We start from the raw sequence: 288358 nt of genomic DNA, 5'->3' as shown, positions 1-288358 counted from the left end.
TGGCAAGCCAGTGTGACAAGTAACAGGAGATCAGATTTCATCTGAAAGAGCTATGCTTGTGAACTGCATGTGCCACATACTGTGCACCTGTGGAATACTTTGTTACTGATGATCTTAGATAGATTATCTGAAAGAGCTAGACGTATTCCTGATGAGAATACCCATACATGATGTCAGTACAATGACTGCTTTATTCATTTTCCTCTCAATTTAACAAGGCAGAATCAGTGATGTCCATTATTTACACAGCCTGGATTGTGATCATCATTCACTGCGAAAAAAAAATTATGTGACGGTTGTTATACGCGAGATACTTTAAACTTGAAAGGGATTATCCCCCAAGTGGCACTTCTGGTGCAGAGTGGCGCTTGCAGGGATCGTTGGATGGGAAATCGTGGGCCTGATTTTCTGCCCATTAATTTAAGTGGATAGAAAACAAGGTACCGTGAGCCCGTGCTCTCACATTGGAAGCGCCCGATCACAGAATCGGCCCTCAGGATTAAAGAAACATAAGGCTGGATTTTCGTTCAGGGTGGGTCGGGACGAGACGAGACTTCCACCAGCCATCCCAAACTCATCATGACCCTGACTTATTTTCCGGGATCAGGCCTCATTGAAGATGCAGGGCAGTCTCCTTGCAGCTCCCCTATCCTACAGAGGGAGTGCGCCACTGCCAATAAGTCAAACACACTGCTGCAGCACCAGAAGGGAGAGCAGCTGAGTTTAAAAAGGAGGCTGAAGCCGCTTGAAGATGACAAACATATTTGCCTGAAGTGACTTGGAAGTGAAGGTTCTAGAGAGAGAGGGTTGATCAGAAGTAGTTCCTCTCCTTCATTCTATTCCTTAATCAATGTATCTGCTCCTGCTGCAGCAAGTGCCGACACCTCCCATTTGGTTTTACTTGGAGACAGTGTCCGACAGGTGGGGAGACAAACAGTATCTATAGTCCCACCCCGTCTTCGTTTAAGTAGCATTGTTTCTGTAATATTAGGGTTTGTTTAAGCATAGCAATGCAAGAAGTCAATCTTTAAAAAGGATGCACGGAATTCCCTGAACCTGCTGGCAGTTTTGTGTTAAGCGTTGGCTTTTAAATGCGGAGCCTCGGTCGACAGACATTTGAGCCCGAATGGAGAAGTCTTACGGTGATAGTAAAGATCGGGCTAGTGCTGGAGTCTGTGGTATATATTAGGTTCCTCTATGTGCAGACATTAGCAACTAAAATGGGGGCCGTCAACATTGAGGCTTTTAGAAATGAGTGGTGGTGAAGATGGAGATGCTTGAAATGTTCAGTTTGGTTCGTTCAAATTGGTCCCAGCTAAACCAATAAAGTTGGTTTACTTATGCCTGAATACTGTTGTCAGTGGATAAGCATGAAGAAAATGCAAGCCGGTGTCGCACTATTATTCAGATGGATGCCACGTGAAAGGAAACGCACGTGAATGAAAACTGTTTTAATTCAAGGTATTAATTTATACCAAGCACATTTATATTCAGATGTTTTCCCCCAATCTAGAGCATGAAATTTCTATCTTCATGAAAAATGCAAACTTATATTGTTCACTAATCAAGCTTGTAACTAGAATGCATCAATGAAACTTGCACTTCCTGCAAAAATTTTTTTAAAACGGTAAAGCTGCAATATCAGCCAATTAAAACAGACCTGCAGTAATCATCCCTTAACAGCTCTCGGGCATCGAATGAGTAACTAGTATAAATCAACACAAGTGTGTATAATCCAGTCGAGGATTAAGCAATTTGCCGCAATTTGCCTCAATTTTAGGGTTCAGCCTTATTAGCATATACTGAGGCCAATTTTCCGACTGCATTCTCCCAGCCTGGAGCACTGTCTGCTGGGAGAAGCCTAGGCGCGCTCCCCAAAACTTCCAGCCATAATGGACAGGAAGTCAGGTGGTATTTTCCCACCATTTCCTGAAATGCACTCCATGCCAAGAGCACACATGTGGAACATGTGCGAGAGCTGTAGGCATGACTTCCACCTCTGATGGGCTGTGCGAATCATTTTCGCGTGGCTATTTTTAGAAATTTTTTCAGCATTAAAATTCATTAAACTATGCTTTTACGAATCATTAAAGAAATGATTTTGAACCATCATGAAGATGTAACATTGATGCTGATCAGTGAGCAATTTGCTATTCCTTCAGAACTGTGTAGGCAAATACACAACCTACGAAACAAACCTGACTAATCTAATTCACAATTCAAACTGAAAAGTAAATGGGGTGAATTCCCAGGTGTTCAGTAGCGTTGCTGTTGTGCTATTAAAAAAGGTTTGCATCCATCCGCGGTCAGGGGAGGTATTTACACAAGAGCTCACGCAGGAAACCCATTTGCCTAGCCACTGGATTAGTGATTGCCGAAAACCCCGTGTAACACGTGCAGCCTTTAAAAACAGTCCAGCAACGTGGGTGATAAACAGGTAAGGAGAGAGCAGTGCTTGGCTCGCTCACCTCTCATAACTTTACTGCATGTCTCAGCAATCTCATTATTTTAAAGAATGTCCACATCAGGACCCTCCTTGAGCAAGCAGCCAAACAAGGCAGCAGGGCCAGGCACCTTTACCCAGAAGAACACGGCATTATTCGGACTTGGACCTCCGAGCCCTTCTCGGTGGCTCTGCCAACAAACCTGCCAGGAATGTCAGTCGTGTCACCTGGGGGGAGGTGGCACTGGCACCGAGTGCCAATTCTCTGCCTGAGGACTGTCGACCAGTGCCACACGCGTGGGCAGTCCTCAGGAAAAAGCAGAAAGCTGGTAAGTAATTGGAAACCAAATAAAATGTGTGCAAATTGTTGCAGAAAAGGAATCTTTTTCACTTCCAGCAACTGTTGTCCCTTAAGCTGTTTCCATTTACTTCTATGATATAGGAGGAAGATTTCTTCCAGTCTCCATGTGTTAATGACATCATACACACAGCAGGAAGATATCCTATACTTGCTTTTTCTAACAAATTCGTAAATCTTTGAGAAGAACAGTAAAAACAGCAACCAGAGGCAATCTTCTCCATTCTAACTTATTTCACTTAACACATGAAGTCATTTCTCAGATGAATAACCCAGTTAACAAATAATCAGCTTTTATTACTCGCATTCTGAAAATAATCACAATAACTCCCTTAACTTTCTAAAGATCCCAAGGCAGTTTATGGCCTAGGCTCTCTCATTGGGGCCATCACCAGTGGGGAGGACTTCTGTCTGCCAGAGATGACTCCCTGGTCCCAGCCAACTTTCTGCCTCAGTCATTTGCCTGCTGGGGGCTCTTTGTCCTCCACAGGGGAGTCACATGGAACTAACTGCATAGAACCTCGGAGGCCTGCTCCAGAGGGAGGAAGGGGCAGCCTCTGAATTTCTGGAAAAAAAAATCATGATTTTTAAATAAAATGACATTTGGGCTTGTACACGGCAACATGCCATGAGCGATTGCACAAGCCCCTTTCCTGATAAAACCTCCTTCCATTGATATTTGAACTTTGGACACCACAGCCTAACAGGTGGCCCTGATGTCCAACATTGAACCAAGGTAAACAGCTCATTTATATTTCATTTGCAATATGTGGGCGGCACATTTTATGCTGCCAGGCCTGCCCGCTGGAAAAGGGAGGCAGGAACAAGCGAAGTAAATCTTCACGCACATTTCTGACACCAGATCTGCTGGAAAACCAGCAACCCTAGGCTTAAAATCATTAACATGCTTTGGAGTGAGCATTATTTTGAATGCTGTGAGCAGCAACTTTAACATCTGAGCAGTGTATGGTGCTATACTGCCACCAACAGTCCATAGCTCTGGTGTAAAGTTTTACTACCAACTTAATCTAAAACACACGTAATTATGAATAAATTGCCTCTTACATAATCCAAATATAACTTCATATTTACTTCACCATCAAAACTCTTCTCACCTGGATACAACTGGAATAACTGACAACATGCATAACTATCCAGCAGCCCTTGCTGGAAGTACATGGATGTCAGATGCAGCCAGGATTGGGCTCAGTCTGTACACTCATTCGGGGGTCATTTGGTCCGACTGCCTGCCTCTCTTCCGCAGCCACGTTTGCACCCGGGTGGTCCTGGAGATGGAGCACGCGGTATCCGCCGGCAGGCTGGAGTGCATCATCACCACTGGCAATGCAAATTTAATTTATTAAATTAGGTTCCAGTCTATATGTTTTTGTATGCATCAAAAGAGTACATATCACTAAGTTACACCTTGTCTGTTTCCCTACTCCTCTGGTACCTTCTCTTCCTTTGAGCACCTCACCATGCTTCACTTCTCTAGCCTCCTTTAAAATCCTCATCGTCTACCTTGTACCCCCAAAGCCCCAATCACAATTTTCCCCATGAGGTGTCTTTTCTCCCTCAGCTTCTGGACTGAACGACTTCTCATCCTCAGTGATTTCCATGTTCATCCCAAGTCCCCGTGCTCAGATTTCCTTATTCTTCAAAGGTCAACTCCTTCTAAAACTACCTTGCCCTTGATTTAAGCTACTCTAAATGTAAAGTAGAGCTAAAAGAGCTGAACATAAGTCTTGCTTGAAGTTTGTTAATTTTAAGATCTGAAGAATATTTACCCCCACTGAGTAATGGTTACATGATATCCCAGGACATTGCTGCAAGAGTTCCTCAGGCAATGTCCTCAGCCCAACCATCTTGAGTTGGTTCAGCAATGACCTTCCCTCCATCATAAGGTCAGAATTGGGGCTAGTTGCCAATGATTCCGGTGTTCAGCTCTATTCACAACCCCGCCAATAATGGAGCAGCCCATGCCAGCCTTCAGTAAGATCTGCACAGTAGCAGGGTGGGGCATATAGATAGAGAGATATACAAGGTTGGAGATGGTTTTGTCAATGATCAAGACTTGGGAATAAATAGCTAGGTCTGGGGGTGGACATCAATAGGGGTAGGAGAGTTTATACGGAACTAGAGGTTTGGGGATGACAGGAGGGCAGTAAATTCAATGGGGAGAGGGCAAGGGGACTTGGGATGAACATGGAAATCACTGAGGATGAGAAGTTGCTCAGTGTAGAAGCTGAGGGAGAAAAGACACCTCATGGAGAAAATTGTGATGGGGCTTTGGGGGGTCATGGTAGAAAAGGAGGATTTTAAAGGAGGCTAGAGAAGTGAAACATGGTGAGGCGCTGAAAGGAAGAGAAGGTACCAGAGGAGTGGGGAAATAGACAAGGTGTAACTTAGTGATATGGGCAACACCGCCACTGCAGCAGCTTGAGATGGGCAGATGGTGGAGAGTATAATCAGGTAGCTGGGCTTCAGTAAGAGGCAAGGTGTTGCCACCTGTGGGCCAATCTTCAGTCAAAGCCATGATGGTAATGCAATTATTCACAATAAGGTCATAATGGCAAGGGTCTTGATGGTGAGATAATTCTGGAGGGAAACATGGAGTGGTAATCACTGATGTTTTGGCAGAGGTGGGTGGGATGAATCTGATGGAAAGAAGGTTTGCTGGGTGCGAAGGTTGGTGAGAGAACAGGATGGGGCATTTGAGGTTGCTGCTCATAAGGAGATTGCGATAGGCCCTTTGGAGAATTCAGAGAGGCACAAAGGATAGCCATGAGCTTATCCAAGGGGATGCAAGCCTGAGATGGTGGCAGGAAAGTAGACAGGTAGAGGGGTGTGGATGGGGAGCAAAGTACCTGAGAAAGGACAAATGAAAGGTGGTCTGACTAGGTGGCAGAAAGGGGAAGAGACAAGAGAGAAGATACAGAAGGGCCAAAGAGGGAAAAAAATGGAGAGAGAGTAATAGGTTCAAGTCAGTAGTGTAGCCAAAATACATACACAAATGGACAAAGGGAATTCGAGTTACATAGGCATGGGAGAGATTAAAAGAGCTATGTCCTGGTTGTAAGCAGAGGACAGAGAGGAGACAATATACAAGAGTCCAAAGTTAAAGTCTGAAGCCTTGTGGTGGGATGAAGGCAACTTGTAGTTCCCCTCCAAGTCACACATCATCCTGACTTGGATATGTGTCACTGTTCTTTCAGTCACTGGGTCAATATCTTCAAATTCCCTACTTATCAACACGAGAGCACCATCACCACAAGGACTGCAGTGATTCAAGGAGAAGGCCCTCCACCACCTTTTCAGGGCAACTAGGTATGGCAATAAAAGTGGCCTTGTCAGTGTCATCTACATTCCAGGAAAGAAAAAAATATAGACTCATAATTAAAGCAGTTGATTGTGTACTAATTGGCACCTTGAAAAAGTGTGTACTAATTGGCACCTTCAAAAAGTGTAACATCCCCACCGCCACCTGGGAATCCCTGGCCCAAGACCGCACAAAGTGGAGGAGAAGCATCCGGGAAGGCGCCGAACACCTCGAGTCTCTTCACCAGGAGCAAGCGCAGGCAGCGCACGTCAACCCAAGCACCCCACCCAACCGCCTGCCCCCCCCCCCTTCAACCACCGTCTGCCCCACCTGTGACAGAGGCTGTAGGTCCCGCATTGGACTCATCAGTCACCCGAGAACTAATTTTTAATGTGGAAGCAAGTCATCCCTCGGTTCTGCCAAAGAAGAAGACGACGACCTTTATAAAAAGAGCTGGATGAATATCTGGGTTCAGAACATGTCTGTACAGAATAATCAGCACATCCAGCTGGTCCTTCCCTCACTGCCTTACATTCAGACCCCCACCCCAAAGAAAAAGCCTCTTATGGGATGTAATGGTTTGGTTCAGGCACCTTTCCTCTCTATTATGCTCTGTTATGGGGACACCTGGGTTGGACTACTTCTGTCTACAGTGGAGCTCAGACTGCAGTAGAACTTACTGAAACCTTCCCTTGTGAAGAATGGCCTCTTGGAGCACTGCTCCTGGAACAGGTGCAGGTGGCAATGCTGGAACCTGTAACTTCTAGTGGATAGTGCTGGCAAGCTGGAACCAGATCTCTCGTGCAGCCCAAACAAACTATCTTCTCTCTGTTCTACCTCCACTTCTTGCTCCAAGATACACAAATACAGGAGAATTTCCAAAGCAAATCCTGTGGTTTCGTTTGTAGACTGGGTAAAGCCGCAAAGATTGGAAGCAATGCTGAAATCTAGGGTTCGCGCCAAGGAGATGGGGGGGGGGGGGGGAAAGAGAGAATGAGCTTGTTTTAGAAGGTTTCCTCAGCAGATTCAATTGACTGCGTTCCCCCTTTAAACATTCTTCCGCCAGTGCGAGGCACACCTGCAAAAGGCGGATCCTCTTTTGGTAAAACCATAATTTAGACAGATAAAAACTGTAAATAAACCATTAAAACTGTAAATAAACCAATAAAACTGTAATAAACCAATAAAACTTCAAATAAACCTTAATAATCAAATTAAAATTTGGTTCTCCAGCCCAATCATGCACTCCAGTCCCCGCGGCGCCCACCGGTCACGAAAGTGATCTAGCGCGCCGGCGGACACCGCGTGCTCCAGCTCTAGGGCCACCCGGGCGCGAACATGGCCACGGAAGAGAGGGAGGCAATCCGGCCGGACGACCCCCTCGACCGCCCGCTGCCTGGACCAATTAATGGCCTTCTTCGCCAGGCCCAGGAGCAGACCCACGAGGAGGTCCTCCGACCTGCCCGCTCCCCTCCGCACCGGGTGGCCATAGATCAAGAGCGTGGGACTGAAGTGCAACCAAAACTTGAGGAGCAGCCCCTTCAAATAATGAAAGAGGGGCTGCAACCTCTCACACTCGATATAAATATGAAACACGGACTCCTCCAGACCGCAGAACAAACATGCGGTCTGGGAGTCCGTGAACCTACTTAAATACCTATTGCACGGGACTGCCCTGTGCAACACCCTCCAGGCCAAGTCCCCAATAGAACAAGGGAGGACTCCCGCATAGAGAGCCCCCCATTGGGGACCTCCACCTCCGTCGGAAGGTAAAACTGCACGCCACGGCGTGTCCGGACGGCAGGCGAAGATGGCAAAGTGGAAGGTGTGCAGGAGCAGCCCGTACAGGAAACCCCTCCGTGCGGAATGAAAAGGCACGGAGGGTATTGTTTCGTTTGTAGACTGGGTAAAGCCGCAAAGATTGGAAGCAATGCTGAAATCTAGGGTTCGCGCCAAGGAGATGGGGGGGGGGGAAAAGAGAGAATGAGCTTGTTTTAGAAGGTTTCCTCAGCAGATTCAATTGACTGCGTTCCCCCTTTAAACATTCTTCCGCCAGTGCGAGGCACACCTGCAAAAGGCGGATCAGTTTGGCAATTACCGACAATAAAGCTCTAATGATGGGAAACGTTTTGTCACACTGCTCCTCTTGTGTTAAACCAATAAAACAAAAACATTAAACAAATACACCCAATCCAATAAACCCCGAAACAAAACTTAACCCCTTAAATTAAAGTTTGGTTGTTTAAACCAACTGCGCACTCCAGTCCCCGCGGCGCCCACCGGTCTCGAAAGAGCTCGAGCTCGCCGGCGGACACCGCGTGCTCCATCTCCAGGGCCACCCGGCCGCGAACATGGCCGCGGAAGAGAGGGAGGCAATCCGGCCGGACGACCCCCTCGACCGCCCGCTGCCTGGACCAATTAATGGCTTTCTTGGCCAGGCCCAGGAGCAGGCCCACGAGGAGGTCCTCCGACCTGCCCGCTCCCCTCCGCACCGGGTGACCGTAGATCAGGAGCGTGGGACTGAAGTGCAACCAAAACTTGAGGAGCAGCCCCTTCAAATAATGGAAGAGGGGCTGCAACCTCTCACACCCCGTGTAAACGTGAAAGACGGACTCCTCCAGACCGCAAAACAAACAGGCGGTCTGGGAGTCCGTAAACCTACTTAAAAATCTATTGCACGGAACTGCTCTGTGCAACACCCTCCAGGCCAAATCCCCGATAGAACAGGGGAGGACTCCCGCATAGAGAGCCCCCCATTGGGGACCTCCGCCTCCGTCGGAAGGTAAAACTGCACGCCACGGCGTGTCCGGACGGCAGGCGAAGATGGCAAAGTGGAAGGTGTGCAGGAGCAGCCCGTACAGGAAACCCCTCCGTGCGGAATGAAAAGGCACGGAGGGTATTGTTTCGTTTGTAGACTGGGTAAAGCCGCAAAGATTGGAAGCAATGCTGAAATCTAGGGTTCGCGCCAAGGAGATGGGGGGGGGGGGGGGGGGGAGAGAGAATGAGCTTGTTTTAGAAGGTTTCCTCAGCAGATTCAATTGACTGCGTTCCCCCTTTAAACATTCTTCCGCCAGTGCGAGGCACACCTGCAAAAGGCGGATCAGTTTGGCAATTACCGACAATAAAGCTCTAATGATGGGAAACGTTTTGTCACACTGCTTATCTCTTCATTTTTATAACCACTCGAAATTGGGCCGGTGCTTTCGGCGCTCGCTGTCAATTCTGACAGAAAATGTCATTCACAAAAGTAATGGGCGGAGACCCCATTAATGCCCAATAACTATCGAAGATCCTCCTAACACAGAAAATCCTGCCTTAGATGTGTTCCTCTTTTGATAGGACCAATCAAAAATAAACAAATAAACTGTAACTGATAAAACTTTAAATAAACGTTAACAAATCAAATTAAAATTTGGTTGTCCAAATCAATTATGCACTCCAGTCCCCGCGGCGCCCACCGGTCACGGAAGTAGCCTTAGATGTGTTGGGAGGATCCACGATAGAGCATATGCCAATCTTCAGTGAAAAGGAACAAGCCTGGCAGACCACGTGGCTTGTTTTAATGTCATGCTTTCTTACTAAAAAAAATGTCTAACCTTCCACAGTGTCTATAATGCTTCCTAAGGAGAAGTAAAAGTGGACAAAGTAAGCAAGGAGAATAAATGGAGGAAAGGAATTCGGAGTTGGGAAACTGCGGGGAGGAGTAATTGTGAGCTGCAAAATGCAGAGGAGAGCACCGATCAACCAGTAAAGGCATGAGAACTGTCTGGGGAAAGTCGCTTTGCTCAGGTTAGATGACAGCGTATTACAGAACAGTGAATCCTGTTTGGGCGTTTTTCAGGAAGGGAAGGGTTGGAGTTATAAACAACAGCAAAATTATCTGTATTAGAGCAAACATTTTATCTTCTTAACTCTTCATGTCACATCCGTCATTGGGGCAAGGGCTGTCGAGTGAAATGTGGAATAGAACTCGCCCCCCAAAAAGGACACTTTGCCAACAGGATCCTAAAGGAAATGTGATCTCAAACACCATACATTGGAAGGTACGTCAGAACTTCTGAAACATGTCACTTAGAAATATAAGAAATGGAATAGTCTGAATACGGAACTGTTGAAACGTTATCCTACACAGCCCCAGCTTTTCTACTTCGCTTGTCATCCAGGCACGTGTCTCTTTTTAATCACATTTAATAAAATTAACCCCCTTTAACGAGGATTGAATTTGCCTGTTTAGCATGTGACTCGGGTGGTAATCGGTATTTAAATGTTAGGAATGAGGCGAGGCTGATTTTCTAAAGTTACTAGATTGCAATCCTGCAGGAAAAACTGGAGTGGAGAAGTTGTCTCTTAATGAGTTTTGGTTTAAGCCGCTTTAGTTTCTAAAACACCTAAAATAACATGTTTAACAGCAAAAACACAGCAGACACGAATCTCTCCCTGGCGGAGTTCATCACAGAGAACGGAAGCACGCTTGAAGCCAATATAACTGGCATTGGCCTAACCAGATCTATGGAAGAGACCGCGGACACGCTGAAAACTTGTATCATTGCGGTTTTGTGTGGTTTGATCGTCCTGGGGAACACGGCGGTGATTCTGGTCATCTCCTCGCCAGTGTCCGGATGGTCCAAAAACAGCCGCCTTGTCCTAATTTCACTTACCGGAGCTGACGCCGCCCTGGCACTGATAGTCATCCCTCTGAATTTATACGGGAATAGTGTGCGACTGCTCCGAAACCAAGTTGACTCTCCCTTCTGTCACATAGTGGTCTTTCTAGACGCCACCATCCTAACTTCTTCCATCTACTCCCTCGCCACAATCAGCATCGAGCGCTACATTGCGGTGTTCTTCCCCCTCAGGTACAGTACAATGATGACCAATTGCAGAATCAAAGCCCTCATCGCTCTTGTCTGGCTTTTGCCTCCCATTCTCTTATTTCCCATATCCATCCCACGTGGAATTGTCAAAGTTTATTTCTCCAGAGCGTCCTTGATCTGTAACCTGGATTTCTCCAGCAATGTCGTCTACTCCCTCATGCTGACGGCGTTCATCTTCTTCCCCTGCACACTCATCATGACTTTCGCTAATTTCCGTCTCTGGTTTGTAGCCAGGAGTCAGATGAATCGGTTTAAACTGTCCCAGGTGAGCAGGAGGCACGATGCTGCTTCGAGAATCCTAGTGCCCGTGGTTATAGTCTATTATATCTGCTGGAGCCCCTGTGTCTGCAACATGATCTATCAGGGTGAGTATTCAGAAAGTAAAAAACTTAACCATTCTATTGACAGCCAGCTTTTATTTAGTGAAAGTAATTTCTTTTTCTCTCTCTCTCTCTTTGCCCCCACCCCACCTTTTAAAATGAGTAAAGTTTAATTTTTTCTTGAAGATGTGACAAAATTGTTTGTTGCTGAATTGCCTGTTCTCTCTCTCTCTCTCTCTCCCCCTCCTCCCCTCCCCAAATCTCAAACACTCCTGTCTCAATCCCCTTTCTCGTCATTTGTACCCCGGGAGGTGCAGAGATGAAGTTAGCCAGTGTAAAAGGGAAGCTTCTGCTGGCTCTGTTCTTGGGCCTTCACAGGCCCAGGGTTCAGGGCAGGATTCCTTTGACTGCTTGTCTGTTTTGAGTTGTGGGTTGTGCCCAGATGACCCTTGAACATCAATTTGCCAGTTCACTGGATGCCTTCTGTGACTGGTGGACACCACCTGGTATCTTTGTTTTGACTTGTCTGACTTCATTGCTTTGATTTAATTTGTTAGTTTTTGTGTTATTTAAATAGCTAGTGGTGCCTCCTCTCTAAGAAAAACACCGATGTATCTGCCTGAAATCCCATCATTCCATGGGTTCTTCCTGATGCTCTCTTCTGCCCTCCAGCCCCCAGCCAATTGAAGCAGCCCTACCTGATAGAAAATCAACTAACTCAGCATAGTCCAGGGTTTAAAACCTGGGACATTCCTGCTCAGTATTGCTGAGATTTTGTCCTTAATCCAAGAACTCCCTACCATGGGCTGTGGGGATTTTGTATCAGAAGCAAAGCAACTATAGCTGTGCCTTTTTTATTCCTGCTCTCTATTTTACAAAACAGCATTTTAAAGGCATTCTTTAGCAAACAGTGCATTATCTGGCTTCATATATTACCTTTTAAAAGAAACAATAATGTGTATTATTAGCAGCAACTCTATTTATGCAGCACATACAGATTATTTAGTAATCCTAGGTTATTATTGGATGTCCTACTGTGACCTCGTAAGTGCCAATTAAAACAAAAACTTTGTAAAGTGTTCTCCTAAAAATCATCCCTATTTACTCTAGTAACTCAAGTGCACAGTTATTTAATAACTTTGTGCTGAAGGTTAATACATTTTTCTGGGTTTGTTGAACATTGGCCTAGAAATTGCGGTTGGAGGCGTATCTCCGGAGTACACCTCTGACCAGCTAAACAATTATGAATTTACCTCCAGGCAGATGGCAGCGTAAAGGCCCACGGATCCTAAGGACGCAGGCGGTTTGGAAGCATCCCTGGGATCACGTGGGCCCAGTCCTCCAATCACAAAGGAGGATTCCATTGCAATCATTTACGAAGGGAATCCCCTAATGATATGCAATGGAATCCCCAATCTAAATTATACAATGTACAGAATTGTAATGATTATAAATGTACTGAATTGCAATTTTATTCATAAGTCCATTCATTGCACCAACTTCAATAAAAATTAAATTTTTGATATAATTTTCAACATCTTAATCTGGTCCATATTTATATAAACTCATTTTAAAGTGTATGTACATAATTTTGGATTTTTAAATGTTTTATTTAAGTGGGGAAAAGTGAGGTTATTCACTTTAGTAGGAAGAATCGAAAAACAAAACACTTTTTTAAATGGTGAATGTTGGTGTTCAGAGAGATTTAGGTGCCCTAGTGCAAGAAACAGAGTTAGCATGCAGGTACAGCAAGCAATTAGGAAGGCAAATGGCCTTTATTGCTAGAGGGTTGGAGTACAAGAGTGAAGAAGTCTTACTACAATTGTACAGGGCCCTGGTGAGACCACACCTGGAGTACTGTGCACAGCTTTGGTCTCCTTATTTAAGGAAGGATATACTTGCCTTCGCGGCGGTGCAACAAAGGTTCACTAGATTGATCCTTGGGATGAGAGGGTTGTCCTATGAGGAGAGACTGAGTAGATTGGGCCAAACACACTCAAGTTTAGAAGAATGAGAGGTGATCTCATTGAAACATACAAGATTCTGAGGGGGGATTGACAGGATAAATGCTGAGAGATTGTTTCCCCTGGCTGGAGAGCCTAGAAGTAGGGGGGCATAGGCTCCGAATAAAGGGCCGGCCTTTTAAGACTGAGATGAGGAGGAATTTCTTCACTCATAGGGTTGTGAATCTTTGGAATTCTCTGCCCCAAAGTGCTGTGGATGCTCAGTCATTGAGTATATTCAAGGCTGCGATAGCTAGATTTTTGGACTCCAGATGAATCAAGGGATATGGGGATAGGGCAGGAACGTAGAGTTGAGGTCGAAGATCAGCCATGATCTTATTGAATGGCGGAGCAGGTTCGAGGAGCCGTATGGCCTACTCTGCTCCTAATTCTTATGTTCTTACCCTTACGCTGATGAAAGCAGGCCCTATGCTTGCTTTTACCAGCTGTAAGAGTTGCGTGGACAATTGCTGGGCAGTTGTTGGGCAAATAGCCCAACCTTGCACCAGCAATGCTCAATTTTTAAGTCGGTTCAGATGATTTGTCAAGGCATACCTTGACAGATCGCAAGTTCCAGATTTCAGAAATCTGGAACCTCCTGGGTCTTTTAAAGAGTATGCCGTCGAAGACGCTACAATTTCAGGGCCATTGTTTCGCTTGAATTATTCGTAATTTTATTAAAAATCCTTGGTGTGGTGTTTACCCACACATCATTGAAAATTATCCATTAGTTTGATGAATTACCACAGGGTCTTTGCATATAATTCTTGACTTCGATGCTTGGTGTCCTATACTACCTTGAGCTGACCTTATATCATCCACTCCCAAGACTACTTATTTCCTCCTCCATACCATTGTCTGTCTCTGATGCTGAAACTCCTATACATGCCCTCGTCACCTCCAGATTTGACAACTGTAATGCTCTCCTTGCTGGCCTACCATCTTCCATAAACACCAACTTGTCCAAAACTCTACCATATGTATATATCCTGCTAATCCATCATCCTGTTCTTGCTGACCTACACTGATTTTCCATCTCCCAATGCATTCAAAGCAAAATCCTTGTCTATAAATGTATCCATAGTCATTTACCACCTTTGATCTCTACAGTCGCCCCCCAGCCCTGTATCCTTTCATTAATGCTGTGTTCCTTTCACTCCAGCCTTAGAGTCATAGAGTCATAGAGTTTTACAGCACAGAAAGAGGCCCTTCGGCCCATCGTGTCTGCGCCGCCCATCCATCCCTGTCCAGTCTAATCCCATTTTCCAGCATTTGGTCCATAGCCTTGTATGCAATGGCATTTCAAGTGCTCATCCAAATGCTTCTTGAATGTTGTGAGGGTTCCTGCCTCCACCACCCTTTCAGGCATTGAGTTCCACATTCCAACCACCCTCTGGGTGAAAAAGTTCCTCCTCAAATCCCCTCTAAATCTCCTGCCCCTTACCCTGAATCTATGCCCCCTTGTTATTGACCCCCCCACTAAGGGGAAAAGTTCCTCTTTATCTACCCTATCTATGCCCCTCATTATTTTGTACACCTCAATCAGGTCCCCCCTCAGCCTTCTCTGCTCCAAGGAAAACAACTCCAGCCTGTCCAGCCTCTCTTCATAGCTGAGGCGCTCCATCCCGGGTAACATCCTGGTGAATCTTCTCTGCACCCTCTCCAAAGCAATCACATCCTTCCTATAGTGAGGCGACCAGAACTGCACACAGTACTCCAGCTGTGGCCTCACCAGCGTTTTGTACAGCTCCATCATAACCTCCCTGCTCTTATATTCTATGCCTCGGCTAATGAAGGCAAGTATCCCATATGCCTTTTTAACCACCTTATCTACCTGCTCCGCTGCCTTCAGGGATCTATGTACATGTACACCAAGGTCCCTCTGACCCTCTGTACCTCCTAGGGTCCTACCACTCATTGTGTATTCCCTTGCCTTATTTGCCCGTCCAAAATGCATCACCTCGCACTTTTCAGGGTTAAATTCCATTTGCCACTTTTCCGCCCATCTGACCAACCTGTTTATATCGTCCTGTAACCGGAGGCTTTCCTCCTCGCAATTTACCACCCCACCAATTTTCGTGTCATCTGCGAACTTACTGATCATACCTTTTACATTTTCATCCAAATCATTTATGTAGATCACAAACAATAAGGGACCCAGCACCGATCCCTGAGGTACCCCACTGGTCACAGGCTTCCAGTCACAAAAGCAACCTTCGACCATCACTCTCTGCCTCCTGCCACTCAGCCAGTTTAGGATCCAACGCGCCAAGGCACCCTGGATCCCATGGGCTCTTACCTTCTTGACCAGTCTCCTATGCGGGACTTTGTCAAAAGCTTTACTGAAGTCCATGTACACCACATCCACAGCATTTCCCTCATCCACCCCACTAGTCACCCCCTCGAAAAATTCGATCAGATTTGTTAGACATGATTTACCCTTGACAAAGCCATGCTGACTATCCCCGATTAATCCTTGCCTCTCCAAGTGGAGATTAATTTTGTCCCTCAGAATTTTTTCCAATAATTTCCCCACCACAGATGTTAGACTCACTGGCCTGTAATTCCCTGGTTTATCCCTGCTACCCTTCTTGAATAATGGTACTACGTTAGCTGTTCTCCAGTCCTCTGGTACATCCCCTGTGGCCAGAGAGGTTCTGAAAATTAGTGTCAGAGCCCCTGCAATCTCCTCCCTTGCCTCCCACAGCAGCCTGGGATACATCTCGTCCGGGCCTGGGGATTTATCCACTTTTTGGCCCGCTAAAACCGCTAGCACCTCCTCCCTCTCGATGCTAATATGTTCAAGTATGTCACAGTCCCCTTGCCCGATTTCTATGTCTGCATCGTCTTTCTCCATAGTGAACACAGATGCAAAAAATTCATTTAAAACCCCGCCTACATCCTCTGGCTCTACACACAGATTGCCACTTTGGTCCCTAATGGGCCCTACCCTTTCCCTGGTTATCCTCTTGCCCTTAATATACTTATAAAACATCTTAGGATTTTCCTTTATTTTGCTCGCCAGTGTTATTTCATGGCCCCTCCTCGCCCTCCTAATTTCTTTTTTAAGTATGCCCCTGCACTTTTTATACTCCTCTAGGGCTTCTTCTGTCTTTAGTCTTTTGTAACTGCCAAAAGCCCCCCTCTTATTTCTAATGCATTTTTGTATATCCCTTGTCATCCAAGGTTCCCTTTGCTGTGCATCCAGTTCCTCTCCCTTTGATCCACCATTGGTTCAGAGCCTTTAGTTCTAATCGGTGTAATTTGCTCTGAGTCTCTGTTCCTGCATCTATTTCTCCACCTTTTAAAATTTTCCTGGTTTGGCATAGGTTTTCATTACCTATTCTATGAAACATCTTGATGTTTTTTGCTAAAGGCTCTCTAATTGCAAGTTATTTGACAATTTCCTCCCCCCACCCCCCCCCCCCCCCCCGTTTTAAACATAACATTGTCCAGCAAAGATTACATCTGGTGAGCGCAACTATTTTCAAGGTGGCTGCCAATGGTTAATTCCAGTAAATCTCCCATTGTGCATATACATTTTACACTTCATAGAATCATAGAATCTTACAGAACAGCCTGTGCCGGCTATTTTGAAAGAGCTGTCCAATTTAGTCCCACACCGCAGCTTTTTTCCAATAACCCTGCAAATTAGTCCTCTTCAAGTACATGACCAATTGCCTTTTGGAAGTTCCTATGGAATCTGATTCCACCACCCTTTCAGGTAGTGCATTTCAGATCTTTTTTTTTTTTAATTTAAAAAAAAATTTAAAAAAAATTCCTTCTAGTTCTTTTGACAACCTAAGACATCTAGTTACCGACCCACTTGTCAGAGGAAACCATTTCTCCCTACTTGCTCTATCAAAACCCCTCATAATTTTGAATACCTCTTTCAGGTTTCCCTTTAACCTTCTCTGCTCTAAGGAGAACAATCCCAGCTTCTCCAATCTCTCCACGTAACTGAAGTCCCTCATCCCTGGTATCATCCTGGTAAATCTCCCCTGTACCCTTTTCAAGATCTTTAAGTCCTTCCTAAAGTGTGGTGCCCAGAATTATGCACAATAATACAGCTGTGGCCTAACCACAGATTTGTAAAGGTTTAGCATGACTTCCTTAGGAACAGGAGCAGGCCATTTAGCCCCTCGAGCCTGTTCCACCATTCAATGAGATCATGGCTGACCTGTGACCTAACTCCATATATCTGTCTTTGCCCCATATTCCTTAATACCTTTGTTTAACAAAAATCTATCAATCTCTGATTTAAAATTAATAATTGACCTAGCATCAATTGTCGTTTTTAGAAGCGTCCCAAACTTCTACTGTCCTTTGCATGTAGCAGTGTTTCCTAACCTCACTCCTGAAAGGTCTGGCTCTAATTTTTAGACTATGTCCCCTAGTCCTAGGCTCCCCAACCAGCGGAAATAGTTTCTCTCTATCTACCCTATCATTCCCCTTTTAATATCTTGAAAACTTTGATCAAATTACCCCATAATCTTCTAAATTTCAGGGAATACAACCCTAGTTTTTGTAATTGCTCCTCGTAATTTAACCCTTGGAGTCCAGGTATCATTCTGATAAATCTAAACTGCACTCCCTCCAAAGCCAGTATATCCTTCCTAAGGTGTGGTGCCCAGAATGGAACACAGTACTCCAGGGCTTTGTACAGCTGTAGCATAACTTCTACCCCCTTGTATTCTAGTCCTCTAGTTATAAACCCAACATTCCATTAGCCTTTTTGATTTATTTTCTATACTTGTCCATGACATTACACGGACCCCTAAGTTTCTTTGGACCTCCACTGTTTCTAGCTTTTCACCATTTGAAAAGTACTCTGATCCATCCTTTGTAGGTCCAAAGTGGATGACCTTACACTTGCCTATATTGAAATCCATTTGCCACAATTTTACCCATTCACTTAATCTATTAATATCTCTTAGTAATTTTATGCTTCCATCTATACTGTTTATAACGCCACTTGCCTTTGTGTCATCGGCAAACTTCGATATGTGGCTCTCCATCCCATCATCTAAGTCATTAATAAATACAGTGAATAGTTGAGGCCCCAACACAGATCCCAGCGGGACACCACTAGTCACCTCCTGCCAATTTAAGTACCTGCCCATTATCTCTACTCTCTGTCTCCTGCCGCTCAGCCAATATCCTAACCAGGTCAATAATTTGCCTTCAATTCCATGAGCTTCAATTTTGCTAACATTCTCTTATGTGGGACTTTATTGAATCCCTTCTGGAAGTCCATATAAATAATATCCAGACATTGCCTTGTCCACTACTTTAGTCATCTCTTCAAAAAAATTCAATCCCGCCCGTCAGGCATGACCTACCTTTAACAAATCCATGCTGGCTCTCTCTGATCAGTTGAAAATTTTCGGTGTGTTCAGTCACCCTATCCTTAATTATAGACTCTAGTAATTTCCTGAGAACAGATGTTAGGCTAACTGGTCTATAATTCTCTGGTTTTCCTCTCTTGCCTTTCTTTAAATAATGGAGTGGCATGCAATTTTCCAATCTCAAGGAACGGTTCCTGAATTGAGAGAACTTTGGAAGATTATAGTTAGGGCGTCTGCAATGTTCACACACCTGCTTCCTTTAAATCCCTGGGATGGAAACCATCTGGTCCTATTACTGTTATTTTGCTTGCGTTAATTTTGGTGAGTCCCTGATTCAGCATTAGTTTCCTTGGGATGTCCGGCATGCTGTCCTCATCCTCTACTGTAAATACTGAAGCAAAGTATTTATTCAATATGTCTGCCATTTCCTTATTTTCATTTACAATATCTGGGACCAGTTTTCAAGGGGCCCACATTGCTCCTGACCACCCTCTTTTTCCTAATTGTAAAAAAAAATGCATCCCTTGCAAGTTTCTTTTCATACTCCCTTTTTATAGCTGTTATTATCTGTTTAGTCACCACTCTTTTTTAATCTCTCCCAGTCTGTGCTATTTTTTGCATTTTTGTATGCTTTTTCTTTCATGTTGTCTCTTACCTCTTTTGTCATCCATGGCTGTTTTTGGCAAGTAGGGATCTTGCCCCTTTGGGGTATAAACTGGTTGTGTATCAAGTTTAATTATTTTTCAACACCCCCCCCCCCCCCCCCCCCACTGATCTTCTGTCAATTTACCCATCAACAGATTCCCTCTGCACTTGCGCCTTCCTCAAAATAGTATCATTTAGATTATACTGCCTCTCCATGTTGTTCCTCCCAAAGGGCATCACTTCACACTTATCTGCATTAAATTGCATCTGTTATGTGTCTGCCCATTTCACCAGTCTGTCTATATCCTCCTGAAGTCTGCCACTATACTGCTCATGGCTTACTATGTTGCCAAGTTGTGTTTCATCCACAAATTTCAAAATTGTACTCACTATTCCCAAGTTCAGGTCATTTATATAAGAACATAAAAAATAGGAGCAGGAGTAGGCCATTTGGCCCTTCGAGCCTGCTCCACCATTCAATAAGATCATGGCTGATCTTCTACCTCATCTCCACTTTCCTGCACTATCCCCACATCCCTTGATTCCCTTAATATTCAAAAATCGATCGATCTCTGTCTTGAATATACTCAACGACTGAGCCTCCACAGCCCTCTGGGGTAGAGAATTCCAAAGATTCACCACCCTCTGAGTGAAGAAATTTCTCCTCATCTCAGTCTGAAATGGCCGACCCCTTATTCTGAGACTGTGATCCCTGGTTCTAGACTCCCCAGCCAGGGGAAACATCCTCCCTGCATCTACCCTGTCAAGCCCTGTAAGAATTTTGTATGTTTCAATGAGATCACCTCTCATTCGTCTAAACTTTAGAGAATATAGGCCCAGTCTACTCAATCTCTCCTCATAGGACAACCCCCTCATCCCAGGAACCAGCCTGATGAACCTTCATTGCACTCCCTCTATGGCAAGTATATCCTTCCTTAAGTAAGGAGACCAAAACTGTACACAATTCTCCAGGTGTGGTCTCACCAGGGCCCTATATAATTGCAATAAGATGTCTTTATTATACTCAAATCCTCTTGTAATAAAGGCCAACATACCATTTGCTTTCTTAATTGCTTGCTGTACCTGCATATATAACAAGAAAAGCAATGGTCCTAATACCAACCCCTGGGGGACCCCACTGCATACTTCTCTCCAGTCAGAAAAACATCCGTTCACCACTTCGTAATCTTATTTAGCTAGGAATGGTTTATAAGCACTGCAAAAATAGAGAATGATTGGTTGATACAATGGGTTAAATGCCAGCCTTTCAGCTCTCAGACTGTGGTTCAAATTCAGCCCATAAAATCTCATATGTCTGGTTATAAAGGACCTATGAGAAATTTGATTGGGTAGTCTTAATCCAGTCCCTAATGGCTGTGGGCCCACAGCCCAAAACTACCCCTAATTTGGCACCAAATGGTTTATCTCAGAGACCATAAGATGGTTGATATGGAAAGTGGAAAATATCACCGTAGGGGTACCTCAACATTGGGATTGAGTAGGGGAGCTTAATTCCACATTTAATTCTGATACACGAGGAGGAGAAAAATACTAGTTAATGGTCTTTCAAAAAATCCCCATTTATTTGGCATGGATTTGCAGATTACTTAAATCGCTGGCTTAATAATCTGATAGAGGTATAATTTGAATTGACCCCTTGTGTCAAGTAAGAAATGCTCATTAATTCCCTATGCTTTTGAATTAAGTGGAATCTAGCCTGTTGCTAACTGAATGTATTTACAATTCAGCTCTAACACAGCAGAGGGTGCCAGAGTGGTTGGAATTTGTTGCCCTGTGGTTACCATGTGGAAATGGATTCTTCAACTGCATTGTATACTTTTGGTTAAACAAGAGTTTCAGAAAAAAGTTCCAGAAAATGGGACAAAAGCTCTGCAGGTCCAACTGCTTTGTTGCCCAAGATGGTTCTATTTCACAAGTTCCTAATGGAAAAGTCATCAAGGTTTGGAAATACCACAATGATACAAGGGCTTGCAGCATTTCGTCTACTTGCAATTTGGTTTCCTCCAGCAGTTAAACCATTTTATCAAATGAATAGACTGTGAATGAAAATAAGAAACATCAGAATGTAAAGAGACCTCTACAGCTGTGAAACTGAAAAACTATTTACGGCAGAGTAATATTTATCATGCTTGTGGTTTCTAGCAGGAAGCCCTGCTGGAGTGAGGAAACTTGTACTTAGAAGCATTGTGTATGTAAATGTTATCTTTAATATAAGCTAGAATTAAATTATGCATATTTGGGCTGGTAGAAATGTATTCCTGCTTGATCTTTTGCTCAGGTGATGAGATACATAAAATATTTTGGTAGAATTGTTAGTTTCTCAAGTAGTGTTGATTGTTTTTCAATGTTTTCATCTTATAATTGGCTAACTTAATAAATTCATACTTTACGGTATGTTTGCATGCAGATGGTGACTATTTCAATTGCTGATGAGAGAAATTCTAAAATTCAACTTGGTTTCAAGTAGATAAAGGAAATACCCTTTGTTGGGTTATTAAGGCTGCATGTTAGAATTGTCAAATGAGAAAAATCTGTTTGGCTTATTTTTTTAGATTAGCTTGGTTCCTGGTTCCCAGTTAAGTTGTACTCCTAACATAGCTACAGTACTAGAGGGGGGAAAAATCTCTAAATAGTGAGATTAGGCTACATGTGAACTTTCCTGGGTAAGTAATAAATTGATGAGTTTCTAATTGAGACATTAAATTGGACCAAGTCAAAATGGCTGCCCCATATTTATTATCCATGGCACTACCTATGGTAAAAGAACCAGTGCAATTCTAAATTATGTTCTACTACAAGACCAGTATTTCAACATACAGAATGTGGGCATTAGATCAACAGTTGGAACATCACATGCCTAGGTCCTGTATAAGAGCACTAGTTCGGATCTATGGTTTTTTAATCAAGGCCACTAATTTAAAGTTTGCATTTTGTTTTAATGACAAAATTGTGGAATGCAATCCCCAAAACACTGGTAAAAATCCAATAATCTGATGTAATAGCAATAGAATGATTTATTCAGTAACTGTAAACCAGTGGCCCTTGTTATAACCATGCTATTTATTCACTTTATGTTTGATAGTGCTGGTGAAGGAACTGTTCAGCGATTCAATTACTCTGACTAGCTACATTGACAAAAGTCTTAATAGTCTTATTCAGGAAAGAATAGAAGGGTATTGTGATTTAGGGTGGCTGGTTAGAACCACCCGAGCTGTCACCACAAGAGTGATCTATTCAGTAGAGTTCAAGGGTGGTAAAAGCAGAAGTCTGCTATGGTTTTGTTTGATTTCGCAATTTAGAAGGCTTGCCGAGTTTTTTCCTGACAAAAGTTCATCAAAATTAGACTGGTGTAGTTACACTCATCACCAACTTCAATCACCCAAATTGGGTGAGTGGAAACTTTTGTTCTCCAAAACAAGCTCTTGCTATCATGCTGACTTGAAGCCTTTTGCCTCAGAACAGCCTGGGTGACCGCTCACTAGTGGATTGTAACTCTAAAATCAACACACACCTTTCTCGAGCAAGTTGATAACTTAAGCAAGAGTCCCCATGACTGATTTTCATAGGTTGTGATTAACTGAACGAGAACAACTTTAAAGAATTTTTAATGGAACATTTACTTTTTTTTAAAAAAAAAACAATTTTAATGTATTATGTAATAGTTTTGGAAATCAGTCTGTGCATGCTCACTAAAAAGTGAGTTTCCTTTTTAAAAAATTAATGAAGTAACAATTGAAAATTTGAGATTAATTTCTTTTTCACAGTTATCTTTGCGTCTGAGATTTTTTGAATTCTTGGGGGATTGTCAAAATATTGCTGTGTTAGTCCAAGTACCCAGTATAAAATTTAAAACTAGTTTAAACCAATTAATAAACTTAAGGTTGCTTTTGAACAGATCCTGCAGCTTCCAAATAGAGGAAATGCTAAAAATTGGAGCTTTGAAATCACGTTTAATGGTGTTAACTTGATGTGTACAAATAAGGCAAGTTGTAGCAAATAAATTGCAGCTAGTAGCAGTTCCTGTTTTGTACAGGAATGCCACTATCTCATCACTAGACGATCTTGGAAGAAAGTCATTCAATTCTATTGATGAATGTCTTGTTTTAAGCTTCTTTTGGCAGGTTGGCGGGGGGGGAGGAGTTGAGAGAGACTTAACACTTATGTGCAATGTTACCACTTGTTGCTGCTCACTTAGTATTGTGTCATGTTGAATAGTTTTATTTTTGTCTGTGCATAGCTATCTTAGGAATTATATGTAAGTATCAGTAACCTAAAGTTAAACACTTTTTTGACATGGATGTTCTGAAAAGTTCTTAGTTTGTGTTAATTAAGCTGAATTAATATATCTGAAAATAAAGCTATGATGCCTCAAGAGTATCCTTGTCATTTCGCAAATATATTCAACACCTCAGCACAAATTATGAATTTTCTCATTTACATACAAGGGAAAGTAATGCTGAAAATGGCCTTTTGCAGGAATACTACTTGGCCTTCCAGTTCACTTTGAATTAAATTTTCAAACCATTTGATGGCTAATATTGTTGTATGGTGCACATGTGTATAGTGGTTGAAAGAGACATAATTCTATTCAATTACCAGTTAATAGAGAGCGTACACTTTCTGCAATTGTAGTGAGAGAGTGTGAAAACACAAACTTCCTCTTTATAAAGGAAGCTTTGGTCAAGGCTCAAGTGTTTGGATTAGTCAGACGAATTTATTTCAATCTTCCAGTTCAGAGTCGAGCTGTCTAAACATCTACATTTATTTTCAGATCCAAAGGGATTCTGAGGAACAAAGACACAGCCCAAATAATTGTAACTTTTACGGCAATTGAGTTATTTGCTAAAAATGTAGTCCATGTACATCCATTTCATTTTCAGACCTATATGCACCAGATCTGGGAGACAAATGCAGCAGAAACTTGAGTTCCAAGAATTATTTTATTAATATAAATCTGTATAGTTTTACAGTAATCAAAGACATGCATAATAAAGGCATCTCTTAAATCTCAAGTCCTCCAGCACCAGCCACAACGTCTAGAAACTTATTTATACTGTCAGACAATAAATTGTTCCATATTAAATATGTAGCTTATTTTTATCCATTTATGTATACTGAATTCATGACACCCTGTAACAATGCTTGGTAATTCATTCTCTTCCCCCTCTTCTCCATTTCTCTCTCTTTCCCCCCTGCATTTCTGTTGTCCCCCACCCCCCTTCGATTTTTCTCCCCCTTTTTTGAAGTCCGGCTTCTATGCTGGCAGTTTCCTGGTACCTCCTACAAGTGGCTGTCCTTTGTGTGAGCATGGATCATCAATGTTAACACGCTGTTCAAACTGCAAGCGTAAGTTTTATTGATTAAAGGCCAATTGTTTACAATTGCCACAAGTTGCTACAGAGCAATCGAGAGCAGGAAACCTGGATTTTTTTTTTTCTCCTCCTCAGTCCACGGGCACTGTTCCTTTGGCTGAGATCAACTAACTCCGTATCGAGTAAAGATTGAAGCTAGGACTTCCTAGTCTGTGGTGTAGTAAAGTACCATGTGATGCATTTACTCACTGAACCACTGCAAGGTCCTATCAAAGGCATTTTGGACCAGTAAAAGGGATGAAAAAAGCCTGCTTGTTAATCAGTACGTACAAAATAGTTTGTTTTGCAGATGTTTTTACTGGGCTGGATAGCTAATCAAATCCACTTGTGTACAATTATTTAGTAAGATAGGAGCAGGAATAGGCCATTCGGCCCTTCGAGCCTGCTCCGCCATTCAATGAGATCATGGCTGATCATCCAAATTCAGTACCCTGTCCCTGCCTTCTCCCCATATCCCTTGATCCCTTTAGCCTAAGAAATATATCCAACTCTTTTTGAATATATTTAATGAACTGGCCTCCACCGCCCTCTGTGGCAGAGAATTCCACAGGTTCACCACTCTCTGGGTGAAGAAATTCCTCCTCATTTCAGTCCTAAATGGCTTACCCCTTATCCTTAGACTATGACCCCTGGTTCTGGACTCCCCGGCCATCATAAACATCCTTCCTGCATCTAGTCTGTCCAGGCCTGACAGAATTTTATAGGTTTCGATGAGATCCCCTCTCAATCTTCTAAACTCCAGTGAGTATAAGCCCAATCGACACAATCTCTCCTCATACGTCATTCCTGCCATCCCAGGTATCAGCCTGGTGAATCTTCGCTGCACTCCTTCCATGGCAAGAACGTCCTTCCTCAGGTAAGGCGACCAAAACTGCACACAATAGTCAAGTCCCAGTTTGCTCTTGAAGTAGGCTCACCTAAGATGTTGCTAATTTGCAGCATTCCATAGTTTGTCAGCAGTGGTCTATTTAAAGACATTTAGTCATTTTGGTTCTGATTAAACATTATTTTGTTTCATGGTATTGGGATAAAAGTACTAAAGATGTTGTAGCCAATAGAATAGCTTAATTGACCTGCAAGAAGGGACACACTATTGTTTAAAAATGCACAAAGTATTATGCCTCAATGTTGTTAAATGCTTCCACATCAAAGATTGATTTTGATTCTTTTCTTATGTTCATTAATGTTATGAAAGAGAGAGCAAATCAAGTAAAATTAATGAAATTATCTTCATCTACTGAGCAAGTTCTCTGTGCAGTGCATTATTATACATTGCCCAAACAGCTGAATTGTGAGCTTGATTCCTTTGATTCCCTGGAGCCTTTTGAATACGCACAAAGGAACTATAAATTAGTATTTTGCATAATTTTGTACTCTTGCTAGCTTAAATGATAATTGTCTTTCTTAAAGGCAAGAGCTATAAAGTCCAGGTAAACCGAATGTTGGAATCACTCATTTTCTCCTGGAAAATCTTCTCAAACAGTTGCTTCTGTTCCTCTGTGAAATGTTCCTTCCAGTCTCCAACTGTACCTAAAATAAAGACGAGAGAGAAGGGCTATCATGCTTGGGGCAAAGGGAATAATATTCTAGATGATTGGTCCTGTTATTTCCACTGACCTTTCCTCATGAATTTTCCTCTTTGGTGATCCATAATTTCATTGGGAATGAGTGTGTAGTTGATCATCTGATTATCCTTCATGTTTGCGAAACTGCAGTGTCGTACAACTGTGTCTATAGCCTCTGGTAAAAGAGGACGTTCCAAAAAACTGCATAGCCTTTCGACAGAATGTCTAAGATCCTGTAAGAAATAACACATGAAAATGAAGACACCATAAAAGTACTATTCACATTGGGTTTTTTAAAAAAGTGTTTTTTTTTAATTTTCCTAGATCCCCAAGTCTTCTCATGCACCACTCTAATCTTTGACCAAAAGGTTAGCTAACCAACTTCTTCCCAGGTCTCTGGGTTTATGATCTAGTTATGTTAGTCATGTAGCATTTGTAGCATTTACTGATCATTATGTTTCAAACTGCTGTTTGGTTAAAAATAAACCTCCTAGTTGCTTTAGCCTTGGCTGTTGCTTTAGTCTGTAAACCTCTTGTCTGTGTGGCAATATTTGTCATTGCAAGAAAGATTTTGGTAGGGTAGTGCAAAACTATGGTAAATCCAGTGATCCTATTACTGCAAGTGAGATGTTTGTTTGGCCTTCAAGTAGGCAGCTCTGCAAAGATAGGCTATAGTAAAGCTTTGAGATCAAAGGGGACGAACAGCTGCTTATAGGAACAGCTGTTGGACAATTGAAAGTGAACATGGTGAAAACCATGAAACTGTAAAATGTCCACCTCTAACTGTTTAAAGTTCAATATAGCAACGTTTGCGATACAGAAAACGGTATTTATTAATTTGCTGTAAGGTCTGCAAAAATGATCATTCAAATGTAATGGTAAGAGCAATTGTTTGTCACCAATATAAACTACGTAAAAGCTCATTCCTACCTTCTTCAGCTCCTCATAGGTTATAAACAGGAAGTTGAATTCTTCTCTGTGGTTCAGCCATTCTTTTATGTGTTCAAACCAGGAGCCAAAATGCACTGAAATAAGATGGAGGTATTAACAGATTTAGAGTTGACATTTTAAATTCTTTCTGCAGCTTGTGGAGCAGAATTTTTATTTTCTCATTTTTCAAGTAATTAGAAGGTAAAATATTACTGAAGGTTGTTTTGAAATTATCTCCATGGTAATGCGCTCACAGCATTGTATTTTTTTATTGTACCACATTTATCAATGTTATGTTTCAAACTACACGACTTTTAAAAATGTTACAGAATTGAGCTTTCATTTTTTTCTTCACGTTTATACTGATTCTGAAAAATATATCCCAGGTAAATTCCTGCCTGCACATGTAAAAATGTTAATTGGTTGATATTTGGTAAAACATTGACATTTTTGTATGTCCCACTTAATTTAGTGAAATGTTATAGTTTTCTTTAGAAATAAATAACTTAATGCCTTATCACATTCCCAGAATTTCTCACTTCATAACCAATTAATTCTGAAGTCTCTGTTCTTTATATAGGCAAACATGGCAGCACAGTAGTGCACAGCAAGATCCCATAAACAGCAATTAAACTATTTTTAGTTGAGGGATGAAAGATGGCTCCCTGGGTGAACTCCCTGCTGTTTGTCGAACAGTGCCATAGGGTCTTTAATATCCACCTAAACAAACCGATTCACTTTAATTATTCATCCAAAAGACAGCACCCTCAACATTGCAGTACTTCCTGATTATTATACTGAAGTGTCATCTAAGATTATGTGCTCAAGTCAGAGTGGGACTTTTAACTCATCACCTTCCAACTCAAAGGTAAGAGTGCTACCAATGAAGTCAAACGGGCTTGAGCAAAAACAAATAGCTGGTTGTTGAAAAAGAAAATCTTTTATATTTAAAATAAAAATCTTCACAATCCCTCCTGTTCTGTTATCGGAGAGCTTGGAATATGCAGTGGTTGTATTGCAGCATAAACATTGCTCATAAGCCACTGATTAAGCTCACAATCTTGAGGTCAGAGCACTTCTGTTACAGTATCAGCTATATTTATGTTGAAATTACAGAATTTGACATATTTTATGACTCATTTATTTGTGCGGTACATCGAGCAAAAATGTAAATGCGTAATTTTATTACACGCAGGGCACAAAGGGAATCTCCCAGTGCTTTCTAGTCATACTAATTTTAAAAATCACCAAACAACAACAACTTGTATTTATATAGCATAGTAAAACATCCCGAGGCACTTCACAGGGCTATTATGAGACAAAAAAACATTTAACTGAGCCACAACAGAAATTAGGTCAAAGAGGTAGGTTTTAAGGAGCGTCTTAAAGGAGGTGGAGAGGTTTAGGGAGGGAATTCCAGAGCTTGGGGCCTAGGCAACAGAGCACGGCCATCAATGGTTGTGTGATTATAATCTGGGATGCTCAAAAGGGCAGAATTAGAGAGCGCAGATATCTCGGAGGTGGGGAGGGGTTGTGGGGCTGGAGGAGATTACAGCGATAAGGAAGGGTAAGGCCCTGGAGGGATTTGAAAACCAGGAGGAGAATTTTGAAATTGAGGCGTTGCTTAACCGGGAGCCGATGTAGGTCAGCGAGCACAGGGGTGATGGGTGAACGGGACTTGATGCAAGTTAGGACACAGGCAGCTGAGTTTTGGATCAATTCAAGTTTACGTAGGGTGGGAGGCCAGCCAGGAGTGCGTTGGAATAGTCAAGTCTAGAGGTAACAGAGACATGGATGAGGGTTTCGGCAGCGGATGAGCTGAGGCGGGGCAGACACTGGCATGTTACGGAGGTGGAAATAGGCAGTCTTGGTTATGCTGCGGATATTGGTCGAAAGCTCATTTCGGGGTCAACTGTGAGACGAAGGTTGCGAACCATGTGGTTCAGCCTCAGACTGATGTTCGGGAGAGCGATGGAGTCAGTAAGACTGCTTTTGAGGTGAAAATGATATTATTTCCACAGACATGAGGAAATGTACAAATCGTCATCATGGTTGTAAATGTCACTGATTCTTGCCTAACAGCTTGATTTTAAAAAAAAAGTGACAGAATTCTCAATACAAGGGTCAAAGTGTCAGCAACAGTACATCTAGTCATTTGGAAATAAATTAAACAAGATCAAAGGCACACCTTCTCCAAGTATAAATTTCTCCAGAAATTCCCCAAAAGTTCCTGGCTCTGGCAGGAAGTTTGCCATTTTGTGGAAATGATAAAACGAAACAATTGTGTCCATTGGATTTCTTGCAACATAAATCACCTGCATAGAGGGGGGGGGGGAAAAGGTGTTCAGCAAATTAGAAATCAGTTTGATACAACAGACACAAATGGTACCATGGTTTTGAAACTCCTATTGCAATGCATGGATAGGTTAAATGCTTCTTTAAACATAGTTGCCCTTCAATTCTGTTCTATAAGGACTGGATGGCTCAGTAACCCCCTGATGGGAGGAAAGCCTTATCTGTCTGCTTGCTTAAGTGCCTTGTCTGAAATGTGCTTGGCAAGCCTCAACTTAGTTCCTAGTGGCAAATAGTCCACAGTATAAAACCAGCAAGTAGTAGCACTCGGAGAGGCTGTAAGGATGGCTGGTGTAAGAAGAGAAAACATTCACATGGTTCAGTAAGAATTGTACTTCTGATGTTGGGGCAAAGTAAAGAATGCCACATAACCTGGGCGTGCTTGACTCTGAAGTTGGGTAACAAACTGAATAAATGTTTAATTTCTCAACACTGATATTCTTCACTGGTGGGCATAAAAATCACACATTTAAAAAGAAAATCACATTCTACATACTATAATGTAACTGGGCTATAGGGTGCTGGCTCTACCAAGCTCAATTTTGCTTTTGGAACACATTTAACCTCGATGCAGCTAGTGAGCAGTTAAAAATATCGCTGGAAGAGATGCAGGAAGTACTCAGACTGCTCTATAAAACTAGGTGATCTTTAAAGCTTAGCAGGCCGTTGCATCCTTTTTTTAGCCTAAATCCGGTTCTCTATGAAAGCTTATTTTAAAACCAACCCTTAAAAGGCCTAGAAATTCGGTGGAGCCCCCAAACGGGCGAGGCGCCCCGCGTCCCTCTTGGGGCGCTGAAACTGAACATCGCAGCGCAACGTGCCACTGCGGCACGGCGCGCTGCGGTACTGCAGGCCTTCCTCCCCTTAAGGGGGAGGGGCCTGCACCAGCGCGATGACCGATCGCGAGTGCCGGCAAAAGAGCCCGGCACCGAGGAGAAGTGCCGGGCTCTCGGGACACAGTCAGCATTGCCGGGGGGGGGGAGATCAGGAGGCCGGGGACGGAGGTGCTGGCAGGCGGCCACCGAAAAAATGGCCGCCCCACACCTCCACCTTAATTTGCGCCACTACCACCACAAGTAGGCCCCGTGAACCGGGCGCGATTTGCGATCGGCTTTACAGGCGGGCGCGACCAAATATCGCGATCGGGGCGCTGCGCACACTGATGAAGTCATCGGTGGCGGCGCAGTGCTACAGGCTAACGCCGTCATTAGCACCCTGCTAAATATCGTGGGAGGCGTGGCCAGTGGCGCTAAAGCCACGGAGTGCCCTCTTTAGGCGCTAACTGGTGGCGCAGCCCACCGAATTTCTAGGCCTTACTGTGTTATTGTAGACTGCCTGCAGTGTTTTTGTATTAAAATGCAGAAACAAAAACTAGCCAAAAGGACAAGTGCCTTGCAACTTAATGACTAAAGCGGAATTCTATCAGGTTAACTCACTAAACACAAGTGTCTTCATCTTTTATATTGTGGAAAATTGACTTAAAGTTTGTTTCACCATCAGGAGGGTGCCATTGGGCCTCCCCCTTGCACTGCATTCTGGCTAGAACAGAGTTGTGCTTGGTTGCTGTGCTTTTTTCCCCCCAACAGAATTTAGCCTCATAACCAAAATGAATGTTTGTTTATTTTTTATAACTCATTTCTAAGAAGTTATATGGTACAACTACAAAGCAAAAAGTTGGTTCTAGTGCTAGCACCTCACCCACTCCCACTCCAGGAAGGGAAAACAATGGCATCCTCTTCGGCGTGCAAAGTCAGACTGGCTTTTTACTACAATGAAATATCTGGCAGATTTTATTTATAAATAAACAGTTTAAAATTTACAATTTTTAATCTGGTCTCCCTTTTAGGCAGTTAGCCTGTATTATCTGGTGCAATACCTATTATCTACGATTAGAGATCTCCACTTTTACTTTGTAAATTCTTAACCGTATGAGCTCATCACTCTGACACCCCGCGCCACTGTTTCTCTTTCTTCTTGATAAGGAAATCATATAATCAGCCTGGTTGCTGTAATCTTGCATACCTTTGCGTTAGATTGTTTGAGAGATTTGGAGAGAATGTGATGGGGAAGGTGCGTGGTGATGATTCGATTGTCTAGCTTGTTCTGCAGAACATCCTCACAGTAATAATGTTCAAGCCACGGAGCTCGAATCCAGTTTGGGATCGTCTTGGCAGGCACTTGGTTTCCATCGCTATAAATAATTGTGAGAATCTCCTGCATCCATGTTGTACCTAATGAAAGTTAATTATTGTAGTATGTTAATAAACAGCAATAGTGGAACATATTGTCCTACCTGGGTCACTTGTAATTGAAATGGTTGAGGCAGACAATACAATAGTGGTACAATGCCGTGAGCACCACTGAAGAACTACCACTGGAAAAAGGTGAATGGAGTTATAGTCTTCAGTTTCCTGGTTTAACTTCAACTTTGGTGCATGATGTTAGATTTAGGATTCTGAACTTTGATGCCCGTGGTTGACTTTCAGGAGTCTGATAGATTAGGGAATGAACATGGAGCTAACGTTGGTGCAATACCAATCTACAATTAGATGTTTCCACTTCTTAACCATACTAGAGCTCATCACTCTTTGACACACACAGCTACTGTTTAATTCTCTCTCTTCTGATTGATAAGGGTTGACAGGGTAGATTCTGAGGTGGTTTCCTGGGTAGATTCTGAGGTTGTTTCCCCTGGCTGGAGAGTCTAGGGGGTATTGTCTCAGGATAATTGGTCAGCCATTTAAGACTGAGATGAGGAGGAATTTCTTCACTCAGAGGGTTGTGAATCTTTGAAATTCTCTGCCCCAAAGGGCTGTGGATGCGGAGTCACTGAATATATTCAAGGCTGAGATCGCTAGATTTTTGGACTCTAGGGGAATCAAGGGATATGGAGATTGGGCAGGAAAGTAGAGTTGAGGTGGAAGATCAGCTATGATCTCATTGAATGGTGGAGCAGGTCCGAGGGGCCGTATAGCCTACTCCTGCTTCTAATTCTTATGTTCTTCTGTTCTTAATATACAGCATGACACTCATGTTATGGTTCATTCCTGGTTCCACAAAACTGTTATTCACCTGTCTTTTAATGTTGAGAAAGCAACGTGAAGGTTAAAAAGAGTTAAATCAGGAAGCCGTGATTAGGTAAAGCAAAGTATGAGTTTAAAAAGTTTGCAGAATTTAATGAGTGGATTAAAAACTGATCAAAATATGAAAAATTACACCAACAATTTGCTGTAGCAGATATAGCATCACCGGATGTAAATTGATGATTCCCAACAGGGCAGCTCCATGGTGGAGCTTCTGCAGCCGAGGCTTTCCGGGCCTAAAAACTCCCTAAAATACGGTGACAGTGCCCATTTAAGTAGGCTCTGAAAATGACTGTCAAACTTTCTGGTCAAGTGGTGATCAGAAATACCGGCATTTAATTACCCTTTTTAAAAGTGGAGTCAGATGCATGACATGATGGTGAATAAGAATACATGAAGATGGAGGGAGGGAGGGAATCATCTAGCTGCTTGTCTTAATTTATCTGATCAGGCCCCTAGATATTGCTCCATTTTAAAAACTAATAATGTCTCCTTAAAATTTAAAAAAGTTAAAGTGCTGGAAATCTGAAATAAACAGAGAAAATACTGGAACTACATAGATCAGTCAGCACCTGATTAAGGGCAAGCACCAAAAATGTCATACAGATCTTGAAGCCTTTTTAGCTTATGGGGTTGCTCTTCCTAGTATTTACTAGATTACAGAAAGCAGATTTGACAGCATAAGCATTAGGAACTGTTTCACCGATACCAGCCGGCTGCCTGAAACCTGTCTTCAGGAACCTGACGGCACTCGCCATGGCTTTGCTCAATTTAAAAGCTCGCATATATTGCCATGTGCCTCTAATTTCTTGTAGGCCCATTGGAGCTCTATGAAGGTCACACCATTTATCTTGAGGACTGTGAGAGGAGTGCGCATTGGCTGCTGATGAGCTCGCAATAGGTAAAGGAAACTTTTAAACCAGATTAAAAACATTAATCTTCTAGAAATCGAATTGGCGCTAAATTGAAAAACTGGGGATTTTTTTTTAAACCCCAAATATGAACCATTTGCCATTGCGTCAGCAATGACTAAAACCTCAGTAACTGCGAAGAACTGAATGTAGGAAACGCTTGGGATTGCATTCAGTTCAGACCATCTGCGCTCCCACTGACTGGAAGCTTGCCCTGTAAACTAAGCTTATATAAGAAAATTGGATTAAGGAGAAGGATACATGATGTGTGTGTCCCGTCCCCCTACACACACACACACACATACACACCCTCATAAGTAAATACTGGAACACAGCTATGAAAATCTCACCAATCTCCTTCAGCCCACAAACCCCCAAGATATCTGCGCTCCTCTAATTCTATATAAATACAGGTTGTTGTTGTTGGTGAAAAAGTTGCATGTGACAGCAGACCGCTGTCTGGTAAAATATCTTTCAAAAAAATCTAACAATTTTGCACATATGTTGTAAAAAGATGCATAAAGAATGTTACCGTAGGTATTGATGTTGGCACTTTGAACAAAGAATACACAAAGTAGCCATCAGCACTGAGGTACAATATACTGGTGCTCCTACCTGATTTGGGGTATGTAATGATCACTGCATCAGTGTCACGAAACTTGAACTCCTCAGCAAATCGCAAAGATTGCATTGTGTGCAGGTGCCCCGGAAAGTTGATGCCGGAGTATCGCAATGTCACATCTAGGTTGGCCATGACTTGTACTGCTTGCAGTGAGTGTACTGCTTGCAGTGAGTGAACAGCTGCTGAGGGCTGAGCTCAGGTTTTTTATGTTTCAGTAAGAGGAACTCATACGTCACTTACTGGAAAAAAGATTGTGGTTTCATTGAAACTTTCTCTCTTGTGGTGTTTTCATCAGTTTTTTTTGCTCCCCTTAACAACAGTGACTCATGCTAGGGTGAGTTCCTCCATTGACGCTTTCCAACCGCGTTTCCTCAGCTAAGGGGTGTGTGGCGCTTGACTATGACTGCTGGCAGGTTATTTGACCGTGGGGGCCATCGCCGTACCCTGTCCTTACACAAGCTTCGCACCCATACAGTTTCCAGCAGAGATTGCAGAATAGTGGTCATGAGCTGACTTGTTGCTTCCTAGCTGGTTTCTGCTGAAATGAACTGGCGTAAGCAATGTTTTCTGTTCTAGTTAATTGGAACATTTGGCATAAACACATAAAACAGGAGAAGTTAACTCTCTCAGAACGTGTGAGATAAAATCATTTTTTTGGTTTAATAGAGGACTGAAAAACACACTTAGTTCCAGGACACTCTGCAAATCTATTCTCTTCATTTGAGTTTTGTTGATCTCAGGATAGCAGATAATAAAAAAGGCATTCTCTAATGATAGGAAAAAAGAAATCTATTATTCCCGTCTCTCCCCACTTGAACATGTCTCATGATGGTGAATCATTGAGCAGCACTGATGCCACTCGTGAACAAGTCCAATGATATTGTTTCACTAGCAGCTTGGTACTAAATTTACCCTGATTTTGGCATAATTCCAGCATATAATCAAATTACTAGTTTAAAGATAGTGAAATGGCTCCATAATGGAAAAGAACATTGGGCAAGGTGTAAAATGGGCTGCCGATTTGCTATCACCCATTTTGAGTTACTGCCTAATACCAATTTCACCACCAGTGTTCCAATTCCTTCTGAATAAATGCTCTTAGTTTGTTCCCTCTCATGCCTTCCCAAAAGGGACTGAGTCTGATTTCATATTCTGTTGGGCATCTGGTCAATCTTGCTGCAGCATGAATTGGACTGTCCTGGAGGCTGCTGGACTGGTGCTGGTAACGAGGTTTGGGGACAAGCACTGAGTGCTCTGGTTTCTTCTAAAGCTTAGCCTGTACAGTGGCCAATAAAACTTAGAGCACATCAAGTGTCACATACTGTTTCTGAGTGAAATTAAACTGTTTTAAGGCTACGCCTGGTCTCCACCATTTCTGCAGATTTCTGGTTTGGCTTGTAAGGGCACAATGTCCATCTGTCCGTTGAAGGGGTGGGTGGGTTCCATCGGTTGGGTCCAAGCCTGGCTGTCCAAAGAGGTGACAGTTCCTGGATCGAGCACCTTGCCTGAGGGTTGATTGGAGCAATGTTGTGGCCAGGGTGGGAAAACCCTCAATCACCCATAAGCAGGTGGCTGTCAGAATTTCTGCTGGCATGGGGCTGGTGGGTACCAAAGAAGCACCCCAAGTGATACTTCTGCCCACCGGCCCCATGCTAATAAGGGACCTCCCACTTACCCCACACACTCCAGCGACTGTTAATGTTGGTGGTCACTGGCGAGCACGATCCCACCCATAGAAATATGAGGCCCATGGTCCTTGGTTTAATGCAGTATAAGGTCAAATGAGTTTTCAACCCCCACCCCAGCCTCAGAAAGTAAAATCAAACTGTGCCAGTGGACAATAATATTTACAAACAATTACTGATTGAATTACTGAGCTGTTCTAGTTATCACATCATGACCCAAAAATGTCTGATGGAACAGAGTGTGGGTCTTTAACACTGAGTGGAGTGACCACAATATCTTTACATTACAAAAAATATTTTTTTCTTTTACATGTAAAAATCCTCCGTAGGTTCTAGTCACTTATCAAAGGTCACTGCGTATTTCTCTTTGTCTTTCGTTATAATTTTGCCAAGTGGGTTGAAACCACACAACAGTAACAATAGTAAGTAAACAACACAAAGACCTTCCGCCAGATTTCAAACACGGTCAGTTTTTCCAGCGCGGGGCTACCCCCCACCTCAAGTACAGTAAAAGTAAATTGAGTACAGTAAAAGTATATTGATCACTCATCGATTGTGGTGAAATATTGGAAATTTTCACTCCATTAAATGTTGAACATATTATCTATCCATAAATTTTAATTTCAAGCTCATTACACAGAGCAGCCCGGATATCAAGTTTCTGGAACTTTTATTAAATCTCAAAACCCTTCCTTAAATTTAGCGCATTGTTCTGTAGAAGGTGTGCCCGTGCTCTGCTCCTGTTGATCTGGGGATTTGAAGAAAAACTTTTTCACCCAGAGGGTGGTTGGAATCTGGAACTCCCTGCCTGAAAGGGTGGTAGAGGCAGGAACCCTCAACATTCGAGAAGCATTTAGCCTCAAGCATATATTTCTTAAGGCTAAAGGGATCAAGGAATATGGGGAGAAAGCAAGGACAGGGTACTGAATTTGGATGATCAGCCATTAAATGGCGGAGCAGGCTCGAGGGGCCGAATGGCCTACTCCTGCTCCTATCTTCTAAGTTTCTATGAGCACTTGAAACGCTGTAGCACATAAGGCTACGGACCAAGTGCTGGAAAATGCGATTAGAATAGTTAGGGCCTGATGGCCAGCATGGACATGATGGGCAGAAGGGCCTCTTTCTGTGCTGTATAACCCTATGACTCTCTATGGTGTACTGCAGCAATCATCTGTGCTACTGCCCGTGTGATGAATCAAATGTCTCTCTCCAATCTCTGTGAAACAAATTTCACGTAAAAGTGCTGGCATAACATCCAGTTGTGCAAATTATTCTTTGTGCTATTGGGGCAGAAATTCCGATCCCTATGGGTGTGTACTCACCCGTAGGGACATCGGAAATGCCAGTTTCAGGCATGCGCTGGAAACCAGCATTTCCGATCTGTCACGAAAGCTCTTGACAGATCCTCCGGCTGCCCTGGAGCAGGGCCTTTGCGGGTGGAGAGTTCCATTTTTTGGAGACCCTCCGCCCGCAGAAAACACTTACAATTCTTGCGCCTGGTTTTACCAGGATAAGAGTTGAAAAAAGTAAAAATTAAAAATTAAAAAAAATTCCACTGATTTATCATTTAAAAATACTTGAAAGAAAGGTAAGTTTATTTTTAGCCCGCTTATTTTTTTCAAAAGTTTACATTTTTGTTTAAAATAGTTAATTTATGTTTTGAAGAAGGGTTCGACCCGAAACGTCAACTCCAATTTCTCTCCACGGATGTTGCCTGACCTGCTGAGTTTTTCCAGCATTTTCTGTTGTTATATCATCTCGCCTACCTACTGCCTAACTAACCCTAACATATAAACAGAAAATGCTGGAAATACTCAGCAGGTCAGGCAGCATCTGTGAAGAGAGAAACAGAGTTAACGTTTCAGGTCAATGATCTTTTATCAGAACACTTCTTAGTGTTGGAAGTTTGCAGAATGTTTTCATGTTGTTTGCTACCAACACCAGTGATTACAGGTCATATATTTACCAAATGGTACTAAACATATCAAGAAAGCAATATGTTAATTAGCAGTAATAAAAGTACACTAACAGGTTTTAAACTAGTACAGAGGCAGGGAAATGGGGTGGTGGTGGTGGGTGGGGAGGAAAGAACAAAAGGGAAGGTTTGTGATTGGGTGGACGGCAGGAGAGATTAAATGACAAAAGGGATGATGGTGCAATGCAAATGGGGGTGGAAATGGGGCAAGTAAAGAAACGAAAGATGGGTCTAGAATGGTGTAAATGGCAACAGCAGAACCATTACTAGCAGCTACTCAGAAGATGAGGTGCTGTTCCTCGAGCTTCCGTTGAGCTGTTAATTAGTAGGATGGTTCTCGGGTTTCAGAAACAGCTGTAATAGTGTAATAAAAAGAGAAATTGATGAAAGGTCATCGGTCTAAAACGTGAACTCTGTTTCTCTCTCCACAAGTGCTGCCTGACCTGCTGAGTATTGCCAGCATTTTCTGTTTCTATTGCAGATTTCTAGCATCTGCAGTAGTTTGCCTTTGTAATAGTTGAACCCTAACCACTTCCTGTGACATTTATAGAATCCTAAAATATAAATGCTTGTAAACTATTCAAACAATAGCTTTGAAATAATGCTATTTTTAAAACTGATTGCAAAATAGGGAACAGAACAAAAAGGGTTTGTTAGATTGGTTAAAAGGGGTCCTGAGGGGTAGGTTTTCTCTGGTCACTACTTGCAGTGAAATGGTAAATGTGTTTTTTATTTTGGTATTTACAATTTTGCTACTATCAGCAGCAGAGGAAATCTTCTCCTGTGAGTGATACTTCTTGTTAAAACACACCCTGAACCCTAACCACTTCTCATGATAGCAGTCATAAAATATAAATACTTGGTAAGTACTTGCAAAACTGTGTGTTTTGTAGAAACATTGGATGGAATTTTGCCTACTTGGCTGGGTCCAGTGTGACAACCCTGCTGCTGGCTCCATCCCACTGTTGAAAATGAACTTGCCTTAATGGAGCCTATTGAGCCCGCCCAGCGCGTTACCCGACCCAATGAGATGGAGCGGGTCTGGTGATGTCATTCATGTCGCGTTTTCAGCCAGGATCCTTAAAGGAACCATGACCATATTACATTTTGAAGTTTAATCTAACATAGTGCTGTCAGTGCACTACAGAATTGGAGTGCTGCAAGCACTGACGATGACTGCACAGGGCTGCACCCAGGTTCTCCGATGACCCCCTCCATATGCTTATGGAGGGAATCTGAGCACTCGGACAGGTCCTCTTCCCTTCCAATGGGTGAAAGAGATCTCCCCCTGACCCCACAACAGCCTGGTTGCAGATTGCAGAGGAGGTCACAAGCAGGGATGTGGTCAGGAGGACCTGGCTGCAGTGCTGTAAACATTTCAATTATCTCATTAGATCAGGAAACGTTAGTACAAACCCACACTCAACTGCATCCTGCTGTGCCTCTTATCACATCCCCAACACTCTGCCTTCCCTACCCTACTCCTGCACATCCTTATTCACACCAACATACCTTGTACGTCCACCCATCCCCCTCTCTCCATCTACATTATCACATCCCCATCTCACTAGCCACCCCTCACACTCACCCTCATCCTAGTGCAATCATACCAACTAAGAACACACAAGGGTAGCCTACTTGGGTGTTTTATGCAATATTTATGCAAAGTTTCTGTAAATGTGGTGTTTTGGTGCACCTTTTGATGCGACTTAGTGAGTTGCAGTGAATGATGAGACATAACAGTACCCCCCTGCAATGATCATGAGTGTGAAAGGAATGGCTTGGTCATTGTAGGGATGTTTTATGGTGTTGGTGTGGGGTGGTGCCAACCTGACGCATCATGGGGCAGCCATAAAGTTAACTAAATCTGGCCATGATGAGACCATCCCTGGCCTCCCAGACAGCAATGTGCTCGGGTGCTGATGTCCTCTGTCCTGTGCAGCATCAGGTGATCATGGAGAAGATTGGTGTTGGGGCTCATCATGGTCCGATTCTGAAGACCAAGGTGAGACAGTATGAACGGCGCCCATGTTGATGGAATAGATGGCAGGTGAAGTACAGGTGACAAAAGCAATCTGTCAGTGGTGAGAGAGTTCTTCCAATGAGATGACACTGGATGGGGACTTTGCTGGAAACACTTGCAGCCTGCAGAATCTGTGCTGCAAATGGACTGAGCCACAGCTTCTGCCTGAGGAAAGTGATCATCTGTCAGGTAGGAGTTTTTACTGTACATTTCATGCTGTCACGTTAACAGCTGGAGCAATGGCCATGGAACTCCTGCCTCAGGTTGACAGACATGGTTCCCGAGCTGCTTGAATCCCGTGGCCATGCAGGGAATTTTAAAATGTAAGTTGTAAAAAGGCTCTTAAGTGCCTGTAAACTACCTGATAATGACCACCACTGCTGGTCGGGTCGGGTCGGCTCCATGATGACAGACGCGCCTGGGGGAAAGGCGCGTGGGAGCAGGATGACCGGGTTCCCGACCCGCTGTCAAAAATGACAACTTTCCCACTCGACCCCGCCACCGATCAAGCCCGCTACCATCCCAGAAAATTTCGGCCATTGGGTTCCAAAAGACATTCAACAAACAGCTAACATAAATCATGGTACTTCTGCTTTTCACACATGATGTGGCCTGCACCACTTGATGCTTTAGCTTTTCCTGGCATGTGTTCTCCAATGAATCCTGTAATGCAATTACTGCTGTTAAGGTTCAAGTGTAACATGATTACTGTGGCTTCTTCCTCTGTGTTCACCAGTGGAGTTTAGGCTGCGAGTCTTGTATAAATCAGAAGATGAACCCATTAATTAGAAAGTGACTCTACTTCAGGCACAGGTCATAATAGTGCAAAGAACTGAAGTCATTGCAATGTGAATAAATCTGTAGAATTACTGGGATGCAGCCTGAAACAAAAGAGCTCTCCCACTAATCACAACACTGAAGAAGAGTTCTGAAGACAGACACTTGGCCGGAATAATAACCTATCTTTTCTCTTTACAGCTGATGATTAATCAGCCATGTATTTCAAATTTCCAACATTAGTCGCTTTTTCTTTTTCTCTTTCTCAGTAACCACCTGTTTAGTTAGTCCAGTAAAATATAGGCTGGTGTTTTAGTTGCAATAAAAAGAGAATTATTATTTTTCATGAAAGGCAGAACAAATTATACTTCTATAATTCTAATTCAGTGAGAACTTGGGTAAAACTCATAATGTGTGTTCAGATTTTCTCAGTTGTTATAACTGGGGCATGAAGTATAAATCTCTGGTAGGAAATACTCATGTCCTAATGGCAGAAAGGCCAGTACTGTCTCAATGTTAGCTCCTCATCTCATTTCTTAACCTCTGCATGTTGCAAACATCTGTAAAATATAGACAATATTCAGTTTGCATATATTTATGAAAGTAACCTTTTTAAAGTTAGGTGAAAGTGTGCCTCAGTTGGTGCCATTCTTTCCTCTAGGACAGAGGTTTTAGATTATAACTCTGGCCTGATTTTCCTCTGCGCACCTGGTAGATGCAGCCCACTGGAGGTGCACTGTACCTGTGAGGAAAGGGTGCAACTGTTTCCCTGACCCGGGCCATTTGCATGGTCCTTGTGTACTTTCAGTGCAAGCCTGCCCCTTAGCAAGGCCTTGAACTGGGATTAGGGGGTGAAAGCAATAGGTTGTGAAAGCAATAGATTAACAGTAGGTTGACTAAGTCCAACACCGTCTTCAGTGTGCCAGTGCAGCCTTCGGTCGCCTGAAGAAGAGAGTGTTTGAAGACCAGGACCTCAAATCCAGCACCAAGCTCATGGTCAACAGAGCAGTAGTGATACGCGCCCTTCTGTATGCCTCGGAGACATGGACCATGTACAGCAGGCACCTCGAAGCACTAGAGAGGTACCACCAATGCTGCCTCTGCAAGATTCTGCAAATCCATTGGTAGGATAGGCGCACCAACATCAGTGTTCTCGCTCTGGCCAACATCCCCAGCATCAAAGCTTTGACCGTGCTCGATCAGCTCTGATGGACGGGTCACATCGTCCGCATGCCCGATACGAGACTCCAAAAACAAGCGCTCTATTCGGAGCTTCGACACGACAAGAGAGCCCCAGGTGGGCAGAGGAAACACTTCAAGGACACCCTCAAAGCCTCCTTGAAAAAGTGTAACATCCCCACCGACACCTGGGAATCCCTGGCCCAAGACCGCACAAAGTGGAGGAGAAACATCTGGGAATGCGCCGAACACCTAGAGTCTCTTCGCTGGGAGCAAGCACAAGGAGCGCACGCCAACCCAAGCGCCCCACCAACCCGCCCCTTCAACAACCATCTGCCCCACCTGTGACAGAGTCTGTAGGTCCCGCATTGGACTCATCAGTCACCTGCAAACTCATTTTTAACGTGGAAGCGAGTCATCCTCGGTTCCAAGGGACTGTCGAAGAAAAAGAAGAGCAGTCAGAAGTCTCCAAAGCCTGAAGATATTCTGGGGAGGTTACCTTAAATATTTTTTGCCATCTTCTTTCTTTGGAGTGCTCCCATGATCCCTGCAGACCCCTCCAGTCTGTGGAGGGTCCTGACGCAAGCCCTACCACCAACTTTCTGGGGTAATCCCCCTTTGGCTGACCCATCTGCTCATTGAGAAGAGTGAGTGCTGTCTTTGCTGTTGATGACATCATCCAAAGACACGCGGTCAACTTTCACATGTACACCGATGACTCTCCGCTCTACCTCTCCACCACCTACTTCGAGCTCTCCACTGGCTCTGTGCTGTCAGACTGCTTGTGCAATATCCAGTCTTGGATGAGCTGTAATTTCCTCCAGTAGATCATTGAGATAACCAAAATCATTGCCTTCAGCCCTCTTCACAGACTCCGTACCCTTGCTACCAACGCCACCCCTTCTCCGGCCAGTAACTCGGATTGAAACAGACTGTTCACAACCTCAGCATTCTATTCAACCCCAAGCTGATCATCTGACCCTGTATCTCCCTTTAGTGCAGATTAGAGATGAAGGCTCAGAGATCAATGTAGCCAATTTACTGTTCCTGATTTTCCAGTCAATTTTAATTCCCTCCTCCAGGTCATCCTCCCCCCACCAAAAATGTTGTTCGTGTTCCTTCATTACAGTGGTTCAGTGCAACAGGGCTTGGCAGCTAAATTGCTCTTTTTCCCAATCTTTGTTGAACCGTTTTATATAAATGTGCACCCTACAGCTGTACTTATGAGTTTTTTTATATTTGTAGTAAGTGCATCTCTATCTCATTAGCTGTTTGAAAAACACTAAAGGACAGCTGTTAATCTTTTATTGATGCAAACTAAGCCACATTCTCAAGAGTTACAGATTTTAAAGCTGTACACCCCACAATTTTATTAGCAGGTCATACATTACAGTGAGAGAGATACTACTGCTTTTTGAGAAGAGTAAAGTACGCTTTATAGTTCTATGAAGTCCCCCACCCACCTAGTCTCTCTCTTTTACTTGTGATCCACTTACATTGCAGGTTGCCAAAACTACAAGTTCCATTTTGTGACTTCTGGGAAGTCCCGTCAGCTTTAGTTAAAGTATTTGTGCAGTGTAAGCCTTTTAACGCTGATCTGAGGAGTTCAACTAAATTTCCAGTCCACAGTTTCTGTCAGTGCACATTGTGTTCATTTCTGGCAACCGCTTGTTGTTTGAAAACCTAGATCACAGAAATATCAAAAAGAAAATAATTTTCCCTCTGCATCTATACATGGATTCCAGTCAATGTTTTGGTCTATTTACAGTTCCCAGTGGCTTCAAAAACACACTTTTAGTAAAATCTAAGTCCAGGAAACAATTCATTTCTGTAAATTCCTGAGGAGGGGTTCAGTGGAAGTAAACATTTTTCCTTCATAAATCTGAGGCGTTTCTATATTTTCTGAAAACATTTGGGCCTAGAAATTCAGTTGGGCGCGCCAGCCATTAGCGCCTTAGGAGGAGTAGATCTCGAGCGCTAGGCGCTTAGCGCCCGGGCGCAGCGCGATCTGCACCTTGCCCCAACTTAAGTACACATTTAGCGCCGGCGCAAAGTCTTAGAGCGCGCCCTGCTGCGCGCGCAGATCATGACGTCATTTACTAGTGCAACGCCCTTTGTGCGCCCCGAACCGGAACTTCACTCGCGCCGGCCCATTGTGCGCCGGGCGGCCCTAACGACTGTGAAGTGGAACGGTACACAGCCGAGGCGGGCCACGGGGAGCGCTAATTAAAGGGCACTTACCCTGCACTATAAAGGCCAGCCATTTTGCAGCATTCACTCTTGTGCAACGGTTTTTTGGAGAGAGACCAAGGAGGAGAGCTTACTGGTTTGGACCAACACGAGGACAGGTATTTTTGGCTCAGGCCAGAGCTTAGCAATTATCTTTGCCTTCATTGAGAGCTCAGTGTTTGCCAGCATATAATGGGGGCTGCATTGGGTGCCAACGCTGACTTTCAGCCTTATGCCAGAAGGGCATACAGACGCCGTGAGAGAGTGGCAGCCCTGGCTAGACGCAGAGGGGGCAACAGGCGTCGCCAACTGAGGCCTTACCCACCCAGGGTATACCGCCAGCAGTCCTCCTATCTGACCATGTCTGCCGCGATGTGTGATAGGCTGCGATTCAGAAGGGAGGTGGTTGCAGACATCTGCCAGCTGCTTCAGAGATCTGCAGCCACAGCTGATGTGCAGGACATCTCTGTCGGTGGCAGTGAAGGTGACGGTGGCTCTCAACTTCTATGCCACCGGCTCCTTCCAATCCGCTGCTGGGGACATCGCTAACATCTCCCAGTTCGCCGTGCATTGCTGCATCCGCCAGGTGACCGAAGCCCTTTTCAGAAGGAGACGTCAATTCATCTCCTTCCCCATGACCCTGGACAAGCAGCAGCAGCGTGCAGTGGGATTTGCAAGAATAGCGGGCTTCCCCATGGTGCAGGGCGCCATTGACTGCACGCATGTGGCTTTGCGGGCACCTCTGGAGCATGCCGAGGATTACCGCAACCGGAAGGGCTACCATTCCCTCAACGTACAGCTGGTGTGTGACCACAGGCAGCGCATCCTAGCTGTCAATGCCCGCTTTCCAGGCAGCAGCACGATGCCTTTATCCTGCGACAGACAACTGTGGCTGACATGTTCCAGGCACAGCCTCACCCAAGAGGATGGCTTATCGGAGACAAAGGCTATCCTTTGTGTAGCTGGCTCATGACCCCACTCCGCGCGCCCACGACCCCTGCTGAAGAGGCATACAACGAGAGCCATCAAGCGACTAGGAACATAAAACAAACAATCGGCGTCCTCAAGCAACGGTTCCGCTGTCTCGATCGCTCCGGGGGAGCCCTCCAGTATTCGCAGGAGCGAGTCTCCCAATTCGTCGTCGTTTGCTGCATGCTGCACAACCTGGCTATCCGCAGGACTCGGGCACTGCCACCTCACGTTGGACCCCCACCTCAGGAGGAGGAGCATGAGGAGGAGGAGGAGGACGAGGAGTACCAGCCCAGGAGGGAGGCAGAAGGTCCAAGGGCCGCCCGTCGGCGGCTTATTGAACGTCACTTCTAGGCCCCCTGTCAGGGAATGGCTTGTGCCAATGAAAGAACATGATTGCAGCCGCTCCGCAAGCCCTCAGCCGGTTAAGGCAACAAACACTTCAAAGATCAAACATGGACAATGTTAATAAATAAAATGCTTTATTGTACAAACTCAGGGCCCTTCCCACATGAAAACCAAAAACAGACGAAACCACCAAAAAACACTCAAACACATTACTCGCTCCCACAACCTGGAGAGGATTAACAAAACAGTGCAACTAAAATGGCCGTCATCCTCGGCCTTCGTAAAAAACAAACATCACATCCTCGGCCTTCAAAAAACAAACATCCAATTCTCGGCCTCAAAAAACAAACACAACTGGCCACACATTCGACTTTTTTGGCCCGCTAGGGCGGTGCCTTGGCCATCTTTGTGTGGCCCCTGCCCGCCCTGCTGCTGCTCCTCAAAGTAAGGCCATTGGCTGCTGCAAGGCTGGGGGCAGGCTCCAGAGGGGCACATGTCGTGACGGCAGATGCCCTTGGGGGTCGAGCGGGCGGCTGTTGAATGCTGCAGCTGTGGCTGGCCAGCATCAGTCGCTGCAGCAGCTCCTGGCAGCTCCACTGGGGGAGTGGCAGTGGTGGCTGGAGGAATGGGGGCAAGCTGGCGGATGGCAGGCGCTCGCTGGTCGCCTGAGACACTGGCACTCGCCCGGGCCAGCACTGCAGCATACGCACCAATCTGCCGAGGGACAGACCGCTGTGCTGCTGCAGCGCGCCGGGTGCCCTGGCGATGCCTGGCTGACACAGCGAGTGTGGCAGCAGTGAGTGCCCGTGTTGACCTGTTCAGTGACCTCATCAGAGCACCCAGTGACTGCACGGCACCACTGATCAGCTGCCCACTCGCTGCCTGAGCTGCCCCGAATGCCGCCCGACTCGCTGCCTGCTCTGCCCCGAATTCCGCCAAACTGATGGCCTGTGAGGCCCCGACATCGGTGACACTCCGAGAGAGGGACTCGATGGCCTCAGGCAACCGTGCCACTACCCCCATGAGCTCCGTGTGCCGGCGCTCCGAGTCCGCGGACAAGTCCTCGAGGCATTCCATCTCCTCGGCGAAGACCATCTCCAGACTGCAGGCCTCTGGGGAGAAGGCCGCCGAGCTGGCCGACCCTTCCTGCGTTGCTGGACGCCGCTGGGCCCAGCAATTGGACTCCCCTCCGACCCTTCCCCCCTCTGGGGGAGAAGGCCGCTGAGCTTCCACCCCCCCTCCCGCGTTTCTGCAGGCCGCAGGTCCCATGATCTCCCCTCCCCTCCGACACTTCCGCCACGCTCCCCTCCAGGGAAGACGTGTCCCCTACATTCGCATGGGTTGCCGCGGATGAGGGTTCCCCTGATGGGCCGCCTTCCTCTTGCTCCTCCTCCTCTTCTGAGGGGCTGTCAGTGGCAAGTTCAGGGACCGCCTCCTCACCATCTGAAAGCAGGAAGGCACAAGAGTAGCTTTAGAGTGAGGAGAGGGCGTCAGCGAGGGATGCATGAGTGGTGGCATTCAGCGCATTGGTCGGACAGTGGCAAAGGATGTAGATCTGATGCGCAAGTGGGACGAGAGAGGTCCAAACGTTGATGTCCTTACCATTGGTGCCCAGAACAGGGTCGGCATCTCCACATGCAACGGGGTCAATCACCCGGCCACCCATGATGCGCTCCACGTGATGTTGCAGCTCAGTGAGCGGCTGGATCTGGGGTCGGCCTCCCCCGGTCGCAGTCCGGCTCTTCCTATTATTGGCCAGCTTGGCCTGCAAGAGAAAGGACGGCCTCTAAGTACAGTGTGTAGCCCTGATCTTGTGTGCACTGCCTCCCATGGTGGAATAGCCTGGCCAGTGTGTCGCCCTGATCTTGTGTGCACTGCCTCCCATGGTGGAATAGCCTGGCCAGTGTGTCGCCCTGATCTTGTGTGCACTGCCTCCCATGGTGGAATAGCTTGGCCAGTGTGTTAAGTGCAGAATGTGCAATTGATGTTCATGCCTGTCCCATTGCTGCTGGATGAGGGCTGGCCATTAGGGCTTTCAGGTCCCTTTGCCCATAATGTGAGGTGCACATGCAAGGATGAGGAGGACACTGGAAAGGGTACTCGCCCTGACAATCCGAGTGAGGTCATTAAACTTTTTGCGGCATTGGACACCGGTCCTGGGGACCTCGCTGTTGGCTGACACCTTGCTGGCGACATGCCTCCAGGCTCTCCGGTAGACGCGGACCGGCGCCTTCCTGCCATTGTCCGGGTACAAAAGATGGCGCCTCTTCTCCACACCACCAACCAGCACACTCATATCACGCTCTGAGAAGCGCTGCGCTCGTTCACGGGCCTTCTGCATGGCTTCAGGCGCTATTTGGGTCCAGCAGCAGTGTTCAGGCCTAGCTGGAGGGCTCCACTATCCAGGGCGTGGCAGCAGACCAAGTCGACCCTTCCCCCTTAAGAGCTGGCCGGCGCCAGGGTGTCTGCTGTCAATCACGAGATGGCCGCACCTGCGCTGCGCCCGGCCTCGGCGCTCTCGCTCAGCACCTCCGGCTTAGCGCCTAAAGAGAGGTGTCCAGCGCCAGTTTTAGTGCTCGAGCAAACTCTTAGGGCGAAACTAATGAATATCGGAGAAGTGGCCTCGATTTGGCGGCGGGCGCAAACTTTAGCGGCCGCCCGACTTTACCGCCCCAAAAGTGGCTACAATGAATTTCTAGGCCTTAACCTTTTGTCCAGTTTTTGGCACAAAAGTATTACCATAGCCCTCAAAATGTCAATCCTTGATTAATCGCTCTGGCTAGTTACCTTTTTCCTGTATAGAGCTCATGACATATCGAATTCACCCAGGTGATGTCTGCAGCAGCTATGTATTAGATGGAGATGGTACTGGAGGCTGCTGGGTATGGCAAAGGTGGGGTTGCAAACCAAGGTCAGGCAGACAGGAGAGTTGGAGGGGTTATACCGTTGCACCAATCATTTCAGACTCAACCAGCAAACTTTAAAAGGTGAGGCAAGTCCACGGATTGCAATTTTATTGAAGTAGCTCCTCATTTCACCCTGAAAATTATATACTTACAGAATAATTCTTCCATCGAGGGCCACGAGTATGCTTCATGTTTATTGTGCATGGAGTAGCTGTTTGCCTCATGGAAGAACATGGGGCAGCAAGCTAATCCTTTCCGACATTCACTACCATGCGTTGCCCTCCAGTTGGGAGCACAGGACCGCCTGAACCCCTGTCTGCTCTGCAGCCACCATCAATACTATTTCATAAACAATATTAATTTTTTTAATGTAGTTATCAAAAGAAAGGCAGCACTACCATGTGGCAGTCCATCTAAAATGAAGAAATAAAGATATTGACCCATCTGGACCAGTAACATTTGAGCGACCGGAAGCTGTAGGTTTTGAACTCCTGGCCGAAGCCTATGTGAACCTACAGCAAATTTTGGATATTTAGTAAAGTCCACAGGATAACTTGATCACACCTAAAATTGCTACAAATCAATCACACTAAAATAATAGCAAGTGTGGCAGCAATAAATATGCAACAGGAATGAGCCATTTTGTGAAGTCAGAAAACCATGTGGTTGCACCATTGTCAAGTCATCACCAGCTGGCTATAGCTGAGGAGGATAGTACAGGGGCAGGAGCGATGGGAAATAGAGTGGGCACCCATTACATTGGCCTGGATTTTGCGGTGGTAATGTTGGCGAACTGTCAGCATTCGCCGTCATGACCCCACTGAAACTGACCGTAACTTCAGGATTTAGCACATGCACTGCTCCGACGCAGGCTGCACTGTGGAACTCCCCAGAGCTGGCAATCAGGGAAACTGATGAAAACTTTCACTTTTCCACTCTAATATCGCTGTTAAACACCCCATAAAAAGTTAAACCTTGTTGAAATAGGTGTAACTGGGGTTTTAACAGTATATTGACTGCTGAATAATTGTTCTGGTCATTAAAAAACACTAATTTTATATTTGTGGAATGTCAAATTTCTCCACTATGATAAAAATTACTAGATTTTTTAAATAATATATTTTTTAAAGTTTGTTTATGATATTTCAACTTCTACCTTAACTCCATGTGTATGTCCCAATCTTTATTTTGCTCTCTGTAAATTTTTTTAAAAGTGAATGATAATCAGTGCTTTTTATATCCTGGTTTGCTGAGTGTGAGAATTCTTCAAGGTGATTGGCTGCTTTTTTTTTAATGTATTCATATTTGGAATGTGGGCGTCACTGGCAAGGCCAGCATTTATTGCCCATTAAACAGATTGATGCCATCGCTGCTAATGTATGCTGAGAATCCCCTTTTGACAGCGCTACAATCAAATTAAGGTCGAGAAAGCTAAAGTTTTCGCCACAGAGATCACGAGACCTTAGTGAGCAGCTTTCTTTGAGTTCAGCGGCGATTGCCGCCACTTCGCCGCTGACCACAAATTCCGGGCCATTGAATTCACACATTTTTGCACACACCCAATTTTCTGGCATTACTTCCAGTGAATGCAAGCAAATCTGATGTTATGATGTTACACATCCCATTTTCTATCACTGCTGCCTCATTTTTAAAAATTCTTTTTTTATGGGATGTGGGCATCGCTGGCAATGCCGGCATTTATTGCCCATCCCTAGTTGCCCTTGAGAAGGTGGTGGTGAGCCGCTGCCTTGAACCGCTGCAGTCCGTGTGGTGAAGGTACTCCCACAGTGCTGTTAGGGAGGGAGTTCAAGGATTTTGGCCCAGCGACGATGAAGGATCGGCAATATACTTCCAAATCAGGATGGTGTGTGACTTGGAGGTGGTGGTGTTCCCATGCGTCTGCTGCCCTTGTCCTTCTAGGTGGAAGAGTTCGTGGGTTTGGGAGATGCTGCCGAAGAAGACTTGGCGAGTTGCTACAGTGCATCTTGTAGATGGCACACACTGCAGCCACGGTATGCCGGTGGTGGAGGGAGTGAATGTTTAAGGTGGTGAATGGGGTGCCATCAAGCGGGTTGCTTTGTCCTGGATGGTGTCGAGCTTCTTGAGTGTTGTTGGAGCTGCACTCATCCAGGCAAGTGGAGAGTATTCCATCACACTCCTTACTTGTGCCTTGCAGATGGTGGAAAGACTTTGGGGGTTCAGGAGGTGAGGCACTCGCCACAGAATACCTAGCCTCAGACCTGCTCTTGTTGCCATAGCATTTAGGTTAAGTTTCTGATCAATTGTGACCATCAGGATGTTGATGGTGGGGGATTTGGCGATGATAATGCCATTGAATGTCAAGGGGAGGTGGTTAGATTCTCACTTGTTGGAGATAGTCATTGCTTGGCACTTCTGTGGCGCGAATGTTACCTGCCACTTATCAGCCCAAGCCTGAACGTCATCCAGGTCTTGTTGCATGTGGGTATGGACTGCTTCGTTATCTGTGGAGTTGTGAATGGTGCTGAACACTGTGCAGTCATCAGTGAACATCCCCATTTCTGAGGAAAGGTCATTGATGAAGTGGGGAAAGAGTTAAAATAACATCATTGGCAGCTCACTGGTGTAAGAGAGGCAGTTGCTGACATGAAAGACCACATCCATAAGGTGTGGTCAAGATAGCTGACCTTTGAGACTAAAAACAACTCAGTTGAGACATGAGGTCTAGCACTTCAGTTACTTTGTTATCTGGGTCACAGTGCTTCCAAGTTATTTTTTAATCAGCGTTCAGCAGCTTGGGCTAACAATTGAGTATGCAGCTTACACATGTTTACCTTAGGACATGTAACCCAATCCGTGAAGGTGCGTGCGGGCCAAGATCTAATCAGGTTGCGGGAATTAATTGTGCACGAGGCTGCCATGCTTATTTGAATGTATGAAAAGGTAGTGCTTGCTGTAACAATTTGGAAGACAGAGCAGATTGTCTCCCTACTGGTGTAATAAAGACAACTTGACTATCGATCTGAAACCCTTGTGTCGAGTGTTAGTTTAAAATACTCCACATCATTGATGAAGCAGCTGAAGATGGTTGGGCCTAGGACACTGCCCTGAGGAACTCCTGCAGCGATGTCCTGGTGCTGTGATGATTGAGCTTCAACCACCACAACCATCTTGTTGTGCGAGGCCCCTTGGGGCAGAGCGATCATAATATGAGAGAATTCTTCATTAAGATGAAGTATTTGACTCCGAGACTAGGGTCCTGAATTTAAATAAAGGAAACTACGATGGTATGAGGCACGAGTTGGGTAGGATGGATTGGGGAATGTTACTTAAAGGGTTGACGGTGGATAGGCAATGGCAAACATTTGAAGATCGCATGGATGAACTACAGAATTTGTTCATCCCTGTTTGGCATAAAAATAAAACAAAAAAGGTGACTCAACCGTGGTTAACAAGGGAAATTAGGGATAGCATAAGATCCAAGGAGAGGACATATAAATTGGCCAGAAAAAGTACCAAACCCGAGGATTGGGAGCAGTTTAGGATTCAGCAAAGGAGGGCAAAAGGATTAATTAAGAGGGGGAAAATAGAGTATGAGAGTAAGCTTGCAGGGAACATAAAAACTGACTGTAAAAGCTTCTATAGATATGTGAAGAGAAAAAGATTGGTGAAGTCAAGCGTAGGTCCCTTGCAGTCAGAATCAGGGGAATTTATAATGGGGAACAAAGAAATGGCAGATCAATTAAATACATATTTTGGTTCTGTCTTCACAAAGGAGGACACAAATAACCTCCCAGAGATGTCGGGGAACATAGGGTCTGATGAGAGGAAGGAACTGAAAGAAATCAGTATTTGTAGGGAAATGGTATTAAGGAAATTGACGGGACTGAAGGCCGATAAATCCCCAGGGCCAGATAATCTACATCCTAGGGTACTTAAGGAAGTGGCCCTAGAAATAGTAGATGCATTACTGGTCATCTTCCAAAATTCTATAGATTCTGGAACAGTTCCCATGGATTGGAGGGTAGCTAAAGTTACCCCACTATTCAAAAAAGGTGGTAGAGAGAAAACGGGGAATTATAGACCGGTAAGCCTGACATCGGTAGTGGGGAAAATACTAGAGTCCATTATAAAAGATGTAATAGCAGAGCACTTGGAAAACAGTGACAAGATCGGACAAAGTCAACATGGATTTACAAAAGGTAAATCGTGCTTGACTAATCTACTGGAATTTTTTGAGGATGTAACTGGTAGAATAGATAAGGGAGAACCAATGGATGTGGTGTATTTGGACTTTCAGAAAGCTTTTCGGTAAGGTCCTGCATAAGAGATTAGCATGTAAAGTGAAAGCACATGGGATTGGAGGCAAGTTGCTGACTTGGATAGAGAACTGGCTGGCAGACAGGAAGCAAAGAGTTGGAATAAACAGCTCTTTTTCTGAGTGGCAGGCAGTGACTAGTGGGGTACCGCAGGGATCAGTGCTAGGACCCCAGTTATTCACAATATATATTAATGATCTAGACGAGGGAACTAGATATAATATCTCCAAGTTTGCAGACGACACAAAGCTGGGTGGGTGGGTGTGCTGTGAGGAGGATGCTGAGAAACTCCAGTATGATTTGGACAAGTTGGGTGATTGGGCAGATGTATGGCAGATGCAGCAGAATGTGGATAAATGCGAGGTTATCCACTTTGGTGGCAAAAACAGGAAGGCAGATTATTATCTGAATGGCAATAGATTGGGAGGAGGGGAAGTGCAACGAGACCTGGGTGTCCTTGTGCACCAGTCGCTGAAGGTAAGCATGCAAGTGCAGCAGGCAGTTAAGAAGGCAAATGGTATGTTGGCCTTCGTAGCGAGAGGATTCGAGTACAGGAACAAGGATGTCTTGCTGCAGTTGTACAGGGCCTTGGTGAGACCACACCTTGAGTATTGTGTGCAGTTTTGGTCGCCTTACCTGAGGAAGAATGTTCTTGCCATGGAGGGAGTGCAGCGAAGATTCACCAGACTGATACCTGGGATGGCAAGAATGACGTATGAGGAGAGATTGGGTCGATTGGGCTTCTATTCATTGGAGGTTAGAAGAATGAGAGGGGATCTCATTGAAACATATAAAATTCTAACAGGACTAGACAGACTAGATGCAGGAACGATGTTCCCGATGGCGGGGGAGTCCAGAACCAGGGGTCACAGTCTAAAGATAAGGGGTAAGCCATTTAGGACAGAGATGAGAAGGAAATTCTTCAAGGGATATGGGGAGAAGGCAGGGACAGGGTACTGAGTTTGGATGATCAGCCATGATCTCATTGAATGGTGGAGCAGGCTCGAGGGGCCGAATGGCCTACTCCTGCTCCTATCTTCTATGTTTCCTTTGTGCTAGGTATGACTCCAGCCAGTGGAGTGTTTCCCCCCCCCCCCCCCCGATTCCGATTGACTTCAGCTTTACTAGGGCTCCTTGATGCCACACTCGGTCAAATGCTGCATGATGTCAAGGGCTGTCACTTTCACCTCACCTCTGGAATTCAGCTCCTTTGTCCATGTTTGAATCAAGGCTATAATGAGGTCAGGAGCCGAGTGGTCTTGGTGGAGCCCAAACTGGGCATCAGTGAGCAGGTTATAAGTGCCGCTTGATAGCACTGTCGATGTCACCTTCCATCACTTTGCTGATGATCGAGAGTAGACTGATGGGGCTGTAATTGGCCAGGTTGGATTTGTTGTGGAGTATTTTAAACCAACACTCGACACAAGGTTTTAAATCGTTATTCAAGTGGTCTTTATTACACTGGTGGGGAGATAATCTCTACTAGCACACCAGGAGACTTCTCCAAATTGATACAGTAAGTGTTACATATTTAGGCATTCAAAAGTCATGGTAGCATCTTGCACAATCCCGTTACACTGTTTTAATTGGCTTAAAGTCCGCGTGCACAGTTGCTGATTGGCTAGTTCCCTATTTCGTGTCACACAACCGTTCACCTATATTTTATTGTCACATGATCTTTATGATCTCACTTGTTATATTTTGCAACCTTTAGTAAAACCACATGTCTGCATTTCTGTCTCGCTGTGCCCAAATGTGGATTTACTTATCTCTAGGTTCCATAGTTTCTGGTTAATCATAGATGGTGCTTCTGAGCTAATTTCATCTAATCTTGCAAAAGCATCAAGACTTTGTGGTCAGCATGTCTGAGCTATCTCCGCCAGTCTCTGTCTCAATCGTTTCTAGTGTGCAAGCTGCATTATCCCCTTGATTCCTGAAGTGTGCCGTTGCCCCACTTCAGATTTATCCTGCTTTTTGTCGACTGGACATACCTGGGCAGTTTTCCACATTGTCAGATAGATGCCAGTGTTGTAGCTGTACTGGAACAGCTTGGCTAGAGGCGCGGCCAGTTCTGGAGCACAAGTCTTCAGCACAATAGCCGGAATGTTGTCGGGGCTCACAGCCTTTGCTGTATCCAGTGCGCTCAGCCATTTCTTGATACCACGTGGAGTGAATTGAATTGGCTGAAGAATGGCTTCTGCGGTGGTGGGGACCTCAGGAGTAGGCTCACGCTGGATGTAATTCACACCCATGTAAAATGGGCACACACTGTTACCACACAAAAGATACATTTAAAGGGTCAGAGGCTTGTAAAAGCTTTATTTTAAAAGAATATATATATTTTTTTCACTGCTGGCTATTGTTTTACCATCTACCTTTGTGCTTTCTGGTGTGCCACTCCAATTAGCTCCTCCCCTCCATTTGGAAAAGGCCACACTGAGCTTGCTTTTTCTGGAGGAAGAAGAAAAGGTGCAATGGAGGAAGGGCAAGCAGCACAAGAAGATGATGGTAACGACCCACCAGTAACCCCACAAAAGAATACACAGATTGAGGCGCTCCTAGCTCCACTTGATCACAACCACCATTAAGTAAAAGTGAATGTTTTGGTCTATTTACAGTTCCACCACAGCTTCAAAAACACCCCTTTTAATCTACCTCCAGGAAACAACTAAATGTTTTCAGGAATGTCTTAACAACAGGTAAACGATCTGTTCCCTCCTGACTAGCACAGGAAGTGGAACCTGGTGAGCTACAGTAAGCTAAGACTGATGACGTCACCAGCAGCCTGTGAAGAGAATCTAGACATGCTGTGTTGCCGACTGTGTTTCCAAAATAACTTGAACCACTCCGTCCTCAAAATAAGTGCAAAAATCAACTTCCATCACGTCTACAGTTATCACTTCAATGTCAAGCGCCACAGATTTTCTGTCTGCTAGCAAGTGCGTATTTTTAACCAATTCTTAGCTGTTACAGTAATGGTGGAATAATTTTAAAAACATCAATAATTCTGAGGTTTATGTTTTTCACAGCAGTAGTAACGATGTCTGAAGATTACTTCAAACAACTGCCATGACTCCTCATTTGATGCCCTTGTCCACACCAGATACCCGACAGTCTCCCATTCCCACTGCTCCCCCTGATACCTCTCTGGTCTTGAATCCCCTGGCTTTACGTTTGAGTGTACTGAGTGCAAGAGACCTTGCTGTTCATTGCCAAATATGGTTTGATCACCTCAAGGTCTACAGACACTTTCTTACTATATAGCAGAAACAACTCTAAATTTCTCTTCTCTGCAACAAATTGGAAGTCATTTTAACTTTGGCCAATAGTGTAAAATAAGTGATTTAAAATTGGCCACCTAATAAATGGCCCGCCAGATTTTCTTTTTCATTGAAGTCAATGGAAGGAAAGATTCAGCGGGTCGTATAATGGAGCAATATTTGCAATTAGTTTCTGGGAGTGTGTCAATATTTTCAGGGTGTCCCTGGGAATGTGTCAACTTTTGCAGGGGGTTCCTAGGAGTGTGTCAATATCAGCACATGGGTCTCAGAGAGGGTCAATATCAGCACATGGGTCTCAATGTGTCAATATTAGCACATGGGTCACTGGGAATTTGTCACTAGTTGCAGAAGTCTTCCACACAGGAACGTTTGAAATATATTAGGAATTAGTGTCCTCAGATAATGGAGCTCAAAAACATGGCAAAAACTGCTGAAAGATGGTGCAGCACTTTCAGTGTGCCACAAGCACGGTGGTATTAATAATAGTGTTGCTAGGCCAAGACCTACAGAAGATAAAAAACAAAATAAAATGTTGCTACAGCAACACACTGAAACACATGACTATATATGGGTGGGGATCGGAAAAAGGGGAGTAAAGCTGACAAAATTAAATATCACATTTTGTTCCTTAATCCATTTAACAATGCTGTAACTGTAACCGCATCTCAAGTGTCAAACCAGCATTTAGAATAATGTGGAACCTGTTCCTGTCTCAATTGTAAATTAGCTTCATCTTCTTACAGTTTACTTCAATTATGACAGGATTAAAGGTCTAATAAGTGTGGGAAAAAAATCACTTCTCATCAGTAATTCTGAGAAATTATGAGATGAGGAACCCAGTCTCACTACAGGAAATTTATAACTAATTAATAAACTCGGATTGTTTGAGTTTGCAGCAGCTGTCAGTTCTTTGCACTGGTAAGGCCTTGCAAGGGTGCTGAAAGAATCTGAACTGGCTATTATTAGCTGGCTGTTGAAAGCGTTCGATTGATTGATTAAATGGTCCATGTAGCATAAGAGAATTGGTGCCAAAAATACATTTACTTAAATTCTTTGAACAGCTTCAAATGTTGAAATTAAGGGATTGTATAATGTGCCTTGATATCCTAATGGACCTAGAATTAATATAATTTACAGGAGCACAAGTTGGTTCATCTATATCATCCTAGATTTCATAACATTTACCAGTGGATGTTGTTTTTCACCAGCAGAAAATGTAATTATACTCACTTGAAGCAACAAGATTGGATAATTTTACGGCACATTTGAGTATGGCATTTGGGTAAGACTCAGTGCAGGTTGCAACTCTGAATGCTGCTGTATTCATAATAATGCTGTAATGGGTTAGGCCAGCTGGTAGTGGTACATCCACAGAACTCTGCTCCCTTCTAAAACCTGGAACACTCATCCAGAAAGTTCAAAAATAACGCCATAGCTTTGAAAAATGTCTTTGAGAAAAGAGTGGTAATGACACCATTATCACAGATGTGATGACAGAGTGGCACAAACTAAATTAATGCCTGATTCATAAGCAACTTTGGCACGATCAGAAACTGCATTTTGTCTTAACTACGAGTGGGACCCTCTCTTTTTGGAGCTATTTATGTCCCTTAATGTTTCTAAGATTCGCTCAGGCCAAGAGAGAAAGCAAGAGGGCTATTCCAAGGCTTTATCAATGTTGTCTTGTTTCATGGTATGCAAGCGTACCTGAGAATACATTCTGTCTTTCCCTTCCTTCTCTGAGAAAGTGCCTGCCATCTTCTCAGTGCCTCTGTACAGCTGCCTGGGTGAGATTGAGAAAACAACGTGTGGAGAGTCATAGCTATGCACTGTCTTTTTCTACCAGTCTGTGGTGTAGCACACTAATGCTTCAATGTACTGTATCATTGCATTGTACACATCAATAATAGTAATCAAACAATGCTTTGGATTTTTAAAAATTCATTTATGGGATGTGGGCATCGCTGGCAAGGCCAGCATTTATTGCCCATCTCTAATTGCCCTTGAGAAGGTGGTGATGAGCCTCCTTCTTGAACCGCTGCAGTCCGTGTGGTGAAGGTACTCCCACAGTGCTGTTAGGTAGGGAGTTCCAGGATTTTGACCCAGCAATGATGAAGGATTGGTGATATAATTCTAAGTCAGGATGGTGTGTGACTTGGAGGTGGTGGTGTTCCCATGCGCCTGCTGCCCTCGTCCTTCTAGGTGGAAGAGGTCGCATGTTTGGGAGGTGCTGCCACAGAAGCCTTGGCGAGTTGCTGCAGTGCATTTTGTAGATGGCACACACTGCAGCCGCAGTACGCCGGTGGTGGAGGGAGTGAATGTTTAAGGTGGTGGATGGGGTACCAATCAAGCGGGCTGCTTTGTCCTGGACACAGTAACATCAATCTTCAGCTAATGCCAAATTGTCCTAAATACCTGGGCTGTTGTCTAAAATACTTACATGTACATCATGACATTAATCTGTCACGTTATCTTGTAATTGTACAGTGGGTGGCTAATCTAATGTTACAACCTGGATGATATATTCTGCTGACAAAGAACTGCCAGTTTCAAAAGTTCACCAATAAAGATAACAGTGAGTTAAACAATACCTATACAACCTACTCTTTTTATCAAATAACTTACTACTGTTTTGGCAGTGTGTTTATGAACCACTACCCAATCAGATGTCTGTCTGGCACCATTTCCTGTACAGAGGCACTGAGAAGATGGCAGGCACTTTCTCAGAGAAGGAAGGGAAAGACAGAATGTATTCCCAGGTACTCTTGCATACCATATAGCAAGACAACATTGATAAAGTCTTGGAATAGCCCTCTTGCCTTCTCTCTTGGCCTAAGAGAATCTTAGAAACATTAGGGACATAAATAGCTCCAAAAAAGATAGGGTCCCAACTCCCACTCGTAGTTAAGACAAAATGCAGTTTCTGATTACGCCAAAGTTGCTTATGAATCAGGCATTAATTTAGTTTGTGCCACTCTATCATATCTATGATAATGGTGTCATTACTACAATTATACTCTTTTTCTCAAAGGCATTTTTTTTTCCAAAGCTATGGTGTTATTTGGGGACTTTCTGGATGAGTGTCTGCCTGGCATCATGTCCATATGTCATCTGTTCTCGCATTTTCCCTTACCTCCAACTCAACTAATTTTAATTTGTCGCCCAGCTGGTTTTTCTGTGATTTGTTCAGCAAACATGCAATGTGGGGTTTAACGGGCACCATTATCATGAAAATATGTTTGGCAAAGATAATCTTATTTGAGGCATTAGAACCAGAAAAGCTCTGTCTCATTATTGTCACTGGGACATGTGTTCAATTGTACGATACTGGAATTTGATGGGATGTTTTTTTCTCATCATGTAATCAAACTTAAAAAAAGAAGCTATGCTAAAAACATCAGCTGTGACGTTCTATGAGGACACTGGAATATATTAAGGAGTAAAGTTACAACAACAACAATAACTTGCATTTGTATAGCACCTTTAACGTAGGAAAATGTCCCAAGGAGCATCACAGAAGTGCAATCAGACAAAAATTGACACAGGGCCAAAGAAGGAGATATTAGGAGGTTTGACTAAAAGCCTGGTCAAAAAGGGAGTTTTAAATGGGAGTTTTAAAGGAGGAGAGAGAGGTGGAGAAGCAGAAAGTTTTAAAGAGGGAATTCCAGACCGTAGGGCCTCGACAGCTGAAAGCACGTCTGCCAATGGTGGGGTGAAAGGAGTAATAGATTCACAAGAGGCCAGAGTTAGAGGAACTCTGAGTTCTTGGAGGGTTGTAGATTGGGTGGAGGTTACAGAGATAGAGAGGGGGAAGGCCATGGAGGGATATGAACATGATGATGAGAATTTTAAAATAGAGGCATTGGTGGATCAGTAGCCAATGTAGGTCAGCCAGCACATGGCTGATTGGTGAATAGGACTTGGTGCGGGTTAGGAAGTGGACAGCAGAGCTTTGGATAAGCTCATCTATGGAGGGTGGAAGATGGTAGGGTGGCCAGTAGAGCTTTGGAATAGTCAAGTCTGGAGGTTAACAAAAGCATGGATGAGGGTTTCAGTAGCAGGTGAGCCAAGGCAGAGATTGAAACCGGCAAAAGTTGAGACAGGCAATGTTCAAAAATCTCCTTGGGAGTGCTAAATTGTAAAATTACCACTAAATTTCTTGCATATAGGTCTCATCACACTTTAAATGTATCCATAGCACATAAAATATGCCCAGGTTTCTGCTTGGTTCCTGGGAAATTGAAGTCAATCAAATAACACTTCACCTCTACCGGCTTGCTTCATTGCCTCTCGCCTCTCAGCTTTTCTACCATATTCTTCAACTCAACATGAGCAATGCCAGGAAAGATTAACAAAGACTATTATACAAATGACAGAAAGCAAGAAAGAAATTACATTTAAGTAGTACGTGAAAGTGTTTGAGTCAGTGAGTTACATATGAAGTCTAGTCACTGTTATTTTGTAAGCAAAATTAGCAGCCAGTTTGAGCACAGCAAGGTCCCTTTAAACATACGGGGGAGTAAACTTGGCATTACGGACCAGCTGCCCATTCTACAATCCACCCGATTTTCTTTACGACCAACACTGATATTGTAAATCAATGCTTCAGCTCTGCACAGATGAGTGAGCATTATTACATTATAGTTTAGCTCCCAGGTCTGCAGGTTCATCATTATCATCTGCTGCATGCTCCATAACTTTACAATACAGAGGGGCCTACCATGGAGGAACAGGCCAATCTGGAATCAAGGCTAGAGTAGGAAGCAAACCTGAAAGACATTCAGTGTGCCAGGCACTCAGCCTAGATACATTTAACTATGTGCCTCAGCTGCCCCTTGTAAGGAACCCTCTTGTCTACATTTACACAATAAAGTATAAACATCTTCTGCAATCGTGACCTTTGCCCTTTCTCAACTATTATCAACATCCTTTGTTCAGTTTCTTTATTTGATAGAATCACAAACAAATAAAATGCAATGAATTTATTATCTCCTCCTAATATCTCCTCCTGCGGCTGTGTGTCAATATTTGTCTGATCACACTTCTGTGAAGCGCCTTGGAACATTTTCCTATGTTAATGGCACGATATAAATGTAAGTTGTTGTTGTTTTAACTTTACCCCTTAATATATTCCAATGCCCTCAAGAACATCGCAGCTGATGGTTTATGTGTGAGTGATGTTACTGGGACCAGAAATCTTCAGGTCCAATATTACAGCATAAGGGCCGGGACACATCTGCTCAGAACCTCCAGTGGTAGCCCCGACAGCCTTTCCAAGATTGGCGGGGAATTACCTCATTAGCATTTCAATGGTGCACACCTGCGATACTACCGACACAGCCTGGGCACCTATTGGAGGAAGAGGGTCTGGAAATGCAACACTGGCCAATCTCTCGCTGCCCACCAGCGACACCGTCTCAGAACAGGGCAAAGGTTAGGCCCCCCATCAGTCCATTTTATAAGGGGGTTGAAACAAGTTTTTGGCCAAAATCTTCAGGAGTTCGAGGCCTGGAGCCCCAGATGAGCATGAGTTCCACTAAGTGGCCGGCCGCTATGCCTCTTCTCCCTGGCCAACAACCAGAGTCCCCTCCTGCAGGGCGATCTTGTTTGGGCAGATAGAGGTTCTGTGGAAACATGACAGTGAAAACCAGGATCAGGTGTGTGCAGAATCTGACATATTTCATGGGACTTGCCTGACTTACAGTGCACTGGAAGACTGACGGAAATTCATGACCTCTGTCTTTTCCCACAGTGCTTCCCCTTAGTGCTGGTGGATTCTGTGCATCATCTAACCACTTGCTAAATGTTTTTCTGTGGAAGGAGTAAATGTACAAGGTGGCTGAAAATTCTCAGTGCCAGTCAGTAGGATTCAAAATGGCCCTGGACCTCCTTGAGCTGGTTCAAGTTCTGTTCTTGTTATGTCATGCAAGCAGATAAGTAATCTTGAAATTTTGCAAGTAAATGGTGCAGATAATGACATACAGCTGCCATCCCCCTACACATCCTGTCTGAAACTAAATGAAGATGTACCAATAACCAAGTTAGACTTAAAGATTTCCTGTGTCAAGCAGTTTTAAGATTTCTATCTCCCTGCTGTTTGAGTTATAAATTGCCGCTTGGATTTGCCTCCTGCTGCAGTGTGTAGATGCATGATGAGCAATCAGTTGGTTGTTTCCCTATACCTGATATAGGTATACTTCTATTCATGTTTAGGATGGGCCAATAGAAAATGATTTACAGAGTATGAGGATCCACTTTATGCTTGTATATGTGAGTCTATTTTAATTTGACCAATTCGACAGTGCTATCAAGCGTCACTTACTCACCAATAACTTGCTCAGTTTGGGTTCCGCCAGGACCATTCCGCTCCAGACCTCATTACAGCCTTGATCCAAACATGGACAAAAGAGCTGAATTCCAGAGGTGTGTGGCGAGTGACTGCCCTTGACATCAAAGCAGCATTTGACCGAGTGTAGCATCAAGGAGCCCTAGTAAAACTGAAGTCAATGGGAATCAGGGGGAAAACTCTTCACTGACTGGTGTCACACCTGGAACAAATGGTTGTGGTTGTTGAACGCCAATCACCTCAGCCCCAGGACATCACTGCAGGAGTCCCTCAGGGCAGTGTCCTAGGCCCAACCATCTTCGATTGCTTCATCAATGACCTTCCCTCCAACATAAGGTCAGAAGTGGGGATGTTCGCTGATGATTGCACAGTTCAGTTCCATTCGCAACTCCTCAGATAATGAAGCAGTCTGTGCCCGCATACAGCAAGACCTGGATGACATTCAGGCTTGGGCTGATAAGTGACAAGTAACATTCACGCCACACAAGTGCCAGGCAATGACTATCTCCAACAAGAGAGAGTCTAACCAACGCCTCCGGACATTCAATGGCATTACCATCGCCGAATCCCCCACCATCAATATCCTGGGGGGGTCACCATTGACCAGAAACTTAACTGGACCAGCCACATAAATACTGTTGCAACAAGAGCAGGTCAGAGGCTGGATATTCTGCAGCGAGTGTCTCACCTCCTGACTCCCCAAAGCCTTTCCACCACCTACAAGGCACAAGTAAGGAGTGTGATGGAATACTCTCCACTGGCCTGGATGAGTGCAGCTCCAACAACACTCAAGAAGCTCGACACCATCCAGGACAAAGCAGCCTGTTTGATTGGCACTCCATCCACCACCTTAAATATTCACTCCCTCCACCACCGGCGTACTGTGGCTACAGTGTGTACCATCTACAAGATGCACTGCAGCAACTCGCCAAAGCTTCTTCGACAGCACTTCCCAAACTTCCCAAACCCTCGACCTCTACCACCTAGAAGGAGAAGGACAAGGACAGCAGGCACATGGGAACATCATCACCTCCAAGTTCCCCTCCAAGTCACACACCATCCTGACTTGGAAATATATTGCCATTCCTTCATCATCGCTGGGTCAAAATCCTGGAACTCCCTCCCTAATAGCACTGTGGGAGCACCTTAATCATGGGGACTGCAGCGGTTCAAGAAGGCGGCTCACCACCACCTTCACAATGGCAATTAGGAACGGGCAATAAATGCTGGCCCTGCCATTGACGCCCACATCCCTGGAACAAATTTTAAAAATAGGGGTGACACTGAGTTTGCTCCAGTGTCACCTGACCAAAGTCAGCACCACAAGTACCCCTTTTGAAGGGCACCACTAATAAAACAATCTAACATGGTTCAATTAAACTGAAAGGTGCGTAGCATAAAGCAACAAAGCCCCATTCCTACAACACCAAAAGAACTAAATATTAAAAAATCATAATATTATTGCAAGTGTTTATTAGACATTCTATTCCCTGCAGTTCCCACCAGTCGCAGAAGGCCTCGTGTGGACTGGTGGACTCCACATGCTCCCTCTCCACGGCCACCCGGGCATGGACAAGAACGCAGAAGAGAGGCAGGCAACCAGAGCAACACCCCTGGACACATGAACCTTCCATATGTCGGGAAGGTACTTGGCATTGAAAGATGTACATCAGCCTTATTTTAACAGCTTTCTTCAGGTCGGCCATCATCCTCCTCACCTGTATGCAGGTTTGCTGGATCCTGCATGCAGCATTTACTGCGTCAGCAGCCTCTTCCCATTTTACTGAACTAATCGTTTTTGGTGAAGGTACTTATCTGTCCCTTACAGGACAGCTTTTTCTCCCTTAACTTCATGAATAAGCAAACGCTTGATGGTCAAGTCCCATTTGATCAGCTTCTGTTCGACAGGACGATAATTAAGGAAACCTGCTCTCCTCTGCACAATGTCAGGGGTTTATTTGCCTGCTTAAGCCATTGACCTGCTCTTCCACATGATAATGATTAACAATGCTCCATTGGGACAACCTACTGGTGGGCGGTCTTATAATCCACACCTGCAGCTAAAAGCTACAAATTTAGAAATTAACACGCAATTAGGAATTATTTTAGTAACTTTTAGTAGACCACAGTTAACCTCGAATAGTGCAGCCACAGCAATTTCGATATAATTTTGGCAGTCTGTTAGAACAAACTAAATTCACACTGTCAGCTGGTGTGTTATCGCATATGCCTGATAAGGTCTAAAATTATTTGTTGCAGCTTTAACAAGTCTTGTCACAGATGAAAACAATAATTGTGTGCACTTTAAACTTACGGTGGAAGATTTCCGTCTTCACTGCCTGGGTGGTAAGCATCGCCTGGTTCGAGCATAGCGAAGAAAATCAGGCAGGCCAATTACAGAAGCCGTGTGATTTTCCTTTCATTGGAATGGAGGCATGGCTCAGGGACACTCCCAGGATAAAAGAAAGACTTGCATTTCGACAGGTGCTGGGTGACCTCCATGGTTATTCAAATGAGCCCTATCCCCACAATCTGGGACAAGGTCCATGCGAGGCAAATTTGTGCAAGTTCTAGGCTCCAGTTTTTCTCTCCTGTGCCACGTGTAAAAGGCTTTTTGCAGAAAAAATACAAATAAATTTGGTATAAAAATATAAAATTACTTAAGGCAGTTAAGTTAAAAAATGTAATTAATTCAAAAAGTAACTTTTAAACTAAACCTAAGGTCTACTGTTTCTCTCTGGTGAGGTAGATGGTTTGTAGTATGTGTATGATTACGTGATTATATTTTCCTCTGCTGGGTAATGGAAAGCCCTGACTCCAAAAGGACAAGATGTCAAATCGCACAGGGTCAGGATAATACAGGCAGCCACCTTCTGATGAAGATAATAAGGCTGTGTGTCAGTTACAGTAACAAAGCCATTTTTATACTGTATTATATTACCAGAGATACATTTTGAGACCAAAGCTTAGAAATTATTGTTGCTGACAGTGGCTTAATGTGTTCATATGGCTTTCCGTTATTGCATCTAAACAGTTCCCAACCACCTGAGACCTTACATTTCTCAAGCCTCAGTCTTTGGGATGGTTATGAGGGTATGTAAGAATCATGTCACAGATGCTTATAATCATATTGTATATCATACCTGGACATTCACTGAACAGAATCCTTTCCAATTTCTGGAATGAATTCTTTGAGCCAAAGAAACTAGGACATTGGAATATCTTGCCAAATCAAATAACTTAAATTTGCTTCTAACTTGCTGTTGCAGGACTGATGAGATGTTAAGTGCAAAATACCTATCCACCCTTGAATCTATACATCTGTATTCCTGCAAGGTTATCAGAATTTAAACATCAGTGGATTGGAATTATGTTGTTTGATATTAGTGCATAAACACTTATTTTAAATATGTTAATGTCTCTGTTAATACAGCAGACAGGAATTTCATACAAATACATAGGTGTTGATGCAGAATTTAGCACTGCACAATTTCATACTAGAGCTGATTCCTGGGAAATAAAACTGTTGCATACACCATATGTAAATACAGGAAATTCTTTTTTATCCGGCACCGATGGGACCAGCGTGGTGCCGGTTTATCAAAAAGTCCGGATTACAGAGAGGTATAGTAAAAGGTACGAGAGCCATGTACACAGCCACAGATCCAGGCGTCCCTGTTGCATGGCAACAGGTGCAGGAACCCGGCCACAGATCCAGGCGTCCCTGTTGCATAACAACAGGTGCAGGAACCCCGATTACACAGCCACAGATCCAGGAACAGCCACTAATATGAAGTAAAACTTACCTGAACCTACTCCTGAATTTTGCCGGTTAACAGAGATTTCCGGTTATTTAGGTGCCGGTAAATCGAGAGTTTCCTGTATGTTCAGTCACCAACAAGACAGCACTTAATGAGTTGAAGAGTTAAAACCTTGTAAGAAATAACCATCAATTATTTGTTTTTAAACCAAGTTATGAAACTATCTGGGAATTTTTTGAAAGGGGATAAGTACCGAAAACATTATGCATAAATGTATTGGAAACTCCAAAACTTAACAGGCAATGGGAAAGGGCAAAATGGAAGTTTAATGGAACTGAGCCTTGCCACTGGGCAATAACAACGCGTCATGTGAGTATATAATCGACATTATTTGGATGGCTGTTCCCATGAAACATGCAGTCATTTTTTTTTTACCTGGTCCAATCTTTGATATAAACGGCCACTTCTAAACAACCTGCACAATGGTGACATGGGATTCAGGCTCATAGAAAACACAGGTTTTATTCTATCACCACTACGCTCTTCATTTTACCAGTATCAACTCCTGACAGCTTGGCTCAATTGATAGCAATCTCGGCCAGAATTTTTCAGGGGGTCAGCGGGGGAGTTTGGAGGCGGGTCGGTTCGGAATTTTTTTTTGACTGCAGGTAGGGAACCCGGTGTCAACCCACCTCTACGCTAGTCTCCCAGATGTTGGGTCTGTCATCACTGAACAAACCCATCACCAAGTGGTGGGGGAGGCAATTTACATCATTAGAGAGATTAAGAGGCAATTAACTGGTATTTTATGCTTACATTTAGATTTTTAGAGTTCGCCAACAGCTTCCCTGCTGCTTGGGGATCATGTCAATTAAGGAGGTTGGCTGTTGTGTCAGCATGGGATGATTGCTTTACTTGACAGCTGCAAATGGTCTATAAAAGCCCCCATTTCAGAGCTGTTCACTTTCCAAGGTTAGAGGCTGTTGCTTACTGCATTTGGAAGACAGATTGAGCTTTATGCAGGTTGCAAGTGTTTGGAGCAAACTCTCTATCCAGTGTCGCCTCATTGAAACAACCTCTCTTGTCATTGACAGATCGCATTTGTCATCTCTACTTCATCTGCCATCTATTCCATCAGCATTGCTGCCCTTGAAAAGATCTCACCTTGGTCCTCAGAATCCCACCATGATCACTTGTCAGTGTTTGCAGCACCTCAATGCTGTAGAACACTGACAGCGCAACTGTCAAAAAAAATTTGCACATGGTCCCTTTAATGAAACTGGCTGATGATGCATCATCAAGTGACGTCATCAGACCCGCCTCCTTCAATTGGCTGGGAGATGCGTTGGGCGGGCTTAACAAGTCCAATCAGCGTAAAATTCTTTTCACAGAGCGAGATGGAGCCAGCAGCGGGGTTGCGCCCCAGACCCGCCTCGGAAGCTGAAATCACGGCCCTCATCTCTGATTCAGAAGGTTAGAAATTCATGTCCCACTACAGATTTGAACACATAATCTAGGCTGACACTTCAGTGCAGTACTGGGGGATGGTGGTGGTGTTGAAGATGCTAGCTTTTTGATGAGATATTAAACTAATGGGAATCTGCCAGTTCAGGTGGACATGAAGGATCCTACAATACTTTTGGAAGAAGCACATGGAGTTCTCCCGGCATCCTTGCCAACGTTCATCCCTCAGCCACCACCATCAAAACTGCCCTGAAAATCCAGACCTCTTCCTGCGGTCTCCTGTTGTAATGTTGGTGGGTAGTCATCAGAATGGCCAGAAACTAGGGTCGGACCTGGATACTAGTCATTCCAGCCAACCCACCGGTGGTTATGGGGCTCACCTTGGAGGGGGGGTGGGAGGAGGGGATGATTATTGAGGCAGGGATCTAGTCCTGGACCCTCTAAGATCTGGCCGTGATTTTTTTTGTGGAGCTAAAGCTTTCTTCTGGGAGGGGACCCAGCAAGCTCTATCCTTTTCCTCACAACATAAACACCTTAGACACAGCTTCATGAACCAGTGGTGGATCTATCCTGGGACAACATTCCTAGCTTTGATTCCTCCTAATTAGTAACCAGACCAATGTTGCTGGCTACTGATCAGCAGATATCCTTATGGAACTGTCCCTAATGTTCTAGTAACTGACCTCTTTAGTTGCTGTCAACAAAGATGGCAACACTGGCAGGACTAAAAAGTAATATTTAGAACAGGTGATATCATCTGTCAGGTAGGAGAGTTTTACAATTTTTTAAATCATTATTTAGATCGAGAAGCAGCTATGTTGAAAATAGTCCCTCTTATATTATATTTCTCCTTTAAACAACATAAATACATCCTTAATGTTAATGTTAACAATGTAAAGGGCAAAGAGGGGGAGTAATTCTAGAAATGCATACAAGAGAACTTTCTTGATCAGTGTGTTTCCAGCCCAACGAGGAAGGAAGCAGTGGGGAATGAATTGGGGCACGTGGAGCATGTTTCCGTAGGAGATCATTTAGAAAACAGTGATCATAATATCATTAGGTTTAGAGTAGTTATGGAAAAGGTCAAGGAAAATTCAAATATGACAATACTCAACAAAAGGAGGACTGGGGGGGGAGATTTATTAGTTCATGGGATGTGGACGTCACTGGCAAGGAGAGCATTTATTGCCCATCCCTAGTTATCATTGAGAAGGTGGTGGTGAGCCGCCTTTTTGAACCGCTGCAGTCCGTGTGGTGAAGATACTCCCACAGTGCTGTTAGGGAGGGAGTTACAGGATTTTGACCCAGTGACGATGAAGGAACGGCAATATATTTCCAAGTCAGGATGGTGTGTGACTTGGGGGGGAACTTGGAGGTGATGGTGTTCCCATGCGCCTGCTGCCCTTGTCCTTCTAGGTGGAAGAGGTCGCGGGTTTGGGAGGTGCTGCCGAAAAAGCCTTGGCGAGTTGCTGCAGAGCATCTTGAAGATTGTACACACTGCAGCCACGGTAGACCGATGGTGGAGGGAGTGAATGTTTAAGGTGGTGGATGGGGTGCCAATCAAGCGGGCTGCTTTGTCCTGGATGGTGGCGAGCTTCTTGAGTGTTGTTGGAGTTGCACTCATCCAGGCAAGTGGAGAGTATTCCATCACACTCCTGACTTGTGCCTTGTAGATGGTGGAAAGGCTTTGGGGAGTCAGGAGGTGAGACACTCACCGCAGAATACCCAGCCTTTGACCTGCTCTTATTGCCACAGTATTTATGTGGCTGGTCCAGTTAAGTTTCTGGTCAATGGTTGATGTGCCTTCAATAACTCAAAGACAAGGAGTTTAAAGGATTCAACGAAAGGCTTTTAATCACTAAGAATATTGCAGCATTGCAGGTCTTTCCACATCGGGTTCGTCTGGTAGAAATGACTCATACAGCTCTTGAGGCCTTTATATGGCAAAAGACGGGCATAGCCAATACACACAATAGGAACAAAAGGGGGCGGTTCGCACAATACAAAGCAGGTAAAACACAGGGGCTGATGAAGGCATATATTTCATCACATTCACCCCTTCTACAGATTTAGTCTGTCCAGGGGTGTGATAGTCCTTCCTGAACGTCGCAACAGTACCTCAGGTTCCGACCGGGAGTCCGTGGTGCCCTCCTGGGCATACCCATGTGCTGGGGGTGTTGCAGGTACTTCTGGGGGTGGTGAGGATACCTCTGGGGATGGTGGAGGTTCTTCTGGGGGTGGTGGTGATGGGTCGTCGTCGCTTCCTGCCGAGGCGAGGTCCTTTATGGACACGGTGTCCTCACGCCCGTCGGCATGCTTGACGTACGCGTACTGTGGGTTTGCGTGGAGTAGGTGTACTGCCTCCACGAGTGGATCCATTTTGTGGCCCCTCACATGCTTTCGTAATAGGACTGTCCCTGGAGTGGAGAGCCACGAGGGTAGGGACACTCCTGAGGTTGATTTGTGGGGAAAAACAAACATCTTCTCGTGAGGAGTGGCGTTAGTAGCTGTGGTGTATGTAACCTGTTCCACCTTGTGGAACAGGCTTAAGTTCTCTTAAGAGATGTACTACTTTCTCTGGCTGCTGTATACGTAATACCGGTGGTGACCACCGGTATATAAGTACTGTGTACTGATATTGTATTTAGTATAGTCCTGACCTCCAACTAGTAAAGACCTGTTGAAACTTTATTCTTGTAGTCTGTGTCAGTAATTAATCTTAATACAACTGGAACACACAGACTTAACAGTGGCGACGAGTCCGATTCTTACCCTGCGGCAGTTTATATCCACGGCGGCTTCGTCCACAGAATGGGCGTCGAAGAGAGGCATCCACCCTCATCACCCTGCTGGAAGACACGTCGCGCAGCAGGCATCGAGAACCCGGAGTGCAGAAGACATCCTGAACTCGAAGCCTCCATCAGCGGCAGTCAGCTATCTTCTTTCTACCTCGGTGGTGGGTAAGCCGGTCACCGACGCGAGCAGAAAGTCAGCCGCGTTGGCTGTACAGACGGGGGGAGGAAGACGGAGGAATAAGGGCGGTGAGATCGATCGCGACCGGAGATAAGGGCCGGGCCGCATTCGGGCCGAAAGGCGCAGCGCGGGGACATCGATCGCGGCTGGTGATAAGGGCCGGGCTGCTTTCGGGCCAAAAAGGCGCAGCGTCTGGGGCGACTGAAGGCGCGAGAGCCGCGGTGAAGGCGAACGCAGCCGGTGCTAATAACCGGGCTGCAAGAAGGGCTGCGAGGCGCGACATCGGGGAAGCGCGAATGCCCGAGGGAGCCGCGGTGAAGCGGAGACAGCGTCGGGGGAGTTATTAACCGCTGGGAAAGGGGAGCAGCAGCGGCATGCCAAACGCCATTGCAGCCAGTGGGTGAAGACCGCCAAGCGCGACAAAACCGCCATTTTGTAGGCGGAGGATGAAGACAAGAGCGGGAAGCCGCCATCTTGGGATAAAATTTTTAAAAAATAAAATAAATTGCAACGATGCCTAAACATGGGAACATTAATACCTTTGATAGCGACATCGAAGATTGGGCCATGTATGTAGAACGCATACAAAATTATTGTAAAGCAAATAAAATCCCAGATGCAGAGAAAGCACTAACTTTATTGAACTTAATGGGTGCGAAGACATACGGGCAATTGAAACACCTTTTATCACCAGATGAACCGGCGGATAAGACGTTCGAGGAGATTGTTACTGTCCTGAAAAATCATCTAAACCCCACGCCGCTGATGCTAGCGGAACGATTTAAATTTTACAGCAGAAGGCAGCTGAAGGATGAAAGCAATGCTGAATATTTAATGGAATTGCGTAAGCTAGCAAAGTACTGTCAGTTTGGAACGGGACTAACAGACGCGCTAAGAGATAAATTTGTGTGTGGATTATTAAAAGAAGACACACAAAAGCGACTGCTTGAGGAGAATGAGCTGACGCTTGAGAAAGCGGTCACTATGGCAGCAGCACATGAAGCCGCAGCGATAGGCACGGCAGTAATGCAGCTACGGTCACCGGAACTCAGTACAAATAAATTGGGTTTGAGTACTGTAAAATGTTATCGTTGTGGAAAGACAACACACGATCAGAACCAGTGTTGGTTTAAAAACCAAGAATGCAGAACGTGTGGCAGGCTTGGCCACATAGCTAAAGTATGCCGGTCAGGAAAGAAGACCAGCAACAAAAAGTCACCGCAAGGAAAATACATAAAGGTGCACAAGGTGACAAAGACCAGTTCGAACGAACAGAAGTCAGATTCAGACGCTAGCAGTAATGAACTGGGTAGCTTAAGAGTACACAAAGTTGGTAAGGATGCAGATCTCTAGACAATTTGGGTCACTCTTCAGATAGCAGGAGTCCAAGTAAAGATGGAATTGGACACTGGATCGGCATTGACGGTCATGAATAAGAAAGATTACAAAAGGTTATTCCAACATATTCCCCTACGGGATACGGAGATTATATTGAAAACATACACGGGGCAAAGAGTGTACCCCATCGGAAAGATAGCGGTAAAAGTGGTCCACAAGGGCGAAGAAAGCCAAGTAATGGACTTATATGTGCTACCTGAAGGAGGTCCACCACTACTGGGACGGGAGTGGATTAGGAAAATGAATATGGACTGGCACTCCTTAAAAGCACTAACGGTAGATTCCGGGGAAACAGATGTCAAACCTAAACGATTGTCCAAAATATTGGATGATGCTAAAGAGGTGTTCCAGCAAGGACTGGGAACACTGAAAGGAATTACGGCAAACATCAAGATTGATGAACATGCACAACCAAAATTTTTCAAAGCCAGACCGGTACCCTATGCAATACGACCTACTGTAGAAGCAGAACTGGAAGCGCTAGAACGTTCAGGTGCACTGTCTAAGGTAGATTGGAGTGAGTGGGCTACGCCCATTGTTCCCGTTATGAAACGTTCTTTGAGCAACAAGCCAGGAGAACCAGGGAAGGTTCGCATCTGTGGAGATTTCAAGATCACCGTTAATCCGGTGCTTCACACGGTGCAGTATCCGCTTCCGCGGATTGAGGATATTTTTGCTTCGTTGTCTGGTGGGAAACACTTCACCAAGATAGACCTGGCGCAGGCGTACTTGCAGATGGATGTTGAAGAAGAGTCACGCCAGTACCTCACGATCAACACGCATAGAGGTTTGTACCGGTATAATAGGCTGGTTTTTGGAGTGGCATCGGCTCCGGCAATTTGGCAGAGGGCCATGGAGCAGGTATTACAGGGAATTCCAGGCACACAATGTTACCTGGACGATATTCTGATTACAGGTGATGGTGATGAAGAACACCTCGCAAACTTGGAACTGGTGCTCAACAGACTGAAAGAGTATGGACTTCGAGTTAATCGGCAGAAATGTGAGTTCTTTCAGAAGCGGATCTCGTACTGTGATCATGTCATTGACCGGGAGGGGCTTCATAAGTCTCCTGACAAGATAGAGGCAGTTGTAAAGGCTCCCGCTCCGGATAATGTCTCTCAGTTAAGGTCGTTTCTGGGATTGATTAACTATTACCATAAGTTTCTACCGAATCTATCCACGGTACTGCACCCGCTGAATGCTCTTTTACAGAAGGGGGTACCATGGGAATGGAACGAAAACTGTAAGAAGGCATTTCGCAAAAGCAAAGAATTGATCACCTCAGGAAGTGTTGGCTCACTTCAACCCGACACTGCCTATTCGGTTGGCTTGTGATGCTTCTCCATATGGTATTGGGGCAGTACTCTCACACAAGTTGCCAAATGGCACGGAAAGGCCAGTCGCGTTTGCATCCAGATCATTGACCTCCGCTGAGCACAACTATGCGCAGATCGATAGGGAGGCTCTCAGCCTTGTATGGGGAGTGAAGAAGTTTAATCATTACCTGCAGGGCCAAAAATTCACACTTCTGACAGACCATCAGCCGTTGGTATCCATTTTTAACCCTAAGAAGGGTGTTTCGGTGATGACAGCACAGCGACTCCAGAGATGGTCCCTTTTCCTAGGGGCACATCAATATCAAATAGAATTCAAAGGTACAAAGCAGCATGGCAATGCTGATGGGCTGTCGCGCCTGCCACTACCTGAAGCGGAAGAGACGACGAAAGTTGACCCTGTTGAGTTATTTCATTCGACCATCATCGAGTGTTTACCAGTCACCAATGCAAGTATTGAAAGAGAAACCAGGAACGACCCGACACTGTCCCGAGTTTACGAGGTGACAGTGAAGGGATGGCCAACACATGGTGATCCTCTGTTACCGGCATTCTCGGCAAGGCGAGACCAGCTGTCCGTCTGCCATGGTACTTTGATGTACGGGACAAGAGTGATTATTCCTCCCAAGTTACGGGAAAGAGTTCTAAAGGGACTGCATGAAGGTCATCTGGGGGGAGTTAAGATGAAAAGTCTTGCTAGGGCTTATGTATGGTGGCCGGGCATTGACCAACAGATAGAGGAGTTGACAAAAAGCTGCGCTGGGTGCCAAAAAGTGCAAAATGCACCTCCGATCGCACCGCTACACCCATGGGAATGGCCTTCAGCCCCATGGCAACGCGTACATATTGACTTTGCTGGTCCATTCATGGACTCCATGTTCCTAATTGCGGTGGACGCACATTCCAAATGGCCAGAAGTGATCAAGATGAATACCACTACTTCAGAAAAGACAATTGCGGTGTTAAGAACAATATTCGCAAGGAATGGATTGCCAGAACAGATATGTTCGGACAACAGACCACAGTTCGTGTCGGAAGAATTCCAAAAATTCTTAAAGAAGAATGGGGTGAAACATTATACCTCTGCCCCATATCATCCGGCGACAAACGGGTTGGCCGAGAGATTTGTCCAAACATTCAAAAAGGCAATAAAGGCCATGAACGATGATCAGATTCCGTTACAACACAAGGTGGACAATTTCCTAATGGCATATCGAAACGCCGCTCATGCAGTGACTAACCAAAGTCCTGCCATGATGTTTTATAACAGGAGGTTGTGGTCCAGGTTGGACTTGTTAAAACCAAATGTGCGGAGGGAAGAGGGAAGTGGAAAACAAACAGTTCCGGCATATTAATAACAAGTCCACTCGAAGTTTCGACGTAGGACAACCAGTGTTGGCAAGGGGCTATGGAAACGAAAAATGATAGTCCGGAACAATTTGGGCCAGACAAGGACCTCTGATGTACACAGTAGATATTGGTAACAATGTGATAAGGCGTCATGCGGATCAACTGGTAGAATCAAGAGCAAGGGTCGAACCCATGGTTGCGACAGAGACAACTGTGGAAGACGTTAATGAACCTGAAGCATCTACCTCGGCAGGGACTGTACCTGATGATGACGTCCAATACATAGGAAACCAACAAGAAGAGTCACCTCAGCAACAAGAATCAGAGACCACTGAAAGGCGTTATCCAAACCGAATCAGAAGGCCTCCTGAGAGACTGAACCTTTGAACTGTTTATACCTGAAGTTATATATGTTATTATGTTATGTTAAATGAGGATATGACTGTTAAGCTAAAAAGGGAGGATTGTGGTGTATGTAACCTGTTCCACCTTAAGGTGGAACAGGCTTAAGTTCTCTTAAGAGATGTACTACTTTCTCTGGCTGCTGTATACGTAATACTGGTGGTGACCACCGGTATATAAGTACTGTGTAGTGATATTGTATTTAGTATAGTCCTGACCTCCAACTAGTAAAGACCTGTTGAAACTTTATTCTTGTAGTCTGTGTCAGTAATTAATCTTAATACAACTGGAACACACAGACTTAACAGTAGCAGTACACAGTAGCGACCTTATCGAGTGGAGTACATCTGGGAGGACCTCTTGCCAGCGGGAGGTGGGGAGGCCTTTAGACCTTAGTGCTAAGGTGACCGCCTTCCACACTGTCGCGTTCTCCCTCTCCACTTGCCCATTACCCCGGGGGTTATAACTAGTGGTCCGACTCGTGGCTATCCCCTTCGACAGCAGGTATTGGCGCAGTTCGTCGCTCATGAACGACGCCCCCCTGTCAGTGTGGATGTAGTTAGGCATGCCGAACGTGCAAAACAGGTTGCCGAGGCACTTGATGACCGTGGCACTGGTCATGTCTGGGCAGGGGTAGGCGAATGGGAAGCGGGAGTACTCGTCCACAATGTTGAGAAAGTACACATTGCGGTCGGTGGAGGGGAGTGGTCCCTTGAAATCTAAGCTCAGGCGCTCGAATGGCCGTGTAGCTTTGATCAGGTGGGCTCGGTCGGGCCTGAAAAAACGGGGCTTGCATTCCGCACAGGTGCGGCAGTCCCTGGTCATAGACCGGACCTCCTCGATGGAATAGGGCAGGTTACGGGATTTTATAAAGTGGAATAGCCGGGTGACCCCCGGATGGCAGAGGCCATTGTGGAGGCCCTGTAGCCTGTCCCCCTGGATGGTGGCACACATCCCTTGTGATAGGGCGTTGGGGGATTCGTTGAGGGCCCCCGGCCTATATATTATGTCGTACTCAAACGTGGAGAGTTCGATCCGCCACCTGAGAATTTTGTCGTTCTTGATCTTCCCCCTCTGTTTGTTGTTAAACATGAAGGCTACCGACCGCTGGTCGGTAAGCAGTGTGAAGTGTTTGCCGGCTAAGTAGTGCCTCCAGTGCCGCACTGCCTCCACTATGGCCTGGGCCTCCTTCTCTACCGAGGAGTGCCTGATCTCAGGCCCTTGGAGGGTTCTTGAGAAAAAGGCTACGGGCCGCCCATCCTGGTTGAGGGTGGCTGCTAAAGCGAAGTCGGACGCATCGCTTTCGACCTGGAAAGGGATGTTTTCGTCCACTGCCCGCAGCGCAGCCTTCTCAATGTCGTGTTTAATGCTGTTGAAGGCGGCGTGGGCCTCGGCCGTGAACGGGAAGGACGTTGATTTCAGGAGGGGACGGGCCTTGTCGGAATAATTGGGGACCCGTTGGGCGTAATAAGAGAAGAACCCCAGGCACCTTTTCAGGGCGTTGGGAGTGTTTGGTAGGGGTAGCTCCCGTAGGGGGCGCAATCGGTTGGGGTCCGGACCGATTTCCCCGTTTTCCACCACGCAGCCCAGGATACAGAGGCGCGTGGTGCTAAAGACACACTTATCCTCGTTGTAGGTGAGATTGAGTCTGAGGGCGGTTTTCAGAAATCTCGCGAGGTTCGAGTCGTGGTCTTGCTGGTCGTGGCCGCAGATGGTGACGTTGTCTAGGTATGGGTAGGTGGCTGTTAACTGGTTCTCATCGACCATGCGGTCCATCTCCCGCTGGAAGACCGAGACCCCGTTCGTTACCCCAAAGGGGACTCTGAGGAAGTGGTAGAGGCGTCCGTTCGCCTCGAAGGCGGTGTATGGACGGTCCTCCGGCCTAATGGGGAGCTGGTGGTATGCCGATTTTAGGTCGATGGTGGAAAACACCCGGTATTGCGCGATTTGGTTAACCATATCCGCTATGCGGGGCAGAGGGTAGGCGTCTAGCTGGGTGTATAGATTAACCGTCTGGCTATAATCTATCACCATCCGCTTCTTTTCGCTACCCTTAACTACTACTACCTGGGCGCGCCACGGGCTGGTACTGCATTTGATGATACCCTCCCGCTTGAGTCTTTCTACTTCCAACGCAATGGACCGTCTATCCTCCCAGCTGTACCGCCTACTCTTGGTCGCTATGGGTCGACAGTTGGGTGCGAGGTTGGCGAACAGAGAGGGCGGCTTGACCTTCAGGATAGCCAGACCGCACACTGTGAGGGGCGGCTGGGACCCACCGTAGGTAAGCGTGATACTTTGGTGGTGGCACTGGAAGTCCAGACCCAAGATCACGCTCACACAGAGATCTGGCATTATCAATAGTTTAAAATCTCTGTAATCAGTGCCTTTTACCGACAACATAACTGCGCAGAAACCTGTAATTTTTGAGGTATGAGTCTTATCAGCTGATGTGCCTCAATAATTCCGAGACTCGATGTTAGCGAAACAAAACAAGGCTTTTATTAACTTAGAAGGTAACACGCAGTGGAGAGAGATATCTTCCATCTGGAGGTCTGCAGTACTGGATATGAGGCCAGACTGAGCTTGCTTACATAGGGGCCAGGTATGGGCGGAGCCCTACACACAATACATTACAATATACAATACAATGGTGAGGAGACGGAACTGAGGTAAAGGAACTGAAACCTGAAACCAACCACAGTCACAGGCAGTGATGAATGGAATATTTCATCACATCAGCCATGGCGATTTTGCCCTGTGTGGGGACTATCGTTAGTGAAAGTCGTTTTACCAGGCTAGGATGAATAAAGCTTTCGGTGCTCCCGCAGTCAATCAAGCATTTAACCTTGTTCCCATTTACCTCTATGTCCATCATCGATTTAGACAACGGATGCGGCCTGGATTGATCCACTGTGATCGAGGCCACCAGTGGGTCCTGGAGGTCCGTGTAGTCGGGGCAAGATGGTGGACTCCATGAGGGTGGACAAGATGGCGTCCAAGATGGCCGCTCCCACGGCGCGCACGCGGCGGTGGTGGAGTTGGAGGCGGGGTTCCCTCTGCAGACTTTGCTGAAATGTCCTTTCTTCCCGCATTTAAAACAGGTGGTGCCCTTCGCTGGGCACAGATGCCTGGAGTGTTTGTCCTGGCCGCAGAAGTAGCATTTCAGGCCCCGATGCATCGCGGCAGTAGTGGGGCTCCTGGGTGGAGGCTGGGGCTCCGATGGTGCTGGGCTGGCCTGAGACCTGGGAGGTGAAGATGGCTTCCAAGATGGCGGCCCCCACGGCACGCACGAGGCGGAGTGGGCCGCGTGGCCTGAGGAACAGGATTCAGAGTTCCTCTGGGCCATATCCAGCGATCGCGCTATACCCATAGCCTGTTTTAAGTCCAGTCCCTCCTTTTCAAACAGTTTCTGCCGAATGTAATTAGAACTGAGGCCCGCAATAAAGGAGTCTCGTATCAGCTCCTCCGTGTACACGATGGCAGACACGGCCTTACAGTTACAGTCTCTGCCCAGTACTTTTAGGCTTAGCATAAAGTCCTCTAGTGACTCACCATGCCGCTGCGTGCGAGTAGTCAGAAGATGCCTGGCGTACACCTCGTTTATTGGCCGCACGTAGTGGGCCTTCAGAATGGTGCAGGCATCCCCGTAGCTGGTGGCGTCTTGGATGAGAGGGGAGACCCGATGGTTCACCCAGTTTCGCAGGATTCCCAGTTTCACGTCTCCGGTGGCGGTTGCGGCTGCTATGGTGGTGGATGAGTTTGCAATGAAAAATTCGAAGCATTGGAACCAGTGTCCGAACTGTGTGGCTGCGTCTGAGGCATGGGGGTCCAGATCCAAGCGCTCTGGTTTCAGGAGTCGATCCATCTTGGTGTTTTAGTGATTAAAATTGATGTGCCTTCAATAACTCAAAGACAAGGAGTCCCCCAGGATATTCATGGTGGGTGATTCGGCGATGGTAATGCCGTTGAATGTCAAGGGGCGTTGGTTAGACACTTGCTTTCTGGAGATAGTTATTGCCTGGCACTTGTGTGGCATGAATGTTACCTGCTGTTAGATCCGGGTATCTTAATGTGGTGTCCTTCAATAATCAGACAAAGACTGCAGGGAACGATCAACAGGTGTTTACTGAATGAGGGTTCAAACTGCAACTGACTGTACAGAGCACTACTCAGGGTTTATATACAGGTGTGGTCGCTGCCGGTACTACAGGATACAGGAGCTGTAAAAAGTAGTTCTCCCCCTTAAAAGTACATACATTACACCTGCCACTTATCAGCCTAAGCCTAAATGTCGTCTAGGCCTTGCTGCATGCGGGCATGGACTGCTTCATTATCTGAGGAGTTGAAAATGGCACTGAACACTGTGCAGTGATCAGCGAACATCCCCACTTCTGATTTTTATGCTGGAGGGAAGGCCATTGATGAAGCAGCTGAAGATGGTTGGGCCTAGGACACTGCTCTGAGGAACTCCTGGGGCTGTGATGATTGACCTCCAACCACCATAACCATCTTCCTTTGTGCTAAGTATGACTCCAGCCAGTGGAGCGTTTCCCCCCCCCCCCCCCCCGATTCTCATTGACATCAGTTTTACTAGGGCTCCTTGATGCCACACTTGGTCAAATGCTGCCTTGATGTCAAGGGCAGTCACTCTCACCTCACCTCTGGAATTCAGCTCCTTTGTCCATGTTTGGACCAAGGCTGTAATGAGGTCGGGAGCCGAGTGGTCTTGGCGGAACCCAAACTGGGCATCAGTGAGCAGGTTATTGGTGAGTAAGTGCCACTTGATAGCACTGTCGATGACACCTTCCATCACTTTGCTGATGATTGAGAGTAGAGCGGTAATTGGCTGGGTTGGATTTGTCCTAACATCAGTGGTGGGGAAATTTTTAGATAATGGCCTGGGTTTTGCGGTCATTGACGAACGAACGGCGCAGGCAATTCACTACACTAACACTTGCCCACAGACTTGTTCTGGGCTTTGCACTGCAACTTATGGTTATCAGAAATCTATTTCAGCGTGGCACCCTATACATGGGATCTGGGACCTGTGTGAACAGGGCAAGCAACAGCTTGCCTCCTTAACCAATCAAATTGAAGAATCGCTACTGTGACACGCAGGGTTTGAACTAGGAAGTATAAATTAGAATATTTAATTCAATGCCAAATCATGTACAGAATCAAAATAAAGAGATGGAAAGAAAGATGGGATTAAGAGAGATAGATAAGAGACAGAAAGAAAAAGTTAAAAAAAAAATTTATTTAAATTTTTAAACTTTTTAAAATCTCCAACAATAATTAAAATCTGAAGGACTGAGTCTCCACACTTGTTAAAGTTAATTTTCAGTGCCAGAGAGGCTGTTTGGCAGTAATTAAGACTTAGCATGCCATTAAAAATTTACTTACACTTGGATGGATAACTCCTAACTTTTTCTGGCTTGTTTAGTGGGTATCTATCACGTAAGCACCGCAAATTCACGCCATTGTATTTAATTGAATGCCGAGGCTGTCTGCGAGGTACAGGTGTAGCGTAGCTTCTGGAGCAGCAGGGCAACTCGGACAGCAACTTCCTGATTTCTGCGTTTAACTGCACCTTTTCAGATGCTGGAAACTGCTGTCCGATTTACTCCTTAATAATGGCGTGCACTGATAGCCTCACCGTTATTTCTACCGCAAAATCTGGGCCAACCATGACTTACCAGCAAGATAAAAAAAATATCTGATGGGAAATTTTGTACGGTTTGCAGCCCTAGAAAAGTAGGTAAAACTTTCAGTGATGTCTCTTTAACGTGGTATATTACCTATGGGGATATATTTTCTATTTCACTGTTATTTCTTCACACAAGTGTTATGCAAAGCATCAACCACATAACATGAAATAGTCCACACAGCTTGAGGCAATACAATTATTTTGTGCATTGAGGAAGTGACGTGGCTGCAGGCTGAGCTAATTTCCAGTACAACAGTTCTGTTTTGGTGGTGGGGGGAAATTGTGAAACTTTTATTAGGTTCTTAATGAGCTTATAATTCTGCTTCAGAACAGCCAAATAATCTTCTTATAAAAACAAAAGCAAAATACTCCAGATACTGGAAATCTGAAATAAAAATACCATCTCGTCTAGCTTCTAATCTCTTTTACTTCTTTTGGTTCTTTAATTCTTTTGTCCGATCGCAGCCCTGCCTTCGATCTAGTTCCTTTTCTCTCCAGTTTTGAAGAAGGGTCAAACCCGAAACGTCAACTCAAATTTCTCTCCACGGATGTTGCCTGACTTGCTGAGTTTTTCCAGCATTTTCTGTTGTTATTTCGGATTTCCAACATCTGCAGTATTTTGCTATCGTAAAAACAGAAATTGCTGGAAATACTCAGCAGGTCAGGCAGCATCTGTGGAGAGAGAAACAGAGTTAACGGTTCAGGTTGATAACCCTTCGTCAGAACTGGAAAAAGTTGGAGATGGAACAGGTTTTTAAGCAAGTGTAGGGGCAGGGGGAGTGGGGTAGGGGAGGAAAGAACAAAAGGGAAGGTCTGTGTGAGGATGGGAGGCAGGAGAGATTAAGAGACAAAAGAGATGATGGTGTAAGGCAAAAGGAGATGTTAATTGGACAAGTGAAGAAACAAAAGATGACTCTAGATGAAGTGTAAATGGCAATGGCAGAATGATTCACAGCTGCCATGTGAGAGAGAAAAAAAAAATGATGGGGCCGAGGTTATGGTCTGAAATTGTTGAACTCGATGTTGAGTCCAGAAGGCTGTAAAGTTGCTGTGAGTCAAATGATAAAATTATCCTGCACTGATGGCTTATAGTGGTCTCTCACAATGTTCATTCAATATAAATTCAGCTTTAACTTTAGCTGTTATTGGTTTTTATTTCACTACATTAATTATTGAGTGTAAGGCTGTAAGTTTTATTTTTGGGTTCAGATGATAATCATAAATGCCGGTTGCTTTGTTTGCTCTTGTGTCTTATTTGCCCAAAGCCATTCAGAATTCTATACATAGTGTGATTTTTCTTTTGGTTTTGCCTAATCAAATCTGCTGCTTATAGTGAGCAATCCAGTAGAATGACACTTTGCAGATGATTTAAAAGAATGATGAATAAAGGAAGAATAGTACACCAGGCAGAGACGTTTTATTTGAGAATGAATACTTTAATTTGTTGGGATTGTAAAAATTATATAATTGTTTTCACAGGATGTGAAAGCTTTGCCAAATTTGAAAGGTGAACGATCTAAACAATCCCAGTTCAAGTTGATTTGCAAAATACCAACATTTGGTCCAATTGACAAAGCCAGGAATTGGGTTGGCAGCCCATCTTGTGTGTGCATCAGCTACTATTTTGCGTATCCCGTTCAGGAGGAGGAGCCTCCTAATGGGAGGAGGCAGCTCCAAGAATATCCCCATCCTCAATGATGGTGGAACCCAGCACGTGAGTGCAAAAGACAAGACTGAAGCGTTTGCAGCCAACTTCAGCCAGAAGTGCCAAGTGGATGATCCATATCGGCCTACTCCCGAGGTCCCCACCATCACAGAAGCCGTTCTTCAGCCAATTCGATTCACTCCACGTGATATCAAGAAACGGCTGAACGCACTGGATACAGCAAAGGCTATGGGCCCCGACAACATCACAGCTATCGTGCTGAAGACATGTGCTCCAGAATTAGCCGCGCCTCTAGCCAAGCTGTTCCAGTACAGCTACAACACTCAGACAATGTGGAAAACTGCCCAGGTATGTCCTGTCCACAAAAAGCAGGACAAATCCAACCCAGCCAATTACCGCTCTACTCTCAATCATCAGCAAAGTGATGGAAGGTGTCATCGACAGTGCTATCAAGCAGCACTTACTCACCAATAACCTGCTCACTGATGCCCAGTTTGGGTTCCGCCAAGACCACTCGGCTCCCAACCTCATTACAGCCTTGGTCCAAACATGGACAAAGGAGCTGAATTCCAGAGGTGAGGTGAGAGTGACTGCCCTTGACATCAAGGCAACATTTGACCAACTTTGGCATCAAGGAACCCTAGTAAAACTGAAGTCAATGGGAATCGGGGAAAACGCTCCACTGGCTGGAGTCATACCTAGCACAAAGGAAGATGGTTGTGGTGGTTGATGGTCAATCATCACAGCCCCAGGACATCGCTGCAGGAGCTCCTCAGGGCAGTGTCCTAGGCCCAGCCATCTTCAGCTGCTTCATCAATGACCTTCCCTCCAACATAAGGTCAGAAATGGGGATGTTCGCTGATGACTGCACAGTGTTCATTCGTAACTCCACAGATAATGAAGCAGTCCATGCCTGCATGCAACAAGACCTGGACGACGTTCAGGCTTGGGCTGATAAGTGGCAGGTAACATTCGCACCACACAAGTGCCAGGCAATGACTATCTCCAACAAGCGAGTGTCTAACCACCTCCCCTTGACATTCAATGGCATTACCAATGCCGAATCCCCCACTATCAACATCCTGGGTGTCACCATTGACCAGAAACTTAACTGGACCAGCCACATAAATATTGTGGCAACAAGAGCAGGTCAGAGTCTAGGTATTCTGTGGCGAGTGTCTCACCTCCTGACTCCCCAAAGCCTTTCCACTATCTACAAGGCACAAGTAAGGAGTGTGATGGAATACTCTCCACTTGCGTGGATGAGTGCAGCTCCAACAACACTCAAGAAGCTCGACACCATCCAGGACAAAGCAGCCTGCTTGATTTGCACCCCATCCACCACCTTAAACATTCACTCCCTCCACCACCGGTGCACCGTGGCTGCAGTGTGTACCATCTACAAGATGCACTGCAGCAACTCGCCATGGCTTCTTCGGCAGCACCTCCCAAACCTGCGACCTCTTCCACCTAGAAGGACAAGGGCAGCAGGCGCATGGGAACACCACCACCTCCAAGTTCCCCTCCAAGTCACACACCATCCTGACTTAGAAGTACATCATCGATCCTTCATCGTTGCTGGGTCAAAATCCTGGAACTCTCTACCTAACAGCACTGTGGGAGTACCATCACCGCACGGACTGCAGCGGTTCAAGAAGGCGGCTCACTACCACCTTCTCAAGGGCAGCTAGGGATGGGCAATAAATGCTGGCATTGCCAACGACGCCCACATCCCATAAAAACTAATATTAAAAAAAACAGAAAGTGGTTGAATTTCCACAGGGGAATTCTCAATCGTCCGCTGTAACCTCATGGAAACCCCAGAGAAATGGTATAAACACAATTTATGCCTTTTCTCCAGGGTTTCTGCAGATCTTCCTCCAAAATGTATGGCAGGTGATTGGGGAAGCCCCCCTGTGGAAATTCAACCCCAAAGGAAACAAATAAACTTCCAAGCACACACTCTGAATGAGAACACCTTTCCTGCTGTTTTCACGCCCTGTACAGAAACAGTGTGGTCAATCTTGACGTCTGGCCATCTGACCAGCGAAAGATGCCAGCTGTTCGCCTGTACCCATGGCGAAGAGCTATCACGATTTGGAGGTCCGAGCCTCATTTACACCGCAGTGATGAGAACTGGCATCCTGATTAAGCTGGGCCAAAGAACTTACGACTCCAGGGTTGGTCCTGGGGCAGCAACGGTCCAGATTATTTTCCTCTGGACCCTATAAAAATAATTCCAAACTTACCTTTGCTGGACCTCTTTGGCTCCGTCGCCCATGGCACAGAATCTGACCAGTTCCGACCTAAAATGACAATCGGATTACTAAGTCTCCGATTTACGTATTAGAAGAGGCCTGGTGCCTGAATAAGATGCTTTGGGTGCCCAGCGGTAGGGTCCCATCAAAATAGCATCTGCCGCATTGTTGGTGTTAATGGGATGGTAAGGCTACTGATCCGATTTTGAGACTATTAGCACCCCATTAATGCCAGGCGTAGCAAGTGAAAATTAACCCCAGTGGTTCTTTTTCAATAATCTATGTGGCATCCAGCCAAACAATACATTACAAAGGTACACTGTACAGCTCAATTAAAGTTGCTAGGAGATGGGTTTAATCGTGTATGTTTGGAAATAGTCCAGGTCAGTGTTACAACAGATAGGAATGACTTTTAAAATTCAGTAACTGGGAGTTGTGTACTGCTGCATCATAGCACCTAAATTGCAACACACTAGTGCACTACAATGTACCATTGTGTGGTGGGAAGTGGCTTCATTGACCATTCCTCCTGTGGTAAGTTACTGATCTCGGTTGTTCCTTCAGGGGAGGCCCTAAGTAGAAGTGACAAAAATAGAATATTTGGTAGGTTTGTGTGTATTTTAAGTAGAATGATTCAATTACACAAACTGGGGTTGTATTCCCTGGAATTTAGAAGGCTAAGGGGGGATTTGATCAAAGTTTTCAAGATATTAAGGGGAACTGATAGAGTAGATAGAGAGAAACTATTTCTGCTGGTTGGGGAGTCTAGGACTAGGGGACATAGCCTAAAAATTAGAGCCAGGCCTTTCAGGAGTGAAATTAGGAAACACTTCTACATACAAAGGGTGGTAGAAGTTTGGAACTCTCTTCTGCAAATGGCAATTGTCGCTGGATCAATTGTTAATTTAAAATCTGAGATTGATAGATTGTTGTTAACCAAAGGTATTAAGGGATATGGGCCAAAGGTGGGTATATGGAGTTAGGTCACAGATCAGCCATGATCTCATTGAACGGTGGAACAGGCTCGAGGGGCTAAATGGCTCACTCCTGTTCCTGTGTTCCTCATCTACAGCACAGAAACAGGCCATTTGTCTCAATTGGCTGACTAGTTTTTATATCAAATCTCCATCTCTAGGTGTTTTGTTATCTGATCTTTTAATAAAGAATCTAGAATCTTTTCTACCACTAACATTAAGTCTATAGTTCTCTGGATTATTTCAGTCTCCCTTTTTGAAGACATTTGCTGTTTACCAGTCCTCTGGTACTACAGGAAACTTTGTGCTATCCGGCACCGACGGGACCGAGCTGTTGCCATTCCCTCAAAACTGCCGGACACACCAGCGCTGATGTTGAAGCATACAGAGATTTTCAGCTCCGTGTGAATCAACAAACCCTGTTGCTTAGCAACAGCTTCTAAACAGTCGGCAAGCGTCTCTGTAGCGTCTCTAGCTGAAGCTGTTGCTTAGCTACAGACCTTGCAGAGCTTGACTGTTGAGAGAAAAAAGCAACGAAAAGAAAAAAAAAACTAACGAAACGGCTCCTGATTTTTGCCGGTGGCTCGAGCTTGCCGGACATTTAGCCTCTGGATAACACAAAGTTTCCTGTATTTGTTTTTCTATTAAATTTGTATATATGGAAACTAGTACTTCTGCTATCTCCAGTCTAGTTTATTTGAATATTCGTGGACCAATCCATCAGGACTCGAAATTTTGTCCTCAAATTTGGCTAGTATCTCCTTTCTTTCTACTTTAATTGTTGTAATATTCCTCTTGACTTCTTCTAGTGTTGTCGTTTCCTATTTGGTAGCCTCTTCAGTGAAAACTGATAAAGTATCTATTCAGTATTCCTGCCACTTCAGTATCATCTCCTGTGAGTTTATCTTGCTCGTCCCTTAGTGGTCCTATCCCTATATTAGTTCTCCTTTTATTACTTATGTGCCTGTAGAACACGTTACTATTTATTTTTTATATTTTTTGATATTTTCATTTTATATTTCCTCATTGCTTGCTATCTGTCTTTTTAACTTCTTTCCTACGCCCATCATATTCCCTTTTGCCACCTTCTCCTTTATTATTTATGTACTTTGCATATGCGTTTATCCTTAGATTCAATTTTATCCTCAGCTCTTTAATTATTCATAGTGTCTCTTCTTTGACAAGTTTGATCTTATTTTTTCGTGGAATATGCTTCTCCAGATCTCTATTCGTCTCTCCTTTAAATATTGCCCACTGTTGCCTGTCAATATTTTGTGAAGTTTACCTCCCTTAGCTCTATCCTCATTTCCTCATAGTTGGCTTTTTCCCAGTCTATTACTTTGGTTTTTATATCTCTCTGAATCATTATCTTAAACTTTATTATATTTTGATCACTACTCCCTAGATGTGTTCTCACGCTTTCTTCTCTTATTTGCTCTGGTTTATTTCCCATTATTACTAGGTCGAGCAGTGCTTCCTCCCTTGTTGGGCTTCATACATATTGGGTCAAAAAAGACTTGTACACACTGTAAAAACTCTATCCCCTCCTCCCCTTTCACTCCCTCTCCCAGCCAGTTTATTTTGGGATAGTTGAAACCACCCATGATTATGATTCTTTGTATTTTACTCATCTCATATATTTGCCTACATACTTCTCCCTCCACTTCCTTTCCACTATTTGTCGGTCTATAGTATACCCTTAATAATGTGACCGATCTATTCCTATCCTTTATCTTAGCCCATTTTGATTCTGTTTTGATCTTTCTGTTAGTTATGTCCTTTCTTGCTCCTGCCATTATGTCATTTCTGATTAACACAGCTACCCACTATCACTTCTCCTTTCCCTCTCATGTCTAAATACATTATAGCCTGCAATATGCAACTGCCGATCCTGTCCTGTCTGCAGCCATTTTTCGTTACCCCTATTATAATGATTTCCTCACTTCTAATTACTGCCTCCAATTCCCCATTTGGTTGCTAATGCTCCGTACATTGCTGAACAGGTGAATTAAAATGCTTTTATTTTTCATTACTCCTGGTTTATTTTTAACACATTTTACTTCCTGTAACCTTTTCTACTCCCTGAATATTTATGTTATCTTTATTTTTTTTGCACAATAACCTTTGCTCTCATAACTTATTTTCCTTATCTTTAGGTTACTATTATATTCAGCCAAACACTCCCCCTTTATTAGTTTAAGGTCTGTTTACAATCCTGTTGTTCCTTTTCTCTAGGACCTTGGTCCCAACCCTGTTCAAGTGCAGCCCATTTCAGCGCCACAACTCCTTCCCGTCCTAATACTGGTGCCAGTGTCCCATGAACTGGTAACTTTCCGTCCCATACTACTCTTTCAGCCACACATTCACTTTCCTGATCTGCTTATTCCTCTATCAATTAGCATGTGGGTTGGGTTGAGATCACCACCCTTGAGGGCCTGCTTTTTAAGTTAGCTCCTGATGCTCCCTCAGCAGGACCTCTTCCAAACCTCTTTGGGGAGACCAAACGCAGATTGGGTGACTGCTTTGCGGAACACCTCCGTTCAGTCTGTAAGGATGACCCCGAGCGTCCGGTCACCAGTCATTTTAATTCACCGCCCCATTCCCACTCAGACCTCACTGTACTCGGGCTCTTGCATTGTTGCACGGAAGCTCAGCGTAAGCTCGAGGAACAGCACCTCATCTTCCAATTAGGCACTTTACAGCCTTCCGGACTGATGCGCTATCAATTACTCATAAAAGACTGAGAGTTAAGAGAGTAACTAAAGGCTTTTATTAGCAAAGAACAGAGCATGCCTCTCGTGGTTGACTGGGTTCCAAGAAGGCAGGGGGCTGCAGGTCAATCACCTTTATACCTGGGCCTGTGTGGGTGGAGCCAGCCGAGACATGTTGAGGCATGCATAGGTACAACAGTGTGTAATAACAACAACAACAACAACAACAGTGGTTTACCACACGGACTCAATATCGAGTTCAACAATTTCAGATCATAACCTCGGCCCCCATTACATTTTTACTTATGTTTTATCCACACCCTCTTTTTTTTTCCTCTCCCACATGGCAGCTGTCTCCCATTCTGCCAGTGCATTTCACACCTAATCTAGAGCCGTCTTTTGTCTCCACTAGTCCTATCACCATCTCGTCTCGTTTTGAATACCTCTTAATGTCTCTTCACTTCTCTTTTGTTCTCTCCCAGCCCCCTTACTGGCCTTTTAATCTATTTCATTTCCTGTGCTTTTTCAGTCTTGACAAAGGGTGTTGACCCAAAACGTTGACTCTATTTTCTCTCCACGGATGTTGCCTGGCCTGCTGAGTTTTTCCAGCATTTTCTGTTGTTATTTTGGATTTCCAGCATCTGCAGTATTTTGCTATAGGACCTCTTCCCTGTTGTTCCATATGTTTTTGCTTCTGACATGGATCACGACAACTGGTTCTACCCCCCCCCTCCACCCTCCAACCCCCACCCCCCTTGCAAGTTCCTTTCGAGCTGCTTCGAAATATCCCTTAGTCTGGCATCAGGGAAGCAACACATCCTCCTGGACTCTTGATTGTGACTGCAGAGGATATCCTCTATCCCCCTAATTATCAAAGCCCCTAAGACTGCAATCTTTCTATTCTGCTCCCCTCTCCCTTAAATTGCCTCCTGCTCCACAAGTTAGCATTCTGGCCATCTTCCCTGCAGCCTTCTTTCTTATCCCCGTAGGTACGGAGTACATTATAACTGTTAGACAGAACCAGTTCCTGCGGTTCCGACTTCTCTGCCTCCATTAGGTTCCCCCTACCCTGCTGACTATCAGTCACGCACTCCTCCTCCTGTACCTGTAGCTCTCTATGTGGTGTGACTATCTTATGGAGTAAACTATCCAGACATTCCTCCCCTCTTCTCTAATGTCTCTAACTCACTCTCCAGTTCAACAACTCAGAACCAGAGTGACCCAAGACATAAACATTTCGTACAGGTGTGGTCGTATTTTAAAAATGCGTTTATAGGATGTGGGCATCGCTGGCAATGCCAGCATTTATTGCCCATCCCTAGTTGCCCTTGAGAAGGTGGTGGTGAGCCGCCTTCTTGAACCACTGCAGTCCGTGTGGTGAAGGTACTCCCACAGTGCTGTTCGGCAGGGAGTTCCAGGATTTTGACCCAGTGACGATGAAGGATTGCCGATATACTTCTAAGTCAGGATGGTGTGTGACTTGGAGGGGAACTTGGAGGTGGTGGTGTTTCCATGCGCCTGCTGCCCTTGTCCTTCTAGGTGGAAGAGGTCGTGGGTTTGGGAGGTGCTGCCGAAGAAGCCTTGGCGAGTTGCTGCAGTGCATCTTGTAGATGGCACACACTGCAGCCACGGTACACCGGTGGTGGAGGGAGTGAATGTTTAAGGTGGTGGATGGGGTGCCAATCAAGCGGGCTGCTTTGTCCTGGATGGTGTCGAGCTTCTTGAGTGTTGTTGGAGCTGCACTCATCCAGGCAAATTGAGAGTATTCCATCACACTCCTTACTTTTGCCTTGTAGATAGTGGAAAGGCTTTGGGGAGTCAGGAGATGAGACACTCGCCGCAGAATACCTAGCCTCTGACCTGCTCTTGTTGCCACAGTATTTATGTGGCTGGTCCAGTTACGTTTCTGGTTAACGGTGACACCCAGGATGTTGATAGTGGGGGATGCAGCGATGGTAATGCCATTGAATGTCAAGGGGAGGTGGTTAGACTCTCGCTTGTTGGAGATAGTCATTGCCTGGCACTTCTGTGGTGCGAATGTTACCTGCCACTTATCAGCCCAAGCCTGAACGTCGTCCAGGTCTTGTTGTATGCGGGCATGGACTGCTTCATTATCTGTGGAGTTGTGAATGGTGCTGAACACTGTGCAGTCATCAGCGAACATCCCCATTTCTGACCTTATGTTGGAGGGAAGGTCATTGATGAAGCAACCAAAGATGGTTGGGCCTAGGACACTGCCCTGAGGAACTCCTGCAGCGATGTCCTGGGGCTGTGATGATTGACCTTCAACCACCACAGCCATCTTCCTTTGTGCTAGGTATGACTCCAGCCAGTGGAGCATTTTCCCCGATTCCGATTGACTTCAGTTTTACTAGGGCTCCTTGATGCCAGACTTGGTCAAATGTTGCCTTGATGTCAAGGGCAGTCACTCTCACCTCACCTCTGGAATTCAGCTCCTTTGTCCATATTTGGACCAAGGCTGTAATGAGGTCGGGAGCCAAGTGGTCTTGCCGGGACCCAAACTGGGCATCAGTGAGCAGGTTATTGGTGAGTAAGTGCCGCTTGATAGCACTGTCGATGACACCTTCCATCACTTTGCTGATGATTGAGAGTAGACTGATGGGGCGGTTATTGGCCGGGTTGGATTTGCCCTGCTTTTTGTGGACAGGACATACCTGAGCAGTTTTCCACATTGTCGGATAGATGCCAGTGTTGTAGCTATACTGGAACAGCTTGGCTAGAGGCATGGCTAGTTCTGGAGCACACGTCTTCAGCACAATAGCCGGGATGTTGTCGGGGCCCATAGCCTTTGCTGTATCCAGTGCGCTCAGCCGTTTCTTGCGATCACATGGAGTGAATCGAATTGGCTGAAGACTGGCTTCTGTGCTGGTGGGGACCTCGGGAGTAGGCCGATATGGATCATCCACTCGGCACTTCTGGCTGAAGTTGGTTGCAAACGCTTCAGCCTTGTCTTTTGCACTCACATGCTGGGCTCCACCATCATTGAGGATGGGGATATTCTTGGAGCCTCCTCCTCCCGTTAGTTGTTTAATGGTCGACCACCATTCACGACTGGATGTGGCAGGACTGCAGAGCTTTGATCTAATCTGTTGATTGTGGGATCGCTTAGCACTGCCTGTAGCATGCTGCTTCCGTTTTTTAGCATGCATGTAGTCCTGTGTTGCAGTTTCCCCAGGTTGGCACCTCATTTTTAGGTACGCCTGGTGCTGCTCCTGGCATGCTCTTCTACACTTGTTGTTGAACCAGGGTTGGTCCCCTGGCTTGGTGGTAATGGTAGAGTTAGGGATATGCCAGGCCATGAGGTTACAGATTGTGGTGGAATAAAATTCTGCTGCTGCTGATGGCCCACAGCGCCTCATGGATGCCCAGTTTTGAGCTGCAAGATCTGTTCTGAATCTATCCCATTTAGCACAGTGGTAGTGCCACACAACACGACGGAGGGTGTTTTCAGTGGAAGACGGGACTTTGTCTTCACAATGACTGTGTGGTGGTCACTGCTACCAATGCTGTCATGGACAGATGCATCTGCGACAGGTAGATTGGCGAGGACGAGGTCAAGTAGGTTTTTCCGTCTTGTTGGTTCACTCACCACCTGTCGCAGGCCCAGACTGGCAGTTATGTCCTTCAAGGCTCAGTCAGTAGTGGTGCTACCGAGCCGCTTTGGTGATCGACATTGAAGTCCCCCACCCAGAGTACATTCTGTGCCCTTGCTACTCTCAGTGCTTCTTCCAAGTGGTGTTCAACGTGGAGGAGTACTGATTCATCAGCTGAGGGAGGGCGGTAGGTGGTAATCAGCAGGAGGTTTCCTTGCCCATGCTGGACCTGAAGCCATGAGACTTCATGTGGTCCGGAGTCAATGTAGTGGATTCCCAGGGCCACTCCTTCCCGATTGTATACCACTCTGCCACCACTCCTGGTGGGTCTGTCCTGCCGGTGGGACTGGACCTACCCAGGGATGGTGATGGAGGAGTTCGGGACATTGGCTGAAAGGTATGATTCTGTGAGTATGACTATGTCAGGCTGTTGCTTGACTCTGTGGGACAGTTCTCCCAATTTTGGCACAAGTCCCCAGATGTTGGTGAGGAGGACTTTGCAGGGTTGACTGGGCTGGGTGTGCCGTTGCCGTGTCCGTAGCCGGTGCCGAGGTCGAAGCTGGGTGGTCCGTCCGGTTTCATTCTTATTTTGTTTCGTAGCGGTTAGTTACAACTGAGTGACTTGCTAGGCCATTTCAGAGGGCAGTTAAGAGTCAACCACATTGTTGTGGGTCTGGAGTCACATATAGGCCAGACCAGGTAAGGACGGCAGATTTCCTTCCCTGAAGGACATTAGTGAACCAGATGGGTTTTTATGACAATCCGATAGTTTCATGGTTACCATTACTGATACTAGCTTTTTATTCCAGATTTATTTAATTAACTGAATTTAAATTCCCCAGCTGCCGTGGTGGGATTTGAATTCACGTCTCTCGATCATTAGTCCAGACCTCTGGATTACTAGCCCAGTGACATTCCCACTACGTTATCGTTCCCATGGTACAGTCTCACTATCCACAAATTCCCACATTCTGCAGTCTCAACGCACTGCCTGTGCTGCCATTAGTTACTTTATATATTTATTTTACAACTATTATTTATTTTCAGTGCTAACTAATTATGATTAATAGGTGGATTACTTTGATATCTTTCAGTTACTTCTAATGCAGTTATTTATTACATCTATAGGTAACATCAGTTTTTATAGTTATTTCTTTATTTACATATTTATAGCTGATAGTTAGGTTCTAGCCCTTGCCTCTTAGTTATTAATTCCTTTTTATTCTTATGTAGCCCCTAATCTACTAAATAGTTAAATATTAAAGCATGAATAAATAATTGACCACTTAGTTTTTATTCTTCGGGCTCCACCACTTCTCCCTTTGCGTCACTTTTCTTTTGAAAACTATGGGATAGATTTTCAACTTGCCACCCAGACATAAAAGTGGCATTGTGGGTCGGCTACCCATCATAGCTACCCTGATTGTAATTTCCATTGAATTCAATACCAACAAAAACTGGGCAGTTTCTATAAAGAGCGGCCGATCCCCAATACTTGTATTACACCCGAGCGGCAAATTGAAAATCTACCCCTACGTTATCTAAGTTTGAAACGGTAGACCAGAGACTTGCTAGAAAGGATAGGGGCGATTTTAACTCTACCCACCTGGCGGACACCAGATGGATGAGCACCGTTAAAATTGGCCGATTGACTTACCCGTAAACGTCCCACATGTATCTTGCTGTCTTAAACTTTAACCTGCTCTTCTGAGCAGGCGGCAAGGACGCCCACCTGACGCCAGCAGGGTCCTTCTTTAAGTATGTAGATTGGGGTCCGATGACATCATCAGACCCCAAGCGCAATTTTAACCGTGGCCTGAGCAGGGAAGCTGTTGTGACCTTCCTGCAAGGTGAAGACAATCGGGGACCAGAAGAGGCCTAAACTGGTAAGTGTTTTTACCCTCCTTGTGGGGCCAGGAGGAGCAGGAGTGCAGGTTGCTGACAGTTGTGGGCAGCTCCTTTGGTGCCAGTTGGCAGTCCCCTGCTGCCCAAGATTTTGCTCCCACCCACCCACCCACCCATTTCACATGGGCTGCAGACCGGCAGCATGCAAACGAGGCCCGGGCGTTCAAATCGCCTGGGCCTCACGCTGCCGAAGTCGGCCGGGGGTATGGATTGTGGGGAGGTTTGGAACTCACCTCATCCCCACCGCTCCCCCCCACCCCCCCCCCCCACCCCCCACCCCGCTCAATTCCTGGTCCCAGTTAAAAGAAAAAGAATTAGATACAAGAAAAACTTTCTTTGATCCAGGGTGAAAACGCAAAGTCATCAGCAGCTTTCGCAGGCAGGAGTGTTTGCAACTTGTGTGTCTTGTGATGTTGACTCCCATTGTTTCTTGCGATTGCTGTTGCCATGTGTCAACTTAGCAGTCAACTGTGTATGAACTGTAAATTCAGCAAAGTTGAGTTGCTTCTAAGAATAACCTACAAAGTAATTGCTTTTACTTAAAGAAATTCAAATGCACAAAACACAAGAATCTTTCAGTGTTCATCATTTCTGGCACAGTGTGAATATATGATCAAGTACGTCGAACTCTGTAAGCAAGTTCCATCAAGAGATTATGCAATTTCAAGAGTTTTGCCTTTTGAAGCTGGGAGGCGAAGCAATAACAGAAACAGAAAATGCTGGAAACACAGCAGGTCAGGCAGCATCTGTGGAGAGAGCAGGCCAGTTGATGTTCCGGGTGCAGAAACCTTTGTCAAGCCTTTTAAACAATCGTTCTGATTTGTATATAATGTAAGTTACAACAGGTTCTGTATAATATATGGAAAGAAAGACTTACAAACATACGAACAATGATGGACAGGAGAAGGCCCTCTGGTCCATCCAAACTGTCCCACACAATTGTGGTACCTTGTGTATATCACAATATATACACTCCACCCAAAACCACGTGATCTCCTGGTGTAAGGTTCGAAAATTTCTGCACAACCCCAGAACAGAAGGAAAGTCAATTTTTAAAATGACTTTGGGAACATTACAGAAGGAATCTGTAAAAAGGATAAAAGTGTGGTTGGGCCAACCAAAACAGGATTTTAAAGAGTTAATTTAAGGAAGAGACTTTTTGGACCGTTTTAAAGAGTTATTGGGCAAAAGGGGTTTAAAATAAAAATCCCAGGAAGTTTTGGCTGGTTTAAAACACATGTTTAGGCTTGCAAAAGGCTGGAACAACGGGGAGGTGGGGTGGGCCCCCGAAGTTTGGATATGGGACTGTCTAAGGAATGCCCAGGGCCACCCCAGTTTTACATGAGGACAATGAAGCCTGCTTTCCCGCCCAGAAGTCGCAGAGCCGGGTATCGAGTAAACAGGACATGTCCCCAGCCATACAAAAGAAAGAACATCAGCCCTACAGGTCACCATAAACAAACCACAGTCCAAAGTCAATTAAAAAGATTGACAAATGTTTTGCATTTTAAATTGGTTTCAAGGCAATCCCGAAACCAGTTAAAAGCCGATTAAGTTTGGGTGAGCCATCCCCTAAACTCGTTAAGTTTGGATGGGCCGTCCCTGAAGCTCGTTAAAGTTTTAAAGGACATTAAAAATACCGAGCCCGCCAAATTTAACAAAGGAAACCGAGATTTGGCCCAAATTAGTATAATTGAGGCCTGCCTTTTCAGTTCAAGACCACAGTCAAGAGCAGTACAGTTTGGTCGAGAGCAGTACAGGACAGCACAGTCGAGTCAGTTCAAGTTCAGCCAAACAGCTCAAGAGAAAGACCATCATCGGAGACTCGAAGGAAGAAAAGAAGAAACGGAGATTGCGGCAACCAAAGGCCTACAGAAACCAACAACAGCCAATATTACCACCAACCAGGTAACATTGGGCCACCGCAACCAACAAGAAACTAACCGCCAAAAAACTCACGAACCAAAGACTTGTTTCCACTCTACAGGCTAGCCTGACTTACCCCTGGGTAAGATTTTGGACATAAAGACCCTAAAAACTAGCCCTAACCAAAGAAAATTGGGTACTTACCCGATAGATCCAACAGCACAACTAACCGCATCTGCGGACCAAACCCAACTGAAGACCCAATGCAGGTGCAGTCTTCTACCACGTCCGAGGTACAGCAGGCCCCAACCGCCACAACTAAAGAGAACCCCAAAATCGCGAACCTCTACAGTCTGTCAAGAAAGTCGTTTTGGTGAGCATTTCCTGGTCCTCTGGATTCCAGCCTAGCTAGTGTAGTGGGGTTGGGAGGGTAAGGGATTTTTGTATATTGTAATTCTCCCTCGCTTATTCCGTGTGTTCCTCACCCCTTTTAAAGTATATGGCCTAGAAATTCAGTTGGTTGCGCCAGCCGTTAGCGCCTTAGGAGGAGTAGATGTCGGGCGCTAGGTGGCTAGCACCCGGGCGCAGCGCGATCTGCGCCTCGCCCCAACTTCACTAGAGATTTAGCGGCGGTGCAAAGTCTTTGCGCGCGCTCAGCTGCGCGCGCAGATCATGACGTCATTTCCTCGTGCAACGCCCTTTGTGCGCCCCCAACTGGAACTTCAGTGGCGACGCCCCATTGTGCGCCTGGCGCCCCTAGCGACTGTTAGAGTGGAACGGTGCTCAGCCGATGCGGGGGGCGCAAATTAAAGGGCACTCCTCCTGCACTATAAAAGGCTGCCATTTCGCAGCACTCCTTCTTGAGAAACGGATCTTTGGAGAGAGACCAAGGTAGCTAGCTTTCTGCTTTGGCCCAACACTCGGACAGGTACTTCTGGCTTCAGGCCACAGCTTTCCACTAGTCTTTGCCTTCATTGACATCTCATTGTTTGCCAGCATATTATGGGGGCTGCAATGGGTGTCAACGCTGGCTTTCTCAATTACATCCAAAGGGCTCACAGACGCCGTGAGAGAGTGGTAGCCCTGGCTAGACGGAGAGGGGGCAACAGGCGTCGGCAAAGGAGGCCTTACCCACCCAGGGTATACCGCCAGCAGTTCTCCTATCTCAACATGTCTGAGGAGCAGTGTGTTCGGAGGCTGCGATTCTGAAGGGAGGTGGTCACAGAGATCTGCCACCTGCTTGGCGGTGATCTGCAGCCACAGCTGAGGTGCAGGACGTCTCTGTCGGCGGCAGTGAAGGTGACGGTGGCTCTCAACTTCTATGCCACCGGCTCCTTCCAATCCGCTGCTGGGGACATTGCCAACATCTCCCAGTTCGCCGTGCATTGTTGCATCCGCCAGGTCACCAATGCCCTTTTCCAAAGGAGACGTCAGTTCATCTCCTTCTCCATGGCCCTTGCCAAGCAGCAACAGCGTGCAATGGGCTTTGCAGCATTCGCGGGCTTCCCCATGGTGCAGGGCGCCATTGACTGCACGCATGTGGCTTTGCGGGCACCTCTGGAGAATGCCGAGGATTATCGCAACCGGAAGGGCTACCATTCACTGAACGTCCAGCTGGTGTGTGACCACAGGCAGCTCATCCTAGCTGTCAATGCCCGCTTTCCAGGCAGCAGCCACGATGCCTTCATCCTGCGACAGACTTCTGTGGCAGACATGTTCCAGGCACAGCCTCACCCACGAGGATGGCTTATCGGGGACAAAGGCTATCCTTTGTGTACCTGGCTGATGACCCCGCTCCATGCGCCCAGCACCCCTGCTGAAGAGGGATACAACGAGAGCCATCAAGCAACCAGGAACATCATCGAACAAACAATCGGCGTCCTGAAGCAACGGTTCCGCTGTCTGGATCGTTCCGGTGGAGCCCTACAGTATTCGCCGGAGCGAGTCTCCCATTTCGTGGTCGTTTGCTGCATGCTGCACAACCTGGCTATCCGCAGGACTCGGGCACTGCCACCAGAGATTGGAGGACCACCTCAGGAGGAGGAGGAGGACCAGCACAGGAGGGAGGCACAAAGTGCAAGGGCCGCCCGTCGCCGGCTTATTGAACGTCGGTTCTAGGCCCCCTCTCAGGGAATGGCTTGTGCCAATGTCAGCAGATGAATGTAGCCGCTCCACAAGCCCTTAGCCGAGCAGGGCAACCAGGACTTAACAAAAAAACCATGCACACTGCAATTTAAGAACAATAATTTATTGCAAACCTCTGCCCTTCCCACATTACATCCTCATGTGGAGAAGCCCCCCCAAAAACACAAAACTACCAGTCTCGGCCTTACAAAAAGAAAGAAAGACACCAGTCTCGGCCTTACACAAACACAACTGCACCAGTCTCGGCCTTACAACAAGCACCAGGCATTTGTGCATACCTCTACTTTTTGCCCTGCGAGGGCGATGCCTTGCGCATCCTTGCCTGGCCCCTGCCCGCCCTGCAGCTCCTCCTCAATGGGAGCCCAGTGGCTGCAGCAAGGCTGGGGGAAGGCTGCTGAGAGGCAGATGGCGAGACGGCAGATGCCCTTGGGGGTCGGCCTGCACCAGCTCTGGCCTTGGAGTGGCCGGCTGCTGACTGCTCCAACTCTGGCTGGGCGGCAGCAGTCTGTCCAGCGGCTCGTGGCAGCTGCAATGGTGGAGTGGCAGTGTTGGCTGCAGGAATGGTGGCAACCTGGCAGATCGCAGGTGCTCACTGGTCGCCTGAGACATTGGCACTCGCACGGGCCAGCACTGCAGCATGCGCAGCAAACAGCTGAAGAACAGACTGCTGGGCTGCTGCTGCGCGGCGAGTGCCCTGGCGATGCCTGGCTGATCCAGCGAGGGTGGCAGCAGTTAGTGCCCGTGTGGCCCTGGTCTGTGTCCGCATGACACCAGCCAGTGAATGGACGGCACGACTGAGCACTTAGCTAGAAGCCGACTGTGCTGCCGCGAAGTCCTGCAGACTCCTGGCCTGTGCTGCACTGAATTGTTCCAGACTCCTGGCCTGTGCTGCACTGAATTGTTGCAGACTCCTGGCCTGTGCTGCTCCGAATTGCTGCACACTCCTTGACAGAGACTCTATGGAGTCAGGCATCCTTGCCACTGCAGCCATGAACTCAGTGTGCCTGCGCTCAGCCTGGACGGCCATTTCCTCTAGGAGGCGCACCTCCTCTGCGCTCACCGTCGCAGGACTGGAGGCCGCACTCACCCTCTGGGGAGAAGTCCGCCAAGCTTCCCCACCCCTCCCGCGTTGCTGCAGGCCGCTGGGCCCCGGAGCTTCACTCTCCTCCGACCCTTCCCCCCGGCTGCCCTCCAGGGAAGACGTGTCCCCTACATCGCCATGGGCTGGCGCGGCTGAGGGTGGCACTGATGGGCCGGCTTCCTCTTCCTCCTCCTCGTAATCCGAAGCGCTGACAGTGGCAGCTTGAGGGCCCGCCTCCTCACCTGGTGATTCACCATCTGAAAGCAGGAAGGCACAAGAGTAGCTTTAGAGTGAGGGCAGGGCAGCAGCGAGGGAGGCATGAGTGCTGCCATTCACCGCATTGGTCGGACAGTGGCAAAGGATGCTGATCTCATGCGCAAGTGGAACGAGAGAGGTCCAAAAGGTGATGCCCTTACCATTGGTGCCCAGAACAGGGTCGGCATCTCCACTGGCGACGGGGCCAATCAGCCGGCCTGCCATAATGCGCTCCACACGCTGGTCGAGGTCGGAGAGCTCTTTGAGGTCAGGACGGCCTCCCCCGGTCTCAGTTCGGTTGCGCCGGTTGTGCGCCACCTTGGCCTGCAAGAGAAAGGACGGCCTCTAAGTACAGTGTGTAGCCCTGATCTTGTCTGCAATGCCTCCCATGGTCGAATAGCTTGTACAGCGTGTAGCCCTGATCTTGTCTGCAATGCCTCCCATGGTCGAAGAGCTTGTACAGTGTGTAGCCCTGATCTTGTCTGCACTGCCTCCCATGGTCAAAGAGCTTGTACAGTGTGTAGCCCTGATCTTGTCTGCAATGCCTCCCATGGTCGAAGAGCTTGTACAGTGTGTAAAGTGCTGAATGTCCAAGTGATTTTCATGCCAGTCCCATAGCTGCTGGATGAGGGCTGGCCATTAGGGCTTTCAGGTCCCTTTGCCCATAAAGTGAGGTGCACATGCAAGGATGAGGAGGACACTGGAAAGGGTACTCACCCTGACAACCCGAGTGAGGTCGTTGAACTTCTTCCGGCATTGCACAGGAGTCCTGGCAACCACGCTGTTGGAAGACACCCTGTTGGAGACCTCCCTCCAGGCTTTCCGGTAGGTGCTGGGCAGCGGCCTCTTGCCACCTTCTGGGAACAGAACATGGCGCCTGCGCTCCACTCCGCCAACCAGCAGCCTCAGGTCACCGTCGCTGAAGCGCTGCGCTCTCTCCCTGGCCTTCTCCATAGCCCTGGGCGTTGTGCAGGTGAAGCTGAAGTGGTCAGGCCTAGGTTGAGGGCTGCAGTGTGCAGGGCGTGGCAGGCAAACAAATCCACCCTCCCCCTTTAAGAGCTGACCGGCGCCAGAGTGTCTGCCGTCAATCAACAACTCGCCGCACCTGTGCTGCGCCCGGCCTCAGGGGTATCGCTCAGCACCGCCGGCTTAGCGCCTAAAGATAGTCGTGCATCACCTGTTTTAGCGCAGCAGCAACCTCTTGGGGCGATGCGACTGAATATCGGCGAAGGGGGCGCGACTTTGCGCCGGGCGCAAACTTTAGCGGCCGCCCGACTTTAGCGCCCCAAAAGTGGCTGTACTGAATTTCTAGGCCTATAAGTTTTATTGTATTGTATGTTTTCCTGTCTCAAAATAAAGATCTGAATTCTTTTGACTAACCCAGGTGTCTGTTGCAAGTTTATTATGACCCCCAAATAAGTCCAAAGTCTAGAACAAAAGGGAGTGGGAGCGATTCGAACTGCTCAAAGGAGTCAGAGGTGAAGCTGACAAATAACACCCACACCACCACCCCTTACACTGGGATAGGCAAAAAAAAACAGATAAAAACCCAAGCCAATTTGGGGGGGGGGGAAATCTGGGAAATTCCTTTTCGACCTCCCCATGGCAATCGAAACTAGTCCAGGATATACCTCTAGCCCTGATAACTCTTTGCAGTATCTACCTTTTGTATGAGGCGATCTCTGTCCCGTTCAGAAATAGGTTCAGTTCTCGCTTGAAGGAATGCAGCAAACTGAACATCCACCACATGAACCTATTCCAGAGGTCCACTATTCTCTGGGAAAAGAACGACCTCCTGACATCGAACCTAGATCTGGCCTTGAACAACTTAAAAGTGTGACCCCTGATCCATGAACTATTAAAAATACGGCCAAGAGGCCCGTATTCATCTAGCACCTTCCACAACCTCATGATGTCCCAAAACACTTTGAAGCCAATGAAGTACTTTTGAAGTGTAGTCACTGTTGTAATGTAGGCACAGCAAGCTCCCACGAATAGCAATGTGATAATGACCAGATAATCTGTTTTTCGGTTTTGGTTGAGGGATAAATATTAGCCAGGCCACCAGTAAGGACGTCCCTGCTCCTCTTCAGAATAGTGCAATGGGATCTTTTGCATCCATTTGAGAGGGCAGATCTGAAAAATGCTGCACTGGGAGCGTCAGCCTAGATTTTGTCCTCAAGTTCCTGTATTGGGACTTAAACCCATTCTGATTCAGAAACAAGAGTGCTACCACTGAGCCACAGCTGACACCTTATATGGAGCAGATACAGATACTGAACCATGGCTCTTGGGACACTGCATGCGCCTGGATAATGTGCCCAGAACATACTTTCTGTCACAATGGCAGTGCAATGGAGGCAAGGGCTGGAATAAAGCCTGCCCTTACAGTGCTGCCATTATTTCTATTTATTGTGGTGTGGACTTAAATCCTCTTTCAGGATTTTGACATTGTAGGCCAAAAAACACAGGGGCAGAAAGGAAGGTTGGCACTGTAACAAGGAAAGGGCAACAGAGGAGCAAGATATTTATTTTCTAATGCAAGCCTCGCTTCAATCACCCATTGGAAAGGGGCAATAAGTTTCTGGAGTTTGACTCAAACTTCCTGCTGTATTAAGGGAAGACTCCTAATTTACATAAAAATTAGGTCCATAATGAGTCTAATGGTTTGTGCACAGGCTTCCAGCATGCTATGCATTGACCGGCCACATAGACAATCACTGAGCTTCTGTGTGCTCGACCATACAGAGCTCCAGTCCTCCAGTACCAGCTCCAGCTACAGTACTGTGCCATTTCGGACACTTGAACAATGCATTGTGGACTTCTATATCTTTGCTTAGTAAATCTACTTGTAAATAAACTCAATCAGCATTTTTAGAAGTACAAAGTGGGTCTTATTTTTGACATTTTCTGCCTTCTAGATTGACAGGGGAGGTAGTGAGAATCTTCCTCAAGTTCCACTGCTAAATAGTTAATTGTTCATCTTTGATATATTAATCAGTGCAACCGCGAGTGCAAGGTGCGATCAACCTATGGAAACCGTAAGGAGATTTGTACAAGAAACACAGCTGGATTTTCCTTTTTTTCTCACCCATTTTTGGGTGCTAAAATCAATAAATGGGGCAGTATTGTTTACCTTGTATACCAACCCAAAAAAGTTGCTCCAAATTAATCCTCCTTAAAACATGCTGGTCTGGAATGTTGCCAGCTCAGAGCCCACCCCACCACATGCAAATGACGGTGGGTGGGTGTTGACTAAGTTACCAGATAATTTACCACACTTACCATCCCCAAGCCAGCCTCTGGGAACATTGCCACTATATAATGATCTATGAATAGCACAGTAGTATCCCTGAGGTGGATACTGCATTGAGGAGGCCATCTTGGTTGAGATATCTGAACCTTCGTGAAACTTTGCCTAGACATCGATCTTTAACTGTTTGCTACTCTACTTCTCTGAAGACTTCTGCCATTTATAGTGACCACTGGAGAGTTAATTTTTGTACTGGGAAAATGGATTTCACAATGGGAATCCCTTCCTTTCTGTGTTATGAAGAAAGAAAGACTTGCATTTTTATAGCGCCTTTCACGACCTCAGGATGTCCCAAAGCGCTTTACAGCCAGAGGTGGAAGAGGAAATTGAAGAGGGTCGATTGGAGGAACCTAAAGTGAGACATCACAGGAAGAAGCTGCAAGCAAGACAACGGGCAATCGGAGTGAGCATATTGCCTGCGCCTACACATCCACAAGACCACTTAGCTGTGTGAGGGGGTGATTGTAAGTCCCAACCAAACCTTAGAGGGGTTTAGTGCTGGGGTCCTGTGTTGGTTTATTTTCACAGGAGGGTTCTTTTATTAGACAGTGGTAATTTAGCACTGTATGGCTTGTTGGACAAGCCAGGGTTGTATTGTTTTGAACTGTTACGAGTGTTATTGTTAATCCTATTAAACACAATACAGTTGAGCTCAAATGGGTGTCCGAGTCTGATTTGTTCCATATAATCCCTATCGTCCAGAACTTGTAGTAAGAGGTGTGTTTTCGGTGCGCCCGAGAAAACCACTTACACTCCTCTTGCAGACTTCAAAGTTACTGTTCCTCCTCTAGTAGCAATTCTTTGGTGCTGGTCATGTACTACATTTTCCTTTACATTGGGCAAACAATGAATTAAAGGAATTTGACGGACAAGTACAGGTCTTATCAACCATATGTCTGCATGTTATCAAACTTGCAGCTGCAGGCTCCCTTTAAACACATCTCCTTCTAGGATAGAAAATCTCATTGTGGCAGGCACTGTGAGTTCTCATAGTGAGTTAGAGTTAACATGGAGCATTATTGTTTCCAGAGGTTCCCTGTCACCCAGGTAATGAAAGCAAGAGGGCATGAGAAGTAAGGAGGGGAGTCACACCTGCATCATTCCTATAGGATGTACAGGGGAACAGTAATTTCACTTACTTTGGCCAATCTTGTGACATCATTAAACCTCTTCCTGCACTTTGTGACAGTTTGTGGGAGGTTAAACTCAGAGCCTCTGCCACCTCGCTCCATAAACGCTGGACCACGATTTTATGAGGCTTCTTGTGCTCAGTCCCTTGGAGTCCTTCACTCCCTTTGGGGGTCAATTTAGAAGACAGCAGTTTTACCACATAACTGATGAGGGCCAGTCCAGGAAACTCTAGTAGGTTAGCGTTAGAATTAGGTGGGTGGACTGAAGTACCGCCTCGCCACTTATCCACCAACTAGAGTGTTGGTAAAAGCCCAAACCATAACTAGCGTTCTCCGCAAGGAAGGATCAAAAGTCAGAAGGCAAATTACTCCTGCTGCTTTCATATACAAAATGGTGCCAGCTCAAGATCAGCATTGACACAGGCTCAGGTTACCTGCCCATTCTCCCGCCAAGGGAGTGATGTACAGTGCAGAACCCTAAAAAGACAGCTTTGGGGAAGTAAAATCAAGCTTAGGCTAAACTGAAAAAAGTTCAGTGCCCTTTAAAACATCAGGAAGTGACGAACAACATTGAGCACATGATAAACAATTAAGCAAAGGGTAGGAAATGTCCTAAACATACCAGATCCTCTTATCAGAGACGAGTCTGGTGTAATGACAGGTATCGGTGGGAGAAACAGACGCGCTAGCTAACATTGCAGTCTGTATTTTGTGATCTGCTTCCTTCCACTTTCTACTAAGTAGAAGTAGGGATTTCTACAGTAACCAGTTCTCACAGGTAATTGGAGGCGGTGCTTTCCAAATATGAAACCAAAGTCATACGAAAAACAATTTCTTTTATGTATGAGTCAAAGATTTGTAAAAAGTTTTATATTATGGGTTTTGTGGGATTTTAATTATTTTTAAGTAATATACAGAGACTTAGGCACCGATATTGAGGCAAAGGCAGGTTTCTGGCAGGAGGGGGAACTGCGTGCGCAAAACTCTGAAGTAGCGTTAGCGGGTCGGATTCTCCAATTTCAACGTGATGTAATCATTATATTTTTATTTCCGGGTTTTACGTCTCCAAGCTGCGCAGCGGGCTTGATGCGCACCCGTAAGACGCGATCTGAAGTCCTTTGTTTAAAGGGCCATAGCAGAAATGGAATTTGGAGGTGCCAGGAGGTGTTTAGGATGAATTCACAAAGATCAAGGGCAGCACCCAGATTCAATGATGCTTCCCTTGAATTACTGCCGGGGGCAGTCAGGAGCAGGTGGGACATACTTCTCTCCAGCGATGGGAGGTCAAACTCTGCCGCTTTCACCAGGAAGGTGTGGTTGGAGATGGCTGAGGACGTGAGCAGCAGGAGCATAGTCTTGGCTGCAGAGAAGGAAGTGGTTTATGACCTAACCAGGTCTGGGAAGGTGAGTAGATTTGCTGATTCACCAACACCCTGTGATTTAAACATCCCCTCACTCTGCCTTGCACAGCGTACTCCATCACATCGTTCCTCACGCCCACTTGAGTTTCAGTAGCACCCATCCTTCACTTTCCAATCATGTCCTCACCTCCCCATGTATCCCTGCACTGCTGCCACACACCCTATCCTTGTGTACTCTTCTGGTTTGGGTGATTAAACAAATAGTCTGTAACTTAATAAAACATTAAATAAAACTTAACAAATTAAATTAAAATTTGATTGGCCAGGGTGATGATGCACTCCAGTCCCCGCAGCGCCCACTGGTCGCGGAAGGCCTCAAGCGGGCCGGTGGACACCGCATGCGCCATCTCCAGGGCCACCCGGGCGCGAACATGGCCGCGGAAGAGAGGTAGGCAATCGGGCCGAACGACCCCCCAATCCGTGTGTAAAGTGATTTACATGTCTGATAGTCACCCTCACCGAATGCACAGCTGACATTCATTCACTCACAGGTCTGATTTTTCACCCCTTGTAGAAGAAGAGCGCGCAAAAAAGAGGGACAGGACTGGAGGTGGGCCACCACAAATAGTCCAGGTCACAGATGCAGAGGTGGAGGCCATGGAGATAAATGGCACATCTGCATCCCTCTCAGTTGGAGATGGAGAGACTGGGAAATCACAGATGCCTGGTGATAGAATGTAAAATATCTGACACACCTATGTGGACTTTATTTCATCAACGACTGAACTATGAGAAGACTGAGTACAGTAATTGTCAAGATAGTTATCTTGCCGCAACTAAATCATGTCCTTTTCTTTTGTCTTCCAAGGCCTTCTGTAGAACAAGAGCCGCTGGAAATGCATGAAGACAATTCTTCACAGGACCTCATTCATTGAGGGTGCACCATCACATGATGTACAGCCATGCACCAGCACAAATACTCCCACTTCGGAGGGTCTACTTAGAGAGTTCGTTGGGTTTTCACCTGGTGATTCACTTATTCACAAGTGAGCACAAGCAGACACTAGTGGCAGGGATAGTTGTGGGGAGTCGGCGTCGAGGGGGTGTAATCCTCTCCGAGCTCTGCTCAGCTGGACACAGATGCTGAACCCCAGGGGCCATCGTTGAGAAGGAGAATGTTAGCAGTACAGCAGCAACTTTGTGAGGTACTGACGTGCCATGCGCACTCTCCACAATAGTGGAGAGGATGGAGGAGTCCAACTCCAACGGTAGTGGATTGGTGGCTCAGGTAAATGCGAGATTGTCTGCCATAGAGAGAGGGGCCGCATCCATGGAGTCAGCAATGCCACATTTTGTAGCTCGTTACCACTGGTAATAATTCAACATTTACAGTAATTGGTGGTATTTCATATATTTTATATACTATTAAATCGAGCTATAATGAAGGATTGAACATTGACCAAAACCCTAATTGTGTAATTTACTAGTAGGCTTCCCTCCTTAGTATAAGCCAAACTGCCATTTTGCACATTTTTGTTTCTGCTAAATATAGGCAATCTAAGTTGCATTTGAAGTAAGGATTAATACCACCCATGGTGTTAGATTAATATTTGGTCAAAAATGCCCCATAGATTTTTTTGGGAATGATCTTCCACAGCATCAGCATCTAGCTGAAGTGATGCAGCAGCTAAAATGCCAGAATAGGAGAACTCAGAATTCTGCAGATAGGCCGACAGCAGATGTAAAATGGTGGCCAGCTCAAGGTCAGCATTGACATTGGCCTGAGAGCAGGTTGCACCTCCCAAACCCATGACCTCTAACACCTAGAAGGACAAAGGCAGCAAGTGTATGGGAACATCACCACCTCTAAGATCCTCTCCAAGTCACACACCATCCTGACGTGGATATATAGCCTTCATCGTTGCTGGGTCAAAATCCTGGAACTCTCGTCTCGAGGGAGGTGGCCCAGGCACTCAGTGCCAACTCACTCACGCCAAGGACTGCACAGCAATGCCGGAAGAAGTTCAACGACCGAGTTAACGTCCAAAGTACTTTGTCCCTTTCTTCCTTGCCCACTTTGGGACCCACCACACTATCGAACCGCTTGAAAACAACGCTCACACTACTAATCCTTCATACCCCACTCTGCTTAAGGGCGCCACCAAACTCCCTATCCGTACTATGGCCACACACCTCCCCTAACACAGAGCAGCTGCCTCACACAACCCCATAAAAATTACAAAAGGCAAAAATACTGCAGATGCTGGAAGTCTGAAATATAAACAGAAAATGCTGGAAACACTCAGCAGGTCAGGCAGCATCTGTGGAGAGAGAAACAGAGTTAACGTTTCAGGTCAATGACCCTTCATCAGAACTGGAAAATGTTACAGATGTAGCAGGTTTTAAGCAAGTGCAGAGGTGGGGGGAAGGGGAGAAGAGGAACAAAAGGAAAGGTCTGTGAAGCACCTGCTCTTCGGAAAAAATGGGAGCAGTGGTTATGGTCTGAAATTGTTGAACTCGATGTTGCGTGTGGAAGGCTGTAAGGTGCCTAATTGGAATCTCAAGGAACAGCACCCCATCTTTCGATGGGGCACATTACAGCTTTCCGGACTCAAGATCGAGTTCAACAATTTCAGATCAAACCGTTGCTCCCATTTTTTCAGACAGCAGGTGCTGGTAATGATTCTGCTGTTGCCATTTACAGCTCCTCTAGACCCATCTTTAGTTTCTTTACTTGTCCCATTCCCACCCCCTTTTGCCTTGCTCTGTTGTCATCAAATCTCTCCTGCCTTCCACCCGATCACAGACCTTCCCTTTTGCTCTTTCTTCCCCCTCCCCTTTCACTGTCTCTGTACCTGCTTAAAACCTGTAAGATCTGTAACATTTTCCAGTTCTGATGAAAGGTCACAGACCTGAAACACTTTTTTTCCCATTAATAAATGGGTAGGTTTGGATCATGGGTGTTGTGTCTCCTTGTGTTCTTTTACTATAAATAATAGACACTTTTAGCTCATTTTAGTTACTGCTTTTACTAGCTGTATTTCTGCTTTGTGTGTGTGCTGCCGCATGGTGCAGAGTGATACAAGATGTCCGACGCTGCACTGTGCACTGCCCGTACACAGTGTGCCACATAGCAATATAACTACACCATACCAAAGTAGTTCCATACCAAAGTAGTTCCATTTAACGATGTGATACTATAACAATGTAACATCCCTCTTTCTCAAAAAACTAAAACGTGAAATTTAACAATTTAAATTAACAAATATTATATCTAAACTATTATTATCGACTACAAAGAATCGTGAGTTTTTTTTTATTCGCGATATTGCTCAGGTGGTTGGATGTTGTCCCTCCATCTTGTGGATTTGGTGGTGACCACTCCTCTCTGCGGTGTTTTGGTGTGTTCCGCTCTCGTTGTTGTTGCTGTCGCCTTTGGAGTTGGAGTGTGCATGCTCATGGTTGTTTGATTTGTAGCGCTTGTTTCTTGTGTTGTGCTGCTTGTGGTAGCTGGTGTTGTCAATGTTGCTGATGTTGTCTGCTGTTTATCCAGTTCAGGTGAAGGTCTGATGTGGAGTCTGTTCCGTCTGTATTGGTTACCCGGTTCAGTCTCTACGAAGTAGGATCTTGGAGTATCAGCTTTTCCAATGACCTTGGCTGGATTCCAGGTTTTCAACACCGGGTCTTGCACATGCACTGATTGTCCATTCAGCAATTCTGGTAGCGTCTTTGCATGTTTATCGTAATGTTTGCTTCCTACAACTTGTGCTTCTGCCAGCTTTTGTCTGAAGTCCTCCTGGTCCTGGGGAGGATGTATTTTTGCTGGTAGTGTAGTCTTAAACTTCCTCCCGTTCGGCAATTCCGTAGGTGATTTCATGTCTGCTTTCAGTGGTGTTGATCTGAGTGATAGGAGGACAAGGTCTTGGTCTTCCCCCATCTCACTGCTTTTGATGAGAGTTCTCTTGACAGTCTGGATCTGTCTTTCGATGAACCCGTGTCCCCTTGGGAAATGTGGGGGGATGAGGTTACTATTTTGAACCCATACTTTTCTGCCAGAGCTCTGAATTCACTCGATGTGAACTGGGTTCCATTGTCACAGATTACCTTTTCTGGGATTCCTTGTTCAGCAAACAAGCTCTTTGCAATCCTGGTGGTAGTTGTGGCTCAAGTCTTTCATCCTTCTCACAAAAGGAAACTTGGAATAGTAATCTGCCACTATGAGATACCATTCTTGATTGCACATGAAGAGATCTGCCCCAACAGTGTGCCATGGTCTTGACGGTATTTCACTAGGTATCATCTCCTCTTTCTGTTGTGCATTTCTGTATTTCTGGCATATGCCACATGCAGAGACCATCTGTTCGATATTTTTGTACATGCCTATCCAGTATACAGCTGATCTGGCTCTCAGCTTGCATTTTTCCATTCCCATGCGGCCTTCGTGTATGAGATGGAGAAGTTGTGTCTGCATTGCCTTTGGCACGATGATCCTCGATCCAGCAAGGAGAATACCGTCTTCTACTGCAATATCGTCTTTAATCATCCAGTATTGATGAATTGTCGCCTGTACCTGCTGGATTCTCTCCGGCCACCCCTGTATTACTTGTTGTGTGAGTAGTTGCAACTCCTCATCTTTGCTAGTCTCATCTCTGATTTGACTGAGCTTTGTAGGGATAACATTCACTAGGTGGTGGATTTTTACTGTTAGGCCCTCCACCTCGTGTTTCTCATATGGTGACAATCGAGACAACGCATCTGCTAGCACCATTTCCTTTCCTGGCTTATATTTAAGCGTGAAGTCATAGCTTTGGATCCTTAGAAGTAGTCTTTGCAGTCTTGCAGGCGCTTTGCACAGATTCTTCTTATAGATCTGTTCTAGTGGACGATGGTCACTCTCTATTGTAAATCGCCTGCCATATAGGTATGTATGGAATTTCTCGCATCTGTACACTACTGCTAATAGTTCTCTTTCTATGTTGGCGTATCTCGTCTCGGCTGACGTCAAGGCCTTTGATGCGAAAGCTTTCGGCTTTCCTTCCTGCACCAGAGCTGCCCCTAGTCCTCTGGTAGAAGCGTCTACTTGCAGAGTGATTGGTTTTCTTCTGTCATAATATGACAGACTTGTTTCTTTGCACAACAGTTCTTTAAGTTGTTTGAAATTCCTTTCGTGTGATTCAGACCACTGGTATTCGGCATCTTCTTTCAATAGCTCTCTGAGATTTGTTGTATGTTCCGACATGTGTGGGATGAAAGAACTCATGTATTGGACCAAGCCGAGGTAACTCCTCAGCTCTTTCTTGTCTTTGGGTGGTTTCATTTCAGCAATCGCTGCAATCTTCTCTGGATTTGGCTTGACTCCCTCTGGTGTATAAATCATACTGAAGAATTGGAATTCCTTGACGTTAACTATGCACTTATCTGCATTTAACTTGATGCCAGCCTTCCTGGTACGCTCCATGGCCTCATGTAGGTGCATATCATGGTCTCTTTCATCTGCTCCATAGATCTGAATATCATCAGCTATTCCTATAGCTCCTCCACAGCCTCTGTATGTCTTGTCTACTTTCTGTTGAAAGATATCTTGACTGACCTTTAGCCCGAATGCTAGCCGCAGGAATTTGTAATGCCCAAATGGTGTGTTGAATGTTGTCAGTGTTGTTGATTCCTCATCCAACTTCACGTTCCAATATCCATTTCTGGCATCTAGTTTTGAGAAAACCTTGGCTCCTGCCAGTGATGGCGTAATCTCCTCTAGTGTTGGGGTGGGATAGTGGTCCCTCTTTATCGCCTGGTTTAGATCTTTGGGTCCAAACATATTCTGAGACGCCCGTTTGGCTTTTCTCGTACCACAATTGAGTTTACCCAGTCTGTGGGTTCAGTGACCTTTACGATCACTCCCTTTTCTTCCATCTCCTTTAGCTCTCTTTCAAGCTTTGTCTTCAGCTCGATGGGTACTTTTCGTGGAGCATGGATAACGGGCTTTACCTCTGGATCGATGGTGATGTGGTATTGGAAATCTCCGAAACGTCCCACTGTATCATCGAAACATTCCGGATACATGTTGAAGTAAGATATTAAAAATTGGATTTAATAAGGTAAAACAAACCAGGATTCATCTGTAACACCAATATACAAAATGGAGGGAATAGGTTAATTCGTGCTCTGAGTTGAACAATAGAAGTCTGTAAAAGTTGTATAAACCCAGATAAGGTTTAAACAGGACTACGGGTTAACTGCTGAGAGATTAAAACTGTCAAAACAACCCCTTAGAAAGAGGGAGAGATATATGGGTTCGGCCACGCGAGTCGACACTTTTGCACTTAAGGGTTTGTTAAGTGTGAAGCTCAACGGGGTTCTATTCTTTTAACTAACTAAAGTATTTTTACTCTGTAGAAATAATTCAAGAGAGAGAGACAGAAAATCTGCGGATTGCCCGCTTTGGAAAGATCTACTATCTTAGAGAAATACTTAAAAAAAAAGACCAAGCCATCTGACAACAGCAAATGGACGATCGTAAAGTAATAAAGTTGAGGCCCCGGGTCATGAGAAAGTAACAAGACCAACTGATAACGAAATGTGAGATTTGTAAGCGACTGGAAGAATGAAATGTCACGGTTTTATAATTACAATTTAACTATAATTCTGTATATGCTAATAAGCTTATCCCCGCCTTTAGGGCAGGGCCTTAATTTTTGTATAACTGTGTGAACCTCAAGAGATTCGGTGGAGTCGGAGCCTTGTGTTGGGACGCAAGAGCCACAGCTCCCCAGGCCTGAATAAACCGTTTTTACTTCAATTATTGGGTCTGTCTTTCTTATAACAAGCCAGTGTTGTCGACTTTGTATATCACTTAGTCCACACTTTGGGGGCTTACATCAATGTCTATCAAGTCTTTTTTACTCTTGATTTGTGGGTGGTTCTCCAGTGGGGTGTTGCTGTCTATCTTCAGTGGCGTTTCCGTCAGCTCGTGATGCACTGAGATTAATCTCAACTTCTCGTAGCTGTTTAATCCCAGGATCGCTGGCCCCTCAGTGTCGGTGACATAGAACATGCAGTTGATTTTCTTTCTTTTATGTGTCCCTTTGATAAAGGTTATTCCGAGTTGTTTAATCTCACTCCCCCCGTATGCGGTCAGTGTGACATTACTTGCCTTTAAACAACCATTTTTCGGGTAGCCATCTTCTCTCAGGTTTTCGGGAAAGATCTGCTGGTACAGTCTCAATGGGAGAATGTTGCTCTGAGCCCCTGTGTCCAGCTTCAACTTTAAGTTGATGGTTTTGGGCCGACCTTTGATCTTTTTTTTGATTTGGATGATATAGTGTATGTACCTTTAAGAGAGAACTACTTTTGCAGCTCCTGTATACTGTAGTACCGGCAGTGACCACACCTGTATATAAGCCTTGAGCATGCCTCTGTACTGTTAGTCTTTAGACTACCCTCCTCCAGTAAACACCTGTTGATTGTTAATTTACAGCCTCCGTCTAGTTATTGGAAAACATCATACTTTAAGAATCACGGATTCAACAGTGGCGACGAGGTTGATTCGAATCTACCTGCAACTCTACATTTCCTTTCAAGGATTCGCTCCGGGAGGATGGTGGAATAAAGTCGAGGCCAGAAGCACGGGCGTCGACCACGAGCAACCGCCCAGTCATCTGGCAGAGAGTGAACATCGCAGGGGAGGTTGTTGAGAGCTGGGCTTGGTTCTCCAGCCACGACGATCCAGCAACAGACTGGCAACAGGTACAGTGCAGACCCTTCCCGGACAGCGGCGGCTGGAGCCGACCGACGGCACAGAAAAGGCCGAGCAACGTCGACGGGGTAAGAGAGAGGGTGAAGCGCACAGGGCGCAGCCGGGGGTTGAAAACCGAGCGGCGTCGACGGAAAACAAAAAGAGAGAGAGGGTAAAGCAGCAGCCGGGTTCAGGACCGAGCAGCGGCAACGAGAGAGGCGCACAGGAGAATGCACAGAGCACAGCCAGGGCTCAAGGGCTGAACAGCGTCCGCGGGGGAAAGAAAGGAAGCGCGGGAGACGCCATTGAGCCACGGAGAAGAAGGGAGAGCGCGGGAGACGCCATTTTAGAAGCTGGAGCGGAGAAGAAGGGCGAGCGTGGGAAGAAAGGAAAGCGCGGGAGATGCCATTTTGTGCCAGCGGAGAAGAAGGGAGAATGCGGGAGACGCCATTTTATACAGTTTAATCACACCCAGGGATGCCGAAGAGTGGCAGTATCACTGCGTTCGACAATGAAGTCGAAGATTGGGCGTCATATGTGGAACGCATTGAGGTGCACTGCAAGGCGAATGAAGTGCCAGATGCTAGGAAAGCACTGGTTTTGTTGAATTCCATGGGTGCAAAAATTTATGGCTTACTGCGAAACCTAATAACCCCAGAGAAGCCAGTGGATAAGAATTTCGAAAGCATAGTGGAAATCCTACAGGACCACTTAAACCCCACACCGCTGCTTATAGCAGAAAGATTTAAGTTCCACAAAAGGAACCAGCATAAAGACGAAAGTAATGCTGAGTACTTAACGGAACTGCGCAAGCTATCGAAACACTGCCAGTTTGGATTGGGACTAGCAGATACGTTAAGGGACAAGTTTTTGTGTGGGCTTCAAAGTGAAGGAACCCAGAAACGGCTTCTATCAGAAAAGGATCTTACGCTGGACAAGGCTTTCAGCATGGTAGTATCACATGAAGCAGCCGCACGGGGCGCTGCAGAGATACAACGGAGAGCGCAAGAATATGGCACCAATGAAATGTCATATGGAGCAGGGAAGTGTTATCGCTGCGGCAGAACAACACACGACCAGAAGGATTGTTGGTTCAAGGACCAAGTGTGCAGACAGTGTGGAAAAGCAGGACACATAGCAAGAGTCTGCAGGTCAGGGAAGAAAACCAGCAGCAAGAAATCTCCACAGGAGAAGTACAAAAAGGTATATAAGGTGATGGACAGTAGTTCAGACGAACAGAAAAGTGATAGAGTCCGGAAGCAAGGAGCTGGGTTGTCTGAAACTACATAAGGTAATCAAAATGGAGGATCACCAGACTATCTGGGTCACGCTCAAGATAGACAGAGTCCAAGTGAAAATGGAATTGGACACAGGATCAGCCCTAACAGTCATAAACCAAAGGGACTACAAGCGGCTATTCTCACATATACCCTTGAAAGCTACAGAGATTTCTTGAAGACGTACACGGGGCAAAAAGTCTACCCCAAAGGAAAAATAAGGGTGAACGTGATATATAAAGGCCAGGAAATACCCAAAATGGACCTATATGTATTGCCAGATGGAGGACCACCACTACTAGGACGTGAATGGATCCGGAAGATACAATTAGATTGGCATTCCATACAGGCACTGAAGGTTGAGGCCAAAAAGGATGACGATGTCACACCTGGACGACTGTCAAAAATGCTAACTGACACACAAGAAGTCTTCCAGGAGGGACTCGGAACACTAAAAGGCATAACAGCGACGATTAAAATAGAGGAAAATGCAAGCCCAAAGTTCTTTAAGGCCAGACCGCTGCCTTATGCGATCCGACCAGCCGTCGAAGCAGAGCTGGAAGGGTTGGAACGTTCAGGAGTACTGTCCAAAGTAGACTGGAGCGAGTGGACTACACCCATCATTCCTGTAATGAAGAGGTCGTTGAGTAATACGCCTGGGGAACCAAAGAAGGTCCGCATCCGTGGGGATTTTAAGGTGACAGTGAACCCAGTCCTTCACACAGTACAATATCCACTTCCACGGATTGAGGATATTTTCGCCTCGCTATCTGGAGGTAAACGCTTCACCAAAATTGATCTGGCCCAGGCGTACCTGCAAATGGAGGTAGAAGAAGCATCGAAACAATACCTCACGATCAACACTCATAAAGGTCTCTACCAGTACAACCGGCTGGTGTTCGGGGTAGCATCGGCTCCGGCTATTTGGCAAAGGGCAATGGATCAAGTCCTGCAAGGGATTCCAGGGACCCAGTGTTATTTGGACGACATCCTGGTCACGGGCGAAAATGACAGTGATCACCTCGCCAACCTGGAGAAGGTGCTCACTAGATTAAAGGAATATGGGCTACGAGCTAATCGCCACAAGTGCGAGTTTTTCCAGAAGCAGATCTCGTATTGTGGCCACATTATTGATGAAGAGGGGTTACATAAGTCCCCTGAAAAGATTGAGGCAGTAGTCAAGGCTCCAGCACCGGAAAATGTGTCACAACTGAGGTCATTCCTCGGGCTGGTGAACTACTACCTTAAGTTCTTACCAAATTTGTCTACAGTATTACACCCACTGAACACCCTACTGCAAACAGGGGTACCATGGAAGTGGAATGATGAATGTAAACGAGCTTTCCAGAAGTGCAAAGAATTGATCACATCAAAAGAGGTGTTGGCCCATTTCAACCCAGCACTACCAATTCGGTTGGCATGTGATGCATCACCCTATGGTATTGGAGCGGTGCTGTCGCACAAATTCCCAGACGGGTTGGAGAGGCCAGTAGCCTTTGCGTCTCGGTCACTAACTTCAGCCGAGCGCAACTACGCCCAGATCGACAGGGAGGCCCTCAGCCTAGTATGGGGAGTAAAAAAATTCAACCACTATCTGCATGGGCAGAAGTTCACCTTGCTGACTGACCACCAACCACTTGTCTCCATCTTTAATCCAAAGAAGGGCGTTCCGGTGATGACTGCACAACAGCTACAAAGATGGTCCCTTTTTCTAGGGGCGAACCAATATGAAATAGAGTATAAGGGCACGAAACAGCATGGAAACGCTGATGGGCTATCATGCCTGCCACTGCCTACTATGGAGGAAGCACCAGCAGTGGACCCTATCGAAATATTTTATTTGTCGATAATTGAACGATTGCCAGTTACTAACGCAGATATAGAGAAGGAGACCTGCAATGATCCGACACTGTCTCGGGTATATGATTTGACGGTGAAGGGATGGCCAACACATGGCGACTCACTGTTGCCAGCATTCTCATCCAGAAGAGAACAGCTGTCAGTATGCCAGGGGACAGTGATGTGTGGATCCCGAGTGGTAATTCCACCCAAGTTAAGGGAGAGAGTGCTCAATGAGCTTCACGAAGGCCATCTGGGAGGGGTGAAAATGAAAAGCCTTGCTAGGGATTATGTGTGGTGACCGGGGATCGATCAACAAATCGAGGACCTAACTGAGAGCTGCTCAGGATGCCAGAAGGTCCAAAATGCACCACCACATGCCCCTCTACACCCATGGGAGTGGCCCTCCCCTCCATGGCAACGGGTGGATATTGATTTTGCTGGTCCATTCATGGACTCAATGTTCTTAATAGCAGTGGATGCGCACTCGAAATGGCCTGAGGTGATCAAAATGTCCTCAACCACTACAGAGAAAACGATTGCAGTCCTACGGGCCATGTTTGCCAGGAACGGCTTGCCAGAGCAGATTTGCTCTGATAACGGACCGCAGTTTGTGTCCGAAGAGTTTCGGAAATTTATGAGAAGGAATGGGGTAAGGCATTACACATCCGCCCCGTATCATCCAGCCACAAATGGATTGGCTGAGAGGTTCGTACAAACCTTTAAAAAGGCGATAATGGCCATGTGCGATGGTGAAATTCCACTACAGCATAAGGTGGACAATTTCCTGTTAGCCTACAGAAATGCGACACATGCAGTTACCAACCAAACCCCGGCCATGATGTTCTTTAACCGAAGGTTGAGATCTCGTCTGGATTTGCTCAGACCAAATGTGCGAAGAAATGTTGAGGATAAGCAATTCCAGCACATCAATGAAAAGCCGACAAGGAGCTTCAATGTAGGACAACCAGTCTTGGCCCGCGACTACCGGACAGAGAAATGGCAACCCGGAACGATATGCACACGGCAGGGGCCATTAATGTACACAGTGGATGTCGGGGAGAACATTGTGAGACGCCACGTCGACCAGATCCTAGCGTCACAGGAACGAGTCAACCCCATGTCTCGCGTACCTGGGGATGGCCCCGACATACCGGTAGCATCTACCTCAGAAACAGTAGTAGCGGAACCTGATTAACTAACCGATGAAAGGGGGCCAGAATCACCTCCGCACCAAGAACAAGAACCTCAGGAAAGGCGCTATCCAGAAAGGATCAGGAAGCCGCCCCAAAGACTGAATCTATAAATGGACTTTTCAGTTTAATGTGCATGTTAAAGTGTTAACTGTTATTTGAATGTTATGGGTACTGTTAATCTAAAAGGGGAGGAATTGTAGTGTATGTACCTTTAAGAGAGAACTACTTTTACAGCTCCTGTATACTGTAGTACCGGCAGTGACCACACCTGTATATAAGCCTTGAGCATGCCTCTGTACTGTTAGTCTTTAGACTACCCTCCTCCAGTAAACACCTGTTGATTGTTAATTTACAGCCTCCATCTAGTTATTGGAAAACATCATACTTTAAGAATCACGGATTCAACAGATGATGGTGTGCAATTCTCTCCTCGGAGTATTTTCCGCTCTGGACATCTCGTGAAGCTGTATCTTTATGGTTTCGATGTTTAGTGCATTGTCGTGATCATCATCGTCATCCTGCTCATCCATGGCATGGATATTGTGTTTCTTTCTCTGGTTCTGCTGTCCGCCTTTGTTTTTGATGTATGTTCCTTCTTTCTTCGTTCTACACCTCTTTTCCCAGTGGTTTAGTTTGCCACATGCATTGCAGCTTGTTCCATATGCTGGACATTTCCTCTTGTCTGTGTAATCGTGCGGTCTTCCACAATTTCTGCACGTTTCCCCGTTGTCATGTGTATGTCTTTGTGTGTTGTACTTTTCTCTCGCTGCATCCACTCTGTTGTCTGTCTCAGAAGCCATCCGCATGTCAGCCGTTTGAGAAATCAGCGTTTTCATTTGCTGCTTCATGGCTTCATGAGCTCTCGCAGTATCTACAGCCTCTGTTATTCCGAGCTTTTCTTTTCCTATCAGGGCTTTTTGTACCTCTACATGCGCTGACCCCCATATTAGCTGGTCCACAAGCTTTTCTTCCATTTCCTTAAATTTACACTTGCTGGCTTCATTTCTCAGCCTTGTTAGGAAATTGTCAGCTGTTTCACCGGGTTCCTGTCTTAGACTCTGGAATTTGTACCTATGTATACGGTGATTGGATTTAGGCTCCAGATGGTTGCTGAATTTATCAAAAATTGTCGCAGGGTTTTCATTTTCGTCTTCAGTCAAACTCCAGCTATTATACAAATCTAGACCTTTTTCTCCTGTCCACAACAGAATGTAACTAACCTTTTCCTCGTTGGTAGCGCCCTTCAGGAAGCTTTTGAATGTAAGCTCACATTTCTGTTTGAACTTGCGGAATGCTTCTACTATATCGTCGGCTTCCCAGTTCATGAGGGGTTGCATTTGCACAGTCGTCATTTTAGTTTCCCGTACGATTCACTCTCAAATCACCGCAGACATCGGCACTCACAATCAGCTCATAAAATCACTTTTCGTCTTATTCGTAGTTCGTATAGCACAATTTTTTACTCACTTATACCGCTGCCACCATGTTGTGTCTCCTTGTGTTCTTTTACTATAAATAATAGACACTTTTAGCTCATTTTAGTTACTGCTTTTACTAGCTGTATTTCTGCTTTGTCTCTGTGCTGCCGCATGGTGCGGAGTGATACAAGATGTCCGACGCTGCACTGTGCACTGCCCGTGCACAGTGTGCCACATAGCAATATAACTACACCATACCAAAGTAGTTCCACACCAAAGTAGTTCCATTTAACGATGTGATACTATAACAATGTAACAATGGGGGCAGTTAAGTTGTGAAAAATGTGAATCTCGCCTCCAATCCGCCCACTTCTGGTTTTGTTGGAGGCGGGATGAGGGTGGGACAGGCGACTAACCTGCTCCCAGGGGTGTTACCTCAATTTAAATATTGTAATGAGGCTGGAAGCCTCTATCTTCCTCTCCATTTTGAATTTAACTGCCTGGGGACGGGTTTCACACAAATCATGAAACCCGGTAGGTAAACCGAGGCGGGGACTGCTGCATCCAGGAGGTAAGTCAATTTATACCTACCTCCTGGATCAGGGTCCGTGATCTGAGGCCCCACCATGGGGCCCCCCCCCAGCAATGATGATCTCTGCTTGCTAATCGCGGGGAGTGGGTAGGTTGGGACCCTAATCCAGGGGGTAGCTATAAAGTCACTTACCTGCTGGATGCAGCAGGCCCCGCCTCGGCTTAACTGCCGGGTTTCACAAATTGTGTGAAACCCGTCCCCAGGCAGTTAAATTTCCCGACATCCCCGACCACCCCCATCACCTGCCGATTCCCTGCCGATCCTGCAAAGCCCCCCACCCGATCCTCTCTCCCCCTCCCGATTGCCGACCCCCAACAATCATCTTTCCCCCTCTCCTGATCCCGACCCCCATCCCACCGATCCCGACCTCCCTGCGATCCCTCCACCAGACCGACCCCTCGCATCTGAGGCCTACCCACCTGCAGCCAGCCAGCCTTGACTGGCTGTCTGCGGGCAGGAAACTGAGGCTTCACATTCAAATTAGGCCCTGCCGGTAAAATCGTTCGGGCCTGTGGGAAACCGGGCCTCCCACCCGCCTCGGAGGGCCCCCGCTTCCCCGAACAAAATTCCAGCCATTAACTCTGTTTCTATCTCCACAGGTGTTGCTTGACCTGCTGAGTATTCCCATAAAAATGACCTCTGTTTGGACATACTCAGACTCACTCATCATAGTCATAGAGTTATACAGCACAGAAAGAGGCCCTTCAGCCCATCGTGTCCGCGCCAGCCATCAAGCCCTGTTTATTCTAATCCCATTTTCCAGCACTTGGTCCGTAGCCTTGTATGCTATGGCGTTTCAAGTGCTCACCTAAATGCTTCTTGAATGTTGTGAGGGTTCCTGCCTCTACCACCCTTTCAGGCAGTGAGTTCCAGATTCCAACCACCCTCTGGGTGAAAAAGTTTTTCCTCAAATCCTCTCTAAACCTCCTGCCCCTTACCTTGAAACTATGCCCCCTGGTTATTGACCCCTCTACTAAGGGGAAAAGTTCCTTTCTATCTACCCTATCTATGCCCTTCATAATTTTGTACACCTCAATCAGGTCCCCCCTCAACCTTCTCTGCTCCAAGGAAAACAACCCCAGCCTGTCCAGTCTCTCTTCACAGCTGAAGCGCTCCAGCCCTGGTAACATCCTGGTGAATCTCCTCTGCACCCTCTCCAATGCAATCACATCCCTCCTATAGTGTGGCGACCAGAACTGCACACAGTATTCCAGCTGTGGCCTAACTAGCATTTTGTACAGCTCCATCATAACCTCCCTGCTCTTATATTCTATGCCTCAGCTAATGAAGGCAAGTATCCAATATGCCTTTTTAACCACCTTATCTACCTGTCCTGCTGCCTTCAGGGATCTATGTACATGCACACCAAGGTCCCTCTGATCCTCTGTCCTTCCTAGGATCCTACCATTCATTGTGTATTCCCTTGCGTTAGTCCTCCCAAAATGCATCACCTCACACTTTTCAGGGTTAAACTCCATTTGCCACTTCTAACCATCCCGTCTATATCGTCCTGTAGCCTGAGGCTTCCCTCCTCTTTATTTACCACTCCACCAATTTTCGTGTCATCTGCGAACTTATTGATCATACCTCCTACATTCATATCTAAATCATTAATGTACACTACAAACAGCAAAGGACCCAGCACCAATCCCTGCGGTTCACCACTGAATACAGGCTTCCAGTCACAAAAACAACCTTTGACCATCACCCTCTGCCCCCTGCCACTAAGCCAATTTTGGATCCAATGTGCCAAATTGCCCTGGATCCCATGGGCTCTTACCTTCTTGACCAGTCTCCCATGTGGGACGTTGTCAAAAGCCTTACTGAAGTCCATGTAGACCACATCAACTACACTACCCTTATCCACACACCTAGTCACCCCCTCTCAAAATTCAATCAAATTGGTCAGACATGATCTCCCCCTGACAAAGCCATGCTGAAAATCCCTGATTAATCCCCGTCTCTCCAAGTGGAGACTAATTCTGTCCCTCTGAATTTTTTCCAATAATTTCCCTACCACTGATGTTAGGCTCACTGGCCTGTAATTCCCTGGTTTATCCCTACTACCCTTCTTGAACAATGGTACTACGTTAGCTGTTCTCCAGTCCTCTAGCACCTCCCCTGTGGCCAGAGAGGTTCCGAAAATTTGTGTCAGAGCCCCTGCAATCCCCTCCCTTGCCTCACACAGCAGCCTGGGATACATCCCGTCAGGGCCTGGGGATTTATCCACTTTTAAGCCCACTAAAACCGCTAGTACCTCCTCCCTCTCAATACTAATTTGTTCAAGTATATCACAATCCCCACTGCCTGATTTCTATGCCTACATCGTCCTTCTCCATAGTGAAAGCAGATGAAAAATATTCATTTAAAACCTCACCTACATCTTCCGGCTCTACACACAGATTGCCACTTTGGTCCATAATGGGACCTACTCTTTCCCTGGTTATCCTATTGCCCTTAATATACTTATAAAACACCTTGGGATTTTCCTTTATTTTGCCTGCCAGTGTTTTTTCATGCCCCCTCTTCGCTCTCCTAATTTCTTTTTTAAGTACCCCCTATGTACTTTCTATACTCCTCTGAGGCTTCCACTGTTTTTAATCCTTTGTATCTGCCAAAAGCCTCCCTTTCTTTCCTAATCCATTCTTGTATATCCCTTGACATCCAGGGTTCCCTGGGCTTGTTGGTCCCACCCTTGACCTTTACGGGAACATGTTGGCATTGTACTCTCTCTATTTCCTTTCTGAAAGACTCCCATTGCTCTGATGTGGATTTTTCTACAAGTAGCTGATCCCAGTCCACTTTGGCCAGACCCTGCCTTATATTAAAATCGGCCTTCCCCCAATTTAGAACCTTTATTTCCGGTCCATCCTTGTCCTTTTCCATGACTACCTTAAATCTCACCGAATTATGGTCACTGTCACCAAAATGCTCTCCTACTGACACTTCTACCACTTGCCCAGCTACATTCCCTAGAATTAGATCCAGTACCGTCCCCTCTCTTGTAGGACTTTCTACATGCTGGCTCAAAAAGCTCTCCTGGATGCACTTTAAGAATTCCGCACCCTCTAAGCCTTTCATACTCTGACTATTCCAGTTAATATTGGGGAAGTTGAAATCCTCTACTATTATTACCCTATTATTTCTACACTTCTCTGAGGTTTGCCTACATATCTGTTCCTCTATCTCCCCCTGACTGTTTGGGGACCTATAGTACACTCCCAGCAAAGTGCTAGCCCCCTTTTCGTTTATAAGTTCTACGCATATGGCCTCATTAGAGGAACTTGCTAAGATATCATCCCTCCTTACAGCAGTAATTGACTCCTTGATTAATATTGTGACACCCCCCCTCCTCTTTTACACCCCCCTCTGTCTCACCTGAAGATTCTATACCCCGGAATATTGAGCTGCCAGTCCTGCCCCTCCCTCAACCATGTCTCTGTGATAGTAACAATATCATACTCCCATGTGTTCATCAACGCCTTCAATTCATCTGCCTTACTCGCAAGGCTCCTTGCATTAAAATAAATGCCATCTAGCCTTGCCATACTCCCTTGTGCCGTTACATATTTGTTCTGCCTTTCAGGCTGGCTTGTTTTTTCCTCTATATTTGGCTGTGCATCACCCCCTACTATAGCTCCAGTCCATATCCCACCCCCCTGCCAAGTTAGTTTAAACCCCCCCACCCCCCCAACAGTACTAGCAAACCTCCCTGCAAGGATGTTGGTCCCGTTTGGGTTCAGGTGCAACCCGTCCGACTTGTACAGGTCTCACCTTCCCCAGAAGCAGACCCAGTGATCCAGAAAACTAAAGCCCTCCCTCCTGCACCAACTCTTTAGCCATGCATTCATCTGCTCTATCCTTCTATTCCTAAATTCACTAGCACGTGGCACCGGGAGTAATCCAGAGATTACAACCTTTGAGGTCCTGCTTTTTAATCCGCTACCTAGCTCCCTAAATTCTTGTTGCAGGACCTCATCCCTCTTTCTACCCATGTCGTTGGTATCAATGTGAACCACGACCTCTGACTGTTCACCCTCCCCCTTCAGAATGCCCTGCAGCCATTCAGTGACATCCTTGACCCTGGCACCAGGGAGGCAACATACCATCCTGGAGTCACGTCTGTGGCCACAGAAACGTCTATCTGTTCCCCTTACGATAGAATTCCCTATCACTACTGCTCTCCCACTCTTTTTCCTCCCCTCCTGTGCAGCTGAGCCACTCGTAGTGCCACGGACTTGGCTCTTGCTGCATTCCCCTGAGAAACCATCTCCCCCATCAGTATCCAAAATGGAAAATCTGTTGGAGAGGGAGATGGACCCAGGGGACTCCCGCACTACCTTCCTAGTTCTTTTACTCTGTCTGACGGTCACCCATTTCCTGTCTGCCTGTGCACTCTTTATCTGCGGTGTGACCACCTCGTTAAACGTGATATCCATAAAGATCTCACCTCATCTCCCATAAGAGCATAAGGACTTAAGAATTAGGAGCAGGAGTAGGCCACACGGCCCCTCATACCTGCTCCGCCATTCAATAAGATTATGGCTGATTGTCGACCTCAACTCCACTTTCCCGCCTGATCCCCATATCCCATGATTCCTCCATTACTCTTGCCACACACTCCTTAACTGCAAGCCTAACACTCATTTCCTTTTCTTGTTGCAGGACAAGTTGGCATATAATGCCCAGAAAAGGCTGTCCACCTGCAGGGGCATCCTCATCTGCAGACTCCTGATCCCCTGTGAACAAAAGGCCTTGGACATCCAACATGCATGGTCCCAAAGCAGGTGATGCTGAGGCTGGTGGAAGATAGCCAGTGGCAGGTGAGTACCTCAGCACCTACAGTATTGTCTTGGCAACCTATAGCATTACAACACACAATCAATCTTCCACCCCCTCGTTCATCTCCAAGGAACTAGTCTCAGTGAGAAAAACTGTAAAGCAAAAGGTTGAAAAACATTAGTGAAGAAAAATCAGCAAAGAAAGCTTAGACACTATTTGAATGTCTAAGGTTCCTCATGACTGCTTGTATCAGGTGACTGGGGAGGAACTGTGCCTGGTTGAGATGGGTCTAATTTCCCTAGAGTGCAATAGTGCAGTTAAAGCATGCAAATTCTTGTGCATAGTGCCACTAGGTGATTTTCACCCCTACGCCAATGAGCCCTATGGGGCTTGTGTGGGTGGCTTCTCAAAACGGCCAAAGAGATCTAGAAACTTTGGGCTAGAAATTGGACACCTTAACGCCTCCCATTAGTGCTAACGGGGCTCTAAGCAGTTACCGACTGGACGCGGCGAGATCACCTCCCGCTATATTTGGTGGGAGATTTGCGGCGGTGGTATGGTGTTGCGCCCCGGTCTCCTTCACCCGGAGATCGTGACGTCATCATCGTACACATCGCCCCGGTAGTGCCCCGGACCCGAACTTCGGTTCTGCCCCCTGCAGCATCGCCAGTCGAAAACATCGGCAGCTGCAGGAGGCGTTCATCGGGAGGCCGGGCGCACTGGGGGCGATACTTAAAGGTGAGGTGGCTGAGGGAAGTGAAAAATATTGTGAAATGCTCTTTACCTTTTTTTTTCATTTGTCTTCGCCAGCACTCGATCAGCCCGGCACTCTGCTGCAGTGCATCGGGCTGATCGGGCCGGATTGCGGCTGCCGTCGGGGACCAGGTAAGTCTTGCCCTTGCAGAGCCTGCAGCGATGGCCCGTCCCTTTAAGGGAGGGAAGGAGCCTTCCAACGCGGCAGGGCTACACGGCCCATTGTGGAGCGCTGCTCACCCACCGCCCCGCCTGCTGCGCTCCAGGAAGGAAGAGGTGCGCTTGATTTAGGGCTCCACTTCCTTCCTGGAGCGCAAAACCGAATTTTTTAAAAGTTGAAAAACGTTAGGGCCTGGCGCTAATTCTTTCAACTTTTAAAAGTTAGCGCCCCAAGTGGGACGCTCCTGAATTTCTCCCCCTTTATGTTTCATGCAATAACAGTGCATAAGCGGCTTAATGCTCTGAAACACAAATTTCCTCAATCTTTTCGGTGCTGCCAAAGTTCACGGGGGAAAGAATCTAATCTGGAACATTCCTAGTTTTCTCACTTTCAAATGTCACCTCTCACTCTGATTAGCTGTTAGCTGTATTTCTAGTGACTGTGCCAAAAGCCTAGAGGTTAAAGGTTAATCTTATCTCTCTGATATAAAATGAGAGGAAGAAAACAAAGTTCAACTGCAGTTATGTCTCAGCCACAGATATCAGTAGTAAAGAAGATGTGGATTTTTCTTTTCCTTTTGTGTGTTTACACACTCTGTTCTGCAGATCAGTTCAGGCAGCGGGCAGAGAAACTGATGAAAGAAACTCCTCTTATAGATGGGTGAGTGAAACAAATTTATATGTAAAGTTACAAAAGTGTCTCATGTAAACTTTCTCGAAAGTCTTCAAGCTGGACTTGCAGTGAAATCACAAATGAAGACGGTAACATTCATTTAGCTGTTTCTTAACTTGTCCCATTACTATCTCCTCTTGCCTTGCACCATCATCAAATCAATCAAAATCAAATCAAATCAACTTTTATTGTCATTGTTAGTGCACAAGTGCAGTACAACGAAATGTAGGCTTGCGGCTCCCGAGAGTGTACATTTAGATTAAGACATTTAAACATTCAACATACATTTGGCTTGAAATACATTAACATAAACATAACCATAATCTCTCCTGCCTTCCATCCTATCACAGACCTTCCCTTTTGTTCTTTCCTCCCCTACCCCCTCTCCCTGCCCTTACACTTGCTTAAAATCCTGTTCCATCTCCAACTTTTTTCAGTCCTGAAACTTTGACTCTGTTTCTCTCTACAGATGCTGCCTGACTTGCTGAGTATTTCCAGCAGTTTCTGTTTTTATTTCATTTAGCTGTCTGCAGCTTTGAAGAAAATTCGTGGTCATATTACCCAAGTTTGTTTTTTTTTCTTGACATATGTATTGACATCAGCACACCCGGTTCTCAATATTGTCACAAAATGTAATGAAAATTGTTTAAAAAATTTGCAGCACCAGTAGTTACATCATAGGATTTCCTCACCTATCATCAACAGCCAATGCTTTGATAGGAGAGGTTCTGATGCCTCCCCTTTGTCTGCTCCCCCATGGGCTCAGAGAAACTGTGCTGTATAAAGCAGAAATGCACACCTCACTGGCTGAATTTTACAGTGACAAGTTTAATGCTTAATGTGAACCACGTGCTTGCCTATGGAAGCTGGCTTGTCCATTAGAAACGTGTTTAGTCCAGGCAGAGAGCCTGGGGGCCATTTTTGTGTCACTTCCAGCTTTTATCATGCTTAAGAATGGGGCGGTGTTGAGACCAAAATCTAGCGGCGGGTAGACACACCGTCTTATCGTTGTGATGTAAGCCCCCAAAGTGCGGACCAAGTGATATACATGGTCAACGTCACTGGCTTGTTGTAAGAAAGACAGACCCAATAATTGAAGTCAAAATGGTTTATTCAGGCCTGGGGAGATAATGCTCTTGCGTCCCCACACAAGACTCCAACTCCACCAAACGTCTTGAGATTCACACAGTTATACACATTTTCCAAGACCTCCTACTCCAGAGGTCCAATCGATTTAAAAGTCTATACATTAATCACTAACTAGGTGTGTCTAACTCATAAAAAATAGCCTATAGCATAAGTTTCACTTTTACTGAAGGGGCATGTAGACCCTCTGATTTCTTGGAAATGAGTCATCCAGGACATGTGATTTCTGAGAAACAAGTCATTCCTCTCCTGGCCACTACTAAGTTTTGTTTTCCAGAAAAGGGTTATGTCAGTGTCTCTTTTTGTAAGTTTCATCTCTCTAAACTGGTATGGTCATTTCTGCAATTAAACATACGAATAATTAGTACATTTCATCTTTAAACATTCTGTGGCCGCAATTGCGTTGTACTAAATATGCCCTGTTATGCTCAATTTTAATATCTTACTTCAGTTGTGTTGCTGTCCATCCTGATTTTCAGGTGACTTCAATCCACTTGGCCGGACCTCATGCCAGAAACATGCAGGAGGCTCATACATGTATGTAAATTGGGGTCAAATGATGCAGTTAAGGCCCCAATGCTATTTTCGTCTCAGGCTGCATGACTGCCGCCAGTTCCTGCTGCCGCCCACCAACCATGGGCGGTACAAGTCAGGCCATTTCCAACAATAACGAGAAGGATTTTCAGCTGCAGTCAGTGATAGCTGGATTCTGCTTTGGGAGATATTTTTATGGAAGTTGCTTGTGGGGATAGCATGTTAAAGGCTTTCAAATGTGTCGCATTTGGTGCTGTAGTGTCTGCACGCGTGTTGCTTGCAGTTCCAAGTCCTGCTTCTTTTTATTGACGATGTTAATATCCCTCCCTTTTATGGTGCTGCTCCAGGCCCTTTAAAACTGGATGTCCTGCCCGATTTGCCAGCCCCACATCGGCAGGCTGTCGATTGGGGAATGTGTTTTGTGATGGCATCTTGCCGACCGCAATATAATGAGGATCCAGGAACATAATTGGTTGGGTCCCATGCTGATTCCTACAGGCGGTCATTGCATACACCCCACCTGAATAATGCTCAATGTGAAAATCACCTGCCCCCCAACAAATCATAACTGTGATGGAGCCAAATGAGCTTCTTTGGAAGATTTATCTCCAAGTTAGATGTAGCTATAGCTACATTCAGCTAGGGTGATAAAGTGCTGTTGTTAGTGTTATATCCGTGTATCTTAATGTTGTGTCCTTCAATAATCAGACAAAAGACTGCAGGGAACGATCAACAGGTGTTTACTGAATGAGGGTTCAAACTGCAACTGACTGTACAGATCACTACTCAGGGTTTATATACAGGTGTGGTCACTGCCGGTACTACAGGATACAGGAGCTGTAAAAAGTAGGATAGCAAAATACTGCGGATGTTGGAAATCCGAAATAACAACAGAAAATGCTGGAAAAACTCAGCAGGTCAGGCAACATCCGTGGACAGAAGTTTGAGTTGACGTTTCGGGTCGAACCCTTCTTCAAAACTGGAAAGAAAAGATAGATCGGAGGCAGGGCTGCGATCGGATAAAAGAATAAAAGAAACAAAAGAAGTAAAAAAGAGACAATAAAAGGTGTTAGAAGCTAGACGAGATGGTAATAGGCTGAGATTGGTTGTAAAGTGTACTGGCAGGGCAAGGGATAGCTGCCAGGTGTGAGAGCGAAACAAAAGGAAAGGGGGGGGGGAAAGGAGTGGAAAAATTACAAGAAAAAATGAAATAGGGGCCGAGGTTATGATCTGAAATTGTTGAACTCGATATTGAGTCCGGAAGGCTGCAGAGTGCCTAATCGGAAGATGAGGTGCTGTTCCTCGAGTTTACGTTGAGCTTCCGTGGAACAATACAAGAGGTCAAGGACGGTGAGGTCTGAGTGGGAATAGAGCGTTGAATTAAAATGACAGGCGACCGGAAGCTCGGGGTCACCCTTACGGACTGAACGGAGGTGTTCCGCAAAGCGGTCACCCAATCTGCGTTTAGTCTCCCCAATGTAGAGGAGACCGCATCGTGAGCAGCGAATACAGTATACTAGATTGCCAGAAGTACAAGTAAATCGCTGTTTCACCTGGAAGGGGTGTTTGGGGCCCTGGACAGTGGGAAGGGGGGAGGTATAGGGGCAGGTGTTACATCTCCTCCGCTTGCATGGGAAGGTGCCAGGCGAAGGGGAAGGGCTGTTTGGGGTGATAGAGGAGTGGACTAGGGTGTCTCGGAGGGAGCGGTCCCTGCGGAATGCTGAAAGGGGAGGGGAGGGGAAGATACGTTTGGTGGTGGGATCACTTTGGAGGTAGCGGAAATGCCGGAGGGTGATCCGTTGAATGTGAAGGCTGGTGGGGTGAAAGGTGAGGACAAGGGGAACCCTATTGTGGTTCCGGGAGGGAGGGGCAGGGGTGACGGCAGAAGTGCGGGAGATAGAACTGACACGGTCAAGGGCAGTGTCAATCACGGTAGAGGGGAATCCTCGGTTGCAGAAAAAGGAAGACATGTCTGAAGCACTGGTGTGGAAGGTGGCATCGTCGGAGCAGATACGGCGGAGATGGAGAAACTGGGAGAATGGAATAGAGTCCTTACAGGAAGCGGGGTGGGAGGAAGTGTAGTCCAGGTAGTTGTGGGAGTCAGTGGGCTTGCAGTGAATATTGGTCGATAACCTATCCCCAGAGATGGAGACGGAGAAGTCGAGGAAGGGAAGGGAAGAGTCAGAGATGGACCATGTGAAGGTGAGGGAAGGGTGGAAATTGGAGGCAAAGTGAATGAAATTGTCAAGTTCGGGACGAGAGCAGGAAACGCTGTAAAAAGTAGTTCTCCCCCTTAAAGGTACATACATTACAATTCCTCCCCTTTTAGATTAACAGTACCATAACACTCATTTAACAATTAAATATCAAACTAATTACAATTAACACTTTTAACATGCAACATTAACTGAAAATAGTCTATTTATAAATTTAGTCTTTGGGGAGGCTTCCTGATTCTTTCTGGATAACGCCTTTCCCGAGTGTCTCGCTCTTGGTGCGGAGGCGATTCTAACACCCTGTCGTCAGTTGATTCATCAGCTTCCAATGCTATTGTTTCTGAGGTAGATGCGACCTGTACGTCGGGTTCCTCACCAGGTACGTATGGCCGAGACATGGGGTTGACTCGTTCCTGTGACTCTAGGGTCTGGTCAGCATGGCATCTCACAATGTTCTCCCCAACATCCACTGTGTACATTAGTGGCCCCTGCCGTGTGCATATCATTCCTGGTTGCCATTTCTCTGTTCGGTAGTCGCGGGCCAAGACTGGTTGCCCTACATTGAAGCTCCTTGTCGGCTTCTCATTGGTGTGCTGGAATTGCTTACTCTCAACATCTCTTCGTATATTTGGTCTGAGCAAATCCAGACGAGATCTCAACCTTCGGTTAAAGAACATCATGGCCGGGGCCTGGTTGGTGACTGCATGTGTCGCATTTCTGTAGGCTAACAGGAAATTGTACACCTTATGCTGCAGTGGAATGTCGTCATCGCACATGGCCTTTACTGCTTTTTTAAAGGTTTTTACGAACCTCTCAGCCAATCCATTTGTGGCTGGATGATACGGGGCGGATGTGTAATGCCTTACCCCATTCCTTTTCATAAATCTTCGAAACTCTTCGGACACAAACTGTGGTCCGTTATCAGAGCAAATCTGCTCTGGCAAGCCGTTCCTGGCAAAAATGGTCCGTAGGACTGCAATAGTTTTCTCCCTGGTGGTGGAGGACATTTTGATCACCTCAGGCCATTTCGAGTGCGCATCCACGGCTAATAAAAACATTGAGTCCATGAATGGACCAGCAAAATCAATATGCACCCGTTGCCATGGAGATGAGGGCCACTCCCATGGGTGTAGAGGGGCATGTGGTGGTGCATTTTGGACCTTCTGGCATCCTGAGCAGCTCTTTGTCAGGTCCTCGATTTGCTGATTGATCCCCGGCCACCACACATAAGCCCTAGCAAGGCTTTTCATTTTCACCCCTCCCAGATGACCTTCGTGAAGCTCATTGAGCACTCTCTCCCTTAACTTGGGTGGAATTACCACTCGGGATCCACACATCAAGGTCCCCTGGCATACTGACAGCTGTTCTCTTCTGGATGAGAATGCTGGCAACAGTGAGTCGCCATGTGCTGGCCATCCCTTCACCGTCAAATCATATACCCGAGACAGTGTCGGGTCATTTTGGGTCTCCTTCTCTATACCAGCGTTAGTTACTGGCAAGCATTCAATTATAGTCGAATGAAATATTTCGACAGGATCCACTGCTGGTGCTTCCTCTGCAGTAGGCAGTGGCAGGCGTAATAGCCCATCAACGTTTCCATGCTGTTTCGTGCCCTTATACTGAATTTCATATTGGTACGCCCCTAGAAAAAGGGACCATCTTTGTAGCCGTTGCGCAGTCATCACCGGAACGCCCTTCTTTGGATTAAAGATGGAGACAAGTGGTTGGTGGTCAGTCAGCAAGGTGAACTTCTGCCCGTGCAGATAGTGATTGAACTTTTTCACTCCCCACACTAGGCTAAGGGCCTCCCTGTCAATCTGGGCGTAGTTACGCTTGGCTGAGGTTAGTGACCGAGACGGAAAGGCTACTGGCCTCTCCGAGCCGTCCGGGAATTTGTGCGACAGCACCGCTCCAATGCCATAGGGTGATGCATCACACGCCAACCGAATTGGTAGTGCTGGGTTGAAATGAGCCAACACCTCTTTTGATGTGATCAATGCTTTGCTCTTCTGGAAAGCTCGTTTACATTCGTCACTCCACTTCCATGGTACCCTCGTTTGCAGTAGGGTGTTCAGTGGGTGTAGTACGGTAGACAAATTCGGCAAGAACTTATGGTAGTAGTTCACCAGCCCGAGGAACGACCTCAGTTGTGACACATTTTCCGGTGCTGGAGCCTTGACTACTGCCTCAATCTTTTCAGGGGACTTATGTAACCCCTCTTTATCAAAAACGTGGCCACAATACGAGATCTGCTTCTGGAAAAACTCGCATTTGTGGCGATTAGCTCGGAGCCCATATTCCTTCAATCTAGTGAGCACCTGCTCCAGGTTGGCGAGGTGATCACTGTCATTTTCGCCCGTGACCAGGATGTCGTCCAAATAACACTGGGTCCCTGGAATCCCTTGCCGGACTTGATCCATTGCCCTTTGCCAAATAGCCGGAGCTGATGCTACCCCGAACACCAGCCGGTTGTATTGGTAGAGACCTTTATGAGTGTTGATCGTGAGGTACTGTTTCGAGGCTTCTTCTACCTCCATTTGCAGGTATGCCTGGGCCAGATCAATCTTAGTGAAGCGTTTCCCTCCAGATAGCAAGGCAAAAATATCTTCAATCCGCGGAAGCGGATATTGTACAGTGTGAAGGACTGGGTTCACTGTCACCTTAAAGTCCCCACAGATGCGAACCTTCTTTGGTTCCCCAGGTGTATTACTCAATGACCTCTTCATTACAGGAACGATGGGTGTAGCCCACTCGCTCCAGTCCACTTTGGACAGTACTCCTGAACGTTCCAAACCTTCCAGCTCTGCTTCGACGGCTGGGCGGATCGCATAAGGTACCGGTCTGGCCTTAAAAAACTTTGGGCTTGCATTTTCCTCTATTTTGATCGTCGCTGTTATGCCTTTTAGTGTTCCGAGTCCCTGCTGGAACACTTCTTGTGCGTCAGTTAGCATTTTTGACAGTCATCCAGGTGTGATGTCGTCATCCTTTTTGGCATCTACAGTCAGTGCTTGTATGGAATGCCAATCTAGCTGTATCTTCCGGATCCATTCACATCCTAGTAGTGGTGGTCCTCCATCTGGCAATACATATAGGTCTATTTTTGGTGTTTCCTTGCCATTATATATAACGTTCACCCTTATTTTTCCTTTGGGGTAGACTTTTTGCCCCGTGTACGTCTTCAAGACAATCTTTGTATCTCTCAAGGGTATATGTGAGAATAGTCGCTTGTAGTCCCTTCGGTTTATGACTGTTAGGGCTGATCCTGTGTCCAATTCCATTTTCACTTGGACTCCTGCTATCTTGAGCGTGACCCAGATAGTTTGGTGATCCTCCGTTTTGATCACATTATGTAGTTTCAGACAACCCAGCTCCTTGCTTCCAGAGTCTGTATCACTCTTCTGTTCGTCTGAACTACTCTCCGTCACCTTATGTACCTTCTTGTACTTCTCCTGTGGAGATTTCTTTCTGCTGGTTTTCTTTCCCGACCTGCAGACTCTTGCTATGTGTCCTACTTTTCCACACTGTCTGCACACTTTGTCCTTGAACCAGCAATCATTATGGTCGTGTGTTTTTCTGCCGCAGCGATAGCACTTCACTGTTCCGTATGACATTTCATTTGTGCCATATTCTTACGGCCTCCGTTGTATCTCTGCAGCGCCCCGTGCGGCTGCTTCGTGTGATACTGCAATGCTGAAAGCCTTGTCCAGTGTAAGATCCTTTTCTGATAGAAGCCGTTTCTGGGTTCCTTCACTTTGAAGCCCACACACAAACTTGTCCCTTAAAGTATCTGCTAGTCCCGTTCAAAACTGGCAGTGTTTCGATAGCTTGCGCAGTTCCGTTAAATACTCAGCATTACTTTCATCTTTATGCTGGTCCCTTTTGTGAAACTTAAATCTTTCTGCTATCAGCAGCAGTGTGGGGTAGGATTGACACTATGTTTTCAAAATCCTTTTCTACTGGCTTCTCTGGGGTTACTAGGTTTCGTAGTAAGCCATACGTTTTTGCACCCATTGAATTCAACAATACCAGCGCTTTCTTGTCATCTGGCACTTCATTCGCCTTGCAGTATACTTCTATGCGTTCGACATATGTCGTCCAATCTTCGACTTCATTGTCGAACGCTGTGATACTGCCACTCTTCGGCATTTTTGGGTGTGGTTAGACTGGCTTAAAATGGCGTCTCCCGCGCTTTCCTTTCTTCCCCGCTGCGGCTTAAAATGGCGTCTCCCGTGCTTTCCTTTCTTCCCCGCTGCGGCTTAAAATGGCGTCTCCCGTGCTGCTGCCAACGCCGCTCTCGGCGGTCCTCGTGGCAAATGGCGACGCCCTGTGGGTTTCGTGCGCTGCTCCTGCGCTGCTGCCAATGCCGCTCTCTGCGGTCCTCGTGGCAATGGCAGCGCCTCGCGTTTTCCTACGCGCCTCTCTCCCCCGTTGAAGCTGCTCGGCCCTTGAACAGTGGCTGCGCTCTGCTCTCTCTCGCCTCTCTCCCCCGTTGACGCCGCTCGGTCCTGAACACCGGCTGCGCCCTGTGCGCCTTGCCCTCGCTCTCTCCCCCGTCGACGCTGCTCGGCCTTTTTCTGTGCCGCTCAGTCGGCTCTAGCCGCCGCTGTCCGGGAAGGGTCAGCGCAGTACCTGTTGCCAGCCCGTTTCGCTGGACCACCGTGACTGGAAAGCCAAGCCTGGCTCTTGACAGCCTCCCCTGCGATGCTCAAATTTCCGCTGGATGACTGGGCGGTTGTCCGTGGTCGACGCCCGTGCTTCTGGACTCGACCTCCTTCCACTGTTCTCCAGGAGCGAATCCCTGGGAGGTGATGCAGAGTTGCAGGTAGGTTCGAATCTGTGCCGTCGCCAATGTTAGATCCGTGTATCTTAATGTTGTGTCCTTCAATAATCAGACAAAAGACTGCAGGGAACGATCAACAGGTGTTTACTGAATGAGGGTTCAAACTGCAACTGACTGTACAGAGCACGACTCAGGGTTTATATACAGGTGTGGTCACTGCCGGTACTACAGGATACAGGAGCTGTAAAAAGTAGTTCTCCCCCTTAAAGGTACATACATTACAGTTAGTGTAGCATATTCGTTATAGTTTCCCTCATTGCTTTGGCCAATATTTATCAAAATATATACTGCACATATTTAAGGAAAACGGGGCAGAGAGCTGCTCCAACACCAATTGTTCAAAAGGTGGACTCTCTTCATGAGAAAGAGTTTGATCGACTTTTTTCATTTGGGAAGGAGAATGCCCGAAAAGTTGTTTGTCATTTTATCAAAGTGGCATTAAACGCAAGTGACACAATGATACAGTTCGATGCAATTTATATGATTGTGCTGTTTGCTTGTAACCAAATGTTAAAAAGGTTTGCCATTTTTTTCATGAAGGCCGGTGCCCTTGATCTTCTGCTCTTGTTTTGTAAATGGGTTGGGCACCGATGTAATAGTTCCTCCATAAATTTGACACTGGATTCAGGAGGGTCAAAGGCTGCACCCCACTTTATTGGTGCCTCCCACGATGTACTGCTGAGGGCTGTGAGGAGCCGGGGAGAGATACTCTTCCTCAGCAATTGCCGCAAAGAAGGCGTGGCTGGAGGTGGCCCGGGAGGCCAGCAGCAGGAGTATTGTGCCACACTCCTGGATTCCATGCAGGAAGCACTTTAATGACCTAGGAAGATCCGGAAAGGTGAGCACAGTTCCACATTCACCTACATCCTGCTGTGGGCACCAACCCCCATCCACCCCCCACTCTGCTTTGTCAAGCCTAATCCATCACATCACTCCTCAAGTCCACTTAACTTGCAAGCGCACCTATCCTTTTCTTTCTATCCACTGTCTCACACCCCCATCTATCCATCAACCACTGTCACTCATACGCATACTTATGTAATTTGGTGCCTCTCCCTGATAATCACCCTCACCAAATGCACTCCATCCATCGGGTGTATAGTGCCATCACAGTCACTTACAGGTCTGTTCTTTGTAGAAGAAGGGAGCACAGAACACAAGGGAGAGGGCGTGGGCCTCCACAGAACTCACAACTGACAACTGCAGAGGAGGAAGCACTGGAGATCAATGGCATCTCGTCGTCCCTGGCCATCGGAGAGGGAGACCTCCCAGCTTCCTGGTGACAGAATGAAATACAATGCACACACGTCATACAAAACTCAATCATGTTGACTTGATTTCAGCAGCAAGTGAAATATGATCATCTTCATAATGATAAGTTCCAACATTCTTACCTTGCCAGTACTAATTCATATCTTATCTCGCCAACAAGGCCCTCGTGTGTGCAACAGGAGTCCATGAACCCCGCGGATGACAAATCCTCAGAGGAGCTGATTCTCTCTGAGGGTGCACCATCACTGGACTCCCGCTTACCGTGCACCGTCACTAGACTCCTGCTTACCGTGCACCGTCACTAGACTCCTGCATACTGTGCAACGTCACAGGACTCCCACTTACCGTGCACCGTCACAGGACTCCCGCTTACCGTGCACCGTCACAGGACTCCCGCTTACCGTGCACCGTCACAGGACTCCCGCTTACCGTGCACCGTCACAGGACTCCCGCTTACCGTGCACCGTCACTGGACTCCCGCTTACCGTGCACCGTCACAGGACTCCCGCTTACCGTGCACCGTCACAGGACTCCTGTATACCGTGCACCGTCACAGGACTCCCGCTTACCGTGCACCGTCACTAGACTCCTGCTTACCGTGCACCGTCACTAGACTCCTGCATACTGTGCAACGTCACAGGACTCCCACTTACCGTGCACCGTCACAGGACTCCCGCTTACCGTGCACCGTCACAGGACTCCCGCTTACCGTGCACCGTCACAGGACTCCCGCTTACCGTGCACCGTCACAGGACTCCCGCTTACCGTGCACCGTCACTGGACTCCCGCTTACCGTGCACCGTCACAGGACTCCCGCTTACCGTGCACCGTCACAGGACTCCTGTATACCGTGCACCGTCACAGGACTCCCGCTTACCGTGCACCGTCACAGGACTCCTGTATACCGTGCACCGTCACAGGACTCCTGTATACCGTGCACCGTCACAGGACTCCCGCTTACCGTGCACCGTCACAGGACTCCCGCTTACCGTGCACCGTCACAGGACTCCCGCTTACCGTGCACCGTCACAGGACTCCTGCATACCGTGCACCATCACAGGACTCCTGTATACCGTGCACCGTCACAGGACTCCTGTATACCGTGCACCGTCACAGGACTCCCGCTTACCGTGCACCGTCACAGGACTCCCGCTTACTGTGCACCGTCACAGGACTCCCGCTTACCGTGCACCGTCACAGGACTCCCGCTTACCGTGCACCGTCACAGGACTCCCGCTTACCGTGCACCGTCACAGGACTCCCGCTTACCGTGCACCGTCACAGGACTCCCGCTTACCGTGCACCGTCACAGGACTCCCGCTTACCGTGCACCGTCACAGGACTCCCGCTTACCGTGCACCGTCACAGGACTCCAGTATACCGTGCACCGTCACAGGACTCCTGTATACCGTGCACCATCACAGGACTCCTGTATACCGTGCACCATCACAGGACTCCTGTATACCATGCACCGTCACAGGACTCCCGCTTACCGTGCACCGTCACAGGACTCCCGCTTACCATGCACCGTCACAGGACTCCCGCTTACCGTGCACCGTCACAGGACTCCCGCTTACCGTGCACCGTCACAGGACTCCCGCTTACCGTGCACCGTCACTGGACTCCCGCTTACCGTGCACCGTCACAGGACTCCCGCTTACCGTGCACCGTCACTGGACTCCCGCTTACCGTGCACCGTCACAGGACTCCCGCTTACCGTGCACCGTCACAGGACTCCTGTATACCGTGCACCATCACAGGGCTCCCGCTTACCGTGCACCGTCACAGGACTCCCGTATACCGTGCACCGTCACAGGACTCCTGTATACCGTGCACCGTCACAGGACTCCCGCTTACCGTGCACCGTCACAGGACTCCCGCTTACCGTGCACCGTCACAGGACTCCCGCTTACCGTGCACCGTCACAGGACTCCCGCTTACCGTGCACCGTCACAGGACTCCCGCTTACCGTGCACCGTCACAGGACTCCCGCTTACCGTGCACCGTCACAGGACTCCAGTATACCGTGCACCGTCACAGGACTCCTGTATACCGTGCACCGTCACAGGACTCCCGCTTACCGTGCACCGTCACAGGACTCCCGCTTACCGTGCACCGTCACAGGACTCCCGCTTACCGTGCACCGTCACAGGACTCCCGCTTACCGTGCACCGTCACAGGACTCCCGCTTACCGTGCACCGTCACAGGACTCCCGATTACCGTGCACCGTCACAGGACTCCCGCTTACCATGCACCAGCTCAGATACTCGCACTTCGGTAGGACCAGTTAGACAGATAGTTGGGTTTTCACCTGGTGACTTCACAAGTGGGCACAAGCAGATGGTGGTGGCAGGGACAGCTGCAGAGAGTCTACGTTGGATGGCACTGCCCTGTCTAAGCTCTGCTCAGCTGGACATAGATGCTGTACCCTGGAAGCCATCGATGAAAAGGACAATCATTGAGGAGCAGATGAAAATGTGTGACGTACTGACAGGCCTTCCAAGCACACTATTCACAATTGCAGAGCGAATGGAGCAGTCCACCTCACGCATGAGTGGGTTAATGTCACAGGGCATTGCGATGATGTCTTCTTGCGTGGATAGAGTGGTCAACAGCATGGAACATCAAACGGGGCAATCACATGAGTCCATGCCTGCCTTGACCACGCCTGTGCACACTCTGGATGCCAACATGTCTGGCGCCTTAAATAGGATGACAGATACCTCAGCCTTGGCCTTACAGCACACTGATCTGCACCAAAGTGTTCTCCAGCACAGTGGTAGCAGGGAAGTGCGGCTGGCCCATGAGAGGGTGGATGACGAAAGAGGACATGGAAGTTGGGACTTCACTCAGACCGCTTCCATTTCTCACCCATTGACCCCCACCCCTGCAGTCAGTACCTGACATGTTGCCTCCTGTCCCAATGGCCAAGTCTGCCCCTGCACAGGTACAGGTGGAGCAGTCTTCGGCAGGTTGTCCTCCTCCTTGGATTCGTCCGCAGACGATGTGTGCTCTGCGTCATTTCCCTCCTGCACCTCCAAACCTTGCTGGTGTACAATGTTGTGCAGAGCGCAGCACACCACAACCATTCTGGACACCCTGGCCGGTGCATACTGAAGGACGCTTCCAGATCTGTCCAGGCACCTGAAGCGCATCTTGAGCATGCCGATTGCTTGCTCAATTGCATATCTGGTGGTCATCTGGCTTTCATTGTAGTGCTCTTGGGCTTCATTGGTTGGGTTTTTCACGGGTGTCATCAGCCTAGTTTGAAAAGGGTATCCCTTGTTTCCTAGCAGCCACCCCTTAAGTCTGCTTCCAAGTCCAAAGACGTCAGGGAGCTTGGACTGCCACAGGATAAAAGCATCATGGCAGCTCCCCGAGAATCTTGTGCACACCTGCAGAAATATCGTTTTGTGGTTGCACACCAGCTGCACATTGATGGAGTGGAAGACCTAGCAGTTCGTGAATACCCCTGGTTGATGTGGGGGTGCGCGGATTGCCATGTGTGTGCAGTCGATGATGCCCTGCACCTGTGGGAAGCCAGCCAGAGACACAAACCCGAGTGCCCGCTTATTCTGACTGGTGTCATTGTTGAAACGGATTCTTTTGGTCCTCAATCTGGTTCAGTACAAACACTGAGTCAAATACTGGTTGAGTTCAACAGTTTTTATTCCGTCATCCCGGGAGACTTACTCTGATACAGCACAGTCCTGACTCCAGAAGAGTCCGACAGGTTAAACCAGAGCAAGCAATCTTTCATACAGTGTGCCACATTATTATACTTGCATTTGAGAAGACATTAACACATTGTACAGTCTGCACCAATCCCGAGCTGTACACGTATACATTTAATTTGATTTCCTGGCCTGGCAGTATGAAACAAAGAAGTCACATTTCACTGAATGGTTTATAGTTAAGTAAATATCCTGGTAATGGTTTCATGATCACCTAATCATTATGGTAATGCGTTTGCAATCATGGTAATGTGTTTTCTGATCGCCTATTGTCTGTATAACCTCTGCACTCTGCCCTACACTGTTTCCACCAGCAAGGTGTGACATCGTGGGTGCCAGCCATATTAGCAGCCACAGATCAGTTTAGCTTCTTTTATTTTACTTCCTGCTGCCTTCACAGTTTCTTGAGTTAACATGATCATTTCTTACAATATGCAAGTGACTCAGCGATGTCGACATTTCACCACCATTTTATGCTGACAGGATCCTCCATTTTAGATTGACAGGGTCCTTGGCTATGCGAAGCGAGTTGTTACCATATTTTGCATTCTATATCCTCATTCCCCCCTTTTATCATTCCATGATAACCATCTAAGGTACCCAGTGATTCTGGGCTTCATCCTACTGGTCCATCTCTATCTTATTGAGTCTATTATACTCCTCCTCCATTAATTCCTTCTCAAATTTAATTTCTTCTTCTGATGGTTTCCTTTGTACCAATTGACTTGGAATTACAGTTGCTCCTAATCTATTGCAGCAACACTTAATCAGCATGAAAACTAGAAAAATGCACATAATTACGGCAAGTACCACCACTAGCCCATGTAGCAAAGTTTGTCCCATTGATCCTAGCCATCCTCCAATGATCCAATCAAACCAGTCATCCCCTGGCTTAGGTTTCTTATACTGACTTACTGCATCCCGGATATGTTTGACAATGTTGGTTATGTTTTCCGAGCTATCAGGGATATAAGTACAGCACTCACTTCCTATCAAGGCACAGGTTCCTCCTTGTGCTGCAAGGAGGTAATCTAAGGCCATTCGATTCTGGAGGGTTACTGTTCTAATGGCTATCATTTCGGCACTCGTGTCTGCTATAGCTTCCTCAGTGTCATTGGCAACTATCTCTAGTAGCCTTGCCAGATTCCTTGTTTCATCCATCAAGCTCATTATTCCATAGGGAGGGTTTATTACGCCGAAAAATCGATTAAAAGCTCCTAGCTCTCTTTTGGTCACGTGTTTCTTAAATTCGTGGTGTTCCCCAATCTTATTCAAGTGGTGAATAAAAGATACTGCATAACCTAAGTAACACGAACCCGTCCAATCCCGGGGTAACCATGGATAGGCTTGGTGACCACATATAAAATAGGTCCCATTATATGCGATTAAATTGTCGTCTAATGCCTCACGAATCCTCCATCCCCATCTGATTTCCATTCCTTCCCATGGTCCCCCACTTGTCCTATTGGGGGTTCCGGTATGATCTAATTGGAAGAAACCTTGGCCACAGCCTCTGATGCGAATACATTTTGTTACATTAACATTTTGGAAACATTTACTGCGTCCTACTTCTATACCTCCGGGCACACGCTTCGTTAAACATATTAGCCCCTTCGGCCTACAAACTCCTGAAGTATTAGTAAGGACTAAGGCTGGAGGCTGGCTGTTCCGATTATAATTAGGCTGGTACCACCCTTGGAAAGTGGTTAGGTCGTAACCTGCCGACTTCCATTTGTCCCTGTCGCCCTCCTGGTTGTATGAATCTTTATAAACGCCGCTGGCGTTCTGGCGCATGACCCACTCCGCCATCTCTGTGGCATTGAACGGGATGGGTCTCAAGGGAATCCCTCTTTTACTATGGATAGGAATGTGACTGCAAACCCAACAGCTTGTTAAGTTATAGCTTTTGGCGTATTCATATGACGTGCAGAAAGGTGTTGGTAAGTAATTCACGTTTCTTCCGCGATTTGTCCGTATCGCCTTGAGTCAGGCACAATAGTCCAAAAAGTCCAATAACAACGAGCAGCAACTTCATGGTTTCAGTCTTCAGTGGGCGCTCCGCCTGTGGTGGTGTTTTCCTCTTTGTAGCACTCGGCTCCGACCCGCCTGGGATGCTGTTTTCTCCTGGCTCCGAAACTTGATGCTAAGCAGATGGTCCCCTAGCGGTTGTTAATCTGTGAAATAAAAGGCTTACACACAATCAAAATTAAAACTTAAAATATTAAAACTTAAAATTAAAAATTAAAATCGTATAATAAGTATAATAAGAGTAGGATTTCAGCAGGCCAGAACAATCCAAACACAACACCAGACCTCGTAAAAGCTGCAGTCACCTCTATCAAGGCCGAGCACGAGTTCTGTAGTCTCCTATCAATGGCTGATCAATCAAATGTTCTGTGCTATTGCTTGAAGCCTTGGATGCCACCAAGTACTTAGAAGCAAATCACCCACTGCCCTGGCACCACAATGAGTTGCAAAGTGTACACATTCAATAACCCATAAAGCTAGCTCATCAGACATGCAAGTCTGTTCCGCGGGAGTAGTCCAGAGTTTTGATAAAGGGTTATATACACATCCCAATTCTCTCCACAAATGCTTATCACTACCAGGAGCGTCCTCCTGCAACTTAATCACCTCTTGGATGGTTGGCATTAGTTTTTCTGAGGTAGACTGATTCTTTTTGGAATTTTTAGTCTGCCTCATCATTCGGGGCACAATCATTTGGTGACTTCTAGAAGCATTTTTGGCCGCCTCATCAGCGCGGCGGTTTCCTATATCTACCGGGTTTTGGCCAGTGGTATGGGCAGAGCATTTAATCACAGCTATCTGTTTGGGGAGTAAAAGGGCTTGCAAGAGATCTGAGACTAACTGACGGTGAGAGATCGGGCTGCCCGAAGAGGTCAGAAAACCTCTATTTTTCCACAATTGTCCAAAGTCGTGAACTACTCCAAAGGCATATCTAGAGTCTGTATGTACATTGATTTTTAATCCTTCTCCCAAAGTACAAGCTCGTATGAGTGCAAACAGTTCGGCTTGCTGGGCAGAAAAAGGGGATTCAAAGGCTGCTGATTCTAAGGTGACACCTTCCTGATTTACAATTGCATAACCAGAAATTCGTTTTCCCATCTCATCAACTGAAGAACTGCCGTCCATATACATGGTAATATCGGGATCTGCAATAAGAGTGTCAGACAGATCAGGTCGGACTGAGGTATCATCCTTAATGAGGTTTAAGCAATCATGGCTTGGTTCATCACTCTCGGAGGGCGGATATGCAAGGAAACTGGCAGGGTTGATAGTGCTACAGTGTTTAAATGCTAGCCGAGGATTGTTCAGTAAGTATATTTCATACTTATTTTGCCTGGCGGTAGTCAGGTGTTGGGTCTGCAATTGCCCCAATAACGCAGTGACTGAGTGAGAGCTATACACGGTAATGTCCTGCTGAAGTGTCATATTAGCAGCTGACTGTAGACTGTTGTAGATGGCTGTAAGGATCTGGGTGCAATAGGGATGTCCTAAGGCTACCGGATCCAGTTTTGATGAATAATAAGCTACCGGTCGATGCTTATCTCCATGCTTCTGAGTCAGAACTGTTGTTGAGCAATCGTTCATTACTGTGCAATATAACTGGAATGGCCTATCATACAGGGGTCGTCCCAGGGCTGGTGCTTGGACCAGATCCTGTTTTAATTCCTCAAATGCCTGCTGTGCCTCTAGTTCCAGCTCAAACTCTCCCTCTTTAGCCGTGTAGGGAGTCAGATGTTTGGTTAATACTGCAATATAAGGTATCCACTGTCGACAATAATTAACCATTCCCAGCCACTGCCTGACTTGTTTGGCCGTTTTAGGGGTTGGCGTCTCGCATATTGGCTGTATTCTGCTAGTTTCCAAACTGCGGTTTTCGGCTGATAACATAACTCCAAGAAATGTAACTGTCTTCTGAGCCACCAATACTTTCGCTGGAGATACCACATATCCTAATTCTGAGAGAGAGTTCAACAACTGAATAGTGTCCTCTCTGTTACTTAGCTCATCAGGGCTAGCAATGAGAAGGTCATCCACATACTGGATCAGATTGGAGCCACAATTTAATGTCAGTGTCTGTAATTGCTGTTGAAGGCACCGCGAAAACAGGGTAGGTGAATTCACAAAGCCCTGGGGTAATCGAGTCCACGTATACTGCTGACCGTTGTAAGTGAAGGCAAAAAGGTATTGGCTAGTAGTGGCCAATGGCAGGGAGAAAAAGGCGTGCTGGAGATCGACTACCACAAAAACTGTAGCATCAGCAGGTATCGAGGCCAAGATGTGTGCTGGATTAGGTACTAGCGCATGAAGTGGCTGAACAATCGCATTTATTGCTCGTAAATCCTGCACTAGGCGGAACTGATCAGGCTTACCAGGCTTCGGAACAGCCAGGATGGGTGTATTACAACTGGATTGGCAAGTTACCAAAATTCCCTGCTCCAACAATCCCTTAATGAGTCTGTCTATACTCGGAAGAGCTTGGTGTTTCAAAGGGTATTGTCGTACTGTCGGCAAGGTCACATTTTCCTTCACTGGGATCTCAATGGGTTTTATGCCGGTTAGACCTACATGCGTTGGGTCTTCTGCCCATACCTGTGGATTCACATACTCCAGTATGTCTTTCCCTACATGACGGTGCACCACAGTCAGGCTAGGCTCAGGGTTTTGGTAAAATTGGACCATCAGACCTCCGGGTAACTGTTGCGGTTGGTGACATTCAGGGTTTGCCTGATCGATCGCTCGTTTTACCATGGGCCCCAAATCTTTGGCATGGAAAGGCTGGTTAACTTCCTGCGTGATATGAGGGGCCACTGTCGAAGGCTGCTTCCACAAGTGTAAGGGAACCTGCACAAACTCTGCTTTTCCCTCAGGTCCAGTTACTACAGCCTTGAGGTAGATTGTCCATTCGGTACCTTCCTGATCTTTAAAATACTCCTCAAGGGTCCTATCCTTTCCACTTCAATCATATGCCAGTGTCACATGATAGGAGGATGCATTGAGGTCGAGCGACCACCATTGAGGTGTAGTCAAAACATAACATTGCCTTTTATTTGCCCAATGTCCTATTGCTATTCCTTCATCACCACAATCAAGTTTGAGTTGGAATGCACATAGTAAGTCTCTGGCCATTAAATTGCAGTCCAAGCCGGTAGTTATTACAAATTGGTGGGTTGCAGATTGATTTTTGTAGGTCACCTGAACTGGTTCTGACATAGCATACTTGGTCATTTGACCTTGGAAGCCTGATAATTCCTGGGTCTTGTTGGATCGGGGAAGTTTAAGGTCCGATTGGACAGAGGACATGGCGGCTCCAGTGTCTACTAAAAAGGGATACCATTGATCCTGGATTTGCAACATTAATAAGGGTTCTCGGTCCGAATGTAAAGTGCTGACCACTAGATTAGCTAGTCAATTCTGTGGGAATGGATTGTTCTGGGAGAAATTGGTATATCCTCCCCTGCCTCCTCTAGGTCCTCCTTTGTTTCCTCTCCATCTTCCCCTGCCTCTCCTAGGTGGGTCTCCAGGGGCTAAGGATGGGCAGTCTCTGACCCAGTGGCCATCCTCTCCACAGTTATAACACTGCCCTTGTCTTGGACCTTGGTATCCCCGTCCTTGTCCTCTACCCCTTCCTCTACCTCCGTAATTCTGTTGTGGAGAGGCGTAGGGTTGGCCGTATGCAGTAGCATTGGGGCCGTTTGGATGAGTGTAATATCCATAATTCTGAGAGTCTACCCATCCAGGGGTACAGTATTGAGGTTCCATCTGATACCCTGTCCTGTCTATCGTGTGTGGTTGAATTGGGACTTCCTTCACGACATATTCTGTTTTTATTGTCTTCTGGGGTTGGTTCTCCAAACCTTTACTCTCTTTCCAATAATATTTTATGGCTCTAGTAATTTGAGCTGGGCTATTTTCTGCCCAGTTCATATTATTGGTTTTAATTGCGGTTGCTACCGCAGCCGGAAGGCAGTTCATCAGAATGGCGCAGAATTGGGGTGAATTGGCTCCTCCTTGATAATTGGTGTCCCCCGACTGTCCCTGATAAACCTCACAGAATCTCTCCAAAAATTCCTCAGGTCCCTTCATCTTTCTTTGGCTTAGTATCTAGGACATTGGATATGTTAATAGGCTTCTGAAGTGTTTGACTAGCAGCCGTAAGCATGGCTGTTATTCTATCATTGTCATTCCCCATGGCCACATTTAGGGCTGCCAGATTAGCATGTCGCAAGTGAGTTAAGAATCGAGTATGTTCCGAGGGGGTCAGTACTTGTTGGATTAAAGCCCATAAATCTCGGGATTCAGCGTTGTACACTTGAATGGTGGTTCGTAAAAAGTCCACAAACTTTTGAGGCGCTTTGTGGCGATCCGGCGCATTAGTTAGGATAGACATTAATTCATTAGGCTTCCATGGGAAGAATACATCTATGGTGGGGTTAGCTGAGGCATTAGCCTGATCTGGGTTTGGCATCTTTCTCACTGGAAGGTTCCTGGGTGGGTTACCGGAATGATTTTTTGATTCTGACTCATGATCCTCAGGAGGTGATAAATCATCCTCCGAATCGGTAAAGTCACTACATGACTCCGTGTCGCTTTCCTGAGTGGATTTATGTTGAACTAACTGTCTGACTCTTCTTATTTTCCCGTTTCTCTTCTTCCTTCTTTTTCTTTTTCTTATCACTCCGGGTAGGAGTATAATTTGGCACAGGGTTTGTCTGTCCTGCCGTTTGTAACCGGGTCCGACTACTTATGGGATCAGTAACGCCTGTGGCACTATCGGGTAAGGTGGTTGGGGGTATTCCTGGAGTGAATGGGGGACTGGTTGCGGAGAGGGTTGCTGGAGGGGTAGTATTAGGCATCGCTAGTGAGGCCGACGTTGGAAGGGAGGGGTAAATATTGATGAACTGGGGTGGCTGAGGAGGTGGCGCATTAGGAGTTCTGTACATCCAATTGTCTAAGTCCTCATCTGTTCCGTCTCCCTCTTTCAACCTAAGGCCAACCATTGAACTACGTAGTTCATTTTTATCCTTTTTATCTGGCGCCTTTTCAGATTTTGACCTTTTCTCGTGCACATTCTTTCTTAAGTATTTCAATGGGTTTAGGATTTCCTCCTTCGGTTAACTTTATTCCTAATTTAACAGCATTTTCTTGCCAGCTGGCTAATAGGGAACTGTCTTTAATTTCTTGGCAGTACTGTCGCCAGAGTCCAATTAGTTTTTTAGTCTTGCTTCCCATGTTCTTTTTCCAAATAATTCCTTGAGCTTGTTTAACCGTTTCTAAACTTTTGGGACCCCCTAGTGGCCATTGTTCGCTGCCTAATTTTTTATTTAAACCCCCTGAGAGTAGTCTCAATTGTTGGGCTTTATCCGGATATTTGTCACACAATGTTTGTAAGGCACTGCCCTCGTCACTTGTTGTGTCTAGGTAATTACCCATGGTTCTCTTACACTAAGGGCTCCCTTTCAGGATTCGAGTTACGTTTTTAAAAGTGTCTCGTATATTTCACGGATACCGGCACACAAAACTAAACACCACAATACAATAACTACAATACTTAGACCAAACAAAAACACAGTGAGTCATCTATATTCATCAAATAGTAATTTTAGCCTCTGTCACTGTCTGGTACAGGTATTCTTAGCCTAATTATTCAAATCGTAAATTTAGCCTCTGTCACCGCCTGGTACAGGTATTCTTAAACTCTAATTATTCAACTTATACGACCCTTATCTTGCACTCCCCGAGTACAAGTTGCTCGAGCTCTAGAGTCCCCGACTCTCTCTTTTTACTTTCTTTCAAGTATTCTTTTTCTCTTTCTCTAAAATCACTACTTATCTACTTTTTAGTCCAATCGGAGCCTGAGCGGACCAAGTGAAATACGAGGCCGGCGTGTTACCCGACTTGGATACTTATTTCCTAAATTTACACAGTATTCGCCAGATTGACCCAGATCTCGTCGGGACACCACGCAAGAATTAGCGAGTGGCAAAACTTTTATCGGACTTACGGATCAGAGGAAAACCGAGGTGGTAAATTTAAACATACTCACTCCGGGGGCCCATTTCCTCCTCTCACGTCCAAAACTAGTTCGGCTCTTAATTTCGCGAATTCTCGGTGATCGTCCGTTGAGATCCCACTTCTGACACCAAATGTTGAAACGGATTCTTTTGGTCCTCAATCTGGTTCAGTACAAACACTGAGTCGAATACTGGTTGAGTTCAACAGTTTTTATTCTATCATCCCGGGAGACTTACTCTGATACAGCACAGTCCTGACTCCAGAAGAGTCCGACAGGTTAAACCAGAGCAAGCAATCTTTCATACAGTGTGCCACATTATTATACTTGCATTTGAGAAGACATTAACACATCGTACAGTCTGCACCAATCCCGAGCTGTACATGTATACATTTAATTTGATTTCCTGGCCTGGCAGTATGAAACAAAGAAGTCACATTTCACTGAATGGTTTATAGTTAAGTAAATATCCTGGTAATGGTTTCATGATCACCTAATCATTATGGTAATGCGTTTGCAATCATGGTAATGTGTTTTCTGATCGCCTATTGTCTGTATAACCTCTGCACTCCACCCTACACTGTTTCCACCAGCAAGGTGTGACATCGTGGGTGCCAGCCATATTAGCAGCCACAGATCAGTTTAGCTTCTTTTATTTTACTTCCTGCTGCCTTCACAGTTTCTTGAGTTAACATGATCATTTCTTACAATATGCAAGTGACTCAGCGATGTCGACATTTCACCACCATTTTATGCTGACAGGATCCTCCATTTTAGATTGACAGGGTCCTTGGCTATGCGAAGCGAGTTGTTACCATATTTTGCATTCTATATCCTCATCATCACAGACAAAATTCACATAATTGTCGGCCCTGGCAAACAACTCCTCAGTCACCTGTCTTACGCATTTGTGGGCCGCTGACTGGAAGATCCTGGACATGTCTGCGCCAGAGGCGGAAAAGTTGAGGGCAGTGGTGACTTTGACAACCACTGGAAACACTTGGTCACAAGTCCAGTAGGGAGCAGCTCTTCTAGGAGGCTGCAGATGTCTGCCACCACCTGATGTAACAACCTGAGCCTCCAGAACAGTTGTTCTGACACGTCAAGGAAACTCAGCCTCTGCCTGTACACCCTGTCTCGCGGGGTAGTGCCTCCTGCGAGCTACACCCCTCTTCTGCTCTCCTCTCCACTGCTCCCCTCTCTGATGTCCAGCTGCAGGTTTTTCAACATCAGCCTGTTGCTGCTGGCGCTCCCCTTTGTGATGTCCAGCTCCAGATCTGTCAGCAGTGGCCTGATGCTGTTGCTGATGGTCATATTGCTCCTCATCCCAGGTCGAATCTAAGGCAGTCAAGGCGCCACCTGTCCTGATCTGATTCAGAAAACCTCCAAAGTGTAGAAAGTAAACTCTCAGCAAAAGTACTGTGAACAAACCCTTTCCCACGAATTGGTAAGAAAGCAGCTGTGAGTACTGAGTACTTATTGCAGTATTTGAATGAGTTTTATTCAGCCTCCTCAATTGTCAGCTGTCTCTCATTCTATCAGCGCATTTTACACCTAATCTAGAGCCGTCTTTTGTCTCCACTAGTCCTATCACCATCTGGTCTCGTTTTGAATACCTCTTAATGTCTCTTCGCTTCTCTTTTGTTCTTTCATCCCCATTTCCCAACCCCCAAACTGGCCTTTTAATCTGTTTCATTTCCTGTGTTTCTTCAGTCCTGACGAAGGGTTTTGACCTGAAACGTTGACTCTATTTCTCTCTCCACGGATGTTGCCTGGCCTGCTGAGTTTTTCAGGCATTTTCTGTTGTTATTTTGGATTTCCAGCATCCGCAGTATTTTGCTAGCATCCTCAATTGTCATTGTGTTCTCGCTTTGCTTTCAATGGCAAACTTTCAGGAAGCCCGGGTAACCTGTGGATGCGACGTTAAAGTTAAAACTGTATTGAAATATCGTTCCAATTGAGCGATTAGCATATGTTAATAGGCGACCTGCCTTTCCCGAGGGGCTGCGCACAACCAGCCTAATACGCCCATGTTGAACGCGGATGTTGGCGGGTTGGTGTCAGCTTCCCGACACTCTCGCATTTTTGCTGGCTTTAACCCCCCACCTGCACCTAAACCCACGTGCTCCTCCATGTTACAATTCCCCCTTTATTTCAATTCGATCATGAAGGTTAATGGAAAGGAAAAGTCACTTGCACAATAAGAGTCATGATTCATTCTCAACTTTTAATTCTTTGAATACTGAAGAGGTTTTCAACACCTGAATAAAATTACAATATTTTATTCAAAATACACCAGAAATTAAATAGTTCTGTACGTTTCCCAATTTATGAGAAAATCTAAGGAAGTGTATACAAACTAACGTGTCACAACCCATCTTGACATTTGAACTTTGCGACCCTTTTTTCCATAATCAGACACAATGACTTGCCCTGGCAACTTCTGCGACGTTACAACAACCAACTGAGCAAGGTGGATCTGAACTCCCTGAATGGAACCCACACCAACATCCCTAAGCTGAAAGCTGGTCTTATAGGAGGACAGGTATTCAGTTTGCTTATTAATTGATTTGCGCATTAATATTCAACATTTAAGATTAGATTGGATGGGTGGATGAAGGAAAAAGGATTGAAGGGATAGGGGAACAGGGTGGGTAAATGTGATTAAAACTATTTGCTCGCATGGAGAATAATTGCCAGCATGGACTAGTTGGGGTGTATGGCCTGTTTCCGAGATGTAAATCATAGAATCATAGAAAGTTACAGCACAGAAGGAGGCCATTTCGGCCCATCGTGTCCGCACCGGCCAACAAAGAGCTATCCAGCCTAATCCCACTTCCCAGCTCTTGGTCCGTAGTCCTGCAGGTTAGAGCATCCCAAGTGCACATCCAAGTACTTTTTAAATGTGGTTAGGGTTCCTGCCTCTACCACCCTTTCAGGCAGTGAGTTCCAGACCCCCACAACCCTCTGGGTGAAGAAATTTCCCCTCGAATTCCCTCTAAACCTTCCCTCAATTACTTTAAATCTGCGCCCCCTGGTTTTTGACCCCTCTGCTAATGGAAATAGGTCCTATCTATCCACTTTATCTATGCCCCTCATAATTTTATACACCTCAATAAGGTCTCCCCTCAGCCTCCTCTGTTCCAAGGAAAACAGACCCAGCCTATCCAGTCTTTCCTCATAGCTAAAATTCTCTACTCCCGGCAACATCCTTGTAAATCTCCTCTGTACCCTCTCTAGTGCAATCACATCTTTCCTGTAATGTGGTGACCAGAACTGCACGCAGTTCTCTAGCTGAGGCCTAACTAATGTTTTATACAGTTGAAGCATAACCCCCCTGCTCTTGTATTCTATGCCACAGCTAATAAAGGCAAGCATTCCGTATACGTTCTTAACCATCTTATCTACTTGGCCTGCTACCTTCAGGGATCTGTGGACATGCACTCCAAGGTCCCTTTGTTCCTCTACACCACTCAGTGTCCTACCATTTAATGTGTATTCCCTTTCCTTGTTAGCCCTCCCCAAATGCATTACCTCACACTTCTTCAGATTGAATTCCATTTGCCACTGTTCTGCCCACCTGACCAATTTATTGATATCTTCCTGCAGTCTACAGCTTCCTTCTTCAGTATCAACCACACAGCCAATTTTAGTATTATCTGCAAACTTCTTAATCATACCCCCTATATTCAAGTCAAGATCATTGATATATACCAAAAAAAGCAAGGGGCCTAGTACTGAGCCCTGCGGAACCCCACTGGAAACAGCCTTCCAGTCACAAAAACACCCATCAACCATTACCCTCTGCTTCCTGTCTCCAAGCCAGTTTTGAATCCAACTTGACACTTTGCCCTGGATCCCATGGGCTTTTAACTTCGTGACCAGTCTGCCATGTGGAACCTTATCAAAAGCCTTGCTAAAGTCCATATACACTATGACATGAATCTTGTCATTCATGTGGAAATGACTTATGAAATGATACTGGGCGGCCTGCTGGTGGCGCTATCCAGGGAGAGTATAAATACTCGGGCATGGGCCCAGCTTGCTCAGGACATTCTTTAGCAGGAACTAGTGAAGGACACAACTAGATCTCCATGTTGAAAAACAGTTAATTAAAGCCTTGTTTAATACTTAGACCAAGTGCCTAGTAGTTCTCTTATGTCACACTACATCAAACGCACTACCCTCATCTACCCTCCTTGTTACCTCCTCAAAAAATTCAATCAAGTTTGTCAGACACGACCTTCCCTTAACAAATCTGTGCTGACTATCCTTGATTAATCCGTGTCTTTCTAAATGAAGATTTATCCTGTCCTTCAGAATTCTTTCCAATAATTTTCCCACCACCCAGGTTAGGCTGACTGGCCTATAATTACTTGGTCTATTCTTTTCTCCCTTTTTAAACAAGGGTACCACATTAGCAGTCCTCCGGCACCACACCTGAAGCCGGACAGGATTGAAAAATGATGGTCAGGGCCTCTGCTATTTCCTCTTTTACTTTGCTTAACAGCCTGGGATACATTTCATCTGGGCCTGGGAACTTATCCACTTTTAAAGCTGCTAAACCCCTTAATATTTCCTCTCTCACTATGTTTATTTCATCTAATATTTCACACTCCTCCCCCCCAATAGCAATGTCTGCTTCGCCCCACTCCTTTGTGAAAACAGACGCAAAGTATTCATTAAGAACCCTACCGACGTCTCCCGCCTCCACACACAGATTACCCTCATGATCTCTAATAGGCCCTATCCTTTCTTTAGTTATTCTCTTACTCTTAATATATTTATAAAACATCTTTAGGTTTTCCTTGATTTTACTTGCCAAGAATTTTTCATTCTCTCTCTTTGCTTTCCTAATATCATTTTTAATTGCACCCCTGCACTTTCTGTACTCCTCTAAAGATTCTGGAGTATTTAGCCCTTGGTATCTGTCATACGCCTCCCTTTTTTTCTTTATCCTACCCTGTATGTCTCCAGACATCCAGGGGGCTCTAGATTTATTAGTCCCACCTTTTTTCTTTAAGGGCACATGTTTGGTCTGAACCCTCCGGATCTCCTCCTTGAATGCCTCCCACTGCTCTGACACTGATTTACCTTCAATAATAATATCAATAATCAATAATCAACTTTATTGTCATTGTTAGCGCACAGGTGCAGTACAACGAAATGTGGGCTTGCGGCTCTTGAGAGTGTACATTTAGATTAAGACATTTAAACATTCAACACTCATTTGTCTTGTAATACATTAACATAAACATAACCATAATAAAGTGCATTGGCAGATGTGCAGGCTTTAGAGTTTATTTGTGGAGTTCAGTAGGATGACAGCCCTGGGAAAGAAGCTGTTCCTAAATCTGGTCGTTCGGGTGCGAATGCATCTGTAGCATCTCCCAGATGGCAGGAGGGCGAACAGGCTGTGGCTGGGGTGGGTAGGGTCTTTGATGATGGTCCGTGACCTCCGTAAACAGCGTTTCTGGTATATGTGCTCTATGGTCGGTAGCCGGGTGCCGGTAATGCGTTGGGCAGTTTTGACTACCCGCTGCAGGGCTTTCCGGTCATAGTAGCTACAGCTGCCATACCATACCAAGTAGCTGTTTCCAGTCCACTATGGCTAAATCCCCTCTGAGCTTAGCAAAATTTGCTTTTCCCCAATTTAGAATTTTTATTCCTGGTCTATCCTTATTCTTTTCCATAACTATCTTAAATCTAACAGAATTATGGTCACTAGCACCAAAATACTCCCCCACTGATACGCCTTCTACCTGCTCAGCTTCATTCCCTGAAACTAAGTCCAGAACCGCCCCCTCCCTTGTTGGGCTTGCTACATACTGGCTAAAAAAGTTCTCCTAGATGCATTTTAGGAATTCTCCGCACCTTCTATACCCTTCACACTAATTTTATCCCAGTTAATATTGGGGTAGTTGAAATCTCCTACTATTACTGCCCTATAGTTTTTGCACTTCTCAGAAATTTGTCTACATATTTGTTCTTCTATCTCCCTCTCACTGTTTGGGGGTCTGTAGTGCACTCCCAGCAGTGTGATCACCCCTTTTTTGTTTTTCAATTCGACCCATATAGCCTCATTTGATGATTCCTCCAACATATCATCCCTCCTCACAGCTGAAATAGTTTCTTTAATCAATACCGCAACCCCCCCCTCCCTTATTACCTCCCTCTCTATCCCATCTGAAAATCCCGTAACCAGGAATGTTGAGCTGCCATACCTGCCCCTCTTTCAGCCACGTCTCCATAATAGCTATAATATCATAGTCCCAAGTATCTACCTGTGCCCTCAGCTCATCTGCCTTGTTCGTTATACTCCTTGCATTGAAGTATATACCATTTAGTACAGGCAAACCTCCTTGTTGACTACTATCTAGCCCTTTATTCCACTGTCCTTCCGATTTACTTTCTACGTTTTTGTTTTCCAATTCCAGTTTTTCTTCCCTCCCTATTGACTCTATACTTAGGTTCCCATCCCTCTGCCAAGCTAGTTTAAACCCTCCCCAACAGCACAAGCAAACCCTCCCGCAAGGATATTGGTCCCATTCCCATTGAGGTGCAACCCATCTGGCTTGTAGAGGTCCCACCTCCCCCAGAAACGGTTCCAATTCTTCAGGAACCTAAAGCCCTCCCTCCTACACCATCTCTCCAGCCACGCATTCATCTGCTCTATCTTCCTATTTCTGAACTCACTAACACGTGGCGCTGGTAGTATTACTACCTTTTGAGGTCCTGCTTTTTAACCTCTTTCCTAGCTCCCTAAACGCTGCCTGCAGGACCTCATCCCTCTTCCTACCTATGTTGTTGGTACCGATATGGACCACGACCTCTGGCTGTTCACCCTCCCCCCCCCTCAGAATGCCCTGCAGCCGTTCAGTGACATCCAGGGAGGCAACATAGCAACCTGGAGTCACGTCTGCGGCCGCAGAAATGCCTGTCTACTCCCCTAACTATTGAATCCCCTATCACTATTGCTCTCCCTCTCCTCTTCCCCCCTGCCCCCCGCCTGTGAAGCTGAGCCTTCCATGTTGCTGTGGACTTGGCTCTGGTTGCACTCCCCAGAGGAACCATTGCCCTCACCAGTACTCAGCACCGAATACTGGTTGGTGAGCAAGATGGGCTCAGGGGACACCTGCATTACCTGCCTGGTCCTCCTCTTCTGTCTGATGGTCACCCATTCCCTCTCTGCCTGCACACTCTTAAGCTGCGGGGTGTCCACCTCCCGAAGCATGCTATCCATGTAGCTCTCAGCCTCGCGGATGCACAGCAGTGGCTGCAGCCACTGCTCAAGCTCCGTAACCCGGTGCTCGAGCTGCTGTAACTGGCGACACTTCCCGCACATGTGGTCGTCCAGACCACGGGAGGTGTCCAGGACTTCCCACACGGCACAGGATGTGCATTCCACGGGTGTGAGCTGCCCTGCCATACTTCTAATTAACCTCTAATTTACTAACCTAGCTGGAATAAACTTAAAAACTTTCAGAAAGCCAAGTAAAAACACTTACCAGATACTCACCAATCAGCTCCCTCCCCTTGTGCCGACGTCATTTTTGACTTCTGACGTCACTCTTTGAAAATTCTGCCGGTGCTGAGTTGGTACCACCGCTGCCGCCTCGCCGCTCCTCCCAGGTCCGCACTGCCGCTGCTGCGGGGCCTACCTGCGCCTCAGGCTCTCTTTATACCGCCGCCGCCGCCTCGCCGCTCCTCCCAGGTCCGCACTGCCGCCGCTGCTGCTGCTGCGGGGCCTACCTGCACCTCAGGCTCTCTTTATACCGCCGCCACCGCCTCGCCGCTCCTCTCAGGTCCGCACTGCCGCTGCTGTGGGGCCTACCTGCGCCTCAGGCTCTCTTTATACCGCCGCCTCGCCGCTCCTCCCAGGTCCGCACTGCCGCCGCTATTCTACCAGATCCCACGACACTTCCTTGGTTTTATTCTGTGTATGCTTTTCCGCCCCCCCCCCTCCTCCCTCCTCCCTTTGCTCGGCTTTATTATTTTTTCCTCTCTCTCCCTCTCGCGCAGCCACAACTTTTATGTATTACTAACATTCATTTTAAAGACGCACTAACTTTATGCCAGGCAGGGAGGATGGTGAACAGTCAAACTCATTTTCATCAGGCTGACATCACACATAAGCATCATGACCACATTTTATAAACGATGTGGCTGAAAATTCTCAAAGAATTCACCCATAATGCTCTCTGTTCATGTCAAGCTATCCCAAAGTAGCCACTTTCCGTGTGGACTTCCTAACACCAGAGCCTTGGACATTTCTATCATTATCAATGGCCCAGAAATTCAGGTTGGAGGCTTTCCACGGGTGCAAGCCCCCGACCTGCACTTACCTAGCGCGCCAGCCGTTGAGCTGTGAGCCCGCGTGGGATTCCGATCCTGGGCCTCCTCCAACTGTTGGCGCGCAGTGCTTGCGTATCCCAGGGGCGCAGTTAGTTCGAAGCGTCCCCCTGGGATCACGTGGGCCATGGAGAGCCAATGGTAGCAGGGAATGCTTCATTCATAAATTTGACAGGAAGAGCTGTCAAACCTATAAATACTATAAGCCCCAAAACATAACTAAAACTTCAAATAATTTTTTTTAAAAACATCACATTTTTAAAATAACTATAAATTACATGAAATAACTATTTTAAACAATAATTTAAAATTTTGGAAAAATTTATTACATTTTCTAACGGGGCTAAAAATAAACTTACCTTTAAAGTATTTAAAAATAATAAACCTGTGGAAAAAATGTTTTAATTTTAATTAATTCACCACTTACCTTGTTAAAAGCAGGCCTTACGCCTGCTTTTTAAAAGTAATTCCTGGAGACTTACCCTCCCGGAAAAACCTGGAAAAAAAACGTAAGTTCGATGCGCACGCGCTGCCTCTCCGGCGCACGCGTTCCACCTGTCAACCTCTTCTTTCAAGGGAACGGAAGTTCCGGTTTCCCGCGCATGCGCAGTGCATGCACGAAACCAGCACTTTCGTTGGGCCTACGCGTGAGTACCCCATGCGTACTCACCCATGGGGACCCGAATTTCTGGGCCAATGTCACCTGTAATCAGTTGACATGAAGAGCACTCCTGTGAGCCAAAACTGGTGCTGGCAGTTTTCCTTATTGTCCCGCTGGCTCAAGATGAGCACTCCAATTAGCTGCCTGAAAACAGCAACAACTTGCATTTATATAATGCCTTTAACACAGAAAAACATCTCACAATCTTAAGGGCCACCAAGCCATTTGTAATGGATTTTTTAGGAGTTTGACTAAAATTTGTAGCAATGGCATTGGAATTTGCCTGTACTGATTTCCACATGAACATATATAAAAGTTATTGGAAGGATGTTTCAAGATACCAGCAGAGTGAGAAGGCAGGTGAGTGAATAGATGGAGTTTCGCCTGAACTGGAATATAGTTGGCTAGAAACTACTTTCAGTTATTTGAATCTCTTGAGTTTTTTTGATTTAACAGAAGGGCGCCCTGTAAAAGAGCGGGGCAAGTGCTATAAAGGGAAGTGGCAGAGGCAGTCAATGGTACCTCCACCACCCTATGTACTGTAACACAGTGCCAGAAAAGATTTAGTGACCTCACAAGATTGGCCAAGTTAAGTAAAGGCACAAGTCCCCATGCACTTCCTGTAAGAATGATAGAGGCATGACTCACCTCCATACCTACCATAAACCTCACAGAGTAAATAAATGGGTGAATGTCAAATTTTAATATTCACAAGAAACCTCATGAACTCCTCACACACCTCTTTCCCACCATAACCACTGAGTATTCTCTCAGAGCCTGATGCAAGAGTGGAAGTGCCAGTGTCAAACGAGAAATTATTAAAACTAGTCCGCACCTAAAAGCAATATCACCATGGTGTGGATGCAGACACCTCGGTGAAAGAAAATGTAGTTGCTAATCAGATTTGCTCTCGTGTTTTTTCTGCTTGCAAAGAGAAAGGTTGCCCACAATCAGCACCAAAGGACAGCCATGGGGGGAGGATCAGCCAGAATGGGAACATTAAGTGTAAATGAGGAGAAAGGAGTACAAGCCCTCAGAAGACACACAGGAGAGGCAGTGGGAGATGGGAAAGTAAGAGGTGCGCTGCCAGGAACAGATTAGTATGCACAGGGACAAGGTAAAGTAGACTGGATTGCTGCTATTTCCAGATGTTCAAAGTTTAGAGCTGGTGCATCACTGAGCTGCACCATCTTCAAAGTGACATATGGGCCCAGAACTTGGTGTCGGGGGCTTGCACGCGCGGCAAGCCCCCGATGTGCACTTACCCGGCGCGCCGACATCTGAAACCTGGCCCGCAGTGGATTTCCTGTCAGTGGCCCGGTTCTGATGTCGGCGCGCTGTGCTAACCTGACCCAGCGGCGTAGTTAGTGCGATGTGTCAGCTGGGATCAGGTGAGCACTGTTCAGCCAATCAGGGGAGGGGAAACTTCATTCATAAGTTTGAGAGTAAGAACTGTCAAACTCATGAGAAGTACTGCACCCCAAAACACTACTTAAACTTTAAATAAAAATTTAAAAAACATCCCAATCATTAAATTAAGTATAAATAAGTTAAAAAAAATAATTTAAACAATAATTTTTTTTTTGAAAAAATAAATTTTTAATAAAAAGGGTCTAAAACTAAACTTACCTTATTGTAGATTCTTTAAAATAATAAACCTGTGGAAAAAAAATTCTAAATTGCACTAAAACACCACTTACCTGTAAAAATAAATACTTACGTGTGCTTTTTACAAGCGTAAAGACCGGAGGCCTTTAGACATGCGCAAATCCCCCAAAACAGAGGAAATCCAAGACGCACGCGCTGCCCCCTACAGCGCACGCGCTAGCCTCTTCAACTCTTGGGTTAGAGGAGAGGAAATGCCGGTTTTCAGCGCATGCTGAAAACCGGCATTTCCTCCGGCCAGATGCGTGAGTACCCCTTCCGTACTCACGCGTTTGGGGAGGAATTACTGCCCCATGATAGTCAACCCTTCTAAAACAAATTTCCTCTCTTTACCCTCCCAAGGGAAATCTCATGAACAAGCTGTGACTCCAATCTCGGGGGACCATTCTTCAAAAGGACAATGATTTGGGAGTGTCAACCTCGTATGCAGACAGTGGGGATGGTTACCATGCAAGTGCTGCAGATTTGGATAAGTTGGAGGAATCCACTATCTGCATCTGCAGCGCTATGCAGGACATATGTTAGGCCACGCAGAACACCCCTGAAAATGGAGTAGTCCGGGCAGTATCTGCAACAAGAAGGTCTCAGAAGTTTCTGAGGACAGTAGTGACTTATTGTTGTGTATGTACCTTTAAGGGAATAACTGGTCTCAGACTGCAGTACCGGCAGTGACCACCCCTGTATAAAAGGCCCTAGCAGGCTTCTGTAGTTTCAGTTTCCAGGTTGTCTCCATTCAGTAAAGACTTGTTATAATCAACTCCTGCAGTCCATGTCTCAATTATACACGGACATAATACTGGCGACGAGTAAGAAACGAACTTACCTGCAACTCGGCAGCACCTCAGACGATGTTATTGAAGGTCGAAGCCAGAAGAAAGAAGAAAAAAATAATCCAAAGGAACTCGAGAAATGGGCGTCGACCGTGGGCAACCGCCCTCCAAATCATCGAATTGAAAAGTGCAGGAGAGACTGTCGAGAGCCAGGCTTGGTTCTCCAGTCTGTGGTTTCCCAGCTAATCGGGCTGGTGGCAGGAAGTGCACTGATCCTTCCTGGGCTGCGGCGGGCTAGAGCTCGATCGGGTGGCTCTGCAACGGGGCCGGGCAGCGAGTCAGGAAGCAAAGAGAGAGAGGGTGGAGCACACAGGGCGCGGCCGGTGCTTCGAAGCCGGGCAGCGTTCGGACCAAAGAAGAGGGAGGGAAGTGTCCCAGAGGGTCCGCTCCATGACGGGAATGGTTCTTCAATTAACGGAGCAAATATTGAAGCACGATAGAAAAATTAAAATACCGCGGAGAGCGGCGTTGGCAGCAGCAATCGGGGAGGCGCGGAGACCATAGGGCGTCGCCATTACACGATAGTAAAATAAATATAATCGCCAGCAACAGCGTCGGCAGCAGCGGGAAAGCGCGGGAGGTGCCATCTTAACTCGGCGGGGAAGAAGGAAAAGCGTGGGAGGCGCCATTTTGATCCATCGGGGACGAAGGCAAAGCGCGGGAGGCGCCATCTTAGATTTTCAAGATGCCAAAGACTGGCGATATCACTGCCTTCGATAATGCAATAGAAGACTGGACCACGTATGTGGAAAGAGTCGAGGTATATTGCGAGGCAAACGAAATAGCCGATGAGAAAAAGGCATCGGTATTGCTAAATTTAATGGGCGCAAGAACGTACGGCCTATTGCGGGACCTGATTACTCCAGCCAAACCGAAGGTGAAGAGTTTTAACGAAATTGTTGCTATCCTACAGGAACACCTAAATCCTACACCGCTGCTGATAGCAGAAAGATTTAAATTCCACAGGAGAAATCAGCATAAAAATGAGAGCAATGCTGATTACCTTACGGAACGACGCAAGCTATCAAAACACTGCCAGTTCAGAGCAGGACTGGCAGATACCTTACGGGACAAATTTGTCTGTGGACTCCTGAGTGAAGGAACCCAGAAGAGGTTACTCTCAGAGAAAGAGCTGACGCTAGATAAGGCTTTCAGTGTGGCAGTATCGTATGAAGCAGCAGCAAGGGGAGCTGCGGAAATACAACAAAAGCCACAGGAATACGGCACCCACGAAATGACACGGGGATTTGCAAAATGTTATCACTGCGGCAGAACAAACCATGACCAGAAGGACTGCTGGTCCAAGGACAAAATATGCAGGCAATGCGGAAAGATGGGACACATTGCATGAGTTTGCAGGTCTGGGAAGAAGACCAATGATAACAAAAAGGCTAATAAGGAACAGTACAGGAAAGTACAAAAGATGACGGACAGTAGTTCCGAAGACCAGATGAGCGATAGTGAACCCGGGAACAAGAGACTAAGCTGTCTCAAACTTCACAACGTAATCGCAAAAGAGGATCACCTAACCATTTGGGTCACCCTCTCGATAGCAGGGTCCCAAGTCAAAATGGAATTGGATACAGGATCAGCTCTAGCCGTCATGAATCGACGAGACTACGAGCGGCTATTCTCACACATACCCTTGAGAGAGACATCCATTGTCTTGAGGACGTATACGGGGCAAAAAGTATACCCCAGAGGAAAAATAAGGGTGCCTGTCGAATACAACGGCAAGAAAATATGGAAATTGTATCTCTACATTCTGCAAGATGGTGGACCACCGTTATTGGGATGTGAATGGATCAGAAAGATAAGTTTAGACTGGCACTCCATTCAGGCACTGACGGTGGCTGGTAAAAAGGATGACGACGTCACTCCTGGACGATTGTCAACAATCTTAGCTGACGCCAAAGAGGTATTTCAACAAGAACTGGGCACTCTTAAAGGCGTAACCGCCTCGATAAAAATAGAGGAGAATGCAATTCCCAAGTTTTTCAAAGCAAGACCGGTACCATATGCAATTCGCCCAGCCATCGAGGCAGAGCTGGAGAATCTGGAGAATGCAGGTGTGTTATCTAAGGTAGACTGGAGCGAGTGGGCAACACCCATCGTTCCTGTCATGAAGAAAACGTTAAACAATAAGTCTGAGGAGCCAAGGAAGGTTCGCATCTGTGGGGACTTCAAGGTGACGGTGAACCCAGTCCTTCACACAGTACAATATCCTCTTCCAAGGATAGAAGATATCTTCGCCTCACTATCTGGAGGGAAGCGTTTTACTAAAATTGACCTAGCACAAGCATATTTGCAGATGGAGGTTGAAGAATCCTCTAGGAATTATCTCACGATAAACACTCACAAAGGTCTTTACCAGTATAATCGACTGGTATTCGGAGTAGCATCAGCTCCGGCGATATGGCAAAGAGCGATGGAACAAGTCCTGCAAGGGATTCCGGGGACTCAGTGTTACTTGGACGACATCCTAGTGACAGGTGAAGATGACAGTGAACACCTTGCCAACCTAGAGCAGGTTCTCACTAGACTACGTGAACATGGGCTACGAGCCAATTGCCCCAAGTGCGAGTTTTTTAAGAAACAGATATCGTATTGTGGCCACGTGATTGATGAAGAGGGGTTACATAAGTCCCCTGACAAAATTGAAGTGGTACTTAAGGTTCCAGCGCCTGAAAATGTGTCGCAACTGAGGTCATTCCTCGGATTGGTGAATTACTACCATAAGTTTTTGCCGAATTTGTCCACAATTCTGCATCCACTGAACGCCCTACTACGAACGGGAGTAGCATGGAAATGGAGCGATGAATGTAAGCGGGCCTTTCAGAAGAGTAAGGACCTAATCACTTCAAGAGAAGTATTGGCTCACTACAACCCATCACTACCGATAAGACTGGCGTGTGATGCGTCCCCCTACGGCATTGGGGCGGTACTGTCACATAAATTCCTTGATGGTTCAGAGAGGCCGATAGCTTTTGCGTCACGCTCGTTAACTTCAGCTGAGCGTAACTACGCCCAGATTGACAGAGAGGCCCTCAGCCTGGTGTGGGGGGTAAAGAAGTTCAATCACTACCTGCACGGTCAGAAATTTACTCTACTAACTGATCATCAACCTCTCGTCTCCATTTTCAACCCTCAGAAGGGCGTACCGATAATGACGGCACAACGGCTACAGAGGTGGTCCCTTTTCCTAGGGGCACACCAATATGACATTGAGTACAAAGGAACTAAACAGTATGGGAATGCTGATGGATTGTCGCGCCTACCGTTGCCGACGGTGGAAGAAGAACTGGCAGTGGATCCAGTGGAGTTATTCCACTCGACTATAGTTGAATGTCTCCCTGTGACGAATGCAAACATAGAAAAGGAAACACGAAATGACCCGACACTCTCCTGGGTCTATGATTTAACGGTGAAGGGATGGCCAGCACATGGCGAACCACTGCTGCCAGCATTCTCGCCGAGAAGAGAACAGCTGTCAGTGTGCAGAGGAACCTTGATGTGTGGATCCAGAGTAGTAATTCCACCCAAATTGAAGGATAGAGTGCTCAATGAGCTTTATGAGGGTCATCTGGGAGGGGTAAAAATGAAGAACTTAGCCAGAGCGTTTGTGTGGTGGCCGGGAATCGATAGAGAAATTGAAGAGATGACCAAGAGCTGTACAGGATGCCAGAAGGTCCAAAACGCCCCACCACAAGCCCCTCTACATCCATGGGAGTGGCCCTCATCCCCATGGCAAAGGGTGCACATTGATTTTGCTGGTCCCTTTATGGACTTGATGTTTTTAATTGCGGTGGATGCACATTCAAAGTGGCCAGAGGTAATAAAAATGTCCTCAACCACCACAGAAAAAACTATCACAGTCTTATGAACCATATTCACCAGGAATGGGCTGCCTGAACAGATTTGCTCTGACAATGGACCACAGTTTGTGTCTGAAGAGTTCCGGAGGTTCTTAAAGAACAATGGTGTTAAGCATTACACATCCGCCACATATCATCCAGCCACTAATGGATTGGCCGAGAGGTTTGTTCAAACATTCAAGAAGGCTATCAAGGCAATGTGTAATGAAGATATACCCCTACAACACAAGGTGGATAACTTCTTGTTTGCCTACCGGAATGCGACACATGTGGTTACCAACCAAACTCCAGCCATGATGTTCTTCAATCGAAGACTACGATGCCGCTTGGATTTGGTTAAGCCAAACGTCAGAAGAGATGTGGAGAACAGGCAGTTTAAGAATATGAATGAAAGGCCGACCAGGAGTTTTAAGATAGGTCAACCAGTTTTGGCCCGGGACTACCGCACAGAGAAATGGCAGCCAGGAACGATCTGTACACGGCAAGGACCTCTAATGTATACCGTGGACGTTGGAGAGAGCATTGTAAGACGCCATGCTGACCAGATTCTAGAGTCACTGGAAAACGTCAACTCCACACCACGATCTGATACACCTGGCGATGTAACCGAAGTACCAATTGCATCTACCGCAGAATCGGTGATATTGGAAGCAGACGAACCAAACAACGACATTGATCCCGACTCAACCTTGGCAGACGAACCTGATATCCCAAAGAGGCATTATCCAGACAGAATCAGGAAGGCTCCTCAAAGACTGAACTTATAATTGCTTAACTTCAACCAATGTATCTAGCAACCGTAATTGTAATTGTAATTAGTTATTATTTAGTTGTTAAATGAATGTTATGTACTGTTTATCTAAAAGGGGAGGAATTGTTGTGTATGTACCTTTAAGGGAATAACTGGTCTCAGACTGCAGTACCAGCAGTGACCACCCCTGTATAAAAGGCCCTAGCAGGCTTCTGTAGTTTCAGTTTCCAGGTTGTCTCCATTCAGTAAAGACTTGTTATAATCAACTCCTGCAGTCCGTGTCTCAATTATACACGGACATAATACTTATGGAGTGGCAGCTATGACTGCTTCAATAGATGCCTTGCACGACAGCCTTAGCAGGACAATTTCACAGGCATTCCAGGACATATTTGGAGCTTATTTGTCTTGCTCTCATGCCAGCCATTAGACCAACTGAGCCCTTGCCCTCTACTAGTGGGCTGCAAAGAGTGGTAACAGATATCTCTGTCTCTCAGGATAGTTACAATAAGGCTACGTCCTTCCAATCCCCTCTACCGCCAGCACATGAGGGATCTTCAGGCCTGGGCCTGGCTCCCCTTGCAATCATAGGAGAGAAGTAGCTGAAGCTGGTTCTTCAGTGATGTTAGGATCACTGAGACAAATTTCACCTTAGCATTTGATGATTCCAATGGAAATATCCTGGCCTTTGTCTTTGTCAACTGCACCTAGCGTGAAAATAGCACCTCTCAATCTGTTGTCACTCATGGAGCACTACGCAGAAATAAATAAAACATCATTCTTCTGTAAGAACATAGAACATAAGATGTAATGGAGTGAGAAAAGGCCATTTAGCCCATCTAGCCTGTTTCTTCCAATGTACCATGCAGAATGTTCCCCTAAAAGGAGCTGAATATTGTAATATATGTGTGTAGAGTAAATGAAGGACAGAGACACCAGTTGCTAGTTCATGTGCTTGCTTTACTAGACCAGAGTGAACTGAGCATGCTCATACTAAACCATGTGACAAACCATCTGATAACACATTACACTGCTTTCCTCTTAAAAAAAATGTACATATTCCCCTCTCAAATATAACAAAACTATGGTCCCACCTTTCCCAGCATTACATATACCACAACAAAAACTCCTAGCTTTTTTTTCTTTTAAATGAATTACAAATCCAGTTTAATAACAGGTTTGCAGAGCCTTCCTGATCTCCTTACAGAAGGTTTTGGTGTTGAACCAAGTTACAATGCAAAGACAGGTTTTTAAGAGCTACAATGTACTCACTGATGGTTTCACTTTGTTTTTGGTTTCTGGTACCAAACTTATAGCTCTCTGCTATTTCTAATGACTTTTGGGTTGAAATGGTCCTCGAGTTTCTCAACAATGTCTTCAAACGACGCATCCTTCACTTTCCCTGGTGCGAGTGGGTTTGTCAAAGTTCGGTAGACAGCTGGCCCGATCTCCGTTAGAAAAATTGCTTTCTTCCGTTCACGAATTACTTTATTTTGAGCTTGAACATTCTCATCTGCACCTTCGGTCTCAATCATGTTATTGGCCTTAAAAAAAATCTCCATCCGCTCAATGTAAGAACTGAATGGCTCGCGAACTCGGTCATACATGCTGAGGCTTCCGATGAATCCCGTAGGCGCGGCCAAGATTGTTCTGATTCCATCGAACAGTGACTCAGCGCTACCTGTGAACATAAGAACCAACGCCAATGTTGCTGTGGAAACATACATGTGAAGGCGAAGCACAGACCACTCTGCATCAGCATTAACAGTAAAACATCGCAAAATTCAGTTTAGGTGTCACAAATTCACCTTAAACTTGTCCACTCGAAGGTTGAACACTGTGTCCGTCCATGATCCCTAAAAATGGCTTTGGGATCCCATCCTTGTCACCAAAAATGTAATATATGTGGGTAGAACAAATGAAGGACAGAGACATGATGAGTTGCTAGTCAAGGTGCTTGTTTACTAGGCTAGAGCGAACTGAGCATGCTCATACTAAACCATGTGACAAACCATGTGATAATACATTACAAATATCCTAATTATATTATTGACATTACTCCCTAATGCCCATGGTATAAGATTGATTATTGCACATCAACATTTAGCTAATTTAGTTTGTTAAAGTTCTAAATTGGAAAATGATGCATAGTCTTCTTCCAGTTTTGGTCAGCGTTTACACCATGTAACTCCCAGTACAAGGATGCTGTGAGACAGACCCTGGAGCAGATTGATGTTATACAAAGGATGTGTCAGAAGTACCCTCAAACATTCCAGTGTGTAGGTTCAAGCACAGGTGAGTAATCCATTTTTATATTTGTTGTCAACAGTTGCAATTAGTGTACCGATATTTTGTTTGCTTGCCCTGTGGCCTACTTAAACTGTGCTTAACACTGTTGCTCACCACATCCTGCAATGGACAACCATGATTAGGAACTTGCCATCAGTACATAAGTGCTTCATGAGCACAAACTCATATCCTGCCATTCAGCCCAGCAGCCTTTAGCATACCAATATGCTTGACCAGTGTAGTACTCATTCTCAGGAAGCATTTCAAAACTGCATGTTCCCGCAGTAAGCTAAACAATAAAAACAGTTGGTGCTGAAAATCCGCAGTGTCTTCCAGCGGTTTTTTTTGGTCATTTAATACTCCTGTGAAGCGCCTTGGGACGTTTTACTACATTAAAGGCGCTATTTAAATACAAGTTGTTGTTGTTGTTATTGACCTCGGCGGAGTTTGCCAGATTAGCAAGGGAGCACTTCATTACCAAGGGACAGGCTTGCACAAGCGGCGGTTTGGGCATATCTGTGGTCCCTGTCTGTCCATGGTGGCTGGCAGCTTCTGCACTCACCCAGTCCTGTGGAACAATGGGCCAGCCACATCCAGCCTCTGTGTAATGGAGATGATATTTACTTTTTAAAAATTCTTTTCTTTGGCGGTGGTGGGGGGGGAGGCTATACTATGAACCCCATTGTTGGAGCCCACATTCACTCTTCTGGATGCCGATATGTCTCAACTCAGTCAGCGATATGTGGCAGCAGCTGACTTATCTAAAGGAGCAGGAGCTCCTCGGGCGTTACAGAGTGATATCAACAATTAGCTGATATTCAGCTCTTTTCAGGTGAAAATTGTTCATGGTACATTGTCCGATGGCCCAGGAGTTCACGCTGCTTTGCTCTGCCCCCTTGCTGTTATTTGCCTTGTAAGGGCAGGTGGAAGTTCTGTCCCCTACCAGGCAAATAGGAAACTCCTGGAAAGAGGGGAGTCTTAGCAGGAGACAGTTAGAACCCTGATCAATTTTTGACCACATGCCTTCCTAACGGTTGAAGTATGTTACTTTCCAACAGGGTCATTTTTGAGATTTGCAGCTATATTGTCACATTTGCATCATTCTGACTCCAGAATGAATTAAAGCCAGGTGGTGTGACACCTCCTCCAGGTGTTTGACATTATGTGGAGCACAGATTGGAACCAGGTTTTAAAAACTCTCAGGTGGCCCATTGGATCTCCTGGAAACTCGATCAAATTGCTCCAGAATCTCTTTAATATTATGAGAAAGCAATGTTTCCATCTGCAACCTTCTACCATTAAAATAACAGCAGAAATCTTGCTTGTTGAACAGAGTGTGATTCACAACAACCAGTAATAACCTGGGACTTCCCAGCTGTCCTTCACACTGTGTGATACTGGTCTCAGACCAGCAGGAAAGGAAATCCATTTGGAGGTTTATTAGGTGGCCAGAAGTCACTATAATAAGAACAGATATCACCACAATTGCAGCTAGCAGGATCAAATGTCTGACTCATACATCACCATCAGTTATCTTTGTTGTCTTGTTTTTATGTTACTTAAAATAAACACACAAACAAAAAGTGAGTAGGATGGGAGAGATCGTGGCCTAGAAATTCAGTTCGGACGCTCTTGCGGCGCTAAAGTCGGGCGCTCGGCAAATTTAGCGGCCGCCGGAAAGTGCAGGCGACCTCGCCGAAATTCAGTAGATTTGGCCAACTTTTTGGCCGAGCGCTGCAATAGGCGTTGGAACCCTGTGTTCAGGCGCTAATCCGGCGATGCGGCCTGATAACGCCGATTCCGGGCGCAGCGCAGGTGCGATCATGTGCTGAGTGTCAGCAGACACCCTGACGCCGGCCAGCTCTTAAAGGGGGAAGGGTCAACTTTGACTGCAGCCACGCCCTGCATGCTGTAGCCCTGCAACTAGGCCTCAGCACTGGTTGTGTCCCAAATCAACGCCTGGAGGTAATGGAGAGGGCCCGTGAAAGAGCCCAGCGGTTCTCTGACCATGCGCTGGGTGTGCTCCTTCATGGGGTACGCAAGAGAAGACGGGTCGTGTGCCCGGCTAGTGGCAGGAAGGCTCCCAGGAGCATGTTCAGGGAGGCCTGGACCAAAATTGCCCGGAGGGTCTCCTCCAACTCCGATGTTCCCAGGAGTGCGGACCAGTGCCGCAAGAAATACAATGACCAATGTCGGCTGGTCAAGGTGAGTACCCTTTCCAGTGTCCCCCTCATCCTTGCATGTGCACCTCCCATTAGGGCCAAAGGGACATCAAAGGTCTAATGCCCAGCCCTCCTCCCGCTGCAATGGCACTTGCATGTTAATCAATAGCTCTTTCTGCACTTAGCACACTGTCCAAGCTATTCCACCATGGGAGGCCTCACACACAGCAACAGGGCACCACACTGTCCAAGCTATTCCACCATGGGAGGCCTCACACAGAGCAACAGGGCACCACACTGTCCAAGCTATTCCACCATGGGAGGCCTCACACACAGCAACAGGGCACCACACTGTCCAAGCTATTCCACCATGGGAGGCCTCACACACAGCAACAGGGCACCACACTGTCCAAGCTATTCCACCATGGGAGGCCTCACACACAGCAACAGGGCACCACACTGTCCAAGCTATTCCACCATGGGAGGCCTCACACACAGCAACAGGGCACCACACTGTCCAAGCTATTCCACCATGGGAGGACTCACACACAGCAACAGGGCACCACACTGTCCAAGCTATTCCACCATGGGAGGCCTCACACACAGCAACAGGGCACCACACTGTCCAAGCTATTCCACCATGGGAGGACTCACACATACCAACGGGGCACCACACTGTACTTAGACGCCCTCCTTTCTCTTGCAGGCCAAGCTGGCGAGGAATGCCAGGAGCCTGCGTGTCACTGGTGGAGGCCCTCACGATTACCAGGAGCTAATGGTTCTGGAAGAGAGGGTGGCCCGACTCCTGCGTCACCCGGTGACTGGGCCTGTGGCGCTCGGCGACGCAGACCCTATACTGGAACCCACTGGTAAGGACAGGACCGGGTGCACCTCTCTCCTTGCCCTCGCGCATCAGATCTACATCCTTCCCCACTGGCCGAAAAATGCGCATAATGCACCAGTGCGGCCTCCCTCGCTGTTGGCCTGTCCTCACTCTAAAGCTACACTTGTGCCTTCCTGCTTTCGGCTGGTGAGGAGGAGGTGCTCCCTGAAGCCCACACAGCCAGGCCCTCGGAGGAGGAGGACGTCGAGGAGCAGCAGGAAGGCGCCACCTCGGGGGAACCCTCCTCCGCTCCAGGAGATGGCAATGAAGGGGAGACGTCTGGCGTGCCGGAGAGCCAGGGGGAGGCGGGGGGGAGCCCCGAACCTGGTCCCAGTGGCATGGACGCACGCGGCAAGGCTCCGGCGGCACGCCAGCCTTCTGCCCAGAGGGGGGAGGCGGTGGAGGGGAGGGCAGAACCTGCTCCCAGTGGCGTGGCCACACGCGGCAAGGCTCCGGCGGCACGCCAGCCTTCTGCCCAGAGGGGGGAGGCGCCCTCCAGTCCGGACTCGGACGTCGCCCAGGAGGTGCGCCTCCTGGACGAGATGTCGGCGACGTCGGAGCGGCGGCACGTCGAATTCATGGAGGTGGTGGCACAGATGCCTCACGCCATCGAAAGCCTCGCACAAAGTGTGGTGGCTTTCGGCCAATCCCAGGCCAGGGGGCTGGAGCAAATCGCAGCAGCGCATGCCAGGGGGGTGGACCTCCTTGTGGCAGCGCATGAGAGGGGGGTGCAACAACTCGAGGCAGCGCAGCACGCCAGTCGCCAGCTGAGAGGTGCTGGGCAGACAATGGCACTGCAGATGCGGGCACATGCCGGCGCAGTTGGGGCACTGACTTCTGCCACCCTCGCACTGGTGCGGAGGCGTCGCCAGGCCAGCCGCCGCCCTGCTGCCGCACACCGGTCTGGCGACCAACAGTTTGGCGCGCTTGCTCCCCGGCCAGGCCGCCCGAGTGCACGTGTGTCTGGCGAGCAGCGCGCACCTGGCATCACCCACCTTGTCCCCATTGGTGCAGGCGAGCCTGCCACTCCCCCAGCCAGGGTGCAAGGAGCTGCTGCAGGCAGTGAAGAGGGCCACCCACAGCTGCAGCAGCCACCAGCCGGCCCCTCCCGGGCCCGCCCTTGTGTAGGCCGACCCCCAAGGGCATCTGGCGAGACGCCTTGTCGCCCTGAAGATCCTTCCCCCAGCCTCGCCACAGCCTCACGGCCCAGCTTGAGGCGCAGCAGCAGGACGGGCCGGGGCAAAAGACGGCTGTCGATGGACTCGCCCTCTCGCCACACCGAATAGAGTGTGGTGAGCGAGGGTTTGGGTGATGCGGGGGCTTCTGTTCTGGGGGGCATTATGTTGTTTGGTTTTATGGGGGTGTTTGTGCTGTGGGGGGGGCTTGTTTTTGTTAGGCCAGTGAGGAAGGCCATTTGGATGTTGATGTTTTGTTAGTCCTCCCCAGGTTTTGGGAGTGACAGAAGTTTGTGACTGTTTTTTGGGGGTCTTCTCTGTTTTGCTCTTCCATGTGGGAAGGGCCCTGAGTTTTTGAAATAAAGATGTTTATTTATTCACCATGTGCAGGTATCATGTTTCAAGTGGTTGTTGGGTTAACCGGCTGAGGGCTTGCGGAGCGGCTGCCTTCAGCTGCGTTCAGTGGCCCAGGCCATTCCCTGACAGGGGGCCTAGAAGTGTCGAGCAATAAGCCCCCGGCGGACGGCCCTTGGACCTTGTCGCTCCCTCCTGGCCTGGTGCTCCTCCTCCTCAGGGTCCTCCTGCTCGTCCTCCTGAGGTGGTGGGGCAATGTCAGGTGGCAGTGCCTGAGTCCTGCGGATAGCCAGGTTGTGGAGCATGCAGCACACCACGATGAACTGGGAGACTCTATCCGGCGAATACTGAAGAGACCCGCCCGAACGATCCAGGCAACGGAACCGTTGCTTGAGGACGCCTATCGTTTGCTCTATTAGGTTCCTTGTGGCTTGATGGCTTTCGTTGTATGCCAGCTCCGCTGGGGTCCTGGGCGCGCGCAGCGGGGTCATGAGCCATGTGCACAAAGGGTAGCCCTTGTCCCCGATAAGCCATCCCCTTGGTGGAGGCTGTGCCTGGAACATGTCAGCCACAGTAGTCTGGCGCAGGATAAAGGCATCGTGGCTGCTTCCTGGGAAGCGGGCATTGACAGCTAGGATGCGCTGCCTGTGGTCACACACCAGCTGCACATTTAGGGAATGGTAGCCCTTCCGGTTGCGGTATTGCTCGGCATTGTGGATAGGTGCCCGCATAGCCACATGCGTGCAGTCAATGGCGCCCTGCACCATGGGGAAGGCCGCGATCCTGGCAAATCCGACTGCACGCTGCTCCTGCTTGTGTTGGGTCATGGGGAAGGAGATGAATTGGTGCCTCCTCGCGAAAAGTGCTTCGGTGACCTGTCGGATGCAGCGATGCGCGGCGAACTGGGAGATGTTCGCAATGTCCCCAGCAGCGGCTTGGAAGGAGCCGCTTGCATAAACGCTGAGAGCCACCGTGACCTTCACTTCCACCGAGAGAGACGTCCTGGACATGAGCTGTGGCTGCAAATCTGCGTGAAGCAGCTGGCAGATCTCTCCAACCACCTCCCTTCTGAAGCGCAGCCTCTTAACACAATGCGCCGCAGTCATGGTGAGATATGAGACCTGCTCCCGGTATTGCCTGACTGGGTAAGGCCTACGTTGGCGACGCCTAATGGCCCCTCTGCATCTAGGCATGCCTGGCCCTCTCTCAAAGCGTCTGCGAGCCCTTCGCACAAAATGTAGCAACTGAGGGTTGGCCCCCCATGCAGCCCCCATTACAAAGTTCCAAACAGCAAAATCACAAGGATGCAAATGTCAAAGCACTGGCTAGAAGCCAAAAATACCTCTCCTATGGTGTCCGAAATCAGTAATCTCTGTGCCTTGCTCTCTGTGCAGAAATCCAAAGCAGTAAAGTCATTGCAGCGAAATGGCTGGCTTTTATGGGTGAGTGGATGTGCCCTTTAATTAGCGCTCCCCGAATCCCACAGGGCCTCTGTTGAGTTCCATTTCACAGTTCTTAGCAGCGCCACGCCCACATCGGCCGGGCGCATCTGAATTTCCAGTTTGGGGCGCACAAACGGCGTTGCACGACGAAATGACGTCATAAGATGCGCGCGCAGCTGAGCGGGCGCTAACACTTTGCGCCGGCGCTAAATCCCACCTGAATTTTGGCGTAGGCGCAGATCCGGCGGTGCCCGGGCGCTAAGTGGCTAGCGCCGGAAATCTGGCGCTAACGGCTGGCGCAAACAGCTGAATTTCTAGGCCAGTATATTGTAAATTACAATTACATTTTATTATCCATGGAGTTTTCCACAAATTCTTTCTCAAAATATGCAACAAAGCACTCTCCTTTAATGGCAAGCAGCAATCAATTAAGAATTGCTAACTCACCCTAAATCCCACCCCTCCCCCAATTGCACTTCTGGCCAGACCTTTAGTGCTACCAGTATGAGTGGGTCTGTGCCATGGGTGGATGTGGACTGAAAATGTCAACATTGCAATCTCAGGGCTCAGATGTTCCATTAACAAAGTGACTGACTCCTGTGATGTCCATTTGTGAATCTTTGGAAGATTCCTGTGGCATTAAAGTTAAGGGCAGTGATGAACATCTCTGACACCGGTAGAGCTTAGCTAATGGTTGGTATAACTGTAGGTCTTCAAGGCTCAGGAGACACATTTTAGTCACAACCTTCTTGGTGGGCCTGTGCCTTCTCATGCACTGTTCCTCCACCATGCCCAGTTAGCTGACTTTGATGTGATGGAGCGGGGCTAGTATCAACTGCAAGCCATTTGCCTTTTATGCTCCCTGCATTCCCAAGCCCACCTCTCCTCCCCCTCTTGCTCCACTGCAATATACCCACCACTGGCCCCTGAACTCATATTCCAAGGTAAAAAAAAACCTCCAATGTAATAAAAACAGAAAATGCTGGAGACACTCGGCAGGTCAGGCAGCATCTGTGAAGAGAGAAACAGAGTTAACGTTTCAGGTTGATGACCTTTCATCAGAACTGGAAAAAAGCAGGAAATGGAGCCGATTTTAAAGCAAGTTTAGGGGCTGGGAAATGGGGGAGGGGATGAAAGAACAAAAGGGAAGGTCTCTGATGGGATGGAAGGCAGGAGAAGTAAAGAGACATTAAGAGATATTCAAGGCAAGAGGAGATGGTAATGGGACAGGTTAAGAAACAAAGGATGGCTCTAGATGAAGTGTGAATTGCGCTGGCAGAATGAAAGACAGCTGCCATGTGGGAGAGAAGAAGAAAAAAGCACAAACAAAAAGTGTGGATAAGAAATATTATAAATATATATATGATAGGGGCCGAGGTTATGATCTGAAATTGTTGAACTCTATGTTGAGTCCAGGGGGCTGTAAAGTGCCTAATCGAAAGATGAGGTGCTGTTCCTCGAGCTGTAATATTCCTCCAATGTAATATTCATTTATTGTACTGTATTGCTAAAGTGAAATTCAAAATCTTTCCCTTCCTTAATCTCACATAATGAACTTTCGGAGGCTCCACGCCACCTGTGGGTCCTCTCACGCAGTGGCTGACTAATCCGAACATCCCGGGTGCTTGCCACACAATTATACGTCCCTTAATGCCAGCGGACAGAAAATCATGAGCAGTGCACCTGCGATTTCCCAATAACACTATCGACGTGCAAGGCCCCACCAGCTCTTCCCACCAACTCCAGTCCTGAAATACGGAATGCTGTACAAATTCTTCATTAAGGATTTAAAAACAATAATCTTCTTTTTCTTTCTGTTTGCTAATATTGGTTAATCCACTTTTGGAGGAATAAGAAAGCCAAGAGAAGCACTACATATGGCCAAATAGCCCACTAGCATGTTCTACTGATATTACATTCCTTTTTCATTCATGGTTAGTTTTTCACTGTCAAACAGAGCAAAATGTAACTCTGTTTAGGTATCTGAAGAAGGAATTATTACCTGAAAGATATAAAGCTGTTCAACAGAAGATATGATCCAGCTTTTCAATTAATACATATTTTCCAAATACTAAAGTAGGTTTTGAAATTAAATAAAATGAGTAGAATCAAATATTAAAAATAGAAATCTCCTGAAAGTTATTTGCCAAATATAAATGTACTAAGTCAGCTTCAGCTTAGGCAGTCCCTCGGGACCGAGGATGACTTGCTTCCACATTAAAAATGAGTTTGCAGGTGACTGATTAGTCCAATGCGGGACCTACAGTCTCTGTCACAGGTGGGGCAGATGGTGGTTGAAGGGGCAGGTGGGTGGGGTGCTCCTTGCGCTGCCTGCGCTTGGCTTCTGCTAGCTCCCGGCAAAGAGACTTGAGGTGTTCGGCGCCTTCCCGGATGCTTCTCCTTTGTGCAGTCTTGGGCCAGGGATTCCCAGGTGTCGGTGGGGATGTTACACTTTTTCAAGGAGGCTATGAGGGTGTCCTTGAAGCGTTTCCTCTGCCCACCTGGGGCTCTCTTGTCGTGCCGGAGCTCCGAGTAGAGCGCTTGTTTTGGGAGTCTCGTATCGGGCATGCGGACAATGTGACCCGTCCATCAGAGCTGATTGAGCGTGGTCAAAGCTTCGATGCTGGGAATGTTGGCCTGAGCAAGAACACTGACGTTGGTGCGCCTATCCTGCCAATGGATTTGCAGGATCTTGCGGAGGCAGCGTTGGTGGTACCTCTCTGGTGCTTTGAGGTGCCTGCTGTACATGGTCCATGTCTCTGAGGCATACATCAGGGTATCACTGCTGCCCTGTAGACCATGAGCTTAGTGCCGGGTTTGAGGTCCTGGTCTTCAAACACTCTTCCTCAGGCGACCGAAGGCTGCACTGGCACATTGAAGGCGGTGTTGGACTTCATCGTCGACGTCTGCCCTTGTTGACAGTAAGCTCCCGAGGTATGGAAAGTGGTCCACATTGTCCAAGGCCTTGTCGTGGATTTTGATAATCGGAGGGCAGCACTGTGTGCTGGGGGCAGGTTGGTAGAGGACCTTTGTCTTACGGATGTTTAGTGTAAGGCCCATGCTCTCGTATGCTTCAGTGAAGATGTTGACGATGGTTTGGAGTTCGACCTCCGAGTGAGCGCAGATGCAAGCATCGTCTGCATACTGTAATTCGACGACAGAGGATGGGACGACCTTGGATCTGGACTGGAGGCGACGGGGGTTGAACAGTTTCCCGTTTGTTCTGTAAATTAGCTCCACTCCAGTGGGGAGCTTACTGAGGGTGAGATGGAGCATTGCAGCAAGGAAGATCGAGAAGAGCGTTGGTGCGATGACACAGCCTTGTTTGACCCCGGTTCGTAATGAATTGGGTCTGTGGTGGAACCGTTGGTCAGGATCACGGCTTGCATGTCGCCGTGAAGCAGGCAGAGGATAGTGACAAACTTTTGAGGGTAGCCGAATTTGAGGAGGACACTCCATAATCCCTCACGGTTGACAGTGTCGAAGGCCTTTGTGAGATCAAAGAAGGCCATGTACAGCAGTTGGTGCTGTTCCCTGCATTTCTCTTGTAATTGACGTGCAGTGAAGATCATGTCCATTGTGCCCCTTAGTGGGCGGAATCCACATTGCGACTCTGGGAGGAGCTCTTCGGCCACTGGGAGAAGGCGATTGAGGAGGATTCTTGCGATGACTTTCCCTGTGGCAGATAGCAGGGAAACTCCTCTGTAATTACCGCAGTCAGACTTGTCACCTTTCTTGAAGATGGTCACAATTACGGCATCTCTGAGATCCACTGGCATGCGCTCCTCTTTCCAGATAAGAGAAATGAGTTCATGAATTCGCGCCAGTAGTGCTTCTCCGCCATGCTTTAGTGCCTCGGCGGGGAGTCCATCTGCTCCTGAGGCCTTCTTGTTCTTCAGGTGTTGGATGGCCTTTTCAACCTCGTGCCGAGCTGGGGTTGTGCTGAGGTGGTGGGTAGCATGCTGTGGGATGGAGTTGAGGACACTCGTGTCGAAGACAGAGTCGTGGTTAAGGAGATCTTCGAAGTGCTCCTTCCAGCGGGCACTGACTGCTTCCCTGTCCTTGATGAGTACCTCTCCATTCTTGGCCTGCAGTGGGGAAGGGCCTTGGGTGCTTGGGCCGTAGATGGTCTTGGTTGTGGTTGTCGGCTAGCTGCTGGACCTCCTGCGCTTTCCCCACCCACCATCTGTTCTTTAGGTCACGAGTTTTTTGTTGGACCTTGGCCTTCAGGCTTCTGTAGAGCTGCTTTCTTGCTCTCGAGTTCTGTTGCTGTTTCCAGATTAGAAATGTCTTGCGCTTGCGGCTTATTAGCTCCTGGATCTCCTGGTCTTTCTCGTCGAACCAGTCTTGGTGTTTCCTGGTCGAGTGACCGAGCGTCTCTTCACAGGTGCTGATTATGGAGGCGTTGAGTGCAGACCAGACGCTGTGGGCACTCTGTGTCTCTGCATCACTGGGAGTCGTCAGGTTATTTGTGAGGCACAGGCTGAATAGGGCTTTCTTAGCAGGGTCTTTGAGTCCAGCGTTAATTTTCCTGCGGCATTGTTTCTGTTGCCGCCGTTGTTTTGGGGCTACATTGATGGAGATGACAGATTAGGCGGTGGTCTGTCCAGAAGTCATCAGCTCCTGTCATGGCCCGGGTGATGCGGACGTCCTTGCGGTCCCTCGCTCGGACGATGACGCAGTCCAGCAGATGCCAGTGCTTGGATCGAGGGTGCTGCCATGAAGCCTTATACTTGTCTCTCTGATGGAACAAGGTGTTGGCTATGACAAGGCCATGTTCTAAGCATTTTGACAGGAGGAGTCTAAGTCACCTCAATCTGAACCCCAGTGAATGATTGGATATAATCTATATAATTCCTTTCTATTACAGGTATAAGGACAGCTTTCAGAAATCATAAAGTGGCCAGTTTAATTGGTGTGGAGGGCGGACACTCCATAGACAGCAACATGGCTACACTCCGCCTCTTCTATCAGCTGGGCGTGCGGTACATGACCCTCACACATAGCTGTAACACACCATGGTAAGACAAAGTTCGGACACTTTTTTTCTCTTTGTTTAAAAGATGATCCATATATGTTCTATGTTGAACTCTTGATATAGGCGAACAGAAGTTGCAATGGTGGTGTTAGCAGAATGGAACGTGACAGCACTCCAGTTTGATTGTTAGCACACATCCATTTCTATCTGGACTTTCAGATGAGTCCCTGATCAATTATTCGTGGGGAGCTAATTCCCACATGCTGCAGCCCCTGTGGGCTCACAAATACGTACCCATTAAGTACTAGTACGATGCCAAATTGTAGTCAGTTTTGTGCTGTTGGCCCAAACCCACTCGAAGCTATGACAAATGATTGTGATTAAGACTGACAGACTCACTTCACAAAGGACCCTTACAGCCAACAAACACAGGAAACTTTCACCCCATCAGTCTCTGCTCGATTTGAACCCATATCCAAGAGATAAAAGACCAGTTTTTCAAATCTTTCAGGGCGGACAACTGGCTTGTGGACACTGGAGATGACCAACCTGAGAGTAATGGGCTGTCCGAATTTGGAAAGGTTAGTGTACACCACTAATGCTGAAGGGTGTTTAATTTGAAATCTCGATGTGTCAATCAATGTATTCCATCTATGAATGCAAGGCTTCGATGAACTAATCGAATCTATACATTGAATCAATATTTCAAAAATTCAAGGGGCAAAGTCTTCAATGAAAATCTGTTGGGCAAACATCTTTTATCATTTGCTGCAAGCCCAGATGTGGAATGTGATCTCCTTGAAACACATCATTGCATGTGACATTATGATGACCAAGATGACCAAGATGACAGGCTTTTCAGACTCTTCTGCCTACCAAATTACAAACCATAAAAGTCAAACACATAGAGGCAATTTTATGCAATCACATTCCTGGCGCAGAGCCTTGTCTAGAAACATAGAAACATAGAAGATAGGAGCAGGAGTAGGCCATTCGACCCCTCGAGCCTGCTCCACCATTCAATGAGATCATGGCTGATCATCCCAACTCAGTACCCTGTCCCTGCTTTCTCCTCATATCCCTTGATCTCTTTAGCCTTAAGAAATATATCTAACTCCTTGAATATATTTAATGAATTGGCCTCCACTGCCTCTGTGGTAAAGAATTCCACAGGTTCACCACTCGCTGGGTGAAGAAATTCCTCCTCATCTCTGTCCTAAATGGCTTACTCCTTATCTTTAGACTGTGACCCCTGGTTCTGGACTCCCCCGCCATCGGAAACATCCTTCCTGCATCTAGTCTGTCTAGTCCTGTTAGAATTTTATAAGTTTCAATGAGATCCCCTCTCATTCTTCTAAACTCCAGCGAGTATAAGCCCAATCGACCCAATCTCTCCTCATACGTCATTCCTGCCATCCCAGGTATCAGTCTGGTGAATCTTCGCTGCCCTCCCTCCATGGCAAGAACATCCTTCCTCAGATAAGATGACCAAAACTGCACACAATACTCAAGGTGTGGTCTCACCAAGGCCCTGTACAACTGCAGCAAGACATCCTTGTTCCTGTACTCGAATCCTCTCGCTACGAAGGCCAACATACCATTTGCCTTCTTAACTGCCTGCCGCACTTGCATGCTTACCTTCAGTGACTGGTGCACAAGGACACCCAGGTCTTGTTGCACTTCCCCTTCTCCCAATCTATTGCCGTTCAGATAATTATCTGCCTTCCTGTTTTTGCCACCAAAGTGGATAACCTCGCATTTATCCACATTGGGCAGATGCATGGCAGATGCAGTATAATCACCCAACCTGTCCAAATCATACTGGAGTTTCTCGGCATCCTCCTCACAGCACACACGCCCACCCAGCTTTGTGTCATCTGCAAACTTGGAGATATTACATCTAGTTCCCTCGTCTAGATCATTAATATATATTGTGACTAGCTGGGGTCCTAGCACCGATCCCTGCGGTACCCCACTAGTCACTGCCTGCCACTCGGAAAAAGACCCGTTTATTCCAATTCTTTGCTTCCTGTCTGCCAACCAGTTCTCTATCCAAATCAGTACCTTGCCCCCAATCCCATGTGCTTTAACTTTACATGCTAATCTCTTATGCGGGACCTTATCGAAAGCCTTCTGAAAGTCCAAATACACCACATCCACTGGTTCTCCCTTATCTAATCTACCAGTTACATCCTCAAAAAATTCCAGTAGATTAGTCAAGCATGATTTACCTTTTGTAAATCCATGTTGACTTTGTCCGATCCTGTCACTGTTTTCCAAGTGCTCTGCTATTACATCTTTTATAATGGACTCTAGCATTTACCCACTACCGATGTCAAGCTTACCGGTCTATAATTCCCCGTTTTCTCTCTACCACCTTTTTTGAGCAGTGGGGTAATGTAAAGTCTGTGGGTTGTTTAGTTAATTAATACACAGACTACCAGAGTAACTTAAAACAGGACTTTACTATTCGAAGGTCAGGGCGAATCTGCCCAATAAATCCTGACACAGCACTTATATACCGGTGTGGTCACCGTCGGTATTACAGTATACAGAAGCCAACAAAGTAGTGCAACGCCTAAAGTAGTTCTCTTAAAGGTGGACGGTTACATACAATAGTTCTCTTAAAGGTAGACGGGTACGTACACTACAATCCTCCCTTTTTAGCTTACAACATACTGATTCCCCATTAAACATACATTATAACATATATACAACTTTATGCAAGACAGTTCACAGATTCAGTCTCTCTGGAGGTTTCCGGACTCTGTCCGGATAACGCCTCGGTGGTGTCGTAACTCCCGGCGGGGTAGCAGGTGCTTCTGGCAAGGTCGATTCGGCTTGAAGGACAGTGTCAGGTTCATCTGATTCCAGTATTACCAGATCGGAGGTAGGTGTTCTGGGTATCTCTGTCTCAACATTAACCGTGTAAGGTGGTGGAGTAGGTTGGCCATTTGTGGCTGACCCTATGATCTGGTCAACATGGCACCTTATTATACTGTCCCCAATGTCCACCGTATACATCAACGGCCCTAGCCTTTTTCCAATAGTTCCAGGCTGCCATTTCTCGGTACGGTAGTCCCGGGCCAAAACTTGTTGACCTATCTGAAAAGATCTAGTTGGCCTTTCATTCATGCCCTGGAATTGCCGGTTCTCTACGTCCCTTCTGACGTTTGGCTTAAGCAAATCCAGCCGGCATCTTAGTCGTCTATTAAAAAACATCATGGCGGGAGTTTGATTTGTGACCGCATGTGTTGCATTCCTGTACGCCAACAAGAAGCTATCCACCTTATGTTGTAAGTTAATGGCTTCATTACCCATGGCCTTTATGGCCTTCTTGAAGGTCTGGACAAACCTTTCAGCCAATCCATTGGAGGCGGGATGGTATGGGGCTGATGTGTAGTGCTTAACCCCATTGCTCTTTAAGAATTTCTTGAATTCTTCGGACACGAATTGCGGTCCATTATCAGAACAGATCTGTTCCGGCAGCCCATTCCTAGCAAACATGGTCCTTAACACTGTGATGGTTTTTTCCGTGGTGGTAGTGGACATCTTTATTACCTCCGGCCACTTGGAGTGTGCATCCACCGCTATTAGAAACATTGAGTCCATAAATGGACCAGCAAAGTCGATGTGTACCCTTTGCCAAGGAAATGAGGGCCACTCCCATGGATGCAGAGGAGCCTGTGGTGGCGCGTTTTGGACCTTCTGGCATCCTAGACAGCTCTTAGTGATTTCTTCGATGTCCCCATTAATGCCTGGCCACCACACGAACGCTCTTGCTAGGTTCTTCATTTTCACTCCACCCAGATGTCCCTCGTGCAGCTCCTTTAACACCTTCTGTTGAAGTTTGGGTGGAATCACCACTCTAGATCCACACATCAGGGTTCCTCGACACACTAACAGCTGTTCTTTTCTCTGCGAAAATGCTGGCAGCGTTGGTTCGCCCTGTGCTGGCCATCCTTCCACCGTTAAATCATAGACTCATGAGAGAGTCGGGTCATTTCTTGTTTCGTTTTCGATCATCGAATTTGTTACTGGTAGACATTCCACTATGGATGAGTGGAACATCTCTACCGGGTCCACTGTAGTCGCTTCTTCTACTATCGGCAATGGCAAGCGCGATAACCCATCAGCATTTCCATGCTGTTTGGACCTTTTGTATTCGATGTCATATTGGTGTGCCCCAAGTAACACGGACCACCTCTGTAACCTTTGCGCTGTCATGGTGGAAACGGCCTTGTTAGGGTTGAATATGGACACCAACGGCTGGTGGTCTGTCAGTAATGTGAACTTCTTGCCCTGCAGGTAATGATTGAATTTCTTTACACCCCACACAAGGCTGAGGGCCTCCCTATCTATTTGAGCATAATTTCGCTCCGCGGAGGTCAATGATCGGGACGCGAATGCCACTGGCCTTTCCGAGCCATTTGGTAACTTGTGTGAAAGTACTGCTCCAATTCCATAGGGGGAAGCATCACAAGCTAGACGAAGAGGTAACGTTGGGTTGAAATGAGCCAACACTTCTTCAGAGGTAATCAACGCCTTGCTTCTGCGAAAGGCCTTTTTACATTCCTCACTCCACTTCCATGGTACTTCTTTCCGCAACAGAGCATTCAGCGGATGCAGCACCGTGGATAGATTCGGCAGAAACTTGTGATAATAATTAATCAACCCCAAGAATGATCTTAACTGTGATACGTTTTCCGGAGCGGGGGCCTTCACGACAGCTTCTATCTTGTCAGGTGACTTGTGCAGCCCCTCTCGGTCAATGACATGACCGCAGTACGAGATCCGTTTTTGGAAGAACTCACATTTCTTGCGATTAACTCGAAGGCCATATTCCTTCAACCTAGTGAGCACCAGTTTCAAATTTGTGAGGTGTTCTTCCTCGTCTTCTCCCGTAATCAGGATATCGTCTAAGTAACACTGCGTGCTTGGAATTCCTTGTAATACCTGCTCCATGGCCCTCTGCCAAATTGCTGGAGCCGAAGCTACCCCAAAAACCAGTCTATTATAACGATACAAGCCTCTGTGTGTGTTGATGGTGAGGCACTGACGCGACTCTTCCTCGACTTCCATTTGTAAGTATGCCTGTGCCAGGTCTATCTTGGTGAAGTGTTTCCCTCCAGCCAACGAAGCAAAGATATCTTCAATCCGCGGAAGCGGGTATTGTACCGTGTGAAGCACCGGATTCACTGTGATCTTGAAGTCTCCGCAGATGCGGACCTTCCCCGGTCCCCCTGGCTTGTTACTTGGTGAAGACTTCATGACGGGAACAATGGGCGTGGCCCACTCACTCCAGTCCACTTTTGACAGTACCCCTGATCGTTCAAGTTCTTCCAGTTCTGCCTCCACAGCAGGTCGTATCGCGTAAAGTACCGATCTGGCTTTGAAAAATTTTGGGCTTGCATGTTCTGCAATCTTAACCTTTGCTTTAATTCCTCACAGTGTTCCCAGTCCTTGCTGGAATACCTCTTTAGCTTCATCCAATATTCTGGACAACCGTTCAGGTTTGACATCTTCCTTTCCGGAATCTACCGTCATGGTGTTTAGTGAATGCCAGTCTATCTTTATTTTCCTGATCCACTCCCGTCCCAGAAGTGGTGGACCTCCCTCCGGCAACACATACAGGTCCATCCTTTGGTGATCTTTGTCCTTGTATCTCACCTTGACTTCTATCTTTCCGATGGGGTATACTTTGTGCCCCGTGTATGTCTGCAATACTAGTTCCGTATCCTGTAGGGGAATATGCTTGAATAACTTTTTATAATCATGCTTATTCATGACCATCAACGCCGATCCGGTGTCCACTTCCATTTTCACTTGGACTTTTGCAATCTGTAGTGTGATCCAGATAGCTTGTCGGTCAGCTTCATTACTCACATTGTGAATTCTCAGACTATCCAGTTCCTTGCAGTTGGAGTGTGAATCCGAATTCTGTTCTTCCAGACTCTTCCTAGTCACCTCATGTACCTTTCTGTACCTCTTTTGTGGTGACTCATTATTGTTGGTCTTCTTTCCTGACCGGCATACCTTAGCTATGTGACCGAGCTTGCCACATTTCCTACATTCCTGGTTTTTAAACCAGCATTGGTTCTGGTCGTGTGTTGTCTTCCCACAACGATAGCATTTCGTTGTACCCGAAGTAATTTGCTGCACACTGAGTGCCGCTGCCTTTAGCTGCATTTCCGCCGTTCCTTTCGCTGCGGCTTCGTTCGATGCAGCAATAAGGACAGCCTTATCAAGTGTAAGATCGTTCTCTTCGAGCAGTCGTTTTTGTGTTTCTTCCTTCGACATTCCGCACGCGAATTTGTCTCTGAGTGCCTCTGCCAGATTTTCCCTAAACTGACAGTGTTTCGCTAGCCTACGCAGTTCAATCAGGTACTCCGCGTTGCTTTCCTCTTTCCGTTGCGTTCTCGCGTAAAATTTGGATCGTTCCACTAACATCAGTGGTGCGGGGTTAAAATGATCCTTCAGGACAGCAACAATATCATCGAAAGTCTGATCCGCCGGTTTAGCTGGTGCTAGTAGATGCTTCAAGGGCCCGTATGTCTTCGCGCCCATCGAGTTTAGCAAGGTTATAGCTTTGTCATCTTCTTCTATTTTATTGGCCTCACACATACGTGGCCCAGTCTTCTACCTCGGAATTAAAATCGTTGATGTTACCACGCTTAGGCATCTTCCTCTCTTCCTGATAACGCCACGGATTATTTCTTTAAATTTTCTTTTTTTTTTCTTCAAGATGGCGGTTCCCGCGAAAATGGCAGTTTCCCGCGCTTATCTTCTCTCCCCGCCCACTTCAATGGCGGTTCCCCGCTTCTGTCTTCTTCTCCGCCTAATGGCGGCTTCCCGCGTTTCTTCCCCTGGCGGGAGGGGTACACTTTCCCCACGGGCGACGGCCGCTGGCTTTCAGGTTCACAGCCTGCGCGTCGGCTTCAGTGCTTTCCCTTTTCTCGGCAGGGCAACCGGCGCTGGGTACACCCCGTTGACGGCGAACAGTTTCAGCTGCTGGGCTGGCTCTCGCTCAGTTCCCCTTGCTCGGGCTCTGTCTCTCTCCCGCTCGCTCGGCTCTACCGGCGCTGGGTACACCCCGTTGACGGCGAACAGTTTCAGCCGCTGGACTAGCTCTCGCTCAGTCTCCCTTGGTCGGCTCTGCCTCTCCCGCTCGCTCGGCTCCCAATCGCGCCTCCCAGCCCTCTCGCAGTCCGGTGCTTCCCTCCCCGGCTGCGGCTGAGTTTTTATATCTTCCCGCGCCTACGCTCCCGGTCGCAGCGCTTCGTGGCTTCGGTCGCTGCCCGGCCTTTTTTGCCGGTCGCGGTCTAGCTGTCTCACGACGCCGTTGCGTCCCCAGCCTGTCTGTACCGCGGCTTCCTTGCTCCATGCTGCCCCAGTCTCAGCGCCTCTGGGCCCGACTTCTGTCCGGCTCCTTTCCCCCTCGACCGTGGTCGAGTGCACCGCCCTTATCTTCCGGTTATTCTTTTTACTTTTCCCTTACTCACAGTCACCGTGGCCGGCTTGCTTCTCGTGCTGATCGGCTCACTCCTCACCGTGGCAGAAGGGACAGTCAGTGCCTGTTGCTGATGGAAGTCTTTGTCTCTGAATTCTTCCTCCTTTCCAGCTCTGCAGACTCGAGTTTTCTCCCAGCAGAATGACGAGGGCGGTTGCCTCTTCTCGACGCTCGTTAACTGCTTCGGAAGTATTGTTGCCGCAGGGTACGATCGGACTCGTCGCCACTGTAAAGTCTGTGGGTTGTTTAGTTAATTAATACACAGACTACCAGAGTAACTTAAAACAGGACTTTACTATTCGAAGGTCAGGGCGAATCTGCCCAATAAATCCTGACACAGCACTTATATACCGGTGTGGTCACCGTCGGTATTACAGTATACAGAAGCCAACAAAGTAGTGCAACACCTAAAGTAGTTCTCTTAAAGGTGGACGGTTACATACAATAGTTCTCTTAAAGGTAGACGGGTACATACACTACAGGTAACATTAGCTACCCTCCAATCCATGGGAATTTTGGAAGATGACCAACAATGCATCTACTATTTCTAGGGCCACTTCCTTAAGTACCCTCGGATGTAGATTATCAGGCCCTGGGGATTTATCGGCCTTCAATCCCATCAATTTCCCTAACACCATTTCCCTACAAATACTGATTTCATTCAGTTCCTCCCTCTCATTAGACCCCGTGTTCCCCGGCATCTCTGGGAAGTTATTTGTGTCCTCCTTTTTGAAGACAGAACCAAAGTATTTAAATGTATTTAATTGGTCAGCCATTTCTTTGTTCCCCATTATAAATTCCCCTGATTCTGACTGCAAGGGACCTACGCTTGACTTCACCAATCTTTTTCTCTTCACATATCTATAGAAGCTTTTACAGTCAGTTTTTATGTTCCCTGAAAGCTTACTCTCATACTCTATTTTCCCCCTCTTAATTATCCTCTTTGTCCTCTTTTGCTGAATCCTAAACTGCTCCCAATCCTCAGGTTTACTGCTTTTTCTGGCCAATTTATATGTCCTCTCGTTGGATCTTATGCTATCCCTAATTTCCCTTGTTTGCCACAGTTGAGTCACCTTTTTTGTTTTATTTTTATGCCAAACTGGGATGAACAAATTCTGTAGTTCATCCATGTGATCTTTGAATGTTTGCCATTGCCTATCCACCGTCAACCCTTTGAGTAACATTCCCCAATCAATCCTACCCAACTCGCGCCTCATACCATCGTATTTCCTTTATTTAAATTCAGGACCCTAGTCTCTGAGTCAACTACTTCACTCTCCATCTTAATGAAGAATTCGATCATATTATGATCGCTCCGCCCCAAGGGGCCTCGCACAACAAGATTGCTAATTAATCCTTTCTCATTACATAATACCCAGTCTAAGATGGCCTGATCTCTAGTTGGTTCCTCGACATATTGATCCAGGAAACCATCCCGTATACACTCTAGGAATTCCTCCTCCATAGTATTATTACTAATTTGGTTAGCCCAATCTATATGTAGATTAAAGTCACCCATGATAACTGCTGTGCCCTTATTGCACGCGTCTCTAATTTCCCGTTTGATGCCATCCCCAACCTCTGCAATACTCAACCAGGAGCACCTGTTGGGAATTCGGCTGCGTGCCTCCCTGGATTTTCCAAGCATTAAAATGAATGGACAGAAAGTCGTGAGGGAGGGGTGCACCCCAAATTTCTGACAGACTCCTGGCAGTCAAGGCCCCATGTCAGAATGCAGTTTTGTAAAATGATTTGTGTGGAATTTAGATACTAATTCCTTTTAGAGCTATCCGTAAATGGTGCAACATAGGAATGTTTTGGTATACAAAGCAATCGGGTTCATATGTGGACAATACAGGCTCATTTGCAGAAAGTGTATTTTGTAGATATTGCTGTTTGACTCCTGGAATTCTGAAAGACATTTTCAACTTTCAAAATATTCACATTTTTTTAATATGTTCTTGGGATGTGGACGACGCTGGCAAGACCGCATTTATTGCCCGTATCTAGTTGCCCTAAGAAGGCGGTGGTGGACCTTCTCCTTGAACTGCGGCAGGCTTTGTGCTCTAGGTGCTCCTAAAGTGGTGTAACGATAACTGAAAAAATCCGACAATCCTGAAGTACTGGACATAAAGTAGAGTTATAGAAACCATACAATTATACAGTCCTTTGTAAATAAACCAAATTATATAATTTTCTTCATTATTTTGATAGTGATTGGAGCAGCAAGCTGTAACAGAGTAAAATACCTGTAGAAGTTATTAAGTTAATGTTGTGTCCGTCAGTAGTAAGACACAAGACTGCAGGAGAACGGTACAACAGGTGTTTACTCAACGTGGCTCACTCTGGAACTGAACTGTACAGATTACTACTCAGTACTATATACAGGTGTGGTCACTGCCAGTACTACAGTATACATGAGCTGTAAAAAGTAGTTCCCCCCTTAAAGGTATATACATTACAATTCCTCCCCTTTTAGATTAACAGTACCATAACACTCATTTAACAATTAAATATCAAACTAATTACAATTAACACTTTTAACATACAACGTTAGCTGAAAATAGTCCATTTATATATTCAGTCTTTGGGGAGGCTTCCTGATCCTTTCTGGATAGCGCCTTTCCCGAGTGTCTCGCTCTTGGTGCGGAGGCGATTCTGGCACCCTGTCGTCGGTTGGGTCATCAGCTTCCGATGCTACTGTTTCTGGGGTAGATGCGACCTGTACGTCGGGTTCCTCACCAGGTACGTATGGGCGAGGCAAGGGGTTGACTTGTTCCTGTGACTCTAGGATCTGGTCAGCATGGCGTCTCACGATGTTCTCCCCAACGTCCACTGTGTACATTAGTGGGCCCTGCCGTGTGCATATCGTTCCTGGCTGCCATTTTTCTGTTCGGTAGTCGCGGGCCAAGACTGGTTGCCCTACATTGAAGCTCCTTGTTGGCTTCTCATGGATGTGCTGGAATTGCTTACTCTCAACATCTCTTCGTACGTTTGGTCTGAGCAAATCCAGGCGAGATCTTAACCTTCGGTTAAAGAACATCATGGCTGGGGCCTGGTTGGTGACTGCATGTGTCGCATTCCGGTAGGCGAACAGGAAATTGTCCACCTTATGCTGCAGCGGAATGTTGTCATTGTACATAGCCTTTATTGCCTTCTTAAAGGTTTGTATGAACCTCTCAGCCAATTCATTTGTGGCTGGATGATACGGGGCGGATGTGTAATGCCTTACCCCATTCTTCTTCATAAACCTCTGGAACTCTTCGGACACAAACTGTGGTCCGTTATCGGAGCAAATCTGTTCTGGCAAGCCGTTCCTGGCAAAAATGGTCCGTAGGACTGCAATAGTTTTCTCCGTGGTGGTGGAGGACATTTTGATGACCTCAGGCCATTTCGAGTGCGCATCCACGGCTATTAAAAACATTGAGTCCATGAATGGACCAGCAAAATCAATATGCACCCATTGCCATGGAGGTGAGGGCCACTCCCATGGGTGTAGAGGGGCATGTGGTGGTGCAGTTTGGACTTTCTGGCATCCTGAGCAGCTCTTGGTCAGGTCCTTGATTTGTTTATCGATTCCCGGCCACCACACATAAGCCCTGGCAAGGCTTTTCATTTTTACCCCTCCCAGATGACCCTCATGAAGCTCATTGAGCACTCTATCCCTTAACTTGGGTGGAATTACCACTCGGGATCCACACATCAAGGTCCCCCGGCACACTGACAGCTGTTCTGTTCTTGTCGAGAATGCTGGCAACAGTGAGTCGCCATGTGCTGGCCATCCCTTCACCGTCAAAACAAATACCCGAGACAGTGTCGGGTCATTTCAGGTCTCCTTTTCTATACGAGCGTTAGTTACCGGTAGGCATTCAACTATAGTCGAATGAAATATTTCGACAGGATCCACTGCTGGTGCTTCCTCCGCAGTAGGCAGTGGCAGGCGTGATAGTCCATCAGCATTTCCATGCTGTTTCGTGCCCTTATATTCAATCTCATAGTGGTGTGCCCCTAGAAAGAGTGACCATCTTTGTAGTCGTTGCGCAGTCATCACCGGAACGCCCTTCTTCGGATTAAAAATGGAGACAAGAGGCTGGTGGTCAGTCAGCAAGGTGAATTTCTGCCCGTGCAGATAGTGATTGAACTTTTTCACTCCCCACACTAGGCTGAGGGCCTCCCTGTCAATCTGGGCATAGTTACGCTCGGCTGAGGTTAGTGATCGTGACGTAAAGGCTATTGGCCTCTCTGAGCTGTCCGAGAATTTGTGCGACAGCACCGCTCCAATGCCTTAGGGTGACGCATCACACGCCAACCGAATTGGTAGTGCTGGGTTGAAATGGGCCAATACCTCTTTCGATGTGATTAGTGTTTTGCTCTTCTGGAAAGCTTGTTTACATTCGTCACTCCACTTCCATGGCACTCCAGTTTGCAGTAGGGTGTTCAGTGGGTGTAGTATTTTAGACAAATTTGGCAAGAACTTATGATAGTAGTTTACCAGCCCGAGGAACGACCTCAGTTGTGACACGTTTTCCGGTGCTGGAGCCTTGACTACTGCCTCAATCTTTTCAGGGGACTTATGTAACCCCTCTTTATCGATAACGTGGCCACAATACGAGATCTGTTTTTTAAAAAACTCGCATTTGGGGCGGTTAGCTCGGAGCCCATATTCCTTCAATCTAGTGAGCACCTGCTCCAGGTTGGCGAGGTGATCACTGTCATTTTCGCCCGTGACCAGGATGTCATCCAAATAACACTGGGTCCCTGGGATCCCTTGCAGGACTTGTTCCATTGCCCTTTGCCAAATAGCCGGAGCTGATGCTACCCCGAATACCAGCCGGTTGTATTGGTAGAGACCTTTATGGGTGTTGATTGTGAGGAATTTTTTCGATGCTTCTTCTACCTTCATTTGCAGATACGCCTGGGCCAGATCAATCTTAGTGAAGCGTTTCCCTCCAGATAGCGAGGCGAAAATATCTTCAATCCGCGGAAGTGGATATTGCACGGTGTGAAGGACTGGGTTCACTGTTACCTTAAAGTCCCCACAGATGCGAACCTTCCTTGGTTCCCCAGGCGTGCTGCTCAACGACTTTTTCATCACAGGGACGATGGGTGTAGCCCACTCACTCCAGTCTACCTTGGACAGTACTCCTGAACGTTCCAAACTCTCCAGCTCTGCTTCGACGGCTGGGCGGATCGCATAAGGTACCGGTCTGGCCTTAAAAAATTTTGGGCTTGCGTTTTCTTCGATTTTAATTGTTGCTGTCATGCCTTTTAGTGTTCTGAGTCCTTGCTGGAACACTTCTTGCGTGTCGGTTAGGATCTTTGACAGTCGCCCAGGTGTGACGTCGTCATCCTTTTTGGCAGCCACAGTCAGTGCTTGTATGGAATGCCAATCCAGCTGTATTTTCCAGATCCATTCACGTCCCAGTAATAGTGGTCCTCCATCTTGCAATACATACAGGTCTAGTTTTGGTGTTTCCTTACCGTTATATATAACGGTCACCCTTATTTTTCCTTTGGAGTAGACTTTTTGCCCCGTGTACATCTTCAAAATAATTTTTGTGTCTCTCAAGGGTATGTGTGAGAATAGCCGCTAGTAGTCCCGTCGGTTTATGACTGTTATGGCTGATCCTGTGTCCAATTCCATTTTTACCTGGACTCCTGCTCTCTTGAGAGTGACCCAAATGGTTCGGTGATCCTCCGTTGTGATCACATTATGTAGTTTCAGACAACTCAGCTCCCTGCTTTCGGAGTTGGTATCACTCTTTTGTTCATCTGAACTATTCTCCGTCACCTTATGTACCTTCTTGTACTTTTCTTTTGGAGATTTCTTATTGCTGGTTTTCTTTCCCGACCTGCAGACTCGTGCTATGTGTCCTACTTTTCCACACTGTCTGCACACTTTGTCTTTGAACCAGCAATCATTGTGGTCGTGTGTTGTTCTGCCGCAGCAATAGCACTTCTCTGTTCTGTATGACATTTCGTTTGTGCCATGTTCTTGTGGTCTCTGTTGTATCTCTGCAGCGCCCCGTGCTGCTGCTTCATATGATATCACAATGCTGAAAGCCTTGTCCAGCGTAAGGTCCTTTTCAGATAAAAGCCGTTTCTGGGTTCCTTCACTTTGAAGCCCACACACAAACTTGTCCCTTAAGGTATCTGCCAGTCCCGTTCCAAACTGGCAGTGTTTCGATAGTTTGCGCAGTTCTGTTAAATATTCAGCATTGCTTTCATCCTTATGCTGGTTCCGTTTGTGAAACTTGAATCTTTCTGCTATCAGCAGCGGTGTGGGGTTTAAATGTTCCTGTAGTATCGTCACTATGTCTCCAAAGCTCTTTTCCACTGGCTTCGCTGGGGTTACTAGATTTCGTAATAAGCCATACGTCTTTGCACCCATTAAATTTAACAATACCGGCGCTTTCTTGTCATCTGACACCTCATTTGCCTTGCAGTATACCTCTATTCGTTCGACATATGTAGTCCAATCTTTGACTTCATTGTCAAATGTGGTGATACTGCCACTCTTCGGCATTTTGGGTGTGGTTTAAAATGGCCTAAAATGGCGTCTCCCGCGCTTTCCTTCCTCCCCCGCTGCTGCCAACGCCGCTCTCGGCGGTCCTCGTGGCAATGGCGGTGCCCTGTAGGTTTTGCGCGCTTCTCCTGCGCTGCTACCAACGCCGCTCTCGGCGGTCCTCATGGCAATGGTGGCGACTCATGGGTTTCTGCGCGTCTCTCTCCCTCTCCTCGACGCTGCTCGGCCCCTGAACACTGGCTGCGCCCTGTGCGCTCTGCCCTCTCTCTCTCCCGTCGACGCTGCTCGGCCCTTTGCTGTGCCGCTCGGTCGGGCTCTAGCCCGCCGCTGTCCGGGAAGGGTCTGCGCACTACCTGTTGCCAGCCCATTTCGCTGGACCACCGCGACTGGAAAGCCAAGCCTGGCTCTCAACAGCCTCCCCCGCAATTCTCGAGTCTCTGCTGGATGACTGGGCAGTTACCCGTGGTCGACACCTGTGTCTCTGGCCTTGACCTCCAATCTACTGGTCTCCAGGAACGAATCCCTGGGAGGTGATGCAGAGTTGCAGGTAGGATCGAATTTGCCTCGTCGCCAATGTTGTGTCCGTCAGTAGTAAGACACAAGACTGCAGGAGAATGGTACAACAGGTGTTTACTCAACGTGGCTCACTCTGGAACTGAATTGTACAGATTACTACTCAGTACTATATACAGGTGTGGCCACTGCCGGTACTACAGTATACATGAGCTGTAAAAAGTAGTTCCCCCCCTTAAAGGTATATACATTACAGTTAACAAAGCTCCTGTTTATTCAGCAGAATAAGTATTAAACTGGGCTAGAATCTACTTTCAGCTTGGTGGCAGACAGTGACCTGGAAATTGCGGTCGGAGGCTTGCCGCCCACGTAGGCCTCCAAAGCGCAAGAAAACTCCATACTTACCTGCTGCCTCCAGAGCCTCGGACTCTTGCGCTCCTGGGCCTGCATTAAAACATTTTTAATCGGGACAAAATTGACTTAAACTCATTTTAAATGTAAATGAATGTTTAAATCATTTTTTAAAAATTTATTTAAACATTTATTTAAACCCTTACGCTAGTAAAAGAAGACCTTCTGCCTGCTTTTACCAGGCATAAAAGTTGGTGGGTATTCGCTGGGCACCCAACTCTGTGCCAGCGAAAGTGAATTTACAGCGGATGGGTACAATCTGTCAAGGAGAAACTTGACAGATCGCAAGTTCCGGGTTTTCGTGCATGCGCATCGCAGGCAGAAACCCGGAACTTGCGGGGCACTTATGACCACGTCTGCATACGCTGTCATAGGCGAGTAAGACTGGGAACTAAGACAGTGACGTATTACAAGTAGTCAGAATGAAATTATCTCCAAGATAATTTGATAAATGAGCTTCATCATAATTTGAATAAAACGATGGAATTATTACTCTTTTTTATTGCATCTAAGAAAATCATCCGAGAGATGAACCGCCTGGGAATGATCATCGATTTAGCACACACTTCTGTCAAGACAATGAATGATGTCCTGCAGCTTTCAAAGGCTCCCATCATATTCAGCCACTCATCTGCCTATGCCATATGTAACCATAAGCGCAATGTACCAGATGAAATTCTGAGGAAAGTGGTAAGAATCCCAGTTATAAATTCATGCTTTACTTCTTTTCTTGATCAGAGTTTGTGGAGATTTTGAAGGATTCCTTTGCATATTTAGCAAAGTACATTTGTAAAATGGCACAATAATCATGTCAGAAATGTCTATTGAATAACAGACATAGTTGTACAGAAGTGCTTTTGCAAATATTCATTATTTGGAGTATTTAAACGTCTATCAGTTGTTTGATAAAAGAAAGCTTTCAAGTTCTGTCTAAATGTTTTCATGAACTTAAAATTATTCACATGTTAATAAAAAACATGACATCTGCAGAGGTTATATATATAGATATATAATTTTAAAAGTGAACGTGTGGCTGGTGCAGTGATGCTGAGTGTTACAGCAATAACACTCAAAGCCATGCAGTAGGTGTTGTGCGGGTAAATATATACTTTCATGGGAATAGGTCCAAACCCTACTCCTCTCAGTTCCCAATCTGAGCTGTACTGAGTTGTAAGGGTGATTAGAGGGACAAAAAAGACCTGGGAAAGAAGCATAGGTAAAACATAACAGTAAAAAATTCTTTCAGTACTACATTAGTAAGAGGTCAGTCAGAGAAGACATGAGAACCATGAAGTGGATTTAATTTGGAGTGTGTTTCCATCATGGGGCTGGCTGCATTCAGGAATTCCAGGCCTACATGCGGCCTAACTGGTGCCTTAAAGGTATTTTTGCAGGCCACCACGAAAAAGGTAAGTTTGCAAAATATGCTTACCTCAGTGTGGAGCCAGGAGGAGCAGACGTGCTCCTTCCAACCCCACAATAAAACTATGGGCCACTGTTGGCCACTGCTCACCCAACCCCCCTCCTCACTACCACCGCCTCGACCCTCCCTCACTACCACCGCCTCAACCCCCCCCACTACCGCCACCTCAACCCTCCCTCTCTCTCACCACCTCAACCCCCTCTCTCTCACCACCTCAACCCCCCTCTCTCTCACCACCTCGACCCCCCTCTCTCACCACCTCAACCCCCTCTCTCTCATCACCTCAGCCCTCCCTCTCTCACCACCTCAACCCCCCTCTCACCACCTCAACCCCCCTCTCTCACCACCTCAACCCTCCCTCTCTCTCACCACCTCAACCCCCCTCTCTCTCACCACCTCAACCCCCCTCTCTCTCACCACCTCAACCCCCCTCTCTCACCACCTCAACCTCCCTCTCTCTCACCACCTCAACCCTCCCTCTCTCACCACCTCAACCCCCCTCTCTCACCACCTCAACCCTCCCTCTCTCTCACCACCTCAACCCTCCCTCTCACCACCTCAACCCTCCCTCTCTCTCACCACCTCAACCCTCCCTCTCACCACCTCAACCCTCCCTCTCACCACCTCAACCCCCCTCTCTCTCACCACCTCAACCTCCCTCTCTCACCACCTCAACCTCCCTCTCACCACCTCAACCCCCCTCTCTCTCACCACCTCAACCTCCCTCTCTCTCACCACCTCAACCCTCCCTCTCTCACCACCTCAACCCCCCCTCTCTCACCACCTCAACCTCCCTCTCTCTCACCACCTCAACCCTCCCTCTCTCACCACCTCAACCCCCCTCTCTCTCACCACCTCAACCCCCCTCTCTCACCACCTCAACCTCCCTCTCACCACCTCAACCCTCCCTCTCTCACCACCTCAACCCTCCCTCTCTCTCACCACCTCAACCTCCCTCTCTCTCACCACCTCAACCCTCCCTCTCACCACCTCAACCCCCTCTCTCACCACCTCAACCCCCTCTCTCACCACCTCAATCCCCCTTCTACCGCCACCTCAACCCTCCCTCTCTCACCACCTCAACCCTCCCTCTCACCACCTCAGCCCTCCCTCTCTCTCACCCCGTTGACCCCCCCTTCTACTGCTGCCTCAATCCCTCCACTACCGCCACCTCAACCCTCCCTCTCTCTCACCACCTCAACCCCCTCTCTCACCACCTCAACCTCCCTCTCTCTCACCACCTCAACCCTCCCTCTCACCACCTCAACCCCCTCTCTCACCACCTCAACCCCCTCTCTCACCACCTCAATCCCCCTTCTACCGCCACCTCAACCCTCCCTCTCTCTCTCACCACCTCAACCCTCCCTCTCACCACCTCAACCCTCCCTCTCTCTCACCACCTCAACCCCCCTCTCTCACCACCTCAACCTCCCTCTCTCTCACCACCTCAACCCTCCCTCTCACCACCTCAACCCCCTCTCTCACCACCTCAACCCTCCCTCTCTCTCACCACCTCAACCCTCCCTCTCTCTCACCACCTCAACCCCCCTCTCTCACCACCTCAACCTCCCTCTCTCTCACCACCTCAACCCTCCCTCTCACCACCTCAACCCCCTCTCTCACCACCTCAACCCCCTCTCTCACCACCTCAATCCCCCTTCTACCGCCACCTCAACCCTCCCTCTCTCACCACCTCAACCCTCCCTCTCACCACCTCAGCCCTCCCTCTCTCTCACCCCGTTGACCCCCCCTTCTACTGCTGCCTCAACCCCTCCACTACCGCCACCTCAACCCTCCCTCTCTCTCACCACCTCAACCCTCCCTCTCTCACCACCTCAACCCTCCCTCTCACCACCTCAACCCTCCCTCTCACCACCTCAACCCTCCCTCTCACCACCTCAACCCTCCCTCTCTCTCACCACCTCAACCCCCTCTCTCACCACCTCAACCTCCCTCTCTCTCTCACCACCTCAACCCTCCCTCTCTCTCACCACCTCAACCCCCTCTCTCACCACCTCAACCTCCCTCTCTCTCACCACCTCAACCCTCCCTCTCACCACCTCAACCCTCCCTCTCTCTCACCACCTCAACCCCCCTCTCTCACCACCTCAACCCCCCTCTCTCACCACCTCAACCTCCCTCTCTCTCACCACCTCAACCCTCCCTCTCACCACCTCAACCCTCCCTCTCACCACCTCAACCCTCCCTCTCTCACCACCTCAACCCTCCCTCTCACCACCTCAACCCTCCCTCTCTCTCACCACCTCAACCCTCCCTCTCACCACCTCAACCCTCCCCCTCTCTCACCACCTCAACCCTCCCTCTCACCACCTCAACCCTCCCTCTCTCTCACCAACTCAACCCTCCCTCTCTCTCACCACCTCAACCCTCCCTCTCACCACCTCAGCCCTCCCTCTCACCCCGTTGACCCCCCCTTCTACTGCTGCCTCAACCCCTCCACTACCGCCACCTCAACCCTCCCTCTCTCTCACCACCTCAACCCTCCCTCTCTCACCACCTCAACCCCCCTCTCTCTCACCACCTCAACCCCCCTCTCTCACCACCTCAACCTCCCTCTCACCACCTCAACCCCCCTCTCTCTCACCACCTCAACCCTCCCTCTCTCACCACCTCAACCCTCCCTCTCTCTCACCACCTCAACCTCCCTCTCTCTCACCACCTCAACCCTCCCTCTCACCACCTCAACCCCCCTCTCTCACCACCTCAACCCCCTCTCTCACCACCTCAATCCCCCTTCTACCGCCACCTCAACCCTCCCTCTCTCACCACCTCAACCCTCCCTCTCACCACCTCAGCCCTCCCTCTCTCTCACCCCGTTGACCCCCCTTCTACTGCTGCCTCAACCCCTCCACTACCGCCACCTCAACCCTCCGTCTCTCTCACCACCTCAACCCTCCCTCTCTCACCACCTCAACCCTCCCTCTCACCACCTCAACCCTCCCTCTCACCACCTCAACCCTCCCTCTCTCTCACCACCTCAACCCCCCTCTCTCACCACCTCAACCTCCCTCTCTCTCACCACCTCAACCCTCCCTCTCACCACCTCAACGCTCCCTCTCACCACCTCAACCCTCCCTCTCTCACCACCTCAACCCTCCCTCTCACCACCTCAACTCTCCCTCTCTCTCACCACCTCAACCCTCCCTCTCTCACCACCTCAACCCTCCCCCTCTCTCACCACCTCAACCCTCCCTCTCACCACCTCAACCCTCCCTCTCTCTCACCACCTCAACCCTCCCTCTCTCACCACCTCAACCCTCCCTCTCACCACCTCAGCCCTCCCTCTCACCCCGTTGACCCCCCCTTCTACTGCTGCCTCAACCCCTCCACTACCGCCACCTCAACCCTCCCTCTCTCTCACCACCTCAACCTCCCTCTCTCACCACCTCAACCCTCCCTCTCACCACCTCAACCCTCCCTCTCTCACCACCTCAACCCCCCTCTCTCTCACCACCTCAACCCTCCCTCTCACCACCTCAACCCTCCCTCTCTCTCACCACCTCAACCCTCCCTCTCACCACCTCAACCCTCCCTCTCTCTCACCACCTCAACCCTCCCTCTCACCACCTCAACCCTCCCTCTCACCACCTCAGCCCTCCCTCTCTCTCACCACCTCAACCCTCCCTCTCTCTCACCACCTCAGCCCTCCCTCTCTCTCACCACCTCAACCCTCCCTCTCTCTCACCACCTCAACCCTCCCTCTCTCTCACCACCTCAACCCCCCTCTCTCTCACCACCTCAACCCTCCCTCTCTCACCACCTCAACCCTCCCTCTCTCTCACCACCTCAACCCTCCCTCTCTCACCACCTCAACCTCCCTCTCTCTCACCACCTTAGCCCTCCCTCTCTCTCACCCCCTTGACCCCCCTCCTACTGCTGCCTCAGCCCCTCCACTACCGCCACCTCAACCCTCCCTCTCTCACCACCTCAACCCTCCCTCTCACCACCTCAACCCTCCCTCTCTCTCACCACCTCAACCCTCCCTCTCACCACCTCAACCCTCCCTCTCACCACCTCAACCCTCCCTCTCTCTCACCACCTCAACCCTCCCTCTCTCACCACCTCAACCTCCCTCTCTCTCACCACCTCAGCCCTCCCTCTCTCTCACCCCCTTGACCCCCCTCTCTCTCACCACCTCAACCCTCCCTCCCTCTCACCACCTCAACCCTCCCTCTCTCTCACCACCTCAGCCCTCCCTCTCTCTCACCCCCTTGACCCCCTCTCTCTCACCACCTTAGCCCTCCCTCTCTCTCACCCCCTTGACCCCCCTCCTACTGCTGCCTCAACCCCTCCACTACCGCCACCTCAACCCTCCCTCTCTCACCACCTCAACCCTCCCCCTCTCTCACCACCTCAACCCTCCCTCTCTCACCACCTCAACCCTCCCTCTCTCTCACCACCTCAACCCTCCCTCTCTCACCACCTCAACCCCCCTCTCTCACCACCTCAACCCTCCCTCTCTCTCACCACCTCAACCCTCCCTCTCTCACCACCTCAACCCCCCTCTCACCACCTCAACCCTCCCCCTCTCTCACCACCTCAACCCTCCCTCTCTCACCACCTCAACCCCCCTCTCTCACCACCTCAACCCTCCCTCTCTCACCACCTCAACCTCCCTCTCTCATCACCTCAACCCTCCCTCTCTCACCACCTCAACCCTCCCTCTCTCACCACCTCAACCCTCCCTCTCTCACCACCTCAACCCCCCTCTCTCTCACCACCTCAGCCCTCCCTCTCTCTCACCCCCTTGACCCCCCTCTCTCTCACCCCCTTGACCCCCCTCTCTCTCACCACCTCAACCCTCCCTCCCTCTCACCACCTCAACCCTCCCTCTCTCTCACCACCTCAGCCCTCCCTCTCTCTCACCCCCTTGACCCCCTCTCTCTCACCACCTTAGCCCTCCCTCTCTCTCACCCCCTTGACCCCCCTCCTACTGCTGCCTCAACCCCTCCACTACCGCCACCTCAACCCTCCCTCTCACCACCTCAACCCTCCCTCTCACCACCTCAACCCCCCTCTCTCACCATCTCAACCCTCCCTCTCTCACCACCTCAACCCTCCCTCTCTCATCACCTCAACCCTCCCTCTCTCTCACCAGCTCAACCCCCCTCTCACCACCTCAACCTCCCTCTCTCTCACCACCTCGACCCGCCTCTCTCTCTCCCCCTTGAACCCCCTTCTACTGCTGCCTCGAACCCCCCATTACCGCCACCTCAACCCTCCCTCTCTCTCATCCCTTGACCCTCCTGCTACTGCTGCCTCGACCCCCCCACAACCACCACCTCAACCCTCCCTCTCTCTCCACCACCTCAACCCTCCCTCTCGCTCACTGCCTCAACCCCCCTCTCTCTCACCGCCTCAATCCTCCCTCTCTCTCACCACCTCAGCCCTCCCTCTCTCTCACCGCCTTGACCCCCTTCTACTGTTGCCTCGACCCCCTCACTTCCGCTGCCTCGGCCCTCCTCTACCATCGCATTGACACCCCCTCTCTATAGCCAACTCGACCCCCCCACCACTGTTTCAACCCTCCTCTCTATCACTGCTTCGACCCTCCTCTCTACCGCCGCCATGACCCCTCCTCACTATCATCGCCTCGAACCCCCCTCTCTACTGCCACCTTGACCACCCCCCACTATCGCCGCCTCTACCCCCCACTCCACCTTGACACCCCTTTCTACCGCCATCTCGATCCCTCTCCTGAGTGCCACCTTGACCCTCCCCCACCCCACCCAATGTCTCCTAGCCCTCCGTTCCTTGATCGGTCCCCGTCCCGATCAATCCTCCTCTTTGTCCGTGAGCCTGGGGGCGCCCAATAGGTGTCCACAGCTCGCTGGTCTCATTTAAGTGGAATTGACATACAGATCGGTCATGATCTAATTGAATGTCAGAATAGGCTGGAGGAGTTGAATGGTCTATTCCTGTTCCTATGCTCTTTAACAGCAAAGGCTAGACTGAGTGAAGCAGTCGGACAATTTACAAAAATTACATTACAAAAGAGAATGTATTTGTGCAATTTTAATGTTGATGTTAAATATGTTTCTTCTTTTATTTAATGAAGAGACCATTGTGTTTGATTACACTACAATGTTGCATTACCGAGCGGTAATGGTATGGATGGCGACCTAAGTTGAGCTCCTGATCCTATGCCATTGTAGGCAGGTGTCAAGAGGAGGTCAGATACTTCCCCACAGAGAGGGTATAAAACAAGAATGAGACTTGCCACAGGGTGCACTTACACAGCTCCCAGCCCAAATTTCACAGTGACCTTAGTGAAGGCCTGGGAGAAGGTCACCTACCTGCCTTCCACCAAATGTCTGTGGTGTGAACAGACCCAGAAAAAGAAGGAGTTTCACTCTGGGGGGGGAAAAATGACATGAAATTGTCCATTCTCTGGATATAGACAAAGAATTCTAAATTCACATTTCACAGGATGCATTCACCATCTTTTTAAAAATTCCTTCTCGGGATATGATCGGCACAAGCAAGGCCGGCATTTATTGCCCATCCCTAGTTACCCTGGAGAAGGTGATGGTGAACCGCCTTCTTTAACCACTGCAGTCCGTGTAGCGAAGGTGCTCCAACGATGCTCGTAGGTAGGGCATTCCAGGGTTTGGACCCTGTGATGATGAATTTTCAATGTAATTTTCTTTCTTTGTAGATTGCCCCTCACCTTCAGTCAGCCGAGCCTGGTCACCTCTGCTGATAAAACAGCAGACAGTTGGCCTGCTTAAAGACCATTATCAATGGTTCCTATAGTTTGCCATCACAAGGCACTGGAGACTGCCCGCACCATAACTAGCCCCATTGATTTTCTTTTCCCCTGCACGCAATTACTACAGCCTGTACTTGGCACAATCATATCAATTCAGAAAAAGCCATTGTGATATTTTAGTGGGCTTTGTGCATTTGAAACAATTCTGGAATATGAAATTGGGCGTGTCTAGATGTCTTTATATATGTCAGCCGTTCACTTGTCCAGAAAATATAAATCAACCTGCTGAATCATTTCTATGAATGGATTCACTTGACAGAGTGAGAAGAATGGTATTGTGATGGTGAACTTCTACAATGAATACGTTACCTGCAAGTCTACAGCTAATCTTTCAAATGTGGCAGGTCAGTACTTGCACTGTGCTCTCAAGTCAAATTATTTTTTTAAACAAATTTCTGCTATTGTGAAAGAGAACATTTTCTAGCAGGTTCACATAGGAACATGAGTAGGCCATTCAGCCCCTCAAGCCTGTTTTGCCATTCAATGAGATCGTGGCTGATCTGTATCCTAACTCCATCCACCCGCCTGGGCTCCATATCCCTTAATGCCCTTTGGCTAGCAAAAATCTCTCCATCTCAGATTTAAAATTATTAATTGAGCTAGCATTTTTGTGGGAGGGAGTGCCACACTTCTACCACCCTTTGTGTGAAGAAGCGTTTCCTAACTTCTCTCCTGAAAGGCCTGGCTCTGATTCTAAGGTTAAGTCCCCTTGTACTAGACTCCCCACCAGCGGAAAAAGTTTCTCTGGGCTCGATTTTGCCATTGGGGCGGGCTGGGGGGCGTGTCAACCGCTTTTCGTGTTATCCACCCGACTTCACTTTGATGTGGGGGAAAAATGCGCTTTTCACCTAATTGGCCAATTGATTCCCAGCGTGTGGGAAGCCCTGGCCCAATTAGTCAAATCCATCCTGAAAGTCGCCTCCGATGACGTCATCAATGCTGCTGGATTTAAGGCCTGCAAGCAGCCTTGCTTCTTCTGGAGACTACAAGCTTCATGTCCATTGCTGTAAGCCCTTATTTCAGCCACGATGTCCAGCAGCAGGCCAAAGTCTGCTCCATGCTTTGATGAAGACGCCCTGCAAGCTCTGGTGGAGGGAGACAGATCCAATAAGAAGGTGCTCTTCCCTTCCTCAGGGAGGAAAAAGCCTCCTCAGCAGACTAAAGCTGTGTGGATGCAAGTGGCCCAGGAGGTCAATTCAATGTCTATGTGTCGCAGAACCTGGCTGCAGTGCAGGAAGAGGTTTCATGACCTTCTGCGCACTGGAAAAGTGAGTATGACTTTCCCATCACCCTCAATCTGATCCCCATCGCCTCTCCTCACCAGCACTCTGCTTTGACAACCTCTTCCTCCACATCCCACTTGACACTGACATCCTGCACCCTTACCCATTCCCTCTCTCTCGATGGTCACATTCAACTAACTATTCGACTATGCAGCCTGTAGTGTATGTACCTTTAAGGGGAGAACTACTTTTTACAGCTCCTGTATACTGTAGTACCGGCAGTGACCACACCTGTATATAAACCCCGAGTAGGGATCTGTACTGTTAGTTTTAGAGTAACCCTCATCCAGTAAACACCTGTTGATTGTTCCTCTGCAGTCTCTGTCTATTTATTGTAGGACACCATACCTCAAGATACACGGATTTAACATTGGCGACGAGTCGATTCGAACCTACCTGCAACTCTGCATCACCTCCCAGGGATTCGCTCCTGGAGAACAGTGAAAGAAGAAGGCTGAGTCCAGAAGTGCGGGCGTCAACCATCCAGAGAAGACTTGAGCATCGCAGAGGAGGCTGTTGAGAGCTGGGCTTGGTTCTCCAGTCACGACGATCCAGCGCAACGGGCTGGCAACAGGTACGGTGCAGACCCTTCCCGGACAGCGGCGGCTGGAGCCGACCGACGGCACAAAAAAAGGCTGAGCAGCATCGACGGGGTAAGAGAGAGGGTAAAGTGCACAGGGCGCAGCCGGGGTTGAAGACCGAGCGGCGTCAACGAGAGAGGCGCGCAGGAAAACGCGCAGAGCGCAGTCAGTGTTCAAGGGCCGAGCAGCATCCACGGAGAAGAAGGGAGAGCGCGGGAAGAAAGGAAAGCGCGGGAGACGCCATCTGAGCCGCAGCGGAGAAGAAGGGAGAGCGCGGGAGACGCCATTTTTTTTATAGCCACAGCGGAGAAGAAGGGAGAGCGCGGGAAGAAAGGAAAGCGCGGGAGACGCCATTTTGAGCCACAGCGGAGAAGAAGGGAGAGCGCGGGAGACGCCATATTTGAGCCAGTCTAACCACACCCAGGGATGCCGAAGAGTGGCAGTGTCACAGCGTTCGACAATGAAGTCGAAGATTGGGCGACATCTGTCGAACGCATGGAGGTGTACTGCAAGGCGAGTGAAGTGCCAGATGATAAGAAAGCGCTGGTATTGTTGAATTCAATGGGTGCAAAAACGTATGGCTTACTACGGAACCTGGTAACCCCAGAGAAGCCAGTAGAAAAGGGTTTTGAAAACATAGTGGCAATCCTACAGGATCACTTAAACCCCACACCGCTGCTGATAGCAGAAAGATTTAAGTTTCACAAAAGGAATCAGCATAAAGATGAAAGTAATGCTGAGTATTTAACGGAACTGCGCAAGCTATCGAAACACTGCCAGTTTGGGACGGGACTAGCAGATACTTTAAGGGACAAGTTTGTGTGTGGGCTTCAAAGTGAAGGAACCCAGAAACGGCTTCTATCAGAAAAGGATCTTACGCTGGACAAGGCTTTCAGTCTGGCAGTATCACACGAAGCAGCCGCACGGGGTGCTGCAGAGATACAACGGAGACCGCAAGAATATGGTACAAATGAAATGTCATGCGGAACAGTGAAGTGCTACCGCTGTGGCAGAAATACACACGACCATAACGATTGCTGGTTCAAGGACAAAGTGTGCAGACAGTGTGGAAAAGTAGGACACATAGCAAGAGCCTGCAGGTCGGGAAAGAAAACCAGCAGCAAGAAATCTCCACAGGAGAAGTACAAGAAGGTACATAAGGTGATGGAGAGTAGTTCAGACGAACAGAAGAGTGATACAGACTCCAGAAGCAAGGGGCTGGGTTGTCTGAAGCTACATAATGTGATCAAAACGGAGGATCACCAAACTATCTGGGTCACGCTCAAAATAGCCGGAGTCCAAGTAAAAATGGAATTGGACACAGGATCAGCCCTAACAGTCATAAACCGAAGGGACTACAAGCGGCTATTCTCACATATACCCTTGAGACATACAGAGATTGTCTTGAAGACGTACACGGGGCAAAAAGTCTACCCCAAAGGAAAAATAAGGGTGAACGTTATATATAATGGCAAGGAAACACCAAAAATGGACCTATATGTATTGCCAGATGGAGGACCACCACTACTAGGACGTGAATGGATCCGGAAGATACAGCTAGATTGGCATTCCATACAAGCACTGACTGTAGATGCCAAAAAGGATGACGACGTCACACCTGGACGACTGTCAAAAATGCTAACTGACGCACAAGAAGTGTTCCAGGAGGGACTCGGAACACTAAAAGGCATAACAGCGATGATCAAAATAGAGGAAAATGCAAGCCCAAAGTTTTTTAAGGCATGGCAACGGGTGGATATTGATTTTGCTGGTCCATTCATGGACTCAATGTTTTTGATAGCCGTGGATGCGCACTCGAAATGGCCTGAGGTGATCAAAATGTCCTCCACCACCACGGAGAAAATGATTGCAGTCCTACGGACCATATTTGCCAGGAACGGCTTGCCAGAGCAGATTTGCTCTGATATGCGATCCGCCCAGCTGTCGAAGCAGAGCTGGAAGGTTTGGAACGTTCAGGAGTACTATCCAAAGTGGACTGGAGCGAGTGGGCTACACCCATCGTTCCTGTAATGAAGAGGTCGTTGAGTAATACGCCTGGGGAACCAAAGAAGGTTCGCATCTGTGGGGTCTTTAAGGTGACAGTGAACCCAGTCCTTCACACTGTACAATATCCGCTACCGCGGATTGAGGATATTTTTGCCTCGCTATCTGGAGGGAAACGCTTCACTAAGATTGATTTGGCCCAGGCGTACCTGCAAATGGAGGTAGAAGAAGCCTCGAAACAGTACCTCACGATCAATACTCATAAAGGTCTTTACCAATACAACCGGCTGGTGTTCGGGGTAGCATCAGCTCCGGCTATTTGGCAAAGGGCAATGGATCAAGTCCTGCGAGGGATTCCAGGGACCCAGTGTTATTTGGACGACATCCTGGTCACGGGCGAAAATGACAGTGATCACCTCGCCAACCTGGAGCAGGTGCTCACTAGATTGAAGGAATATGGGCTCCGAGCTAATTGCCACAAATGCGAGTTTTTCCAGAAGCAGATCTCGTATTGTGGCCACGTTATTGATGAAGAGGGGTTATATAAGTCCCCTGAAAAGATTGAGGCAGTAGTCAAGGCTCCAGCACCGGAAAATGTGTCACAACTGAGGTCGTTCCTCGGGCTGGTGAACTACTACCATAAGTTCTTGCCGAATTTGTCTACAGTACTACACCCACTGAACGCCCTGCTGCAAACGGCGGTACCATGGAAGTGGAATAACGAATGTAAACGAGCTTTCCAGAAGTGCAAAGAATTGATCACATCAAAAGAGGTGTTGGCTCATTTTAACCCAGCACTACCAATTCGGTTGGCGTGTGATGCATCACCCTATGGTATTGGAGCAGTGCTGTTGCACAAATTCCCGGACGGCCCGGAGAGGCCAGTAGCCTTTGCGTCTCGGTCACTAACCTCAGCCGAGCGTAACTACGCCCAGATTGACAGGGAGGCCCTCAGCCTAGTGTGGGGAGTGAAAAAGTTCAACCACTATCTGCACGGGCAGAAGTTCACCTTGCTGACCGACCACCAACCACTTGTCTCCATCTTTAATCCAAAGAAGGGCGTTCCGGTGATGACTGCACAGCGGCTACAAAGATGGTCCCTTTTTCTAGGGACGAACCAATATGAAATAGAGTATAAGGGCACGAAACAGCATGGAAACGCTGATGGGCTATCACGCCTGCCACTGCCTACTGCGGAGGAAGCACCAGCAGTGGACCCTGTCGAAATAGTTTATTCAACTATAATTGAACGCTTGCCAGTAACTAACGCGGATATAGAGAAGGAGACCCGAAATGACCCGACACTGTCTCGGGTATATGACTTGACGGTGAAGGGATGGCCAACACATGGCGACTCACTGTTGCCAGCATTCTCATCCAGAAGAGAACAGCTGTCAGTATGCCAGGGGACCTTGATGTGTGGATCCCGAGTGGTAATTCCACCCAAGTTAAGGGAGAGAGTGCTCAATGAGCTTCACGAAGGTCATCTGGGAGGGGTGAAAATGAAAAGCCTTGCTAGGGCTTATGTGTGGTGGCCGGGGATCGATCAGCAAATCGAGGACCTGACAAAGAGCTGCTCAGGATGCCAGAAGGTCCAAAATGCACCACCACATGCCCCTCTACACGCATGGGAGTGGCCCTCCTCTCCATGGCAACGGGTGGATATTGATTTTGCTGGTCCATTCATGGACTCAATGTTTTTGATAGCCGTGGATGCGCACTCGAAATGGCCTGAGGTGATCAAAATGTCCTCCACCACCACGGAGAAAATGATTGCAGTCCTACGGACCATATTTGCCAGGAACGGCTTGCCAGAGCAGATTTGCTCTGATAACGGACCACAGTTTGTGTCCGAAGAATTTTGGAAATTTATGAAAAGGAATGGGGTAAGGCATTACACATCCGCCCTGTATCATCCAGCCACAAATGGATTGGCTGAGAGGTTTTTACAAACCTTTAAAAAGGCAGTAAGGGCCATGTGCGATGACGACATTCCATTGCAGCATAAGGTGGACAATTTCCTGTTAGCCTACAGAAATGCGACACATGCAGTCACCAACCAGACCCCGGCCATGATGTTCTTTAACCGAAGGTTGAGATCTCGTCTGGATTTGCTCAGACCAAATGTGCGAAGAGATGTTGAGAATAAGCAATTCCAGCACATCAATGAGAAGCCGACAAGGAGCTTCAATGTAGGGCAACCAGTCTTGGCCCGCGACTACTGAACAGAGAAATGGCAACCAGGAACGATATGCACACGGCAGGGGCCACTAATGTACACAGTGGATGTTGGGGAGAACATTGTGAGATGCCATGTCGACCAGATCCTAGAGTCACAGGAACGAGTCAACCCCATGTCTCGCGTACCTGGTGATGAACCCGACATACAGCTAGCATCTACCCCAGAAACAGTAGCATCGGAAGCTGATGAACCAACCGACGACAGGGGGCCAGAATCGCCTCCGCACCAAGAGCAAGACACTAGGAAAGGCGCTATCCAGAAAGGATCAGGAAGCCGCCCCAAAGACTGAATTTATAAATGGACTATTTTCCATGAATGTTGCATGTTAAAAGTGTTAATTGTTTAATGAATGTTATGTTACTGTTAATCTAAAAGGGGAGGAATTGTAGTGTATGTACCTTTAAGGGGAGAACTACTTTTTACAGCTCCTGTATACTGTAGTACCGGCAGTGACCACACCTGTATATAAACCCTGAGTAGGGATCTGTACTGTTAGTTTTAGAGTAACCCTCATCCAGTAAACACCTGTTGATTGTTCCTCTGCAGTCGCTGTCTATTTATTGTAGGACACCATACCTCAAGATACACGGATTTAACACAGCCCTCACACTCCCTATCGCTGTGATGCTATGAAAACAACTTACAACACACAGGGCTGGCCCTTGGTCTTGCCACCTCACTCCATCTTTTTCTCCTAACCATCAATGATATGGATTCTCTACACTCACTCCTTCATTCTCACTCAAACTCCACTTGTCTCCCTCATTGCAGAAAAAGAGAGCTCACAATAAGAGGGAAAGAGCGAGGACAGGAGGAGGGCCACCCTCAGTAGCCCAGCTCACCCCCAGGGAGGAGGCGGCCCTGGAGATCGTGGGAGTGGAGGAGGATGCGCAAGTGGGGGACGGACAGATGGGTGCATCAGAGCAAGCTGGTAACAGAATAGTTTATCATCTCTCTCATTGACATTGCATGAGTCACTGATAATGATTCTGATGCTCTAACAGATTGACTTTTGATCATCTGCAATATTCAATGTGCATGTAACCTTGCCCTCACATCTCTGACTCTTTCCTTTACTCCCCCACAGGACCATGGAGAGCCCCCGTCCCCACTTTCCAGGAGGAAGAGCCTGAGCTTCCAGACTCCTCAGAGGAAGCTGCAACCTCTGAAAGCGCTCTGTCAGCAGAATTCAGTGTACCCAGCACCAGCGCAGACACTCACACCTCGGTGATACCTTCGCGAGATAGTGCAGTGTTGTCACCTGGTGTATCACAGCTCACAAGTGAGCATCAGCAGATGGTGGAGACAGGGACAGCAGTGGAGAGTTCTAGTCGGAGGGCGCAGAACTCTGCCAGCTCGGCTCAGCTGCATGTTGACCCTCTGCCTCCGGGTCCATCCAGAAGGACAGCGGTGCTGGAACTCCAAGAAGAGGTGTAGGAGTCTCTGGCAGGTTTTGTCTCCAGGGTCGCTGCGAGTGTGGAGCGAATGGAGGAGTCCATCGCTAACATGAGTAGAGCCTTTGTGGAGGCGTTGGCGCATGAAGGCAGCATCACGGAAAGGATGGCAACCTCCGTGGAAAGGCTGGCTATGGCCATGGAGGCAGTAAGTCGCTGGAGTGAGGAAAACATGGTGAGTGTTCAGAATAGACTGACATCTCTGGAGGAGCGATGGTCAGCTATTGAACACAGAAACCAGAGCTTCATGGAAGTCCTTCTGAGTAGGACTGCCAGTGCAGATACAGGTCCCCATGGCCCCCCTGATGTGCAGCAAGGTGCTCTCAAGCCACTTGCAAGCGCTGAGGGGGACCTGACCCATGAGAGGGAAGTTGGTGGCAGACATCAAGGAAGTGGGGGCTCCTCTCCAAGCGCTTGCACTTCCATGTCACTGCAGAGCCCTCAGTCAGAGCCCCACTAGAGTCCCCACCCAACTGAGATCGGCGTCTCAACCCCTGTACAGCCGCAGGAGCAGCAGACTGTTGACGAGCCCTCACAGGCTCGCAACCCCAGAGGACGCCCGCCAAAGGTGTCGAGGCAGGAGCAGCAACAAAGTGAGCAAGGGGCCTCCACATCTGCTGAAGCCACAGGGGAAGCACCACGTAGGAGCAAGCGTAAACGAAAGATAATGCACAAGTAGTCACAAGAGTAGTCACTTGGCTGTAATTTTGTGTTTAATTTTAACATGCCATCAGTTGCATATTGTCATAAAAAATACAGATGGGAAACTGTTGCAGTTGTGGCATCTGTCAATTCGGAAATTGGACTTCCACATTGAGGGCTTAGGGTGACTTGCAATTGTCAGTATGGTGGTCAGAGTGATAGGAATCTGAAGGCTCTTGGCCATTGTCGATGGTCTGATAAGCTGCGAGGCAAAAGTGTTTGATTGTGCAGGCTAAGCAAATCTGGCCAAGTGCCTCCCTTGCATCCTGGGCAGCAATGTGGTCGTGCGCTGGCACCTTCTGGCCTGTGCAGCTTCAGGTGGGTGAGCAGCAGCTTGGCACTCCTGTTGATGCTGCTGCTGTTGGTGGTGCTGTTGTTCATGGTTCTACTGCTGCCATGGCTGGTCTTCATCTGAATCTGATGTCCAAGAGGAAAGGAAATAAATGGTTCCCATGCTTCTGGCATATGCCTCAGTTGAGGAAGCACTCAGTCAAGGTGGGGAGAGGGGTTTCCCAGGAGGTCACACTGGAGATGGGTGTCAGGCTCCAAACTTCCAAAACAATGAGTAGGCCTGTTAAAAGTTCCCCCAGACCTGAGACAACAAAGTTCTGCCACCTGCAAATGAAGATTGCTGAAAACTCCTTTTTAATGGTGGAGCTGCAGCTATTAGTAAGCAATCCACTTGTGCTGCCGCCAGGTTTCACTGGCATGTTTCAGAGGTGGCGTGAAGCACGTGGGAAAAGTGTTAAAATCAGAAAGGCCTCTCAAATGGGATTATAGAGGCACTTAACTGGTTGTTAAGGGCCTTAAGGGCCTATCCCGCCTCTTGGAGGTGGGATGGAGACGGGGTCAGAAAACTCGCATGTGGAAAAATTGCTCGGAGGCGGGATGGAGGCGGGATCGGGCCCGCCCGCCAGTTTTAGCGATTTTAACACCTCACACGCCTCCAATCCCGCCTCCTCGGGCCTGGTAAAATCGAGCCCTCTGTGTCTACCCTATCAATTCCTTTCCAAATCCGAAAAACGTCAATCAAATCACCCCTTCACCTTCTATATTCCACAGACTACAAGCCTAGTTTATGTAATCTCTCCTCATAATTTAACCGTTGGAGCCCTGGTAACATTCTGGTAAATCTGCACTGCACTCCTTCCAAGGCCAATATATCCTTTTTAAGGTGCAGTGCCCAGAACTGTACACAGTACTCCAGATGTGTCTAGCCCACTATATCCACAGAACATTCTTAATTTTCAATGAGATTTCTCTGTTACCTTCCGTTCTTCAGCTGTTACCTTGTTGTGTAAGTCTGAATTTTGGCGTCTGCACTGATGTGAACAGCCACAATATACTGCTGGGGAAAGGCATGTACTGTATCAAGACTCCTCTTTGTTTCACTGGGGAACTTATTACAAATGATAGTTTTTTTTTTTTAAAAAGAGTGCTGCTGAAAAGAACTGAAGGAAAAAGGTGAAAAGGAAACAAAAAGAGAAAACAAAGAGCATTTCAATTCATAATTTAAAAAAAAATTCCATCATCTGAATATCATATTGGGAATAACTTCTCTTTAATGTAACTTTTCAGAGCTATGTTTATTTTTCATGAGTTCTTATTTCAAAATTACAGTGACTTCGGGCTGACAATGCCACTTCCTGAACAGCAGGAACTAATGTTGTTTTTGTGTGAGACCACAGAAACACAGCTGTGCAGAAGAAAGTTTAGTGGGGGTGAAATTGGACCTTGTGTCCGTTTTTCAGGCACAGAAAAGGGCAAAAGATGGCAATTTTATGGGGCTATGTCCCGCACCTGAACCATGCCTAAAGTATGTCTGACACCGTATTCGCTCAGGTGATAGATATATAGGCGTCCGTGGAGGCTGTTTGAAAGAGGCGTTAGGCCCCTTGCGTATGCTAACATGGGGCCTAATGTCTGTTTCAAGATCCCGATTTGATATTCGTCCAGGCGGGCAGGCAGGCTGCGTTTTTTTGGGGTTCTTCTGCGGCCTAACCAGCCGTCTTGAAAGGGATTGCTTCAGGTCACCAACAAAAAGGAACCTTTTTTTGATTTGAACTAACCTTAATGGTCACGATTGTGTTCAATTTCGCCCCCACAGTGTCAGAAAATGAACTATTGTAGTCAATTAAAATATTTTAAAACTGCATGATAAAGATTTTGGAACTGTACAAGCTTTAAGTGAGTAAAGACTGAAAAGGCTAATATTTCATCCCATTTTCTGTTGCAATTATTATAGTGTTCCTCTATGACTCACATAGTGTTCTAGTTTAAATTATTGATCAATAAGTCTTTGCAAACATTGAATGCAGTCTTGTGGCAAACTCTTTGTCTGTTAACGGTAATGAAGTTATTTGCTGTTTTTTTGAAAAATTTTATTTGCTTGTGCTGATTTTTTGGTTAAGTTTCTATTTATTTTTCTAATTTCTACCCCTGTTCTTCATCTGCTTGATCTGGCACATTCACAGTCAAGAGCATGGCCTCCCAGGTTGTTGGCAAAGCCCCATTGAAAATGACCTCTCGGAGCTACCAAGTATCCTCCCAGGTGTGATTCCTCCACTTGTCCTTCTCCCCCCCTCTGTTGGGAGGTGCTGCAAACTCTGCACAGCCCTCCCCCACTCAATGTGGTTCAGGTCAGCAGTTATGTGGAGCAGGATTCTAAACTGGCACCACCCCAATCTCTGGCTGGGAGCTCTAACACACCACTATCAGCTTCCTCGTGGTTTTGAATTGAACTATTATTATGCTTAGTGTAATGGAGTTCAAACATGATTGAAAAAAAGTCATATTTTTCAAATCATTTCTACAGATCATTTTGACTACATCAAAAAGACTGCTGGCTACCAGGCTGTAGGATTTGGTGGAGATTATGATGGCGTCTCCAGGTAATACTCCATATCTATCTAGCTTCCAATTATTACGCTGTCTACTAATCTAGAATTCATTTGCATTCGCTTAGAAAAATCTATTCTGTTGCATATTAAACCTTTGGAGGCTCAATGCAGAATTGGTTTGAGCGGGCTGAAAAATAAACCTGGGCTGCTGTAAGAAAGGTTTGCATAGTAGCGTGTAAACCCACTGTGAGGAAACCTTTACACTACTACTGAAAAAGTATATAATATCTCAGTTTTCAACAAGTATGATTTTGGAAATAAATAGAATATTAAATATAATGCGAACTGACATAGAACACTGAAATAAAAACATGGAGAACTGAAAATACACATTGGGTGAGAGTGCATTTGATGTTTCGGCTGAGACCCTTCATCAGGAGTCTTCAGTAACATTTGTAGTATTTTCTGTTTTTATTTCACATTACAGCATTCACGGTTTTACTTTTTATCTTAAAACTTTCAAACTTATCTTCATGTATGGTGCAATTCTAATGCTTTCAGCTATTAAACAGGTAGAAAAGTCTAATCTAAAATGGCATCTGCACTATTCAAAAGGGTAATTGTCAAAGCATTACTGCAACATTGGTTTCTGCCGTTTGAATGTTACTGGAATGGAACCAGGAATGGTTATCCTGTGTCTGACAGTTGGCTTGGCCATGTGTAAATTGCTTGACCCTGAGGCAAGAAGAAAATAACAAGTTCCTATTTGTCATTAAATCACCCGAATAAATTTTTGGAAAATGTAACTATTGAAGTAATGAGCTTACAGCTCCCTTATAGCTTGGCGGGTAAGAGCACATCCTGGCGCGTTACTGAGACATTCAGAGCACAATCCAATTTCCTTGTCTGTGGTAAGCAGTAGGGACACTACATGTGGCCTCCAAGTCCCCAGGGGAAAAAATCAGTCAGAGTCTCTGTTTGTACCCCCTTGCGGAAAGTGCAGGTGTGTGTGGACAGCAGGTAAGCGCAGGATTGGACTGCCTCACCATCAACTAACCTGGTTACAGTTTATATTTTTTTCATTTTGAAGAGTTCCTGTAGGTTTGGAAGATGTATCCTTCTATCCAGATTTAGTAGCTGAACTACTGAGGAGAGGCTGGACTGACATAGAGGTGAAAGCAGCTCTTGGAGAAAACTTTCTACGAGTCTTTCAGGGAGTGGAACAGGTGAGGGTTACCTGACATATGCCATGTCAAAAAGTGATTTCACGGCCCTTATTTTGAGACGATTACCTTTAAAATGGCCCGGGTCTCATGTTGGCCAGCTGGGGCTGAGCATCAGGCTTGTTCCGTTGGCCCCACATTGACCCCAGTCGAAATAACAATTATTTTGTTGCCACCTTTGGTACAGCTACTTTCACAAGTTGAGTCAGAGTGAAGTGAATCTCACTCACAAACCCATGCACCAGCAAAAATGTCATCTTCACCTCAGTTGTTATTTTAGACAGTGGTTAGTTCAAAACAACAGGATCACTGCAAATACAATTTAGCAACCGATCCATTGTTTTTGTACAGCAACCAAATAGATCATTTCACCCCAGACACCGAGAAAAACAATTTGTTCATACACCAAAGCAAATAGTAGTAAAGACAAAATTTGCAATGAAAGAGATAATTTGGGAATGAACTGATGAATGAGCACATATTCATCCTGTAGTTCTGAGATGAAATGCTGGATTCGTCTAGATGAAATTAAAGAAACCGTGTGATTGTGAAGAGAATCAAGGGTGATGGTTGTAAAGGTGCTGCTGAAGGTACTGGAGCAAGAGTCCTGTTGTGTCTGTGTATAATAAGACACAGACTGCAGGAGAATGGTACAACAGGTGTTTACTCAACGTGGCTCACACGGGAACTGATCTGTACAGATTACTACTCAGTGCTATATACAGGTGTGGTCACTGCCGGTACTGCAGTATACATGAGCTGTAAAAGATAGTTCCCCCCTTAAAGGTACATACATTACAATTCCTCCCCTTTTAGATTAACAGTACGATAACACTCATTTAACAATTAAATATCAAACTAATTACAATTAACACTTTTAACATGCAACATTAGCTGAAAATAGTCTATTTATATATTCAGTCTTTGGGGAGGCTTCCTGATCCTTTCTGGATAGCGCCTTTCCCGAGTGTCTTGCTCTTGGTGCGGAGGCGATTCTGGCCCCCTGTCGTCAGTTGGTTCATCAGCTTCCGATGCTACTGTTTCTGGGGTAGATGCGACCTGTACGTCGGGTTCATCACCAAGTACGTATGGGCGAGGCATGGGGTTGACTTGTTCCTGTGACTCTAGGATCTGGTCAGCATGGCGTCTCATGATGCTCTCCCCAACATCCACTGGGTACATTAGGGGGCCCTGCCGTGTGCATATCGTTCCTGGCTGCCATTTTTCTGTTCGGTAGTCGCGGGCCAAGACTGGTTGCCCTACATTGAAGCTCCTTGTTGGCTTCTCATGGATGTGCTGGAATTGCTTACTCTCAACACCTCTTCGTACGTTTGGTCTGAGCAAATCCAGGCGAGATCTTAACCTTCGGTTAAAGAACATCATGGCTGGGGCCTGGTTGGTGACTGCATGTGTCGCATTCCGGTAGGCGAACAGGAAATTGTCCACCTTGTGCTGCAGCGGAATGTTGTCATTGTACACAGCCTTTATTGCCTTCTTAAAGGTTTGTACGAACCTCTCAGCCAATCCATTTGTGGCTGGATGATACGGGGCGGATGTGTAATGCCTTACCCCATTCTTTTTCAAGAACCTCCGGAACTCTTTGGACACAAACTGAGGTCCGTTGTCGGAGCAAATCTGTTCCGGCAAGCCATTCCTGGCAAAAATGGTCCGTAGGACTGCAATAGTTTTCTCCGTGGTGGTGGAGGACATTTTAATGACCTCAGGCCATTTCGAGTGCACATCCACGGCTATTAGAAACATTGAGTCCATGAATGGACCAGCAAAATCAATATGCACCCGTTGCCATGGAGATGAGGGCCACTCCCATGGGTGTAGAGGGGCCTGTGGTGGTGCATTTTGGACTTTCTGGCATCCTGAGCAACTCTTGGTCAGGTCCTCGATTTGTTTATCGATTCCTGGCCACCACACATAAGCCCTGGCTAGGCTTTTCATTTTTACCCCTCCCAGATGATCCTCATGAAGCTCATTGAGCACTCTATCCCTTAACTTGGGTGGAATTACCACTCGGGATCCACACATCAAGGTCCCCCGGCACACTGACAGCTGTTCTCTCCTTGTCGAGAATGCTGGCAACAGTGAGTCGCCATGTGCTGGCCATCCCTTCACGGTCAAATCATATACCCGAGACAGTGTCGGGTCATTTCGGGTTTCCTTTTCGATACAAGCATTAGTTACCGGTAGGTATTCAACTATAGTCGAATGGAATATTTCGACAGGATCCACTGCTGGTGCTTCCTCCGCAGTAGGCAGTGGCAGGCGTGCTAGCCCATCAGCATTTCCATGCTGTTTCGTGCCCTTATATTCAATCTCATAGTGGTGCGCCCCTAGAAAAAGTGACCATCTTTGTAGTCGTTGCGCAGTCATCACCGGAACGCCCTTCTTCGGATTAAAAATGGAGACAAGAGGCTGGTGATCAGTCAGCAAGGTGAATTTCTGCCCGTGCAGATAGTGATTGAACTTTTTCACTCCCCACACTAGGCTGAGGGCCTCCCTGTCAATCTGGGCGTAGTTACGCTCGGCTGAGGTTAGTGATCGTGACGCAAAGGCTATTGGCCTCTCTGAGTCGTCCGAGAATTTGTGCGACAGCACCGCTCCAATGCCGTAGGGTGACGCATCACATGCCAACCGAATTGGTAATGCTGGGTTGTAATGGGCCAATACCTCTTTCGATGTGATTAGTGTTTTGCTCTTCTGGAAAGCTCATCTACATTCGTCACTCCACTTCCATGGCACCCCAGTTTGCAGTAGGGTGTTCAGTGGGTGTAGTATTGTAGACAAATTTGGCAAGAACTTATGGTAGTAGTTTACCAGCCCGAGGAACGACCTCAGTTGTGACACATTTTCCGGTGCTGGAGCCTTGACTACTGCCTCAATCTTCTCTGGGGACTTATGTAACCCCTCTTTATCGATAACGTGGCCACAATACGAGATCTGTTTTCTAAAAAACTCGCATTTGGGGCGGTTGGCTCGGAGCCCATATTCCTGCAATCTAGTGAGCACCTGCTCCAGGTTGGCAAGGTGATCACTGTCATTTTCGCCCGTGACCAGGATGTCGTCCAAATAACACTGGGTCCCTGGGATCCCTTGCAGGACTTGTTCCATTGCCCTCTGCCAAATAGCCGGAGCTGATGCTACCCCGAATACCAGCCGGTTGTATTGGTAGAGACCTTTATGGGTGTTGATTGTGAGGTATTTTTTTGATGCTTCTTCTACCTCCATTTAAAGATACGCCTGGGCCAGATCAATCTTCGTGAAGCGTTTCCCTCCAGATAGCGAGGCGAAAATATCTTCAATCCGCGGAAGTGGATATTGTACGGTGTGAAGGACCGGGTTCACTGTTACCTTAAAGTCCCCACAGATGCGAACCTTCCTTGGTTCCCCAGGTGTGCTGCTCAACGACTTTTTCATCACCGGGACGATGGGTGTAGCCCACTCGCTCCAGTCTACCTTGGACAGTACACCTGAACGTTCCAGACTCTCCAGCTCTGCTTCAACGGCTGGGCGGATCGCATAAGGTACCGGTCTGGCCTTAAAAAATTTTGGGCTTGCGTTTTCTTCAATTTTAACCGTCGCTGTCATGCCTTTTAGTGTTCCGAGTCCTTGCTGGAACACTTCTTTCGCATCAGTTAGGATCTTTGACAGTCGCCCAGGTGTGACGTCGTCATCCTTTTTGTCAGCCACAGTCAGTGCCTGTATGGAATGCCAATCCAGTTGTATTTTCCGGATCCATTCACGTCCCAGTAATGGTGGTCCTCCATCTTGCAATACATACAAGTCTAGTTTTGGTGTTTCCTTACCGTTATATATAACGGTCACCCTTATTTTTCCTTTGGGGTAGACTTTTTGCCCCGTGTACGTCTTCAAAATAATTTTTGTGTCTCTCAAGGGTATATGTGAGAATAGCTCGTAGTCCCATCGGTTTATGACTGTTAGGGCTGATCCTGTGTCCAATTCCATCTTTACCTGGACTCCTGCTATCTTGAGAGTGACCCAAATGGTTCGGTGATCCTCCGTTGTGATCACATTATGTAGTTTCAGACAACTCAGTTCCCTGCTTTCGGAGTCGTTATCACTCTTTTGTTCGTCTGAACTATTCTCCATCATCTTATGTACCTTCTTGTACTTTTCTTTGGTAGGTTTCTTATTGCTGGTTTTCTTTCCCGACCTGCAGACTCGTGCTATGTGTCCTACTTTTCCACACTGTCTGCACACTTTGTCTTTGAACCATCAATCATTCTGGTCGTGTGTTGTTCTGCCGCAGCGATAGCACTTCTCTGTTCTATATGACATTTCGTTTGTGCCATATTCTTGCGGTCTCTGTTGTATCTCTGCAGCGCCCCGTGCTGCTGCTTCATATGATACCGCAATGCTGAAAGCCTTGTCCAGCGTAAGGTCCTTTTCAGATAAAAGCCGTTTCTGGGTTCCTTCACTTTGAAGCCCACACATAAACTTGTCCCTTAAGGTATCTGCCAGTCCCGCTCCAAACTGGCAGTGTGTCGATAGTTTGCGCAGTTCTGTTAAATAATCAGCATTGCTTTCATCCTTATGCTGGTTCCGTTTGTGAAACTTGAATCTTTCTGCTATCAGCAGCGGTGTGGGGTTTAAATGTTCCTGTAGTATCGTTACTATGTCTTCAAAACTCTTTTCCATTGGCTTCGTTGGGGTTACTAGATTTCGTAATAACCCATACGTCTTTGCACCCATTAAATTTAACAATACCGACGCTTTCTTGTCATCTGACACCTCATTTGCCTGGCAGTATACCTCTATTCGTTCGACATATGTCGTCCAATCTTCGACTTCATTGTCAAACGCGGTGATACTGCCACTCTTCGGCATTTTGGGTGTGGTTTAAAATGGCGTCTCCCAATGGCTTAAAATGGCGTCTCCCGCGCTTTCCTTCCTCCCCCGCTGCTGCCAACGCCGCTCCCGGCGGTTCTCGTGGCAATGGCGGCGCCCTGTAGGTTTCACGCACTTCTCCTGCGCTGCTGCCAACGCTGCTCTCGGCGGTCCTCGTGGTAATGGCGGCACCTCGCGGGTTTCTGCGCGTCTCTCTCTCCCTCTCTTCGATGCTGCTCGGCCCCTGAACACCGGCTGCGCCCTGTGCGCTCTGCCCTCTCTCTCCCCCGTCAACGCTGCTCGGCCCTTTGCTGTGCCGCTCGGTCGGGCTCTAGCCCGCCGCTGTCCGGGAAGGGTCTGCGCACTACCTGTTGCCAGCCCGTTTCGCTGGACCACCTCAACTGGAAAGCCAAGCCTGGCTCTCGACAGCCTCCCCCGCAATTCTCGAGTCTCTGCTGGATGACTGGGCGGTTGCCCGTGGTCGACGCCCGAGTCTCTGGCCTTGACCGCCAATCCACTGATCTCCAGGAACTAATCCCTGGGAGGTGATGCAGAGTTGCAGGTAGGTTCGAACTTGCCTTGTCGCCAATGTTGTGTCTGTGTATAATAAGACACAGACTGCAGGAGAACGGTATAACAGGTGTTTACTCAACGTGGCTCACACGGGAACTGATCTGTACAGATTACTACTCAGTGCTATATACAGGTGTGGTCACTGCCGGTACTGCAGTATACATGAGCTGTAAAAGATAGTTCCCCCCTTAAAGGTATATACATTACAAGTCCTATTTGTCTATCCAGCAACTTCTCGCTCTCTATTCTCTTCATGGCAATGTGTTACCCTTTTGAATAAGATATGAGAATTAACTATTCAGCAGTCCATGATTGTGCCAGTACTATCCAGCCTGTGATGCCAAAAGTGTGCAGTTGATTTGGAATATAATAGCTTTTGACTTACAATTTATTCTGTAGTAGTGGATCAAGGGTTCGCGAGAATCAAATAATCATTTGCAACCTAGATAAGCTATACATTCAGCTTTTATCTATTATGAAATTGGATACATGCACTGACAGTAGTGGGAAGTGCAAGATAGTAGATAGTAGCACTGAATCTGGTCAACCTTTGCCAGTTTTCTAGGTTGGCATTTACGTATATGTTAGATTTTAAAACATTATGATAAAGGGAAAGTCTTTGATGAAGTAACTGAAGATGGTTGGGCCAAGGACACTTTTTTGAAGCTCGCCTGCAGCAATGTCCTGGGGGTGTGATGACTGGTCTCCAACAACTGCAACCATCTTCCTTTGTGTCAGTATTGACTCCAACAGCTGGAGGACTTTCCCTTTGACTCTCATTAACCTCAATTTTGCTAAGGCTCCTTGGTGCCATACTCAGTCAAATGCTGCCTTGATACTGAGGGCAACTACTCTCACCTCTCCTCTGACAATCAGCTTTTGCATCGATGCCTGGATCAAATCTGTGATGAGGTCAGGAGCCAAGTGGTTCTGGTGGAGCCTAAACCGAGTGTCAATGAGCAGATTATTGATGAGTAACTATTGCTTGATGGCACTATTAATGACTCCTTCTATTATTTTACTGTTTATTGGGAGGAAGAAGATAGGATGGTAACTGGCCAGGTTAGATTTATCCTTTTTTTGTGATTAGGATATAACTGAACAGTATTCCAGATTGTTGCATAGATGCCACTGTCATAATTTAACTGAATCAATTTGGCTAGAGAATTGGCTATCTCTGGTGTAGAGGTCTTCAGCACTACAGCTAGAGTGTTGTCGGGCCCAAACTCTTTGCTGTGGCTAGTGCACTCAGCTGCTGCTTAATGTCACGTGGAGTGAACCAAATTGGCTGGACACTGGTATCTATGATGACGGGAACCTTGGGATGAGGCCAATTAGGCTCGTCTACTCAGTATTTTTGGCTGAAAACACTTGCAAACATTTCAGCCTTGTCTCTTACACTCACATTAGGTAAAAGTAGCAGCCATCTATCAGGCAGCAAGATACATTTAGCAGCAGCTAAATTAATTTATTTTTTAGTGGCGTTGGCTGAGGGAAGACGAGCTCCTTATTTTTCTTCAAATAATGCCATGGGATTTTTAACATCCACCGGAAGAGGGCCTTGGCTCATCAGAATGAATGTATCAATTCTGCACTCCCTTTGAGCATGACTTCCCGCTGATAATAGGGGATTGGTCAAATTTTATTTTTTGATTTATTCATTCACAGCGTCCGCTTTTATTGCCCATCCTTAATTGCCCTTGAGAAGGGGGTGGTGAGCTGCCTTCTTGAATCGCTGAGTCCGTGTAGTGAAGGTACTCCCACAGAGCTGTTAGGTAGGGAGTTCCATGAACTTGGAGGTGGTGGTGGTATTCCCATGCGCCTGCTGCCTTTGTCCTTCTAGGTGGTAGGGGTCGCAGGTTTGGGAGGTGCTGTCGAAGTAGCCATGGCAAGTTGCTGCAGTGCATCTTGTCGAAGGAACACACTGCGGCCACTTTGCACCAGTGGTGAAGGGAGTGAATGTTTAAGATGGTGGATGGGGTGCCGATCAAGCGGGCTGCTTTGACCCGAACATCTCATCCGAAGCATGACACCTCTGACAATGCAGCTTTCCTTCAGTACTATACTGGAATATCAGTCTAGTTTATATGCTCAGAACCTGGTGGTTTAAACCCTCAAATTTATGATCAAAGTCAAGTGTATTACAACTGAGAAAATGTATAATATTAGCCTATCAAACTAAAATAAGCAATTAAAAAATAATTTGAAATAAAACATTTAAAATTAAACTTTTACTTCTACTCACCGTGGCTTCCTTTTTCCTATTCTCGCTTCCGTATTCTATTTAGATATTGCCTTTTCTTTTATTATATTTCTAATTTCAGTACCCTATTTTAATTTCTTTTAACTTTCTTTAAAGTAACTTCATGTACTCATTTTTTTCTCTGTGTCTCCTAGGCCCCACCATCCATTTTGGAGGCAGGCCCCTTATTGTAACTATTGGTTTCTGATTGGATGGGACCAGTTCCAAATGCTCGTTTTTCATCTAGTCAAGGCCCCAAAGCATAATGCTTGACTTAGGACAAGAGCTTTTAAGCAAAATAATTCAATTGCAGCACTCCAAGTCTTAGCTTAAATGTTAATGCCAAATATATATCACTTTTCCGTTTTTATATTCGATGTCCCACTGGGTAATATAAAGGGTTATACATATAATATGATTTGCATGATGCCCTCTGTAGAACAGTCCATTAGATAGAGGGATATCAACATAAATTTGGCAATAGCATTGAAGGTACATGTTCAATATGTTAAACCTCTGAATTTTATTACCATAGAATTCATTATTTGCTACTATTTCAAAAAGTTTGCTATTAGTATTTTAGGTTAGAGTTACACTTTAAGCAAGGAGTAAGTTCTACATGGCAATTAACTGGAAAAGTTAAAATATATATTTGTTTCTGTTTGTTTTTTTAGGTTAAATCCAAATCTACTGGAGATGATGAGCCTATTCCTTATGAACAGGTTAAGAATCAATGCAGAACTGGCTATGGCTATCAGAACAATAATGGACCACCACTGGTGCTGTTGCCGACAGTTGTCACATTAGTTTACCTAGCACACTATTTATTAGTGTAAGAGTTGAATAAGGTGATAAAGGTACAACAGCAGCCCTTAAACATGAAAACTACCCAGAAAAGACTATGGCCCAGAACTTGGTGTCGGGGGCTTGCCGCGCGTGCAAGCCCCCGATGTGCACTTACCCGGCGCGCCGACATCTGAAACCTGGCCCGCAGTGGATTTCCTGTCAGTGGCCCGGTTCCGATGTCGGCGCGCTGTGCTAACCTGACCTGTGCGGCTGGGATCAGGTGAGCACTGTTCAGCCAATCAGGGGAGGGGAAACTTCATTCATAAGTTTGAGAGTAAGAACTGTCAAACTCATGAAAAGTACTGCACCCCAAAACACTACTTAAACTTTAAATAACATTTTAAAAAACATCCCAATCATTAAATTAAGTATAAATAAGTTTTAAAAAATAATTTAAACAATTTTTTTTTTTGAAAAAAATAAATTTTTAATAAAAAGGGTCTAAAACTAAACTTACCTTATTGTAGATTCTTTAAAATAATAAACCTGTGGAAAATTTTTTTCTAAATTGCACTAAAACACCACTTACCTGTAAAAATAAATACTTACGTGTGCTTTTTACAAGTGTAAAGACCGGAGGCCTTTACACATGCGCAAATCCCCCAAAACAGAGGAAATCCAAGACGCACGCGCTGCCCCCTACAGCGCACGCGCTAGCCTCTTCACCTCTTGGGTTAGAGGAGAGGAAATGCCGGTTTTCAGCGCATGCGCCGTGCATCCTGAAAACCGGCATTTCCTCCGGCCAGACGCGTGAGTACCCCTTCCGTACTCACGCGTTTGGGGAGGAATTACTGCCCCAATATGAATACAAAGAAAAGTTTAGAGATAGAATTTCCACAGGGATTCTTCCAATCTCCCACCATAGAAATCCTGAAGATACAGGCATTGGTGCCTGGTTAGGCCATTTCTGTAGCATTCCACGTGGAAAGTCCATTCCTTACATTTTTGACTGCATCCTTCCATTGTCTGGATGCCTCCAATGACTGATTTATTTAATGGCTTAAACTATATAAAAGCTGAAAAAAATGTTTTTTTTCTGTTACTCATACCTCACAGTTACTCTGGCTATTGTAGTTCCACAAGAGTAGAGTGAAAAGTACAACTTCCATTGTGCAACTCTCTCTCTCGCCCTCTCACACACACACAATTTCTTCACAGGAACCAGACTCTCTGGCCCTCTCTACCCAGACGAGGATTTCCTGGTTGTCTCTGGGTATTATAGTTCCTCTCATGCAGAGTGAGAACAATTCCTATGATGCAGCTCTCTCTCACACACAAACCTACACCTAAAATGTTGCAACAAGACCTGGAATTCCAACACCAAAGGTCAGGTGAAGTTTCCGATTAAAGCTCAAGGCTCCAAACTGAGATACAGTTTGTGTCTGAAGAAAAATTCAGGCATTTATTTTCTCCCTTTTAATTTAAAATACAAACATATATTTTGTAAAGCCATAGTGCAGTGTTGTCACACAGTATATACAGATGAATATATTGGTATACAGGAAACTCTTTATTATCCGGCACCGACGTGGTGCCGGTTTATCAAAAAGTCTGGATTACAGAGAGGTATAGTTAAAAGGTAGAGAGCTCCATACACCAACGAATCCAGGCTTCCCTGTTGCTTAGCAACATGTGCAGGAACTCCGGCCACAGACTAAGCATCCCTGTTGCTTAGCAACAAGTGCAGGAACCCCGATTACACAGCCACAGATCCAGGAACTGCCACTAATATGAAGTAAAACTTACCTGAACCTACTCCTGAATTTTGCCGGTTAACAGAGATTTCCAGTTATTTAGGTGCCGGTAAATCGAGAGTTTCCTGTATTTAGGGTTGTGTCATAGAGTCATAGAGTCATAGAGTAATACAGCACGGATAGAGGCCCTTCGGCCCATCGTGTCCGCGCCGGCCATCAAGCCCTGTCTAATCTAATCCCATATTCCAGCATTTGGCCCGTAGCCTTGTATGCTATGGCATTTCAAGTGCTCATCCAAATGCTTCTTAAATGTTGTGAGGGTTTCTGCCTCCACAACCCTTTCAGGCAGTGAGTTCCAGACTCCAACCACCCTCTGGGTGAAAAAGTTCTTTCTCAAATCCCCTCTAAACCTCCTGCCCTTTACCTTGAATCTATGCCCCCTAGTTATTGACCCCTCTACTAAGGGAAAAAGCTCCTCAGCATCCATCCTATCTATGCCCCTCATAATTTTGTACACCTCAATCATGTCCCCCCTCAGCCTCCTCTGCTCCAAGGAAAACAAACCCAATCTGCCCAGTCTCTCTTCATAGCTGAAGCGCTCCAGCCCTGGTAACATCCTGGTGAACCTCCTCTGCACCCTCTCTAACGCAATCACATCCTTCCTGTAGTGTGGCGACCAGAACTGCACACAGTATTCCAGCTGTGGCCTAACCAGTGTTTTATACAGCTCCATCATAACCTCCTTGCTCTTATATTCAATGCCTCGGCTAATGAAGGCAAGTATCCCATATGCCTTTTTTACCACCTTATCCACCTGTTCCGCCGCCTTCAGGGATCTGTGTACTTACACACCCAGATCCCTCTGACCCTCCGTCTTGCCTAGGGTCTTTCCATTCATTGTGTATTCCCTTGCCTTGTTAGTCCCCCCAAAGTGCATCACCTCGCACTTTTCCGGGTTAAATTCCATTTGCCACTGTTCCGCCCATCTGACCAACCCATCTATATCGTCCTGCAGACTGAGGCTACCCTCCTCGCTATTTACCACCCTACCAATTTTTGTATCATCCGCGAACTTACTGATCATACCTTTTACATTCATATCCAAGTCATTAATGTAGACCACAAACAGCAAGGGACCCAGCACCGATCCCTGTGGTACCCCACTGGCCACAGGCTTCCAGTCACAAAAACAACCTTCGACCATCACCCTCTGCCTTCTGCCACTAAGCCAGTTTTGTATCCAATGTGCCAAGGCACCCTAGATTCCATGGGCTCTTACCTTCTTGATCAGTCTCCTGTGCGGGACTTTATCGAAGGCCTTACTGAAATCCATGTATACCACATCCACTGCGTTACCCTCATCCACACACCTAGTCACCCCCTCAAAAAATTCAATCAAATTAGTCAGACATGATCTTCCCTTGACAAAGCCATGTTGACTATCCCTGATTAATCCTTGCCTCTCCAAGTGGAGACAAATTTTGTCCCTCAGAATTTTTTCCAATAATTTTCCTACCACTGATGTTAGGCTCACTGGCCTGTAGTTCCCCGGTTTTTCCCTACTACCCTTCTTGAATAATGGTACTACATTAGCGGTTCTCCAGTCCTCTGGCACATCCCCTGTGGCCAGAGAGGTCCTGAATATATGTGTTAGAGCCCCCGCAATCTCTTCCTTTGCCTCACACAGCAGCCTGGGATACATTTCATCCGGGCCTGGGGATTTATCCATTTTTAGGCCAGCTAAAACCGCCAATACCTCCTCCCTCTCGATGTTAATATGTTCGAGCATATCACAGTCCCCCCGCCCTATTTCTATGTCTACATCGTCCTTCTCCATAGTGAAAACAGATGCAAAAAATTCATTTAGAACCCCTCCTACATCTTCCGGCTCCACACACAGATTTCCACTTTTGTCCCTAATGGGCCCTATTTTTTCCCTAGTTATCCTCTTACCCTTAATATACTTATAAAACATCTTCGGATTTTCCTTTATTTTGCTCGCCAGTGTTATTTCATGGCCCCTCCTTGATCTCCTAATTTCTTTTTTAAGTATCCCCCTGCACTTTTTGTACTCCTCTAGGGCTTCCTCCGTCTTTAGCCTTTTGTATCTACCAAAAGCCCTCCTTTTTTTCCTAATCCATTCTCGTATATTCCCTGACATCCAAGGTTCCCTGTGGTTTTTGGAACCACTCTTGACCTTTACGGGAACATGTTGCCATTGTATGATCTCAATCTCCCTTCTGAAAGCCTCCCATTGCTCCGATGCGGATTTTCCTACAAGTAGCTGATCCCAGTCCATTTTGGCCAGATCCTGCCTTATCCTATTAAAATCGGCCTTCCCCCAATTTAGAACCTTTATTTCCGGCCCATCCCTGTCCTTTTCCATGACCACCTTAAATCTTACCATATTATGGTCACTATCACCAAAGTGCTCACCTACTAGCACTTTTTCCACTTGGCCGGCCACATTCCCTAGAATTAGGTCCAGTACCGCCCCCTCTCTTGTAGGACTTTCTACATGCTGGCTCAAAAAGCTCTCCTGGATGCACTTTAAGAATTCTACACCCTCTGAGCCTTTCACACTCTGACTATCCCAGTTAATATTGGGGAAGTTGAAATCCCCCATTATTATTACCCTATTATTTGCACATTTCTCTGAGATTTGCCTACATATCTGTTCCTCTATCTCCCCCTGACTGTTTGGAGGCCTATAGTACACTCCCAGCAAAGTGCTTGCCCCCTTTTTGTTTTTAAGCTCCACCCATATGGCCTCATTAGAGGACCCTGCTAATATATCATCCCTCCTTACTGCAGTAATTGACTCCTTAATTAATATTGCGACACCCCCTCCTCTTATACCTCCCCCTCTGTCTCGCCTGAAGATTCTGTACCCCAGAATATTGAGCTGCCAGTCTTGCCCCTCCCTCAACCATGTCTCCGTGATAGCAACAATATCATACTCCCATGTGTTTATCAACACCTTCAGTTCATCCACCTTATTTGCAAGACTCCTTGCATTAAAATAGATGCCATCCAGCCTTGCCCTTATATATTTGCCCTGTCTACCAAGTTGACTTGTTTTATTCTCTATAATTGGCAGCACATCACCCCCTATTTCAGCTCCCCTCTGTATCCCATCCCCCTGCCAAGTTAGTTTAAACCCCCCCCAACAGTGCTAGCAAACCTCCCCGCAAGGATATTTGTCCCGCTCTGGTTCAGGTGCAACCCGTCCGACTTGTACAAGTCCCACCTTTCCCAGAAGCAGGCCCAGTGATCCAGGAAAGTAAAACCCTCCCCCCTACACCAACTCTTTAGCCACGCATTCATCTGCTCTATCCTCCCATTCCTATACTTACTAGCACGTGGCACTGGGAGTAATCCAGAGATTACAACCTTTGAGGTCCTGCTCTTTAATCTGTTACCTAGCTCCCTAAATTCTTGATGCAGGACCTCATCCCCCTTCCTTCCTATGTCGTTGGTCCCAATGTGGACCACGACCTCTGCCTGCTCCCCCTCCCCCTTAAGAATGCCCTGTAGCCGCTCAGTGACATCCCAGACCCTGGCCCCAGGGAGGCAACAAACCATCCTGGAGTCACGTTTGCGGCCACAGAAACGCCTATCTGTTTCCCTTACGATAGAATCCCCTACCACTATTGCTCTCCCACTCTTTTTCCTCCCTTTCTGAGCAGCAGAAGCGTCCCTGGTGCCAGGAAGCTGGCTGCTGCTGCCTTCCCCTGGTGAGTCATCCCCCTCAACAGTATCCAACTTGGTATACTTGTTTGAAAGGGGGATGTCCGCAGGGGTTCCCTGCACTTCCTGCTTGCCTCTGTTGCGCCGCCTGATGGTCACCCCCTGTGCAGCCCTACCCTGAGGCGTGAACAACTCGCTAAACGTGCTATCCACGACCCTCTCAGCATCGCGCATGCTCCAAAATTCATCCACCCGCAGCTCGAGCGCTGCAATGCGGTCTACAAGTAGCTGCAGCTGGATGCATTTCCCGCACACATGGTCGTCAGGGACACTGGCAGCGTCCCTGATTTCCCACATGGAGCAAGAGGAGCAGAACACGGGTCTGAGCTCTCCTGCCATGACTTACTCCTTTAATTAATTAAAAAATTTATTCAATACCCCAGTTACAGGTATACTCTAGGGCACTTTATTTACCAACTGTCCCCACTACACCAGAGACCCTAGAAATTTAACACCACAGAAGTCAAGCTTGTATTGAAAAGAGAGAAATACTCACCAACCAATCACTTACCTGCTCCCTGGTGACGTCACACTCTGATTACTTTTTACCTCTCTCCTCTGCTGTTGATTTGGTGTGCCTCGCTGCTCCCTGTGGTCAGGCCTCGTTGGTGGAGCTGGTTTTTAAGCCGGGCTCCGCCTCACCTCGCTGCTCCCTGTGGTCAGGCCTCGTTGGTGGAGCTGGTTTTTAAGCCGGGCTCCGCCTCACCTCGCCTCGCTGCTCCCTGTGGTCAGGCCTCGTTGGTGGAGCCGGTTTTTAAGCCGGGCTCCGCCTCGCTGCTCCCTGTGGTCGGGCCTCGTTGGTGGAGCCGGTTTTTAAGCCGGGCTCCGCCTCACCTCTCCTCGCTGCTCCCTGTGGTCGGGCCTCGTTGGTGGAGCCGGTTTTTAAGCCGGGCTCCGCCTCACCTCGCCTCGCTGCTCCCTGTGGTCGGGCCTCGTTGGTGGAGCCGGTTTTTAAGCCGGGCTCCGCCTCACCTCGCCTCGCTGCTCCCTGTGGTCGGGCCTCGTTGGTGGAGCCGGTTTTTAAGCCGGGCTCCGCCTCACCTCGCCTCGCTGCTCCCTGTGGTCGGGCCTCGTTGGTGGAGCTGGTTTTTAAGCCGGGCTCCGCCTCACCTCGCCTCGCTGCTCCCTGTGGTCGGGCCTCGTTGGTGGAGCCGGTTTTTAAGCCGGGCTCCGCCTCACCTCGCCTCGCTGCTCCCTCTGTGTATGTCTGTGTACAGGTTAGGAACTACATATTGTTTAAGAGTCAGGATTATTTCATAACTCATAGAATTATGTAAACATTACAACATTCGAACAGGCTGTTTGACCCAAACAATCCATGTTACTATCCCTTTATTCCCCTTTCCTTCAACCATCTATCTGAGCTATTAAATATTGACATCGTCTTTGCTTTAATCATTAACTCCAGTGGTGCATTCCGTAGCCTCTGTGTAAAAAAAATCCCCGTTAATATCCTAAATCTCTTACTTTAATCTTATATCTTTATGTCCTCATTCTAGACCCATCAATCACTGGAAACAATCTGTTTCTATCTACCCTATACCACCCTGCCATAATCTGACATACCTCTATCAAATTACCTTGTAATCTTCTTATCAAATTACCTTGTAATCTTCTTATCAAATTACCCGGTAATCGTCTCTATTCTAAAAAACAAGTCTTTTTTCAAGTCTGTCTTTGTATTTTTATTTCCTCACATCAGACAACGTGATGTGCATCTGCACTGTAACATCCCATTGCCTCGACATTCTTCCCATTGTCTGGCCAAAACTGTAGAGAGTGCTCTAACTGTGGTCTTCTTGACCTTTTATATAGATTCACAATTACCATTTCAACTTTTATATTCTATACCTCTTGCCACGAAACCTAACATTCCATTCGCTTTTTTTCATGGCATCATCCACTTGAGGTACTGCTTTTAAAGTTATGTGAAACTGAACCCCCAAATTCTTCTGCTCTTCTGCATCACCCAGTCTTCTTCCCTCCAAGTCACACACCATCCTGACTTGGACATATATCGTCGCTGGGACAAAATGCTGGAACTCCCTCCCTAACAGCACTGTGGGAGTACCTTCACCACACGGACTGCAGTGGTTCAAGAAGGCGGCTCACCACCACCTTCTCGAGAGCAACTAGGGATGGGCAATAAATGCTGGCCTTGCCACAATCTGTGAATAAAAAAAAACATTAAAAATTCAAAGTTTAATTATTACTTTTATTTGTTTTTAACCAAAATGTACCACTTCACATTTACTGACAAAATAACACACGAGTCCCTGGGTTTGGCTGAGGTTTAATTCAGGGGACTATCAAGGATTCTGTCTACGTTCAGGGTAGGGTTTCCAGACTTTGTGGGATGCTGGGAGAGGTCTTTAGTTTGTGGTCCAATTCTGACCCTGGGACATGGTCTGGGGCATGTGGACTGCCAAGAAAGATCTCTAGACTGCCTGGTACCTAGATCCTGTTCCCTTTGACCGGGTGGCAAGCATGGCGGGGGGGTGGAAATGCATTTATTGGAGTTTGTTGGGGAGCGGAGGTACAGTTCCAAGGTAGTTGGCATGCATCTGAGTTTTTTGAATGTGGTTGGGTCTTTTAGGATGTGTTTAATTTGGAGGTAGCAGAGATACATCCACCTGAGGAGATTTAGACATGGTACAGAGGGATGCACTGGGTGAGATATCCACAAATGAGAAGGATGAGTTGGCAGTGGCAGAGGAGGAACCTGCTGTCCGTAGGGCCAGCTGCATCCTCACGTGACTAATGAAACTTTCTAAGCATTAGTGCAGTCATTTAGGCATTTAGGGACTGTGTGAAGCATTGTGCAGCAGGTGGTGGCTTGGTTGGATGAGTTCACTAGTCATATATGCTCAGACTTGTACAATGATTTTGCAACAGTGCAGTCCACCTTACTTGTGGCAATTGCAGGGATATTTGCAGTTGAACCTCCTTCCCTCCACTAGAGGATCTAAGAGCAGTCAGATGGTCAGATTGGGCCCTGGGTTCCAGTGTGAAAACCGTTATCTCTTCCGTCTTCAAGAAGCTTGGGGATAATTAGACAGAATCATGCAGCAGGGACTCACTGATTTCATTAGTGCCATTACACCATGCAATGAGCATGGTGAGAATGTGTCCAACAGCAGGGGCATGTTTTGAATGGGCACAGATCATGGTGATGTCTCATAGGATTCCAATGCATCCAGACCCTCCCACCAACTCTCTCCAATACCTCAACATGTGTCGGAGGGGATGTTGCACTTTTTTAAGGAGGCTTTGAGGGTTTCCTTGAAGCACTTCCTCTGCCCACCTGGGGCTCTCTTGCCGTGCCAGAGCTCCGAGTAGAGCGCTTGTTTTCGGAGTCTCGTATCAGGCATGCGGACAATGTGGCCCGTCTATCGGAGTTGATTGAGCGTGGTCAAAGCTTCGATGCTGGGGATGTTGGCCTGAGCGAGAACACTGACGGTGCGCGTATCCTGCCAATGGATTGGCAGGATCTTGCGGAGGCAGCGTTGGTGGTACCTCTCCAGTGCTTTGAGGTGCCTGCTGTACATGGTCCATGTCTCTGAAGCATACAGGAGGGCGGGAATCACTACTGCTCTGTAGACCATGAGCTTGGTGCTGGGTTTGAGGTCCTGGTCTTCAAACACTCTCTTCCTCAAGCAACCGAAGGCTGCACTGGCACACTGAAGGCAATGTTGGACTTCGTCATCGACGTCTGCCCTTGTTGACAGTAGGCTCCCGAGGTATGGAAAGTGGTCCACGTTGTCCAAGGCCTTGTCGTGGATTTTGATAATCGGGGGGCAGTACTGTGTGGCGGGGGCAGGTTTTTGTGCTCAAGTCCCTGGAGTGGGACTTGAACCCACAACCTTCTGACTCAGAGGCGAGAGTGCTACCCACTGAACTGCAGCTGACACACACCTGAGGGCCTTTCTCGTATAGGATCTCCATGATTATGTCTCTTTGCAGGGCGAAGTTGTGCAGCATGCAGCACACAACAATCTTTCAACCCTTAGCAGGCTGTATTGCATGACACCTCCCGATCAATCCAAGCATCTAAAATACTCCTTCAATAAGCCAATGGTTACTTGTGTGGATGTATGCAAAACATCGCACCTGTGTTCAGCAGGTGTCCTAGGAGAAGTTATGCTGAACCTTTATAAAACGCTGGTTAGGCCACAACTGGAGTATTGCGTCCAGTTCTGGTCACCACACTTTAGGAAGGATGTGAAGGCCCTTGAGAGGGTGCAGAGGAGATTTACCAGAATGGTTCTGGGGATGGGGGATCTTAGCTACAAGGACAGGTTGGAGAAGCTGGATTTGTTTTCAATAGAACAAAGGAGGTTGAGGGGTGATTTGATAGAGGTGTACAAGATTATGACGGGTTTGGTTAAGCTAGACGGGGAAAGGCTGTTCCCACTAGTTGATGGTACAGGGACATGGGGACACAGATTTAAGGTTTTGGGCAAGAGATACAGGGGGGATGTGAGGAAAAACTTTTTTATGCAGCGAGTGGTGAGGACCTGGAATTAGCTTCCGACAGAAGTGGTGAAAGCGGAGACACTCGGGTAGATTTTTTGTCGGAAGAAGGTGGGACATCCTCTTTTGGGTTTTTGACCCGCCTACTTCGACGTCCGGTCAATCCACGCGATTTTCCCTTGATTAACCTTGTTGAGCCCGCCCAGCGGGCTCAGCAGGCCAATTAAGGGCCACCCGGCAAAAGGTGACATCACAGACTGCAATTTCATCTGTCAAGAGTTTTTGACAGATGAAATATCAGTGTTTCACAGCTGTTTGAAGCTGTGAAACACTGACAGTCTGAGTTCTGACATGAGTCATTCTGCACAGACTCAGTTAGAACTCTTACTGGCACTCAAAGCTGAAGGCTGTCACTTTTGACAGATCGCAGCCGTTCAGCTTTAAGTTCCGGGTGTGATGGGCTCCCAACGGCTACAGGAAGAAAGGCTGTGAAGGTAAGTACAGGTAAGTAAAAGTTCTTTACACACTTTAGACACACCAAACGCACTTACCTTTACACTCATGCACCCATCACTCACCTGAGCGCCGACATCGCGACCCCTCCAACTCCTTCAACCCGACGGCCCGCCTGCTCTAACCTGGCGTGGTTTGGAGCCGTCGGGAAACCCACACGAAACCCCTCAAAATAGCGATTAGGCTAAAAGCTGCCTGTTAACTAACTGTTAACAGGCAGTTAATTGGCACTAATCCCTTCCCGCCTGGTTTCGGCGGGTCCCAGTGCGGGGCGGGTACCTGCCTCCCTTGAAACTTACGTGGGGCGGGATGGTGTCGGGACCGCCAAATTCGGGATTTCCCCCCCCCCCACACATGCCTGATGGCTGGGGGAAAATCGGGGCCTCAATGTTTTCAAGGGGAGACTGGATAGGCACTTGAGGGAAATACATTCGCAGGGCTACGGGGATAGAGCAGGGGAATGGGACTGACTGGATTGCTCTACAGAGCCGGCACGGACTCGATGGGCTGAATGGCCTCCTTCTGTGCCATATGATTCTATGACTGCAGAGGCTTTGTGAGCTATAGCTGAAGAGGATAGCCTTAATCCACCAGAAGCCACCCTTTCAGGGTCAAACAGCAGAATGGATAGCAAGCTGGCTATAAAACAGAGAACAGAGAGTAGGGGTTAAGGGCAGCTACTCAGACTGGCAAAATGTGGGAAACAGTGTTACACAGGGATCACTGTTGTTCACCATTCACATTAACGATTTGGACTCGGGAATGAGAAGTACAATTTCTAAATATGCAGGTGACACCAAATTGGGGGGTGTAGTTAATACAAAGGAAGAATGCGACAAAATACAAGAAAACATTAATAAACTTGCAGAATGGGCGTGTAAATGGTAAATTAATTTCCTAAGTGTGAGGTGGTGCATTTTGGTAGGAAGAATAAAGAGGCCACATACTGCTTGGAAAATAAGTCTAAATGGAGTAGCGCAGCAAAGGGATCTGGGGATACAGATACACAAATCAGGAAAAGTAGCGGCACTGGTTAATAAGGCCATTAAAAAATGCAAACCAAGCACTGGGGTTCATTTCTAGAGGGATAGAACTGAAAAGCAGGGAAGTGATGTTAAACTTGTGTAGAATCTTGGTTAAACCACACTTGGAATGCTGTGAACAGTTCTGGTCTCCATATTATAAATAGGATGTAGAGGCATTGGTGAAGATTCAAAAAAGCTTCACAAGGATGATACCAGAACTGAAAGGTTATAACTATCAGGAAAGACTGAACAGGCTGGAGCGCTTTTCTCTAGAAAAGAGAAGGCTAAGGGGTGGCCTGATAGAGTTCTTATAATGAAAGGGTTTGATAGGGTAGACATGGAAAAAATGTTTCCACTTGTGGGGAAGTCCAAAACTAGAGGCCATAAATATAAGATAGTCACTAATAAATCCAATAGGGAATTCAGGAGAAACTTCTTTACCCATAGAGTGGTAAGAATGTGGAACGCGCTTCCCCAAGGAGTATTTGAGGCAAATAGCATAGATGTATTTAAGGGGAAGCTAGATAAGCACATGAGGGGAAAAAAGAATAGAAGGGTATGTTGATAGGGTTAGATGAAGAGGGGCAGGAGGAGGCTCGCATGGAGCATAATCGCCAGCATAGACCAGTTGGGCCGAATAGCCTGCTTCTGTGCTGTAAACTCGATGTAAAATTCCTGTGCATGCGCCGGTCCCCGGTGACATCACTTCCCGCGCATGTGTGAACAGTTTGGCTCCTCTGATGTTGTTACTTAGGGAACAGATCGTTAAAAATTTGATCCAGGCTACAACGCTGCTATCAAGTACTTGGGCGTTTGCAAAAGCAGTTTGGAGCCCTCGTGTGGTATAAGATGGCACTACAATACTTATTTTTATATATAGATAATAATCTTAGAAATAGTGAAAATTAGAATACAATAATCTTTAGCAAGAAGCCAATGTGCCCATCCCTTTTTGATAGATCTCAAAGCCACCCGCAGTCTATTGATATTTAATTCAAAGTTGCTTTCTATGCAAAAAAATTCTAATTAGTTGGCAGTGTAAACAAACTGAGTTTAATGAAATTTTAATGGAACAGCACACCATACACTACAGGAACATGTAAAAACGCCATAAAGCTTCAAACAATCAAACAGCAACTATTAAAGTTCATATGACTGAAACTTTACCACTACAAGCTGCACAAAGCAAAGTTCAGTCCTTTCACACAATAGTCTGTGATTGTAATTTGCTTCTTGTCTACAAAATTGTCAACTCTATTCACTGAAGAGAAGAATCCCACAGAACATCTGGCTTAATTGTCACTTTCTCAGCAAATGCACATAACCAGACACCATGACCGTACCTCCATTTGCTTGCTGGAGCCACTCGTTTGGGCTTCATTTTCGCTCTCAATCCCATTAGCAGCAGCATCGTTCCACTTGGCACCAACAATGTCAGTGTCAGTCAGCAATTAGGACGTCAGGACTTTATTATCAACATTAACAATAGATGCAAAACTGATGTCTGCTGGCAGTTGCAACAGAGAACTTGTGCTCAAAGAGCTCACTGCTTCAGACTTGACTGTCGGTGCTTGTGTGGGATCCAGTGTTAGATGCAGCTATTGCCTGTGTTGGTTTATACAGGTAAACTATCCTTTATCCACACTTCTGAAAACCGAAAACCTCTGAAAACCGAAAGTTTTTTCGTGGAGCGTAAGTCGTGCGCACGACATGACCCGAGTGGCGCCAAACATGACCCGACGCGGCCGATGCTTGACCCACGCAGGTGTGAGGCGTCAGACATTAAGCGGTCTAGCCAGCGGTCATTAAAGAGCATGCTAGAGGCTGTTCAAAAACTGGCTCAGCAAATTTAACATTTTTATTTTGTGGGCCCTAGAGTAGCAGGAGTGGTCCTCCGGGGCCCAGAACAAGAATTCCTGCACGCTGCCTCTTTTCTGACCTGATTTGCGGGCCAGCTTAGCGTAGGAGTCAGCCGATATCCGGCTTTCCCACAACTGGCGGCGGCAGTCGAGCCCCAGACCCCCGCTAAGTCAAGGAATTCAGATACGGAGCAGGGGGAGCTGTAAACAGACTGGGAGCGGCAGCACAGAGAAGCAGGAAGGGGAATGAGACATGGAGCAGGGGGAGCTGTAAACAGACTGTGAGCGGCAGCACAGAGAAGCAGGAAGGGGAATGAGACACGGAACAGTCGCAAGAGGTAGCCTGAACTTTTAAAATTTATATTAAATACAAATACTAATTACCAAATTAATTTAATGTTCAGAGTTTCCCAGTCTCATAATAAATATACTGTTCTGAAATCCGAAAAATTCCGAAACACAGCTGGTCCCAAGGTTTTCGGATAAGGGATACTCTACCTGTAGTGCTAAAAGCAGTTGGCTTTCAAACTCTTCCCATAACGAATGGAACATGTGCATTGCCTACAGAACATCCAGTGAGAATGGCATGCCTTGCAGCATGCACGGCAATCGCTTTTTCCACCAAACATTACTGGTATAGTGCTGTTTCAAAACATAAATCACACCAGCATCCATTGGCTGCACACACATTGGGAGTAATTTTAACCCAAGTCACCTGGTGGAAAACCGACGGGATCAGGTGGAGCACCAAAATCAGGTGGGGTGTCAAACCAGCGTTGCACACAATCCCTGTCAGTTTCCCGACTGGAGAGTTAGGTTAAAATTGCCCCCATCGTGTTTGGTGGTTAAAATATCAGCTCTGTCATATTTACACGCACTTTACGAGCCACAGTTATCAGTAATCAAGGGGACTTTTCTGCTTTGCTTTGTTATGCTTCCGTCAAAGTGGTGCAGACACTCCTCAAAAAGGGCTCCAGTCATCCAAGTTATTCCTGTAGGTCACAGCTGAGCTTCCTTTCTCACATCCATTTCAATGCCAAGACCGCTGTTGCAGTATCAACCACCTCTGTCCCTACCTCGTCCCCACTGTCGCCGAGATTCTAATCTATGCTTTATCAACCCAATGCTGGATTTCTCTGATATTTTACTAGCAGCTTTTCACAATTTCCTCCCTCCAAAACTAGAACTCATTCAGGATCCTGCTGCCTATTTCCATACTTGTTCAAAGCCCCATCTTTCTTTCCAATCCTCAGCAGGCTCCATTGGCTTTCTGTGCCTCTACAGATCAACCTTGAGATCCTTGTCCTTAACCTCAAAATGAGGTCTCAAACATTCCAAAAACATTGACTTGTTGTTAAATGTATGCATCATGTAGTATTTTATATATCTGAGTAACTTCATTCATGTTTTTACTGGGCAGGGGGCTTGTTTCTCAATAACCTCGAGCTATCACTAGCAGCTGAAGGGAGTTACCAGCTACTGTACGTGAGATTCCCAGGATGTCACAGTTGGCATGTATGGAGAATTTCCCAGCATGAAGCAGTAGAATTCTATCTGTGCAAAAACTGGAAGTGTGTCTTTCCTTAGGTTATAGCAATGTTAATGTGTTTGTTTTTCCAAATCATTTCAAAGCTGGACAATGAATGTTAAAACTTTTTTGAGGTAACTGTTTTCAAGTGTTTATTTTTTTACTTTAGAAAGGCTGCTGAGGAAGACAGACACAGATATTAACAATTAGACCAAGTCTTAGACATTTCTTTCAAAATTCTTTGTGGCTCTTATAGAAGAAATGTCCAAATAATTGCATTAAATGTGTCATGAAATGAAGTCAGTAGACTGAATATTAAGGAAATGGCTAATGCTAATTAGAGCGTGACTTCTTATACAAACCAATCATTCCTTACTAGGGATAGAAGATAAGCTATCAAGGCCTGGAGATAGCTCATCACAGGTGACAAAGATGTCTAGACCTATGTGCATCTCCTTTGTTAGCAAAGACATGCCTCATTGATTAGGAGGTTATCAGGGTACCAACGGGGCTGGATGAGGTGAACTTTTCTAATACCAGTTGTTTAGCTTGGTCAATAGAATTGAGCTTTCTTTGGAAATGAAGGATATATAAGATAGTGTTTTCAATTCTAAAGTTCAGACTTTAATGTTCAATGCTTAGTCCTTAAGTCTTAGAAGTGCAAGGTATAGGAGTACTTTATCTAGTATACGTCGGAGTCTCTAAAATCAGGAGCACATCTCCAACAGTAAAAAAGGTTAGTTAAAATTGTTCAACTATAATAGGCAGATATAAGTGTTAATTAGACATACAAGTCTCCTTGAGATGAAGGGAGGTGAGATTTAAGACAGCAAATCCAGACACAGCTACCAGTGCAGAAGGTGAATTTACGCAGGAGCAGAGGATCCAGGAGGAACGTGTAGTACGTATACAGAGAGTTTCATCACTCTGATATCTCAGAATGTACTACAGCCAATTCATCCACCCCAGCGCAAGAGGACAAGATTTTACAAGTTCTATGAACATTCATAACTACAAGCATATAGACTTTATTCTATTCATTAGAGAAGTTCCTCATCTCAGTTCTAAAGGGGCGACCCTTTATTCTGAGACTGTGCCCCCGAGTTCTAAATTTCCCCACGAGGGGAAACATCCTCTCTGCATCTACCCTGTCGAGCCCCCTCAGTATCTTATATGTTTCGATAAGATCACCTCTCGTTCTTCTAAATTCCAATGAGTATAGGCCCAGCCTGCTCAACCTTTCCTCATAAGTCAAACCCCTCATCTCTGGAATTAACCTAGTGAACCTTCTCTGAACTGCCTCCAATGCAAGTATATCCTTCCTTAAATAAGGAGACCAAAACTGTATGCAGTACTCCAGGGCCTAGAAATTCAGTTGGTTGCGCCAGCAGTTAGCGCCTTAAGAGAAGTGAATTTCGAGCGCTATGCGTGTAGCGCGCGGGCACAGCGCAGTTTGCGCCTCACTCCAAATTAAGTTGACCCTTAGCGCCGGCGCAAAGTTTAGCGCCCGCCCGGCTGCGCGCGCAGAAAATGACGTCACATCCTCGTGCAACGCCCTTTGCGCGCCCCGATTCCAAACTTCAGTCGGACCGCCCCATTGTGCGGCTGGCGGCCAGAGCATTTGTAAAATGGAACGCAACACAGCCGACGCGGGCCCCAGGGAGCGCAAATTAAAGGGCACGTACCCTGCAGTATAAAGGGCAGCCATTTTGCAGCAAACACTCTTGTGCAACGGATTTCTGGACACACAACAAGGAGGAGAGCTAACTGGTTTCGTGCAGCAATAGCTCAGGTATTTTTGGACTCAGGCCAAAGCGCTGCAAGTGCCCTGTTGGAAATTTGACTGTTTGCCAGCATTTGATGGGGGTTGCATGGGGTGCCAAAGCGGAGTTTCAGCGCCATGTGCGTACTGCTCGCAGACGCGGGGTCAGAGGGGCAGCCCTGGCTAGAGGCAGAGGGGGCAACAGGCGTCGGCAACATAGGCCTTACCCAGTCAGGGTATACCGCCAGCAGCGCTCCTACCTCACCATGAGTGGCGCGCGATGTGTAAGAAGGCTGAGATTCCGAAAGGAGGTGGTTGCAGAGATCTGCCACCTGCTTCGCAGAGATCTGCGTCCAAAGCTCAGGTGCAGGACGTCTCTGTCGGTGGAAGTGAAGGTGACGGTGGCATTGAACTTCTATGCCACCGGCTCCTTCCAATCCGCTGTTGGGGACATAGCAAACATATCCCAGTTCGGCGTGCATCGCTGCATCCGCCAGGTGACCGATGCCCTTTTCAGAAGGAGACGCCAATTCATCTCCTTCCCCATGGCCCTGGAGAGCCAGCATCAGCGTGCAGTGGGATTTGCTAGACTCGCGGCCTTCCCCTTGGTGCAGGGCGTCATTGACTGTACGCATGTGGCTTTGCGGGCACCTCTGGAGCATGGTGAGCAGTATCGCAACCGGAAGGGCTACCATTCTCTCAATGTGCAGCTGGTGTGTGACCACAAGCAGCGCATCCTGGCTGTCAATGCCTGCTTTCCAGGCAGCTGCCACGATGCCTTTATCCTGCGGCAGAGTACTGTGCATGACATGTTCGAGGCACAGCCTCCCCCAAGAGGATGGCTACTCGGGGACAAAGGCTATCCTTTGTGTACCTGGCTCATGACCCCGCTCCGCGCGCCCAGGACCGCTGCTGAAGAGGCATACAACGAGAGCCATCAAAGGAGCAGAAACATCATCGAGCAAACTATTGGGGTCCTCAAGCAGCGGTTCCGCTGCCTTGATCGTTCCGGCGGATCTCTGCAGTATTCGCCGCACCGGGTCTCCCAATTTGTCGTCGTTTGCTGCATGCTACACAACCTGGCTCTCCGCAGGATTCAGGCACTGCCACCTGACGTTGGACCACCACCTCAGGAGGAGGAGCAGGAGGAGGAGGAGGAGTACGTTCCCAGGAGGGAGCGACAAAGGTCCAAGGGCCGTCCGTCGCCAGCTTATTGAACGTAACTTCTAAGCCCTGTCAGGGAATGCCTTGTGGCCATGAAGCAAGATGAATGCAGCCGCTCCGCAAGCCCTCAGCCGGCGAAGGCAACAAAGACTAACAAGAACAACCATGGACACTGTCTGAATAAAGATAAATTTATATTTGACAAAAATGAAACCCCTTCCCACATGAATCCCAAAAACAATCAACGGCCCCCACAAAAAGTGCAACAAACGACTCACTCCCACAACCTGGGGAGGAGTAACTCCACATTTGAACAAACCAGGCCTCAACCTCGGCCTTAACGCAAAAAACATACCCATAAACAAAACAACCATGGGCAAAATAAAGATGTCCACCGCCATATAAAATGAAAGCTGGCCACACCCTCTACTTAGTGGCCCGCGAGGGCGAGACCTTGTCCAGCCTTTTGGCGCCCCTGCCCGGCCTGCTGCTCCTCCGCAAGCTCTGCCCAGTGGCTGCTGCGGGGCTGGGGGAAGGCGCCTGAGGGTCAGATGTCCTTCCGCCAGATGGCCTTGGGGGGCGGCCTACACGGGCTTTGGGCCTCGAGGGGCCGGCTGTTGATTGGCGCACATGTGCATGCCCACCATCAGCTCCAGCCGCTTGCTGTTGACGCTCCACTGGGGGAGTGGCGGCGACGGATGGCGCAATGTGGGCAAGCTGGCGTATTGGAGGCGCTGGCTGGTGATGTCGCACGCTGGCACTCGCCCGGGCACACACTGCACGATCTGCACCAATCAGCCGAAGGGCGGATCGCTGTGCTGCTGCAGCGCGGCGGGTGTCCTGGCGATGCCTGGCTGAGGCAGCGCGTGTGGCAGCAGTGAGTGCCCCTGTTGCCCTGGTCTGCGACCGCATCACATCCGCCACTGACTTGACGGCATCAGCCAGCGACTCCATCGCCGGAGGCATCCGTTCCACTACCTCCATCATCATCCGGCCACTCTCGGCATTTGATGCCCCAAACTCCCGCACACTGGTCGCCAGCGACTCGATGGCCTCAGGCATCCGTCCCACCACCTGCATGAGCTCTGTGTGGCGGCGGTCTGAATCCTCGGCCATTTGGTCCAACTGGCGCACCTCCTCCGAGGTGAAGGTGGCCGGACTGGAGGCGGGACTCTCCCGCTGGGGAGCAGGGGTCCGAGCTAGGCGACCCTTGGCACGTTGCTGGCGCCGAATGTCCGCAGCAACTGCACTCCCCTCCGATCCTTCCCCCCTCTGGGGGGAAGGCCGCGGCCCACCCGCAGCCCTCCTGGGTGGCTGGACGCCACTGGTCCCAGCAGCTGCACTCCCCTCCGAAAGTTGCTCCAGGCTCTCGTCCAGGGAAGACGTGTCCAACACTTCGCCCTCTGCTGCGGGACCTGAGTCCTCCCCTGATGGTCCGGGTTGCTCTTCCTCCTCCTCCTCCTGTTCGGAGGGGCTGTCACTGGCAGCTTCAGGGAGCTCTTCGTCACCAGCTGAAAGCAGGAAGGCACAAGAGTAGCTTCAGAGGAGAGGGCGTCAGCGAGGGAGTCATGACTGGTGGCATTCAGCGCATTGGTGGCACAGTGGCAAAGGAGGTAGCTCGGATGCGCAAGTGCGACGAGAGAGGGCCAAAAGGTGAGGTCCTTACCATTGCCGGGCAGCGGAGGGTCGGCTTCTCCGCACGCTCTGGGCACAATCACGCGGCCTCCCATGAGGCCACTCGCGCTCCTCCAGGGGAGTGAGCTTCTGGAACTTGGCGCGGCCTCCCCCGGTGATGTCGCGGCGCTTGCAATTATTCGCAAGTTTAGCCTGCAAGAGAAAGGACGGGCTCTAAGTACGGTGTGTAGCCGTGACGTAGTGTGCACTGCCTCCCATGGTGGAATAGCTTGGCCAGAGTGTAGCCCTGATCTAGTGTGCCTGCCTCTCATGGTGGAATAGCTTGGCCAGAGTGTAGCCCTGATCTAGTGTGCACTGCCTCTCATGGTGGAATAGCTTGGCCAGTGTGTAAAGTGCAGAATGTGCAATTGATGCTCATGACTGTCCCAAAGCTGCTGGCTGAGGGCTGCCCATTAGGCCTTTCAGGTCCCTTTGCCCATCATGTCAGGTGTACATGCAAGAATGAGGAGCAGAGTGGAAAGGGTACTCACCCTGACAATCCTGGTCAGGTCATTGTATTTCTTCCGACATTGCACCTTGTCCCTGGGGGCATCGCCGTAGGATGACACCCTGGTGGCGATCTCCCTCCAGGCTTTGGTGTAGACGCGGTGGGTGGGATTCCTGCCATTGTCTGGGAACAAGATCCTGCGCCTCTTCTCCAATGCTGTCAGCATGATATCCAGATCACGCTCTGAGAAGCGCAGGGCACGCTCACGGGCCTTCTCGTGCGTTGCCATGGCTCCTTGGGCTCAGCAGCAGTGTTGAGGCCTAGTTTGAAAGCTGCAGTGTGCAGGGCGTGGCAGCAGAGCAAATCGTCCCTTCCCCCTTTAAGAGCTGGCCGGCGCCACGGGGTCTGCTGTCAATCAAAAAATGACCGCACCCGCGCTGCGCCCCACCTCGGCGCTATCCCTCTGCATCGCCGGCTTAGCGCCTAAAGATAGTCGTGTAACGCCTCTTTTAGCGCTCCAGCAACCTCTTAGGGCGAAGCAACTGAATTTCGGCGAAGGGGGCGCAACTTTGGGGCGGGCGCTAAAGTCGGGTGGGCGCTAACGTTAGCGCCCCAAAACTGGCAAAACTGAATTTCTAGGCCCAGGTGTGGTCTCACCAATACCCTGTACAGTTGTAGCAGGACTTCCCTGCTTTTATACTCCAACCCCCTTGAAATAAAGGCCAGCATTCCATTTGTCTTTTTCATTACTTGCTGTACCTGCTTGCTAACTTTTTGTGTTTCATGCACAAGGACCCCCAAGGTTGTGGGTTCAAGTCCCACTCCAGCGACTTGAGCACAAAAATCTAGGCTGACACTTCAGTGAAGTGCTGAGGGAGTGCTGCACTGTCAGAGGTGGCGTCTTTCAGATGAGACATTAAACCGAGGTCCCATCTGCTCTCTCAGGTGGGCGTAAAAGATCCCATGGCACTATTTTGAAGAGGAGCAGGGGAGTTATCCCTGGTGTACTGGCCAATATTTATCCCTCAATCAACATCGCCAAAACAGATTATCTGGTCCTCATTCTCACATTGCAGTTTGTGGGAGCTAGCTGTGCGCAATTGGCTGCCACCTTTCCTACAGTACAAGTGACTACACTTCAAAAGTACTTCATTGGCTGTAAAGCACTAAAGGTGCTATACAAATGGAAGTTCTGTTTACCATTATGAATGTGGACATAGAAATTTACAATACAAATAATATAGATGCAAGTCTTTCTTTTTCTTTTTAATGGGAAAAGTTGACCAGAGGTATGTGTAGATATAACATTTCAAGTATTAAAGGAATTCATATTAAATAGCAAAACTTACAGCAATTTGGGAAGCAAAGTTGGTTGGAGCATAGACGTTTTATCCGTAAAGGCTAAGGATGTGTTAAGATGCAAAACTAAAGCACTACAGCACCACCACTAGCAGAGTTACAGCATGACAAGTTTGCACCTGCAATTCTCATTATGCTATGATGGAAACAAGTTTAAACGAATGTGCATCAAAAATGTGACAACAGGAAATAAGGTTTTGTAGACAGGAAGTGTACAGACATCAGATCTTTATTATATAAATTATATCCAGTGTTATTTGAATATTGTGTAGCTCAATTTTCAAATCCTAGCTGAAAGGCAAGGGTAAACCAAAATATCTACCCTATAGATCTGTTTTGTTAGAATGGATGGATGACCTTACATTTCTCAATAAGAATTACTCCCAACACTGGGACTGCTATAAAGTCTACTAGGTAAAAGGTCAGTCTGAAGCAGTGCAGTATCAATGACAGCATGTTTCAGATTCTGTTGCCGAGGGGACACATTCATGAACTCATTAACTCCAAGGCATCACTACAGAATAAGGCTCATAAGAGCTAGAAAAAAATGAAAATCCAATTAACCTGCTCCACTGGATCTGACTAGATTTAGTTACTTCCTTCCATCTGTCATACTCCAGTTGGACTTAGCTGTTTTTTTTTACAATTTAGAAAAACACAAACAAAATGACAGCTAATGATCTTGAAAAAGACATCATCTACTTTAAAAAGTGAGTAATAAATTTATAGATCTGATTACAGCTGTGGTAGAGAAAAACAGTCCTTCTTTAATTAATTTATTCAAACATGCATCACCAAAATGGTCTTCAATGCTTTCTAATTAAAATATATGCAAATCAACTCTGAATGAACCGCATGCGTATCCGCATACATACATCAGAGATACCCGATGACAATCCTATCTTGTTTCTGACCAAAACTATATTTCTTTTGAATAGATTGGATTTTAGGGTTTTCAAAAGTCAAATCTACTAAATTAGCCCATTATCTGAAATTTCAACATCATTTAAACCAACAAGTAAAAAGGCCAAAAGTAACAGCTTCAATCAACAGTAACATTTTCCAAAAGGAAGTGCTCCTGTGTACAATTTCTAAACAGTTCTGAAGTAACAACCTGCTAGGTTTACAAAAGATACCAACTTGCTATTAAATGTTAACAGTTCAGATGAAAGTTAGTTGAATTCACTTCATGTCTCGATCAAATGGGTCATTGTGCATTTCCTTGTGAAGATGTCGGAGGAAACCGTTTAGTAAAAGAGTGATCCCTGTTCATAATCTTCTTAGCTTGAGAACAACAGTCTTTTTATGTGATCGGCAAGATGAATTATGTCAGGGTGTCCTCGTTCCGAACATACTCACCAATATCAGCCTGGTGAAACACAACAATTGCCATAGGGTCTACTTTCCGACAGTCCTGAGTCGATTTTGCAGCAACTCCAAAGCCCTTTAGAAATAAGTCAAGAACATTTTAAATGCTGTGAATTATGTAATTGAACTTCAGCTTAGTTTATCAGAGAAATTGAATCACACAACCTATGTTGAGTGACCTTCCTTAATATTCATTAACAAGTATAGCTACTGCCGCCTTGTATGTGATATAATAAAGGTCATTCCATATTAATGCCACAGTTGCTCAATTGTATTAAATGGATACACTTACATTGCAACAGTGGATTTTTCCTACTTTACAACTTCTTTGGCTGTAAAGCAGTTTGGGACGCCCGGAGGTTGTGAAAGGCGCTATATAAATGCAAGTATTTTTTTTTTTTTTAATAAAGAGAAGGGATGGATGAGTGGTTCATGGAAAACAAAAACATACAAGATCCTCAAAATTCCCAAGAGAGACCCTTTTCAGGAATTCACATTGCTGATCTTGATCTTGGTTCCTGCTGCTGCTCAAAAGCCAGAAACCAAGGATCAACAAATAAATGCCAACAATGCGAGGCATTACACTAAAGAGCCCTGAAGTTGATTAGTGCTACATAAATAATTAAGCTCTAAAGAAAATACTTTGCTAGTGGGCAGAAGCAGGGCTGGGAGGGGGCAGAAATGAGGAGAAAAAAAATTAAACTAAAAAAAAACTAGTTTTAGGCTCAATGGGATATGGCAACTGTGTTTATGACCACTGATGACACAGAGGTAACTTAATAGATTTCAGATTGTAAAGCAAATCTTACATCGGCACAAAGTCAAAAGTAGTGTTAAATGTCATTACATCTGTTTAAATAGTAACACCAAGAGTAAACCGTGATATATTGTGGTCAGCGTTTGTCTATTCTTCCCCTCTTATAGAATGGTTTTAGATATGTTTCAATAGTTAAAGGTCAAACAATCCTTTCTCTTACCAATGGAATGTCAGCCATGGAGTAGATCACTACGCCTTGATATTGGTTTGTGTTTTCTGTAATTCGACCCAAACCAGATTTCAATATATGGTTTCCATACAGGAAAGATTGTTCTGTTCCAGGTTTCACCCACACTTTGTACTGAAATTAGAAAAAACAATGACCCTGTATATCTGAACAATGAGGTTCTGCACTGTACCATTTAACAAACCCGATTCAAAATATTATGGAAAGGTTAAAGGTACGCTTGTATTTTCAGATAATAATCAGCATTCTAATATTCATTAGAAACAGTTTGAACATTGTCCATACTAAAGCACCACTAAATTCCCATCCACTGTGAGCAGTGATGCTCCTACTTGTTGTCAGAACTTACCTTAGCATAAGGAGCAAGATAGTCGAGCGCTGTAATATGAAGTCGGAATTTTAAGGTTTTGGTGAATTTCCCAAAGCAGGTTCCTAGTGAAATAAGTTTATCTCGAGAAAAATTCGTTGCCAATTTCAGGATTTTCTCACTACAATAAAGACAGCAAAATAAATGTCAAATAAATCTCAAATTAGTTATTTTATAACAATATACCCATTCCAGATACTGTACAAATAAACCTTTATTAAAATACCCTTAATAATAGCCACTACACAAATATACTTTCACAATTATTTATTCTGCTCTTAAAAACCTATACAAAAATTTATAAACCCCGCCCCCCTCATCCTCAACAGGATTATTTCCTCACCTCCCCCACCCCCCCCCTCAAAAATATACTTCAGCTAAAATCTCTCCCTCTCTCAAAGCCAGGGGCATAGGATTAAAAACTTGTTGCACTTCTTACCTGACGTAATAAATACGATCCTTGTGTAAACGGAAGCAATAGGTTCCATCGGGACGATCCACCAGCAACTTAATGTTCTCTCCAATACTGAAAATAGTCAAACATTATAAAATGAGGGCAGAATTTAACATGCTCTTACTTTTCCATCACACAATTAATGTTCTATTTCTCAAACAGTTCTTAAAGACGACCACACAATAACCAGAACGTAGCACAGAAACGCAACTGCCCAGTAAAATGACTAAAGTGATCAATAAGTTGTGAGACTGCTCACTATGACTGAGAGAAATTTAAGACCAATGGAATCATACTAAAGAAAACTCTTAATACTGCATGTTGGGGAAGATAAAAGAAGGCAAACAGGGGCTTCAACCTAAAACAGTGCAGAGCAATTTTATGTCAACACTCATTCATTTAATTCGAGGTTCAGTAACTTTGGAAGAAACTCACACTCTAGAAACACAAGTCACCAACAAATTACTTCTGGCGTATGGAGAGAATGTTACAAAGGCATTCAACACATTGCGATCATGGCTTTTTAAGTGAAGTTTCGTACTCATCAAGATGAGTTGATGCTGGGAAAAGGAATATTTTTCGTTTTAAGACCCAGTGTCAAAATTAAGCACTCCTAGATCAGGCATTGTGGTTAGTTACTGTGTACCTCACTCTACTTTGGTTGTTTTAATATTATGGATTAATTTTTTTTTTTTTTTTTTTTTTTTTTTTATTAAGTGCGACCGGAACCAAAATATGAAATAACAAAGTGCTGGAAACGCTCAGTAGGTCAGGCAGCATCAAGGAGAGAGAAACAGAGTCAACGGTTCGGGTCGAACCCTTCGTCAGAACTAGAAAAGGTTAGGGAAGAGAGATTTTTAAGCAGGGGCAGGGAGGAGGGAAGAACAAAGGGAAGGTCTGTGACAGGCTGGAAGGCAGGAAAGATTGACTGACAAAAGGGATGATGGTGCAAGGCAAAAGGAGAGGTAGTGGGACAAGTTAAGAAACAAAAGATGGCTCTAGGTGACGTGTAAATGATGATGGCAGCAACATTAACAGCTACCATGTGAGGAATCAAGAGAAAAAAAATAAAGAAATACAGGGGCAAATTTAGAGTCTGAAATTGTTGAACTCGATGTTAAGTCCAGAAAGCTGTAAAGTACCTAATAGAAGGATGAGGTGCTGTTCCTCGAGCTTACGTTGAGCTTCGCTGGAACAGTGCAAGAGGCCGAGGACAGAGAGATCAGAGTGGAGCGGAGAATTAAAGTGACAGGCAACCGGAAGCTCAGGGTTACCCTTACGGACTGAACGGAGGTGTTCCGCAAAGCGGTCACTCAATCTGCGTTTGGTCTCCCCAATGAAGAGGAGACCGCATCGTGAGCAGCGAATACAGTATACTAAATTACAAGAAGTACAAGTAAATCGCTGTTTCACCTGTAAGGCGTGTTTGGGGGCCCTGGACAGTGGGAAGGGAGGAGGTAAAAGGGGCAGGTGTTGCATCTCCTGCTGCTTGCACGGGAAGGTATTGAAAGTACAAGATTCAGCCACATTTGTCTAACTCGGGAGATTGACAAAGGCTCCACCAAGATCTCTACATATATGAAAATATACGTACAACATACTGTTGGCTTTCCCCCAGAGCTTTCACACAGCCTTTCACTCCCCACCCCCTGGCGACCCAGGGAGATTCGGGCGCGCCACATCAGCAGTTAAAGGAGAACCGGCGGCCGCCCTCCCACTGACTCCAGCCCAGGGCCCAGTTGGCGGATCTCTGACTCCAGCCCAGGGCCCAGTTGGCGGATCTCTGACTCCAGCCCAGGGCCCAGTTGGCGGATCTCTGACTCCAGCCCAGGGCCCAGTTGGCGGATCTCTGACTCCAGCCCAGGGCCCAGTTGGCGGATCTCTTCCTCTCCCCTCCCACCCCCAATCCCTCGCTCACTATTTGGCGAGTTTCTCGAACAGGAGCCGCGTCTCTTCCTCGGTCAGCGGCCGCATCTCCAGCACCACGCGTTCAGCGCCCGCCGGAACCGGAACTCGGCGTAACCGGAGTAACGAGGAGGGCCGGCCCGCACCCACTTCCCCACATCCTTCAAAAAAAAACTTTACCCGAGTCAATTTTCTTTTTAAAAGAAAAATAACATATTTAATTGAAAACACTGGTGCTATAAATCGTGCTGCGTTTTCACACAGTACAGAATTGTTTTATTTTTAGTTTAGCTGTTAGGGGGAGCGATATCGATGCGGCATTGAATTATAAATAGTGCCGAACAGATTTGCTGTGAGGAATGAGTGCTGTGGAATTAAAATTAAACATCCAATAAAAAGCAAGCTGTTAAAAAATGTATCCGGGTGCCCGGAACAGGTTTAATGTACGGTTCCCAGCCCAGCTCGGAACGGTTCTCTCGGTGTCGAGCTGCAGTAGGGAGGGTTTTTTTTGCTGCCGCTCCCTTTCCGGTTGTTTACCGTTCGTCCCGGTGACGGTTTTTTTTAAAAAACAATGTTTTAAATTTTAAACTTTTCACTTTTCAGGCAATGAAACGGAACAAACGCGGCCGCTTCGTGTCGGTGGCCATAGCGCAGAAGATGGAAAGGCTGTCGGAGGCTCAGCGGCAGCGGTGGGTCCGCACCCGTACCAGGCAGCCACAGGCTGAAGGGGAGCCGGAGCCGCTGCCGGGCGCCCGGGCTGAAGCGACGGTGACAGCAGGAGCCCGGCCCCGGCCCCGACCGCAGTCAGGTCAGTGCCCGGCGGTTGGCCCGCTTCACTTCACTTTTTAAATGTTGATGATGACGACCTGCTCGTCGCCCTTTGAAAGCCGCACTTGTTTGCCTGGGATTGCCTAAAATCTGTCACTTTGGCTCCCTCACCACTCATTCCTGTGAGTGAAAACAGCACATCGGATTTAATCGATATTTCAGTGCAGTACTGGGGCAGTGCTGCATTGTCGGAGGCACCGTCTCTCTGATGACATATTAAACCTAAGCTCTGCCTGCCTGTTTGGGTGGCTGTGCCGCTGTTACCTCTAGACTTGGCTATTCTATCCTTGCTTCCCAAGGAAAGGGAAGCAAGGATAGAAGCAAAAGACAGGAAGGAGAAAAGCAAAAGTGGAAGTCCGAGAAATCAAGGGTGTAAATCAAACATAGCCGCAGTAAACAATTATTCTAAAAGGTCTAAGTGTGTTTAAAAAAAAAACAAGCCTGAAGGCTTTGTGTCTTAATGCGAGGAACATTCATAATAAGGTGGATGAATTAGCTGCGCAAATAGATGTAAACGGATATGATATAATTGGGATTACGGAGATATGGCTCCAGGGTGACCAAGGCTGGGAATTCAAAATCCAGAGGTATTCAATATTCAGGAAGGACAGGCAAAAAGGAAAAGGCGGTGGGGTAGCATTGCTGGTTAAAGAGGAGATTAACACGATAGTAAGGAAGGATATTAGCTCTGATGATGTGGAATCTGTATGGGTAGAGCTGAGAAATACCATGGGGCAGAAAACGTTAGTGGGAGTTGTATACAGACCCCCAAACAGTAATGCTGAGGTTGGATGGCATTAAATGGGAAATTAGAGATGCGTGCAAAAAGGGCACACCAGTTATCATGGGTGACTTTAATCTACATATAGATTGGTCTAACCAAATTAGTAACAATACTGTGGAAGAGGAATTCCTAGAGTGTATACAGGATGGTTTCCTGGACCAATATGTCGAGGAACCAACTAGAGATCGGGCCATCTTAGACTGGGTATTATGTAATGAGAAAGGATTAATTAGCAATCTTGTTGTGCGTGGCCCCTTGGGGAGGAGCAATCATATTATTATTTATTATGATGGAGAGTGAAGTAGTTGATTCGGAGACTTGGGTCCTGAATTTAAATAAAGGAAACTACGATAGTATGAGGTGCGAATTGGCTAGGATGGATTGGGGAATGTTACTTAAAGGGTTGACGGTGAATAGGCAATGGCAAACATTTAAAGATCGCATGGATGAACTACAGAATTTGTTCATCCCTGTTTGGCATAAAAATAAAACAAAAAAGGTGACTCCACATTGGCTAACAAGGGAAATTAGGGATAGCATAAGATCCAAGGAGAGGACATATAAATTGCCCAGAAAATGTGGCAAGCCTGAGGATTGGGAGCAGTTTAGGATTCAGCAAAGGAAGACAAAGGGATTAATTAAGAGGGGGAAAATAGAGTATGAGAGTAAGCTTGCAGGGAACATAAAAACTGACTGTAAAAGCTTCTATAGATATGTGAAGAGAAAAAGATTGGTAAAGTCAAGCGTAGGTCCCTTGCAGTCAGAATCAGGGGAACAAAGACATGGCAGACCAATTAAATACATACTTTATTTGTGTCCTCCTTTTGTGAAGACAGAACCAATCTCCCAGAGATATCGGGGAACATAGAGTCTAATGAGAGGGAGGAAATTAATGAAATCAGTATTTGTAGGGAAATGGTGTTAGGGAAATTGACGGGATTGAAGGCCGATAAATCCCCAGGGCCTGATAATCTACATCCGAGGGTACTTAAGAAAGTGGCCCTAGAAATAGTAGATGCATTGTTGGTCATCTTCCCAAATTCTATAGACTCTGGAACAGTTCCCATGGATTGGAGGGTAGCTAATGTAACCCCACTATACAAAAAAGGTGGTAGAGAGAAAACAGGGAATTATCGACCAGTAAGCCTGACATCGGTAGTGGGGAAAACGCTAGAGTCCATTATAAAAGATGTAATAGCAGAGCACTTGGAAAACAGTGACAGGATCGGACAAAGTCAACATGGATTTACAAAAGGTAAATCATGCTTGACCAATCTACTGGAATTTTTTGAGGATGTAACTAGTAGAATAGATAAGGGAGAACCAGTGGATGTGGTGTATTTGGACTTTCAGAAGGCTTTCGATAAGGTCCCACATAAGAGAGTAGGGTGCAAAGTTAAAGCACATGGGATTGGGGGTAAGGTACTGACTTGGATAGAAAACTGGTTGGCAGACAGGAAGCAAAGAGTTGGAATAAATGGGTCTTTTTCCGAGTGGAAGGCAGTGACTAGTGGGGTACCACAGGGATCGGTGCTAGGACCCCAGTTATTCACTATATATATATTAATGATCTAGACGAGGGAACTAGATGTAATATCTCCAAGTTTGCAGACGACAAAGCTGGGGGTGGACGTGTGTGCTGTGAGGAGGATGCAGAGAAACTCCAGTATGATTTGGACAGGTTGGGCAGATGCTTAGCAGATGCAGTATAATGTGGATAAATGCAAGGTTATCCACTTTGGTGGCAAAAACAGGAAGGCAGATTATTATCTGAACGGCAATAGATTGGGAAAAGGGAACGAGACCTGGGTGTCCTTGTGCACCAGTCACTGAAGGTGCAGCAGGCGGTTAAGAAGGCAAATGGTATGCTGGCCTTCATAACGAGAGGTTTCGAGTACAGGGGCAAGGATGTCTTGCTGCAGTTGTACAGGGCCGTGGTGAGACCACACCTTGAGTATTGTGTGCAGTTTTGGTCGCCTTATCTGAGGAAGGATGTTCTTGCCATGGAGGGAGTGCAGCGAAGATTCACCAGACTGATGCCTGGGATGGCAGGAATGACGTATGAAGAGAGATTGGGTCGATTAGGCTTATTCGCTAGAGTTTAGAAGAATGAGAGGGGATCTCATTGAAACATATAAAATTCTAACAGGACTAGACAGACGAGATGCAGGAAGGATGTTCCCAATGGCGAGGGAGTCCAGAACCAGGGGTCACAGTCTAAGGATAAGGGGTAAGCCATTTAGGACTGATGAGGAGGAATTTTTTCACCCAGAGAGTGGTGAATCTGTGGAATTCTCTACCACAGAAGACAGTTGAGGCCAATTCATTAAATATATTCAAGAAGGAGTTAGATATATTATTTAAGGCTAAGGGGATCAAGGGATATGGGGAGAAAGCAGGGACCGGGTACTGAATTTGGATGATCAGCCATGATCGCATTGAATGGCGGAGCAGGCTCGAGGGGCCGAATGGCCTACTCCTGCTCCTATCTTCTATGTTTCTATGCACTCCTGGCCGGCCTCCCATGTTCTACCCTACGTAAACCTGAGGTCATCCAAAACTCGGCTGCCCGTGTCCTAACTTACACCAACTCCCGTTCACCCATCACCTCTGTGCTCGCTGACGTACATTGGCTCCCGGTTAAGCAACGCCTCGATTTCAAAATTCTCATCCTTGTTTTCAAATCCCTCCATGGCCTTGCCCCTTCCTATCTCTGTAATCTCCTTCAGCCCCCCCCCCCCCCCCCCCCAAGATATCTGTGCTCCTCTAATTCTGCCCTCTTCAGCATTCCTGATTTATAATTCCTCAACCATTGGTGGCCGTGCCTTCTGTTGCCTAGGCCGTAAGCTCTGGAATTTTTTCCCTAAACCTCTCTGCCACTCTACCTCGTTCCTCCTTTAAGATGCTCCTTAAAATCTATCTCTTTGACCAAGCTTTTGGTCACCTGGCTAATTTCTCCTTATGTGGCTCGGGTCAAATTCGTGTCTTATAATACTCCTGTGAAGTGCCTCGAGATGTTTTACTACATTAAAGGTGCTATGTAAATACAAGTAGTTGTTGTTGTTGAAAGATCCTGTGGCACTATTTGAAAAGCAGGGGATTTCTTCTGCTGCCCTGTCATTTCAACCAACGCTAACAAAAATAAATTTGTGATCTGATCATTTATCATATTTGCTGTTTGTGGGACCTTGCTGTGTCCAAATTGGCCTACAGAGCAATAATAACTACACTTCAAAAGTTAATTGATTGTGAAGATAATGGATGTCCTGCAGATGTGAAAGGTACTTTATAGAGGAAGTCTATTAAATTCATTCCAGAACTAAGGGGACAAAGCTATGAGGGTTAGCTACCTTGAGACTTTTCTCTGTTGAAAAAGAGACTTGATAGAAGTATTTACGATTGAGGGGTTTGGCGTCATATGTTTTTCTGCCAAATCTCATAACATTATACTCTGTTAAATTATCTCTGCCAGATCTTTTTAGATTTGTACACATTAATCATTATTTGCCACTGTTCCCAGTTTGGTGTCCTCTGTAAATTTAGACACCTCTGATATGATTCCATTCTCCAAATCACTTCTAAACACTGACTCCTGTGGCACACCACTAACAACTGCCTGCTAACCAGATACCTCTCCACACAGCACAATTTACCGCTGCCTACTAGGTGGCCAAATTCTAATCCAGTTCAACACATTGCTAACTGTCACATTGGCACAAGCCTTATACAGTCGTCAATTATGTGAGGCAGTGTCAAATGTCTCTGAAATCCAGGTATACAACATCCACAGTATCATTTTTATCCACTAAATCCTTAAATTCCTCAAAGAAATCCAATAAATTATTAAACACAATCTGTCGTTACAAAAAAACCATACTACCTCTCTGTAATTAACTCCTGTCTCTCAATCACTTGTATTATCCTTTATCATAGTGTCAAAGCAATTTCCCAAGGAAAAGCTCTCTTATTTGACAGTTCATTCTCTTTAAAAGTAGGAGTCAGATTTGCTACTGTTCAATCTTACGGGATATGATCTGAGTCCATTGAGCACTGGAAAATATTGCTGAGAGGATTCACAATTCCTTCATAACCCTGGTATAACAACTGCCCGAATCCTGGGGCTTCATTTACTCTGGGTCAACTTTCCCAATAGATCCTCCCTTGAGATTTTGAAGGTTTTGTGTCTACATTGACTGTTAAACTGTATTTTTACTTTTGGTATTTCTCTGCCTATTTCATTTGTGATCATGGTTGCAAAGTAGTGGTCCTGATTCACCATCTTCCATTGTCATTTCTTAGTGGCACTGCATCCCTTTGTACCCTTGACCTGCGTCTGGCAAATTTGAAGAAGACTTTACTGTTCTTTATGTTGGCGGCTATGTATTGCTCATGTTCCCTCTTAGCATCTCATTTCTTAGCATTTTGTGAACTATTTATAGTTTTTCTTTTTAATGCCTTCCATAACTTTCTTAGTTCTTCATGCTTGCTTTAATCTTTTATTTCATCCATTGCTTTCAGGGAAAATTAGCTTTTGCATCTTTAAAAATAAATCCTTTCAAAACTTTGATTTTTTTTCCACATACTTTAATGTAAATTTTTCCTGCTTTCATGTATTCCTTCATAACTCTCAAAGTTAACTTGTCCAAAATGTATTTTCTTAATAGGCTTCCTTTTATGTTGTGTCCTCAATGTGTGTGTGTGTCACACCCTAGCAGTACAGATGTTATGTAGGGAACCACCTGTGAGCTTTAATGTCGCATTCGACTACTGATCGCACTTCCGACAGCGACCTTCTGACTCGGAAGTGAGAGTTCTACCATTGAGTCAAGGCTGACACCAGCAACCTTCATCCCCTCCAGACTTGACTGTTCCAACACTTAATTTGCTGCCGTTTCAAGCTGCACCTTGCACATACCGCTGCTTGTCCAAAATTCAGTTGCCCATGTCCTGTCCCACATAAGTCCCGAACCCGTTACTTCTGTCCTCACCAACCTTCATTAATGCCCCAACCTCCAACGCATCAAAATTAAAATTCTACAAGCCTCTCTACAGATATGATCTTCTGTACCTTTGCCGCCTCCTTTAGCCCTACATGTCAACTCAGGCCATCCACTCTGCTGACTGGTGTTCTTTACATTTCCCCTCAATTTTTTAAAAAACCTCAAAGGTGTGATCTACATATCTTGAAAATGTCTGAATCATCATACAGCAATTATAATGGACTCAAATTTGTTACTGGTGTGCTTGACCAAAACCAATTTGTATTTGGACCAATAGAATAATTGAATCAGCAATAAATACTGTTTCACAGTAGTTTTCATATTTTTCCATGTAGGAGTTCCCCTGTAAGTATGAACACAGTTCTACAAATTCCTTGTCTTAACTTCTGAAAGATAGTGTTAGGTATGTAAAGGAAAGTGCTACCATTGTAGAAAATCTTTTATTAGTACACAGAAACAGAAATAGCACGCTCGTAAGTAATGCAAATGCTGAAAAATTCTAAAATGCAATCACACGGACAGAAATCTAGCTTTGAAGAACTCTTGACATCCCCTTGTAAACAAACTCCCACCAACAAATAACTAGACTTTGCAGTTTTTATTTCCTATAATAATTTATTTTAATGTTTATTAAATGCAGCAATTTTTGTGGAATTTGTTCACTAAAGTTTGTAAACATTGACTTTAACACCTAATATTTGAAAATCCTTCTGAAAGGAATTGGGAAGGATGTTGTATCCAAGATTGTTCACAATTTCTACTACCCAAGTGGAGAAATTTCAGATTTGGTTATCAACCAAGTCAAGTCTCCCAGCTGACAGTGGCTTAAATGTTACACATGGTGGGCTTGTCTTTGCTGGCTCTCATTTTGTTTAGTCAAATGTGGTCCTGGATGACAATACCTATTCAGCTTCAATCCTACTACCTGAGTAGCTCTTTTCTGGTGAAGAGACCAATACGGTAAGATTCCAGCACCGTGCTTATTGACTTGAAATATCTGGAATTTCTTCCCTTGTGCAGATGTTTTCTGTTTTTTTTGTTGGTTGTAACAAACCCTATATTTGTGTGAGGGGAAATATTTTAAGTGGAAAGTGCTTCTCTTTCCCTGCGTACAATCTCATTCTTTTCTAAATTTGAGCCCTTTTATAAGCTTTCGATGGATCTTCCATTTGACCTGTCACTAATGTTATTTGAATAACCTGTCGAAAAGACACTCATTTTGGTTTGCCATCAGTAGACAAATAATATCGCATCATCTCATATGCCACAATAACTCTGAAATGTACTTTTGATGTACTTGGGAACATTTGGACAGGTGGCTTTTGTCTGCTACATGATGCGTTTTCCCTAGGAGTCCAGGATGATGGTGTTCCAGTACAGAGTGTTCCTGAATGTTCCAGGTACTGCACATACTTGCAGAATTTCTCAGCTGGTTGACCATGCTTCATTAACAAATAAATAGCTATCTTATAGTAACTTTGATATTGTGTCTATTGTATACAATAACACATTTGAAAATTAAATGGCCCTGAATTTCTGCGAGAGTTGTCACCGTTTCTCCAAGGGTTACACCAAAATTACAGCAGGAGATGGGGAGAAACCCTCGTGAACATTCAGGGCCTAGTAGTTAAAAAAAATTTCACCAACCAAAACACCTCTGCTTGATAATTGACTGTTAATTGGTACTGATTATGTTGGTCTGATATATAAATGGAATCTAATACTATCCAGAAACCTAAATACAAAAACCTCCCGCGGGCGGGGGCCTGCGATCTGGAAAAATCTGCGCCCTTAACTGAGGGCCCCCTGGGACGCGCACAATTCCGATCGTGGGCCTCTCCAAACTCCAAGTGCGCAGGGCCCACATATCCCAGAGGCGCAGGCAGTTCGCAGCGTCTCTGGGATCATGTGGGCCATGGGGAGCCAATCACAGAAGGGAATCTCCCTTCATACACTTGACAGGAAGACCTGTCAAATATATGAATGGAGATCACCCCCCAAAAACATAGTAAAACTTTCAATAAATTTTAAAAAATCACATTTTTAAAATGACTTGCAATTACAATAAATTAAGTATTAAACAAAAATTTAATTTTTCGAGGGGGGGAAAAAGAAATAGTTTTTTACGGGGCTAAAAATAAACATAACTTTTTTTTAAAGTATTTTTAAATGATAAATCTGTGGAAAAAAAATGTTGAACTTTTTTTCAACTCTTATCCTGGTAAAAACAGGCCTTACGCTTGCTTTTACCAGGCGTAAGAATTGTGTTTTCTGCGGACGAAGGGTCTCCAAAAAGTGGAACTATCCGCCCGCAGAGGCCCTGCTCCAGGGCAGCCAGAGGATTGGTCAAGACCATTCTTGATGGATCGGAAATGCCGGTTTTCAGCGCCTGCGCTGTGCATGCCTGAAACCGGCATTTCTGATGTCCCTACGGGTGGGTACACAGCACGTACACACCTGTAGGGATCGGAATATCTGGGCCAATAACTCTAACCAACCTTGACTTTACTCTAGTTCTTCAGCAGGATAATGACTATGTCACACTAGATAGGTTTCCAAATTGAAGTTCCTTGCTGGACCATAGCTGTCTTGAGAGAATCTTGAAGGGTCTGTGAAATCATCATATTTCTGTATTTGTTAACTTCCACAACATTTCTACTATGTAACAAAAAATGATCTTGTCAGCTGCCCAAACCATGCTTTCAGAACAGGATGAGTTCTGTGAATATGTCCATTCTTGCAAGAGCTCCGATACAGAAAAGTTTGAAAACCACAAGAGTAGACAATAAATATATTTAATGGGATTTATGAGCATGGTCACATGAGACTGACAAAAAAAAAAAAAAATCTCCAGTTGTGCCTTCGATCTACTCCTGAAATTCCTTATTCCATGCTCAATGTTCACCTGTCTCCCTGTAAATTCTGAAGGAATGAGACTCCATGCCATTAAAAAATTTACTTCCACTGGAATGGACAAGCCCTAACTTTTTATGGCGTTTTTAGTTATATTTATCACGCAAGTACCCTGACTTCACGCTGTTGCATGTATTTCAATGCTGATTCTCTCGCCGAGATACTGGTATAGCACAGCTTCTGGAGGCGCAGGACAACTCTGACAGCAACCTCCTGATTTCCGTGTTTAACCGTGTTTAGCATGTGCGGTCGGCGGAAGTTGCTGTCTGATTTACTCTTTAATAACGGTAAGCACTGATAGCCACACCGTTATTCTTACTGCAAAATCCGGGTCAATATGTTGATGGACCAGGAAACAGTCTACATTGTTAGTTAGAACAATGCTAATGGACAAGTGGAACACAATAATTGCGGCAGAGTTTTCAGCAAGTTGGAGTTTGACGCAGTGGAGGTGTATTTCAGGAGTATGTTTGTTAAATTATTTCACTTTTTTCACTCATTATTTTTCTTTTTGAAGGTATTGGCCCAGTAATTCCGGGCACAACGCGTGAGTAAGGACGGGGTACTCACGCGTGTGCCCGGAGGAATTGCCGGTTTTCAGCATGCACAGCGCATGCGCTGAAAACCGACATTTCCTGTCCTCTGACCCAAGGGGTTAAGAGGCTGAACGCGTGCGCGGTATCGGGCAGCGCGTGCAACTTGGATTTCCTCTATTTTTAGAGAGTTGCGCGTGTGTAAAGGCCTCCGGTATTTACGCATTGAAAAACCACACGTAAGTACTTAGTTTTACACGTAAGTGGTCTATTAATACAATTGAGAATTTTTTTTTCCACAGGTTTGTTATTTTTAAAGAATTTACAGTAAGGTAAGTTTTTAGTTTTAGCCCCGATTTATATAAAAAAAAAATTAAAAAAAAAATTTCAAATGTTAAAATTATTGTTTAAAATAGTTTTTCAGAGTTCTTTATGGTTCATTTAAGTAGTGCAATGTTTTTTTAAATTTTCTTTCAGGTTTAAGTAGTGTTTTGGGGCCAGGAGTTTTCATGAGTTTGACAGCTCTTACTGTCAAACTCATGAATGAACTTTTGTAACCTCCCATTGGTTGCCCTGTGCTCACGTGATCCCAGCCGGCTCATCGCACTAAGTACGCCGCTGGGTCATGCATGCACAGCGCGGCAGGACCTCAAGCGGTCCAGTGAGAGGAAATGCAATGCGGGCCAGAATTAAAATGTCAGCGCGCTGGGTAAGTGAACATCGGGGGCTTGCACGCGCGGCAAGCTCCCGATCCTAATTTCAGGGCCACTATATACATCCGAAAGAAAATATTGCTTCTTACTTTTATTCTCACTGTTAATCTGAATTAGGCCTTGAAATTAGTTATCGTTGTGGTGTCTTTGCTGTACATTGTTTCAAAAAGCTTGAAGAGACTGAACCCTCTTTTTCCACAGACGCAAAATTAAGTTGGTTGTGATTCTCCGCATATGGAGTAGTCAAACCCACCCTAGAATTTGATGTGATATTTGGGATTGGCATTGGAGAAATAGCATAATATTCTGGGTTTGGTAGAATCAGTGAATAATTTAAAATACCCTTATGTGCAAACTAAACAGTTTTAGTTTGTTTCATTGGGATTGCAAAAATGATTGAGTTGAAATACTGTTTTCCAAAATGCGTTCTTCACCTGACAGTGCACTTTCCTTAAGTTATGCACTCTGTACATAAATTTGCCCCCTGACAGGTTTTTAATTTCCGCTGGCTTTTGTATGTCTTGCATATCTTTCTCGTTGTATGTCAACTGCTTTTAGAATGGTTTCCACAATTTTATCTATCTATTTTTGATTGTTACACAGTTTTTTCAATTTGTCATTTTTCTTTCATGTGCTTTACTGCTGAGAATATATTACCTTATGTAATTGAAGTGTGGTACAGTATATTCTACAAAAAACCAAAGTATCAAAAAAAAAATTGAGTCACTGAGGGGGGGGGGGGGGGGGACGCAAACTTTAGTTTAAACTTTTATATCACCTAGAACTCTGATTTTCAAGATATGCCTTGTATTATAATGTCTTTAAAAGTGATTTCTTTACAATGCTGAATCTGAAATAGAAGAGAGCAACAAAACACTTGGGAAAATTTAGACAGTAAGTAAATCATTGAAGAATGTATCAAATGTAAACCCAGAATTATGGCAGCTCCATGGACTGCGCATGTTCTTTTAAATCCTATTTCAGGATTATTCCTTAAAATAATGAGCTCTGAAAATCATTGCCAAGTAATTAGTGTTTTATAAATTACAAGATTACATTGGCCCGTAATTTCCAATAGGAGGCTTCCTGCGTGCGGAGGCCTCCTATTGGGGGAAAAAATCTACGCCCTTACCTGAGGGCTCCCGAGGTGCAGTCATTCCTGATCCTGGGCCTCTCCACAGTCGAAATGTGCAGGGCCCACATATCCCAGGGGCGCAGGCGGTTCGCAAGCGTCCCTGGGATCATGTGGGACAGGTGAACCAATGAAAGAAGGGAGTCCCCCTTCATACTTCTAACAGATAGACCTGTCAAATATATGAATGGGGATCACTGAAAAAAGACATCAAAACATTAAATAACTTTTTAAAAAACCATCACGTTTTTAAAATGAGTTAAAATGACATTGGCCCAGAAATTCGGGTCTCCACGAGTGAGTACGCATGGGGTACTCACCCGTAAGCCCAATGGAAGTGCCGGTTTCGTGTATGCACTGCGCATGCGTGGGAAACCGGCACTTCCGTTCCCCTGAAAGAAGGGGTTCAGAGGTCGAACGCGTGTGCAGGAGAGGCAGCACGTGCACATCGAACTGACGTTTTTTTTGCAGGTTTTCCCGGGAAGGTAAGTCTCCAGAAGTTAGACATTTAAAAAGCAGTCGCAAGGTCTGCTTTTTACAAGGTAAGTGGTGAATTAATTAAAATTAAAACATTTTTTCCACAGGTTTATTATTTTTAAATACTTTAAAGAAAGGTAAGTTTATTTTGAGCCCTGTTAGAAAATAAAATTATTTTTTCAAAAATTTAAATTATTGTTTAAAATAGTTATTTCATGTAATTTATAGTTTATTTTAAAAATGTGATTAAAAAAAAAAAATGTATTTGAAGTTTTAGTGATGTTTTGGGGCTTACAGTATTTATAGGTTTGACAGTTCCTGTCAAACTTATGAATGAAGCATTCCCTGCTACCATTGGCTCTCCATGGCCCACGTGATCCCAGGGGACGCATCGAACTAACTGCGCCCCTGGGATACACAAGCACTGCGCGCCGGCAGTTGGAGGAGGCCCAGGATCTGAATCCCACGCGGGCCCACAGCTCAATGACCGGCGCGCTAGGTAAGTGCAAGTCGGGGGCTTGCACCCGCGGGAAGCCCCCGACCCGAATTTCTGGGCCATTAAATTAAATATTTTAAACAAATTTCATTTTTTGAAAAAAAATACGGGGCTAAAAATAAACTTTAAAAAAAAAGTATTTTAAATTATAAATGAGTGGAAATTTATTTAAAAAAAAAAAACTTTTATGCTGGTAAAAGCAAGCCTTGCGCATGCCTGAAACCGGCACATGTGAGGTCCCTACACCTCGTACACATCCATAGGGATCGGAAAATACGGGCCATTCTCTTCATTAATCAAACCTTTTCTGTACAATCATAAGAAATTGTAAATATTAAGATGGTTCCATAGGTTCAATACTTCCCCTCAATCAATGTGCTTATATCTGATCAGCAAGGACAGGAACAGTTGAGTGATGCGTAAAAACACATTTATATTTAACTTCCCTTTATCTCTCTCTCGGCCTCTGGTACTACTATTCTATAACTAGACACCAAGAATTACATGTATCTCATATTTTTCATTCTCTAGGTGGAAGAGCTTTCCATTTTGATGCAGTTAGGAATCCATGAGAATTAGCTGAGGCCCTTTATCCAACCACTCTTGATGTGCTGTGCCAGATTCCAATCATGCTGCACCACCAGCAAGATGGATTGTCTTCATTTTATTCCTAAATACTAAATCCTCACAATTAAGTCACGTGCTTTTTTAAAACCGAGCTCACAATTTTACCGAGTTTTCCTTGGAGTAACCATTGTATGGCTGCACATGTTAAACCATAAACGTTTGTGAAATTTTTTATCCTAAATGTAGTGCTAAGTGAAATGAATAAAAGAAACTTGAATATTAGTTTCTCAGCATAGTTTATGTTCACTGACAAAGTAGTTAACTTTTATATTTGTTTCCCATTTCTCATTAGCTACACCTCTTGTGACCACCAACTACTGCCGTCTGTGCCATGGAAAGTTTTCCTCCAGGAGTCTACGTAATGTTTTTGCAAAAGTTCCTCTGATTGAGGCGAATCCAGAGAGGCAGCGCAGAGCACAACAGACTTTCTGTGCCGATTTTCAGAAGTTAGTTGGTGTTGTGGTGGGGCAGGATCCCACTTTGCCGCAATATATCTGTCGGAACTGTCATGCTCAGTTTTATAAATGTCGGCGTATCTTGAGAACCTTCATTCAAAGAGTGAATAATTCACCAGTAGCTTCTGTACAGCGTGGACAAGAGGCTGGCAGGTACTTCAAATCACTGATTGATGGAAAGATTACTGTATTCTACTGTCTAATGTTACCAAATGTACATTGAAATTATATGTAATAAACCTGAGTACCTGTTGTACTTTTTAAAAAAAAAAAAAAAAAAATGCAAGATTAAAGTTATCCAGAAATATTACTTAGCAACTGTAGCCCATCTTTGTCATCAGTTGGCTGATGATTTGTGGTGGCAACAATCTCTCTGTCTAGCTTGGTATTGGGCAACATCTTGGAGGTTTTTTGCAAAGCTCAAACTCTAATGTTGCCGTCGTCCTATCTCAACCCAAGGTGCGTTTGGAGTACAAGAGTTTGGGCCCTCCTTTGCATTATTTCTTTTGGTTAGATTAAGCAAAACCTCAAGTTTAAAATTCTTATCCTTGTTTTCAAATCTCTCCATGGCATCGTCCCTCCCTATCTCGGTAACCTCCTCCAGCCCTACAATCCTCCAAGATATCTGTGCTCCTCCAATTCTGGCCTCTTACGCATCCCCGATTTTAATTACTCCACCATTGGCGGCCATGCCTTTAGCTGCCGAGGCCCTAAGCTCTGGAATTCCCTCCCTAAACCTTTCTGGGTCTCTCCCCCTCTTTCCTCCTTTTAAGACACTCCTTAAAACCTATCTCTTTGACCAAGTCTGCCCTAATATCCCCTTATGTGGCTCGGTGTCAAAGTTTGTTTAATGACGTTGATGACGCTCCTGTGAAGCGGCTTGAGATGTTTTACTATGTTAAAGGCACTATATAAATTCAAGTTGTTGTAGATTCAGAAGGGACAATCCTGCCTGACCAACCACCTCCATTTCTTGGAGGAAGTGACCACGTAAGTGGACTGTGGGAAGCCCTATGGCATGGTGTACCTAGACTTCTAAAAGACATTTGATAAAGCTCTACACAAAAAGGATAAACTCTTGCAATGAATAAGAAATGTCCTGAATGATAGGAAAGAACAAGTATGTTAGAGTGGGCTTGCTCCAAGGATTGGTGCTGGGACCATTACTGTTTCTAATTAGTGTCTGCCATGGCTCAGTGGTAGCACTCTTGCTTTTCAGCCAAAAGGTTGTGGCTTCAGAGACTTGAGCACATATTCTAAGTTGAGACTTCAGTGCACTGCTGACGGAATGCTGCACTAGTGTAGGTGCTGTCTTCCAGATGAGATGTTAAACCGAAGCCCTGTCTGCCCCCTCAAACGGATGTAAAAGATTCCATGACACTATTTGGAGAGAGAGAGAGAGAGAGAGCTCTTGGTACCTTTCACAGCCGCGGGATGCCCCAAAGCATTTCGCAGCAAATGAAGTACTTTTGAAATGTAGTCACTGTTGCAGTGTAGGGAGACTCCGCAGCTAATTTGCGCAGTCACTCAAACAGCTATGAAATAAATGCCCAAATAGTCTGTTTTAGTGGTGTTGGTTGAGGGACAAATGTTAGCCCGGACACTGGGAGAACTCTCCTTCTCCTTTGAATAGTGCCATGGGATCTTTTACACCCACCTGAAAGAGTGGCTGGGGCCTCGGTTTCATCATGAACAGTTGGATTTTTAGGATATCTTTGGATGGATAAATTAAAATGAACAAATGTCCTTCTCTCATCTGAATTATCATGATCTTCTGATCGGGTTCAGCCTGTCCATCATTCTTGTCGTCGCTCACTTCTTAGAACATAAGAAATAAGAGCAGGAGTAGGCCAATCAGCCCCTCGAGCCTGTTCCACCATTCAATAAGATCATGGCTGATCTGATCCTAACCTCAAATCTTCTACCCCTCTCCATCCACCCGAACCCATGTGATCTCCCGGGAGAGGCAAAAAACCCAATGGCCAATTTGGGAGGAAAAATCTGGGAAATTCCTCTCCGACCCATCTAGGCGATCGAAACTCGTCCAGGAGATCACTCTGTCCCTATATTTTCTACAGTACTTACCTTCTGTAAAGGCGATCTCCACCCAGCCAGGAACAGGAATAAAACCATCTCCTGAAATCTAACACAGAATTAGAACACAAGAAGTAGGAGCAGAACTAGGCTACACGGCCCCTGGGCCCACTCCACTACCCACAGGGCCATGGCCATTCCGAGCCTAGACTCATGTCCAATTTCCTGCCCGCTCCCCGTAACCCTTAATTCCCTTTACTTCTATGAAACTATCTATTTCTGTTTGAAATTTATTTAATGATGTAGCTTCCACAGCTTTCTGGGGCAGCAAATTCCACAAACCTACCACACTCTGAGTGAAGAAGTTTCTCCTCATCTCAGTTTTGAAAGAGCAGCCCCTTATTCTAAGATTATGCCCCCTAGTTCTAGTTTCACCCATCATTGGGAACATCCTCACCGCATCCACCCGATCCAACCCCTTCACAATCTTATGTTTCAATAAGATCGCCTCTCATTCTTCTGAACTCCAATGAGTAGAGTCCCAATCTACTCAACCTCTCCTCATATGACCACCCCCTCATCCCCGGGATTAACCGAGTGAACCTTCTTTGTACTGACTCGAGAGCAAGTATGTCTTTTAAGTATGGACACCAAAACTATGCAGTATTCCAGGTGCAGTCTCACCAATACCTTGTACAACTGCAGCAATACCTCCCTGTTTTTATATTCTATCCCCCTAGCAATAAAAGCCAACATTCCATTGGCCTTCTTGATCACTTGCTGCACCTGCATACTAACTTTTTGAGTTTCATGCACCAGGACCCCCAGATCCCTTTGTACTACAGTACTTTCCAGTTTCTTGCCATTAAGATAATAACTTGCTCTATGATTTATCCTGCCAAAGTGCATAACCTCACACTTTCCAGTATTGTATTCCATCTGCCAAATCTCTGCCCACTTACTTAGCCTGTCTATGTCCCTTTGCAGGTTTTTTATGTCCTCCTCACTCACTACTTTCCGTCCCATCTTTGTATCATCTGCAAACTTTGATATGTTACACTCGGTCCCCTCCTCCAAATCGTTAATATAGATTGTAAAGAGTTGGGGACCCAGCACTGACCCCTGCGGAACACCACTAGTTACTGATTGCCAGTCTGAGAACGAACCATTTATCCCAACTCTCTGCTTTCTGATAGAGAGCCAATCCTCCACCCACGCCAGAATATGACCCCCCAATCCCGTGACTTTTTATCTTGAACAATAATCTTTTGTGTGGCACCTTGTCAAATGCCTTTTGGAAGTCTAAATACACTACGTCCACTGGATCCCCTTTGTCCACCCTGTATGTTACTTCCTCAAAGAACTCAAGCAAATTTGTCAAACGTGACTTCCCCTTCATGAAACCATGCTGAGTTTGTCCAATTAAATTATGTTTATCCAAATGTCCCGTTACTGTCTCCTTAATAATGGACTCTAACATTTTACCAACCACAGATGTTAGGCTAACAGGTCTATAGTTTCCAGCCTTCTGCCTACTACCCTTTTTAAATAAGGGTGTTACATTAGCAGTTTTCCAATCTGCCGGGACCTTTGCTGAGTCCAGGGAGTTTTGGAAAATTATTACCAATGCATCCACAATCCCTAACGCCACTTCCCTCAAGACTTCTATTGGCTCCTTGACCCCCAATGCATCAAATTCAAAATCCTCGTCCTCGTTTACAAAATCCTTCATGGCTTTGCCCCACCCTGTGCCTGTAACCTTCTCGAGGCCTTTTGGTCTTGCCACTTTGGCCTCCTGTGCATTCTTTCCTCTCTTTTTTCCTGTTTCACCATCCTCCCCCAGTCCATCCACTTCACCAACAATCGGCACACAACATGCTACTTCTCTGTCGTTAAAACCTTTCTCAATTTTTTTCAACCGTGCTTTTGTTTTCCTCTCTGTGAAGCACCTTAGGATGTTTTCTATGTTTAAGGCACTATATGAATGCAAGTTGTTGTTCAGATATCATTAAATTACAGAAATTATGGATAGATGAAAAGTTGTATTACAGCAAGTTGAGGCCATGAGAAAGCAGTCTTTTTTGTTGTAACCCTGAATGTAAACATTACAGCTCCGCATACATAGTTTATATTCAGGTATCGTGAAACAATTTTCTGGCTGTTCAAATGCAAAAATCTAGGTGAATTGCAGATTGAACTGGGTTTTGCCAAGTTATGGCAGAGTGCTATAGGAAAGTCCATCTATGACACAAACAGATCTTCCCATTCTCCAAGCTAGCTGTTCCATATCTTTGTTTTACAGGAGTGGTGTCTTTTATTTTCAATCTCAGTTGGATATAATGCTTTTATTTTTTATTTTATCATTGTAGATGTGTTGCAGCAACCGAATCATCATCAATACAATCACTTTCACAATCTCCATTAGACAATTCTATCTCTGGTAAGTGAACCACACTATCAGCTCTGCTTCAATTTACTGTGCATAGAACTGTTTTACTCAATGTGAACAGCAACAAAAACTTGCATTTATATACCATCTTTTTAATGTCGTAGAACGTCCCAAGGCGCTTCACAGGAGCGCAGTCAGACAAAAATTGACACCGAGCCGGAGTTGGGCTTGAAGGAGGAGAGGTGTAGGGAGGTAATTCCAGAGCTTGGGGCCTAGATGGCTCCAGGCATGGCTGCCAATGTTTGGGCAAAATGGGGGACAAGAGGCCAGAGTTGGAGGAACGCAGAGTTCTCGGAAGGTTCCAGAGAGAGGGAGGGGCGATGCCGTGGAGGGATTTGAACACTAAGAATTTTAAACTCGTGGCGTTGGTGGACCAGAAGCCAATGTAAGTCAGTGAGCATAGTGGTGAGCGGGACTTGGTGCGAGCTAGGATACGAGCTCAAGTTTATGGAGGATAGAAGATGGGAGGTCCGCCAGGGGAACATTGGAATAGTCGAGTCTATGAACCGGGGAACAGGGGTAGGCCATTCAATTAGATCATACTTGATCTGTACCTCAACCTCATTTACCTGCCTTTGACCAATATCCCTTGACACCCTTGCCTAACAAAAATCTATCTATCTCAGTCTTGAAAGTGTCAATTCACCCAGCATTCACAGCCTTTTGGGGCAGAGAATTCCAGATTTCTACTACTCTTTGTGAAGACGTGCTTCCCGATTTCACCCCTGAATGGCCTGACACTAATTTTAAGATTATGTTCTTTTGTTCTGGATTTCTCCACCAAAGAAAATAGATTCTCTTCATCTACCCTATCGAAATGACAGATTAAATTTTATTTTTAGATTCTGTCTTTATCTGCCATTGGGGGAAAATATTTTTCCAGATACTGTAAGTCAAATTGCTTGTTGGCATGATGCATCGGCATATAATACTTTATGATGAAAAGTCTTAAGTATGTTGAGTATTTCTTAAGAATTTGAGTCATTTATTCCTCCTCTCCCCCCCCCCCCCCAATACCATACTCCAAAAAGCCGAGGATGTACATTATGGTTCTGACCAGCTTTTCATGAATGTTAATACAATTTCAGTAATTAAAAAATTATGTTATGGATTTTTTTCTTTTTCTAATTGACATTGTTTTGTACATCCTGCACAGCTAATTTTATCAGGCTTTTAACAAACATAAATAATTTCCTGTCACTTTTAATCATCTTATCCTCTTCTCTTCCAACCCCCACCCCTACCCCGGGCATGCTGGGTACTGTGTGTAATCTTTGTTTACACAGCCTAGGGCAGATTCTCCAAACAAAAGTATAATACTGGGGATGCTGGAAATCTGAAATAAAAACAGAAAATGCTGGAAACACTCAGCGGGTCAGGCAGCTTCTCTGGAGAGAGAAACAGTTAACGTTTCTCCAATTGTTTTAATGTGCAAGAAGGATGCAGCTTATGAGGAAAAGTACCAAGCTTCCTGAGAAAAAAGAATGTAAGCAATTGCCTCCTCCCAGGGTCACTGGAATGAGTTTATACACATTGCCAAAATCGATCGGCTATCACCGACACCTCTTCTACAGTTAGAGGCAAAGCTCAAGTATACATGGATAATATTGCATGAACTGTCAGACTATTGCAGCAATTGGCTGTGCACCTTTGATGCAGGCACAGAGACAACAATTCCCTGCTGCACAGATTTTACTGTCCCGTTGTGTGGGGTTACTTCAAAAATCTAAGTGCGTTCGAAAATTATAAAACTTAAGAGGTTTAGTATATTGGTTTACTGCTATCTGAATAATTTGAGAAATCTTTTTAGCGTTTTGTACCAGATTTAGTGTGTAGGTAGAGCTAATCATTGAGATTTTATTAAAAAGTTAGGATGTGTTCAAAAATTAAACATTGCTATTTCCAACATGTTGGTTTATAGTTCATCAATTCAAGAAGTGAATAGATTTCATTATTTATTGAAAGGACATATCTAATGATTGTTTGGACCCTTTATTAAAATAGTAACATTCATTTTAAGCTTCCTTAATTATTATACTGTCTTTTTAATTGCTTTTTAGATTAAGTCTGAGAAATCTTCAAACTATTTTAGTACTTTTACTAGAGACATCGTGCATCGTTTCAAAAATGATTATTCGTGTCAAGTTCAAGAGAACTACAGTATATTGGACTTTTATCATAAAATTTAAATGGATGATTGTGTTGCATTGGATTTTGGTGTCTTGTTCCCTTATCGTACAGTTAATTTGGCAATCGGGTTTTAGTGTGCTGTCTGTCAATTGTTTTTTGATATAAAAATGCTATTCTGTATTGATGAGCATCTTTTGAGGTAAATACAAAAATATTAGCCAAGAGAGTAACTTCTTTATCAAAAGTACTCCATTAATTGATTCCGTTTAAAAACCAAAGATGAAATAAATGTTCTTGGTAGGTTGAATGAGCATGCTATATATTGTGAGCATGGTACAACATTGTATATATATTTGAGACTACAGGAAACTCTTTTTTTTATCTGGGACCGGCGTGGTGCCGGTTGATCCAAAAGTCCGGATTACAGAGAGGTATACTGACCAAGGTACGAGAGCCCCGTACACGGCCACAGGTGCAGGAGCCCCGGTTACACGGCACTTGTGCAGGAGCCCCGGTTACACAGCCACAGATCCAGGAATCCCTGTTGCACGGCCACAGGTGCAGGAACCCCGGTTGCACGGCCACAGATCCAGGAACCCCGGTTACACGGCCACTAATATATAGTAAAATTACCTGAACCTACGCCTGAATTTTGCTGGTTAAAAGAGAGTTTCCTGTATTTAGATCCAGTTCAGCAGAGGTCTGCTGACTTTACACCTGTGATAAACACTGGTTGATTAGCTGGAGAATTGACGTATCCTGAGAAATGAAACTTGAATGAATTGGAATTTGCTTAGAATATTTCCTGGTATCTTCATCTTACATGGCGATTGATATCATTAGGAGCAATATCCATTTTACATTCTTTTTGTACAATTATTAAGGTATTACAAAAAAGTTTGACCATCTAACTCAAATGCACCACAATAATTAAATCGTGTTGGTTTGAAATCTGTTTCTAATTGCATTGTGCTGCAGATTGTTTTATAATTTTTTTTTAATTTTCAGATGATTTAAAATGGTTGTTAAATGATGGTGTCTTAAGTGCAAGCCCACAATGTCTGCAAATTTTGGTCACTTGGGCTCACCAGCATGGCAGCAACTGTGGGTCCCCACCAAACATACAGAGCGTTTTATCTGCAGAGTATCGCGGAGTAGTTGGAGCTGTATGGGGGTGTCCGGAGGGACACAGTTACATCCTGGACGTGCATTCAAATCACAACATTGTAATGAACGAGGGACAGTGCCCACGCAAAGAGAATAATGACTTAAAGAAAGAGGAAATTGTGGGGAGCACATTATCCCTATCACCTCAGAATGGAACAGGTACTGAAAATGGTGAGGGTGGTTCTGGCTCTAAGCTTCAATCAGTCCCAGTGTCACTTTGGTCATCCGACTTTCAGCCTTGTACATACATTGGAGTTGCTTCACAGCCAGTAGATGTTCACAGCTTGGAATGTCCGTTGAGCAAGGATATGTTTTTGCGCTCATATCCTGATGGTACTGAGTGCTCTTGGGAAAAAGTTCAGTTACAGGATGCCACTCGAATATTAAATGCAAACGGTAAGAAATTTTGTTTTAATGCTAAATTATGAGTTGTAACTTTTGTATTACACAATTGAAATATTCGTAATCTTAGTTATCATAGAATGGTTACAGCACAGAAGGAGACCATTCAGCCCGTGCCGGCTCTCTGCAAGAGCACTCAGCTAGTCCCACTCCCCCACCCTTTCCCTGTAGCCCTGCAAATTTTTTTCCTTCAGGTACTTATCCAATTTTCTTTTGAAAGCCACAATTGAATCTGCCTCCACCACCCTTTCAGGCAGTGCATTCCCGATCCTAACCACTCGCTGCATAAATTTTTTTCCCTCATCTCACCTTTGGATCTTCTGCCAATCACCTTAAATCTGTGTCCTCTGTTTCTCGACCCTTCCGGCAATGGGAACAGTTTCTCTCTCGCTACTGTCCAGACCCCTCATGATTTTGAACACCTCTATCAAATCTCCTCTCAACCTTGTCTGCTCTAAGGAGAACAACCCCAGCTTCTCCATGCAGGCTCTGACCATCATTTTCCAATCCTCTCTGGCTACAGGTGTGGTGCTGGAGGACTGCTAATGTGGTACCGTTGTTTAAAAAGGGAGAAAGGGATAGACCGAGTGATTACAGGCCGGTCAGCCTAACCTCGCTGGTGGGGAAAATTATTGGAAAAATTTCTGAGGAACAAGGTGAATCTTCATTTAGAAAGACACGGATTAATCAAGGACAGTCAGCATGGATTTGTTAAGGGGAGGTCATGTCTGACTAACTTGATTGAATTTTTTGAGGAGGTAACAAGGAGGGTCGATGAGGGTTGTGCGTTTGATGTAGTGTATATGGATTTTAGCAAGGCTTTTGATAAGATCCCACATGGCAGACTGGTCATGAAAGTAAAAGCCCATGGGATACAAGGCAAAGTGGCAAGTTGGATCCAAAATTGGCTCAGAAGTAGGAAGCAAAGGGTTATGGTCGATGGGTGTTTTTGTGACTGTAAGGCTGTTTCCATTGGGGTTCCGCAGGGCTCAGTACTAGGTCCCTTGTTTTTTGTGATATATATCAATGATTTAGACTTGAATGTAGGGGGTGTGATTAAGAAATTTGCAGATGATACAAAAATTGGCCGTGCAGTGGATAATGAAGAAGAAAGCTGCAGACTGCAGGAAGATATCAATGGACTGGTCAGGTGTGCAGAACAGTGGCAAATGGAATTCAATCCGGACAAGTGCGAGGTAATGCATTTGGCGAGGGCTAACAAGTCAAGGGAATAGACAATAAATGGTAGGACACTGAGAAGTAGAGGGACGTTGGAGTGCATGTCCACAGATCCCTGAAGGTAGCCGAGGCATAGAATATAAGAACAGGGAGATGATGCTTGAACTGTATAAAACACTAGTTAGGCCGCAGCTCGAATACTGCGTGCAGTTCTGGTCACCACATTACAGGAAGGATGTGACTGCACCAGAGGAGGTGCAGAGGAGATTTTTTTTTTTTTATTATTCACTTATGGGATCTGTCACTGGCAAGGCCGGCATTTATTGCCCATCCCTAGTTGCCCTTGAGAAGGTGGTGGTGAGCCGCCTTCTTGAATCACTGCAGTCTGTGTGGTGATGGTACTCCCACAGTGCTGTTCGGTAGGGAGTTCCAGGATTTTGACCCAGCGAAGCTGAAGGATCGGCGATACACTTCTAAGTCAGGATGGTGTGTGACTTGGAGGGGAACTTGGAGGTGGTGATGTTCCCAAGCGCCTGCTGCCCTTGTCCTTCTAGATGGAAGAGGTCGCGGGTTTGGGAGGTGCTGCCGAAGAAGCCTTGGCGAGTTGCTGCAGTGCATCTTGTAGATGGTACACACTGCAGCCACGGTACGCCAGTGGTGGAGGGAGTGAATGTTTAAGGTGGTGGATGGGGTGCCAATCAAGCGGGCTGCTTTGTCCTGGATGGTGGCGAGCTTCTTGAGTGTTGTTGGAGTTGCACTCATCCAGGCAAGTGGAGAGTATTCCATCACACTCCTTACTTGTGCCTTGTAGATGGTGGAAAGGCTTTGGGAAGTCGGGAGGTGAGACACTCTCCGCAGAATACCCAGCCTCTGACCTGCTCTTGTTGCCACAGTATTTATGTGGCTGGTCCAGTTAAGTTTCTGGTCAATGGTGACCCCCAGGATGTTGATGGTGGGGGATTCGGCGATGGTAATGCCGTTGAATGTTGTGGGGTGGTGGTTAGACTCTTGCTTGTTGGAGATAGTCATTGCCTGGCATTTCTGTGGTGCGACTGTTACCTGCCACTTATCAGCCCAAGCCTGAATGTCGTCCAGGTCTTGTTGCATGCAGGCATGGACTGCTTCATTATCTGAGGAGTTGCGAATGGCACTGAACACTGTGCAGTCATCAGCGAACACTCCCATTTCTGACCTTATGTTGGAGGGAAGGTCATTGATGAAGCAGGTGAAGATGGCTGGGCCTAGGACACTGCTCTGAGGAACTCCCGCAACGATGTCCTGGGGCTGTGATGATTGACCTTCAAACACCACAACCATCTTCCTTTGTGCTAGGTATGACTCCAGCCAGTGGAGTGTTTTCCCCCTGATTCCCATTGACTTCAGTTTTACTAGGGCTCTTTGATGCCACACTCGGTCAAATGCTGCCTTGATGTCAAGGGCAGTCACTCTCCCCTTACCTCTGGCATTCAGCTCCTTTGTCCATGTTTGGACCAAGGCTGTAATGAGGTCGGGAGCCGAGTGGTCTTGGCGGAACCCAAACTGGGCAGCAGTGAGCAGGTTATTGGTGAGTAAGTGCCGCTTGATAGCACTGTCGATGACACCTTCCATCACTTTGCATCAATTTACGAGGATGTTGCCTGGGCTGGGCAATTTTAGCTATGAGGGAAGATTGGATAGGCTGGGGTTGTTTTCTTTGGAACAGAGGAGGCTGAGGGGAGACCTTATTGAGGAGTATAAAATTATGAGGGGCCTAGATAGAGTGGATAGGAAGGACCTATTTCCCTTAGCAGAGGGATAACCAGGGGGCATAGATTTAAAGTAATTGGTAGGAAGTTTAGAGGGGATTTGAGGAGAAATGTTTTCACCCAGAGGGTGGTGGGGGTCTGGAACTCACTGCCTGAAAGGCTGGTAGAGGCAGAGATCACATTTAAAAAGTACTTGTAGGTTATGGCACTTCAGGTGCATATCCAAGGCTTTGGACCAGGTGCTGGAAAGTGGGATTAGGGTGGATAGCTCTTTGTCGGCCAGCACGGACAAGATGGGCCAAATGGCCTCCTTCTGTGCTGTAAATTTCTATGATTGTATTCCAGTCTATCCACGTAACTGAAGTCCCTCATCCGTGGAACCATTCTTGTAAATCTTTTCTGTGCCCTTTCTAAGGCCTTCACATCCTTCCTAAAGTGCAGTGCCCAGAATTGGACACAATACTCCAGTTGAGGCCAAACCAGTGTTTTATAAAGGTTCATTATAACTTCCTTGCTTTTGTACTCTCTGCCTCTGTTTATGAAGCCCAGGATCCCGTAAGCTTTTTAAACCGCTTTCTCAACTTGCCCTGCCACTCAATGATTTGTGCACATATACCCCCAGCTCTCTCTGTTCATGCACCCCCTTTAGAATTGTACCCTTTAGTTTATATTGCCTCTCCTCATTCTTCCTACCAAAATGTATCACTTCGCACTTTTCTGCATTAAATTTCATCTGCCCCGTGTCAGCCCAGTCTACCAGCCTGTCTGTCTTCGTGAAGTCTATCACTATCCTCGCTGTTCACTATACTTCCAAGTTTTGTGTCATCTGCAAATTTTGAAATTGTGCCCTGTACACCCAAGTCTAAGTCATTAATATATATCAAGAAAAGCAGTGGTCCTAGTACCGACCCCTGGGGAACACCACCTTCCTCCAGTCCGAAAAACAACCGTTCACCACTACTCTCTGTTCCCTGTCACTTAGCCAATTTTGTATCCATGCTGCCACTGTCCCTTTTATTCCATGGGCTTCAACTTTGCTGGCAAGCCTATTATGTGGCACTTTATCAAATGCATTTTGGTAGTCCATGTACACCACGTCAACCGCATTGCCCTCATCAACCCTCTCTGTTACCTCATCAAAGAACTCGATCAAGCTAGTTAAACACGATTTGCCTTTAACAAATCCATGCTGGCTTTCCTTAATTAATCCATACTTGTCCAAGTGACTGTTAATTTTGTCCCTGATTATTGTTTCTAAAGCTTCCCCACTACCGAGGTTAAACTGACTGTCCTGTAGTTGCTGGGTTTATCCTTACACCCTTTTTTGAACAAGGGTGTAACATTTGCAATTCTCCAGTCCTCTGGCACCAGCCCCGTATCCAAGGAGGATTGGAAGATTATGGCCAGTGCCTCCGCAGTTTCCACCTTTACTTCCCTCGGCATCCTAGGATGCATCCCATCCGGTCCTGGTGACTTATCTACTTTAAGTACAGCCAGACTATCTAGTACCTCCTCCTTATCAATTTTTATCCCATATCTGAACTACCTCCTCTTTTACTATGACTTTGGCAACATCATCTTCCTTGGTAAAGACAGATGCAAAGTACTCATTTAGTACCTCAGCCATGCCCTCTGCCTCCATGCGTAGGTCTCTGTTTTGGTCCCTAATCAGCCCCACCCCTCCTCTTACTACTCATTTACTATTTATATGTATATAGTAGACTTTTGGATTCCCTTTTATGTTGGCTGCCATTGTATTCTCATACTCTCTCTTTGCCCCTCTTATTTCCTTTTTCACTTCCCCTCTGAACTTTCTATATTCAGCCTGGTTCTCTCTTGTATTCTCAACCTGACATCTGTCATTCGCCCCCTTTTTCTGCTTCATTTTACTCTATCTCTTTCGTCATCCAGGGAGCTCTGGCTTTGGTTGCCCTACCTTTCCCCCTTGTAGGAATGTACCTCGACTGTACCCGAACCATCTCCTCTTTAAAGGCAGCCCATTGTTTGATTACAGTTTTGCTTGCCAATCTTTGATTCCAATTTACCTGGGCCAGATCCGTTCTCAACCCACTGTTATAGGAACATAGGAATGAGTACTGGAAAGATTAGTATTAATCCCTAGATAAGTCACTAGTAGCAGCTCCATGGAACTCTACTCATTCATTTTAGTGGAACAGATATGCTGGGGTGACGGATGTTAAGAGACTCAATTGAAGTGTGTCAGTTTCTTACCATTGCTAGTTGGGGGGGGGGGGGGTCTGTCTGTTTACAGATTGATCTGGCTATCTTTATTTATTTCTGCAGTCTGTATTGAGTGTTTGCTATAGTTTCAAAAACTGGGATAATCATTCATTCTATTTCAAACTACTAATTTGGTGAGGTACAGCAATACCTTTGTGTGGGGAATGTAAGAAAGTGTGGCAGCCAATTTGTGCACAGTAAGGTCCCACAAACAGCAGTGAGATATATGACCAGATACTCTTTTAGTGATATTGATTGAGGGATAAATGTTGGCCAGGGCACTGGGAGAATTCTTGCTGATGGGTTTCTTGAGGACGTGTTAATGAAACTGCTGGATTGTCTTCAGCCCTGTTTATACAGTTGGATTGGTCTTGACATACTGTAACAGGCACGGCCATTGGTTTGTGGTTTTCACAGAAAAATAGAGAGGATCATGGAATCCCATCCCCCAAAATACCAATAAACCTCTCCATTCAATAAAAATGGAATTTGACTTCTTCAACATAAACCAGAGTCCTAGCCACAATCTGCTTGAGTTGTGAGATTTGGAGCAACTGATCTGTATGTGTAACTGGTTTTTATCAGCCTTGGCTCAGTAGTGGCACTCTTGCCTCGAGTCAGAAAATCGAGGATTCTAGCTCCAGCCCAGAGGCTTGAGCACATCATCTAAATAACACCCGAGTGCAGTACAGTGGGACTGCTGCACTGCCGAGGTGCTGTTTTTCGGATGAGGTGTTATTCTTGCTATGTAGTAGGAAGGACAAATCTTTGACCTTATTAGAGCCTTATTAAATAAGGATAACATTATCGCCATAGAAAGGAGTATTTATTGATGGCACATTCCAGACAGACTCTGTTTTAGGATGACTAAGACATAATAAGGGATCTATTATCATCTTGGGGAGTACCAGGAACATAGGTACCAGTAAAATCTTGTAAAATTGGGGTTGTAGGGTCCACAATACAGGATAAGATTAGTGAGGTCTAATTAGGGACAGTCGATACGGATTTAAAAAGGGCAGGTTGTGCTAGACTAATTAATTTTTTTGTGGTTAAGATTACATTTGAAAAAGGCAGCTTATGGCAACCCAAAACTTTCAAAGACTGTGACCCAAGAGTGCAAATGCACAAGATTTTGTTTTTTTTAAGTAGGATGAGAAATTAAAAGTAAATGGAGAGGTGACACATTTAGGAGAGGGTATATTGATATGAAATCTGGGATGACATACTGTATAAATTGATTGAGTATAGTTACTTGGAAGCTTCTCTTGGGGTGCTAGTGAAACATTTGCAGCATGTTGAACTTTTAGAAATGTTATTGCTGAACTAGTGGTAACCTCTGCAAAGATAAGATTAGAAGTGAAGAGATCCACTCGAAGGTATAAAGCTACATTGGTAGAATATGCAGAAATGTAACCAGATGTTTTGATGAATTGAATTTTTTTTTGATTGCCCGACTTTTAAAATGTAGTGTTGTCCCTGTCCATGCATCTGTGCTTAACAAGTTAGAAATGAATCGTCTCAAGAAAAACTTTGCAAATCATCAAATCTTGTAAGAAAGTACCCGAGGGAATATACATCTTTAGCGTTAAAATCAGTTTCTTAAATACAAGTAGGTACTGCTGTCGCCAGCAATCGCAGTATTACAGTACCTTGTTTTATTGAACACTGTGGCCGAAGAAGTACGCCAAGACACCTGCCTGCTTCAATTATGAGTAGAATCCATGGTCTCAAGATAGCTGCCGTGATTTCTAGAAATCACAACAAGTAGAGAAAGTATTACTAAGTTTAACTGTAATTAAAGATGAGGGAGAAAATGTTACCTTGTTAAAGTCATGATGGTCACTGCATAATAAAATTCATAACGGGTGAGACATTTAGTGCTGATTTCATACTGTTCTATGGTCATTGACTGTTGCTGTAAGAATGTTTGTTTTTCGTTTCCGTGCAGTAGATCAAATTAGCTGCAACGAAGCATCGTGTTCTGTAATGGATGATGTGGCAGATGGGTTAGAGTCCAGTGATCTCTCTGACAGGTAGGGCTTCAGTACACTTAGTCCTATATGTTACTATGCTTATAATTGAAATATTTCAAGCAGGACCCCAGACTTGACTTTGTGATTTGTGGCAATTGGGCACAAGCTCCAGAACATTGTTTGATTTAGTGTGCTGAGATTGCTAGAATTATAGACAATTTTTAATTAAACTGATTGTGTATAAACTGTGCTTTTTAATTCAATGTTTTGCATTTAAGACAGTATAAATTGCAGTGTTCTGACAATTCAAACCTAAAACTGGGACTGGAATTAGAACTATTAAGTACAGTGGTCCAGTATGCCATACCAGCATTACCATAATGGGGCAAATTCCATATGGTTGCTTAAAATCTGGTAGGTGCTATGATTGTGCTTATTTTCCATATTGCTTTCATTCAACCATGGTTTGATTTGAAATGCTTTCATTTCATTTTGTCCCATTTTTATGTCCTCATCCTCTCGTCATTTTTTTTTATAGTACCGTCCCTGTTCTCTGACTTGGAAACCTTCAAACTGCTGCACTTTAAAAACTTGTTTGATGTTCTCTACCTCGGTCTTCCTCCCCATTGCTTATTCTAGCCATTTTCTTTCCCTCGCATGTAATTTTGATAATAGCTGCCCTGTTCTGCGACCCAGTAAATTGAGCAATGATCAGAAGCTTACGAGTTCCAGTGCTAAGGCTGCTTGCCATTTGAACTTGTTTTGATAGACAGGTTCTCACTGGGGCAATTGGATGCAACAGCATATGGAAATGAGGCTGTACACTAAGCATGGAGGGGAATGTGGCACATTGCATTGTTATCTTTGCCTTATCCTGTCAACTGCTATTTTAATGGTGATAAAGAATCTTACTAATTCTGTTTTTTGTAGGTATTTGTCAAGTGAAGATGATGGGGAGGGAAAAGCTAAGAATGGCTCTTCAGATGAGTCTTTTCAGCCGTACTGGGAGAAGAAGTGAGTCCCAGCGAACCTAACGAGCTTCACTAGGGTCTAGCTTTTACTTGAACAAACTGTAGCTTAGATTTGAACAAAGCAGCTCTGAGATAGTATTTATCTATAGATTATTGTATTGTAGTTATGCTTGGTTATACTGTAACTGGTAATTTGGGCTAAAGTGCTTTTAACCTGTACAAACAATCACTCAATATTCCAATAGTTTTGATATGGCACCATCTTAACCATCTGTTTTAATTGGCTAATTTTAAAAGAGATGTATTTCTCATTTATTTACTGGGTCATTACAGTTTAATTCTCTAAATTCAGCTGTCCTTGCTGTCCATAATGGTTCTGGCTCTAATTGAGTAATTGATGCAATAATTAACCTCCTGCATTTATCACTGTTTCAAATATTGCCTAGAAAATGGAGCCTTGCTACAGGAGGGCAAGAGCACATCGAGCCCACTCACATTAAAAATGGTGACAGTCTGCTCATAAATAATAATTGTTCTATTTGGCATAGTGTTGATAGAATTACAATATTTGTGATTCTACCATGAAAAATCCCAAATTAAAGAAAATAGTTCCTCCAAAAATTAAATCTATGATTATATATGGGGCAATGCAAAAAAGTTATACAACAAAAGTACAATATCCATTTCTGGATTTATTTTCCTATAACTTACATAATTGTAATTTGATTAAGTTTATATTAAAGTGAAACTCAATCTTTGTAACTGTGTTGGAGCTTATGGTTTTTATGTGCTGATGTGTAAAAAGCATAAGAACATTTTCAAATTGGAAAAGGCCAGTAGGCTCAACAAGGCTGTCCTGCATTCTTTGGATTGGAACAGGAGATGGATTTTCTCCAGAAGCTGACAAATAAAACTACAAATACTGTATTCCATAACTGGTCTTTGTAAGGAACTGAAGTTGGCAATGCTGTCAACTGGTGTTAAGATTTCTTAAGAATTTCCACTCGTGTAACAGGTTTTCCATTAATCTTTGCCACAGGTAGTATAAATTAAATATGATTGCCAAAACAAGGAGCTGAATGTTTGTGACTAAGACAGCCTTGATACCTTCAGAGTATAAATTGAAGGTGCAACATCATGGTCAGTCCTTATCAACAGTTACTGACTTGATTTGTTCATGTGCTGAAGATAACACACCACTGTCTGATTCTTTTATATCTGTGTGCAATGATTCTGACACCGTGTAACTTTCAGATTCAGAGTTGAAGACTTTTAAGTAATTAGACTTAAAAATCAGTGTAAATATGCAGAAGTTACACAGATGAGTGTGTTTATATCGTCTGCTTTTTGTTCAATTTTTAAAAACTTCACGCTCAGTTTGGAATAGTTAAAAAGGAACTGTTCGGTAGTTGAATTCAATTTTTCTCTTTTTCAGTAAGGTACCAACTAAGAAATGCAATAGTAAGGGGGTGAAGAAAACACCTGCAAAAAAGCGTGGACGGAAACCAAAATCAAAATCTGAAAGGTACTAATGGTAAATCTTCTGGAAAGTGAAGGGGGCTAACCAATGTTCTGTTTCACTACTGGACACTGAATCTATGTGAATGTCTAGTTTTTAGGCACCAAAAGCACAAGTCTTTGGTACAACTTGGAAGGCACTTTTGTAATTCGGTTGTGCTGTGGTTGATTTGTTTCAAGTAATTTATAACGTTAAATAAGATTTGATTAATTTTCTTAAAGGTTTTGTTGGTTTATTTTAGCCTGTTACAGTAACGTGAAGGTAACTTTAATGCAGAGTTAATTGATAAATCTGAAAGATGCTTTGAAGTTGCTCATTGTTGAGACGCATGCTATAAATATTTATTTATCTTCAAACTATTAATCTAGTTTTCTGTTTTGGAGGCTTGCCCCCTTTTCCTTCTGTTACTAACCAAGCAGCATCATGGATTGAGGAAGAAAATAAGACAAATCAAGAAAGAGGCTTCAAATATTTGCTAGACTCTGGTTAGTAACAGGGACGGCCAATATAAACGGAAAGCTAACTAATTGTTTCAGGATTATTTAAATATAATATATGCCTCACAACAAAACATTTTTCATTATGTAGCATGAGATGAAAATTACTGGATCATTAACAAAAATGAGGATAAGACCCCAAATCAATTCTGATTATTTGGAATACAAATGACCTGGATGTTGTTCAATGTGGTTTATTGGATACATAATTTGTGTGACTATGTAGTATACATTTGGTGTTTTTCAGGGAAGATTTTCCCACCATGTACCGATGTCAATACAAGGGCTGCTGTGCTGTTTACAGAGGAGCTGATGGACTGAAGGTAAAATTATGCTCAAGACTAATTGGTCAAGTGCAGATTTTAAAACTTCAGGCTTTTTGAGTGTCAGCTTGGCTCACTTGGTAGCACACTTGCCTCTCGGTCAAAGGATTGTGGTTTCAAGCCCCACAGCAGGATAACTGAACACATAATCTAGACTCCTCGAAGGGCTGCAAATGGGCGCAATTGACGGAAACCCACCATGCTCGTTAATTTGATCAGGCATGGCCTGTCTTGTGGGAGGAGCCGGCTTCCTGCGCGATATTTTTAAAACCAGCATAAAACACCTATTTGCGCTTGAAATTCCTCGATCTTTTACGCTGGTTTGGCTGATTTCGGGTGAATTGCTGGTTTTAGTGGAAACTACCCCAGGTAGTCTTCAATCACAGATTCAGAACCATAGTGAGTACATTGTTGGAACTTATTTTACGTGGTTTCTGCAATTAAGTGGGTGTGACCACTGATAACACTGTAGAAAGTACTTTAGAGAGTTGAATTTAAAGAATTCACCACACTGTTATCAGTCAAGCATGCTCCTGTTGAGCCTGATGATCACAAGAACAAAATCCAAAATGAGAAACCATGCTGTAGTTAATTGTTCTCCTCCACATTTCATGAGTGTTGTGCTTTCAAAATATAGATTGTTCTTCTGGGCCAACAGAGACAAAATTCAGAGGGGTGCTTATCCTTGCTGGAAAAAGTCTTCGACGCAGAACTCAAAGGGGGAAAAATTCGGTTGCTTTGCGCCTCCCGTTGGCGCTCTAAGAGTGTGCTAATGGGACGCAAAGCAACTAGCGCCCAGGCGCGGCGATGTTTGCGCCACTCGCAAAATTGACCAGACATTTTGCGGTGGTGCTAAACACTACCACCACGATCTCCTGCGCCCGCAGATCGTGACGTCAGTCGAGCATGCAAAACCCCGGACCGGATATTGAATGGCACCCCCTGCCTTACTGCCTGCTGCTAGCAACGACAGGTTGAGGGGAGTGTTTTGCAGTCAGGAAGGGTCTGGGGGAGCGCTATTTAAAGGCGACTGCTTCCTGCCTTTTTTGCCGGTAATATTTTTGCACCACGCATTCTGAGAGAGACTTCTGGAGAGATTCAATGCTGTGTGAAGGAGTTTTGGGTACTGAGCAACACTTTGCAGGATCATTTTGATTTGACCTTCCTTGCATCAATTTAGAAGAGACTATGGGGGCTGCACTCTGAGCTCTTTCCCTGGGCCTCTCCATTGTTCTTTCCAGCACATTTGATGTACAGGTCTCTCCAGGCCGAGATTCAAGGCTGCAATGAGCAGGGTGTGGACGGAGAGCAAGATCGACCCTCCCCTTTAAGAACTGGCCGGCGCCAGTGTGTCTGTGTTCCATTGCTGACTGACATCACGTGAGCTTCGCCAGCGCTTCGCTCCTTGGCATTAGCGCCTGATTTGGCAGTCCAATCACCTTCAGGGGCGATAGAAGCCAAGTTTGCAGTCGGAGGCGATAATTAGCACCAGGCACTAAACTTTGCACCCGGCCGATAATTGTGCCCCAAACGGGGCGATACCGCATTTCTCCCCCAAAGGAGCATCCTGATTCTTGGCTAATTTACATTGGAATTGCCGGGCGCAAGAATGACTAAGCACATTGTGGCATGTAACCTATTGGATGTTACTTTTCTAGCCTTCTTGGCTTTTATGATCTCCTCTGGTCCATCCGTTGATGAATCTTAACCAAGATTTGCACTGTGCAAATTCTGTCAAAGTGGCAAGTGATGGGAAGCTTTCCTCTAACATATGCAAATGTTACAGCATGGACTTTGCATAAATATGGTCTATTTTTAATATTTCTACTTGAATGACAAACTAAACTAGAACTGATTTTTTTTTGTGCATATAAGCTGAAGTTTAGTACATCAGATTCGCTCAACCATATAGAAACAATGCAAATGTGTCTGAAGATGGAGAGTCAGTGTAGGGTATTGTATCAGATAAAGGGAAGGTCCCTTAATGACTTGTTGCAAATAATAGATGCTTGATGCCCTGAAACCTATTACACTGCTTTGCTGGCATCATGTCATTACCCCATACTGTATGTGGAAAATAGCTTAATCAGTAGAATAAACCCCACTAGTCCTGTGTGTTGCATTTCCTCGCTATTTTTTAATGCAACAAAAATAGAGAATAAATATATAACTACATTTACCAAGTCTCTCAGTCTAAAATCAGCAACATTTTATTTATTAATGAATTTTAAATTTTGTGCTTTTAGGTCTTTTAGTCTAAAATATATTTTTGACTGGAGAATTCTTTTTGTCTCCTTTTATGATACTTAGTCTGTAGTACCTCATCTTTCACGGGTGAAAAGAAAAATGACTTTCATTTAAATAGCACTTTATCATACCTCTCAACATCTTGAAGTGCAATAATTGTTATGTAGGCAAATCTGGCAACCATTGTTTGGACAGTAAAATCCCAGAACCAGAGATCAGATGAATTGCAATTAATCATTTTTTTGGTGGCATCGTTACTGTTAGCAACTGGTTTAAAAAAAAAAAATTCTTGCAAAAGGATTTATGGTGAAGGTATTAAAATTAAAGCAAAAATGTGTAACTACCACAATAATGTCACATGATGTATAACATATGCCTGTCCTCTTTGATCACATCCACAATATATTTGGCTCCTCAAAGATAGTAGCAAAACATTATGTTGAATTTAGTAAGTGAGACATGAAAAGCTAGATGTTGAATTGCATTTACTGTAAAGGCGATATTTCAAACCTATAACCGATGGATGAAACATTAACCTAATTAAGCTCCTTAATTTCTAACAAGTGAACCCTTTTTTTTTGTTTTTAGAAACACATAAAAGAACATCATGAGGAAGTGCGTGAGCGACCCTGTCCCCACCCAGGATGTAACAAGGTGTTTCTGATTGATCGCTATCTGCAGCGCCACATAAAACTTATTCACACAGGTAAGTAAGTGACCTGTCAACGGTAGTATCATGTAAACTTTTGGATTGTATTGTCACCACATTTCTTCTCGTATCTCACTTAGTTACGAGTGACCGTGTTCTGCGATCTGGTGGGTATTCTGAGCAAGACAATTGTTCCCACAATTTGCTGCTGCACATATTGTTGGGTTGAAAACAGTTTTAAAAAACTGGTCCATTTAAGAACATAAGGAATAGGCCACTTGGCCCCTCGAGCCTGCTCCGCCATTCAGTAAGATCATGGCTGATCTTGGGCTCAAAGCCACTTCCCTGCCCGCTCCCCATAACCCTTCACTCCCTTATCTTGTAAAAATCTGTCTATCTCCACCTTAAATATATTTAATGACCCAGCCTCCACGGCTCTCGAGCAGAGAATTCCACAGATTTACGACCTTCAGAAGAAATTCCTCCTCATCTCAGTTCTAAAAGGGCGACCCTTTACTCAAACTATGCCAAGTTCTAGATTTCCCCAGGAGGGGAAACATCCTCTGCAGCTACCTTGTCGTGCCCCCTCAGTATCTTAATGTTTCAATAAGATCACCTCTCATTCTTCTAAATTCCAATGGGTATAGGCCCAACCTGCTTAACCTTTCTTCATAAGTCAACCCCCTCATCTCTGGAATTAACCTAGTGAATCGTCTCTGAACTGCCTCCAATGCAAGTATATCCTTCCTTAAATAAGGAGACCAAAACTGTGCGCAGTACTCAAGGTGTGGTCTCACCAGTACCCTGTACAGTTGTAGCAGGACTTCCCTGCTTTTATACTCCAACCCCCAGCTGAGATGCCAGCTGTGCCTCTGGTTGCGTCTAGTGCCCAGTTCAATAGATTACTGATGCACTGCAGTTCAAATCAGGTTGTTACTATCCATATGTTAGAGCTTATAGGGTAGAAATTCCACAGGGGTTCTCTTGACCTTTCGCCATAAATTTGGAGATTGTTGGAAATCCCAGAGAAATGGCCGTTTATGCTTAGAGTGGAAATTCCAGGCGCATATGTTGTCTTACCTCTGATTTGAAACTATCTTCAAGTGTTTTCACGTTACCATCATAAACGTAAGATTTTTGTACCTTATATTTTTTTATGCATTTGTTGGAGAGTTACTCAACTTATACTGTAATTTTATTTTTCCTACCTTTCTACACAAACTTGGAAAATTACATAACAGGACAAGGTATAAACTAGTACAGGAAACTTTGTGCTATCTGGCACCCACGGACCGAGCTGCCGTTGCCTCAAAACTTCCGGATAGACCAGCGTCAATGTTATCAGATAGGAGCTTTTCATCTCCGTATCTGACAACAAAGACTGTTGCTTAGCAACAGCTTGTCAACACTCGGCCTGTGGCTTGGAAGCGTCTCTGAAGCTGTTGCTAAGATACAGAGACACCTTCCAGAGGCTGCCATATCTGACCACAAACACTGTTGCTCAGCAACAGCTTGTAAACACTCGGCCCAGTAGCTTGGAAGCGTCTCTGAAGCTGTTGCTAAGCTACAAAGACGCTTTCCAGAGCCTGCCTATGAAAAGAATGCTAGGAGAAGAAAAAAAACCGAACCAAAACGGCTGCTGATTTCTGCCGTTAGATCGAAGCTGCCGGACATTCAACCTCCGGATAGCACAAAGTTTCCTGTAAAAGGGCAAGTTCAGGACTGATATTAGCAAATGTTCTTCAGTGATCAATACCTGAAAGGATCTTCTGAGTTGGGTAGTGGAGGCAACAACTCCTGAAGTCAAGAGGCAGTTGATGATGTGATGGGGAAACTATAGGTTTCTATGGCAGGATTATATAGATGGGCCAAATGGCCTCTTTAATCACATCCTTCATCTGTGAAGTAAAGATAATTATGTTCAATTCCACAGGTACAGTTAAAGTATGCCTACTGTGCAATGTCGGTTCAGTCTCTGAAGGGCCTTGGAATGTTTTCTACATTAAAGTTGTCTTATAAATGCAAGTTAGTATGATCCTGAGGCATAAAATACACCCATTTGTATCGTACAGCTATTGTGGAAATTAAAGTCGATTGATGAAGCGTTCTAATGTCTTCATAAATATTTGTACATTTTACATCTGCCTTTTAATTTTTGTGAAATTAAGCATTTCACCTGAAAGAGCTCTGCTTGTTACTGCAAGTTACATTCTGTTGTCTTCGTATAGATTTGAAACCACATTTTTTACTTTTCAGAAGAAAGAAACTATATTTGTGAATGGTGTGGACAAACTTTCAAACAGAGGAAGCACCTATCAGTTCACCAAATGCGTCATTCTGGAGCAAAACCTCTACAGTAAGTAACCAGTGGAATTCCAAATGTTAAACTTCACAATAGCAAGAATGACACTTGTTAGAGTAGAGGTTAAAATGTTAATATTGCACTGATGTTTTGGTGGGATAGATTTTGTAAACTCGGTAGGTGACTTTGCAGCAAGGAAAATGTTAGGTTTCACCTCCCGCTGCAGTGAATTGTGGCTGTGAGCCATCAGTAAACATAAGGAGTGAACAACTTCAATATTTTAAGCAAGAGAGAAACACTGATTTTTCACTGCCTGCCTCTTTCCTCACCATGAATTTTCCCCTGGTGGTTCCGTCAACAACTCTGGTTTTTGCACAAATGGCCATTCTTCATGTAAGCCTGGAGAACAAAAACGACTTAAATTCATGGGAAACAATTCTAAGGCCCTGCTCCATTGGTAGGACCATGCATACAGTAGATGTCATGGTCATAACAGCACAGAAAAAGGCCATTCGGCGCATCGAGTCCGTGCCGGCTCTCTGCAGAGCAATCCAGTCAGTCCCATTCCCCCGCTTTATCCCTGTAAGTTTATTTCCCTCAAGTGCCTATCCAGTCTCCCCTTGAAAACATTGTGTGTCTCCGCTTCCACCACTTCCGTCGGCAGCGAGTTCCAGGTCCTCACCACGTGCTGCGTAAAAAAGTTTTTCCTCACCTCTCCCCCCCGTATCTCTTGCCCAAAACCTTAAATCTGTGTCCCCTAGTCCTTGTACCATCAACTAGTGGGAACAGCCTTTCCCCGTCTAGCCTATCCAAACCAGTCATAATAATGTACACCGCTATCAAATCACCCCTCAACCTCCTTTGCTCTAATGAAAACAAATCCAGCTTCTCCAACATGTCCTTGTAGCTAAGATCCCCCATCCCTGGAACCATTCTGGTAAATCTCCTCTGCACCCTCTCAAGGGCCTTCACATCCTTCCTAAAGTGTGGTGACCAGAACTGGAGAGGGGGGGGTGGGGAGCGAGGAGACTCGGGGAGGCCGCTTCGGGAAACGAGGCGAGGTGACTCGGGGAGGCCGCTTCGGGAAACGAGGCGAGGCGAATCGGGGAGGCCGCACTGAGACGCAGCGGCAGCCCGAGCGGCGAACGAGACACGGCCCGATCGGCGGCCGCAGTCCAGCACCCGAACGGCGAACGAGGCACAGCCCGAGCGGCGGCTGGGATAGAAAGCCCGGGAAAGGCCCGAGGAGCCAGGCCCAGAGACCTCTGAGGAGAAGGGGAGCAACCAGAAGGCTCCCAGAAGCAAACCAAGACTGTGAGTACAGGGCCCAGGGAGGGAGACTGAAGCCAGGGAAAGGCCTGAGGAGCCAGCCCGAGACAGAGGCCAAGAGACCTCTGAGGGGGAGGGGAACAGCCCGAAGGCACCGGGAAACAGCGGCTCACAGACTCAGACCTGAGAAGGGTGACCCCAGAAGCCGAGGCCCAGGGACCACTAGGTCGGAGAGGGGGACCGGGAAAGTTCGCGAACAGGGAGAGGGAAACACCAAACCCGGGGCCCCAGAAAAGCTTATTCTAAGATCAACAATACTTTACCAAAAATGAGCGAATCAGAAGATCCACAACAACCCCGCTTCCAGATTCCCCCCAACACCGCAAAAAAAGCTATAAAAGCGATGAAGCATGAGCAGATGAGAGAAAAAACAGAAACTCTTTTTGCTGACTGTTACAACAATGGGACAAAAAGTAACCTCATTTTCTACTCAGATCAGCCAACGGCTTGGATCACAGCAATAAAATCACACTATACCAGTGTTAAGCTAGAAAATACCGCAAATGGGTCCATAATGAAAATTAACACACCAGGAGACAGTTCAACCACGACTGTCAACGCGTACAATACCGGAACAATATTAGTGCAAGGCAACCTCGACAAATTTGCAACGGCCTTCAGGACACTGAAAAAATTAACTACGAGGAGGAAGAACAACCTCAGAGTGGCCCGCACTCCCCCCAACATTGACAACTTACCAGGAGAAAATCTGCCTGGTCAGGAGGTGAACGAGCCACACAGTTCAAACCAGACACTAACCCCGGGGAACCACAGCCACACGATACAACTGACAAACCCCAGCATAACTACCAGGGAGGAAGCCACACATAGTCCCCCTGCCATTCCCAGCTCACCAAGAGAAGAGCAGCATAGCCAGGAAGTGAGTGAGCCTTCCAGGGCCGACCAGACACATACCCAGGGATCACACAGCCAGATACAACCAAAAGATAAATTTAATCAATTAGAGATAGAGATGGTGAAACTTAGAGAGGAGTTCCTCAAATTGAATGACGAACAAAAGCAGGAGAGGGAGAGACACAAGAGAGAGCTAAATCTACTTGAGAAACAGGTGAATCTACTTAGGAATCAGGTGAAAGAGCTGCAGGAAAAAGAAAAGAAGAGAGCCATAGAGGAGAGATAACACCATTAGACCAGCAACCAGAGGCTAGAGATAAGACAAGACAGAGCCGGACGGAACGGCTGCACTCCCACACGGAACAAAAGCAACAGACACACAATACAAGGGGTGCCACACAGACCGACCAGCATACTGATTCGCAATCTTCCCCCACCACCGTGGAACCACAAGCGAGCCGCCCACAAGAGGTACGCACACACCAGACACCCCAGCCCACACACTATGAGTCCAGGCGAAAGCCACCAGACAGCAAACACAAACAAGGCTGACGTCGTAATACTCATAGACTCAAATGGGAAATTTCTATGGGAGAAAAAGCTCTTCCCTAGAAGTAAAGTAGAAAAGATTTGGTGCCCAACAACAGACAGAGCCATGGGATGGCTGACCAAAGCCAGATTAGGCTCCCCCCAACACATAATAATACACACGGGCACAAATGACCTAAAGGCCAAACAGAAAGAGGTAGCAACATCGCTCAGAGCAATGATTAGGAAGGCAAGCAGTACATTTCCAAACACTAGAATCACTGTTTCCACAATATTGCCGAGAACAGACTTCAACAACAACACAATTCATGAGATAAATGCCAGCATAGCAAGAGACTGCGAATCAAACCACAACGTACACCTGGCCCAACACCCCACCCTCTATGAGGAATGTCTTTACGACCACGTCCACATCCAAAGGCAAAGAATATCGATCTTTGCTAAAGCCCTGAAGGACGTCGCTTTTAACCGGGTCCATACCCAGACTCCAAGAGGACCCACCCCCCCCCGACCACCAGAGATCAGCGGGGTACATATCAGGAACACTACAAAGACCACCACCACACCAACCGAGACCAGAGAGGATCAACAATAGCAGACCTGCACCACTCCTGTCCCACAGGGGAATAGGACCGCCCCCAGCCAGACAGAGGGAGAGATGCACAGGACGTACGCAATACCTCAGACAGAAATAATCCATTAAGAGACAATAAGCAGATGTGCAGCAGCATCTACTTCCGCCTTATGGATCAAGGACTAATTAATAGAAAGAACTGTAACCAAATTGTATTAACTTTTATGGACAACTGAGGTGATTTTTTTTTCCCCACACTTAGACACGACAAACACGTACCACTCTTTAACCTATCATAGTAAAAGATCAAACTTAACATGAAATCCTTATATATTTCGACCTGGAATATCCAAGGTCTACACTCTTCAGTGCTAGAAGTGAAGAGTAGGACCACAGAGTTCATAGAAACTAAAG

General features: G+C 46.2%; 5 protein-coding genes and 1 long non-coding RNA gene across 12 annotated transcripts; 4 read left to right on the top strand and 2 right to left on the bottom strand.

Annotated features, from left to right (window-relative positions):
- Nucleotides 1–9551: 9551 nt before the first annotated feature.
- Nucleotides 9552–23705, top strand: LOC147116578 (adenosine receptor A2b). 2 transcript variants are annotated; one of them, XM_085991646.1, is made up of 3 exons: nt 9552–10163; nt 10530–11359; nt 21059–23705. In XM_085991646.1, exons 2-3 carry the CDS (start codon nt 10630–10632, stop codon nt 21343–21345), a joined length of 1017 nt encoding a protein of 338 aa, XP_085847772.1. In that variant the 5' UTR covers nt 9552–10163; nt 10530–10629; the 3' UTR covers nt 21346–23705. The 2 variants fall into 2 exon arrangements, with proteins under 2 accessions (XP_085847772.1, XP_085847771.1); XM_085991645.1 differs by lacking the exon at nt 9552–10163 and having other exon boundaries at nt 10205–11359.
- A 552-nt stretch (nt 23706–24257) lies between these two features.
- On the bottom strand, nt 24258–34332 carry sult5a1 (sulfotransferase family 5A, member 1). Of its 2 annotated transcripts, XM_085991642.1 has the most exons (6): nt 34160–34332; nt 31573–31781; nt 29387–29513; nt 27199–27293; nt 26321–26501; nt 24258–26233 (listed from the first exon to the last, which is right to left on the bottom strand). In XM_085991642.1, exons 1-6 carry the CDS (start codon nt 34296–34298, stop codon nt 26121–26123), a joined length of 864 nt encoding a protein of 287 aa, XP_085847768.1. In that variant the 5' UTR covers nt 34299–34332; the 3' UTR covers nt 24258–26120. The 2 variants fall into 2 exon arrangements, with proteins under 2 accessions (XP_085847768.1, XP_085847769.1); XM_085991643.1 differs by lacking the exons at nt 31573–31781; nt 34160–34332 and adding an exon at nt 30275–30731.
- Nucleotides 34333–104555: 70223 nt separating this feature from the next.
- LOC147116576 (uncharacterized) lies at nt 104556–111652 on the top strand. 2 transcript variants are annotated; one of them, XR_015078841.1, is made up of 4 exons: nt 104556–104899; nt 105183–105304; nt 110776–110922; nt 111250–111652. It is a non-coding gene; the product is annotated as an uncharacterized LOC147116576 (long non-coding RNA). The 2 variants fall into 2 exon arrangements; XR_015078840.1 differs by lacking the exon at nt 105183–105304 and having other exon boundaries at nt 104564–104899.
- Nucleotides 111653–125128: 13476 nt separating this feature from the next.
- On the top strand, nt 125129–222577 carry dpep1 (dipeptidase 1). The gene is made up of 10 exons (XM_085991641.1): nt 125129–125265; nt 149477–149603; nt 165355–165487; nt 176368–176518; nt 176987–177056; nt 191949–192125; nt 199911–199995; nt 210733–210808; nt 211848–211983; nt 220330–222577. Exons 1-10 carry the CDS (start codon nt 125129–125131, stop codon nt 220489–220491), a joined length of 1254 nt encoding a protein of 417 aa, XP_085847767.1. The 3' UTR covers nt 220492–222577.
- Nucleotides 222578–241630: 19053 nt separating this feature from the next.
- On the bottom strand, nt 241631–247015 carry LOC147116574 (60S ribosome subunit biogenesis protein NIP7 homolog). Of its 3 annotated transcripts, none has more exons than XM_085991637.1 (5): nt 246862–247015; nt 244929–245015; nt 244472–244610; nt 244096–244236; nt 241631–243194 (listed from the first exon to the last, which is right to left on the bottom strand). In XM_085991637.1, exons 1-5 carry the CDS (start codon nt 246915–246917, stop codon nt 243075–243077), a joined length of 543 nt encoding a protein of 180 aa, XP_085847763.1. In that variant the 5' UTR covers nt 246918–247015; the 3' UTR covers nt 241631–243074. The 3 variants fall into 3 exon arrangements, with proteins under 3 accessions (XP_085847763.1, XP_085847761.1, XP_085847760.1); XM_085991635.1 differs by lacking the exon at nt 246862–247015 and adding an exon at nt 246538–246823; XM_085991634.1 differs by lacking the exon at nt 246862–247015 and adding an exon at nt 246357–246516.
- Nucleotides 247016–247073: 58 nt separating this feature from the next.
- LOC147116573 (zinc finger protein 276-like) lies at nt 247074–284695 on the top strand. Of its 2 annotated transcripts, XM_085991632.1 has the most exons (11): nt 247074–247340; nt 247452–247656; nt 260644–260959; nt 265210–265280; nt 268428–268982; nt 276105–276189; nt 277060–277143; nt 278536–278625; nt 279364–279439; nt 282275–282392; nt 284592–284695. In XM_085991632.1, the coding sequence occupies exons 1-11, from the start codon at nt 247290–247292 to the stop codon at nt 284693–284695; spliced, it is 1755 nt and encodes a 584-aa protein (XP_085847758.1). In that variant the 5' UTR covers nt 247074–247289. The 2 variants fall into 2 exon arrangements, with proteins under 2 accessions (XP_085847758.1, XP_085847759.1); XM_085991633.1 differs by lacking the exons at nt 282275–282392; nt 284592–284695 and having other exon boundaries at nt 278536–278634.
- Nucleotides 284696–288358: the final 3663 nt, after the last annotated feature.

Source organism: Somniosus microcephalus, chromosome 6 (genome assembly GCF_052327205.1).
Source record: "Somniosus microcephalus isolate GS21.2 chromosome 6, FLI_Smic_1.0, whole genome shotgun sequence".
NCBI lineage: Eukaryota > Metazoa > Chordata > Chondrichthyes > Squaliformes > Somniosidae > Somniosus > Somniosus microcephalus.
The sequence above is the reverse complement of the archived record's forward strand: the minus strand, read 5'-3'. Positions and strand labels throughout refer to the sequence as shown.

Coding starts and splice junctions, on each gene's coding strand:
- LOC147116578 (XM_085991645.1), top strand. CDS start 10,519: ATGTTTAACAGCAAAAACACAGCAGACACGAATCTCTCCCTGGCGGAG. Junction 11,360..21,058: donor CTGCAACATGATCTATCAGG/GTGAGTATTCAG, acceptor TTTACAATTCAG/CTCTAACACAGCAGAGGGTG.
- LOC147116573 (XM_085991632.1), top strand. CDS start 247,290: ATGTACGGTTCCCAGCCCAGCTCGGAACGGTTCTCTCGGTGTCGAGCT. Junction 276,190..277,059: donor TCCAGTGATCTCTCTGACAG/GTAGGGCTTCAG, acceptor TGTTTTTTGTAG/GTATTTGTCAAGTGAAGATG. Junction 282,393..284,591: donor CATAAAACTTATTCACACAG/GTAAGTAAGTGA, acceptor TTTACTTTTCAG/AAGAAAGAAACTATATTTGT.
- dpep1 (XM_085991641.1), top strand. CDS start 125,129: ATGTCTCAGCCACAGATATCAGTAGTAAAGAAGATGTGGATTTTTCTT. Junction 149,604..165,354: donor CTGGTCTTATAGGAGGACAG/GTATTCAGTTTG, acceptor GTCTTCTTCCAG/TTTTGGTCAGCGTTTACACC. Junction 165,488..176,367: donor GTGTGTAGGTTCAAGCACAG/GTGAGTAATCCA, acceptor TTTCTATTACAG/GTATAAGGACAGCTTTCAGA.
- sult5a1 (XM_085991642.1), bottom strand. CDS start 34,298: ATGGCCAACCTAGATGTGACATTGCGATACTCCGGCATCAACTTTCCG. Junction 29,514..31,572: donor TCAAACAATCTAACGCAAAG/GTATGCAAGATT, acceptor CCCTCTATGCAG/GTGATTTATGTTGCAAGAAA. Junction 26,502..27,198: donor CCTATGAGGAGCTGAAGAAG/GTAGGAATGAGC, acceptor TATTTCTTACAG/GATCTTAGACATTCTGTCGA.
- LOC147116574 (XM_085991634.1), bottom strand. CDS start 246,472: ATGTGGCTGAATCTTGTACTTTCAATACCTTCCCGTGCAAGCAGCAGG. Junction 245,016..246,356: donor CCCCCAAACACGCCTTACAG/GTGAAACAGCGA, acceptor GACTATTTTCAG/TATTGGAGAGAACATTAAGT. Junction 244,611..244,928: donor GATCGTATTTATTACGTCAG/GTAAGAAGTGCA, acceptor TCTTTATTGTAG/TGAGAAAATCCTGAAATTGG.